Source organism: Diceros bicornis, chromosome 3, assembly GCF_020826845.1.
Source record: "Diceros bicornis minor isolate mBicDic1 chromosome 3, mDicBic1.mat.cur, whole genome shotgun sequence".
NCBI lineage: Eukaryota > Metazoa > Chordata > Mammalia > Perissodactyla > Rhinocerotidae > Diceros > Diceros bicornis.
The window spans coordinates 87,676,438-87,964,795 of NC_080742.1; the positions used below are offsets into that span (position 1 = coordinate 87,676,438).

Genomic DNA, 288,358 nt, shown 5'->3' on the forward strand with positions numbered 1-288,358 from the left:
ATCAACCCAGACCTGGCTCTCGGGCCTCCCACAGCACCACGTCCACAACGGAACTTGTCCTTCCCGCTGAATGTGCACTTCCACCCCCGCCTTCACTGGGTGCCAGGTCACAGCGGTGCCTTGCTCTCCCACGCCTTTCACCTCTACCATAAGCTCCTGGAGGACTGGGGCTTTGTTTTGTTCACTCCTGTAGCTCCAGCACTAGAAGAGCACTGGTATACTGCAGGTGCTCAAAGAATATCTGTGGGGTGCCCAGGTTGGGGACAATGAGTGCCCTTAAATGTCCATGGGGGAGCACCCGCATCCATGGCCACAGCATGGCCTCATCTTGCCAATTACCCTTTCGTTTTCTGTCCTCTCTTTCACCAACTGCTTCCTCAGCAACACATCTAATAAAAGAATAAGACCCACTACTTTCCACATTTAAATCCTCAGAAATAGTAAGGAGCATAAGTTTGACAGTTTTTCACATTCTGAAATAATTCTCCCATGATTCAATAAGCAGAAAAAGGGAACAGAAAATCAGAATTGAATATAGAATTCAGATGTTTTTCTTTCAAAGACACATTTTATACAACTTTTGACATTTATACTTTCAAACAAAATGAGCAAAAGAAAAACACCGAGGGCTAAAAATATCAAAACAGAAGTAATACAATTTTAATTTTAATATTTTAAAGTACAGAAATTGGAAAGTAAGAATATCAAATACAACTTTAAACAAGTCACTTGTCCTCCCCTATAATAATCAATGTAAGCTACTTAAAGACTTACAAATTTAAAACAGAAACAAAATAAATACTGTACACTTTCCCTGCCTGCAGGCAAAAGATGGGAAATACTGCTATGAATTGGGAAAAAATGCTCTTAAAGCTTCAGCATCCCGCTTCCCAGCCACACCCCACTCCGTTGTCACAGTGTGCTTCTGTATTCAAAGGACACACATGTGCACACACACTGACTGCCTATACATACAGACAAGACACTACTCCGCAGACACCCCAAACAAGAAAGGGTAACAGTTGCCTTGGACCATGGGCATATAAATCAGTTAAGGAAAGTCAGTCAGGCTAGCAAAACATGACTACAAAACTAGTAAATACCATAGCCAACAACTGTCCCTGTTTCAAATTTCACAGATTTAAAACACCTAAAACCAATACTACCCCTCCCACCACCACCCTCTACCCACCCCCCCAAAATAAAACCTGCTGAAGCACTGGCAAAGTTAGACCTTTCACAGTAAATGTGAAAATTCATATTATATAATCTCTCAAAATGAACCTTTTCACCCTATTTCCACAGCATGAAACTGTTATGGCTTAATTTATATTAAAAGTAGAAAAGTCTTTTCGGAAGGAAACACAGTCTGCAAAGTTGCGTGTGCATTTCCTGATCAGTGCTATTTCATACCTGTTAACAACCGCATGACTTGCTTTTGCAGTCAGAAGCTGTTTTTGGAAAAACTGAGGTTATAGCTTTTGATTCAGTCTAACCATAAATGTAAGGCCCTTAGTTTGGTTTAGGTTTCTTTTGCAAGATAAAATAACCTTGGGGTTCACTTAGCAAGTTATACCTCAGGTCCCTGACTATAATGTGGAAGTTATACCTATGCTTTGTAAAAATAAAAGGCTACTCATGAATCTTAGAGGGAAGAAATGATTCTAGGCGAGGAATCAACTTATATATTACACTTAATGCTGGTAACCAAAAGCCACCAAAGAAATACAAGAGTATGTCTGGGTTATTTTATTCCTGCAAAATATTATATATTCCAGCACTTATGATCATTATTTTGGTGAAAAATCTTGGGGGAAAATAGCTGACATTTTGAAAAGGAAATGGCCAAAATACAACTGGGTAGAGGCAAGGCTTATCTTTGTGATAAAAGTTCCATTTAGGACTGCTTTCTGGAATAAAGAAAAGTGAGTTCAGAAGGTCACAGGTCTTGCATAGGTCAACTACTTGGAGGTCAAGGGCTACGTGGTAGCCAGGGTTTACTAGTGAAATAGTGCAGAGTGGATAAATTTGTTGGAAGAATCACTGAATAGTTTCAAAAAGGTTTTAACAAAAAAATTTAATGTTGCACTTGTGAAGACAAAGCTTTAGGACACTAGAAAGGGCACTAAAGGTGAGAGGGAGACTCTAACAGGTAGAATGCAGGTAAACGAGTATTATTTTCCCCTACCCATTAAAGAGGAAAAAAATACTACAAGAGTAAAACCACAGTCAATCACGATAGGCTAATTGCTTTGGAAACAGGCATTTGCTTCTTAATGACATTAATTTAAAAAATTTGTTTATATAAGGGATATCAAATATTTGAGATATGGCACGACGTTCACTGAAGAACAAATTACAATAAGGGAAGGGTTTTTAGTAAGGCTACATATTAAATTACATTACATCCAACAGCAATGTAGTGAGTATTTTACTTCCTCCCCTTCTTTCCACCTGGATTCTGGGAAGCACATCATCCACCACAGGAAGAGCAGAGGCTGCAGCATCACAGAACAGGGGCTATTTTAGGAAGCAAGTACCAGAAGGCTGGGATCCACTGTGACCCAGGCCCAGAATCACTGCCCTATCTGGGTTTCATTTGTCTCCTTCACTTACTGGCAACACTCTTGTACTAAGTTAAAGATCTGATGCTCAACCTTCTCAAGATTGCTTTAGATGAAGGTCTGAGGCATGCGAAAAGGACTGGTCATCTTTAGGTTCTCTTTTTGAAGAGAGCAATTAGCTTAATATTTAATGAGAAAAATGAATTTTGTAAAAAAATTCAGATTTACATTATTAAGCCCTCATCTCCTAATAGGACATCGTAAAATGCCTACACATTGTAATAGGTATTTCTGGCAGTAGTAGACTGGGCCATACACTCACTCATCCATACTTTGGGGAGCAGTCTTATCACTATAGAGAGCATCTCTTGAAAAAAGCAGAATCTTCTGTTTTGAAGATAAGCAGTTGAGTCTCCTCTCCTATACTGCCACAGTGGTTCCTCTCTCTACCCAACAAGCCGTGGTTAGCCAACCCTAAGCTGTCTTTGTTGATTCCCAGCTTTCTAACCACCTTATTTTTCCCCCGAGTTCCATGGGTAGTTGTTAAATCATTTTATTCCACGACTTATTTTACTTTTCTCTAGTGCCTGAAGAGTATGCAGAATCTGGGGAGCAGTACTGTCCTAATTCCTCTTGAGAAAAACCTAAGACTATCTTCCAATTACTTTGTCTGGATGATTACTTGAAGATAAACACTACTTACTTGAGGATAAACACTCTACTCTTATCCATAAACTAACTCACTTCCTTTTCTTTCACTTCAAGCATTGATTCTGAATTTAATTTAATTCAGCACCTTGTTAGAGATTCTTCAGATTTTGTAGGTAGCATGCTCTGGGCATATATTTGATATAAAATAAATTTTATGAGTAATAGCAGTTTTCATTTAAAAATGCATACAAACGTGCATTCAGTAATTATTAGCTGTAAATTAAATAACAATAACTTATCTGCAAGTATGAAGTGTTAATAGATTACAGAATGCTTTTCTATCCTTTTTAACCGTATTTTTATCTAAACTTACAAATGAGAAAACTAAGACTCCAAAAGAATAAGTGACTTATTCAAGGTCACACAGCTGATAGATAAATGGTAGAACTTGGACAAAATCCCAGGTCTTCTGCTCCCTTCCATGCTATACCATGTCCTTCTATTACCAACATGAAATTATTAACTTTTGAAATATTTTTTAAATTTTAAAAATTAAAAAATTTTATACTTCTGTTTCTATGGCTGTATAGTATATCTCAGTTGAAACTAATAAAATTATGCTGTTTTTTTAATGAGTGCGTCCTCTTTTGCTTAAGTGTGCTTAGAAGTGAAAATAATACTGCTTATTTCCTGCAGAAGATACCTTCAAGGGCAGAGATCACAACTTCAACTTTATATTCCCCCACAGTACTAAGTAGTGCTGGGCACATAGAAGATGTTTGAGAAATACCTGCTGATCTCATATGAATAAATACAGTAGAGTTTATTAAAAAGGTAATAATTAGGATTATTAAAAAATAGAACAGTAGTCAAGCTAAGTATTTAAGTAGTGATAAAGATGGGATTGTTTTCTCTCTGAGTTTATAAGATGATTTTGGTCAGAATTTTCAATTTTGTATGTATGCTTTAAAAATTAACTGATGCTTATGAAGTTGAATGTATTTCTAGGATACTGAACTATTATAAATTGTCAGCTTTGTATTGTTTACATCATTAATCAATACCGGAGAGCATATTATGATGTGATAATATGAATTACAGTACAGTGGATCCCAGGTTGACAGAAGTCACTTATTTAAATGAAGACAGGAAAATTATTATCTACTACAATTAAAATTGTATATGCTAAATCATAATTGTTTTATCTATTTGTATTTGCTTATAACTAGCTAAATGCCACTACTGCTGTCTCCTGTTTAAGTTGCAGTGTCTATATGGTAGTATTTTTTATAAATGAGACTGAGGGAAAGATGAAAGTTTGTCTAATAGTTAACTGTCTGCAGTTACCTCAAAGTTCAGACATTTCCATGAGATAAAGGGATGCATCACAGCAATTAATTTTATAAGAGGTTTGACTAGGCAAGTCACTAGGTCAGTGGTGAATTTTCACCAACTTAGAAAAGGATAAATGTACGCTGTTTTAGTGGTTATATTACCTTATTGAAAGATTTTTTTAACTTAGCCAGTTAATGAGCTAAAACTGCCAAAAATGAATCCACAGTAACTTCACTTAAAAAGTTCTACATACTGGCTACTTAAAATGAGTATTTACCAGCCTAAGTACACAGGGCAGATACTGGCCACAACTTTAATTTGTAAGAATAAATTGTTTCATTTTAATTTTTATTTTAAAAGAAAAAAGTAAGGTAAATAAAAGTACTTAGAGCTGTGAAAAATGTAAAGAAAACAAAAGAACTCAGATCTTGATGTAGCTGGAAAAGAAATTATAATTCTTATTTCTTAAACCAAAACAAAAACATGTGTACTGTAATACTAAAATGGTGTCTACAGAAAACCAAAACGTCACAGTATATATTGTGTGGGGAAGGTGGGAGAATTAGTCATACCCAAATTTTTGACATCTTGAGATCCAACGACCAATCAAATAACTGATTGTACCCATCTCTTAACTAGTTTTGGCATAGTATAGACAGAGTTTAAGTAGGCCATTTATAGAGATTTAGTATTTCCATAATAATTCTTTTTCCTGACACCCAGATGAGACCCAGACTTTGGTCCAGTTACTTGGACCAAAAAGGCTAATTCATAAGCCTTAATTTCATATTTATTCCATGAAATATCGGAATGAAGACAAAGTAAGAAATGTTTCTCTTTGAAACTACACATTTGAATGCAACCATGAAAGATGATGGTACAGATTTTTTTCTTAGCTCTTCAAGTGATACTTAATACAGAAGAGAAAGTTCCACTAGCTTGCTGAGTAAAAAAAAAAACAAATCCATAAAACGGCCATATTTCTTCTCCATAAAAATAAATTTATCATATTTGCCTACATTTTCATTGTAGGAACTTGTAAAATGCTCTATTGTCAGAATTGGGAATATCTCCATCCCACCCTCAGAAATCACCAATTTTTATGCCAGGGGCGGGGGGGGAGGAAAATATAAGCTATTACGACCAACTGAAAACTGGCATTTAGTAAAAATTGTGCATAAAGGAGATAAGTGATTCCTTAAAGCTCAATCAGATATTTAACCTCCATATCCACTAGTTAAGTTGGGATAGATGGAAGAAACTGCAAGAAGCACCCATTTTACTCCAAATAAGGTTAAGAAATGAAAAGCTAAACACACACACACACCCCCCGCAAAAGATCTACTCCATCATGCTTGCTTCTATACAACTGAATGTAGTCTAGTCCTATTCTATTACGGCTTATTATGCAGACTTGAATATACTAAGTCAATTCATATTTCATATTTTCCAACAAATTAGGTACACAGAATAAAAGCATCATAAAATACGATGTTGGTCCTGCCCTCCAACACCAGCAGTATGAAGAAGGCCCTCTGTAGTTACAAATGTATTTGAAAAACTACAAACATGACAAATTAACCAAACTTATAATACTTTTCCCACAAGTAGGAAAAAGATATTAAAGCTGTTCTCTTTGGGACCCAGATATCATCAGCAAAAAATGAAAATGCAAGAAGCCTAATGTTACATTTGGAAGAAAACTGCAATGTCAAACAAAATGAGAAATGTGGGATCTTTTATGTAGTTCCTACACATTGGCTATGAAAGTGTTTCCCTGCAAAGAGAAGAGTCTTGTTATGTCATCACAAAATGATGGGGAGTGCAGAGAGAAGTGGGATATAAGGTAATGAATCAACCTGGATAACAGTATGCACCTTGGATGTTAGCAAAAGCGAAGCTAATAGCTTATAAAAAACACATGAAATATATAAAATAAAATGATTTTCATATACATCTTAATTTAAAATAATTAATGCATCAAATCCCTGTTTAAGACTTTAACCTGAATATCAAATTTAAGAGTCCAGACTAGTTACCGTTACCGTGGCTCTTCCCCACATGTAACACACACACTATCAAAAATAATTTAAAAACCTTCACATTCTTACATCTAAATTAGTGAGATATTTCTCCAGAAATCTTCCAAATAAATAGATTTAAAAAAGAAAGAATTTAAAAGCTGTTAACTTTAAAAAAAAATCTGTTAAATAAATTATTGATAATTCTTTACCCTACCACTGAAAATAAATCAAGACACTACCAACAACAAAATGAAATTCAAGCCCTGACAAGAGACCCTTTCCAGTTCAAGGTCTCTTTTTAAGGTTCTACCCTCCTTCTTCCTCTCCCCCACCAGGTCCAAAGGGTTATTGCTGAGTGGGTGTGGCACAGTGAAAATGCAGCATCGGTTCGCTTTGTTCTTCAGGCAGTGTTCTCTACTGTACATGCAGACTGCTTCAGGGGGGCACAGCTGAAGCTCCAGGCTCCCGCACCCCCGAGACTGGTCTCCAAAGGGAAGAGTGGCCACAACAGCAGCTCCGTCACACAAAGAAACGTGCATGGCCATTTCTGTTCAACTTAAGAATCTTCCCAAGACGTTGTTTGGCTGTTGCCATTCCTTTTTTTGGACGCTTACCTATATAAAACATCAACAACAGTGTAAATAATAATGAAAGTCACACTTGACAGACAGCACCTGGAAGACTTAAAGAGAGAGCTATACAGCAAGCGAGCCTTTTAGGTATTCTGAATGGGCAAAGTCACACTCCTGGAATTCCACTGTTCAAAACCCTCCCATCTGATCACACGAGAGATAAAGGCCAACCTCCTTCACAAGACCTACAAGGCCTTCCCACAGTCTGATCCCTGCCTATGTCTTCAGCATGAGCTCTTACCATATCTTGCATCAAACTGTGCTTCAGCAACAAAACTGCCTGAAGTTTCATAAACACCCCATGGACTGTTTCTCACCTTTGTACCGTAGGTCATACTATCTCCTTTGCCTTCGATGCTGTCTATCCTGTTACTTCCCTCAACTCAGCATGGCTAACTCCTTATCATCCTTTTCAGGATCTACCTTGTCCTCCAGAAAGCCACTCCTGATGCTCAGGGTTGACTGAGGCATCCTCCTCTCTGTTCCCACAGTAACCTGTGCATACTGCAATCACCGTGTTGTCCACGATGCATCAGGCTGTGAGCAACTTGAGTGCAGAGACTACGTCTATCCAGACTGCCACTGTCACCATCAGACACAGTCAGAAATATGCTTAACCTACAAACAGGTGAAGGTTACCTTTTGTTGCCTGGTTGCTGATAGGTGGCGGATTTGACGCAGGTCTCTTGGTGGGGTGAAGGGGCACTGAAAAGGAAGTTTCACCAACTGGCCTTTCTGGGCTTGTACTGCCATTACTGATCTGGCATGCCCCTGAAATCAAGCTTGAATTCTGAGTATATTTTCCATTCTGAGGGCTTGAGCCACTGCTGTCCACAGAATTCCTACTTTGTACCTTCTGACTGATTTCTGATGAACCTTCCTTTTTGATGCATTTCTGGCCTCTACTTAGATCCTGAAGAAGAAGGAGGGAAATAAGGCTGAATTTTCAGAGTTCCTTTAAGATAAGTGAGGTATTTAACCTCTCTATGCATTAGCAGGTCAAGAGAGAGAAGAAATAGACTACTAAACTTTGGTTTTCTTAACATGTAGTAGCCATAGACGACCACCCCTTCATGATGGGTGTCTCACTCCAAAACCTAACAGCTATGAAGGATTCAAGTCTTGTAGTTGCATCATAACTTAAGAAGAAAACATTAAAAAAACAAATATGTATACATCTAATAAAGAGAGAGAATATTAATAACTTAAACAAACTATCCTGGACTTAGTCAGCATGTACTCTGATGTGCCGTGAAAGGAACACGTGGATGAGAGATGTGGACCCACCACTTCCTCAGTATGTCACAGTTCCCATATACCTCTCATGGTGTAATGTATTATCTTTTTCAGAACCTAACTTCTGTAAGATTCATCTCCACTGTATTTTGCTAAAAAATCCCTAGCTCCTGAGCCCCAAGTCTGGTATTTCTTTAACAATTCTTCCTTCAGTCTCTTAAGACTATTGAGTGAACTGTCAGGAAACAAACAGACAGAGCTACTGAATGGTGGGTCTTGAAATCAACAGAGAGGGTCATGACCAGAATTAAAAGAGGAAAGGAAAACACAAAACTTGAAAAGAGTATACTGCAGATGTGATGTTTCACGAAACTAGTTTTAAGAGGGGGTGTGTGTGTGCAATGTAAAATAAATTTATGATTCTGTAATGGTCAAATAAGTTTTAAAAACAGCATTAAACACAGACTTGCTTTAAATTAGTCTTAGAAATATGCTTGAGCACGAAGAAACTGTTCTGATTTGACATGCCTCTCTATAATAATACCTCTCTAGATTATAGGCAAAAGAAATTTGATTTTCTCTAAGGTAATCTTGCTAATCATTTACCCTCTACTTCTTTATTTTCAAAGACAATTATAAAAACAATAGCTAGATTTAAATAATAGTTTACTTTTAATACTGAATCTTACAATGCTAATAAGTTATAAACTTTATGACCAGTGAGGCACTATAAAATCATACACTGAATGATTGAATTATTAATAGTTAAGGGATTTCTTACTCGACCTTTGATTCTGGAGCTTATCCTTCTTATTAAAAGAACTTGTACTCACAAAACTTTGCCTTAAAAAAATAACTTGGCTCTTTTTCTTATTTTAAACGTGATTGATAAGTATTTAGAAAATACAAATATGCCAAATGAAGAAAACTAAAACCACTCCTAAGTCCACTACTACAAGTATGCTTGGGGTTGGAGAGGTTGGGGACTCCACTCTGCCCCATGAGAATTTTGATTCTTTGGCTGTCATTTTCCAAGTTTGAAGCAAAAGGTCGTATTGCTTTCCTTGTTTGGTGCTACTGGTAAAATTTTGGTTTTTTAAAAAGCTATTTTGGGTTCATTTTGTTTGGAATAAGCATTAATACACTGGGATCCTAAGACATCAAGTGTCTTCTCTTGGAGCAGGGGTTCTTAATTTGGAGTCAATGGACGGTCTGCAGTGGGGGTGGGGCACCATAAGAAAATGTAAGCAAAAGTCAGTATTTACAGATGAACCTTTTTTTGGAAAGAGAATCCATAACTGTCGTCAAATTCTCAAATTTAACGTCTAAAAATGTTCAGGAAACAATGTCAGACATTAAAAAGAGATGATCATGGTACTTCTTTCTTTTTCCTTTCATGTTTCATTCCAGCCAGACATAACCTAAAGGTATTGGCAGCCAGGAGTTTTTAACTACTTCCTTGAATAAACTATTCTTTTCCAGATCACATTCTATCCAGGAGCCTCGCATTAGTCACTATATCAGAATTCCTAAAAATGGATAGTTGTTCAAATGTGCATTTAATTGTAATTTTTTAGCTTTCCAGATCTAATGGTTGATCACTGATTGCAGTTTAAAAAGAGAAAGCAAAATCAGAGTTAATGACAATTCTAAATCTCCTTTTAATGCTTCAGATCTTGAATATACCTGAAGATTAAATCTGGAAGTTGTATCAAATTGTTTAATCCAGGAAGAACTCCTCAAGTCTTGATCTTCAGTCTTGACATGGTATCCTAAAGAGAAGTTTTAGTTAAATTATCTCCACACAGACTTGATTATAAAGAACAAAGCCTAATGCTTAAAATTGAAAGCAAATTTATGTTGACATTTTATTAAAAAATTAATACATTATCTCTTTAGGTATTTATTCACATACTTTCACCACATTCCTTTCCCTCTCAAAAACAAAACAAACACCAGCTCACAATCTAACATGTTGATTCTTTCAATTCTCTTAAAGACTGTCTTTATGTGACAGGTTTTGTGTCAGATGCTGGAAGATCTAGAGTCAAGTTCTATGGCCACCTGCCGTAGATGTAAAACCAAATGCAATACACTGTCTCTAAAAACAGTATACTTTTCCATATAGAATCAAAGCATATGTTTGCCTGAATTTTGCAGTATTTCCATAGAAGCTTTCTTTTCAAGGCATCAAAGAGATTACAGGGAGACAGAAAGGTATAGTGAAAAGACAGACAAACCCAGATTTGAATTTGAGTTCTTCTGTTACCAATGCATCTTCAGGCAAGCTGTTTAACCTTTCTAAACCTCAGTTTCCTCTTATACAATAAGCAAAGATTTTGAGATTAGACGGTCCTGGGTTCAAATTCCACCACCACTGAATAACAGCTATCTAAGTATGGTCAAGTTAAATTAATATCATTAAGTCTTTTCCTTTACCTGTAAAAATTATATTATGGTATATCAAAATGTTATTTCAAGAACTAAGTGAAATGATGTCGGGCTCCTGGTACACAGTTGACACAATTAGGCAGGAATGAACACAATTTCTACAACAGGCATTCAGTTTTAATGTAGTACCATCTTCTCCCCAATCCTCCTCAGACTTTTAGGGAAACAAAATTTTTCCCTAAAGGCACAGAAAACACTATGTGGCATCAGTGACATTGCCACTGAGTCTTCTCTCTTTCCTAATACGTCGTTTTCAAGTAGGAGAGAGAATATCCTCAATCAGAAACAGTTCAAAACTTGTTTCCCCTCCCATAAAAGGAAAAAGGGTTGATTTTGATTGTGCCAGCTTAGCAGAGCATTTAAGACACCAAAACATTCCTGCCACCCTGATCAACTTATGAAAGGGAAATAATACTGTCTCACAATAGCAATGGTAGTATTATGCCAGTAAACACAACTCTTACCTGTTAACTTACATTTTGAGTTCTTATACTTGCACCTTACATACTTGTATCTTACATTTGTTAACATGATGTATTTTTTGGCCAATATGCTTAAAACCATTTCCAACTAAAGATGTGCAATAAACAGTTCTTATCCATAATCTCTAACCTCAATGAAGATTACAGAGCTATTAAGTTGGGGGTCATATGTTACTTTTTAGAGACTGATAATTTATGTTTCTTACCACATTCCACTGATTTATCATAGCGATACAGCTGCCTAACTTCATGGTTACTGCTGTGGCAGCTGCTGGGATCCTGGAGGGAGTTTCCTTCACCATTGCAGTCTGTGCTTCGTATCTGCCTCTGTAAACATGGGGAATAGTGCAACCCTGCCATAGACAGCATGCCCTGAATAGCTTCTTCCTCTGTGCTCGTGGAGGTAGGACACTCCCTAAAGAGCAGATAATCAAGGAAAAGAAAAAGAGCCTATGTATTCTAAGGAAATTTTTGGTAAAATTTAAAACTAAAAAAATGTTTTCATGTCATTTATATCACAATGTTATATAAGATTACTACCATCAGCAAGCCTACCTTTTAACAGGAATTTCACTCCTAGATGGCTTCTGGCTCTTTTTAAGTAAGTTCCTCATCACATTAGATTCTTCCTTAAAGTTTGATGTTATTTCTTGTTTCTTTTCATCACCTGAACTTTCAGACTCTTCAGTGGTAAAATTATTTTTCTGAGATAATAAAAAATTAAATGGAATCAAATCTATAATAAGAAATCTGAGCAAGTCTGTACAAACTAATCAAAACACTTCATCCATCTAGGGAAAGTTAGAATCTTAATTATCAAAGAATTATTTTTGTACTTCATACAAAAAAGTGAAAATCTCTAGTAACTACGGTAATATAATTTCTTAGTAAAGAACACATAGTACAAGTTTTCTTTAAGGTAAATAAATAACCTATGAGAAATAAACATAAGAACAGTATCTCCCTCCACCCTTTACAAAAGCTACGTTTGTCAAATGTAAGTAGTCACATGAGGATGTGTGTGTGGGTGTAAAATGATAACTACAGGGAAGACACTGGGCCACAAAGTCATAAGACACACTTTGGGAAGAGGTGTCATTCACTTTCCTCCTAGGAAAAGGAAAGCAGATGTTCTTCTTTCCATCAAATAATGCACAAGGCACAGTGTTTAGGGCGTACCAATGCAGTGCAATCAGGTCCCGAGTCTTCTGAATCAGAAATATCAGAATATTCTGATGATCGATTCCTGAGTTCCGATTTCACACTTGTAAAAAACCCTGAGAAGGGAGAGGACGAGAGAAAGAAAGTCATTAGACTTTTATGACCACGGTGAATCTAAAGTCTGTCCAGCTTCGTGATAGGTCTCAACATGCCTGCTCCATCCTTTTTCACTGCTTTCACCTTCATTTCTTTCTTCCCTTAGGACTTCCTCCCTAACTGATCAAGATACAGACTGAAGTGTATTCTTAAAACATTTGTGGTATTCACTGAACATGACTATATATCCATTATTTGGGTGGGTTGACCATTTTATATTTCTTTCCAAAAAAAACCTCCAACAGTAAAATTAGCTACAAGATGCTTTTCACTTTCCCTTTTGCATAATTCTTCTCAACACAAAACAAAAAGATGACTCTCCTAAACCTAGAAAGCATTCAAGTAGATAGTGAATTCAACAAGCTTATAAACTGGGCTTTACCACCGCCTCCCTCTCCCACGTGGCACTACCACGCAGCAACTGTCTGATGAATGCCGCTGACTAGCTGCCTTTACCCTGGCATGTGAACCAATCCAGAAACACCCACTACAGCAATACTAAATTTACCTGGAAACAGCAGGAATTGAGGTGTTCAACATCAATTAAATGACCTTAATTATCTGGAATATTTACTTGTCAACTACCAAAATATTTAACTACTTTTTAAAACAGAAGGGTATATGGAGGCCCTGAAAAATGCTGAGAAATTAAAATGTCATTCAAAGAAAATCTCAAGCAGTAGGAAGAATTACTGTTGGTGACACTGATAAAACCAATTAATAACCAAGTAGAGGCCTTCTTGTCAACAGGCAATCAAAACAACACGTGGATTACTAATAGCTTCAGATCAGCCAATTATATATGTCTCCTAACTCTGAAAACCACATACACGTTAGCTAAAATTATTTATGAAATTGCATTAAACTTGTAACTGTTTTACTATTTGGAGTAGAGGCCCATAAAATGCATGAGCTCTCATGTGACTCTTGCAAAAGCCGTCACTAGAAGAGATGTCATTGACCGGCACACGTCCTCATCATCAGTAACACCTTCCCTGGACACTACACTTCACTTGGCATTCACAATCAACCTTTCCCTGATGAAATACTTCAGATTTCTCAAAAGAGTATTAGAGACACAAAAATTTTCAATCCTGTTACAAATTTAAGAACTTTAAAATTAGCAAGTTATTTACATATTATCACATTAGAAATGAACAGACCTTTAAAATGACCATTAAAACAAACATACTCTTAAGTGGTTTTTGAGATTCTTCATTCTCCATCCCCTCAATTCCTGAAATCCCTTCTATCTTCATTTTCGCCTTTTTTGTCCTTCTCTTATCCTCTTCATTTTCACTATCTGCTGTATAAAGACTTTGATCTGCAAAGGGCTGTCTCTCATCTCTGCATATAGAGGGAAAATAACCAAGTCAAAAAATAGTGCAACTATGTAGCCAAACAATATACCCTTCCCCTTAATTTACAGAGAGAGTGGAGAAGTGAGACGCTTTCCCCATATTTGAATCAGGTGTGCAATAGTATGGACTAAGGATTAAATGAACAGAGGGGATCCACTGAAAACGAATCTCACACGTTGATCTACTTTACATACTTAATTATCCTTCCATTTGTCAGCAGTAATCGTAGATCATTATCTTTCGCTCTCCATTCAGGTACTGTGGAAGATGGCTGGAGATGTTTGTTGAATTTTCCATTCAGTTTAGAGCTCAAGATGTCCTTAAAGTATAAAAACAGAACTTACTTAACCTCCTCCCTCAAATACACTGGCTTGACTAAAGGAAAACAGTATACCGCCACCTCCCGCCATGGCCTTGCGTCCCAAACTGTGCTAGGCAGCCGCCCAGGCTAGGGGTACACAGTGGTGTGGCACGAAAACTAAATGGTTCCTAAAATCAACACATGAATATGGTTCATCTTTCTGTAGGGCCATCAACAATAAAACACATTATATAAAGCAGAACGTAAAATTTGCATAAAGCAAATTCAAAGACATTTCACTCTTGCAGAAAGCTGAAAAGCTGGAGAAGCACTGCCGTAATGTATTTTCTCTTTCCCTTGCTTCTTCCTGCTGAAGGGCTAGCTGCTGGGTGCTTCCCAGTCACCTTATCCTTGTCCTAATCCCTAGTCTTCCCACCAGGCACTGTCTGGAACTTATAGGTCACCACACTGCTATCACTAGGAACAAAGGCCACCACGTGACAAAAAGGCACAGCAATAGCTGGTTTTTAATACAGAATATTTCCTTTTTGCGGTAAGTTTTTTCTTTAGTAATAAATAGAACCTTTCATAATAAGCTAAATCTTCTCCCAGATGGCTATGGGTTAAGGAGGTTTAGAACAACAACAAAAGCTTAAAATAGTATAAATACAATTATATGAAATTTAAAATATTTAAGAAAATTATACTTTCTATGTAACTTTTTAAAGTATTTTAAAATTTCATCTTATTCATTTTAAATTACTGCCTATCCTCTACTTAAGATGTAAAATTATGGATGACAGATCTCACCACAAACTCATTACCACGTTTTACAAAGGCCCTCCATTGATCTCCTTACTGTCCCCCCACCTTCTCCCCTTTGTCCATTGGGCCAGCATTTCTCAAACTTTAATGGGTTTATTCTAATAGTCTCCCAGTCACCCACACTGATGCTGTTAAGTCAGGGATAGGCTTTTCGCACTTGCTCTTCCCTCTGCCCACAACACTTTTCCTCAAATCTGTGTATCCATCCAACTTCTTCCATTATTTAAGTATCAGTTCAAATGTCGGAGGCTCTCCGACCACCGGAGCTCAAGTAGCCAGCCACCCCTGCCCCTTTATTCTCTTGCTCTATTGTTCTGGCTTCCTTCCTAACACTTGTTATCTGAAATTACATTATTTTAGTATATGTCTCTGTCTCCCAGCCTTCCAATTTGAGCCAGGATGGACGCTACCCGAGGGAAGAGACTTTTTTTGTTTACTCTGGTATCTTTTCCAGAGCCTAGAAGAGCATTTGGCATTTGGTAAACACTCAATAAACATGTCAGCAAATAAATGAGATCTCTTCATCCTACTCCACACGGACGCCTAGAAAGCTGAAGCATGTCCTCTGTCCTGGGCATAAGTACTACCGAACCCTACAATGCTAAGCAAAGTCAGATAACCAGAATGGCCAGATTTTCATTCATTATCCTTTCATTATCCTTCTAAAGAACTTTCAGGAACAACCAAGTCTCTTCTTATAATCATGAGACATAATACTTGCCTCTTCCCATGGACACATCTCTAGTCTTCTGAGGACTTCTCTTGTGTGGAGCTCTAGGATGTCTAGGTTGGAAGGAGTTCGGACATTATGGTCTCGAAGTTTCCTCATCTTTCGTCGGGAATGGTATGGGGAAGTTATGTCATTTGAGGATCGTGAAACTGGACACGCAGTAGGAATTCCCTGAGATTTAACTGGTTTGCCATTTTCCTCCTTTAAGAATTAAATTCAGACTATTTTTATGACAGGGCCACATACATACCTGACTAAATAATAAGTCATAAGAATATTTTAGTAAACAAAAACCAATTAGTTTAATCAGATAAAAAAAAAAAGACCAAATCATTAGATTCAAACAGCTTTGCTGAGACCTTTATTTCCTTCTCTTCCCTACCTAATATACTGTGAACATATTTCCCTGATTTTCAGTATCATTTTAAAGCCTGTGTTTAAAGGCTCATTTAAAGGCTAATGCTTACCAGTAGTTTATTTAGGCTTCTTCCAGTTTTTTCCTATGACGAACATTCTTTCAGATACATATTTGCACAAATCAATAATTGCTTTTTAAACCAAAGTCACACATTAACGTATTTTAAAAATTAACACTTTATAAGCACATTACCAAAAGTAGCAACCTACCCTTCCCATCCCTGATTCCCACTCTCCAGAGGCAACCACTTCCAAGTTTTTTGTTAACTGTAGTAACATACACATAACATAATTTTGTACCACATAACATATACGTAATTTACCATTTTAACCATTTTTAAGTGTACAGTTTGGTGGCATTAAGTATATTTTACGTTGTTGTCCAACCACGACCCATCTCCAGAACGTTTAATCTTCCCCAACTTAAACTCCGTAACCATTAAACACTAACTCCCCATTCCTCCTTACCCCCAAGCCCTGGCAACCACCATTCTACTTTCTCTTCTATGAATTTCACTACTCTAGGAAATTCATAAAGTGGAATCATACAATATTTGCCCCTTTGTGACTGGCTGCCCCTTTGTGACTGGCTATTTCACTTAACATAATATCTTCAAGGTTCATCCATGTTGTAGCATGTGTCAGAATTTCCTTCATTAAAGTTGAATAATATTCCATTGTATGTATATACCACATTTTGTTTATCCATGCATCTGTGATGGACATTTGGGCTGCTTCCACCTTTTGGCTGCTTCCTGTGAATAATGCTGCTATGAACATGCATGTACTTATATCTGTTCAAGTTTCTGCTTTCACTTCTTTTGAGTATATACCCAGCACCTTGTAGCTTTTTCTGTTGCTGTTTTTCAATTATTTGCCTCCAGATTTCTAAATAACATGTTTAAACTATTTCTTGGTTTTTCAGCTTCATATATCACAGAATTCCTACTGTGCAAGATAAAGTCTTAATCTTTGCACATCTCTCCTAAATGTACACACACTTCCTCTTCCTTCAATATTCAGTATTTAAATTGAACTCAGTAAAAACTATTTACAACCCAGTGCCAAGTAACATACTATTATTACATTTCCTTTCTTTCACGTCCTTTGACTTTCCTTTGAGTTTACAATTGCCTCACTCTCCATCTGCTTTCTTTTGTATTTATCACTGATCGCAAAATTCTCCACTAGAAGAATGCAAACATTCTAACATATTAGATAATTTATCAGTTTCATATTTTTCCTTGGAGACATCCCTCCTAGATAGGAATGCCAAATAAAGTACAAGACACTCAGTTAAATTTGAATTTCAGATAAACAACAAATGTGGAGGCTTTCATTCTCCTGATCCCTCCTGGACTGGCTGCTCTCTGGGCCTGCACACATCAGCAAAGACCTTTCCCAACCTGCTCCCACTGCATCACATAGAACTGTAACCCCACTGTCATCTCTGGCTGTCACTCCCTATCCTTTTCCCCTCCTTTATTTTTCTTCATAGCACCTGTCAATTCCTGACACGTTAAAATATTTATGGCTAGCCTCTTCCTACTAAGCTCCATGAGGGCAGGGCCTTTGTTGTGTTCACTGCTCTATGCGCATCCTAGATGGTACACAGCATGCAGGAGGTACTCAGGATTTGTTGAGGAATCGGTTCCAGAGCTCCTTCTTTTTGGTTTACTCCCTCTCTTTTGGAACAGCACACCCTCTAAGAGTTTCCTGAGAAAGGACACATGGGAGGTAAATTTTTTGAGATCTTGCCTCTTTGACATCCTTAGCTTACCATCATATTTGACTTATAGCTTGGCTGAATACACACTTGTAGGTTGGCATCCCTCTCACCCCAGAATGTTAAAGACTTTGCTTCACTGTCTTCTAGTCTGTAGTGTTACTGTTGAGAAATCTGATATTACTCTGATTCCCAATTCTTTGTATATGACCCATACTTCCTTCGCTAATGCTTTACAGGATATTCTCTGTGACATGTTTTCTAAAATTTGACCACCATGTGCCTTGGCATAGGTCTTTTTTTGCCTACTTTACTGGGCATGCTGTAGGGCTCTCAGTCTGGGAAGACGTGTCCTTGAATTTTAAAACATTTTCTTTGATTATTCCTCTGATAATCTTCTTGTTTTCTTTGTTATCTCTTTCTGGAGCTCCTATTATTTTGATGGTGACCTTCTAAATTTTCTGTCCTATTTCTGTCTTTTTTTTTTTAACTTTATGGGAGATTTTCCCAACTTTATCTTCCAAGCATTCTACTAAATTTTGTTTCTATTATATTTCTAATTTCCAAGAACATCTTTTCTTTTGCTTTGAATGTTCCTTTGTTATAGCCTTCTGTTCTTTTTCATGGAGGAAATATTTACTCTTTCCTCTCTTGAAGATATCAATTACATCTGGGTTTTGGGCTGAAGACTCATTTGTTTATTGATTGTTTCCTTTGAATCCTTTTTTTTTCTTTTCTCTTTTATTTTTGGTCTTTCCCTTCAAAACTCTTCTTGGCTCTCTATGCATTTTAAAAGGGAAGCATGAAAAACTAATTGGTTTCAAGAAATAGTGCTAAGAAAACTAGATAAACATATGGGGGAAAAATAATGCCTTGATTTACCACCTTATGAGATACAGAAAAATTCGAGATTGCCCATTTACCTAAATGTAAAAGCTTCTAGGAACAAAAAAAAAAGACTAACTTCAAGACCTCGGGGTGGGCACAGATTTCTTAGGACACAGAAAAAAAACACTAACTATAAAAGAAAAAGAATTTATAAATTGGACTTCTTCAAAATTAAAATTTCTGTGCATAAAAAGATACGATTAAGATAACAAAAAGACAAGCCACAGGCAGTAGGTAAATATTCACTATTTTATATATATTTTATATACATTTATATATATTTAAAAATATATATAAATGAATGCATGCAAAAGGACAAAGAACTTGTGTTCAGGATATATAATGAACTCCTGCAAATCAATATAAAAAAAACCCATAATTTTTCAAATGGGCAAAACCTTCAAACAAATACCTCATAAGAGAAGATATACAAATAGCCACGCACCTGAAAAGGTACTCAACGTCATTAGCTTTCAGGAAAACACAAATTAACACCACAATGAAATAATGTTTCATACTCTCTAGAATAGCAAAAATTAAAAAGACTGAAAACACCAAATATTGACAAGGATATGGAACCACAACTCCTATACATTACTGGTCAGAGTGTAAAATGGTACAACCACTTTGGAAAACTGTTTCGCAGATTCTCATGAAGTTAAAAATTCACTTACCCTATGACTCAACAACTCTACTCCCAGATATTTACCCAAGAAAAAGGAAAACAAATATTTACCACAAAAAGACATACAAGGTTGTTGATAACAGTTTGATCCATAATGGCCAAATCTGCACATAACCCAAATATCCATCAACAGAAGAATGGAAAACAAACTGTGGTATATTCATTCAATGGAATACTACTCATCAATGAAAAAGAACTACTGACACAGAGAAGAAATACGCAACAACATGAATGAATCTCAAAAGCATTATGTTGAAAGAAGCCAGACACAAAAATAGTATATAATAGTATATACTGTAAGATTATGTAAAATTCATGTAAATTTTATGTAAAATTCAAAAATAGGCAAAACTAACCTGTGATGATAGCAATAGAGGTCAGGACAGTGGTGGCTTATGGCAGTCAAAGACTGACTAGAAGTGGGGCAAGAAAGGACTTTCTGGGGTGATGAAAATAATTTATATCTCAATTGGAGTATTGGTTATACAGGTGGTACAGGTGTATACTTTCGTCAAAACTCAAACTGTACTTTTATGATCTATGCATTTCACTGTATGTAAAAAGAAAAAAGCTAACTGGGAGCTCTGTGTGAGTGGGGCTTTGTCAACTGGTGGTGGGAACCTGTGTCAGTTGTTCCATTGGAAGGTTTCAAATAGTCAGTATCAGAGGACCTTCTTGGCCTGGGAGGTACAGGCCAGGCTGCCAGTCTTTTGGGAGCCAAGTGGAAGAAGAATCATTCACTATGTAGACTGTCACCAAATCCTCTTGTTTTCGGTATGGTACCCATCTCTGTCGGCTGGGCTCAGCGTCCCGAAGTCCAGTCGCAAGTTCAACCTCCCAAACAATTAAACCTCTAGTTTTCTGCATGTGCTAAGGCAGGGATTTGGAGATCAACTCGCTTCTTAAATAGACCTTTAATCAATCATGTTTTCAATCTCATGTCCACTCTCATATTCAGAGTCCTAGTGTCCCTGATTTTGAACTTTTTGAAGGTTCTTCTTCTGCCCTTCTCCCATTGCCCACACAAGTTTCAGCTCTCTCTGGTCTGCTGAATCAGTTCCCACTTGTACATCTGCTTTCCAGCTTCCAAAATTTTGCTGAAGTCTTCATCTCTATTATTCTTTTTGTCTTCAGGGATTTTTTTTAATTTCTTACAATCATTTTGGTTCTAAGAGGTGACAGTGGTAAGCAGGTATGGTCAATCTACCAAGTTTATTTGGAATCCTCTTATTTATTTTATTAGTGAAAATGCTAGGTCAAGGGATATGCCATTTAGAAAACATAAACTAATTTATCCTTCCTACCAGCGGGGCAAGAATGTGGAATTTTATCTTTGCCAATCTGATAAATGATCATATGAAGTGAAAAATTATTTGGCAAAATGTGGTTGAATACTTTTTCACATATTGAAAATATTTTTCACATTTTTATTAGATTGGCTAGCTCCATTTCTTCTTTAGTGAAATACCTGTTTATTTTCCTTGCACATTATTCTACTGGCCATTTTGCTGCCTTCTGTATTCCCTACCCTCCAATTTTTAAAAAAATACTTTGTTGGCTATTTTTGTCCAATTATTCTTCCAGGTATATTTTACCATTTTAAATTTGTAATATTAATTTGGAATTGACATATTTCAGAAATGACCCTCCAATTTATTCAAGTATTGCTTTACTTTCCTTAGTAAAGACTAATAATTTTTTTTCATATAGACCCACACCTTTCTTAATACAGCCCTAATCTAAGCTGTTAACTTAGTAGTTAGCCTCCACTCCCCAACTTAATTGCCTTTCAGTTCAAGCTAGACAATAACAGAATCACCTTCTTGAAGAATCACTTTAATTAAAATACCCTTTCTTTAATACTTAGAATAGCTCCTAATTAATAAATTAAAACACCTAATCTCAGATTTTACGGGCTTTTATCAAAGGGCATTTACCTAACCAAGTTGCTCTAATATTTTCAGTCAAGAGGACCTCCTTGCCCCGCCCCACTAATATCATCCCTCCTTCCAACCCAGCTTCACCCAGCTCACTCACCTTACATTTTCTCTCTTTCTCTAATTACTTAACATGTATTCATCTCTGCATAGTGGAAATGAATGGACCTGAAAGTTTTGTTTATTCTGTACTTTTTATTTTTGGAGTAACCTGAAATCACCCGGTAACTGCTTCCTTATTACTTCACTATGATACCATACTCTAAATTTCTCTGTAGGACTTTGGAAGCCTGAAAACCTGAGACTCCTCCCAAGACGCAGCTCATTTGATTTCTTCCAAGAGTATAAGGGTTTTAAAATGTTTGTAGTGAGGTGGTAGAGCCATTGCTTCTCAAAGCAGATAGTAACCAAGCATTTAGATGACAGCTGCCCTTCTTACCTCTATTGCTCGAATTACTTTAGAAAGTTCTTTAATAAGATGTCCAGGTCTAACGTTGTCTGGAATTTCAAAGGCATGTTCAGATACAAGCTGTATTTAGATTAACAAAGATAAGACAACCAAAGTTACTTACACTTTAATATGTAAAAACTAATTTACTAAGCCAATTTTTGGGTTCTCTAAATTTTACAGACATAGTCTAATACTCATAAGCCAGGTCTCAGAGGTCATGGAGTTGGTAAAATACCTTCTAAGGAGATCCTTATTCACTCATAAAATCCTCTTAGCTTGAGTTAAAGATGGACTTGCCTTTCAGTGCATTTTGCTCTATATTGAATAGTAACCTTGTACTCTATATCTCAAAGCCTACTGTAATTCTAACTACTACTATAATTAGTAATTAAGCCTAACATTTAATTCATAATACATAAAGATTTGTAAGGGCGAACACAAGCACTAAAATAATAGTTTCTCATGGGATGTCTAATTTGAATAAATTCTTGTAAACTTTTTTTTGAGGAAGAGTAGCCCTGAGCTAACACTTGTTGCCAATCCTCCTCTTTTTTGCTGAGGAAGATTGGCCTTGGGCTAACATCCGTGCCCATCTTTCTCTACTTTATGTGGAACGCCTGCCACAGCGTGGCTTGATGAGCGGTGTGTAGGTCTGCGCCTGGGATCCCGAACCTGCAAACCCCATGCCGCCAGAAGCGGAGCGCACGAACTTAACTACTATGCCACCGGGCTGGCCCCAAACTCTTTTCTTTTAATAGTCAAAAAACAAAACAGGAGAAAGATCCCATCAGCAGGAAAGAGGAATTAATTGGTGAGTTACCATACCTACTGAACTGCAAACTACTGTCATTATTTATTATGTCTAGTTCCAAATATTAATCTCTGTATCTAAGAACATTTTGATTTTTTAGATGCACTCGACATACTAGTTTTTACTTTTGCTTTACATCCTTTCCTTGGTTTTTGCAAAATTTGTTAAAACAAACTAATGACAACAGTAACATTAGGTGCTAACGATGTGCCAGGTAAGATACTGTTAAGTACTTTCTGAGTGTTAACTCTTAATCCTTTCAACAACACTATGACAGAGATACTACTATTATTCTCATTTTACAACTGAAGGAACAGAGGTTAGCTATGTTATTAGTAGCATAGCTGCGATTTGAATCCAAACATCTGACTCCAGAGTCCACGCTCTTAATCACTATGCTGAGCTGCCTCTCATCTTAGAGCAAGGTTAACAGGTGGTTCAATGCAAATTTCATGCTTTTAAAAGTACACTTCAAAGCCAATGAATTAACAGTATTTATTATCGATGAATTTTACTGTGCATCAAAATCAATTGCAAAGTTTGTTAAAAACGGAGGTTCAGATCCTACCCTAGATCTATTAAATCAGAATCTCTTGAGAGTTTGTTTATTTTTAAAAAGCTCTAAAAGCAATTCTGATAAACACACAAGTTTGAGAACAACTTGTCTAAAGCCTTTAGCAGGAGACAAATTACAGAGTTTTTGCAACATATATCTTGTATATAGTTTTGTAATCTGTTTACGCCTTTACTTGTCTTCTAGATGATGATGTCTTTGATACTGGAAGACATGATTTTTACTTTCCCGAATGCTTCCACAATGCCTTGCTCTAGTGGCTACATAGCAATGATAAAGTGAAAGGAAGTATAAAATTATTGGGCGAGTAACCTAATCACTGTCTCCCAATATCTCTTAAGAGCAGGATTTTTATTTCGAGTGGACACTCAAGAAATTAGTATGGAAATATATTTTCATCAGCTCACCTATTTATCACTTATTAAAGTGTCGTGTGTAAAGTTCCAGGAGGGAAATAAAGATAAGAAAGTCCCGTTCTTCAAGAGCTCATAAACCCAGTAAAGGGGACATGCATACATTACTTTATAGACATTACTTTTAAGTCCACTGGCACAAGAAATACGCCATGGAAGCATAAGGGAAGGACAAACTAATTCCAAATGGAGATCTGGGATGACCTCTTAGAGGTGGTGGGACTCAAATGCAAACAACTAGACCACATTTTAATGAAAATGGAAAGCTCCTGTTTAAACCTTGACCTCCCTTTTCCTTTATTTTTACATAAGTCTAGCAGAGGGATAAGAGGACAGGCTTTGCAATCAGAGACCTAGTTTTAAGTCCTAGCTCTACCAGATATTGGGCAAGTTCCCTAAACTCTCTGAACCTCAGCTTCCCCATATGTAAAATGGGGATAATAATAGCACCCCAACCCCATATATCTGCTTTGAGGATTAAATGAGATTATGGATATAAAAGCACAGTGGTTAGCACACTATGAGAACTCAGTTATTTATTATTATTCTATGCCTACATATTCACTTCTTAGTCAATATCCTAGATATACTTGAATTACTTTCTTTTCCAGATTAAAGATTAAAGAAATATCTAGGTACTTTATTCTCATAAATATAAACATAAACCAGTACATGTGTACATAATGTATAATAAAATGCAGGTTGTATTTGAACCACGATTTCCATTCCCTCTACTACGGCTACTCACAAGTGCTGCCCAAACACCATAAAGACTCTGTGCTCCTGATATTGACATGTAAAAAATAACAATTGTTTCACCAAAGGAAACAGCTTACTTCTTTTCTCATCCACAATTTTAAAGCAGTGTGCAGTGCTTTCACTCCCTGTACCAGGTAAGTCTGCGGCTGGAAACCATCTTCTCTCAGTTCTGTGGAAATGGAAGTGAAATGGGGAAAGAAGTTAACAGGTTCTGAAGACAAAGGGATTAACTGTAGATTCTGAGTAACCACCAAATATCAAACTGTATAACTTCCAAATTAATAGAAGGGAAAACAGTGAAATAAGAAACAATTGACTGAAAAGGCAAGAAAAAAAAAAGAAATGTAATTACTTCAAACGCAGTTGTACTAAATGCTCCAGTTAGAAGAAAGCTCACAAACATAACGCTGAGGAACAGGTCACGAGAGAATGTCAGTATGAATCTATTCATATGTAGTCTAAAAATGGACACAATTAAACTATTTCAGTTTGTGACACAGATGATAAAACTGAAGAAAAGGATTATCACAAAAGTCAGGTTAGTGGTTCTCTCGAGAAGGGAATGAAGAGGGTGCAATAGGAAAATAGCTGAGCATTTATAAGGTACTGGCAAGGCTGTTTTTGTTTCCTTAGGGCAGAGGTGACCTGAGAGAGAGCCTTATAATTCTCTAAACGGTACAAGAATATATGTGTATGCAGCGTGTGATTGATACAACTGACTATGGGCATGACATGTTTCACTATTGTAAAGATAAAGACGTACACACATACACACGACTGTTTTTTCTGAGTTTTTAAACCAAACTGATTATCTAAAACTCATGCAAAATACATTAGATGTGGTCTAAAATTCAGGTAACTTGAAGCAAAGGCAAAAGATTTAACTTCTGCCCAGTGGCTAATTTACTTACATAAATCCAAAATTGGTTCCTTGTTGTATTATTACTGACACTAAACACAGTTAAGAGTTTCATACAATCTACCTTCATCTAACCCATCATATAAGCTTTTTAACATTTTGAGAGCTGGCAAATAACAGGCCACAACGGAAAGTTAAAAGGTCAGGGATGAAAGAACAACATAATGTGGGGTAAGAAGACCACCACTCCTGCTTCCAGGATGAATGCCCAGGGCGACGGCAGTTGGTGTAACGGTCATTTAGCTCTAGCCGCAGGGGACTGGACCGACTCACTAGAATTGCCAGGTATCCTGTACTGAGCCAGCTGATGAAATGAAAACATTTTAAAACTTGACCTACAAATATCTTTTTACTGTAATCTCTTTTAAGTCTTTAATGTATAAGGTCATATTTTTGATCAGACCTCAATATTTCTGAACTGTCAATGGCCTAAAACAAAGGATAAATCGTTACGCTAAGACTAAGCAATTTGCTGCTTGTGGCTGCAAGAACAGCAAGACTTTGCCTTTCAGATAAATTCTTAATTTGTTCTAAAAAGTTGATTGACGAGCCCCACTTAGACACTGGGGAAAAAGCATCAACCCGGTGTGTGTGTGTGTGTGTGTGTGTGCGCGCGCGCGCGCGCGTGCGTGCACATGCGTATGATGGAAAAAGATGGAAAAAGTGCTCTGAACTTTCTGAATACTGAATTGCCAATATCTTATCTGGAGGGTTCAGTAACTGGGTTTTATTTCCAGAAAACAAGGACATTCATAAGTGTTTTTATTAAATATTTATGTGTTCCTATTTTTCTAGGCTTCTACTTGGATATAAGACTATGAACTTGACCGTCCAGTATTTCACTGGAAACTATATATGGCAACTCTATGGTCCATTGTGACATTCCTGTAAGCAAGAAAAATACCTGAAAACACTGAAAGAGTCGGGGATTCAAGATAAGGATGCATTTCTGGGGCAGAGACTGTCTTGTGCAGAAAGCACCTGTTCCTCTGCATCCACAGGATCCTACCTCCACTGAATACACCTGTACCCCTGTCAAGACATCTGCCTCTACACTGTGCTGCAAGGTGTCGGATGGGGTTCCATTGCTCTTTCCTTCCAAAGAGAGTGAGTTTTTTTTTGAGGAAAGAAACCATAAATGAGTTTTATCACTTAATTCTGTGCATGCTATCCTGAGAAGTAAGTTATTTGTTGTTTCTTTTCATTTTACCTTTTCTTCTTGTGTAACTTTTAAATGGAAAAAGAAGCAAATATTTAGAATAGACTTTACTGTTTAATCTGTTTATATCTGTTCTTCTGGGAGTTAGCTATAATATAACAACACTATTTGCAAACTGACTAGAAAAGTTAGACAACACAAAAACCAGACGGACTGTATTCTCACAAGCACAAGTGCACGAACACAAAAAGTGGGTAAAAGTAGAAGTGACATTCAGTTTCCAACTTGACCGCTCAAAGATTACTAAACCAAAGATAAAACACCAAGATCTGAAATTCTACATTAAAAAGGTAGCTTTCAAGTTTAAATAAAGGGATATCCCGCAAAACCCCATGTTCCATCACTGCAGACTCACAGCCTGAAATTCAGTTGGTCTGTGCTAACAAGTGCCTTACGCTGGCCAGCACAATGGTCATAACGTAATGGCACAGGCACTACCTGATTCTCTCGGGACATGAAAACATCCCCTTGATTTTTTAAAGCAAATGTTTGGGAACACATATTAGGTAACAGTCTCTTGGCTTAAACTTCATTTTTGCAAGTGAGGCACTTTTACATGCCTGACAGTGTGTGCAGGCTACAGAGTCCCAGGTGAAATGAACATTTTTCAGTACTACCTGTGCTGTTCTGATGCAGCCCATCATATATCTGATTTTTAAGGCTATGAACTAGAGACTCTAACTTGCTAAAAAGGCTCTTGGTGGGGGAAATCATGGATTCAAAAAACAAAATAGGGGCAACAGTCACATTATACTAAAAATGGTCCTCTCCTTCTATCAGTGGCTTTTAGTGAGTTTACAAACATCATGCATCACATCATACAACAAAATGTACAGATTATTAATTACCTTTCAGGGTTTCCAGCAAGTTTTTGGCTACAAACCAACATATGGCTTCAAAGAAAGGGAATTTGAAAAGATCTGGTGTTTTTAGCCTTTTTTCCATCTCATAACACCTAAATAAATAAAATTTGAAGAAACTTAATTTTAATATTATCATTTCAAAGTTAAACAGGTGCAACTAACTTAAGAAAAATAGAATAAGCAGGCCATGACGTATAAGACCAATCAAGTACTGTATGCTACTTAACGATCCCACATTTGATAAGCCTGAACTGGGATCTTATCCAAGTCTGCCCTTAACAAATGACAGCATAGTGAAGAATTACACTGGCCTTCCAAAAGATCACACCTTGGGATCTGTATCCTAGTTTTAACAGAAGGAATTTTATAAGGGTTCCACCAAAATAAATAAAACAATATGTTTAGAAAACAGCTCCATGTGCTGGACAACACTGCCACACCCACTCAGGGAGTTTTTTTGGGGGGTTTTTTTGGTGTGGAAGATTAGCCCTGAGCTAACATCTGTTGCCAATCCTCCTCTTTTTGCTGAGGAAGAGTGGCCCTGGGCTAACATCTGTGCCCATCTTCCTCCACTTTATATGGGACGCCACCACAGCATGGCTTGACAAGCAGTGTGTAGGTCCGTGCCCAGGATCCGAACCTGGGAACCCCAGGCCTCAGAAGCGGAGCGGGCAAACTTAACCACTACGCCACCAGGCCAGCCCCCAGGGAGTTTTCTTTAGGCTCTCCTAAGCATTCAAGCTCAAGACCACACCTGGCGTTGGTCAAGGTGAGAAGACAGGAACCACAGCTTGCTACAGTGTCAGTCTTCTGTGGGAGTCCTTGTAGCAGTCCATACAGTCAGGAGCCATCTTTCCCTCAGGGACAGCTCAGGTATAAAGAAACAAGATTCCCACTTGGCAGGGTGCGAGCTGCCCTGGCTTAAAGCTTCAGGCCTCATAAAAGCCAGCATTTCTTGTAATAACTCCAAAGACGCATAGCTTCTGGGGCTCCCCAAGGGCATGCAAGTTACAAGAGTCATCACATTCAGGAAAGCCCAAGGATACGGCTTCCTACTAGGTATTTCTAGTTCTCCCCATCCTGATGGAGTTTATCAATCAGGAGTCACTATACCATAAGCAATGTTGCCACATAACATTCTACTCTCATGCTACTCTCATTGGGGAACAGTTACCCAAAGGTGAAATTCTCGCACAGAAGGGGAAATAGCTGTTAATCCTGTACCCACGGCAAAATTAAAGTGGGTGTTTTGACAGCAATCCTACTTCAAAATTGCTTGTCCTGAGCACCATATGTCACACTTGAGTCTGACTGGATTTAGTTCATTTCCCTCATTGTAAAAATAGCCAAAGGACAGCCGATTAGGGGAGATATTTAGTCTCAAACTGAATAAATTATTGTTTTTGTTTTAGATTTGAAATGCATCAAGGTGTCCTCCTGAGAAAATGTTAACACAATATTTTTGTTAAAAGTTCCTATTCCTAATACTTTCTCAGGGCGTATCTCCATGAGATCTTAATTAAAATATGTAGTTGAAACTTTTAAACAATGTCCTATTTGAGAAAAGACAAAAGATCCTTTAAATACTGAGGGCACAAACCTGAGTTGCATGCCAATGTTAAGGTTGTGCAGAAAGTTCCCCCCAAAAGCCATACAATCCTGAGAAGTGAGCACAGCATGAATCCACCCTGAAATGGTTAAAAGTATATAAATCAGTGGTTTTTCAATTTCTAAACCAGACAAATATGATATCTACCTGTAAAATAAGTAACTCAAAATATCAACATCAGTTTACTTCATACTCCAGTGCTAGAGAAGTTAATGTCTACTACAATCCATAGATTCATTCACTCTAATATTTACTGAATGCCTATGATATGCCAGGCTCTGTGCTGAGTTTGAGGAAACAAACACATTGATCCAGTCAGACAAAATCATGGTATGGGATAACTGAAGGTTTTGTGGTTGTTGCTGTTTTAGTTTTTTAGTTTAAAAACACAATTCAAGTTTATACTAAAGATTTTACCCTGAGACAAATCAAATCTCGTTGGAATGAGGCAAGCACACTTCCATTAAATGAACATTGGGATTGGCTGAGCGCTTTGCTTCCCCAGCATCATCCTGAAATGAGTGCCCTTAGGGACTAAGCAGAGGAGGATCAGCAGAACTCAACCGGGGACCTGCCTCTGAGAAGGTAAGGGTAGATCATCCACATTTCATCAGGGAGGCTGTGGTGCTATAAATATAAATGTCAGCAGTCACAATGATGTCTTGTTTTCCCATAAGAATGTTTTCAAAGTGAGAATCATTTCTAAGAGATGCCTAACTTTTGAAAGAAATGTCCATAGACTGAACATAAAGACTTTACATAAATATAAATATAAATATAAATAAATATATACACATACGTTTGCATGTAAAAATTAGCTGTTAAAAGAGATCCCATTTTCTTTATATTTTTCATCTTCTGATCCCTCATTGTGCTATGACACAATATCAAAAAACTCCTCAAAAGACTGACTTTCAAGTGGTGCCCATGTGTGCGCTCAAAGGCACAAAACCTTGAGCTTGACCCTGAAATCACAAATTAGAAGTCTACGTCAGCTACAAATCCTATAGATTGGTGCTTCCCAACAGAGGCAGTACTGCCAGTAGAAGGCGTCTTGGAAAGTTTGGGGGGCTTTTTTGATTGTCACAATGGTCAGGAAGCACTGTTGTCATTTCGTGAGCGAGAGCCAGGGGAGCAACATGCAGGACAGTTCCACATACTAAGAAATTGTCCTACATTCCTCAGGACTTGAGAACTTCTGCTGGGTATTCATATTGGTACAAAATCTGTCATTAACTGTCTGAGCCTAGAAACTATAACTCCATTATGTATGTAAACAAGGTATTTTTTGCATGGTTTTGGCACGATTTTCCAGGAATACAATACTCTGTAAATTGAAGAAAACTGTGCTTTAGTTTATTTGGAAATTTATCAGTTGCCAACTACCTTGGAAAAAAAATCACAACTCTATAGCAGTGGTTCTCCAAGTGTGGTCCCCAGACCAGCAGCACCAGTATCAGTTGGGAACTTGTTCGAAATACAAATTCTCAGGCTGACCCCAGATCTACCGAATCAGAACCGCTGGGGATGAGGTCCAGCAATCTGTGTTGTAAGAAGCCCTCCAGGTGATTCTAACATCGAGCGAAGTTTGAGAATCATTAATCTACACCAGCGCTATAGAATTTGAGTTGCCAATCACACACCTGTATTGGTTTGCTGGCTTATGCCTTTATTTCATTCTGTCTTCTAATGCTGCTGTGCCTGAGCAGGCACCTTTTCAAATAGTATTTTATTATAAATTACTTTTTAATTTATTCTTTATATTCTAGTTAGGTCATTAAATCAATTTTTAAAAAAATTATTGGTATAGGAGGTTTATATTGTCAATGAATTTGAATTCAAGATTTTGAAGAGGGCATGACAAAATATTTGTTACAAAAAGGAGCACTAGGAAGAGGATTTAAGGGGGGAGCTTAGACCATTCACAATAAAATATTGATACTTATCTAGATTTATAAATTCTGATAGTTCTAAGCATTTATTCAGTCATTTATTCAACCCATATTAATTATTATTTACACCAGAGGCAAGGCAAGAAAGCAGGGCCTGTGGTAACAGGTCTGCAGCCATTAAGGTCACCTGAATCAGAAGAACACAATTCTCAAAACCACTGGCCTGGAGAGTCCATAACATGCATTAAGCCATCTCAAAATGACGCACCTAATATCTATACTTGAGGCTAAAACTAAGGCTGGTACTCAATCCCTTCCTAGGGTCCCTCAAAAACATACCCATTGCCTCCTAACTGTCCCAAGACAGCAGCCCAGATTCTTACAGCAGGCTTGGCCTTTGACAGCAGTGTAGAGCTGGCTGACCAGTTAAAATTGAAGGGAACTTCATTAAAATTTAAAAATTTTGTGCTAAGAACATTAACAAGAAAGTGAAAAGACAACCCACAGAATGGAAGAAAATATTTGCAAATCATATATCTAATAAGGGTCTAGTATACAGAATATATAAAGAACACTTACAACTCAACAATAAAAAGACAAATAACCCAACTTAAAAATGGGCAAAGGATTTGAATAGATATTTCTCCAAAGAAGATATACACATGGCCTATAAGCACAAGAAAAATGCTCAGCATTGTTACTCATAAGTATATGCAAATCAAAACCACAGTGAGCTATCACTACTTCACACCCACTGGAATGGCAAAAATAAAAACGATAATTACAGTGTTGGTGAGGATGTGAAGAAACTGGAACACACGTACATTGCTGGTGGGAATGTAAAATGGTGCAGCCATTTGGAAAACAGTATGGCAGTTCCTCAAAAAAAGTTAAACGTCATTAAACCATATAACTCAACAATTCCATTACTAAGTATATAACCAAGGGAAATGAAAACATACCTCCAAACAAAAGCTTTTACACAAATGTTCCAAGCAGCACTACTCATAATAGCCAGAGTGAAAACAACCTAAATGTCCATCAACTGATGAACAGACCAATGAAATGTGATATATCCATACAATGGAATATTATTTAGCCATAAAAAATAATGAAGTATTGATATGTGCTACAACATGGATAAGCCTAGTAAACACTATGCTAACTAAAAGAAGCTAGATACAAAAGGCCACATAATCCACATATTATATATGAAATGTCCAGAATAGGCAGATCCACAGAGACTGTAAGGACATTAGTGGTTGCCAGGAGCTCAGAGGAGGGGGAACGGGGAGTGACTGCTAATTGGTATGGGGTGTCTTTTCGAGGTGATGAGATGTTCCAGAATTAGATACTGGTATGGTTGCACAACCTTGTTAATCTACTAAAAACCACCAAATTGTACACTTTAAAAGGGTGAATATTATGGTATGTGAATTTTATCTGAATAGAAATAAAAATGAAGGCAAATGACATAAAACGCAATGCCAAAATAAGTCCTAACTACCAGAGAAGCCTTCTAAGGGACAAAGAAGTAAGAAGTCCAAGATCGGAATTATCTCTCAGGCTATGCAAAGCTACTTTCCAAACATGTCAAAGCCAAAGGTTCTAATGAAACGCTGACTCCATGTGACTGAGTGTCAACTATGGGGAGCAAGGATGGGATTAAAACCTTACCTGTAGGAACAAATAAGGTATGTCCCTGCTTTACCACACATTTGTAGCATTTATCCACCTTATTTCCAAAGAACACCTCACTCTGGGTCACAGATGAACTCCAAGATTCATAGAGTCCCAAATTTTCATCTGTTGGCTTTATCAAATAAAAAATCTTCTCACCCTAGAAGGAAGTAATAACACTATTTTTGAAAATGGAAAAGCCACTCTTAGAATGGCTTACATTGATGCAATTTCTCAATAGAGTGATCTAAATTAAATTAGAGAGTTATCAGATTTTTTAAGGCTCCGAAAGACATATTTTCGCACACCTGATCAATAGCTATCACCCTTAATAAGCATCTTCCCAGGAACTAAAGGTCCCCCTCCCAAATATGACAAGAAGTCAATAAAGTAGTGTTGGAGAAATAGTGACAGGAGACGAGGGTAAAGAATCACAAACATCCTACTGATCTCATTTTCAAGGCATAGAAGCAAATACATGTTAATAGGCCCCAGGTTACAGAGAGTCATCTCAGCTAACTTTGCCCTTGGTTCTAAGATCTATAATATAATGATTATTTTTAAAGACCTGTAAATAAACTTCCTTCCTTTAATGAATTAACCCTTTGCTTTCTCATGGAGAGAAGGAACAGGAGCTTAAGGACACATCAAATGTAGTCCAGAGCATTGCCGAGGCACAGGCATTTGATATAGATGAAGATTTGGTTCTAGATCAACACTTCCAACAGAACTTTCTACGATGACGGAAATGTTTTACGTATGTGCTGTCCAATAGAGCAGTCATAAGCCACACGTGGCTACTGAGCACTTGAAATGTGGCTAGTGTAAATGAGGAACTGCCATTTTAAATTACATTTAACTTTAATTATTTAAATTTAGCCACATGTGGCTAGTGGCTACTGTATTGAATAGTGCGGTTTTAGATAAAGCAAGGTGAATATAAGCTGCCAAGAAGAATTCGTATTTTTATGGGCATTCCTGACTTATCCAACTAGCTGTCCTAGTCTAACCTTAAGGACAGAAGCAATTATTACAGTAATTTTGCTCCTTTTCAGGTATTTGATTCAGGGATTAACTGATAATTGACTAGGGGGAAGAGGAAACAAAAAGAGACAAAAGGCTAAAAGAGACCAACTTATAAGATGGAGGCAAAAAAAGGAATCCAAATATAAATTAAGAACTCATGACTCCTCCATTACTTGGGTTAAAAAAATCATAATGCTTAAAGGTAAAATGATAGATCCTACTTAAAAAATACAAAACTTCCCTCTTTACAAATGTCATTTACAGCAAATGAAGGCACCCCTAGAAAAATGGGACTTAAATGTTTTTGTCAATAAGAGAACAAAGAAATATCCCAATCTTACCCAGAGGACATGGTACCAAACTGAAGTTCCACCAAAGTCAATGTGGAAATCTGTGTAGCTGTCTTGAACTCCCATTAAACAGTATTTCTGAACAAATGGCTTGGGAAAGACTGAATCATCTGGCCAATAATTTTCCACCCAGGAAAGTTTTCTGGCTACATCAGGGACCTCCACCAATTCAGACATCCTTTAAAAGAACAAACACACATATACACACACAGCCACATCATGCAAATTAAAACTTCTTAAAATTGCATCTCCCATCTCAACCCAAATCAAGAAATTAACTGGAACTTAAGGTTAACAACAATACTTAAAGTTTAAAACTCATCATATTTCTAAATATTCTCTGAGCATGCCAAAGCAAAATTTACAACATTGCTAATACTGGACCACTTTAGAAGTCACAATTATGTTTCTTACTGAAATAAATTTATCATGTAACTACATTTAGCTAACACTCAGAAGGCTAAACAAAAATGTCCAGAACTACTCACTTTGTATCTGAAAATTCAAGGCTGATCACATTTAACACTTTTGGTCTGTTAGGATTCGTGAAGTATTTAACATAATTGTGAAGTGTCATTTTGCTGTCTGCCTGCCTTGCCACATCAATGACATCTATCACTTTGTCACCACCTGCAGAGAAAAATTATAGTCTTATTATTGGGCTTAAGAGTTACATCAATAGATGTCCTAAACAAAAATATTTTAAAGACCATATTTACTCAGTATGATAATTAAGCCAACTATAAAACTACATAGCCTAGACGAAGATTCTTCCTATATCTGTACTTTGAGTCCAACCAGAACTTTTGAAAAAAGGGACGGTGTTTGAAGGAAAGAATAAGCAATTAAGAGAGAGCTGCATAATTAACACAGTGTAAAACTTATATATTTACAAAGGTTTCTACATACCAATGATTTCTTGTGTGCAGCTCATAACGACAAAACATTGCTATGTGGGAACTGCCACACGCTCTGGGTTTCAATTTCCTCCTGTATCAAATGAGGAGAGTGGCTCTTCCCTTTCACTTCTATACTCCCAAGATTCTCGGTCTATCATTTTGAAAAACGGATCAGTCACTGGGGAATTAGTGAACAAGTTAACCAGGACAATCAATTTCTGCTTGCCTGGTAGGGTCTTCTCTTCTAAGATTTTGCTTCAAGAAAAAATAGTGGTTAGGAAGCAAAAATCCATTCACATTAGTGTCTGTGAAAGGAGTTTTGAATTAGGATTAATTTACAATTTTCCTATAAAACCATGGGCATTGCTTGTACACCACTGCATCGTCACTCTCGGAAGCAGAGTCAACTTTACAATGTCCTACAGGATAAGGTGGAATTTCAAATATGGCAATAGTTAATCAATCTGAAATAGAAAACAAATAAATGCCATTTTCTTACTTTAATGTAACTTTACATAAGTTAAGAAAGTATTGCCTAGTAGACTTTATTTTATACTTAGGAGGCAAGACAATTCTGTTGATTGAAGCGTTTTGCAGTAATAAAAAGTTAGCTATCAAGTAGTCTGAACATTTTTTCCTATACTTATATAGTCACGTGCCACATAATGACGTTTTGGTCAATGATGAACTGCATATACAACACTGGCTCCATAAGATTAGTACCATATGGCCTAGGTGTGTAGTAAGCTATACCACCTAGGTTTGCATCAGTACACTCTAAGATGTTCACACAACGACAAAATCACCTAATGATGCATTTCTCAGAACGTGTCCCTCTTGTTAAGTGACGCATGACTGTATCACACTAGCCATTTATTCTACATCTGTGCAAACAGGTTTAGTTTAAACCTCTGCCTCACTCCCTAATTCATTAAAAAATTCAAAATTAGCTGAATGTGAAGTCACGACATTTAATTGGATTTCCTCAGTGAAATAGTTACCAATGAGAACTGTCAACCAATGGCTCAATAAAAGGACAAGTTCTTAGATGTTTCATGCTCAGGAGATAACGTATTGTAGTGAATGTACAGTTCTGAGTCAAGGTAGAGTTGAGAGCTAATCCTCAAATAACCTCTATCTATTGCTGACAAGGAATGAGACTGACAGAGTCAGTTTATAAATACCATGATGAGAATGAACGAAATGACTGAAAATGTCAACAATATTGCAATAGATGAAGGGTTTTCCCCGTGTTTCTTATGCCTTTCTGGGCCTCAAAACAGCAAATTAAGTCCAGCCATCATTAAATGGCAGTATCACCAAGTCATTAATATAAAAATAGGTTTCAAAATGATCTCCTCTTTTTTGTGGCCAAAGCAGGATCCAGAAATCCTGTACCTGAATGCTACCAAGGCCTAGTCCCAATCCAATATCCCAGGGTCTTCTTCCTGGGATCTGTAGCTAGCCCTCAGTAAATAGTTTTTCCTAAGCAAGTATCAGAAAATTGGATGACAACAAAAAAGCAGCAGGATGAGGCTAAGTGAGTAAGAAGAGGTAACATGTTTCATTCTGTTTTTCTGACAATTGTAGTTCTGCTCAGAAAAAACAGTCTTCAACATAGGCGATACTGAATTTCACTTTTCCTGACCCAGGAAACTAAACTAAATTAACATCTCTTCATAACTTTTAATATTATTAGGATAATATCATTTTTACTTGTACCGTGTTTTCCCAAGCACTTAAAGGAATCAAGTTCGTACCTACATAACGTTCCACATCCATAACAGAAAAAGTAGGCGGAGGGAGCCTGAGTCCTAGATCATCTAATTTGGGGACCATAATAGGGACTTCGAATCCATGCTTCTCCAGATATCTTTGCGTCAGCTGGCTGCCGTGCATCTTCACGATGATTTCATCGGCACTAAGGAAAACATAGGAGTAAAACGTCATTTTTGTCGATAAGTTCAGTTAAAAAAAATACTCTGGTAATGGGTTAATTCATAAACTGTATTATTATCTATCTCAGCGCTTCTCAACCTATCATACTTAATTCTCCTCTTTATAACAAATGTTTTATATAGCCCCTTTTACTATCCTAAAGTAAAATTCATAGATCATTACTTCAGTAATTGGAAAAATATATATGTATTATATAAAATGGCTTAACTATAACAAGAGAAAAAATTAGTTTATTATATATTTCAACATGTAAATGTTCAGGTAACCTACACTAGAGGAGATAATAGAATAATGAGATGCTTATAGTAAAGCGCAATGAGTGGTTGGTTTAAAAGAAGCAACAAGATCAGAAGCCACTCAACACAAACTGTGTAGGAAATCAGAAGAGCAAAAGGTAAGGAGGACATTAGAATAAATACCAGTAAGTAAAAACAGACCAGATTGTATCTGGCTATAAAATTCTACATAAATATTTGTCAGACATTTTGAAGTCTCACAGTACACAGAACAATTCCTCGTTGTCCTGCAAACTGGAGGACGACTAGCATCTGTGGTCCCTGCCCATTGAGACAAACGCCCAAAACGCCGCAACTGAGAACTCCTGATTTAAATGATCTGTTACAACCAGTATTTAATAAGTTTTAATAGGTAGTTACCTTAAGCCACTAAAAAGGGTTGATGAACCTCCAGCTGCCCTCTCTGATGATGAACACGTTACCACAGGCATTACGCTTAAGTGTGGTTTGTCCCTTTTCACTGCCCTCTATCTAACTATGCATCAAAGAACCACAGATCTCTTTAAATGGGGATGTTCTAGATTTTACCTCCCAATGGCTCACAGAATGCAACACTCTATATTCAAAATTAAGTGCAACATTTGCATTACAGGTTAAAACACAACAGTTTCCGTTTATACAATCAGATCTTCCCTATCATGATGTCATCTGCAGCCTAGATGTCAAGGAGAAGACAGGAGAAACTGGTTCTCTGAATTACTGGGCTCTGATCTTCCCACCCTCTCAATAAGGGAAGGTCAGTTTGAGACCTAAAAAAATCGAGACAGACTTTTCCTAGAAAGTCTTACAAGTGGAGGGCTTAGATCTCCTACATCTGACTCATTGAGTTCTGCACAGCCATTTAGTTTCCCCATAAGCATCCACAAGTGTCCCTCTTTCCCCACCCTCTAAGATTTAAACAATTCCTTAAACAAGAACCTAACGGAGAATTTTAAATCACTTGTACCTACTCCCTGATCTTACGTGTTTGGTGTTTTACTTCCCCTGTTGATCAAAAATATGTAGATAAAAGTGCTTAAAAATTTAGGTACATCATTACTTGCAAGAGAAAAAAATTGGAGACAAACTAAACATATATCACAGGGGGATGGTTAAGTAAATTATGGTGTATATCTACACTACTGCATACTACACAGCAGTTAAGGAGAGAGGTAAATTTTTGTATATATATGGAAAGATATCTGTGAAACATAATAGAGTAAAAAAGCAAGCTGCACAACATATGCATAACCCAATTTTATTTATTTATTTTTATTTTTTTGCTGAGGAAGACTCGTCCTGAGCTAACATCTGTTGCCAATCTTCCTCTTTTTGCTTAAAGAAGATTCTCCCTGAGCTAATATCTGTGCCAATCTTCCTCTATTTTGTATGTGGGCCACCACCACAGCATGGCTGCCAACAAGTGGTATAGGTCCGCGCCTGGGAACCGAACCTAGGCCACCAAAGCGGAGCGTGCCGAACTTAAACACTAGGCCACAGGGCCTACCCCCTATTTTACTTTTTCAGAAATTAGATGTATATATACATCCATACATCTATACACATAACTGTTTTAAATGTTGTTATTTATGTAGATAAGGGTCTCAAAAGACTTACACTAAATAGGGGAGGGAGAAGATAACCCATTTATTTTATACACTTCTGTGTTAATCACATGGAGTATGTGTAATTTAGTTATTGTCACTCCAACATGGTTTTAAATGACATGAAGGTTATGAAGTTAAACAAAGCAAAACCAGAGACTTTTAATTAATGGTAATTACAGTTTAGCTGTTTGTGACCTTCTCTATAACCTGTTCTCATTTGGGTTTACTTTGGAAGAGAAACCACAGGAATCACTACGCCAGGATTTTTAACACTACTCTTGGGTCACGAACCTACTTAAAAAAATGATACGGCTCCTCTCCCTGAAAAATGCACATTCACACATCGACACTAATTGTTTATACAGTTTTAGGGAACTCACAGACCTCTCTAAAGCCAGCCCATAGACCCAGGCTGAAAACTCTGGTCAAACCAATTAAGGTTTGGTCGGCTCCAAACCAATCAAGGAAAACAATCATTTCTCCAACGACTTTGAAACTGATAAAGAATATTTGAAAACAGGGCCCTTCACATCACAAATATCAGAAGAAATCACTGTGCTTCACATGTTTTCTTTCTTAGTCAACCTGAGGGAGCCAACAGTATGTAGCTGCTTATCATTTATATGTTTCTGTTTAAGGATTAAGGGGGAGGAGGGTGAACACGAATCCTAAAGACTGTGAAGAAGTAGCAAGGGTTTTATAGTTAGAGGATCTGAAATAATTCCATAATAGGCTGCATGTGATATTGTGATTTAAATTTAAATTGCACTTCCCCTCTTTAACAAGCTTGGATACGATCCTGTGTAAAAGCCTATCAAGCATTATCACTTTAAAAAGATGTCAGGCAGGCAGTAGGAAATGATCTAAATTAGCATGATTAAACTCTATACAATGCTTTTGACTGTCTCTGAGGCACAGATAACTCAAATACTTTCCATTATCTTTAAAAAGTCAAAAAGCCGCGTTCTGCTACCACCAGAGAAGCTGAGCAATGGTTGTGGGTACTTCTGGTAGACCCAGGGTGGAGACAGATATGAAAACAACATAAGAAAAAGAACAGAGTTTGAAAACAGGAGTAGGTGAGGTGAAAGGGCAAGAGAAGCAGCAGTTGCACATCATAAGGAACCAAGTACTGGGAACAACTGCCTTAGATTAGTCTATTTCACACTTTCTGACTGGGATCCACAGTTAAGAAATATATTTTTACACAGTGACCCAGTACATATATATATAACAAAGGTTCTATGAAACCATGCTCATTTACTCCTATTACTTGCAATGTACTGATATTTTCTATTCTATTTCATTAAAAAAAAGATAAAAAGCTGACTGAGACCAATAATGGGTTGCAACCTGAAGTTTGAAAATATTGTTTCAGATAATGTCACTTTACCAAGTGACATTCTTAAATTTTCTTTGGTCAGAACAAGTTTCCATACCTTGGGAAGACTCGAGAACGTAATTCCTTAACAAAGGTTCTTGTTCCAGCTTGCACTGGTTTGGAACCATCGTCAACTTCTGTGTAGTCGTGCCTGTGCCAGTTCCTCCTCTTTTTCACTGAATTTTTACAAGAGTAAAAAAAATTTTTTTTGGTAACTGGTGATATCATATACTTTCTAATCATTATATTCTATACAATCAGAAATAACAATTGTAAGTACAATAAAAACACTCACTTTTTAATACATTTCCAGGCTGAAGAAGTAAATTTTACTTCATGTAATGCTGCAATTATAGGCAATTAACTGTGGATTTTAAAAAAATCTATTTCAAAATAATTTTAAAATTAAACCAAGGAATTCAAATTAGCAGATAGAGCCTTTTATAATATCCACATTTATACACACTATAAAATCTCACAATTATTTAAAGTCATAATTTTCACTAGAACATTAAGTCATAATATGATTTTTATGGATTATCCAAGTCATCCTCCCAGGATAGGGCTTTTGACTCCACATCAGAAATCTATTTTAACATCACAGTTCCTTTCTCTCTTATGTCAAGATTTATTCCCAAAATAAGCATGGTTACACTGACACAAAGAAGAGCAGGTGACTGCATCATAATTAAAGGAAGACCAGTGCGATGACAGAATAAATAACTCGATGGTTAGTTCTAACGCTAAGATCCTGTGATCCTCCAGCTCTGGGAGGCTTGAATCTTGAATAGTCATGACAATCAAAATCAGCAGACTTGGATTTCAGCCATAACTTACTCTACAACCTTGGGCAAGTCACTTAACATGTCTGGGTCCAGCTTCCTCAATGTGGAAATGAGGGGCTCACGATGAGTGCTGTTTTTCAAACTGTGTTGAGGAATGCTTAACAAAGGGGAAGATGGAGAAGAGGCCAAGGGAGGAGCTCTGGACCTCTTTCCACCAGGGTGGCACCACCTACATATCTTTTGTGTGGTGTCAATGTAAGATTTCAGTTTTACATCTTTTTTTTTAAGTTTGAAAATCACTCTTAAGCCTAAAACGTCTATGATTTTGGGAAATGTACTGATGTCTTACTTAGAATGCATCAAAAAAACAAGGTAAATAGATATATGGGTAGATAGTAGGATAGACAGATATGTGGTAAAGCAAATAATGTAAAATGTTAATAGTAGAATCTGGACAGTGTGTTTAGAGGTACTCACTGTAAAATTCTTTCAACTTTTCCTATATGCTTGAACATTTTCATAATAAAACGTTGGGGGGGGCAACTCTATGAACCTAAGTCATTTCTAACCTTCACCTTACAGAGATCATAATAATAAAATAATACTGGATCCTCGTATGGATAAGAAGAAGTCGCACTAAATAATCAATAGGGCTTATTGATAAGCCCTAAGAAATCAGGCTTATTCACATCCGAGAGTCTAAAACAAGATTCCCAACTAATTTATGGCAGTCAGACCCTCAAAATGAAAGAGAGTAAACCCCATTTTTAAAAAAATCTCATGAGAAAAATTGAGAATCACAGAGCAATGTTCCTAGAAAATACCATTAAGGCATCCTTTGTGTGTTATTTTTTCTCATTTAAAATCACTTCTAAGATTCAAGGGTATTTCATTCTAGGCTTTTTTCCTACATATATATAGATACATAACCCCACTTTATTTTCACCTGGAATCATAATGTTTATGCTGCTTACCTTTCTTATTATATCATGAGCATTTTCTCCTTATTAAATATTCAATATTTCTCCTTATCAAATATTCAAAGCAATTTAAAGGCAGCCTAGAATTTTAAGACGTAGATGTAGATGGATCATATTATAATCCTTTTTTGATTTTCAAGCACTTAGTTCATTCTGAATCTTTCTTCAAACAAAACTGAGATTAATATTCATATACATAAATCTGTTTCCCTCATTAATTCCTCAGGATAAATTCCTAGAAGTGCTAGCAGAAAGATTCAGTATTTTTAAGACACTTGCTACATGCTGCAACACTGCCTCCAGAAAAGTGGTAGGTAACTGACATTCTTCCCAGTATATATATAAGCAGCCTATTTCAAAGCCCCAGGTCCAAAGTGAGCATCATCATTTATTTTTTTTTTTTTAAAGATTTTATTTATTTATTTTTTCCCCCCAAAGCCCCAGTAGATAGTTGTGTGTCATAGCTGCACATCCTTCTAGTTGCTGTATGTGGGATGCGGCCTCAGCATGGCCAGAGAAGCAGCGCGTCTGTGCGAGCCTGGGATCCGAACCCGGGTCGCCAGCAGTGGAGCGGACTCACTTAACCACTAAGCCACGGGGCCGGCCCAGCACCATCATTTTAAAAAAAAAAAAAAGAAAGAAAGAGAAAGCTGTCCATTTGATAAGTAAACTATGATATTATATTGTTTTAATTTTCATTTTGGCAGAACAGATTAGAATTCGAACAGATTTGGGATTGGACAGCTATGAGTTCTAACTCTAGTTCTGTGAAATAGCTATATGAAAGAGCTAGTTAGATAATTTTTCTCACATCAAGGTGTTATAAATATCAAAGGAGATAACACAGGTCAAGTACTTCTCAGCATAGTGCCTGGGGCACCCAATAAACTACCAATCACTTTTGTTTCCTTTTAAATGTGCTGACTTGCAGGATGTTAACAGAAGGCTACACCTGTCCTGTTGGGCCCAACATGCTCAACACATAAAATCAGCCACTGCAAGAGCTGACTGAATTTCTTAAAGGAAGGCGGCCAGTGAAGGAATATTCTAGTAGTAGTTATAGGGAAAGGAGAGAAATTTTTGAGTTTGGATTACATTTGCCTGAGGAGCACTGAGAATATGTGTTTAAGTATTGGGCTGTTTTTTAATACTTGCCCTCAAATAAAGTTTTTAATTCCCATTAGAGGGTAAAGTCTAAATTCACCATATTAAGTGGGTATTCTACTATCTAAATGGTATCTATAATAAGGATTCCTGGGGAACTCTGAAAGGAACAGGAAACCCTGGGTGGCAAGCAAGAGAGGCTTAACAGCAGAGGGAAAGGCACCAAAAGGGATTCCCAAGTTGGGGGTGGAGGGTGTGGGGTGGGGAAGGTGAGCCTTAAGTCAAGATAAAACAGATTACTGACCTTGGACATTTTCCCTATGGGTACTCAGAGCTGGACTTTTGCCCAGAAGACAACCAACGCCTCATCTTATGTTAGGATGAGAAGCATACAAAGGGCCATGTAATAGTTAAGCTTCTCTCTGAAGCACGGTTATTTAAAGTACAGGTCATGATCCGTTATGGATCGTGAAATCAATTTAGCGAGCATGACAAGCTTTTTAAAAAATTAAAGCATATAGGAAAAATAGAAAATACAGTGCATCACATGTAATAGTGTTTTAAACACTACATTATTCTGCCTCATAGTAACCCACTTAATATTTCATAGAAATTAAATTCAAATTATTTCATTTGGGGATTATATACTTAAATTCTAAACTAAGACTGTATAAATTTTAGTTCTGTTTCCCTTCTTGGGATAACAACCCAGCGCTATTTACTTACTCCAAGAATTACACTTGGTCAATAATTATTTCAAGTTATATACTACATACTTCAGTGCTACACAAAATAACTTTCAAAACAGTTATGACAATAAATTAGTCAATTACACATGTAACAATTTTACCAATTTGCTAACCTCAAATTTTATACCACGTAATTAACAAAATACATAATCTGTATTTTACAATGAAATATTTTAATGCATTCACATACAGCTTAAATTTCTAAATGTCTTACAAAGAAACTAGGTAAATTATTAATATTTCTAACAAAACAGATGGATGGTCAATTGCTAGTAAGTCTCTTTTAAAAAATTACTTGCTTGTAACCTCAGGACAAAATTTCTATTTAAAAAAAAAAGTACTAGGAAAAAAACGTGCATTCAAAATAAAGGGGCTGTATAGGTTACCTACATCTGACCCAAGCGTGTATCAAGGTATGTTCAGGAAAGGGTTTCCTTCAGTTCTAAAATGACTAAGTCTACAGTTTTTCCCTTTAGTTTTATGAACACAAAAATACTAGTTTGCAGTCTATATATTTAAAAAAAGAAATAGTTATAACATAATCCAAAGCCTTTTAAATCTTTTCTCTACTCTCACATTTTTACCATGACAATTAATATTCCAATCTATTCTTCCGCAGCATTTGTAAAAGCTAAAAATAAATATCATTTTATACGTGATGCTGGTACACCCCAGAGGACGAGTGAGCATCCCTGTCTGCGCCCTCGCCCCTCAGGAAGAAAAGAGAGTGCAGGCAGAGACGGTCTGGCCCGCCTTCCTCGGGACAGGAATGGGGGGAGTGGTGTCAAGCACAGAGGCTGGCTGGGCAGCACTCTCGGCCACACTCAACATGAGACCAAATTCGGAAAACGAAGCAGTATTTTAGCATATCCACGCTCTAATTTTCTCCTAAAAATATAATGCATGTGTGTGCATCAGAGTCAAGTTTTATCTTGTACACTGTCCCAAATACTACTGAAACATCTTTTTTTTGAATTTATAAAGAGATAAAACCGTTGAAATCAGTTTCCAGAATCAGAAAAATTTTGCTTTTATCACACTCCTCAAATTGAAAGTTTTGAAAATATATACTTGAGTTTGGGGGCTTTGCACTGGCAATTAAGAATAACAGTAATTTTTTTCACAATCTTTTGACTTACAAGTTATTTAATAATTCAGACAAAAACTGCATTCTCAATATCTTCAGAAAAATCCTTCCTATAGTTCTTGGTGGGTATAATATAGCTAGTCAGAGCATTACTAAAGCACTGTCATGTACATGTTAAGTCCTAAACTTCAATTTTTATGTAAGCTTCTAGTACTTACTCAAGGAGGAGCCATGCAGCACTGCACAGTTGGGACAGTGATACAGGTCAATGTCAACAGCATGATGTTCTTCTACTCCCACACAGCTAGGATAAACAAAAACAAAGCCAATATGTAAATAAGTTAAAATCTTAACTATAATAGATTAATTAGAATTTAGCTGAGAAATGTATAACAACCTCACCAACAAATTTTGTAGAGTACAGAAACACATACAAGGATAAATTTTATTTTCTTCCCTACATACTTGCTAAATAATTGTGGGGGAGAATACCCCCAAATACATGGGAAGTGATTCCCTATTAGCAGTAGTAGAGACATCAGAAGTAACATAATTATAAGCCATAAGACTCTCAACCATTATGTAAATGCCACCTGTTATGGTCTCAATGTTTGTGTCCCTCCAAAATTCATATGCTGAAGCTGTAACCCCCTGAGTGTGGCTGTACTTGGAGATAAGACTTCTAAGGAAGCAATTAAAGTTAAATGAGGTCATAAGGGTGAGGCCTTGATCTAACAGGATTACTGTCCTTATAAGAAGAGACGTCTCTCTCTCCCTTTCTCATCACGCACACACCAAGGAAAGGACTATGAATACATAGCGAGAAGCTGGCCATCTGCAAGCCAAGAAGAGAGCCCTCCCCAGAAACCAACCCTGCTGGACCTTGGTCTGGGACACCCAGCCTCCAGAACTAAGAAAAAATAAATTTCTGTTGTTCAAGCCTCCTAGTCTAAGGTATTTTGTTATGGCAACCAAGTAGACTAAGATACCACCTAACTTTAAAATACGGCTGTCATCAGCTAGAGGTGGTTAATAAGTTTGGGTAACATCGCTAACATAGTGAGAGCACTGAGTCCTAATAGTTCTGCTTTAGGTCTCATAGTTCTAATTAACCAGTTAAATTAGTTTGAATCACTGTACCTGGAATACTTCACCCCATGGAGTATACAGCAGTGGCACTTAAATAAAAATAAAGTTTAAGGGAACCAAGTAGTGACTGAAAAAACTATATTAGTGACTTCTTGAAAACAGGAGTAGTTTACCAAGAAAGACCAGAGCAGCTTTGCTACTTCCCAAGTAACTTACTAGGGTAAAATTTTATAAGTGTTTGTACTCCCCAAAAGTTACAGAACAAAAACACAATCATGACTTGTACTTGAAAAAGAACCAAAGCAGAACTAACACAGAATTATGAGGCATCAATAACTCAGTTGACAGGTGTAATATTGGAAGAGAAAATTAGTGAACTGCATGATGGTCACATTATTCAGAATGTAGCAGAGAGAACAGGATGATGGGAAACACAAACAAGATGATAAGAACCATAAAGGATAAAATGAAAAAGTGTAACATACATTTAATCAGAGCCTCAGAAGGTGAAGAGAGAATAGGGACAGAAGCAATATAATAAAGAGATAACAGCTAAGAAATTCCAGAAATAATGAAAGACCCTGATCTAGATTCAAGAAACCCAACAAGTCACAAGCAGGACAAATAAAAAGATGTCTACATCTAATCACATCATAGTAAAACTGCAGTAAACAAAAATCAGAAAATTTCAAAGCCATGAGAAGAAAAAAACACAGATTACTTGCAAGGATGAGAGACTTCTCAAAGCAATAATGGAAGCTGGAACACATTAGAATATCTTAAATGTGCTTAAAGAAAATATCTACTAACCTAAAATATCTATTAACCTAGCACTCAATATTCAGTTAAAACCTGTTTCAAGAAGGAGGGGGAAAAAGTATTTGTAGACAACCAAAAACTGAGAGTTCACCTCCAGCTAACCCACAGTGAAGGAAATGACAAAGGACGTACTTTTGGCAGAAGGAAGATGATCACAGAGAGGGCTGGGATGCAAGAAAAAAATGAAAAGCTAAGAAAAGTAATAAATAAGTGGGTAAATTTACATGAACACTAATGAAAAGCTAAGAAAAGTAATAAATATGTGGGTAAATTTACATGAACACTGAATACATAAAACAAAATAATGCCAAGTGAGATTTAAAAATATACAAGGAACTAAAACAGATGACAACAGTAGCATTTGAGTCAGGAGAGGACAGAGTTACAGGGTCCTAAGGCACTTACACTAGAAGGAGAGGAAGGTAGTGATTAACATTAGACTTCAATAATAAGGTGAGAATGCCTATTATAATTTCTTGGGAGACAACTAAAAGAACAGAAACAGAGAGTATAACTTCCAAACTAGTAGAAAAAAATAAATCAATTTTTAAAAAGGAGGGGAGAAAAAGAAACAGACCAAAATAAGATGGAGGTATAAATCCAAATACATGAGTAATTACATTATATACAAATAGACTAAATGCTTCAGTTAAAAGACAGATTATCCAGCTGGACTTAAAACAATACAATTCGCTGGTTTTAAGAGACACACATGAAACAAGAATACAGAAAGACAAAGTAATAGGATAGGCAAATAAACACCATGAAAACAGAAATCAAAAGAAAGTACATCTATATTAATACTAAGCAACATAGAATCTACAGCAAAAAACATAATGAGATAAACATGTTCACTCTATAATGATAAAAATTTCAATTCACCAGGAACATATAACAGAACAACTGTAGTGGGAGATTTTGTCAACTCTCTTAGTATCTGATAGAATAAGCAGGCAAAACAAAAATCTATGAAATATGAAAGATTTGAACTGTAGGATTAAAAAACATGGCCTAGGGGCCAGCCCCCTGGCTTAATGGATAAGTGCTCGTGCTCTGCTACTGGCGGCCCGGGGTTCAGGTCCCAGGCGCGCACCTATGCACCGCTTGTCCGGCCATGCTGAGGCGGCTTCCCACATGCAGCAACTAGAAGGATGTGCAACTATGACATACAACTATCTACCGGGGCCTTGGGGAGAAAAAGGGAAAAAAAGGAGGAGGATTGGCAATAGATGTTAGCTCAGGGCCAGTCTTCCTCAGCAAAAAGAGGAGGATTAGCATGGATGTTAGCTCAGGGCTGATCTTCCTCACCAAAAAAAAACACGGCCTAATGGACATTTATAGAATACTATACCCAACATCTATAGAACACACATCCTTTTCAAGCACACATGGACCATTCATAACAAGTGACCAAACAGTGGGCCATAGCCAAATTTTGAAGGTCTGAAATCAGAAATTCTTTGGTCACAGTTCAAGTAAGCTGGAAATCAATGTCAAAAAGTTAACTAGAAAATCTTCAGGTGTTTAGAAACTAAGAAATAAACTTTTAAATAATGCATAGGTCTGGGGCCGGCCCGGTGGCGCAAGCGGTTAAGTGCACGCGCTCCACCACGGTGGCCCGGGGTTCACCGGTTCGGATCCCGGCGCACACTGACGCACTGGTTGTTAAGCCGTGCTGTGGAGGCGTCCCATCTAAAGTGGAGGAAGATGGGCACGGATGTTAGCCCAGGGCCTGTCTTCCTCAGCAAAAAAAGACGAGGACTGGCAGATGTTAGCACAGGGCTGATCTCCTCACAAAAATAAATAAATAAATAAATAAATAAATAAATAATGCATAAGTCAAAAGACAAATCATAATGAAACTGAAAATTATTTCAAGTTGAACACTAATGAAAAATACTACAAGACAAAACTCGTGGGATGCAGAATGTGTAAAGGGAAATAAATGTATAGCTTTAAATGCATGTATTAGAAAAAAAGAGGCTGAAATTAATGAGCTAAGCATATATCTCAAGAAGTTATCAAAAGAATAGCAAAATAAACCTTAAAAACATGATCTACAAAATTGGCAGACCTCCAGCAAGTTTAAGAAAAAAGAGATAAGACACATATAACCAATATTAGGACTGAAACGAGGGACAAAACTATAGATTCTATAGACATTAAATGTAAAAGAGGGTATTATGAACAATTTTATGCTAAGAGATTAGAAAATGTAGATAAGATAGGCAAACCTGAATCACAAAGAAATAGAATATTTGAATAGTTCTCTAACTGTTACTTAGTCATTTTTAAAATTGTCCCACAAAGAAAATCCCAGTCTCAGATGGCTTCACAAACAAATTCTATCAAATACTCAAGGAATAAATAATTCCAATATCATATAAAATTTGAATCAGAGAGGAGGAAAAAAAGACTTACTCCCTAACTCAACTTATGATAGCATAACCTTGATACTAAAACTTGCAAAGGATGATACAAGAAAGGAAAATTATCAGCTGTTCTCATTTATGAGCAAAGATGCAAATATCAAGTTTGGTCTATCTCAGGAATGCAAGGTGGTCTGAACACTAAAAATTTTAATCAGTGAAATCTGCCACATTAACAGATTAAAAGACAAAAATCATATGACCCTTTAAAAAGAAGCAGGACAAGAATTTGATAAAATTCAACATTTACTTATGATTAAAAAGCAAACAAAACCTCTTAGAAAATTAAGACTAGAAGGAAATTTCCATAATCTGGTAAAGAGTACTTCTAAAAAATGCTATGCAAATAACATGAAAGCAGTCTCTCTGAGATTAAGAACAAGACAAGAATGCCCGATGTTACCACTTCTAGTGAACATTATCCTGTGGAGTCTAGCTAGTATAGTAAAATAAGAAAACAAATTTAAAAGGTATAGGGATTAGAAACGAAAAAAGAAAGCTATCATTTGCAAATGCTATGGTTACACATGCAAAAAATGCAAAAGAACCTATAGACAAATTATAAGAATCAATAAAAAGAAAGGTTGCTAGATACAATATCAGCACATAAAAAGTAGTATTACCACATGCCAACAATATAAAGCTAAAAAATGAAATAAAACGCCATGTACCCTGGAATTTAACAAAAACTATGTCAGACCTCTTTAAGGAAAATTACAAAACATTAAGAGACTTTAAAGAAGACCTAAATATAATGGAGATATACATCATGATCATGGATTTGAAGTTCAATCATGTAAAGATATTAATTCTCCTCAAAGTGATTTATAGATTCAATTTAATCCCAATTAAAATCTGCTGAAACTGACAAGCTGATTCTAAAATTGATGTGGAAATGTAAAGGGCCAAGAAGATGCAAGGCATTCTTGGGGGGGAAAAACGCTCTACCAGGTATCAAGACTTATTTTAAGGTTATAGGAACAGATGCAAGAGCTCAAAAACAGACCCAGGCATGTGTGGACACTTATGTATAACATAGGAGGCACTGCAGAGCACGCATCAAGGATAGACTTTTCAATAAAAGGTCCTGAGACATCTTTTAGATATCTGTATGGAGAAAAAAATGAAATTAGACACCTGTCTCATAACATAAAAATTTATTCCAAAGTAGATTAAAAACCTAAACACATGTGAAAGGAAAATGATAAAGGTTGTATAAGATAATATGAAAATATCTTTATGATTCTGTGTTAGGAAAGGTTGTCTTAATCAAAACATAAAATGCCCTATCCATAAGGAAAAAAACTGTTAACTTCAATCATACTAAAATACCTTCTGTTCATTAAACCATAAAGAATTAAGATAAACCAGACTGGGAGAAGACATTATAATACAGATAACCACCAAAGGAATTATACCCAGAATATAAAGAAACTCCTACAAATCAATAAGAAAAAAAAAATCCGATATAGAAAAATGGACAAAAGACTTGAACAGGCACATCATAAAAGGCTGATATTCACACAAAAAGGTGTTCAAACTCATTAATAATTGGGAGAAATACAAATTAAAAACCACAATAAAATACCACAACATACCCACCAGATTAACTAATATTAAAAAGTCTGATGATACCAAATGCTAAAGATAATGTGGAGCAATGGAAACTTTCATATACTGCTGGCTGGAATAAATCTACAGCCATTTTGGAAAACAACTTTGCAATAAAACTGAAGAGGCGCCTATTCCATGACCGAGCAATTTCTCTTTTAGGTAAATATATCTTAGAGAAACTCATGCACATGTGCACCAGGATACCTACCTCTACAGGAATGGTTATAGAATCATTATTTGTAATAGTCTATCAACAGTAAAATAAATAAATTACAGTATATTCTCACAATGAAATTCTGTACAGCAATAAAAATGAAGGAACTATAGCCCCATGCAATAAAGGAATGAATTCTATGAATGAGTCAACAGTGTGTTAAAAAAAAAAAAAAAAACAGAAGAATATATACAGTGTATTCTATTTACGCATCAAGTTCAAAACCAGGCAAAGCTGAAGTACCGTGTTTAGGGATTAAACTTGAAAGAAAAGCAAGGAAGAAATGGATCATAACAGTAGGATTGTGGTATCCTCTAGGGAGTTGTGATCTGGAAAGGACTGGGGGAGATATGTCCTGGGTGGTTGTTATTACAAGAGTGTATGCTTTGTAATTATTCATTAAACTAGACATTTATCTTTTAGACACTTTTCTGTGTTGTTATTTCACAATTAAAATACTTTTAAGGATAAAATTCTATCTACAACCATGTAAAAAAATTAAGGAAACAAAAACTTTGAAATGTATAATCCAACAACTACAACAAAATACCAAAAACAATAAATCTTAGAGATCTCTAGATATCCCAAAATAAGCCAATTCTCATCTGAGAACTCCAGTACATTTGCTACCATAAGGTCTTTAAGAGTCTGAGTAGAGCTTGCTACAATCAAGACAAAAAAGTCAAAACCAGTTGCCAAAAATAACATGACATTGCCATTTGAATATTCAACCCATGTAACTTTGGAGTAGAACTGAAATTTACTTTATTTGTCCAATTTAGATTTACTTCATTTATTTCCACAGAAAGCAAAAGGTGAATATGCTAATTGTTTTAAAAGTTTTTTTTTTTTTTAACCGAAAGACTATCAATTCCCAATCCAATAAAACAAACCCTATGCAAAATTTTCTACCTATTTATGTACAATGTCCCGGGTCCATGGTTTTTTATAAGATACCCAAAAGGGTTTCTGTAACCCAAAGAAAAGGTTAAAAATCATTGAATAGAGGGTCCAAACTTCCAAATTTCAAAACTTAGGTACAAGGCTACGGTAATCAAGACCGTGTGGTTCCAGCATAAGGACAGTCATACAGATCAACGGAATAGAACTGAGAGCCCAGCAATAAACCCTTATATTTAGGGTCAACTGATTTTTTTGTGTGTATGTGTGAGGAAGATGAGCCCTGAGCTAACATCTGATGCCAATCCTCCCCTTTGTGCTGAGGAAGACCGGCCCTGGGCTAACATCTGTGCCCATCTTCCTCTACTTTATATGGGATGCCACCACAGCACGGCTTGACAAGCAGTGCGTCGCTGTGCGCCCGGGATCCGAACCTGTGAACTCCGGGCCACTGCAGCGGAGCACTCACACTTAACCGCTACACTACCAGGCCGGCCCCGGATCAACCGATTTTTGACAAGGGTCTTTTCTTTTCAACTAATGGTACTGAGACAAATACACATGCAAAGAAATGCATCTGGACCCCTATGACACACTATACAAAAATTAAATGGATCATATACCTAAATGTAAGAACTAAAACTATAAATCTCTTAAAATAAAGCATAGGAGTAAATCTTCAAGGCCTTAAGTTGGGAACCAACACCAAAAGCACAAAGGACAAAAGAAAAAACAGATAAATTAGATGTCACACTACAGTCTGAAGGCTTTCATTTTCTCAGCTTAGTTTGGTGTGAGATAATCAGCTGAGTATGGAAAGTGGTAGAGAGGTGTGAGAAAAGAAAGTATAAAATAGTTGATCTGAAGAATGAAATACCAAGAAACACAATAACATTGCTAAGAAGTGTTGAGAGTCAGGCCAGTCCCGGTAGTCTAATGGTTAAATTTGTTGTGCTCTGCTTTGGCAGCCTTGGGCCCGGTTCCCGGGTGAGGACCTACACCACTCATCTGTCCGCGGCCATGCTGTGGTGGCTCACATACAAAAAGAGGAAGATAGGCAACAGATGTTGTTATCTCAGGGCAAATCTTCCTCAGCAAAAAAAAAAGAAGACGTGTTCAAAGTCCACCTGAGGTCTGTGATCACGAACTCCAAGTGAAACCATTTCTGCACTGTGGTGTGATTGTTTTTGTTTTTGTTTTTTCAACAATGTTCAACCATGTGGTGCAGGCCCAGAGGGGAGGTTGGGTCTGTCCAGAGTTGGGGTTTTGCAGGCAAAGACCAGAAAGGGAGTTGAGGATATTTACAAGGAAGTTAATATAATGATGGACCGTGAAATCTGAGCTGGACAAAAGGGGCATGAAGACAGAAGAAGGTGGTGAGAAAAGGGTAAGATGGTCTGAGGGGTCTCAATGTGTTCCTAGCACTGACTCAGTGGAAGGCCTTGAGCAAGTGATCTCTAAGGGGCAGAGATTATGCTCAAAGAGTGGAATGTTTAGAACTTGAAATTTCCAAGGTAGGATATTCTTTAACAGCGATAAGGTACAAGTGTAATAACAGCAGGTGGCTAAGACGGAGCAAAGAAACAGGTCACTGGAGATAAGTGAGATGTGTGAGAGGTGTCTCTGTACTCAGAGTTCAAACCAAACTTCTCTTTGAAAGAGAGGTTCACTGGGTGTCAATAATAGGTGCTACACTCCAACCAGAATAGAAACTCAAGGCCACAGAAGCCAAGTTAAAACTTCTTCTAGAAACTCATGGTTTGTCTTGTCATACCTTGACAATGGCCACATTCCTCATTCTTAAAAAGTGATGGTTACACTAAAAGAATTAAGTGAGAAAAAATGTTAGATGTGTCCTAGAAAACCTAGGCCAGTATATATCATAAACTCATCTATGAATATCTAAGATACATAGATAAGGGTGACTCCCACAAGGTTTAGGGAAGAAAGATAGGGACATTCCAATTCATTAAGGACACTTTGGGCAAAACTTGGCTAACAATCCTCCAAGATCCACAGTTCCTCTCTCCAGCTTCTGTTCTTTACCTCCCCTCTCACCCATATACTTTATTACACTAAAATGTCCATGATGTCTTCAGGTTTTGACCAATTCTAATCAACTGGCAAAACATTTATAGCTACATTTATTTAAAAATTTCAGAATTTAATAGTAAATTTGGTAAATTAGTAAAAACAATAAATGTGATAAATTAGTAAATCTGAAAAACAATCCTTTAAGTTAATCACATAAAATTTTTTAAAAGATCAAATTAAACATAAAAATTAAATGTTCCCAAACCAAGAAGGTATTTCAGATCTTGAAGGGCACTAAAAGGAACTACTACATACATTTCAGTTTCTCTCTCAGAGAGAGGGATAACTTCTTCCACTCCTCACTCCCCCCCAATTAAAAGAATTCTAGAATCACTGTAGCTTTGCCAGATATGTCAAGAGCAAATACAGTAGGACACACAAAAGACAGAATTCTGAAAGAAAATTTTGTAAGAATCACTTTCAATCTTCCTTAGTCTCTCTCACTCCATTTATTTCTCTTATAAAACTTTTCTTTATATACAGGTCGCCCCACTTTTCCCTAACAGCAAAATGTTCAACGTTTATTACACCATTCTGTGTGTGTGTGTGATTTCCTATAGGGGTGACAATCTGACCTTTGCTGAATAGCTTCCATCTATAGAAGAACAGCCCCATTGCCATCTGGTAAGCAGGACAGTGACAATTTTAGCACTTTCTATTGTCTTAATCTTCTGAAATTGTTGCTTAGCTGGCATTATTTTTGACAGTTGATGAGAACAGAATTGAATTAATGACTAACCAGAATTCCCTAGGATCTGGCAAATATTCTCTTTTTTCCTCTTGTATTATGCTCCCATTTATTTTCTCTACTCTTGTTGTTAGAAGAGTAGGTGGCCAAATTATTTACGATCTTACTGTCAAGTGAACTTTATCAGATATTCCTCTTGCTTCAAATTCTCTCTCCATTCTTCACCAAGCAATCTTACATTACCTAGACTTCAAAGCCCAGCCCAACTCAAATTCTAACTTCTTGGTAAAACTTCACTGGATCATCCCACAGAAAGTCCTTCAACATTTTACTGATACATATTTCTACTCATTTATGTCTAATATTGAGTTATTTTATGTACTCTCTTTCCTGAACTGAGCTCAAGACTTCTCTCAATACCAAGTACAGTGTCCCTTCAACACGATGACTCCAGTAAATTTCTGTTGATTTTTAACTGTGCTGAAAACGTATTCGAAAACCAATACTCTGTGACAAAGCGACAAGCAACTTAAAAAAAAAGTCTGTTCGGCTTGAATTTTTTAAGAATTTGGTACAGGAACTAAAGGCAACAGTTGGTAAAAAGGAAAAGATCTTTCAACACATGAATTAGTAGATTTTTCATCTTTCCTTAGATGGCAGAAGGCTGTGGTAATAAAATTTATTCATTTTAAATTTTGCTTCAGTGCAAATTTTCACCTGTGTATCAGAAATTCAACTTCTTACCCAGCGTGCCAAACTACTCAATTTCTTCATAATCAGAGGACTGAGTCATCGTGCAACCCCCTAAAGCCCCACACTAACATCATCAAAGGGAGTGGGGAGTGGCCTTTGAGGTGAATTAACTCCAGGAATACAGAGGATAGCTTATAACCTGCTCTTCATATTTCCTTTTATATCATAACTCTGGGGTCATTGAGGTGTTGGGACAGCTATAAGCCAGGCAAGGCCTACCCAGCCTAGTTCCATGCCATCAGATAAACAAGTATCCATTGGCTTCAGCAGAATGCATAAATATTGGAATTAGAAAGGCCTGGTTTGATTTCTAGTTCCACTTTGGGCAGGTTTTAACTTGAAGCAAGTTTCTTAATTTCTCTGAGCAGGAGTTCCCCTAGGATTAAACAGGACAATGTATGTAAATATGTAAAGCAGAGGGCTTGGCATATAGCAAGCAATGGCACAGCAAATAAATTAAGTAATAAATGGTAGCCATTAATATTATTATGTTTCTATTAGGTACCAATCACAGCTCATACAGCTCTGGGCTTATGATATGAGGTTTGAGCCTAAGCAGGAAACTCGGTTTTAATTAGGCTTAATGTTTTTTCTTCAACGATGTCTCTTCAAAGCACATATTAGTCACTCAAATGGCCATTCTTTAAGGGGGAAAAAAAAATAATTTGTTTTCAATTTTTAATTAATTTTTGATGGTTGAGTTCTCTGGAGTCAGTCTGCCTATGTTAGAATCCTGGCTACTCCACTTAGTAGCTGTGTGACTTTGGGCAACTTACTTTGCCAGTTTTTGGTCTCATCTATAAAGATGGAGATAATGACAGTACCTCCCTTCAGGCGTTATTAAGAAAATTAATTAGGTTAATATACATAAAATGCTTAGAATGAAATTGTGGAACAATGGTTTTGCTGGTCCAAAAACTTTATTTTGCTAACCAGTAATGGCTTAATAGGTTAACATTCCCACTAAAAGTACTGGGACGCCAACAGGCATTTGCACTTAAATTAGGTTTTATGCAGTGTTTTAACCCTGAGATACTTTATTACCAGATATCAGCTAAAGTAAAAATTTATAATTTGCACACATGAAATATTTTCAGTGACAATCAACCTGGTAATTTATGATTAAATCTGTGGTTCAGAAAAACCCAACTTCTGTTATTTTCTTGCTGACATATAAAACTGTTTTCATAAAATTAAGTACTTTTCTTTATAAGATGAATATGGCATATTTCAACTTGTGTAAAGATTTTATTTTTGACACAGTAAAGCTATTTTTTGGCACATTATGAGCTTAACTATATTTAACATGAGTTTTGAATGAAGCACATACTCTGAACCAAATTCCTTCAGTTTACAATAATCTCAGAAAATCAGATACTTTTCCTACCTCCAACAGCTGGCTCATGCTTCCAACTGTCCCAGGGCTCCCCGAGATACTTCCAACCAGCTGACTAAGAACATCTATGTTAATAAGGGTGAGGGAGGAAGACAATATAAAAAGGAATTGAACAAAGAACATGTGAGGAAAATAAGAGGGGTTGAAGAACCAACAGGTGTGTTCACTGGTACAAAATGCACCCCTTAAAAAGCTGAAAATCCTGTTGACAAGCTTCAAATAAAATCTGTTCCAAAATGACTATGTTAAATATACACATCAAATATAATTTACATGCTGATACATTACACTATTTGCTTCTTGAGTGCAGAAAACACACTTGTTCTGCTTGTCACTAACTGACACCTAAGGACAGAATAGGCAATGTAAATGGTAAAGGGATTAAGTGGATCTTTACAAATAAGCAAAAAAAAACCCAATCTTTCATGAAGGTAATCATTTCTATTAGAATGTTCTAAAGAAAGAAAAGGTGTTTTAAATTTCTAAAATATCCAAAAAGCTAAATATATTTGCTTTTCACCATCAAATGGTCATTACACTAGCCATTCGACCTCTCAAGCTAATACTCTTACTCCTCTTCAGCAACCCACTTTCTGCCTGTCTAGCTACGTATGGGGTATGTCTATAGACACTAAGGGAAGACATAATGCAAACAACGCCAGTGGATCTGCTATTTCATGGAGATAGACTATACTTCTATTTATAACCAGTGAAACAGCAAATAAATGCCATCCCAAAACGCATACTACATGAAAATTTAAGAAGAACTTTGTAATTCATCTTGGAGGAGAAAAAACTTGCCATGATGATAAAGGATAAACAGTAGCAATGTCATAAAGGATTGCTTGGCAATGTTTTTAAGTTAATAAAGGAAGGAATTTAAAAGCATGTTATCAGTATGTACACTACTGTCTTCATGTGTCTTTGACTGATAAATTCTACCTAATAACTGTAGCAAAGGAGGAAACATTATGCAAAAATTTGTTCTAAAGCAATCTGAATCTAGAAGTACATGAAATGTTTGCTGATTCCAGTTCCTTGCTGGGAAATGCAAGATTTAAGGAATTAACGTTTCAAGAAAACTTTTTCTAAACTCCTTTAACACTCAATTTGTGACTCCCAAACCTGGCTGTGCATTAGAATCCCCTGTAGAGCTTTTACAAGCTGTTATTAGGCAGCCTTTCAAAGACTGAGACAGCTCTGTAGGAAGAGATATAGAAAGATCTCGAAGATATGCTGTAAAGCAACAAAAGCCAGGTGCAGAACAGTTTGTATAATATGCCCTCCACCCCCCAACCAGCTACACGTAAAAGTTTGTAAATGCAGGGTGTATGTCTGGAACAATATGCAAAAAATCGGTAAAAGTGGTTGCCTCTGGGAAAGAAAACTGAATGGATGCAGAATGGAGGGGAGAGAGAATTGCTTTTCACCATATAACCTTCTATATCTTTTCTACTGTGCATTGCTTATTTTTAAAAAGAAAAAGAAAAACACATTCTTGAGCCCCACCTTAGAGCTACAGGAAAAAGTTAATGGGTGGGGCTCAATAATCTTTATTTTTAACAAGTTCCCCAGGTGATTTGCAGCCAGCTTGGCAGAGAAACGGCTTTTGGGAACTACTGATCTAAATTCCTAGCATAGAGGCTAGCACAATACCTTATTCACGGTTGCTTCCTATGAAAACTTGGTTACTCCAATTAGACTGTAAGCTTTTTTTTTTTTTTAAAGATTTTTTTTATTTCTTTATTTTCCCCCCAAAGCCCCAGTAGATAGTTGTATATCGTAGCTGCACATCCTTCTAGTTGCTGTATGTGGGACGTGGCCTCAGCATGGCCTGAGAAGCGGTGCGTGGGCGCGCACCCGGGATCCGAACCCGGGCCGCCAGCAGCACAGCGCGCGCACTTAACCGCTAAGCCACCGGGCCGGCCCTAGACTGTAAGCTTCTTAAAGACACAAGTAATATTTAATAATTCAGAATTTCCTATTCCCCATGGATCTACCTAAAGCTGATGACATACCAGATGCTCACAAAATATCTACTCATTGACACAAAGTGGGAATTCCAAGCACATAGGAGGCATTAGTTTGGGTTACTAGCCTGGAGCCTGTTTAAATATGAATTCTGCAAATATAAAGGGGTGGAAAATGGATGTGAGGGGGAAAAATAAATAAATGATGTATTTTTTTTTCGAGATCTTATTTTGAAAATGTCCATGCTTTTTGTCAATTAGGTTCAGTCACAGGTATAATCCTATTGTACAGAAAGGGTCCCCATTCATTACAAATTTATATATTATGCCCATTTATTTTGTTTTCCTTTCCATTTATTTTGTTTTCCTGTCCTTTCAGCTCCTAAGTGTCCCTATCTTAACTTGATTTTCCAAATAGGGTAATTATTAAAAGAATAGATTAAATCGATTATAAATAGAAATACACAGATTTTTAAAAGGTGAACCAATAGCCATCAGACATTTCAACCTAGTTGACAGTTTTATTTCCCACTGTGAGTATGGAAAGGAAAGCTATATTTTCTAGGGTCTAATGACACTTACAGAAAATTTAATATATTCAGGGCTAAGATATCACACCCTGGGATAAAAGATAACAGCAAGTCATAAACTTTTATATTGAGGACACTTAGTGGTGAGTCAGCTACAAAGGACAGGAGTCAACTTAAGCAGATCCAGTTCCCTAATAACCTTTCTCCTCTTGTAAACAGTCTTCAGTGCCTGCCTCGAAGGGGAGAGACCCCATTCCAAGCTAAGCGAAGGGAAAGGATTCATATTAGAGAACTTTCTGTTGGGACAGAAACTAAGGCAGCATTCTAAAGGGGACTATCTAACATCCTTAGCAGTCTTCTTCATTCTCGATGAAGGATAAGTTAAAGGACCGGCCCCATGGCTTGGTGGTTAGGTGCGCGCGCTCCGCTGCTGGCAGCCTGGGTTCGGATCCTGGGCGCGCACCTAGGCACCGCTTCTCCGGCCATGCTGAGGCCGCGTCCCACATACAGCAACTAGGAGGCTGTGCAGCTATGACATACAACTATCTACTGGGGCTTTGGGGGGAAAATAAATAAATAAATAAAATCTTTAAAAAAAAAAAAAAAGGATAAGTTAGAGTAGGAGTATGAACCACAGAAATCTTGACATAATCCATAACAAATGTCCCCCCATGGAATTTTATGTATTACCCAGAAGATCTCAAAGAACTTCAATATAATTACAAATCAGAAGTATCCATCAAAACCAAAATGGGGGGCCGGCCCCGTGGCTTAGCAGTTAAGTGCGCGCGCTCTGCTGCTGGCGGCCGGGGTTCAGATCCCAGGCGCTCACCGACACACCGCTTCTCCGGCCATGCTGAGGCCGCATCCCACATACAGCAACTAGAAGGATGTGCAACTATGACATACAACTATCTACTGGGGCTCGGGGGGAAAAAATAAATAAATAAATAATTAAAAAAAATAAAAAAATAAATAACCAAAATGGGTAGTACAGAGTTGTCCAGAAATGGTCAACAGCAAACACTGGACCATCCTATTTCCAATCATACAAGTAAAGGCAATATGCAAAGAGCATAATACGTAAGAAGGACTTTTTACCCATTTATATGTTAGATCCATTCAAAAGATAATTTATTATAGGTTCCTCCAAGTCTATTTTGTAATTCTTCTTAATTTCCACTAGAGGTCAGATGATAGGTGATTGGCAAACAGAAGAAAAATACAGGCAGTCCTGGCGTTGTGTGGTAGTGCAGGACCATAAAAATAACCATGCAGGTTGAAACCATGAAAAGCTATCTTAGTAATCAACGGGAAAACAACTGTTTCCTGACTTTTAAAAATGTTTGTCAAAATATTAAAAAGTCTCTTACTGTCAGTTACAATGTATAGAGAAATGAAAAAATAGTAATATTTATTCAGTACGCTGTAATTTAAAACATTATGCTGTTGAGTTTGCCTTCACTAAGTGCCTCTGGCAGCATATCTAGAGTCTCTTGAGAGCGGCAGTGTCAACATTCTTACTGTCAGTTATTTTATTATTCCATTTACACTCAATTTAAATCTCAATTCCAAAATCATCGCTTCTTTTTCCTTTGTTCCACTTTCATCTTTATTGGCCACTTCCCTCTTTTGATTACCCAGTTTTGTAATATGTCATGCGGGTTTATCACTGGGAGACAAGGAAGCAGCACAACGACACACTTTCCTGTCTGTGTGTGAACTTAAGAACATATGCACACCTGTTATTTACACACTGATTTGCTATCTGCATACCAAAGAGCTAGCAGCAAAGTCTGTACTTTATGAACAGTTAATATATCACAGTGACTAAAATGTGAATCGTGTTATTGGAGGACTAGTGTTATTTAACCAAGCCATGGTGATATTGTGATATAATAAAAAAAATACACATTAGGTCTTCGTCCCCAGTTCCTTGCACAAGAGTGCCTAAAACCCCTGTCATTTCCTGAGTGATGAAATGAAAGGGCTGAAAAGGAGCCTCTTTTGTTATTCATAACAAGCCCCTTTCAACCACACCTGAGTTTCTGCTAATGAAGTGACTCTTGGTGGGCTCCTAGATAGCTTCAGAATGGGGGCTGGTTGCCAAAGGAACCAACAATGTGATTAGGGGGTTAGAACATTCAGCCTCATCCTCCCATCTCCTAGGTGGAGAGAAGGGCTGAGGATTGAGCTAATCACCAATAGCCAATGATTTAATCAATGGTGCCTACGCAATGGAACCTCCATAAAATCCCTAAATGAAGGCGTTCAGAGTGCTTCGGGGATGGTGAATGCATCCATGTGCCAAGAGGATGGCACATCCCAAACTCCAAAGGGACCAGAGCTCTTGCATGTAGAACCCTTCTGGACTACACCCTATGTGCTTCTTCATCTGGTTGTTCATTTGTAACCTTTATAATATCCCTTATAATAAACTGGTACTAATAAGTAAAGTGTTTCCTTGGGTTCTATGAGTCATTAAATAGCAAATTATCAAATCTGAAGAGGGCATCATGGAAACCTTCAATTTTGTAGTCAAGTTGGAGAGAAGTGTAGGTAACCTAGGAACATACTATTTGCGATTGGTGCATGAAGCAGGGGGGGCAGTCTTGTGGGACTGAGCCCTTAACCTGTGAGGTCTGCACTAACTCCAGGTAGTTAATGTCAGAACTGAACTAAATTGTAGGACACCCAGTCAGCGTCTGCAGAAAACTGGAGAAGTGCTTGGTGTGGAAAACTGCATCTGGTGTTAGAAGTGTTGTAAGCAGAGAAACAGTGTTCCTTTCCATGGTAACTGATATCTGTGCATATCAGAGCTGTGCTAAGTGACAACTGCCTATATGGCATTCTCTAAAAAGCCTTTCTTTTTTTGTGTGTGAGGAAGATTAGCCCTGAGCTAACACCTGTTGCCAATCCTCCTCTTTTTGCTGAGGAAGACCGGCCCTGGGCTAACATCTGTGCCCATCTTCCTCTACTTTATATGGTACGCCACCACAGCATGGCTTGACAAGCCATGCATCGCTCTGCGCCTGGGATCAGAACCTGCGAACCCCGGACAGCCAAAGCACAGTGCGCGCACTTAACCGCTACACCACCGGGCCGGCCCCTCTGCAAAGCATTGCTTAAACTGTCCCACAAGAGTTAAGGTTACTCACAAAAAGATTCCATAATCAAATAAGACTGGGAGATGGTGGGCTAGATCAAATCACTTTATTTACCAGCAGGACTTCTCCGAGAATTCAACAAGTTGATGTTGCACTTTGCAATTCCAAGATAGGGATATAGCATAAGTGATAAATACTGCAATTGACCTCAGGTTTTCTCTTTCTTTTTTTTTTTTTTTAATGAAACACTTCGTGGAGCTATTATTTTCCACCTTCAGAATATATTTTAGAAGTTAATTTTCAGACTCACCAGCTGTGAAAAGTTTATTATAAATTTAATGTTTTTAATTACCATTGTCACAATTTAAATTTACAAAATTGAAAAAATGTTTTACAATTTTATAACTGGTACAAAGTACCAATAAGTCAAGTGTACTGTAAAACCACTCCCTTAACAACACAGGATACCAAATTCATGACAGCATTACCAAGCATTTACTGCACACATTATTGGAACTCATATGAGCAGATAAGTCAATAATCGATAACATACTAAAACTTTTTAAACTATCTTTTTAACCTCAAGAGAAACTTATTAAAGATGTTTGTCTCAGATTTCCCTTATCACATTTATAGGGCACTTTGTCGGCTCAAGCCTAAAGACTGAGTACCCTTACCTTAAAGAGCCGACAATTTTGTCAAAATACCCCAATCTCCATAAGAGGGAAGATACACGATCTCTCTACACCAGCCATCTGATTGTCTTCTGGGTAAAACTTACCCATGAGCTGGACTACCCTTACTCACCAGGCAGAGCTTCCGTCCTAGGGTAACAATTCAAAGCTACTATCTAGCAGCACAAGCACTCTGACTTCAAAAACTCTAACTGTGCCTGCCAGACCTATTTAAATGATATTTGCCAAATCTCTTTTGCATAGCTTGACTCCGTTCCTGACTAGGCCCACCCTGTTGTCACCAATGTATTAGAATGACAGAGTGGGCAATTTAAGAACTGTTGTCTAATTCCCCCACTGAAATCTTATGTTTTTCTGTAGTTAAAGAACCACAGAAAATTGGAAGCAGCAGTTGGGGCTGGCCAAAGTAGATAAGAGACAGCCCGAAAGTACAGCAAGGAAGGAGATGAAACACTATCAATAAACACCCACTGGTCTGGGGCAAACGATCCAACACGTGCCAACAGCCCATACAACATAGAAAACTAAGGTTCATGATGCTTAGTCATCAAAGTAAAATACTGTAGTATTCCATTAAGAGGAGCATAATATATCTGTCAAAATCCTTCTAAAAATAGCTGACATACAAAGAATTTCATCTCCTGAGTAACTTTTCTGAGGACACTCAGCTACATTTCATAAGTAGAACCTTCAGTAATAGGAAAATCTTATTTAAGTAGACCATATCATTCCCCAAAGATGGCAAAGTGGTTGCTAGTTTTTTATATGCTAATGAATCTGTGAAACATTAACACTTCATTGCAGTTGTTCCCCTGCTAAAGGTCACTTATTCCTATGAAATGTTTCTAGTGTTCTGAAAAAGAAGGGATTTGAAAGGAATAAAGGAAAGGAGAAATAAAACAGCAACCAACAGCTTCAAATTAAAATCATATCACACATTAACTTCAAGGCAAGACATCTTTTCGAGGTAGTAGGACTAGAAAACTACTCGATGAGGTAAGTAAGCAGCTTTCATATTCTACTTTGAAAGTCACGTTCCTAGTGCATCTGCACACAGATATAAGTAAACAAAAGCCTATTTGTTATACAGGCATTAATACACAAATATGACTATCACGTAAAAAGATCTCTTACCTGCTACTTAATCAATGGAATCCAAACTCTACTTTCAAATCCAATATTTCTCGCTTATGACCTTTCTTCTCATTAATAATTTTTTACTGCTTTAGGTTGGAGTCTCCCAGAAGCAGATCCTGACACATGAATCTGACTGCAGGTGTTCATATGGGAGGTGACCCCTGCAAGCTCTGGTAGGGGAGTGGAAAAGGAAGACAGCGAAGGGGAGGAAGCCATAGAGGATAACTTAATGAGTATACACTCCTTTGGGGACATCCGGAAGACTATGCAGAGGGCTTCAGCGTGGTCCCAAGGGAAGAGGAAGTAGGTATTTATCCACTGTCTCCCAATAGACAATGGTTGATGGCCATCCTAGAGGCATTAACTCCCCAACATTTCCAGCCAGCTTCAACTGCAAGTTGCTGAGCTTCTGTGGCCGGAGAAAGCCCTCAGGCCAAGTCTCAAGTGCTTTCAGCAAGAAGTCTTCAAGAGATAAAGATAGAGATAGAAATAGAGATGGAAACACAGAAAGCCAGGGGATATGGGTGGGGCGCCTACAGAGTCTGCTACATATGTAAAATTCTAGTCTAGCCAAATTAATATGCATACGCACTTAACTTGTTCATTCTTTGTACATGTATGCTCATCTTAACATTCGCTGCATTCTTCACCTTCTCTCCATCATTCCTCCATCCTCTCTGGGATAAATACTGAACAAGTATATACATAAAATATATATAATAAATAAAGTTATTATAGGTAAATACATATAGATTAAGTAAATAATACTAATAAGTAATATTAATTAATAAGTAATATTTAATACTTAATTCCTGAACAAAGATTAAGGACAAATTTATCTAACTTGATGAGGAAATCCTCAATTGATTTGTATAGGAGGCAAAGAACCACAGATGGACCTCAGCAATTCTCCAGAGGGAAAAATAATCATTCCTAGCAACTTATTATACATCCATTCCAGAGACATACATAAAATTGATGGGTTTTCAAGACAAATTCTGTCCTACTACTGATGGCAGCCTCTGCTCTGGGCCGAACCATGGTAGGCTCAGCTACCATGAAATTCTTGTGAGACTGGACCATTATGTAGAAGAATGAAACGTGCAGCAGACGGACAGAGGGCAAAAGTCTTTTAGACAAAAGGGATCAAAATATCTTATCTATCTTAAGAGAAGTCCCACAGAGAAAGTAGCCCTTCAGGAACTATTTTTTAATTTTATTTATTTATTTTTCCCCCCAAAGCCCCAGTAGATAGTTGTATGTCATAGTTGCACATCCTTCTAGTTGCTGTATGTGGGACACGGCCTCAGCATGGCTGGAGGAGCGGTGCGTCGGTGCACACCCGGGATCCGAACCCGGGCCGCCAGCAGCGGAGCGCGCGCACTTAACCGCTAAGCCACAGGGCTGGCCCAGGAACTATTTTTAAATAAAGGAAGAAATCATGGTGATAAGCAGGGAATTTCCAGAGACTTTTGCTTAAGAGGAAAGTGTTTACACTAAATTACATTTATGTATCTGAAGGGGAATGAGGAATAGAGGGAGGGTATAAAAGGAGGTGTGGAGGGGTTGGCTCTGAGAATGAGGAAGGAAAACAAAAGAAGCTAGGATTAGGTAGAAGAGATTAAGTCAGGAAGAGACACCTAGAAGGCAATGTACAACATGGGAGGTGAAAGCAAGGAAAAGAAATACCGGCAGGTGGAGGTGTGGGCCATAATATTAATCTAACATGCCATAATAGTGTACATGGGTAAAATGCACACTTGACACCACCTTCTTTCCTTCATCAAAGGATAAACTTCCTACTGTAAAACAAACCCAAAATGCCTTCTAGGGCTGAACCATTCACTCATTCAAAGCACTATCAGGACACTGGAAATGCAGCAAAGATAAAATCAACAAATCAAATGTCTACACTCTTGAAGCTGACATTTTATTTGAGGGAGACAGAAAAACAAACAAGTAGGCATTTAGTATTGTCTGATGGTAACAAGTACTACTGAGGAAAAAGCATACCAGAGGATAGGGGAATTTCTATTTATGTATTTATTTTTCTAATGAGAAAATAATTTTTATTTGCAACAATAAGTAATACTAGTGGCTATAATGACTGCATTTTTTTTTAGAAAGAAATTTAAGTTTATTGCCCTATTTTGTTTGTCCTTTCAGCTACATACATATTTTTTTATTGAAGTATAGTTGACATACAATATTGTATTAGTTTCAGATGTACAACATAGTCATTCAACACTTATATACATTACAAAGTGATCACCTTGATAAGACTAGTAACCATCTGTCACCACACAAAGTTATTACAATATTGTTGACTATAGTCCCTGTGCTGTACATCACATCCCCCTGACCTATTTGTTTTATGACTAAAAGTCTGTACCTCTTAATCCTCTTCACCTATTTCACTCTATTTTATATTAGAGTAGTTAGGGAAGGCCTTGCTGAGAAGATGACAATGAGGGGCCGGCCCTATGGTGTAGCTGTTAAGTTCAGCGTGCTCCACTTTGGCGGCCCAGGATCCTGGGTGCAGAAAGTACACTACTCGTGAGCCATGCTGTGGCGGCGACCCACGTACAAAATAGAAGAAGACTGGCACAGATGTTAGCTCAGGGCTAATCTTCCTCAAGCAAAAAAAAAGACGACGACAGTGAGAAAAAACCTAGAGGAAGTACACGAGTAAGCCTTGGGGTATCTGAGGGAAGAATGCTTTAAGGGAAGTAAAAGCAAATGCAAAGGCCCTGAGGCAAGTCTGACCTGTCTAACAGACAGGAAGGATGCCAGTGCAGCGAAGCAAAGTTAGCAAGGGAGTAGTGGCAGATGTTGTCAGACAGAGAGTGGAGGGACAATCTGCAGCTTCTTATAGGCCGAAGCAAGGCTTTTACTCTGGGTGAGATGGGATTCTTTGGAGGGTTTTAAGCAGGAGAGTCACATGACCTGGCATATTTTATAAGTACCACTCTGGTCTCTGTGCAAGCAGTAGAAGAGGGACCAGTTAGTTATTGTAATAATCTCAATTTATATAAGAGGAGTGATGGTGAAGGTGATGAGAAGTGGTGAGATTCTGAAGGTAAACCAACAGGATTTTGCTGAGGAATTTAATGCAGATTATGAGAGAAGGAGCAACGATGACCAAAGATTCTGGCCTGAACACCTTGAAGGAGTTTCCATTAACTGAGATGGAGAAGACCCCAAGAGGGGGAGGGGTGGTTAGGAACGGAGTTCTGGAGTTCGACTTTGGATACACTAGAGGATGGGATGACTATTATTCATCCAAGTGGAGATATAAAGTTGGCAATTACAAATTCAAGACTAGAGCTCAGGGGAGAGTTCTACAAAGGACATAAAAATTTAGGAATCATCCACATACAGACGAAAGCTGAAATCATGGAATCAGATACATGCTAGAAAAAGGGAACTACTGAGGACTGAACCCAGGGGTACTCCAGTGTTAAAAGGTCAGGGCGATAAGGAAAAATTGCAGTGAGGACGGAGGAAGAGGAGTAGCCAGGCAAGAGAAAAATCAGCACAGGGATTTCCTAGAAGCCAAGTAAGGTGCAGTTCATTGGTAACTTCGACAAAAACTGTTTCAAAGGATTAGAAAGATGAAAGCCTGACTGGACTGGATTCAGAGAGAATGGGACCTCAATTAGAAAAAGAGAGAGAGGAAAAATAAAAACCCAAAAAGCTGGAGACAGCAAATACGGACAATTCTTTTGATGAATTTTGCTACAAAGGGAGCTAAGAAACGGGGCTGCAGCTCAAGTGGGAACGGCAGGTCAAGGAAGTTTGGGTTTTCTAAGGGAGGTTATATATTATTTGCATGCTAATGAGAAGAAACGATATTGGGGTGGAGGGGAACAACTGTTGAAGCCATGTCCTGAATAGATAAAAGGGGATGGGAACTAATAAACTTAAAGATAATTTCCAATGACTTAGCAGTTTCCTTTTCTTTCTGAAATTATATTTCCAGAAATTTCCTAAATCTGAAAATAGATCTCTCCATACTAAAGCAAACTTTGGCAACTGTGGCTCACACATAAATGGCTGAATGCAAGATGTGTAGCACTGACACTTCAAAAATAATGACTAGAATAACAAGTTCTAAATTTATTTCAAGAATATATGCTATTTTGACAAAAAAGAAATGCTACTGTTACTCACTTAAGGATTTCTTCTTTCCGGTGGGTGTGTACAAACCTTCTAGTTACTTTTTATTGGTCTGGCTCAAGGTCTACCAAAGCGTAGAGTTATGCATACCTGGAGGAAGAGATGTCAAGCAGGCTTGAAGCCTGCTGGGAAGATGGTATGTCTGAGAAGCGCATCTTCAAGTCCCTTAATCTTGCCATAAATACTGAGGAATACGCTGAGGTTGTGAGCAGTTACTCACACTTGCTGGGCAGGCAAGGTCACCACTAAAATAGGGAGGAATCCAAAGGACCCAGCACCGTCATCATTGTGAGAATGGCTGGACCTGACGGGATCCAATTCACAGATGGCATTATTGCCGGCAAGAGGGCATGTTTATGGGAACTGAAGGCCAGGGCAGCTTGTCCTGCCAATGGGACAAACTCTGCTGGGCCTCCTGCTTTGTAGAGCCATTCTCAATCAGTTAAGTTCTTCAATCCTTTACTTCCATTAAAGAAACTGTATCCTTTCCCTGTGTCTGTTATTATCCTTTTATCAACCACCATCACCCTTCTGACAATCTTATAATGTACACATTTTATATGATAAAGACTCTTTACCTCAATAAATACATCTTTTCTCAAAAATATTAAAATACATAGTGAGCATTACAAACGTGATAAAACAGATACCTTTGTTTAGGACAAAACTAAATTAAAAAAAACAAAATCAGGGGGCCGGCCCCGTGGCATAGCAGTTAAGTACGAGTGCTCCGCTGCTGGCAGCCCGGGTTTGGATCCTGGGCCCGCACCGACACACAGCTTGTCAGGCCATGCTGAGGCCGCGTCCCACATAAAGTGGAGGAAGATGGGCACGGATGTTAGCTCAGGGCCAGTCTTTCTCAGCAAAAAAAGAGGAGAATTGGCATGGATATTAGCTCAGGGCTGATCTTCCTCATAAAAAAAAAAAAAAATGGGGCTGGCCCGGTGGCGCAGTGGTTAGGTGCGCGCGCTCCACTTTGGCGGCCCGGGGTTCAGATCCCGGGCATGCACCCATGCACTGCTTGTCAAGCCATGCTGTTGCGGCGTCCCACATAAAGTGGAGGAAGATGGGCACAGATGTTAGCCCAGGGCCAGTCTTCCTCAGCAAAAAGAGGAGGAGGACTGCCATCGGATGTTAGCTCAGGGCTAGTCTTCCTCACACACACACACAAAAATCCATTTAAAGTTGTTTTGAAGAAAAATACTAACTAAGTATTACAAGTGTTACACAGATAGGGCAGAAACTGTGATGGTGGTCAAGGAAAGCTTGAAATGTGATAGTGGTAATGAAATAAAAAATCACTGATGTGGTGGGGAGGAAGGGATGCAAAGGGAAGAAAAGTTACCCATATCTTAACACCACTTGATCTTAAAGTCCTAAGAAGCTTGTACCACAGTCTTCCTCTGTCCTGTCCAAAGAAACGAAAGAACCTCTCGGAGCGCTGGAGCAGGTGAATGAACCACGCAGCAGGCCTGGGGCCAGGAGTAAAGCTAAAAACAAGCACCCTGCAATTGGCAAGTGGTAAGTAGATAGATTCCCTGGGCAACTCTGAAGAGAGGGGCAGCCCCAACCAGGTGATCCTGAGGCAAGAGGTGTGTGAAAGACTTGGGAGCTTTCAGAGGATAATCAAGACCAAGAAGGGGATCAAGGAATTAGAAAACTGAGAAAGCAAGTTCAGGTCAGGGGATCTGGTCTCTCCCACCACAGGCTGGAACCCACAAGGCAGAGGCAAGAACAGTAAAACTAGGAGAGCAGACGCCAGTGCTGACTACTTGGCATCTGGACGGTTGGACAAGTGGGTTTGATGAAAGAAGTCCCTAAATCAAACAGAAGGAACTCTGCTCTCCCAGTAACCATGGGATCTAAGGAAATGTTGATCCTTTGACATACAAAAAATTAGGACAGGCCAGCAAAAAAAAAAAGAGAGAGAAAGTGACTCAAAGAACCAGGCACACAGAAAATTAACCTTAAAAAAGTACTGAAATAGGAAGAACGTAAGAGAGGAATATGAGTCAGACCATGGCAAGTTAAACTAAGTAAATAAAACTAAAACTTCTCTAACCTGCAGACATTTTATATCCCAAGATTCCTTCACAAAGTAGAATAGTAAAAAGGACTGATGGCAAGTCTACAGTGTGGCGTGTGTGACAGGTGAGGCCCTGTCGGAGTTCACAGAGAAGAGGAAAAACCTGTGACCCACAAACAAGTCTCTGGGGGAAAAAGCTCTCTTGTGGTCACCACAGAAAGTTTCTGAAGTCATTGATGGGAATTGGCCAGAAAGTCTCCGTTTCTAGGGTGCCTTGTGTCTCATACTTCCTCACTTACTAAAGTGGTTAGGATGCTATCCAAACTGTTTCGTTGTTTTGACTTTTTGTTCACGTGTTTTGTTTTCTTTTAATAATCTTTGGGAGTCCTGGGCAGTGGGAATATCTTCAAGACCTCTAGGCAGATCTCCAGACCATCTTATTTTCTTTTCTATATTTATTAACATTAAAGTACCCATAGGAGACTGTGTAAATCAAAAGGACCACAGTGGACCGCATTCCAATTTCTTTGTCAAATAGTGACCACTTATCTGACAACAGCTTCTACACATAAAAAACACCAAATTATACAATGGTATAGGTTCCCCCATCTTTTGCAGTTTCATGATTTACTGCACATGACGTCAGACTGTTATGACTACTAACTGATAAATAGTAATCAATATTAGATGTTCGAAATTCCTGTGTTTTGTGCTTAAGGAAAACAATACTTCTAAATCACAAAGGAACTTCAGTTTCTCCACCAAACATTCCGAAAGTGTTTTATTCACAATAAAACACAAATTGGATATGTCATTGTATTTTCTCTAACATTGATTTTTGATGTATTGAAATGATCAGATGAATGCAACTTACAGCCCTGGTAAAGAAGTATCTTAAATTTGCAAAGTTAGTATGTTTAAGCTCATCAAACTTGTATTTCAGAATCAGTGTTCCTTATGCTTCTTGTCTTTGGACAACGGCCCCTTTAGAACATAAATTTTAAAATACGACTACAGATAAAAACAATTTCAAAATGTGACATACTAGGAAATTAAGGATACCCAAATGCTCATCAAGAATAAAGATAAACACATAAAAAATATATTCATTGCAGCATTGTTAAGTACTAAGAAAAAAACACAGAGAGAAATCAGCTGAACAGTCCATCAACAGAGAACCAGGTAATTATAGTACATCTACAGAATGGAATTCTATGCAGCTATTAAAAAGAATGAGATCTCTGTATATGCTGATATGAAAAGCTCTCCTAGACCTCCACGATGTTTTAATAAATGAAAAATAGCAAGACATAAGAATCACGTATACAGGGGCCGGCCCTGTGGCCTAGTGGTTAAGTTCACACGCTCCGCTGCTGGTGGCCCGGGTTCGGATCCCGGGCGCGCACTGACACACCGCTTGTCAGGCCATGCTGTGGCGGCGTCCCATATAAAGTGGAGGAAGATCTGCACGGATGTTAGCTCAGGGCCAGTCTTCCCTCAGCAAAAAGAGGAGGACTGGCATGGATGTTAGCTCAGGGCTGATCTTCCACGCGCACACGCGCACACACACACTAAATAAATAAATAAATATTTAAAAAAAAAAAAAAAAAAGAATCACGTATACAGTACGACCTCTTCCCTCAGGATGGAAACTCAAAATTGGTGTTTACCAATGGGGAAAGGGGACTGTAGGAAGGAGATGAGATACTTTCACATTTCATTTTTTTATCTTTCTATATTGTTTGAATTTCTCATCAGATTTTTTTGGTTTTGTTTTTTTAAATTACAGGTTATATGGTCAAAGGAGACATGAACCCTTTTCTGTATTTGTCTTTTTACTTCTCTATACATATTGCTTAAAGTTAATAAATATTATATATTAAAATTTTCCTTTAAAGAATAACCAGAGGATGCTAATGAGCCAATTATTTTCAAAACTAGTGGTAAAGGGAAAGAATCGAGCATTTAACTCTGCCTCTCCTATACAAACTGTACCACTAGGTAACCAAAGGAGTAGATGAAGGAAAATTTTCTTTTTATAGAAGTATTCCAGCTAATAAATGAAGAAGGAATTTTACAATTAAAATGTCATCATTTTGAACCACCAATGAATAAATGAATGGATATTGGCATTGATCAATGGCAGCAAATATGACAAAAAGAGAAATAACCAGACTTTTTATGCCTCTGATGGAAGACTACCACCCACTTATAAAATATTCTTGGGGGGAAAAAACCTGACTCTGATCAAGCTTCTCTAGATCCAACTACCAATTTACAGGAAAGAGAGGAACATGTTAAAAGACGCTACATAATAAGCAAAATCTAGAAAGCAGAAAACTTTATAGAATAAACAACCACTTTCTGCAACAAATAAATCGCAAGAGAAAAAAGAGAGACATGAGGAAAACCTATAGATCAGGGTTTTCCAACAGCAGCACTAGTGACATCTGGACTGGGTAATTCTTTCTTGTGGGGGCTGTGCCGTGTAGGATGTCTAGCAGCATCCCTGTCCTCTATCTACCAGATTCCAGCAAGAATCGCACCCCCTCCCCAATAAAAAATGTTTCTAGACACTGCCAAGTGTCCCCCACGGGGGGCAAAATCCCATCTAGTTGAGGATCACTGCTACAGATTAAGAGACTTCCAAGACATATCAACATAATCACAATGTATGGACCTTATGTGGATCTTGATTCAAATGGCACACAAAAAAAATGACATTTATGAGGCATGTGGAAATTTGAACACTGAATATTTAATGATACAAAGGAATTGCCAATTATTTTTAGTTGTCATAAAGGTATTGTAGCTTTTTTTTTAAGAGGCCTTATCTTATAGATATACATGCTGAAATATTCATAATATAATAATATCACTATGAATTTGCTTCAAAATAATACCAAGTGCAAGGGTAGTGGGGGGGGGGTGTAAATGAAACAAGATTGGGCATGAATTGATAATCACTGAAGTAGAGTGATGGTACCTGGGAGCACATGATACTATTCTGTCTACTTCTGTATACATTTGAAATTTTCTCTTAAAAAACACAAAAATTACAATTAAAGTCAAGACCATCATGTAGCTAGCAGCATTCAGCTGAATGACAAACCAACCCAGTAACTGAATGCTGAGAACGTTCAACTGATTTCCACTAACCATCCCATGTTTGCTTGCTCATATACACTCAGAGGCTCTCAAATGAATCCATCTTAAAAGGAAAATAATCACTGTCTTTTCAAAGAATAAATTAAATGAAGTGAACTCCCAGGATACCTTAACCCCCTGGGGTTCACAAAACACAGGTTAGAAAATGTTGCTTTACAGAAAGTCCTGGATCAGTAACGCTTTAGAGATTCTTATTATATTCATTTCCTCGCTCAGTGTTTATTTGTTCCTCTATCTCACTCATATTTGCCATTTTTGTTTTATACTAAAAACTACCAAAGGCAGTGGTATTTTAAAATTTAGATATAGAATAATATTTTTAAATTTAGGTACAAACCATCACCAGAATACAACTTAAATATCCAAGAGCGAACCATGTGGTGAAGAATATTTTTCCATGAGGTTATTCTTCATTGCAGCTAATGATAAGGTACACTTAAAAATATGTTCTGTGCATATTAACAGACCTAAGGGCAAACGGTGTATGGTTCTCTCCACAGAGCTGAAGAAATCTTTGACAAAATTTAACATGATAAAAACACTAAAAAAAAAAGAATTGAGGGATACTTTCTTAATATGATAAATTATGCCCAAAGGGTAGTCTCTTATTTAACGAGGAAACATTACAGGCATTTCCACCAAAATCAGTAACAAAGAAAGAATATCCATTTCTCCACAGTGCACTATTCAACATTGTACTAATGGTATAAATCTGTGCAATTAGATAAGAGAAGTCCTTTAGAGGCATAAGAATAGGTAAAGAAGTAGTAAAACTATCTCTATTTGCATATGATATGAACCTCTAGTGAACTGATGATACAACTCAATTCTTTCAGTAAAATAGCAGGATATAAAAGTAACATTCAAAAATCAAGTCCTCATATACACAACCAATAACCAATTAGCAAGCAAACGGTAGAGAAAATCCCATTTATAAATAGTAACAAAAAATTAAATATTTAGAAATAAACTTATTAAAAATGTGCAAAATCTATATAAAATAAATTTTAAACATATCTGAAGGCACAAAAGTAGACTTTTTAAATAAAGAGACATCCCTGTTCCTGGATAGAATGACTCAACATTATAAAAATGTCAGTTCCTCCAAGTTAATGTATAAATTTAATGTAATACCAATAAAATATCAACAAACTTTAAATGAAATTAGACAAACTGCTACTAAAGTTCATATAGAAAAATAAACCTGCAAGAATAGCCAGAAAAACACTGAAAAGAAATAACTACAAGGTTGAGACTAGCCTTACCAGACCTAAAAAGCATACTATAAAAGTCTCCATAATTAAAACAGTGTGGTGCTGGTACATGAATGGACAAACAGATCAGTGGAACAGAACAGCAAGTGCAGGAACAGACCCACGTATACACAAAACGTCAGCATATGAAAAAGGCGGCATGTCAAATCACTGAGACAAATAGAGACCTTTTAATAAATAGTGCTTGGACAACTGGGCAGCCATTTAGAAAAAAATAAAATTATACCCCTATTACATACCACATACGAGAATAAATTTCAAGTGGATTAGGGATTTAAATGTAAAAATAAAACCATACAAGTACTAAAAGAAAACATAGGTAAAATCCTCTTTAACCTTGGAATAGAAAAAGGCTTGCTAATTATGACTCAATATCCAGAGCCAATAAATTTAAGATTGATAAATATGACGACATATTTTTAAAAATTTGCATAGCAAAAAAAAAAAATCACCATAGACAAAAGGAAAACAACAACTACAAACTGGGAGAGAATACTTATACATGCCACATAGGGAAAATATCCGTAATATGCACAGAGCTCTTAAAAATCGAAGGATGAAGGACCAAAACCCTTCCTGATACAATCAGGAAAAGATATAAACAGACAATTCTCGAAAAAAAAGAAGGAAAATGGCCCTCAAACATATGAAATTGTTATTCAAACTCATTTGTAATTAGAGAAATGCAGATTAAAACATGGATATCATTTTTCACCTATCAGATTGGCAAATATTAAAAATATGACAACACATCCTGATGGCAAGAATGTTGGGAAAGAGGCACTCTCATACACTGCTGGTGGGAATGCAAACTGGTCCAACCATTCTGGAGGGAAATCCAGTAATCCTACCAAAACAACACATGCACTTATCTTTTGACCAAGTAATCCCACTTCTAGTAATCTAACCTGAAGATATACCTCCAATAATATGAAAATACATATGCACAAGGTTATTCATTACAGCACTGTTTGTAATTGCAAAATATTGTAAACAACCTAAATGCCCATACACAAGAGAATGGATGAATGAAACAGGGTACATCCACAAGAAGGAGTACTACACAGGTGTTAAAAAAAATAAGGAAGAGCTCCAAGAACTGAAGAGGAATGATTTTCAGTACATACTGTTAAGTAAAAAAAAAAAGCAAAGTGAAGAGTATTTATCACAAGCTATGCTTTGTGTAAAGAAAGTAAATATGCATCTGCTCATTTGTGGGGAAACAAAAAAACCCACACAGAAAGATAAACCAGAAACTAAAGAGATTGATTACTTACAGGGGGTGGGTGGGAAAGGGGTGAAAAGGTGTAGGAGAAATGAAGAGGGCGTGACGCTTCTGAGCATACCTTTTCATTTAACTCTGACTTCTTAGAACCATAGACGCTTCTGAGCATACCTTTTCATTTAACTCTGACTTCTTAGAACCATAGTAATGTTTTACATACTCAAAATATAAACCAACAATGAAAACCAACCAGGTTATGGGAGCAATCCAAAATGGAACACAAATAGTAACAAATAAACCTAACTGTATTACAAATAAATGACATACACTAAAGTGGGGGAGAAAAGAACTAACCTAAGTTAACTTTGGAAAACAGTGTTTTGACTAAATATTATAAGGCTAAAGACAAAAAGAACTATAAAGAAATACGGGGTTGGCCCCGTGGCTTAGCGGTTAAGTGTGCGCACTCCGCTGCTGGCTGCCCGGGTTCGGATCCTGGGCGCGCACCAACGCACCGCTTCTCTGGCCATGCTGAGGCCGCATCCCACATACAGCAACTAGAAGGATGTGCAGCTATGCCATACAACTATCTACTGGGGCTTTGGGGGAAAAAATAAATAAATAAAACTTAAAAAAAAAAATGAAGAAATACAGTACTCTATTTAGCAAATTTGTTTATGACAAGGGTATGGGTTAGCAATTCTACAACTACTTTATGTATACACTAGGATTGAACAAATAAACAAATATACTATAGATAATGAGAGCTGGGTTTTTCACTGTTGGATGAAAAAATTACAAGTAAGGAAAGAGGGAAGGCTAAAATGAACCCTGTGGTATTGGATTAGAATCAAAGGTATTATTATGAAAACTTACAGTTGTTAATATATACAAACAGAACAGAAACAAATACAGATGTGTGTCATGTGTGATCAGTGTATTTCCTAGCTCAGTCCACTGAGAAGGCCTAGAAGCAATGAGCCCACCTAGTGCCAGACCTTGGTTTCTAAAAACCATTCTCCAATAAAAGGAACAAGGGCTCACACAAACACATACAAAAATCATACAAGTTACCATTAAGTCACACTATAATTAACAGGAAAAGTATAATATTAATATTAATGGAAAAGTAAGTACACAATCACTACAGTAATAAAAGGTAACTTTCAAAAAGAATCAGAAATGTGGTAGCAGCTGCAAGATCAGCACTGGCCAACTGTTCAAAAGCTGTGCAAATTATTGTGGAGTTTAAACTGCTCAAACCAACCACAGCTTGCCTTATAATCAAATTCCTCTATACCTGTTCTATTCCTATTCTCCAGCCCCCCACTTCAGATCATCACATATAAAGGCATTCTCCTCCTTGGATGATCAGTAAACTCAATGTCATTCCTAGGAACCCAGGATATGTGAGCATACCAAACAGGAATCTGCCCCAAACTTATGGTTTAAAAAAAAAACATAGCTTGATGGGCAAACTATATGTCAGTGCCTCCAAGTAACCTAAGATAAGACTTCTATATGACAAGATATTTTGTTCAAATAGAAAAATTGAATATATACGTATAAAACTCTTATAAGTGAAACAGAGAATATATGAGAATATTCATGTATTCTCTTATGATAAACTGTTATATCAAAACAGATATTAAGAAGTTCAATAATTTTTGTTTTCTTACAGGCAGATATATGTTCACCTAGTAAGTTTATGTTCTAACTCTAAACGACTTCATCATTAAAGGGAAATGTATATAAAATTTTTTAAAAATAATTCCCATTCCTAATTTAAAAAATCAAAATACATTCCAATAAGAAATCCATTATAACAAGGATGAAAACAGAGTTAAATTATACTTTTCAAAGAAATATTTTATAAATGCTGTTCCCAAGGCAGTTATGATCATTTTAACATATTTATGCTAAAGACAGTAATCTTAATAATGAACAAAACAAAAGTAAGACGTTTATCGATGTTATCTCTCTGCAACCCTGTGGCACCTGTTCCACCTGTGCCCCCAGGATAGAGACAGACAAGGAGCAAAGAGAGACCCAGGACCTCTACTGGTTGAGAGCGCGAGCTCTGGGGTCAGCCTGCGGAGTTTAGATGCTGGCTCTACGACTTTCGAGCTTTGTGACTCTGGGAAAGTTATTGACCTCTAACCCTCAGATTCCTCATCTGTAAAATAGGGATAATAATAACACTTATCCAGCAAGGTGACTATGAGAATTAGATGAGTTAGAGAATTAGATGTTAATTAATACATCTAACGCAATCAGAGAAGAGCACTTGGTATAAAGCATTCAATAAGCGTTGGAGTGAGTTCCTGGGACTCCCGAGTGAGGACCTGAGAAACTCCTACCAAATAGCATTATTCTGGATAAAATTCTTCTATTTGCATAAACTAAGCTCTTCATTCATTCAAGCTTCAGGAATAAAAATTAATATATGACGTTTTCAAATTACCAAAACTGACTCAAACTTTCAAAATCATCCCTCACCTAGATTATTACAATAGCCTTCTTACTGGTCTGCCTGTCACCTCTGCCTCCCTCCAGTCTATTCTCTGTGTAGCAGCCAGAGTGAACCTTTTAAAAGGTAAGTCAAAACATTTACTCCTTTACTCAAAATATACCATTTGCTCTGAGTAAAATGCAAAATATTCTTATGTTCAAATGTCTCCCTCTCAAGGCCTTCCATAATCACATCACATGAAAATAGCCCTATCCTACCCCAAGCCCTCTCTCTTCCTCTAACTCGATTTTTCTTTTCTTTTGTCATATATATTTATCTATCTTCCCTGGCTAGAATATAAGTTACAAGAGAGCAAGGACTTGGTTCTGTTCATTGCTATATTCCTAGCACCAAGAACAGCGCCAGGCCTACCACAAACCCTGGGTCGAAGCTAACATCACACTTAAGGATAAAACACAAGAGGCAATACGTTCAAGTCAGGAACAACAAACAAAATAAAGTTGCAAAATACTGTATGTTAGCTACCAAACTGGTAAATTTTTAATTTTTTAAACTTTTAAGTGATTGAAGTACAACATTAAAATAAAGTTTTAAAAAATCTTCAGGCACATACAGCTCAGTGAATTTTTACGTCTGTATACGCTCATGTAACCACCACACAAGATCAAGGTATAGAACACTTCCTGACCTTCAGGAGCTCCCGTGGGCCTGCTCTCAGTCAATACTCCCACAAGGTGAAGGACTAGTCTGACTTCTCTCACCCAATTATGCCTGTACTTTAACTTTATATAAGTAGAATCAAACAGTATATGCTTTTGTGTCTGACTTCTTTTACTCAACTTATGTCTGTGAGATTCACCCATGTTGCTGCATGCATCAGTAGTGTATTCTTTTTTATTGCTGAGTAGCATTCCATTTTATGAATATACCACAGTTTATCCAATCTACTGTTGATGACATTTAGGTTGTGCCAGTTTGGGGATAATATGAATAGTGCTGCCATGAATAGTCCTGGGTATGTTTTTGGTGGAAATATTCACTTATCTGTATATTGGCAAAGTTTTTGTTTGTTTGGTTTTGGGGGGGTGGTTAATAATACCTTCGACTAGTGAGGATGTAGGGAACTAGAAGTGGGCACTGCTGGTGACAACATAAATTGGAATAGCCTTTGTGGAAGACAGTCGGGCAATAGGCACAAGACGCCTAAAAATATCTGTGCCCTGTGACTGATAATTCTACTTCAAGGAAATTTCTTACTGAGTACTTAACATGCGCCAGATCTTCTTCTAAGTGTTTTACATGCATTAACTCATTTGATTCAATCTAAGGAAATAATTAGGGATGCTCACAACGGTTTGTTTAGAAGGATGTCAACCATCCATCATTAGGAAATACAAGAAAAAGTAGTAAACAAGGTAAAAAACTGATGAGGGGAATGATTTTAAAATGTATTGTACTTCTGTAAAATTAAACACTATGCAGCCACTGAAAATGTTTCCAAACAAACAGTGATGATATAGGAAAAAGTATACATTAATGAAAGAAGTTAGGTAACAGTGGAATGAATAAAATGAATTCCAAGGTTTTTTTAAATACATACATATACTTTAAATGTTTAAACAGTGGTAACCTCTGGAAGACCTGGGTACTTTCATATTCTTGATACTTTTCTGTACTCCTCATTTTTTCTCTAATACATTATTTTTGTAAATCAAAAAGAATGTGTGACTAAAAAGACTAATAAACAAAGGTGTTTACATTCTAATCGGGAGACAAAAGACATTATAATACAATTTTATTAGGGCAATGATGCAGTTTTGCAGAGCTCTATGGAAAGACATCTAGCCTAGAGATTAGGGAGTGAGACGTTACCAGGAAAGATCTCCATTGTCTTACTTCCACCAAGGACTCAGGGAGGAAGAACTCCATCTCTATCTAGGCTGCAAGGAACCTTCCCAGGAAAATCCCGTTAATTCCTCAGCTCACTGCCCCTATGCTATTAATTGCATGTTGTACTCTGGCAAGTGTTCTTTTCCCTTCTCACTTCCAAAAATGCTTAGGCAGACTGAGGGATGGGAATTCCTGAACACCAAGGATGCAATCAAAGCTCAACAGCCTCAAACCTGGAGGACGCTGGTTCTATCCACTCTGCTGCCTGGCTGAAAAGCATCAAGGAAGGGCCCTCCTCCCCTCTCAGGATAAATTAGGGCAAAAACCTTTCAGATTTCCAAATGTCAGAAACTCCAGGCAGAGTAACCCAAATTTATACCAAAACTCACTGATTCCTTGAATTTAAAAAATTCTTCTACTTGAAGAAATAAAATTACCAAGAAATTATCCAGGTAAAGGCAATTCTCCGTATCCATCCTCCTACCCCCTCCTCCTCCTCTGCAGATGGACCATCCCTGGAAACTAAAGGAAAGCTAAGCATGGGGATTAAAACTATATCTTAGTACTTTAGGGGCCAATTCTCACATAAGCAAATGATATTTGTTTAATAATTAAATCCCTCATTTCATGATACAATAAACATTAGAGTAAATATTGATCACAGGAAAAATATACAGGCCCCAAATTACCAATACTTCATTAAGAATTAAACTTGCTTATAAGATACTGCTTTTGCATGGCAGGGCATTATCAATAAATTTTCTAACTTTTGACATCTGAACCACATTAAATTCTCAAAGATTATTGGTTAAAAAAACCCTGGGTTCAAAAAAACATATTCCACAGATATGAAGTCACACAAATTTATGTGATAAAGTAGAGCATACTTATTTTGGCCTCCCTTGCCCTCCTTCACATATCCCCTCTTTATCTTCCCTTCAACTTCTCCTGTTTTTATTTATACTTAAATTTATTTTATTTTTATAAATTAATTTATTTATATAAATTAAATACTTAAATTTAATTTATACTTAAATGTATTACAAAATTTTCCATAAACTACCTGCAGCTTTTCATGGTTACAGTGTTAAGTTGCCTAAATTAATATAAATAAAATTCTAGTCTAAAATTTATTAACCTATCAAATCTCTACATTGCACAATGGAACAAATTTCTTATGCAGCTAAAACAGTTCTTTGAAAAAATAAGTATTTACATAATCACGAGGGATTCTGGTTTTATTCTGTATGTAACCTAGATTTTCGGATAATTCTACTCTGGTTGCCCAGGGTATGTTATAGGAACAGAGGATGTAGACACAGAATTGGCAAGAATTTGGTATGTTCAGTTTTGGTATGTTCAATTTCAGTTTTACATATAATCAAAATATAGAAAAACATCGGTTTGTAGTAATAAAAACGAACTTAGGATAATTTATTCTTAAATACATGTGGCAAGGTAATAATTTTCCCCAAGCATAGATCAGACTGTTAAAGATTATCTCACATACAAAATAACAACGCTGTCCTTCAGTGACCATTTGTTGGGATTTTTTTTCTCTGTTGTTGCAGTCAAAACTGTGCAACCTACAAATTGATTAAGCAACACTAACGGTACTTGAAAATTAAGTAAAACTAACTGTACCCAGCACTAAACACTGAAAAGAACGCTGTAACTGAAATGGTTTTCTCTCCCAGGGCCAGTAGAGGGAGACTAAGGCATCTGGCCTGGTCGTGTTTCTGTAAAATTGGGGAGGGGGAGCGGAGGCTGTATTTAAATGTCCTGCTGTCAATCATAGGACACTTCCTACAATCACAGTCACCATATCTGCTATTACCCGCGAGCGTACTCTCGCCAAGATACAACACCAAACGGTCTCGGGAAACCTGCTTCACCTAAAGGTGACCGCAGGCTTTGCCACAACACCCAAATAAGGACTTTCGGAGCCCAACCCCAACTACTTTCTTTGTTTAAATGCCTGCGAATCCCTCCCACGCCGGAGTCAAGAGGCTGTGGCGCCGCCCTTTATTAGCCTCACACTTTGATTACAAAACACACGAGTCGGCGGCCTGGCGGCGGAGGCGGCCCGAGCTCTCTCAAACGTCAAACCCGAAACGCAGGCGGCGGCCGCGGCAGGGCGACGCTCGCCGCCCCCGCCACCCGACCCAAAGCACCCACCCGCCGGCGAAGGTCGCCCGCACCGGGCCCCCGGGCGCGAGCCGCCGGCCGTCCCGCTGTCGCCGGCCCCTCGGGCGCCGGGAAATTTCACTCTTTGTAAAGTTTGAGCTGCGGCGCGGGGGCGACGTGGGGGGTTTGGGACGAGAGGCTGTCCCTTCGGGCCCCGCTGCCCGCTCCGTCCGCCCACCCCCGCCAGGACAGGGGGTGCTGGGGGGTGCGCGGGGGCATGGTCCGAGCCGACCCGCCTGGGACCCCGGCCCCGAACTTCCGACTGGCATCCTTCAAGTCCCCGATGCCTCATCTGTTGCTCTGTTTACTCCGCGGACCCCGCCGGGCTGGGGCTGCCGCCGCCCCCGTCCCAGCTCCCCGCGGCCGGGGAAGTTTGATAAAGACCCGAGAAGCGGGCGCGACGCGGACCCGCGGGAGGCAGCGGAGGACGACCATGTCTGGGGACCCCGGGCTGGGGCGAGCCGGTGACCGCCCGGAAGGAAGGCGCGGCGGCCGGCCGGGCAGGGCGGCCGGGCAGGGCGGCCGGGCAGCCGGCAACTCCGGGCCGGGAGCCCCGGGCGGGGCGGCGGCCGGGCTGCGGGCGCGACGAGGGGCGGCGAACCGGGCCGGCGCTCCGCCTGCCGCCTCCGCCGGCGCCTGCCCCGGCCGCGTCCCCTCGCCCCGGTCTCCCCCTGCCAACTTCTCGGCCGGCCCCCTTTGTTCCCGTTTGTTGTGGCGACTCTTCGCCCGGCCGGGCGATCCCACCAGCCCCCCTCAGCCCGCCCGGCGAGCCCGGGGCCCCGTGCGCCCCGCTGCCCGGGCCGGGGGCGGGACGCCGGGGTCCCTGGGCGCTCGGCGCGGCGCGGCGGCCGGGCGGAGGGGGGCGCGGGCGGCCGGCGCGGCGGCGGCGGTGGCCGGTGGCCGGTGGCGGCGGGGCTGGAGGGGGTTTATTTACCTGCCGTGGAACCAGTCCTTGCAGATATCGCACTCGATCATGAAGCGGTTCACGTCGTACGGCTGCCGGCACACACAGTACACCGGCGGGGGCGGCGGGGCCGCCGAGGCCCGGCCCGGAGCCGCCACCGACACGGCTGCCGCGGCGGCTCCAGCTGCTGCTCCCGCGGCCACCGCCGCCGCCGCTCCGGCCATCTTTAAAAAACACACACACGCTCGCTCGCTGCTCCGCTTGCCGACTGGAGCGAGCGCAGCCGCCAGCCAGCGCCGCCTCCTGCCGCAGCCGGAGCAGCAGCCGCGGCGGCGGCGGCGGCGGCTGTGCCTCAGTGCGCGCGCGCGAGGCCGCGGGCCGGGGCGGGGGCGGCGGGCGGCGGGCGGCGAGCGGCGGCGCGCGCACGAAGCGCGAGGCTCCGGCCCGGCTCCTTCCGGCGCTCAGCGCGGGGCCGTGCGTCTCGCGCACTTCGTCCGGCCGCCGGCGCGCGCGCCCCGCTGCCCTAGCGCCGGCTGGGCGCAGGGACAGGCTGAAGGGCACGCGGGGCGGGGGAGGCGGAGGGAGGCAGAGGCTTCCTGAGGACACGCGCGGCGGCGCGCGGAGCGCTGCCCGGCGAGGAGGACAGCGGGCGCGTGCGAAGAGCCGGCTCCGGCGTTTCTGAGTGAAGCCGAGGCCGGGGAAGTTCCTGCGCAGTGAAAAGCTGCTCACGCTGCGTCTGTGCTCCGAGGAGGGGACCCAGGAAGTTCGAGCCCCGCCAGGGCCACCTCCCGATGGGGGGAGAATCTTAATTAGCCACCGCCCCGCGCCCTCCGTGGGTCCGAGCCGACGGTGAACAGCACGCCGAGCCGGTTGTGTCCTGCTGAGATGCAGGGGTGTGCTGGGAAGTCATTCAAACTTGAAAACGTCCCACCCGAATTCCCACCGACCAGCCAGGAAATTAGAGTGTCGATGAAGCCACTGTTAGGTGAAGGAGTTTGTTCCCAAGAGGAATTCATTAATGTCTGTGAGCCAAGGGGGACCTGCCTTGAAATATGGTTGGTGGAGAAAGGACTGGAGAGGAACCCGGCGTGTTTATAAATAACATGACTTAGATGCGAATGCTTTCGAGTCCCAAGTTTGGAAGATAGGGATAAAATTCTAAATGATGGTGACACCTCGGAAAAAAGGATACTACAAAAACCGGATAATACGGTACTTGGCACACAATAGGCCATTAATAAATATTTTTGAATGAAAAATGAGATTGATAAGAATAAAAACAGCCAACAAATATCGAATAGAGAAAAATTGCCTTGAAATGATAACTACAGGAATTGGAAGGGATGTTAAGGATTATTGAATTAGATATTTGTAGCTGAATTTCGCAGGCATTTCTATCACTGGGAAAAGCCCTACAGCTCCTATCTCACCCAGCCCCAGGCAGAGAATCGCGAATCTATTCTAACCTCCTTCTTATAATTGAGGAAAGCCAGTAACTTGCCTCAAGTCTCACAGATCTGAGCTGGAGCTAAAGTTTAAGTTTCTTGATTCTGCATCCAGTCCATTTTCTACCACACCACTACTTGGCACATATTTTGCAGGAAAAGAAACATCTGGAAATCAGAGTTGACCATAAAGTGAGTTTGAAACATTTCTACTGGAGAGAAAAGAAAAGTTACTATAATTGTGGCATATGTTTAGAGGCATCCTGGATTGGTGGAGTGGAAAGAGGCCTACATTCAGACTCTGCTTTATATAAGCTGTGGGACCTTTGGCAAGTCACTCCATTTCTCTTGAACTTGATCCTTGAGGATCTGTTCAAAGAAAAATTACGGATAATAATACCTTCCTTAACTAAAGATATTCTTCGTCACTATAACAGCAAAAGAGATAATGTATTTTTAAAAGTACATTGTAGAGGATGTGTGGTGCTGGGGGACAGCACAGCAGTGTGTCAGGGAAGGGGAGGCAGCCAAAGCTGTCATATTGGAGTTGGGGTAAGGAGGGCATCCACACAAGGAAGTGGCCTGGTATGGGGTGTTCTCCTTGCTGAGCTGGAGGGGCCACCTGGCCTTTGGATGTCAGCATGGGCAGGGTGAAGAGGGCAGACAAGCAGAGGAGGGGGCAGCAGCAGTGATGCAAGATCAGTTATGTACAAGAGGATTGATCTAATAAGTAAATATATTAAGGAAAATAGGAGCCAGATTTCTCACTGTTGAGGAAGAGAGTTACAAATATGGAAAGAAAACTAGAATGAACCTTTTGGTAGTGGACTGGTATTGGAGGGATCAATCTGTTTCTATTTATAGAAATAGATATAGATGTGTAAGTACCTACATACTCTGTCCACTGAGAGGGTCTGGGAGTAGTGACACAACAAAACAATGAGTACATCTAGCCCAGATCTTGGATTCTAAATACCATTCTCCTCTTCATTTTTCTTCTTGGCAAATGGCTGATTCCAGGACTGGAGAAGAGAAGTACAGAGTGAGCCTGGAGCCTCTAGTTGTGCCAGAAAATGAGGACATGCTCAAAGAATAATGGGGCATGTCAAAAGGACACAGGCCAACTTGTGTCCCACTGGGACACAACTGGGACAAATTGAGCTTCAAAATAAAAAATGACAATAATATAACCCATTGAAAAGCATAGGAAACCATACAGATATAAATAAACATAAATTGAAAGTTTGAAAAGGATTGGAATATTTACATAGTTTCCAAGTATCTCCCCACAAAATTCTTATTAATTACAAAGGGAATTAGAGTAACTGTACAGTGGAGAAGGCTGGCAGACACCACCTTTAATCAAGTGATCAAGTGCCATCAGTAATGGGACAAACTGAAATCATGCACCACCTGACAGGATCCAATGAGATGAATACTAGCATCACTTCTGTGTATTTCTGCGTGCTACTTAGTTGAGTCTCCAATTTGGAAATGAAGTTAGTTTTAAAGCTACATCAAAAAATCAGCCATAATAAAAACACTATAAGGCACACAAATCTGTAAGGAAAGGTTAAAGAAATTGTAAACACAAAGATTTGACCTTGAGAAGAAAGGGATGAAGGCTGGAACTCTGAATAATGCCAAAATTTTAGTGACAAGCTCCATGCATAGCAATTAAGAGCATATGCTTGGACTCCACAATCTACTATCTTTGTGACAACTTACTAACTATTGGGTTTTCTTTTTCTCATTTTAATGGGGATGATAAGAATATCTCCCTTGCAGGGTTGGCTGCATTAAATGAGATAACAAAGTGCTGGCCACAATTCTTAGTACATAATAACCCACATAGCTTTTAGCTATAATTGTGAATAATTATTTTATTTGTTTATTAATAATAATAGGACTAAAGGGCACCTAGAGAGTTAGAAGAGAAGACTAGAAGAGTATTATTGCCAAAAAAAGCAGGGAGAGAATATCAGAAAGAAAATATCTCGAAGAAAGACAGCCAGTTCCATGCCAGTGTTGGTTGGCAATGACTCCAATGGGACTTGGTGGGACTCCCTCTGCCTTTCTTCAGGTACTCTAGTACCTGCAGTAGATCTCTCTTAATTTTCATATCAAATCTAAGCTGCTCTTTTGTTTGTTTTTAACACGCCACTTGTCCATGAATGCTCATTTCTCTGAAAAGGAATGTTTGCTCCAACCTAACAACTCTGCTTCCTACAACTACCAGTACATGCCTGTTTCCATGACCGTGTCTGCTATTCTCTTCCTTAGTATTCCCTCCCCTTCCTTTTTCTTCAAAAGCCACCTTCCCAGCCCTCTGGCTGTACCATGTTCCTTTAGATATATAAAATTTAATTTGCATATTACTTGTGTGTAACTCAGGTTTTTCAGTCGGTGCCTATACTCTTTTTTCCTAGGGGATGTTTAGTTTCCTTCTTACAAATTCAGAAACTGAAGTCGGTTTCCAAAAGGCTATACATACTTGCAAAAACATGAATAATTAGGACACATTTTAACAAAAGCCGGGAAAATGGTAGAATATTTAGCAGTAGCTCTGGATGTTTCTTTAGTGATGAAGGTCGTGACCATTTGTCCTATGCAATGCTATTTGAGGATCCTGAAAGAAATTACCTATCCCAAGTGGTTTTCTTTGTCAGCCTGCCAGGGTGCATCTAATTCCACTTAAAGAGTCGTCCCTTGAAGGTAGGGGTAAGTAGCGTCCTCCATCCTTAGAAGGCTCCTGAACAAGTACAGATATGCCATGTGTGAGGGGTATCACATTGATGATGATTTCTGTGGAACACTAACACTAAGAAATATTCTCGGGACTGAGGGGTTTCCATAGTCAAGTAAGTTTGGACCAAGCTACACACTATGCTTTCTGCATTAAAAAACAAAACAAAACCTGGAACGTGTGTAATTTTGATTCAGCATCTCCCGAAGCCATTTGATCTCTTAAATTGTTGGGGTTTTCTTTTTTCATAATAGCTGTTAATGTCCCACAGAACAAACATATTTTGGAAATGCTGCACTGAACCACTGACAAGCATTAAATGATGGTGATTTGCTCTCGTATAGCCCTTCGTACTACTTGACCCTCACAATGGCCTGTTCATCAGATTAACTAGAGCAAGCAGGGAACAGCCTGCCTAAGGTTGTAATGAGAGGACAGAAATTTTAATTTTACAGAGCTGAAGGGGAGAGGAAATATCTGGGTGGAAAACATCGCCCAGGGAGCGTAGATCTTGAAGAGGGAGTACATGGTTGGTGCTGGGAAGGAGAGCAGAGTCCCAGGAGAGAAGGCAGAACCCCAACATGCAAAACTCAGCAGCTTTGTTGACAGTCAGCCTGATTTTCTTTGCTTCTGCCCCAGGAACTGGGGAAAATTCTAAACTGACAGCCCAAGGTTAGGATGTTATTAAAGGAGGACTGTCATCATGTTGAACATGTTCAACCGAAGTGCAAATTTAAAATAAAACAGTGTTGAGGAGGTAGTATAAATGAAGGCAAAGCAGATGTGACATTAGTAAGGAAAATGAATCAAAAACGTAGCCTGACGTTATGTACTTCCTCAAGGGATACAATATAAAGCACACAGCATCACTTATGAAGTTTCTTGCTAAAAATGTTTAACCTGAATGTAATTAAGCCTTTAGACTTAACTTCCAGTTTACAGGAAATTCAGGAGATAGAGCAACAAGTTGCATGATACCACAGGGAATGAGGACCTATCTAAAGTGTGAAACAATCCACAAGACAACCAGCTTAGTTACTTTAAAAAGTTATCAAAAAAAAAAAAGGCACAGGAGAAGGGAGGAGCACTGTTCTAGATAAAAGTCTTAAGAAGAAAATAACCGAATATAATTCATGAACTTGATCCTAATTCCAAAAAGTCAGCTATAAAAGACACTGTAGGGGATAACTGGGGACACTTTAAGATAACCTGGGTATTCGGTGATATTAAGGAAACATTAATTATCTGTGGTGTGATACAGTATTACGGTTTGTAGAAGAATGTCCTTATTTTTAGGAGACACATGCTGAGGGTTTTAAAGATGAAGCATTATGATGTCAGCACTTGCTTTGAAAGATTCAGCAAAAAAATTAAACAAAAAGAGAAAGAGAAAGGTGGAGATTAATGAAACAAATACAATAATCAATAATTGTTGAATCTGGGTAATGGTGTGTATATGAGTATTCGTTGTACTAGTCTTTCAACTTTTCTGTATTCTTGAAATTTTTCATGTTTTAAAATATAGCCCTTTTCTTGAGTCTGTCCAGAAGTTAAATAAATGATACATATTTGATGATTTCCTATTCTGAATCTCTCTACAGTTTATTTTCTTGTTATAATACCAACTAGAGTTACACCTGAATTCCAGAGATCAAAGTGCTATGGGACCATTATTTTGTTAAGATTTACAACCCAAATGAGTTAACGAAATAAGGAGGTAAAATTTGGTCCTTCTACATAGGAATAGGGAGGGGCACTTTTTTAGACTATATATATACACATCCAGAAAGTCTCCTAAATGCTCCTAGCGCTCTGCTCCCACCCCCACCCCTTAGGTAATCAGAGAAGTTACTAATGGGCGAGTGCTGCACATAGGGACAGTGTACAAGCAGAAAATCGCTGAGAACTACTGTTAGACTGTGTCTCCTTATCAAAAGCTCCACCTGTGCCTTAGTCTAACCATGAGAAAAACATCAGACAAATGCCAATAGAGGGGCATTCCGCAAAGTACCTGACCAGTACTCCTCAAAACTGTCAAGGTCATGAAGAACAAGGAAAGTCTGAGAAACTGTCATAGTCAAGAGGAGCCTAAGGAGACGTGACAATTAAATGTAATGTGGGACCCTAGATGGGATCCTGGAAAAGAAAAAGGACATTAGGTTAAATCTGAATAAACTATGGGCTTCAGTTAATGATAATGTATCAATATTGGTTTATTAATTGTAACAAATGTATCAGACAAATGTAGGATGTTAATAATAGGGGAAATTTGCTACATACATATGGGAACTGTGAACTATTTTCTCAATTTTTCTGTAAATTTAAAACTGTTCTAAAAAATAAAATCTATTTAAAATTAAACAAAAAAGTTTTATCTTGGGCCGGCCAGTGGCACAGCGGCTAAGTGCGCGCGCTCTGCTGCAGCGGTCCGGGGTTCTCAGGTTGGGATCCTGGGCGCGCACCGATGCACTGCTTGTTAAGCCGTGCTGTGGTGGCGTCTCATATAAAGTGGAGGAAGATGGGCATGGATGTTAGCCCAGGGCCAATCTTCCTCAGCAAAAAGAGGAAGATCGGCATTGGATGTTAGCTCAGGGCTGGTCTTCCTCACACACACACAAAAAGTTTTATTTCAGAGGCCTAGAGCTTATAGCTATCCCATAATCTTAAATGCTTTGAATTTGTATATGACTTTAGTCTATCAAAACACTGTGTACATTACCTACAAAATCTCCATGTTTCAAATACTAACCCAGTTACTAAAACATAGTTATGCAGGGCACTAGATCATGATTTCCCATTCTGATTTCTGTGATACTTTGATGCAGTTTGAGAAGATATACCTGGTGGGTGAGCAACATATTATTAATAATGATTAAATCTGGAAAATTATGCACGTCTGTTTCTGTGCATATGTGTACCTGTTGTTAGCCTGAGGGTTTGGCTAAATTTAAAAGTAAATTTTTTCATCCATCCATTCATTCATTCGTCATTATTGAGTGTCTACTACATACATCTGGTAGTTGCTAAGAATACAGGAATAAAAGACACAGTCCTGTCCTTAATGGACTCTCACCATAAAAGAGAGAAACAAGTAAACATAAAATTGTAACACAATATGCTAAGTGCTGTGGTAGAGAAAAACGCAAAAGAGGTGCGGCAGCACATAGGAAGGACATCTAATCCAGGCTGGGGTTGGTCAGAGATGCTTAGTCCTAAAGGACAGGCAAACACTGAAAGAAATTCTATGTCCTTCAGTGTCCCTATTTATGAAATATTAAAAATTTTACTTTCTAAGCAATATAAGGATGTTTTACTCCCACCTCAAGTATATAAAATATAATATATATCTTAGGTTTGGTTTTTTAGGTTATAAGAAGCAAACCAAATAATCAAGGTAGTGCTTACTAGTAAATGAGGTTTGGTGTGTATCTTTAAAGGGGACTGAATGAGAGATAATGGCAACATCTCTGGACAAATTCTTTTTCTTTTTCAGGGAAAGATTCGCCCTGAGCTAACATCTGTTGCCAATCTTCTTTTTTTTGCCCTATCCGGAAAGCTCCAGTACATGGTAGTATATCCTAGTTGTAAGTCATTCTAGTTCTATGTGAGCCACCACCACAGCACGGCAACTCACAGACAGGTGGCGTGGTTCCGAGACCGGGAAGCAAACCCGGGCTGCCAAAGCAGTAAGCACCGAACTTTAACCACTAGGCAGTCAGGGCTGGCTCTCTGGACAAATTCTTGATAAATTTTATTTCCATTCTTATTTCAGGAGTGATTCATCCTTGTTTCTGATTAATAGCAATCAGCAGTTGCTCATAATGATCAATTAACAAATATTTTTAAAAATCTCTTTCAAGTTCAACTCAAATGACAAGTAATTCTTTTGTGACCTGAAAATTGCAGCATTAAATATATAGGTAATAAGTTCAGATATTGTTCATGGTCTTTAAATTCTTCATATATGTTTTATAAACCTTTTTGCCTATGGATAACCAATTTACAGCCTATTAAGTCTGTACATTTAATTAAATTGTGAGTCCTGCTTCTTAATTTTATTGTCTCACAGATTTATTCCTTTATAGGTCCTAATTAAGAAATTAACATTAAACCAAAAGGGGTGTGAAGTTTTAGTTTTGTTTTTTAATTGTGCAAAAGCTGTAAAATACCACTGAAAATCTTTCTTCATAGTACAGGAGATAGAGTTTAGAATTCCCAGCTATCTTTTGCTTAAGTACTTAAAAATAGTAATTAATGTATACTCAGCCTTAACATTCAGGGCCAGTTATGGAAAAGAAGTTTGTATTCCTATGTTTGAGAAAGAATAGCTTTAAAGATGCTTTTAACAAAAACACCAAAAAGAATTACCTTAGCATGTAATAACAAAAGTAAGTTGGGTTAATAAGAGTTTACGGAGTCTGTTTCATGTAAGGCACTATGCTGGATGCCATGGGGAAAAGGAAAGAAATGTAAAAATGGTTTCTCCTTTTAAGAAACTTACAATTTACAAGAGTAAAAACAGTGAGCAAAGGGTTAATCATGAGGTACAGAGGGATCCCTGAAAAGCCCAGATTTTCAGAGGACTTGAAGAAAGGAACATTCAGTCAAGAACAAATACAGAATTGCAGCACAGACTTATATAAAAGGTGTGAGGAAGATTAAAGACTAGGATGAGCTGGGCCTTGCCAAAATAAGAACAACTAAAAGGATCCTTTAATCTATATTTAGAGTGAGAAAAAGAACAGGGAAGGTGAAGGTATGACGCTTGGGGCAGATGGTGTAATATTGACAGATGATAAAGCAAAATTGCTCAAGATCTATTTAGTTTTCATCTCTCTTATCAGAAGATGTCTTTGGGCTAGAAAATACTCTCTGCCCAAAAAGATGGCACTTGGGACTAAGTATTGATTTGACCCACTTATTTGTAGCAGGATGAGGAAGACTAGAAAGGTTCTTGATTTGAAACTAGACCTAGCTTCTTGAGTGGGCCTAAAGGGAGTATCAAAGAATGGGAGAGGCAGAGGCAGGTGGTGCTAGAGAGACAGACTCAGGTGCAGATGCATAAGGGTCAATTTGTCCAAAGAAAATGGTAAAACCAGATGACAATGCAAAGAAAGCTGTTGGCGGTGGGGCCAGAGACAAAGTAGTAGAGAGTGGAGAATAAAGCTAGTGTTTATGTGCAGGAACTATCCTAGATGCTTGGTATACATTCTCTTATTTAATCCCTTCAACAATCTTAATAAGAGTAGTATTATGATCCTCGGCCTTTCCTATGTGGAAAATAAGACTTAACTGGCCTAAGGTTATCCAGCTAGCAAGAGGAGCAGGTGAGATTTGACCCCAGGTCCATATGACTTCACAGTGTCTCTTTCCTCTATATGCTGAAGATGGCCCAATAATGTGGAATCCAAGGGAGAATACACTCAAGAATCAGAGGTGCCCATTGGCATTGAGGAAGTCTGTGAGCGGCTATGAGGGCCCCTGTCATGGGACTGGAGATTAGGGACAGTGTGACCTTCTCTGGGCAAGGAGACTGGCAAGAACAAAGTTAAGGACTAGGTTTACATTGTCTTGGATATATCAAAAGAATGACCTCATCACAGGGACTAGGACAGAAGGCCAGGAATTAGAAGAACAATTCAAGGAAGGATGACTTGATGCTGCGCTGCTTAAGTACTTCCTGCTAAGATTCACGCCACATGGGAGACTGGTAAAACCTAGCTGAGCAGAAGGCCTGGAGAGCAGCCCGTCGGATGGGAGAGGCGGACAGAAGGCTATAGGAGGAGGGTCTCCAGGGATTAAAAAATACTGAAACTGATAGACTGTTTGAAATGGTCTTCTTAACATTAGGAAAAAAAAAAACTGATGAGAGTGTGACAGATATATTGGCGAATTTGGGGAAAAGTTAATCAATAAGCACTTAGAAAAATCAGCAAATTAGAAAAAGTCGATTTTAACTTTAGGACAAGCTAAAGTTGTAGGAGAAAGGAAACAGAGTACACTATGGGGTTCTGTAGTGAATCCTATTTAAATGCTATTGATTTTTAAAAAATTATAATATACCTGTACTTAGAAGTTGGAAAGAGGAGAAGAAGGGGTGGATGGGGTGAAAGAGTTAAATCTTCAATAACAATAACAAGAAGTCAATATGTCATATCCAAAACTGATAAATTGAGAGATAGCCACGTAAGTATTTTACTTAGAAATATGGAGTTAAATAACAGAAAAGTGGCTGAAAGAGTTCAAAGTAGTTGCCAGTAGAGAATGGGGGGGAGGGGGGCAGGGGACGAGGGTGTGGTGACATCAGCAGAGGACTGCTTTTCCCACTGTAAGTCATTTGTACTATTTGATTTATTACTTATATCCTTGTATTATTACGACGAAATTATTAATTTTTTAAAGGCAGGTGGGATTTGATTGATTGAAAAAGAGAAAGGGAAACCACACAAAAAGTAATTGTGGGTCTTCCAAAGAAAGCCTCAGAGAAGCTTCCAAGCCCCAGTCAAAACATTTAAAGAAAAGGAGTGAGCCAGGGGAAAATCCTCGGGGTAACTCATTAAGGAACTCCTTTGAAGCTTGTGGAACAGGTGTACCTTCCCCTCTCTACCTCAGAAACCCAGCTGCTGGCAGCAATGGCTTTGCCCCAGGCCAATAGTTGTCAAACTACTGGGCTTGTTTTCCTGCTTGTTAAAACCCAGATTGCTGAGCCCCACCCCCAGAGTTTCAGGGGGTCTAGGGTGGGGCACATAATTTGCATTTCAAACAAGTCCCCAGGTGATGCTGAGGCTGCTGATCTGGATGGGACTGATCTAGGCTGAAGCTAAAACTGCTCTTTAAAGAAACTGGGCAACATGGGGGTGCTGAGGGCTGCGAGAGAAACACAGCAGAGGTTCAGGCAACTCAGACCTCCCTCCACGACAGATGCCAGGAAAAGAAGGTAGAGAAGAAAGAGGAGTAAAAGGCAAGGACAGAAACACACTAAGGTGCTCTTCTCCCAGAATAAAGCCCTTCTTACTTTGATTACAGTTCCCCAACCTGCTGGCCTGCTGCCCACATACCAGACCAGGAGAATGCCTGTAAACACTCCTCACCCACTTACCTGAAACCCAAAGCAGGGCTCCACTCAGGGAAGAACCATGTCGATAAACTGCAGAAAAGGCCCAAACCAGCTACATACTAACAAACAGAAACTTATATTATAAATGTAAAGGTACAAAAAAGGCATGTGAGGCAAATCAACAGCATGAAAGAGAAGGACTAACAGGAAAAACAAACACAGAAACAACTCACCTAGAGGAAGCATAATTCAGCAACATAAGAGAAATACACTTTTTTCTTAATTCTAATGAGCAGCCTCGAGAAACTTGAGAGGAAATTTCAAGCAACAAGAGCAAGCCACTATGAAAAAGGAGCCTTCATATTTCCTCACAGAGTTTGAGGAACCTAAAAAATATGACTGCAAAAGTCAAAAAAAAAAAAAGTGAATGAGCCCAGAATAATGAATGAACAAAGCTAAAGGCCAAATTAGTGATCTGGAAGATGAATCTAAGGACATCTCTCAGAACATAATGCAAAAAGGCAAGGAAATAGAAGATATGTGAGGAAAATTGAGACATAGAAGATGAAGGAAGTCCAATATCCATCAAATGGAAGTTCTGCAAGAAAAGAAAACAAAAAAGGGAAAAAAAAATCAGAGAAACGATAGAGAAAAAATTCCCTAAGCTTAAGAATGAAATGAATGATTTCAGAGTGAAAGGGCCCACTGAATGCCAAACCAGAGCAGTGTACTAAGACACATGGCTAGGTCCATCTGGGTGAAAATCCAGAATAAAATTCAGATAAAAAATACATATGTGTACATATATTGAAAGTTTCCAGAAAGAGAAATCATGTTACCTACCAAGGAATTCAGAATCAGGCGGACTTCAGACTTATCAACATTGCTAGATGCTTGAATGTTTTCTAAGCAGGGCCAGCTTCATAATTTGCAGGGCCCAGTGAAAATGAAAATGTGGGGCTTCATGATAAAAAATTAAGAATTTCAAGATAGTGATAGCAGAGCCTTAAACAAAACTGGGGCTCTTCTAAACACGGGGTCCTTCTAAGCACAGGGTCTCTTATTTTCATTGTACTTCTTTTATTTCCACGTCCTTCTTGGCTACCAATGCTTGTTGTATTTCATGCCACTTTTGCTCTTGGAGTGTTCAGGTCTCACGCCAATGAAGGCAGCCCTGCTTCCAAGTTCTGGGAAGCAAAGACTTTGAATCTAAAATCCTATACTCAGCCAAACTGTCAATTAAGTAGAAGGACAAATTTTTGGACTTGTAAGAATCTAGAAAATTTACTTGATACCTACCCTACATGAAAAAAGTATTTGCGTAGCTTTCAAAAAAAAAAACCAGAGCTTCCAAAAAAATGAATCAGGATTCCAAATAATAAAATGTTTTGAAATACCAGAATACCAGAAACAGTGGTAGCTGAGAATGACCTAGAAGTAAAGAAAGATAAAAACAAAATAGGAGATACATTAGATATTGATACTTAAGTGATTTTTCTTTAAGCTTCAAAGATGGCATGGGATTACATTCCTTCTCTGTAGAGCCAATCATTGTTGGTTCAAGGGTGAATAATAGTTAATCAATTATAATACTGTAATGGATTTTCATTATTACAAAAAATTTTTTAGTGATTCGATATATGTATAGATTGTGAAATAATCACCACTACAAGTCTAGTTAACATTCATCACCACTCATAGTTAAAAAATCTTTTTCTTGTGATGAGAACTTTTAAGATCTGGTCTCTTAGCAACTTTCAAGTATACAATACAGTATTATCAACTATAGTCACCATGCTGTACATTACATCCCCAGGACTTATGTATTTTACAACTGTAAGTTTGTACCTTTTGACTCCGTCCACCCATTTCACCCACCCCCCCCCACCCCAATAATGGATTTTTAAATTATTTTTATTCTTAGAATCAATCTATAGTTGAAACATAGAAAACTATAATTATGGTTACAGAACAGAATGTAAATATTATAAACCTTGATAATGTAAAAAAATATGTCTAATAAAGAAACGAGAGGCAGATGAGAAAAGCAAGGAAATGAAAATATGCCAATTTCCTCTCACCTATCATAGCAGGGAGTCAATAGGATCTGCTTGAATTGGATAAATCTAGAAATAAAGGTTTTAGTATTTTATACGAAGTTGTAAAATATCCCATAGAAGACTTAAAATAATATATCTAATAAAAACTGGTGAGGGAAAGTAGGCAGCATTATAGATGTATTAAATTCTTCATTTTCATAGCAAGGAATTAGTAGACACTTTATTGATAAGTCAAGAAACAAAGATATAAGCAAATTATTTGGAGTTCTATAATAATCACCACAAAAATTTAAAACATGGGGCCAGCCCGGTGGCACAGCAGTTAAGTGTGCACGCTCCGCTTCGGCAGCCCGGAGTTGGCAGGTTCGGATCCCGGGCGCGCACCGACACACCGCTTGTCAAGCCATGCTGTGGCGGCGTCCCATATAAAGTAGAGGAAGATGGGCACGGATGTTAGCCCAGGGCCAATTTTCCTCAGCAAAGAAAAAAAAAACGAGGAGGATTGGCATCAGATGTTAGCTCAGGGCTGATCTCCCTCCAAAAAAAAAAAAATTTTTAAACAGAAAAGTTTGACAATGGGGGCTGCTGAGGAGTGGGACTTAGGGAGCAGTTTGGGGGAGGGGAATGTGATGTGTATTTTTCATTTTATACTTTTCTGTACCATTCTAATTTTGCTATGTGCATGCATTATTTCTATAATTAAAAATCAGTTCAGCAAGAAAGGAAATGAGAGAGATGGGGATCCCTAGAAGCCAGTATGGCTCGATGAACTTGACTTTCTTTCCTGGTTACTAGACTGATAGATCAAAAGAACTCCTTACTACCATGCCCCAGACCCTCTTCTAAAAGCTGGGGGTGCGGCAGTGACCTACAAAAAGTAAAATAAAACAAAAAAGTGTCCTCACGGAACTTGCATCCTAATGTAGGAAGCTAACATCCTAGGTGATAAGTTTAAAGAAACTTTAATTAGGGAAAGATCAAGGGATGTCTGGGTGTGGGGGATGATGTGTGGCAGGTTTAGACTGGGTGACCAAGGAAGGCCTCACTGAGAAAGTAACTAAATTACTGAAGACATGAAAGTGATGAGCAAGCGGTCATGTGGATACCTGGGGAAAGCATTCCAGACAGAATTAGCCAGTGCAAAAGCCCTGCGGCAGGAATATGCCCAGTAAGTTCCAGGAACAGCAAGGAGGCCAAAGTGGCTGGAGTGGAGAAAGCGAAAGAGAGCGTCTTAGGGAATGATATGAGAGAGGTAAAGGGGTGGGGCAGATCACACAGGCCTTATTGGCTCTTGGAAGGACTTTGGTTTTTATTCTGAACAAGATGGTAAGAGAAAGCCCTGAGATGTAGGAGAGCACAGTGCTTCTCAAACTTTAATATGCACACGCATCACCTGGGGATCATGTGAGAATGCAGTTCTGACTCAGTGGGCCTGAGGTGGGCATTGAGATTCTCCAGTTCTTACAAGCTCCTCGGCGATATAATGCTGCTAGTCTGAGGACCGCACTGAGACTAGCAAGGATAACTCACCCAAGAAGAAACAAGCCTCATTAGACAGCTTTCCACAGAGGAGGACAAGCTACTTTTAAAATCTCCGAGCACTAGAGGCTTGACTCATATGGTTGGAAAGAGGTATTTGGTCCAGATAAGGATATATATTGCCTAAAGAGTGAGGGAGTTCTTTCATTGGAAGGATTCCAGTCAATAGCCAGTGAGCAGCTGAGGCCCTCAGTCCAACAACCTGTGAGGAACTGAATCCTGCCAACCACCACTTGAGCCAGCTTGGAAAAGAATCAAGCCCTTTATCAAGCCAACCACAGCCCTGGCAGACACCTTGATTGCAGCCTATGAAAGACCCTGAGTCAGAAGACCAGCTAAGCCACACCCAGATTCCAGACCCACAGACACTGTGAAATAATAAATGTTTGTGTTTTAAACTGCTATATTTTGGAGTAATTTGTTATACAGCAACAGAAAACTAATACACTATCAAAATTTTCTTTTAAGGGGCATTTATAATTCTATACACTGCATTATCAAGCATATTCTTGACAGACAAGAACTTCCATTTTAATTGGGCATTGATGAGAACCAAGTCGTCTGTATAAAATTTACATACCTGATGATTGAAAGACTTTTCCACAGCCCAGCTTCTGGCTGCATACATTTATTTATTTATTTATTTTAAAGATTTTATTTATTTATTTTTCCCCCCAAAGCCCCAGTAGATAGTTGTATGTCATAGCTGCACATCCTTCCAGTTGCTGTATGTGGGACGCGGCCTCAGCATGGCCAGAGAAGTGGTGCCTCGGTGCGCGCCCGGGATCCGAACCCAGGCCACCAGCATCGGAGCGCGCACACTTAACCACCAAGCCACGGGGCCGGCCCATGGCTCCATACATTTAAAAACCTAGTTTCTTTTCCCTTATTCACATACTTCATAGCAAATTACTAACTCTAGCCCTGCACCTTCATGTCACAAACCAGGGTGAGTCAATAAAGTGGACAGAAGAGGTATTCCTGGTATACAGTGGTGTGATAGAATAATTCACAAGAACCAATTGTTAGCTTTTCAGGAATTTTGGGAGGCAGTTGTTAAACACGGCCATTATTAAAACTTAAATAATATAAACTTAGAATTAAATAAATAACACTAAAAACAAAGATAATAAACACCCAAAACTCATCATTTCCCAATTATTTCACATTTTACTATTACTATGCTCCTGAGGTTATTTACATCTATTGTATTCATAAGGAGCAAATACTATACACAATGGTGTAAACTCTTCCCTACTCCGCTTACAGTGATGTCAAATTGGCAGCTTGAAATAGGCCATGGTGGGAGTATTGACACCACAGAAATTAGCAAACACTACAAATCTGGTTGCTAAACATTTACTAGTACTATACCACTGTCTGGTAGCTGTTGCTACTCCAGGACAGCTAGCCATAGCATAGCTATCCGCAGATCTGACTACCACCTACATAAATATGTCCCACAAAGCCCAAACAAAAGGAACCCCCAACTCAAATTGCCCGTAGCTGGATATCCCCACGTGCCCGTGGCCACTCTTACACCACCCAAGAGGAGGATAAGTGTGACGGAGAGGAAGTCGGAGTGGAAAGAGACAGCAGTTTTAACCAGTTGCAGTTAAAATATCTTTGGCAAATTTTTTAAAAACATGATTATGCGAACACTTTGCTAGGGCCCCTCCTAAGACATTGGAAGAAGCTCCAGCAAGTTAGGGAGCCTGAAGCTTAAGCGTCATTAGCTTCATAGTAAATCTGCCTCTGCTCCAGAACTTTCTGGGTGTTTGTTTCCATTGCCCCTCGATGGCTCCTACCCAGGGTTGACTCCAGGGCTGGGGAAGAGTGGGAGGGGACAGTGAGAGCACTAGTGTCTGACATGCTTCTCCATGTTCTGCTCTAGTGTTACTTGAATGGGCTCTTGGTACACTCACACTGGAAGAACTTTGCATTTCCCCCCTAATGTTCCTACCTGAAAGCAACTGCCTTTGTGGCATATCTTTCTTATACTAAACCTATATTTGTTTGCTAGGGCTGCCACAACAAAATGTCATAGACTGTGAGGCTTAAACAACAGAAATTAATTTTCTCATTGTTCTGGAGGCTAGAAGTCCAAGATCAAGGTGTTGGCAGATTTGTTTTCTTCTGAGGCCTCTCTCCTTGTCTTGAACATGGCCGTCCTCTTGCTTCCTCTTCACATGGCTGTCCCTCTGTGCTCTCACACCCCTGGTGTCTCTCTGTGTGTCCAAAATTTCCTCTTCTTATAACGACATCAGTCAGATTAGATTAGGGCCCACCCGAAAGACCTCATTTTTACTTAATCATCTCATTAAAGACCTTATGTCCAAATACAGTCACATTCTGAGGGCCTGGAGGTTAGGACTTCAACATATGAATTGGGGGGGACACAATTCATCCCATAACACTATCTTCCCCAGAGACACTAGGCCTCAGCCTCTTGTCCTAGTATTAATAGTAAAAAGGACCTGATGTATCAAAAAGGAAAATACAGCAGTATTCTAAACACTATCATTCTGTTACAGAATTATTCAATAAGACTCATAGAAAATAGGGATCAGAACGAGGGCCCATGTTTGGAAGCTACAGGGAGGCAGGTTTTAGTTTGGTGTGAAAGTGCTGTGCAGAAGTGGTACTGCCTGGTACCCAAAGGGCTCTCCATCACCTGATGCATTCAGACAGAACTCAGTTGTCGGAGAGAGGTACCCGACCAGAAGCTGGAAAACTAGCCTGAAGCTATTCACACACCAGCTAAGGTTTTGAATTAGATGATGTGCAAGATTCTACTAACCCCACATTCTCCAATTTTTTCACAATCAAGATGGTTAACACACCATTAGATTTAGTAAATCTTTTATTTTAAAAATAAGTAATAAGTTTTAATCCAATACATACTTCATAACTCAGAGCTATTGCTAGGTAATTTTCCTTTAAAATTTTATCTGGAAAAGATCTGAAATGACTGAAAGGCAAAACAAAAACAAAAATTTCCCAAGCTCCAAGATTTGAAATTCAAGAAAAATGTTCCAGATCGCAGCATGAAATGATCCAAAATAGGCAATATAATTTTCACATCTCTTGGAAAACTACTGAGTCATATTGCCCACCCACGTCTTACAAAAATAACAGAAATCCAGTGATTCAAGCAAGATACACTCTGCCATTGTCTGAAGCAAACATTTGAGTCATTCAGGAAAACGAGGAGCAGAGCCCCGTCAGTGACAAAAGTTGAAATTCCATGTCCCAAGGGATGTTTGGCAATGAGGAGTTCTTTCCAGCCCCAAACATACCTTTTCCTCCCACCCTGGGACACCTTAGCGCCAGAAATCGCCTCTTCCATGAGAACAACAAACAGCACTCCCCCAACAGGCAGAGCACAGCCAGGAGTTCAGACTTAGTAAACAGTCCCCAGGGAGAAGGCCAAACAGCCTGGGACCCAGGCAGGAAAGGCTTACGGAGAGCCTCAGGACCCACAGGGCTGATGGAGGCCACACCTCTGTCCACCCTCTGAGTTCCGTTCTTCTCCCAGAGGTTCTCTGTCTCTTCTCTCGACTCAGAAGCAGGAGCCTAGCCCTCCGCCGGTGATTACATAACCCTGCCCTCCTTCTTCTTGCCAACCCTAATCTGGGCCGTACCCCCTCCCTTGCTTGTGCATCCTTCCTCTCCTGCTCCCCATCAACCCCTTTCTCCCTCTTCCTAGAAGCCCGGGTTTCCCTGTGCGCTGCCTAGCAGAGTGTCTGATGGCGGTAACTGCTCAAGAAGTGTCTGACCTGGAGAAAAGGACAACAAAAACAGAAAGAATTCTAAATTAGCTGCTCCTGAGCCTGTCACTCCTCAAGGAACTGACCCAGCTGTCCCCTTCTTCCACGAGGAACTCGGTGCCTCCATCTCCTCGTTATCCATCACTCTCCAGGCCCTGGTGTTCTGGTTTGCACCACTAGGACGTTACTGACATGGCCCCCGGAACAGCACCAATGGCCTCTTGATGCCTAATGAGGAGCCTCTAGCCCGTCTTCATTCTGCTCAACCTCCGCGGCACTGGACAGCGATGACGACCCACTCTAAAAGAAGCGCCCCTCCTCGTCTGCTGTGGCACCCCTGCTTTTCCCCGTGATTGTACCCGCTAACGTCCACATAGCTCTTCCTCTGCATCACCTTCGCCTTGGTCTGGTCTTCTTTGCTGACTCCTCTTTCTTTCCACCTTCTAAACACCGCAGGCCCCTCCTCTCCTCTCGAGAGCCCCCCTCGGAGCCTTCCAGCCTCTCACCTTGGTGCTGCTGGCCCCAGCTCCCCAGCTCCCGGCTCCGTCTCCACCACCTCCAGAGCTTCGCCCTCGGTACCTCAAGCCCCTCCCGCCACCTCAGTCTTCCTCTTTCCCCCGACCGCGGCCGCTTCACTTCCTTATTCCTGTTGCAACCATCACCATCTTCCAGGCGTGCGTGAGTCACCTTCCGTCTTCTTTGATTTTTATTTAGGCCTTGCCTAAATCCTTGCCTTCCATACCTTCATCCCCAGTCAAGGGAATAAGAAATAGTCTTTGCCAGGCCCTATGAATTCGTTCTTTAAAATTGTTTTTCCCATTGACCTCCTCCCTCCCTCCCATCCTCTCCTTCCTTCCTACCACATGCCTGAGTCTTGCAGTCCCCGCCCCCAGCATCGTCTCCCAAGCTTTAGCCTCTTACTCTTGCAATTCAACTTGCGGCATCTTCCTAAAGCACCTCACTGATCCACACTGCCCTGCTCATGAAACTTCAGTGGGTCGCCATCATCCCCTAAATTATATATATATACAAATCCAAAAATATGCAGGGTAGGCTGGCAGCCTGGAGACCCAGCGAAGAGTTGATATTGCAGCTCAACCCCAAAGACAGTCTGCTGCAGAATTCCCTCTTCCTCAGGTGAGGTAGGTCTTTTTCTTAAGGCCTTCAACTGATTGTGTCAGGCCCACCCATACTGTGTTGAGCAGTCTGCTTTCTCAAAGTCCACTGATTTAAACGTTAATCCCCTCCAAAAAATACGGCCTCAGTCAGCTTGTGCTGCTATATCATATACCACAGACTAAGTGGCTTAAACAATAAATATTTACTTCTCATAGTTCTGGAGGCTGGGAAGTCTAAGATCAAGGTTCTGGCCAATTTGGTTTCTGGTGAGAGCCCACTTTCTGGTTTGCAAATGGATGCCTTATTGCTGTATCTTCACATGGCAGAGAAAGAGAAATCATCTCTCTGACGTCTCTTCTATAAGGGCACTAATCCCATTGTGAGGGCTCTACCCCCATGACTTAATCACCTCCCAAAGGTCCCACCTCCAAATACCATCCCACTGGGAATGAGGGCGTCAACATATGAATTTGAGGGGGACACAAATATTCAGTCCATAGCAAAGACCTTCACAGAAACATCTAGAAATATCTGGGTATTGTGGCCTAGGCAAGTTGACACATAAAATTAACCATCATAGCCTCTCCAAACTCTGACGTCAGCTTCCTCAACAGACACCACTGGGCTCCACACAGTTTCCTCCTCCCTGCACTGCAGGCTCAAAACTGTCTCCGGGTATCGTCTGGAGGAATTTCATGATGCCCCTCATTTGTTTCTACTCTTTCAGGTATCATTGTCTCGCATTACCTGTTGTACAATGTCTGACACTGTTCTTCCATATATTTTGTCCAGTTTTTAAATTGTTTTGGGTGGGAGGGTAGATCTGGCCCCTGTTGCTCCATCATGGCTAGAAGCAGAAGCCATCTCTACATCATGCTATGAGAAGGGCTTTCCTCACCTGTCATCGATAACATTATACAATAGCATTTTTATCTTCTGATTTTAAAATTAATCTGTTCATCACAGATAACTTTTTGACTCCAGAAAAATACAAAGAAGAAAACCAGTTCACACATAACGTCCCACTTTTTGCTGTATAATCTTCTCTTTATGAATATATTACTCTTTACGAATATTATTTATTGCTACTGTTATTATTAACTGAGTAAAAACTTTTGAATGAATACCAGTGAATTCACACACACACAAGAATTCTCAGAGAATCTCCTTTGCTCTTAAGCGGGAAGCGAGTCGCTGCTGAGCGGGTGGACGCAGCTGCTTAGCAAGGAAGCCACTTCTTCGGGAGGTTACTTGACGAGTTGGGACAACCAGAGTCTGATTATAGAGCCCAAACCTGATCAGCTTCCGAGAAGTGAGCTGCCCTAAGTTGGCAGCCCCCAAAGCCTCTCTTTCCAGAACAAAAATTACTCCCCATCCAAGGAAGGCAAGTAGAGAGGGTGTCCGGTAGCACACTAAGTGCGTCTGGTCTGAAATGGCTGATGGAAGGAGGGGAGAATAGATCTGAGAGGTCACAGGTGCTCAGCCCTGCTGAGGTGACACTCCACTACACCCTGGTGGAGAAAGGGACATCCTGAGTTTCCTGACTTCATGGATGAAATGCCCTTCACTCCCTCCTTGTGCCCTGCTCACAGCAGGCAGACCACGAACACTGGTTGGAATCATGAGTGGAACATGTGAATAAGATAATAGAAGGTCTTTGAGAAGCCAAATCTTTTCCTGGAAAGCTTTGTCTCTCCGTGCTGGTTTCACCTTAGCAGTGTTTTGTTAGCTCCGTCCACACCAGATCTGAGGTGTCTTGCCCTCATTCCACAGGGACAGGGGTCCAATTAATTGGTTCACAGATGCAGAAGTTTTCAGCACTCTGTCAGTTTTCAATTTTCTGGCCCTCACCATTGTTTAGGGGACCAGGCTGGTGTCCTTTGACTCCTGCTGTTGACCTTTGACCTCTCAATTGCTTTTGGTGGCTCTCTGGGAGTAATGGGGGAAAATAGGAGGTAGAAGGAAGTTCAAGTGTCTATGAAGCAGAAGTAGAAGAAATTCTCTTTTGATGAGAATCCAATAAAAAGCCCCAAAATATATAGCAACAGAATACAGGAAGAGAGAGAGATCAAGAACTAGATCCTTTTTTTCTACAATAAACTTCAGTGACCCTGAGGCTGGAGACAGTCAAGCAGTCTCAGAACAAATAGGCTCAGCAAACACAGGAGAACCTCTTACGTGGTCATCTTGTCTCAGCTCCCATTGACAGGGCTCAAGCAAGAGCCCCTATCTTCCCTGTTTCTCATCTTGGTCATAGAAGGCAGGGAGGATGTTGTGGTAGCTGAGAACACAGGCTGGGAGCATTACAGACCAGTGTTTGCACCCCCGGCCCACCACCCAACACCAGTGTGAGCTTGGGCAAGACTCCCATGTGCAAGGTGGGGCTGAGATTAATACCATTGCCTCATGAGCTTGTTGTGAAGATTCAATGAGGCATGGGGTACAGTGTTTAGAATGTCCCTGGTACTTAGTAAATCTCACTAAATATGAGCTATTATCATTTTATTTTCCAGAACTTTCTCCTTGCATGTTTCTTTAATTATTTGGTTTTATTTAAAGAAATTGTGAGGGTAGAGTTGTAGATTGTTACGGAAAGTTGAAGACATGATGAAACAAATGTTTCTGGGAAAAAAATGGGGAACAGGGAAACTTAGGGGACAGAGAACTATACTAAATGGGGAAAATACAGAAATGCCCTTTAAGAGATTGAAATCATTTTGATGTTTGGGAACATTAAAGTATACTTTGCATAACTTGCTCTTAGAATGCTTTATCTAATAGCTGTAAAAGCATAGCTTACCCAAGCATTAACTATAAATCTATCGGTCTAATTTAATGTTATATGTTTTGAATTCTTGTTGTGAACGGAGCTAAAAGATGTTGAAGGAATCTGAGTTGTCAGATTTTGCCTATTTAAGAGAATCAGACGAAAATCTAAGAACCAGGGAGAAAAGTCAGTCTAAAACAAAGAAAGTCATTATGTTCTCTGCACTCAGTGTCCTCCACTGTGTCAAAAAGATACAGAAAGCCCTCGTTTCCAGAAAAGAAGCTGAGAATAAAGCAAACCCAGATCCACGGAGAACCTTTTTTTGCCACGGCTCTAATCAGTCTTGTTTTGTGTGCTGCCACTAATACAAATTGCTGCTTTTTTGTTTCATGTTTATCACCTTCAAGGATTTTCGAAGAATAACGTTTTGTCCAAACTAAAATTAATTGCCCTATCTTTCCCATTCCAGATTATTTCTGGAACAAATATGTGTCATTTGCTCACTCAATAAATATTAACTCCCTCCAGTGTGCCAGGCACTGTGCTCAGGGGCATAAAGACACATGTGGTCCCTGGCCCTGAGGAGCTCACAGGCTGGGCGGGAGGGAGATTGTCAAGTAAGCGTACTGAAGCGTTCCAGGAGCTGCGTCTGACTAAACGTTGAGGAGGAGTCCTCAGGGACGGTGTCCATCCAAAGGGAGAAGAGGCTGAGTCTACCTATTAGTGGGAGGGTTAGGAAAGCTTTCGGGGGGTGACATTCGGCTGACTCCTTTCCAAATAGACCTCCTCCTTTCATATTCTATAGGGCTTGGGGGCCTCTGAAGTCATCAGGTGCCATTACTTGCCAAGGCCACATGGAAACATGGTGGGGATGCTTTTACAATCTCAAAATTAGCTGACATCATCAGTGTTATTCGTTAAGAAACGACTGACAAGAGAGGCTCGGCCTGGCCCATCCATTTCCTCCCTCACTCTGTATTTGTTGAACGCCTACTGTGTGCCAGGCTGTAAGTTATTCTTATTTCCTTCAGGGAGTTCCCCGTGTTGAACCCAGAAGTCATGCTCATCAAGGACTGTGATCCTTACATCTAGAAGCCCTCTGGGCACCTCACGTTTAACTTTAAAGAACTCTCAGAGTATCTTCTCAGAGGGCCCCTACCAAGATTCACTACTGTGTCAGTGTTGTTTTTGTTCCTGACTTTCTTTTCTTTCTATCTCTTCTTGAAGATGCCAGTGGCTTTTATGGAGATAACCAAAGGTCACAGCTGAGATGAGTTAGTATAAGGAAGAGTGTGAAGAGAACAGGAGTCCAGGTGGAAGGGGAGTGAGCAGACAGCTGCGTCCAAGTCCTGGTGAGAGCAAGCAGGCTCCCAGGGTTACGGGAGCAAGGAGCCAGCGCAGAGACAGGGTGGGGGAAAAGCAGTCAGACCCCATCACTGCCCGATCTGCTTCCTCCTCCGAGTGAACACCAGGTTCTGACGATAGCACCCTCCTCTGACTTCTAGAAGCATTTATCATCTGTACTATCTTCCCCAGATTTAGAGACAAATAGATGTCTCAGGTTCCCAGGCAAACAGACTCTGAAACAGACACTGGCCGGCAGGAAGTTTACTGGGATGCCCTCAGGGTCCATCGCTGGTGGGGAGTGAGGGAAGTAGGCTTGGGCAGAGGGAGGAGTTGAGCGGTGATGTGGTCACAACAAATGCCACCCCTCCCCCACGGGCAGCTCTGGAGCTGGGATGGCTCTTCAGTGTCCAGAATTGGATCAAGGGGGCTGTACCCCAGCACCAACCAGCCAGTGAATGTGGGCTGCCTGGGGAAAGGAGGTGACCTTGAGCAAGGAGGGCAATTCTTGGAAAGGGATTCAACCAAGAGCCATCAGCCAGCCACTCCCAGCAGCTGGGGGAGCGAGAACCCACAGAACCCACTACTGAGGGGTATGATTACATAATAAATGACCAGTCATGATCTGTAGTTCTCATTTTGTTTCTCCACTGGATGATAAACACTTTGTGGGAAATACTTGCCTTTCCAACTCTAACTGTATCCCACAATGCCTTGCCTCTTGAAGGCCTCCTCAGACAGGATTACCAACTGGCCCTGCAATTACCATATCTAAAGTCCTTTGTGCTACAGGGATGCAGCCACAATAAATGGGCATGCAGAGGACTGTCATCCTGGTTTGGGATCCCTTGTCTTTCTAGAGTGTTGAAAATCAGGAGCTGAGGGTCAAGAGTGCCTCTAGGAACCTCAACTCCTGCCAACCCAGACACTTGAGTACAGTGGGTCTCAGAGTGTGGTCCTGAGCTGGCAGCCTCAGCATCACCTGGGAACTTGATAGAAATGCAAATTCTCAGGCTCCAGCCCAGACCTACTGAATCAGGAACTCCAGGGGTGGGGCCTCTCCATGTGCGTTCCAACAAGCCTCACCGTGACTCAGGCTCACCAGTTTGAGAAGCATGGCTTTAGTAATGCAGCACAGCCAGGGTGGGGGGTGGGGGGGCAGCCTATGAATCATGCTTCTGCACGGGCCCACACTGGGCCAGGGAAGAAGAAAAGAACAAGAGCATGAAGGACAGAGAATCAAGGGTCAGTGTGTCCACCCTGGCCCAGGTGACAGGGGAAGTAGCCAGGCAGGCCCTGATGCTCAGCACAGAGCTCAAGCCACCTGAGATGAGGTGTGACAGAGGTGTATGAGCATCTTTGCTGGTGTCTGCCTCCTGTTCTGCTCTCAGGGTCTCTGGGCTGGCTGTCGTTTCCTCATTGCAGCTGAAGGGAGGTGCACTGGGTGCTACTTCCTCGGCTGAGAAAAAACAAACTTTTGCCCAAGCCGCTCCCCTCCGTGGGAAGGAGAAGTGAAACAGGGCTGCGGGCTGGAGAGGCGCGAGGGCGGACTGGGGGTACTCTGGAGACGTCAGACTTTCTGGTTTACTCTGACTGCACGACCCCAGCCATGCTAGGAAAATAGAAGTGGCTCCCTCAGCAAGCCAGTTCCATTTCTGCAACTGCTCACACAGCAAGCAATTATTGAAACCTCTAGATGCTCCAGACACAGAAGACAGAGCCCTGTCTGACAGACGCACGGAGCCTAGTTAGAGAGAGCAGATTCACTCACCTGAAAGAGCAACAAATGGACCTGGCCTGTATAATCCGGGGCTAAATCGTGTGATAGGGACTCTAAGTGTGGTCTGTCGGGGAGGAAGCACTGTGAAGACTGCTGAAGACCCCCAGGAGGAGGCTTGAAGGAAGGAAAGGCCTGGGGACCAGGAGAAAAGGAGAGGAGGGGGCACGGGGGCATGAACGTGCAGGACCAGACGCAGGAAGGTGGGGAGGCAATGCACCCCACCAGACCAGACAGCCCTGCAAAACGAGCTGGGCAGTGGGTCAAGGCCACCCTGGGGAGCCTCCTCAGCGGGGCTGCCAGATAAAGTACAGGATGCTGGGTTCAATTTGAATTTCAGATAAACAAAGAATAACTTTTAGTATAAGTATGTCCCAAATATTGCAAGACTTCCTGTTCTAAAATATTATCCACTGTTTATCCGAAATTCAAACTGAACTGAGCGTCCTGTATTTTTATTCGCTAAATCAGGCAACTTTGTTAGCAATTTGTTAGCAACAAAATCAGGCAAATTTAGCAACTACTCCTCAAGCAGTTGTATTTTACAGTTCCTCACTTGCCCCTCAGAAATATCTTATGAGGTAGTTCTATTATCACCATCATTCCCATTTTACAGATGAGAAATCTGAGTTACAGAGTTGCCCACGGCCACACAACTAGTGAGTCTGTTTCCACAGTCTGTGCTCCTAACTTCTAGGCTATACAGAGTTTAGATCCATCAGACCTTGATTCAAAGTCTGGCTCTGCCACTTACTAGGTAAGGCTCTAGTAACAATAATCTTTGGCAAGTCATTTAACCTCTGTGAGCCTCAGTTTCCTTGTAATAGTTCCTGCCTCACAGCATTCTGTGAGAATTAAGAGGTCATTGAACAAATGGGAAGTGCTCAGTAAATGGCACTTTGATGGTGATGATGATGGTGATGGTGATGGTGATCCTTGGAACCCATAAAGAGGAGTCATTTATGATACTATAGAAAATAGTATTTTGGGGTGGTGGCAGAACCTGCCCTTTCTTCTTCCTTCTCATGACTGCCTCCAACCCAGTACCCAGTCTGCTCAGTTCTCTAACTTGTCTACCTGCTCCCTACCGACAGGCACTGAGCTGCCCCATCTCATGTGTGTCAGAGGCCTCCTGCCCAGAGCTCCCGGGAGCCTCAGAGTCCAGAGTCCCTTGCGGCTGCTGGCAGGGGTTTGCCGCCTGCACTTCCAGCTCACGTTCCTAACTGTAAGCCGTCCAGGCCTTTCCCCTGTCTGTCAGCCCCTCGGATCACTGCCCAGATGTGCCTCCATCCCAGTTCTTGTTGCCATCAGGAAAAAAACCCAACAGATGGAGCATTTTGTGCCCATCTCCAACCACATATGACAAACGACTTCCCCTCCCTGTTATGTAACTCAGCCTAATTCAGGCTGCCTGCACGCATGCTCTGAACTCCCTTAATCTACGTATCTACTGAGTAAGATCAAGACAGAAAATATCTGGTGATTAGGTTCAGTTTTAGTCATTTCCTGCCTTCTCAGGACAAGTCAGGTCTAGTGATTCGTTCCTGGTCCTTCAGCTTCCCACTGAAGCCCCCTCCCTGCCCCAGGTCTGTTTAGCAACAGGGCTTCCTAGACATGCTGCCTCACCTTCTCACACCTGGGGTAGCTGTCCAAGGGGCTGGGGATCCAGCCCTCAGCAGAGAGTACCTTCTGCCCAGTACTATGACTGTTTACATGTTTATTTCTTATGATTTTTTTTACCATCAGTGCTTCACTTCGGTATTAATCCTAGTAAATAAACTAAAAAATGTATAGTCAGTTCCCTCATCAAAACTCTCTCTCTCCTGGGGCTGCAAGAGCCACAATCAACCCTGTCCTTCAATAGTCCTCCTAATTCTGGCTCTCAGTCTGATCTGTGTGACTCTTTTGTTCCAGGTCGTGTTTTAGGCAGTATGGATCCAGCAGAGAAAAAGAGACAAGATTCCTGCTCTCGTGGGGCGAATAATATTTTTGACCCACATTCCAACCATGTGGTCACTCCCACTCGCTTTTATCTTGACTTGTAGAACAAATGGCCCCTGGTTCCGGACTGCTCACCAGGCTCTGGTTCTGCACTCGTCTAACCACCAACTCTGATGCACATCTCCAGGCCTCACCTGTTCCCATGCCCCACACCTACACGGCCCATGTGAGTTTCTAGCCTTCCTCAGACCTTCCCAGCCCTGGTGCTGAGTCCTACCCCCAAGACCCTTAGCCGCCTGCCCTGCAACACTGACAACGCCCGGAGTCCAGCCATCTGGCCCTCATAAACTGTCCCCGGCTCCATGCTGAGCTGCACTACAGATTGGCCCTCGGTTCCCTAGGAAACTGTAGGCTCAACTGGCTGCCAAGTCAATGGGGAGTTTCGGCCATGTGGTTGGCCACCAGGGCAGAAACCTCACTGATTGCTTTCTTACCTGGCACCTTCTCTTCCTGAGCTCTGGAGCCCAACCCTATCTGAGTCACCAGGGCCTTGGAAACCTGTTCCTTTGGAGTCATTTGTACTTGGAAACCCAGTCCTTCTGGGTCACGGGCACCTTGGACATCTGATGAGTGCCCTGCCTTAATTAAGTCTTTTGGACTCTGAAATATTTCGTCTTGTTCCTGGTGTTCCTCCTGGATGTCCTAGGCCTGTGAGAGCTGGAGTCCAAGAACTGGCCACCCTGTCCCTAGAACGCAAGTCTCTGAGTCGCCAGAGTCTTGGTTACTTTCCCTAGATCAACAAAACCCTGCAGCTGCGTCAGAGGCGTGCCCTCCCTCATCCCATCCACTCACTCACCCACCTATCCCTTCAACAAATGTTTACAGAGCATGTGTTTTAGAGCCAGATAATGTGTTCATTGAGGTTTCCCAATAAGGAATGGGCAAGATATGGTTCCTGGACTAGAGGAGCTCACAGCCTAGTGGAAGGCATCAAAGTAGATCTAATTCATTTCAACGGTGTCACAGTTGGATTGGGGCAAATTCAAGGTACTGGGGGAGCACCTGGGAAGAGGATGTAACTCCTGCCTAGGGGTGCAGGGAAAGTCTTCCAGGCCGAGTGATATGGAGTTGAAGTTGAATCCTGAGTGGCAGGAGGAGCTGGTGAACGGGTTCAGGTGGGGGATGGTACTCTAGATTTCATGTGTGAAAACCCAAGGAGACAGCAATCCAAAACGGGAAACTGAAAATGTCACCATGACTGGGGCAAAATCTGAGGTAAAGTTTATAGTCAAGATAGACAACAGTACTGTCAGTGTTTTTCTAATTTTGATCATTGTACTATGTAAGAGAACACTCTTTTTAGGAAATACCGATTGAGGTATTTAGGGATAAAGATGACTTATGTCTGCAATTTACTCCCTATGGTTCAAGAAAAAAGTAATTAGATAGATAGATAGACAGACAGACAGACAGATATAGATGATAGGTAGATAGATAACGATAAAGCAATGTGACAAATTGTTAACATTTGGGGAATCTGGGAACAGGTGTACCAGAATTCTTTGCAGCATTCTTTTCAACTTTTCTGTAAGTCTGAAATTATTTTGAGGTGTGTATTAAATGCTAAACATTTATTAGAGTTGAAAATTGACTTGTTAGTTGTTCTTCTAAGAATTTCAACTCCCATCTCTACCCCTCCCCTCTGCAATGTAACTATGCCTTCATATAGCATCCTTTTTTTTTTGTAATTGCGGTAAAAAACATATCACATTAAATTTACCATCTTAACCATTTTTAAATGTACAGTTCAGTAGTGTTAAGTATATTTACATTGTTGTGCAACAGATCTCTGTAAGTTTGAAATTATTTTGAAATAAAAATTAAAAAAAAAAAAAAAAGAAAAACACAGAAGAAGAGGAGCCCTAGGAGGAGACAGAAAGAATAGTCAGGGAGATCGGAGAAAAAACAGGAGACTGTGATGTGACGACAGCCTGGGGAGGAGAGCGTCGAGCAGGAGTTTGTGGTCTGAGGGTCAACGCTGCAGAAAGGCCACATAAATGCAAGGGAGAGACAAGACAAACCACAACCCGAGAGTTTGCTCTAGAAAAGATCTTCACTCTCCTTCCACAGGCACTGCTGCTGGAGAGGGAAGCCTAGAATCTTCTTTGAAACCACTGATTCCATGAAAGAAGAGCTGGCTTCAGAATCTCTGCCAGTGTTTTGTGTGGCTGAAGGTGGAGACCCAGGGTGGACTGTGTTTTGGTTTGGAAGGGGTCTTGTGGGCCCGCTGGTAAGGAGCTCACCCCCCAGCACCCAGCCCCACCCTCGCCTGAAAAGGAAAGTCGAGTCAAAAGAGAACTGAAATTTCCCAGCATAGAGAGTAATGGTTATTTTCACGGGCTCCAGTGACTTCAGAGACAGGACTTTGGGATGCGCCTTGGGACTAAAAGAAGCTAAAATAGGAAATTCCATGTAGGGAGCAAGGAGGCTCCAGGAACAAAGCAGGAGACAGTGGCCAAGAACAGAGGCTGCTAGGAAGAGATTCTACGGGGTCTCTGGCCGCGGGCCTCAGGAACGTGGGAGCGGATGCTTGGTGTTCTTCCCTTTCTCTTCCTGCTGTAATGCCCTGGAAGCATCTACAGACTTGAATATTGGTCTCTTTCACCCAGTGGCACTAGGAGAGTGGTGTCCTTGGGTGCGAAGACAAGCAGGTGTGTTCATACTGGGGATGATGCAAATCAGAGGGTGGGGCTCAGACTGCTGAGACAAGAATGGGGACGAGAGCAGGAGTTGAGAGAAAATTGGAAGAGTTTAAGGACATACACATACCCATATGCCCTCTGAGGTGAGGCGATCCTCAGAAATATTGGCGTTCACACCACACTTACTCGCGTTACTTATACCTACGTGCCGAACTTTCATTTGTTAAAGTGAAGGGTGAATTTAGGAAACCAAAGGAGCTTGGGGGCATTCAGCCCACATAAGAAGTGAAATTAGTCATTGGGGTTGTTCGTGACCTTGGCAGGAGCAGTTTCAATGGAGAGATTTGGCACAGACGTGCTCACAGTGAGCAGGGACAGCACAGGCAGGCAGAAAGGAGAGGCAGCCTGTGTAGACAGCTCCTTCGAGGTCCGTGGCTGTGGAAGGAGGAAAGGCACAGGTATGGAGAGTCATCTGCCTAGAGGCACAAAGGATTTTGTTTTGTTTTAAGATGGGGAAGACTTCACAATATTTCATTGATGGTGAGGAGAAAAAACCAGTAAGGAGGAAAAGAGTGAAGATTTAGGGAGAAGGCAAACCATAGCAGTGGGATGTGGTTGGTTCCAGAGCATCGCACATTGGAAAGAACTCCAAACCCCACGGGATAGGGGCTCGGCCCAGACACCATTCGGGGTGATGCTTCAGAGTCCCAACATCATCATTTTTATTTTGAACGTGGGGAATTGATTGGCTGAACCATTAAGACCGGACTTTCTACTCTACCTTAACCTCTAGGTGTTATGGGCGACATTGAAGTAGACTAACGTTTCCTCACGGCCTATAAAGTGTTCACACCTGATTACAATTAATTCTCACAGCAGCCCTCAGAGTAGGTACTATTATCCTCGTTTTATGGATGAGCAATTGAGACTCAGCGAGACTGAGCAATGAGCAGCAAATAGCAGAGCAGAGAAGCCAGCCTGGATCTTATTCTGAAGTTCACTTTCTCTTCACTCCAGTTTAGGAAGTACATCCTAATGCCCCTGAGTCAAGAAAATTATGTCTGATTATCTACGGAATCCGGAAAGTATGACCAAGCTTTTTTTCTGACACTTCCCTGAATTTTCAGAACTACAGAAGCGTATCCTTCTATCTCCTGAACCACAGAAACCTGAGTCTACATAACGTGTCCAATTTGCTTCTCTGGAGACCCAGGAACTTTCCACAATCGCTCCTGAAGTTTCTCCCCCGCCATGGAGATTTAGAGCTGCTGAGACCCACGGTGACACAACAAAGTGGACAAAAGAGGAACTGGTCTGGCTTGGGCTCCTCTCTGTCTCGACTCTAACTGCTCCCGTTGACCTCCGAGGTGCCTCCAAGACCCCAGACTTCATGGAACACAGTTTAACAATCAGAGCTAGAGGTCAGGAAGTCGAACTTTGTTTTTTATGCAGATACTGAAGCTCAAAGAAGTCAACTGACCTCCCTCAGGTCACACAGAGAGTTAAGTGAATTACAAATCCCAATAACCTGTTTATTTATTTCACAGCTACTAAATCCAGCTTTCTCTGCGAGACTGCTAGCTGCCTACCCAACCCAACAGCAACAGAACCCCAAATTTATAGAGTAGCATTGCACTCTGCTAGAGGACTAATTTTCCCAGCCTCCTTTAACTTGGTCTTGCCATTAAGTGCTAGCCAATGAGTTGTAAGCAAAAGTATAGTATGGTTCTCCCAGGAAGTCTCTTTAAAAGAAGGTGTAGGCCCTTCTCCCTTTCCTCTGTCTTGCCACTTGGAAGTCAGATGTGATGGCTGGAGCTCCAGCAGTCAATTTGGACCACGGAGGCACTGTGGACCATGAGGCACACAGTCTAGAGAGGGCAGAGTGCTGGAAAGAGCCTGGGTCCCTGATGATGGTGAAGCTGACATGATAGAACTGGACTATGTCCATGAGAAACAATGTAATATATCTTGTTTAAGATGCCATTGTTGCAGCTGAGTCTAAACCAATTGATACAAATCAGGAATAGGTTCAACTATCTTCTCTAAGCTCTAAGGATAATTCCCAACTCTATGGCCCAGAATGCATATCTGGTGCCTGGGAAGGGATGACCAGCAGCTTTCCATTCACTCTCGAGGCCACTGGGTGCTGTGTTTCCCAAGGCAGGAGGCCAGCCTCGCAGCATTACTCAGTCCTTGGAGGACCAGGTCATCAGAGCCACCAGTACAGGCTCATCAAGGTTTTGTAAGTCTACGTTCCGGGCTCTATTTCCAGAACTCCCAAAGCCCAACCACTTCCTGAGCCTTTAAGCTGCTGTTTTCCTCTTAACCTCAGAAAACCCCTGAGGTTGTGTGATGATGAACTCTAAACAGGGGTCACTGAAAATCACAAGGAGTCAGGAAAAGAGACTACTTAACCTTGTCCAAAGAAACTCAGTAAAAATACACTTGGTAGCTGTGAGTGAGGCAAAACAAATCTGTAAATATAAAGAGAATGGAATCCAAAATAGTGATTAGAAATAGCTAGAATGGGATCCTTGAGACTTCAGTAAAGAGTTTCCCATTAAAGCAACAAATTCAATCTTGTCTGAAAAGACCAGAGTGTAGGAAATTTCCATTCACTTCCCACTGACGAGAAGCATCTTAGGAAACGCAGCCATGTCTGAGATAAGCAGTCCCGTGGTCTCTCAAGCCCTACACCATGGTTCATGCCCCAGCCCAGTGCCGGGAGTGAAGCGGGCATGTGGAAACTTTCCCCTTCAGCAAGAGCACACACAGCAGCTTCTCAGCGCCTACCGCAGCCGTCAAGGAAGCCGGCTGGGGTGGGAGGGAGGACCGCATTGGTTCCCATATTTATGAAACTGAGGCAAAAGGAAGTTTACTTCCTGGCAAGGATGAACTAATTGTGACATTTGCAACCATCTCAACGATAAAGGCTGCGACAGGAGCTGGCCCATGGTGTAGCGGTTAAGCGCGCGCTCTGCTACTGGCGGCCCAGGTTTGGATCCCGGGTGCACACTGACGCACCGCTTGTCAGGCCATGTGGCGGCGTCCCACATAAAGTGGAGGAGAATGAGCACGGATATTAGCTCAGGGCCAGTCTTCCTCAGCAAAAAAAAAAAAAAAAGAGGAGTATTGGCATGGATGTTAGCTGAGGGCTGATCTTCCTCACACAAAAATAAATTAAAAAAAATAAAAAAGAAACTTTAAAAAAAAAAAAGGCTGCGACAGAGGGTTCTCCCTTATGGAGGAGATTAGCCACGTTGGCCTGGCCTGGAGGCGGATGAGAGGCACCCTCGCCCACGACACTGAGCACACTATCGTGTGCAGGGGCAACTCTGGCTCTTGGAAGATCCAGAGAGAACTCTGCTTCCTGCTGCTGTGAGCACGGAGAAGGGAGGCTCCCCCAGTGATGATGAATACATGGATGGATGGGACATCATCCTTACATCCTCGTTCTGCTCCAGCTGCTCCTGCAGCAATCAGCTGCATGGAGGTGTCATCGATGAGACCTTGCCTCAGCTGTGCCCTGTATCTCTTGCTTTCTGCCCCAGGTTTTCTCTGCTGCCATTCGTGGAATTGGTAGCCTGCAGGCACCCACTCACTGTGGGACAACTTCTGACAATCAAGAAACAAGAACCAGCGGATACTCTCCTCTCCCTTCGCTTGGGCAAACAATTCTTAGGCATGGTCTACATGGCTCCTTGGAAGGCCCCCAATGGGACTGAGTCCCGTTACGCAGGCCAATTGGATAGACCTCCCCCTTTCCTGATTCACTTTCCCCAGTCCTCTCTCCTGTTCCTTGGGATCTCTTCTCAAAATAAATTGCCTGCATGCAAGTCCTCTTCTCAGGCTCTGCTTTCAAGGAGAATCAGGCCAGGAGAACATGTGCCACCTTTGGAAAATACCAGCCTTGTGAGGTTAGAATGGAATAGCTATTGTGTGTAAGAAACTCCCCAAGGGGAAACTGGGAATGCTTCCCAAAGCTCTGGGACAGTGTGGCTTTTGTGCACATTCTTCAGGCTCCATCCTCTTTCTCCAACTCTTGCACTCAGAGCTCTTCCGTCCACAAGATTTCACCTCTCAAATTTATACTGATGAGTTCCAAAGACTGCAGTGGCTCACATTTCCATCCTTTCCCCCAGACCCCGGGCTCATTCAAGGCATCTCTCCATCAGTATCTCACTGTCCATATCAGAAATGTCTCTCCTTCCCAATTTCTTCTGTGAACACACAACTATCAGGCTTGAAAATTCAGAATTATCATCAACCTCCTGTCCTTTTCCCCTCCACATTCAGTCAGCCAACGAGTCCTGTGGTTCCTTTAGAGACATTCTAAATATCTTCACTCCTTTTCACACCCCCTGGTTGTGGCGCCTTCCCCCTCAATTCCTGACACAGCCTGTTCACAGGCCCATGATCTTCGGCACCTTTCTCCACGAATCCGCCCTGCCTACTGTGATCAGGCACCACACCCCGTTTATGCCTCTTTGTGCCGGCCTCTGCAGTAGCGACAGGCTCACGGGTTGGGGGAGGAGGTCAAAGATCCTTGGCTCCTCCTGGGGCAGACAGAAGGGCCAGCAAAGACCACAGCAGCCTGGTTTCCCGGGAGCGAGTGGGGAGATGGCCTCCTGGGGTTCTCTGGCACTAACTGGTTGCATTGCTTTCTCTACAGACTCGGCTGTAAGTATTACAGCTCAATCTCCTTCCCAAAGCAGAGTCTTTCTTTTACAAAATGCCATGGCTGACGGTCATCCCAAGCGCTCCATTTTCATTTTCGACAGTTTTAATTACTGCAGATTTTTTTGTTACTTAGAGCCGAAATCCGTCTTACTCTAACTTTTGCCCACTGGCTCTTGTCCTGCCTCCCAGTTATCTCTGCTCTGCTCTGAAGTTACACAAATCAATCTCATCCCTCTTTCATATTGTGGCTTTTCATACTCCAAGCCAGTTCTCCTGTGCTTTTCTCCCACCTAAATGCTTTCAGCTCCTCCAGCTACTTTCTAAATGATTTAGTTTCCAGGTTTTGTCATCTCCAGGATCCATTCATTTATCCAATAAATAATTATTGTGCACCTTCTACGTGCCAGGTCTTGTTGGGCAATGGGATATAACGTTGAAAAGGACAGACCTGATCTGTTTTCGTGAAGCTTATTTCAATTTAGGGAGTGCTTGAGTTTATTCTTGTTGCTCTTAAAATGTGATGCCCACAGTGAATGTGATAAATATTTCAGACCTACGACCAGTAACTTGTACAATGGGGCTGTTATGTTCCCTGTTACCTTCCTGCAACTTGAGTTTCATATTCAATGGAAGTAGAAAAGCACTGGACCAGGGGTCTAATTCCATCTCTGTCACTTAAGGATATAAGCCTCTTTGAGACTTTGAGTCTCCATCCATAAAATAGAAGTAAAAATACCTTGCCTATCTCCCTGAATCACTCTGAAGAAAACATGCATGTATACCTAGTTTCCAGCAGCCTGGGGTAGAAATCAGATCCCTTTTAGGTGGCTACTCCAAATCACAAAGATTCTGAGGCCCCAGATGAATGCAGGTCCTCAGCCCCACCCCTGCAAAGTCTCTCCTGGGTCTCCCAGGGAGTCCTCAAAAGGGTCCCCATCAGCCCATTTGCATAGTGGTTAAGTTCACACACTCTGCTTCGGCAGCCCAGGGTTCGCAGGTTCAGATCCCAGGCGCGGACCTACACACCACTCATCAAGCCATGCTGTGGCGGCATCCCAAACACAAAACAGAGGAAGATTGGCACAGATTTTAGCCAGCGACAATCTTCCTCAAGTAAAATGAGGAAGATTGGCAACAGATGTTAGCTCAGGGCCAAGCTTGCTCACAAAAAAAAAAAAAAAAAGGTCCCCCAATTAGTCCCAGTCATTATTGTGTCCTTCCTCTGCCCCGGCTTCTCTTGCTGAGGTCCACAGCCCCCAAACCACCACTAGGAGCCTTGGGGCCACCACTGCTAACGGCACCTTGGTGCCTGTGGTGAGGCTGCCAGGCTCCAGGCCAGGGGGCTGCTTCCATGTCCTAGAGCCTCCACACCCTACATGACCCAGCTGTGCTGATTCTGTGCGCAGGTGGGGAAAATACCTCTTCCACGTTTGTCCACTCGGAATCTCCTGCAAGAAACTTTCAGCAAATCTCCGCCCCCTCCTCCCTAAAAAAAACTTAACCAACAAAAACACCAGTTTCCATAGGAGTGAGTTTAGGAATCGCTGGCTCTCTAGTCATTTGTACCCCCTGGATTCAGATCTGGCTCAGCCTGACAGATGATTGACATGCTCAAACCAGAACTGTGAACCTCTGCACTCAGGTGAGATGAAGGGTGTTTTGCCAGCTTCCCCCAGGATGAGTGTACCTGCCTTCCAGGTGGCCTCCATGAGACAAAAAGAGGCTTTGTCCCAAAGGGGAATTGAAACATCCACCTCAAAAAAACAGAAAATTCCTAGCGACTTTAAAAAGACAACTCCTTATCCCTCTCAGCTCCTGGGCTGCCCTGCAGGAGGCCTGAGGGCACCACCAAGGAAAGAAGGAAGGGCAGGGGACCTGGAAAGTACTGTTGAGAGTGGTATGGCAGAGACAGGAGAGCATGTGAGGAACATACAGGTTCGGAGAAAATCAGGTGAATGAAAACGACAAAGCTGTGACTAACTCCAGAGGGAGAAAAGGGATGTAGGAGAAGGCAGTGTGGTCCTACAGCACTACCTGGCTAAGAAGCCAACAGTATTTGTCTAGTCCTATGACGGGACTACGAATCATTTCATCAAATGTTGTGATACAGAGACATGGGGTTGGGGACTAACTTCTCAGCTACCATAGTTGGAAGTCAACAGGCAATGTCCCAAACTGAAAAGTCAAGAAATAGTAATAGAAGCATATTATTTAGAAAAATGGAGGTAAATACCAGGAGAAAGGTTACAGGGTTGAGAGTGGCTGCCTCTGGGGAGAAAGCACAGGGGGCAAAGGATGAGGGCTATTGTTATTTTTCATTAGTTTTTATGTATTTATCCCATTTCACTCTTTAAACTATGTACACGTATCATTGTTAGAAAGATAGAGGAAATAATTTCACATAAAACATGTCCTCTCAGCTTCTACAAAGCAAGATTCCAAAAATCTGAGGGCTCTATCGCAGCCAGGGCAGCCATCAGACATATGGCCATGTGTATTGGTTTGCCAGGGCACCGAAACAAAGTACTACAAACCGAGGGACTTAACCAACAGACATTTATTGTCTCACAGTTCTGGATGCCAGAAGTCCAAGATCAAGGTGTCAGCAGGGTTGGTTCCTTCTGAGGGCTGTGGGGGAGAATCTGTTCCAGGCCTCTCCCCCAGCTTCTCGTGGTCTGCCAGCAATCTTGGGCCTTCCTTGGCTTGTAGACACATCACCCTGATCTCTGCCTTCACGCTCACATGTCTGTGTACAAATCTCCTGTTTTTATAAGGACACCAGACAGATTGGATCCGGGCCACTCTGCTCCAGTGTGACCTCATTCTAACTTAGCTAATTACACCTGCAATGAACCTACTTCCAAAGGTCACATTCTGAGATATTGGGGGTTAGGATCTCAACATATGAATTATGGGGGGACACAATTCAACCCATAACACTGTGTCAAAATCGTGAGATGTTATTGTTGTACTTTGAAACAAACTGGCCACCCTGCAGGTCCTATGTCTTAGTGTGGACGCCTTCCTCTGACACCTCGCCCCACGAGCTTGCCACCGGCTGCTCCTGATTCAATGAAGCAAAGGCCTCATCTCTCTTCATTTTTCCCTGGACATGCACCACTAAAGGCGCTCTTGCTCCTCCCCAGCAATGACACCAATCACCGCATTGTCCCACTGTGTCATTTGTCCCAATTCCTCTCACTCATCCCTGCTTGGCCACCTGACCCTTACCTCTTCTCCCCTTCCCTCAGATTCAGCCAACTCCTTTTCAAAAGTGTTTTCTCCTTAGATGGACTCAGACCAGGAAGTCCCTGACTTCTTCCGTGACGAGAATTGTAAACTGAATCTCAGCACAAAAGAGCAAAACGCTGCCATCCCCCATGGCTGAGTTACATGGCCAGGAGCAGGAGTCCTGACTGGGCCACTGACGAGCTGGGTAATGTTGGCGGACTTAACCACCCTGGGGCTGCTTCCCTACCCGTCAAGTGGGAATAATAATAGTAACCTACGTCATAGGGTCAAACGGCATAGAGCATGAGAAGCCACTGGCACAGTGCCTAGAGCATAGTAGGTATTCAATAAATACCACGTTATCATTTCTATTGTTACCCTGTGTCACTGCTTTATACCTTCTTCCATCTTATTGTGTTACAAGCAAAGCCTGGCTGTGCTCCGCCTCCCACCAGCCTTTAATTAAAGAGAGGCCCTCACTGGGGCTGTGCCGGGCACCTCAGTTATCAGTGCTTCTGGGGCTCCTGCCTCCTCCCTGTCCTGTCTTGCTAACAGCTACCTGGGCAGCTCAGCCTAGTTGCTGTCCTCTGGGTCTCCCAGGGCACACCTGTCTCTAGGACAGTCCCCATCACACTGCCTCAGATGATTCCTAGTAGCTCTCGTAACTTAGTGGGGACCCACTCCAAAAGCAGCACTTTTTAAAAAGTAAATGATTTAATAATGTTGATTTGTATTGTGAAATTTTAAGACAAAGTCACGTTACCTTCTCCATGTCATTAACACACACACACACACACACACACACACACACCATTCCATTCTAAATTTGTAGACATTAAAGCACCCAGCTGAGGTCTGAACAGCATGGTTGTGATAACAGTCTCCAGTTGGGAAGGAAGGACAGATCAAGTCTGGGAGCAAATCTCTACCGAAAGACACACTGTATAGTTTGTCATGGAGCAACCTGTTCAGGACTCCACGCCCAATACCATTTGGAGATAGCTCTAACCAGAGAAAAGCAAAACCCTAAACATTTCTAAAAGAATGCATCAAGGTCTGCTGTAGACAATTATTGTAGAACTTGCCGCCGCAACAGAGAGAACTTTTACGTTTCTTATTTGTAATAATAAGTGTTTGGAAGAATAGCTCACCTTCCATTGCGCGGTTATCATGTGCCAGGCACTGAGGTGTTTTGCGTGGTTTGATTCATTTGATTCACCCAATTAACTTTTAGTGAAGGTGGTGCTCGAGAAGGCAGGCTTTCAGTCAGCCGGCTGTGACCCGAGGCCGTCAACTTCTCATCCTCAAAGTGGGGATAATATACACCTAACAGAGCTGTTGTGAGGATTAAATGAAATAATGTAGGTGGAGCACTTTAGCCCAACGTTTTCCATTGTAATTTCATAGGCATGGAGAACTGAATGATACATTTGAAAAACATGTACTGTATTAATTTTTTAAAAACAGCAGGAAATGGAAACATTTGAGATTCTTTCTAGAGTATTTCAGTTTGCCTTTCAGTGTCCGTCCTGGTGGAGGCGAACTTGGAGTGGTGTTTGATCCACTGGTCCCAGTGGCCAGTCTCTGCTAAGCCTCGCGTCATCCCACATCAAAGCAGACGACAGTGAAGTCAGAAGAAGAAATGTCGCCCACACTTCAAAGGGAATTCCTCCTCCGGAAGTTGTTACAGCCTTTTAAGGAGGGTACACAGCAGTACAGCTCAGGGGACTCAGTGAGTTACAGCGACATCCAACTGGCTTCCACGCCGGGAAGAGGAACTTTCCAGGATCCAAACAGTACACCCGAGAACGAAGCCGTCGCTCTGTATAGAGTGTTGGCCCCGACGCCTTCCTAACTTCCCCCGGGCATTAACGAGCAGCCAGGAAGCCCTGTCACAGAGTGGACCAAAAATAACCTCTGGTCCCCTGCAGGCGGTGCCCCCTCTTTTCCCGTCTGCCCACTGTCAAGTCCACTCGGACAGCTCGGATTCCTGGGCTTCCGCCCTTTGGCTTACACATTCGATGGTTCTGTGTTTGAAAATCACAACCAGAAATAAAACACTCCTCTTTTTGGCGAGGATGGCGGGGGTGGGGGAAGTGAAGGGAGTGGTGGTGAAGGAGGCGCCTAAAACGATCTGCTTTCTCCTGGGCAGGTGCTCTGGGCCCACCATTTGGAGTCCCCCTCCCTGCTCTCCTGCCATGGGCCCTTGGCTAAGCTGGTGGTGGACATGAGGGTCAACAAACCCGTCCCCACCCATCTGTGGTCTAGTTTTGAGGGACAGAGACAGGCTGAGACCGACTGGGGAATTTCCCAGCGCTCCCCTAATTGGCTAGGGAGGCAGCCGATCCACGGCGGACCCTCCTGTCGGCCCTGGGGTCCCCCAGGGGGGCTCCTTCGGCAAGCTTGTACTCCGCGCCCCTCCACGCGCCCCCCAAGAACCTTAAGCATCCCCCTTGACCCCGCGCGTTCACTCCCTCTCCACACCCTGCTCACCCCGGCCCGCTCGCACCCTCTAGACTCCCCCCGGGCATAGCCCCCCAGCCCCGCGCGATAACACTCCCCCGCCCCCTGTCTCCCCGCCAACTCACACCCCACAGACCCCCGTGCACCTCCTCCGACCCCCGCGCGTTCACACCCTCCTAGCCCCCCGGCCCACACCTCTTGCGGGTCCTGCGACCTCCGCGCGGTCACACCTCTTGCCCTCTGCGCACCCCCCGACCAGCGCACCCCCCCAGTTCCTCCCGGACACCCCCTCCCCCCGGCCCCAGCACTTCCAGCACAGCCGGCGCGGGGCGGGGGCGCGATGCGGAGACGTGCCGCACGTGCGCCGCGCGGTGATTGGCAGCGCCGGCCCCGCCCGCGCCCCCGCCCAGCGGAGCTCCCGGGCCAAGCTCGGTAAGGGGCGGCCCGAGCTGCAGCGGCTGCAGCTGGTCCAGAGGGCAGGGGTTACCGGGGCGCGCAGGCTGGCCCTCGGGGTTCGCCGCCCTGAGCCTCGGGGGAACAATGACAGCCCGATGGGAAGGGGGTGGATGGAAAAGCCGCTAGAAAGCGCCCCTAACTCACCGGTGTTCTCTTGCTCGGTGGTGCTTAAATAAGCTTGCTCTGAGGACTGTGGATGCTGTTCTTGCGGAGTGAAGATACTTCTGAAAGTGATGAAAAAATTTTCCATTTTATTCGATTGTTGACTGGGGCCCATTTAAACCTCAGCGTTCTTCGGGAAGGAGCCAAGAAGTTCACTGCATTCTTCGACCTGTGTTTCGGGAGAGAAGAGGAGTTAGGAAGGAGCATTTTTACGCAGCTGGTGCGGGGCCTGAGAAAGTGACAAAGGCACAGCTCGCGTGCGTAGCCCAGGGAGTGATGCTCCGCCTCTGAGTAGGGGACCAGAAAGACGTCCATTAAGGGACTGGTAAAGGCTGGGCTTAGCTGGGAAGGTTTCCCAACAGGGGCGATTTGAGCGCAAGTTGTAGGTGTCCGGCCTAGGACTGGGCGGGACTAGGAGAGCCGCCCGTGTCACCGAGCGCGCGGAAGAGGAGGGCGCTCCCAGGGGCTGCGTGGGGACAGGGGGCAGCAAAGGTGCAAGCAGCCCTAAGTGATTCTCGGTGAACCACAGAGGGCTGTCTCTGCTCATCCCAGCAGCAGTCAGCCAATGAAAGATAGACGCAGAGGGGTCCCGAACCAATGGAAACCTGCCGGGCTGCGGAGGAATTGCCACTGGAAGCATTTATGGAGACCTGGCCAAGAGCATTCTCTTGGGGCTTGCCTTCCCAGAAGTCCAGGACAGGTGTCTATCAAGGACCAAAAATACCAGGAGTGCGTTCATTTACTAATTCCTTTGGATTAGAGCGCCTGCCGTTTGTAAGGCACAGGACATGTGGCCAGTGATGGGGCAAAGGAAGAAGGGAGGAGGGCAGAGGGAGGAAACTGCGCTTCCTAACCTGAGCATCTCAGAAGCTGGTGATGGGTTTCTCCCGCTGTTCTATATCCTGGGTCATTTCCCTACTGGAAACTTAAGCGCCTCGCCATTTGTGTACCTAGTGCTTTACAGCGTCCAAATTGCTTTCACATGAATGATTTTATCAGGTAATCGCTATAACCTATAAGACAGGTATTATTACTCATATTTGACCAGTGGGGGCAGTGAGGCTGGCTGTTAGTGATTGCTTTCCCACTAGAACCCAGGTGTCCTAACTGCAAATCCAGGCCCTTTAAATACATCAAAGGAAGGAAACCAGGCCTGCTTTATGATTCTGGTGCCCAGGGCACACCCAGCAATTAAAATAAAAACCAGAAGGACTGGGTTAATCTTTTTTTCCCCTTAGTCATTGCTCTTTCAAATTGTCCCATTGAAACACAGGTTAGCTCAGCTATCAGACACCTATGTATGAAGAAGAGATTCCATTGACTCACTGCCAGAAAAGCCAGTACCAGAGGAAAAATGGGGACTGAGGATGGGTTGCCAACGTGGATTTCCTCCTTACCCACACCCCTCTGGCCAACTTGAGACCTGTGGCCCTCTCTGTCTTCTCTCATATTGGTCACCAACCTGAGATGCTTCTTCCTTTCCCATCCTCTGGGCTCTGCCTGCCTAAAATAGGCTAGGCCCAAGGGGACCTCTGAAGCCTCCACCTCAGCCACTGCCATCGTCCCAGCCCTGAGGAAACCAAAATCTCCCACCCCTCCCATGGCCATGATGATATTGTTAAAAAGAGTTTTGCTCCTAGAGGATTTGTCACTCCAAGATTCACTGTGTCTCTGCCACAGTGCCAGATGAAGTCTCTGGCCTGTTCAGCAAAGTGGATAATCCTCGGTAGTTCCCAAGACTGAGTGCCCATCACGGTCATCTGTTGAGCTTTTGAAAAATGCACATCGCTGAGGACATCTCTGGGTTGGGATTCAGGAGGTCCTGGATGTGTGTATTTGTTTTGTTTTGTTTTGAATACTCTGAAGTGATTCTGATAACCAGCCAGGTTTGGAACCCACAGATGTAGAATGACTTCCATCTGAAAAGTCTGAAATAACTCAAGGGTGAAATTGGTAGATTATTGGTCAACTGTTCAATTGGTCAATTCAGATGTTCATACTGCCTAGGAATGTGCAGAATGACAACTCCATTCATAAGAGAGCCCAAGAGAGAACTAAAACCCCTCACGGTAGGAAAATTCTGGGTTGGATAATCTAAGACCTTAGAGGAATGTAAGGCTAGGGGACCGAGATTGGGTGGGAACTTATTTTCACTAAGATGAAATTTAAAAGTCAGTACTCTAAACAGACATAAGATCAGTGGCTTACATCTTACATGACTTCTTTTCTGATGGATGCTGTTTGCTTCATTTCCATTTATCTTGCCTTATTCTCTAGACCTGCACTGTCCATACAGTAGCCACTAGCCAAATGTGGCTACTGAGCACTTGAAATGCAGCTAGTCCAAATTGAGATGTTCTGTCAGTGTAAAATGCTTTGAAAACCCTAGATTTCAAAGACTTAGTACCGAAAAGAATGTAATAGCTCATTAACACCTTTAACATTGATTACATGTTAAAACAATATTTTGGATCCATTGAGTTAAATCAAATACATTATTAAAATTAATTTCACCTGTTTCTTTTTACTTGCTTTAATGTGGCTCCTAGAAAATTTAAAATTACATATACGGCTTGGGGCTGAAGACACTCTTGAACTGAGTGACGGAGATACTATGGGTGTGTGCGCGAGTGCTGATATTCATCAAACTGTGCCCTTAAGCTTTGTGCACTGTAGTGTTGTATATAAATAAAAATCATTTGGAAAAATTAAAAGACAAACAATGGCTTCCTGTTGCATTTAGAGCAAAAGCTAAGCTCCTCCCCTTGGCCAAGACCCGGCCCACTTCTCTACCTCACCTGATCCCATTCTCCCCGTGGTGCACTGACCTTCCTGCTTTTCAATGTGCCTGGCTCATGCCCACCTGGGGGCATCGGCATTTGCCTTTCCCTCTGCTTGGAAGGTTTTTCCTCCAAATCTTCTTTACTCTCATTTGCCTCAGCTCAAACATCACCTCTTTCTTCTTTGACCGTCTGTATCAGGATGTTTTTGGTCAAAAGAAACAAGAAACCCAAATTGACTTAAACACTGATGGGAATTTATTGGCATGTGGAACTAATACGTCCAGAAGCAACTCTGGCTCCAGCCAGGGTATGGTTGGGTCCCCAGAACCTTTTCTCTGTGACTCTCTGGGCGTTCCCCTCTTCGATGGGTCAGCTTTATCCTCATGCTGACCTCCTGTACATTACCAAAATGGCTGCAGCAATCCCAGGCCTCACATCCATATCCCACCCCACACAGAAAGAGAGAGTTTCTTGTCTTCCACCACTCAAAGGAAAGTACTGGACTTCACCTAACCAATCACTTAGCCCAGGAGAATCCCATGCACTGATTGGTGTAACGCTGAACCAGTCACTGCTGAAAGGACCCTAATGAGGCTCAGGCAGTTAAAGCCCCAGGCCACCCAAATCTCAAGGCTACCATGTATTAGGGAGATGCGGATGGGTGCTGGGGAGGCAGCCAGCAGGGTCCAGTAGACTATCCTACCACCTCAAGTCACTGTCAAGACCAGGGCTCAGCAAACTTTTTCTGTAAAGGGCCAAATAGTAGATAATTAGGCTTTGCATGCCTCCTAAGGGTTTGTTTTGTTTTATAATCCTTTAAAAATATAAAAATCATTCTTAGCACATGGGCCTTACAAAAATAGGCCAAGAGCCGGATTTGACCCAATGGCTATAGTTTGCCAACCCCTGACCCAGACCATTATGATGCTGTGGTGTCTAAATTTACCTTGTTAATTTGTTTCCTCTGACTATGACGTCAGCTCCATGAGAGCAGGAACCGGATCTGCCTTATTCACGCTGTCTTTTCAACACCTGAAATAGTGCAGGGCACTTAGGGGATGCTAGTAAGTACTCACTGGATGAATGACAGTGGCAGAGCACATCAGGACCCAGTGCTGAGCTCTGACCTGGGTTTTTCTGCCCTCCCTATCTAGGGGACACAGCTGCTCCCATACTGACCAACACAGAAATGGGCAGGGCTGCTGCTGCTACTGGTCCACAAGGTGTCTTTATGCAAATCAGGAAAAGGTAACCCTTTCTGGCTGATGCAGCCCAGCCCCAAGACCACCGTGAGTGGGTGAGGACGGGATTCCAGCCCCCACCGGCCGCCTTAGAGGGCTTCCTGGGGTAGGACATATCCTGCACTGTTGTGTACGTGGCTCTGGGGTGGAGTTCTGAGTTGGAGTTCTAAGATCTCGTTCCCACACCTGGAGGGCAAAATCCTCTGCTGTGCTCTGCCTGCTGCTTTTACTCTCTTTTCTTTCACAGACTCCCAGTCCCCTCTTTTTCCAGTTCTCTTCAACCAAGTGACTGTAATTTGCACGTATTGAACTGAAATTCTCATGTGGTACTTGGAAATGCTCGGGAGTATAACAGCATGTGGCATAGGAGGAATTTGTGGTTGGGGAGGGACTTCTGTCCTGTGTGCTTATGACACCTCAGGAAAGATAGTGGGAAATTAGAGAAAGGGCCAGCCAAAGTTGTCAAGGAAATAGAGACCCTGCCATAAAAATACAGAGTAATACATCGAGGGTTCTTCCATCTGGAAAGATAAAGGCCAAGAAGGAATAACACCTGTTTGATCATGAATGTCATGGTTAGGGTGGTCATGAACTCATTCACCAAATCCTGAACTAGAACCAGAGGGCTCTGCTTAAAGCTTGAGAGAATTATTTAGGAATAATAGAAGAAAATCTAACTTCACTTGGTGGGTAGGAAGCTCATGGAACTCATTACCCCAAGCAGGGTAATGGAAATTCCAGCAAGTCAGGCTGGAAATAAAAATGCCCAGTAACGCCATGGAAGACTTTGCTGTTGACAGACCTTAATGACTTAGTAAGGGGACTGGGAATAATGCCTTGGGACATCAGGATGTGCTCTTTCAAGTCGTTGACAGGGAGCATAACTTGTTCACAGTGCTTCCCTTCACGCCTCTGGCAGAGACACAGTTCTGAGCAGGGCAAGACCAGAAGCTGAGGCTGTCCCCACATGCCCTGTGCAGCCTGGACCATTGCCTTGCTCATGGGAGGGGACCTCATAGACGAAAGAGTGACTTGGGTTTCCTTAGGCCAGCTGAAATCTATTGCTGGGAATCTGGGAGTCACTAAAATAATAAAATGATCTCTATGGAAACTTTACATAAATGTCTACTCTACCCAATGAGAACTCATCTATTGTCATTACAATAGCTATCATGCATTATGTACTAAGTGCTGTTATAAGCACTTACTCCTTTAATCCTTATAACAATCCTGTAAGATGAGTACGTTATTTCATCATCCTATTTGACAGATGGGAAAACTGAGGCACCGGGAAATAACTTTTTCAAGGTCCCACAGCTAATAAGTGATCCAGGATTCAAACTCAGGCTGATTCTGGAGTACATAATTACTACTTCCCCCTAAAACCGGGGTCAAAGCCACTCCTACAATTCTGCTGGTGGACACACAGCTCAGCTCCAGTCAAGTGCTGTCATGAAGGAATGTAGGCCCATTGTGGCCGTACCCATTTTTTCAAGAAAAGTCATGAAGGTCAACACTGGATTCTAGATAGAACAAACCCAGCTAAATGCAGCTCAAAGTCATCCGCTCCTGCCTTTTGCTCTACCCACACCGGCCCTCCAACAACATGTCTCTTGGATAGAATGCTATTGTCCATGTCCATGCACAACACGAGTTACTAGGCCTGGGCTCTGCGCAAAGCAGAGACCAGTGGGACATACATATGAAAGGACTTCATGCGGCAAAGGCAGTCGGGCTGGGATTCTTCTCTGTCTGGGGGTCTGTCCCCAAGGGAGCAGGCTTGGTGCTCCTGTCACTCAGCAGTGATTAGTAATCTCACTGGTCCCTTGCAGCTCCAGGACTCAGTGAATCTAGGAATGTCATCACAGAAAGCAACATCTTAGGCTCTGAGGCAGAGAGAGATGTTCGGTGTGTGGGAAGCTAGGCTCTGTGACATATAACCCGATTGTCCATAACAAGCACATAAACCACACAAAATGTGCAGAATCCAAGGCTACACCTTAGATTTGGTGTGTGCTAAGAAAACTGGCAGGGCAGAGCCTGGGCAAGGAGCCTGTGGCATCGAGTGGAGCTTTCATTCATTCAGGGTCACCCCACAGGGTTAGTCAGGTTGTGCACTGCACCTCAAGTACACAGGGTGGACCGGGGCCTTTTTCTAGTTTGCACAAAAGCACTATCTTTGCTCAGTTGAGCACTCATGGGGCTGTGTCTACCCAGAGGAGGGACCTTTTCTAATTCACATTAAGTCCCCATATGTACCAGGGGAACCTTGAAGAAGTTTGGGGTGCTACTGTACCCTTCCACACACCCCCACTCCATTCTATTTATTTCTTTCCATTTTTTCTACTACTGAGAATGCGGGTGGGATTTGGGGGACCTAGGAATGCCTGAATTCTGCCCTGGCTCATCCACTCCTCCCTTCCTGTGGGGGTCCTGGGGATCGGCACACACAGAGGATAAAGGCAGAGAGCACAGAGCCTGGCACACCACCTCGGTGCTGGGCTCCGGCTCATGGCAGGACTGAGGCTCAGGACCTCAGGATCCAGAGCCGTCACTCCCCTGCCCCCGCACAAGTCCCAACCAGCCAGTGCTCCCGGGAGGAAGACGAGGGAGGGCAAGGAGGCCAGGCTGCAAGAGGACCTTGGTTCGGCTTCATCGTTCTGTCCCCAGAGCTGGCGAACACCAGGGAGGAGAGAAAGGTCCACCCAGCCCCTGGGAGCAGGAAGTGAGAGAGAAGGCCACACCAGGGCACAGGACCCTTTATCGCACAGGAGCCCCACCCCCTCATAAATGTGGCTGAACCAGCGTCCTGGATCCTGACCAAACAGATTACAGCAGCTCCCTGGAGGGAGGGGCCAGGGGAGGGGCGGAGGCTTTCTCTCCCCTACGGGACACAGTCCCTAATCCTCACAATTTCCCTTTTCACAGATGAGGAAACTGAAGCACACACTAAACAAGGGTAAGGAATTTGGTCAAGGTTATGTAACTAGTAAATTAAAGAGCTGGGCTTTGAACCTTAGGTGGACGCTGTGGCCCCTGCCAGGGTTCCCCTTCAGGACTGATGACAGCTGACAGCCAGTCCCTCCCCAGGAATAATTGGCCCCTTCCTGGAAGCAGCCCAAATCCAACGCAACCATGTGGGGGTGGGGGTGGGGCACGAAACCCAGCCCCTTGCCTCAATGTGGGAGGACTCTGAAGGGCCATCTTGTCTTCAGAGCTCCTCACAGAGTTGCATTTCAGCATCTCCCTCGGCCCAATCCCGCTTCCCTCACTCCCACAGCTGCTGCTGCTGAGCACACTCCCAGCAACTCCGCACGGAACTCTCTCTCTTAAGAGTTAGCTTTGGGGCATCCTGCCTAAAACACCTGCTCTCCCCACCTTTGTGAAATGCTGCCTCCCCACCCTGAGCTTGCCAGGATGGAAAAACTAAGACTCCAAGTAGGGGAGGGGGAGGCAACCCAGAGATGAACAATAGCACGACGTCATCAACACTCCTAGGCTGGAGGGACGGAGGGGAGCAGTGTTACCTGAGCCCAGGGTTCACGCAGCGCAAGATGGACGAACAGTGGGTCACAGTGGGTCTGTTTTGGAGAAACAAAAGCCCTGACTGGAAACACCCCTGAAGTTGGGAGTGGGTGGGTCAGCCCCTCCCTTCTCCCTTTCTTCCTGCTTGAATTTTATGATTATAGACTACTTATAAGCACAAGGAGTTTATACCTAGGTTTAAATTTACACATATTTAGGTAATATTAAAAATTAAAACGTTTAAGTCAGTTCAGGGTCCTTGATAAGCATTACTGTAGAATGATAGGCGAGGGGAGGGCCCCAGAGCATCATCAGCCCCAGCCCCAGCCCTCCACACCCGTAAGGTCCAGAGTTTCTATTGCTTTGATCCCTTCTGGATTGGGAGTGGGTAGCCTAAAACAGCCTTGAGAGCCAGAGGATTTTAGAGCCAGAAAAGTTCCTAGAGGTTTTCTTGTTCACTCTCATTCTACCCTGGGCCCGAGGGCCCTTTAGCGAAGCTTGCACAACCCATCTTTGGAGGGGCCCATAACTGTGGAGTTTTGGGGGACCATCACTCCTGGGGATTAGAGTCACCTTTGCAATCTCAGCCTAGATGGGTGCTTGTGTGTGTGTGTGCTTGTGTGTGTAGTCTCCTTTGTAATACACGAGAATGGTTGTCCATGCACATCTTTTAAAATTTAGAGGACTCATTGGCATTGATAATAGATAGAATGTGAATATATTTGATTTGTATTCGTATGGAGGGAAAGCTCCTCTGGCCTATCCCCAGGGAAGGGAAACAAGATCCAGTGGAGAGACGAGGACTGAGGAGGCAGCCCTGGAAACAGGCTCTTATCAGCTGCCATCCCAGTTTCCTGTTTTTCAGTGGGCTGGGACCTGGACAGAAGGCACATCTGCTTCTGTTTATTCTTCCTCTTTATCTTAATGGGTCCCCTACCTATCGCTCTCTGGAATACCCCTCATCACAGTCGGGGACTCAGGTACCTTGCCCTGTCCAGACAAAGTCCCAGGGAGGGAGGGGGTGTGAGAGGACAGGCTGGAGACTTGGTGTCTGGGGTTAAGGCTCCTTATTAAACGTGGCCCCAGGCTTAACTGGACCGTAAGGTCAAAGTGGAAAAGGAGAAAAAGGAAAATCCAGAGACTCTCCTCCTAAGAAGGAAAGCAGGAAGCTGGCAGGTTGCTAGAGGCGACCTTCGCTCTAAGAGAAATGTAATTACATTTAAATTTCGGGTTACACCTAGGCTCATAACTACAACTGGAAATTCCTGTTGGAAGGAGGAAGTTTTCTCTCATTAAGAGATAATAGAGAGTCACTCGTCCTTGAACCCGGAACAGTCAGTTTAGTACTGGAAGAACTTTACTCAGATAGGGCCTCTGCCGGCCCCTAGGGCACCTTCGTGCACATTAGAAAGAGGGGCCCCTTCCTCCGGGCAGTCACAGCCCTCGACTTGGCAAGTTCCCCCCTCGCTGGCACCCCGGGATGACGACGAGAACCAGGACCAATTACATGATCATAGCAGCTCTCCCTCTCTCCTCCAGCTACCCCTCTCATTAACCCGGACCGCGTAAGCTCTGAAGCAGTGGACCGCCTCAGAAGCAATCGAAAATGCTTGTAGCTGTGAGAAGCTTGACAGGCTTTTAAGGCTAAGTTAGTCCAAAGTCCCTGCTCCAATTCATTCCATGATAAGGCCTCTGGCTGAGTTGTAAGACAGCTTTCTAATCACATTCCAGGCCTGACACAAGGTTATCCTAAACTGTGATTATTGGCAATTTAGAATTAATGAGAAAGATACCAGATTTCTCAAGGATTTCTTTCTTTAAATTTTGCTTAATGCCTATCATCTTAAAGCATGGTTTTTGTTCTTTTTTTAAAAAAATTGTGGATATTATTAAATTCGGTTCTTTTAAGGAGTTTTCTCTTTTTGTAGCAAAATTGGCAATTTAGCATGGTGATTCCAAGCCTGATTTTGGAGTCAGAATGATCTGATCCAATTTTAACTCCTCCACTTGCTAGCTGAGTGGCCCTGTGCAATTTACTAAACTTCCCCACACCCTGCTTTCCTTATCTGTAAAATGGGGTAAGAGTATCTGCCTTAAAGAATCAGTACGTGATTTAAATGAGGTGACACATGGAAACACTTGCACTGTGCTTGGCGCACAACACCTAATGAATATTAGCTACTATTAAGTTTATTTTATAAATGGATAAGGAAAGTGACACCTTACTTATGGGTAATTGAGAAGGATGACTATGTTTTCTGTCCCTTGGAGAAATGGCTGATCCCAAGTCTTGGGCAGAAAAGTGAGCCTCGGGCATCAGATAGTGCCAGAAGACAGGGAAGTATTCAAAGATATAGGAGCTAGCTGGAAGGGATTCTTACTGGCCAAATTTGGAAGAATTTGAGCATCAAAATCAATAATGACTCTACAGTCATGTCTCGCTTAATGACGGGGATACGTTGTTGCATTGTTAGGCGATTTCATCGTTGTGTGAACATCCTAGAGTGCACTTACACAAACCTAGATGGTATAGTCTACTACACACCTAGGCTATATGGTACCAATCTTATGGGACCACTGTTGTATATCTGATCTGTCGTTGACTGAAATGTCATTACTTGGCACATGACTGTAATTAGTAACACAATGAATAAAACAAAATCCACGTGTCCATAGTGATATTCAAAACAAGAGGGAAAGGAAGGGAAATACCAGCTAATAAAAATGGAAGAAATGATAGAATTAGAAATCACTGTTTTGCAGCCCCCAATAAAATAAATGATTTAGGCAAAGGTTATCAATGGAATCACTAGATGAAAGGTTATTGGAGAGTAAGATATCCACATGGAGTTAAAATATCATGTGCAGATGATTTACAAATTACCAAGGGGAAAATTTCCCTTTACAATGGAGAGATCTGGGGTCACCATCTTAATCAAGCGATCAAACTGAGCATCACTAACAGTGCAACATTTATGCACCTTCTGATGTGATACAATCTGAAATACACAATACCACCTATGAATTATTCCTGCCAAAAGTGATTAACACGAATCCAATCAAGCCTCATGACCTACACCCCAGTTTACAGGAAATATGGGGATAGAGGAACAAGTTAAATTACACCAAGAGGAATCAAAGAGACAAATTCATAGTGCAAAACATACTATAAGACAACTGAACTGTGACAAAGGCTTTTTCTTTAATCAGACTTTAGTCAGGCTTTTTGAACCCTCTTTTGAGTAGGCCTCAACCTTGGTCCCCATGCTGTCTTGGAACTTCCCAGGCCAGTCTTAGCAAGAATCCTGCTAAATGATCCCTCCACCCTTGATATCTGATCACCCTTGATATCTGATCAAGTTCCTCATCCCCTACTCTTGATGTCTAAGCCCCTGACCTGTCTTTAGAAAGAATCTATTAGGCCAGTTTAGCAAGAATCCCCCTACCCTTGATGTCTCCTCTTAGTACCTTTCCATCCACTGACCCCCTCATCCTGCTCTTTGCCTATAAATCCCCACTTGTCTTTGTTGTATTCAGAGTTGAGCCCAATCTCTCTCCCCTGTTGCAATAATCTTGAATAAAGTTTTCCCTATCATTTGAGAATAATATTTTCTTTAACACTTGGACACTTCAAAAAGTTAATGTCATTCAAAAAAAAATGTAGATTACTTTAGAATAAAAGAAATTAGAGAGACATAACAATCAAATGAATATAAAATATCTTGATTGGATCCTGACCAAAATGAAAAAAAAATCTATAAAAGATATTTTGAGGAAAACTGTATCCTTTTGATTATGGATTAGATATTATAGAATTATTGTTAGTTTTCTTAGATGTGATAATGGTATTGGTTATGAGGAGAATGCCCTTACTCCTATGAAATACCTGCCTTTTGGTAAGACCTGTATTTAGAGATTGCGTTAGTTTTCTAGAACACTATAACAAATTACCATACACTGGGTGGTTTACAACAAGATAAATTTACCCTTCCACAGTCTAGAGGCTAGAAGTCTGAAATCAAGGTATCAACAGGGCCATGCTCTGAAGGCTCCAGGGGAAGATCCTTCCTTGCTTCTTCCTAGCTTCTGGTGGTTGTTGGCAATCCTTGATGTTCCTTGGCTTATGACAGCATTAACTCCAGTCTCTTCCTCCACAGTCACATGTCCTTCCCTGTGTGTCTCTCCGTGACTTCAAATGTCTCTCACCTTATTAGGACACCCGTGACTGCATTTAGGGCCCACCCTAATCCAGTATGCTGTAATCTTAACTTGAATACATCTGCAAAGACCCTGTTTATAAATAAGGTTACATTCACTGGTATCAGGGGTTAGGACTTCAACCTATATTTTGGGGGAACATAATTCAACCCACAACAAAGGTGAAATGTCAGGATGTCTGAAATTTACTTTCAGATGTCTCGGCAAAAAATGTCTCTGGCACCATCCTCCTCCTTCCCTTCTATACCGTCTACACCTCCTCTATACCCTCAGTTCCCCCATACTAGCTCTCTCGCCGGACTTCCCCTTTTCCCTGAACCTCTCTCCACTCCCTCTTCCTCTGAACATATCAGGACCTGTTCCTTTAATAAAAATTAAGCCTTCCGAGAATCCAAAGGCTAAACCTTATATTTCCTGGACTAAAGCTGAATGTGAGCAATAGTCAAAAGATTTTCCCAAAGAAACCGAAGATGCTCACAGATTTGCTGAGGAATTTTATATAGTCATTCAAACTTATCAACCTGGTTTCTCTGACTTACACCAGCTTGTTCATATGCTTGTCGTTGAAGGCCAGGCCCAGCATCGGATGAAAACTGCAAATTGGGAAAATCCTGAAAGGCCTCTAGAATTAAAACCAGGACATCAGCCCGCTAACCTGCTGTGTGATTAGGCTCGGACAATTGCCAGGTGCCTTCATCTGGCAATTCCTAGGGTTTTCCCAAAGCCTGTTGACAAAATTCAGGTTTGTGCACCAAAACCTGATGAACCTGTTCATGACTATTACAATTGACTTTGGATTGTTTTTAAAGAAAATTCTGGTCTTCCTTCAGAAGTTGATTCCACCCAGGTAGCTTTAACTCTATGTTTATTAATGGGCTGAGCCGGGACCTTTCCCTTCTAGTAAAAAGGACCAGGATGGAATGGGAAACTGTATCCACTCCAGATTTGTTAATCTGGCAAACCAACTCGCTCTCACTCTAGATGAGTCACCTAAAAGAAAGACCACTAAAATTCTTAACCTTCAACTCCAGCAAATGAAGGCCCCTAAACTAAAGCAAAAACCTCCTAGTTTCTGTTATTACTGCAAAGAGCCAGGATATTGCAAGAGAGATTGTTACAAATTTAAGTGCTTCAAGCTCTTTTAGCCCTCTAACCAGCCTTTCCAATGTCCTCCTAATTCTCAATGACAGGGCTCCCAGAAACTACAGGGTCTCTTCCCAATCCTCCCTCTAAATCAGCTAGGAGAAGCTTTCTCCAGATTGGAGATGAATCTCTTTCTGTCCTAATGTACACCAGAGCCACACTCTTGGTGCTGAACCCCATTATTACAAAGCAGCTCCTGCCTCAGAGCACTACAACAGTTCAAATAGTGGGGGTTTCTAATAAACCTCAAAAGGTTCCTGTCTCTGAACCTATTCCTTTTTGTCTAGGCCCTTTGAGAGACACATATCCTCTTCTCCTTAGTTCCCTTGCCCCTATTCTTTTGTTAGGCCAAGATTTCTTGGAAAAGTATCATGCCAGAATCTCTTTCTCCCGAAAGGGGGAAATAACTCTAGAATTTGATAGCGGCCATCAAAACAGTCAACCAGGAGAATTAAATGACCCTTTGACGTCTTTTATTTGCTCGTCTCTGACGGTACTAGAGCTGATTCTGGAAACAGTGATCATTTGTCCCTATTCAATCAGCCACCACCCTCCTTATGGGCAAAATCTTCAACTGATACTGGTAAAATTCACATCACCCCTCCCATCAAGCTTCAATAGATCCCTCAAAACCTCTCCCCAGAATTAATCAATATCTTATAAGTAAAGAAGCCCTTCAAAGTATAAAGCCCATAATTGAGGATCATACGGTTCAAGGCCTCCTTATCCCTTGTACTAGTCCCCATAATATTCCTATTTTGCCTGTGAGAAAACCCAAGGGCTAAGGGTGAAGCTTTGTCCAGGACCTCCGAGCAATAAACAACATTGTTATCTCTCGACACCCTGTTGTTCCTAACCCTCATACGCTGCTAATATCCATCCCCACTGGAAGCAAATTCATTACTGTAATTGATTTATGCGGTGCATTCTTTAGTATTCCAGTTGATGAAGTTAGCCAGTACCTTTTTGCCTTCACTGGGGAAGGGAAACAATTCACCTAGACAGTAATGCCTCAGGGTTTTTCTGAGAGTCCTTCTTATTTGTCACAAATCCTGAAGGCTGATCTGGATGACGTCAAGTTCCCTATGGGTTCTACTTTATTGCAATATGTGGATCATTTGCTTCTTTGCTCTCCCTCCCAAGCCTCCTCACAGGAAGACAGCAACCACTTGCTAAAGCTTTTAGCCTTAAAGGGACATAAAGTGGCCAGGGAGAAATTGCAGTTTGCTCAAACCCAGGTTTGACATTTAGGGCATCTGATGTCAGAACAAAGGCTACACCTGGATCCAGAGAGGCTTCATGGTGTCCTACGGTTCCCCAAACCCAAAACTAAGCGTCAACTGTGAGGTTTTTTCAGGCTAGTTGGTTATTGCCAAAACTGGATTCCAAATTTCTCTCTATTGCCAAACCTCTGTATGTTTCATTAAAGAACTACAACCCCAACCCAATTTTATGGGAAGAACCGATGACATAGCCTTTAAGGCCTTAAAGGAGAATTTCATGAACCCTCCTGCCCTTGCACATCCCAATTATCAGATCCCCTTTTTTCTTTTTGTATATGAAAAGGAAGGGAATGCCCTTGGGGTACTCACCTCAAAACATGGGACCACCATCAACTCATAGGGTATCATAGCCAGCAATTGGACCCTGTGGCACAGGGATTCCCTCTTGCCTTAGAGCCATTACTACCCCTGCCCTTTTGGTTAAGGCCAATGAGAAAATCATTGTGGGATTCCCTTTAACCATTTTTGTACCTCATTCAGTAGAAGCCCTGCTGAATTCTCACTACATTCAAGATTTTTCAGTCAGCCACCTCACCTCTTATGAAATCCTTTTGCTAACTGCCCCTCACATAACTCTTTTACACTGTAATAACCTTAGCCCTGCTACTCTTCTCCCCTCTTCCTGACGAAGTCCCTCATGACTGCTTAATGCTGACTAGTCACCTGCTGACTCCTCATAATGGTCTGCAGGAAACTCCTTTGGGTAACACCAGCTTCTCATGCTTCACTGATGGTTCTTACTGAAAAGGTGACAATGGCAAATACTGTGCTAGGTACACTGTTGCATCTCCCTTTGATATCGTTGAGGCAGCACCTTTACCTATGGCTACTTCGGCCCAACAGGCTGAATTATATGCTCTTATACAGGCTTGTACTTTAGCAAAACTGTCAATATTTTTACTGATAGTAGATACGCCTTCAGAATAGCTCATGGTTTTGGAATACTGTGGAAGCAACGTAGCTTCCTTACTTCTAGGGGAAATAAAATTTAAAATGGCCTCTATGTTCAGGAATTATTGGATACTTATATACTTTTATACTTACTTTTACCTGCTGTTTTCACTATTATTAAGATCCCAGGGCATTCTAAACTTGATTTTCGGGAAGCTAAAGGAAATCACCTCGCTGACACTTCCACAAGAAATGCAGCCCTTAAAGGAACCAACAACAGCCAAACCTGTGTCATTTAGAAAAACTGGCAAGAGAAGCCCAACAACTGGCCTCAGCAAAGGAAAAACAAGATTGGAAATTCAACAATTGTTGGTTAGATAAAAAGCAAAAGCTCTGGGGCCGGCCCGCTGGCACAGCAGTTAAGTTCGCACGCTCCACTTCGGCAGCCCAGGGTTCTCCGGTTCAGATCCTGGGCACGGACCTATGCACAGCTCTTCAAGCCATGCTGAGGCGGTGTCCCACATAGAGCAACTAGAAGGATGTACAACTATGACATACAACCATCTACTGGGGCTTTGGGGAGAAAAAAAAAAAGGAAAAAAGGAGGAAGATTGGCAACAGATGTTACCTTAGGGCAAATCTTCCTCAAAAAAAAAAAAAGAGAGAGAGAGAAAAAGCTCTGGTTCAGACCAAATAACAACTCGGACTTACCAAGAGTCTAAAATTCCCACTCCTAACCACTGTAGCTGCATTAAACCATTAGTCTACTGACAAAATGATAGCATTCATGAATCAATATTGGTGGAGAAATATTAATAAGGCTGCAAAAAGTGCCCATCTCGCTTGTCCCACTTCTCCAAAATACAACCCAGGGAAGCCTGTTAGGGACTGCTTCCAAACATTTTAAACTGTCTAACAGACAATTTGAGGTTTGGCAAATGAATTTTATACAAGTTCCCCCATCTCATGGATACAAATATGTTTTAGTTATGGTCTGTGTGTTTTCTCACTAGACTGAAGCCTTCCCTTACAGACAGGCTACTGCCTCTTCTGTGGCTAAAGCCCTTTTGGAAAGGATTATCCCTACATGGGGAACTCCTCTCAAGCTTCATAGTGATGGAGGAACCCATTTTACTGGTCAGGTGCTTCAACAAGTCTGCACTGTTTGGCCAATCCTACAGTGCTTTCACTGTGCTTACTACTCTCAATCCTCTGGTTTAGTTGAATGTACTGATGGAATTAATAAGATTCAGTTGGCAAAATGTATAGAGACCCTCCAAATACCTTGGCCAAAAGCATTGCCATTGGTCCTTCTAAATCTCAGATCCACTTCCTTTGGAACGCATAAACTTTCACCCTTTGGGACACTCACAGGATGCCCAATCACATGGCTCCTGCTCTTTTGACCCACAGCTGAAAAAAGGAGACATACTCCCATATTGCAAAGGCCTAATTCCTTCTATTAAAAATAACCATGTTTTGATTCCTCAAGGAATTAAAAATAGAAATACCCTATGATCCAGCTATCCCACTACTGGGAATCTATCCAATGAACCTGAAATCAACAATCCAAAGAGGCTTATGCACCCCTATGTTCATTGCAGCATTATTCACTATAGCCAAGAAGTGGAAGCAACCTAAATATCCCTCGACTGACGATTGGATCAAGAAGATGTGGTATATATATACAATGGAATACTACTCAGCCATAAAAAAAGACAAAATCGTCCCATTTGCAACAACATGGATGGGCCTGGAGGGTATTATGTTAAGTGAAATAAGCCAGAAAGAGAAAGACAAACACTGTATGATCTCACTCATATGTGGAATATAAACCAACACATGGACAGAGAAAACTGTATTGTGGTTACCAGGGGCAATGTGGGTGTGGGGTGGGCACAAGGGGTGAAGGGAGACATATAAGGTGATGGACAAACAAAAATGTACAAACCAAAATTTCACAATGTTATAAACTATTAAAACATCAATAAAATAAATAAATAACCATGTTTTGGTATAGCAGTCTTTTCACAGTGCACTCCAGGAGACAAAGATCTTAAGCATCACACCTTGCAACCTGGAGATTTCATCTATTGGAAAAGACATCTCCAGAAGGACACTCTTCAATCTCACTGGAAAGACCCGTATCAGGTACTGCTAACTAACCCTTGTGCCACCAAACTCCAGGGAATAGACTCTTGGATTCACATGACACACCTAAAGAAAGCACCAAACCTTGACTGAACCTGCACATCATCTGGTGACTTAAAAGTCAAGATTTTCCGGAACTGAAGCAGACATCTGATGAGACAACTTTCCCAAGATGTCCTGACCAGGCCTGTTGGAAGTTTGTCTGCAAACTTTGATGATGAACTAAAGCTTCAGATGATCTCCAATGCCTATGATCTTGATAACATATGGATGGACTTGAGATAAAAAGTGCCTGAGAGTTCTCCCTTCTACCCCTCCTTGTTACTCAAATGTGATCTCAGTAGGTTTCCAATCTTGCACTTTCCCTCTGACATGGGACACAATATCCAGGAAAGGTCCTTCCTGACATTGAGAGACAAAAGGCTGTTCAAACCAAAAAAATCTGGCTCTTGCTCAGTGATGCGTTCAGAAAAAGATCTCGATCAAAAGGGGAAAATGTGAAAATTAATAAACATAAACCTCATTAAAATGGAGTCAGGGGGCCGAAAGGGGGAGCTCCCATGCCCTGAATTGATAGCAGAGCCCAAGAGGGAGAAGAAACACTTCCTCTTCTTGATCAGCAAGAAGCTCAGCCAATGCGACTGTCACAACTCAGCCAATAAAAAGCCACTACACTTTGAACTCCCTCCAATGGACTCTTTGTTTACAATAATCCTCCCAACTTCCTCACCCCCATAAAAGAGTTCCTCCTCCCTTTGCTGCTGGGGCCTTGAACGTGGCTTGCCATGGTTGCAGGCCCCAAATTGCAATTCCTTGCTGATCCTGAATAAATTCATTTTTGCTGGAGAAATAACTGGCTATCTATTTGTTTAAGGTCAACAATGTGTTGTTTTGAGAGCATAAATTTATGTAAAATTAAATCAACCACCACCACACACACACACACACTCACACAAAGATGGTGAGTATTTCAGTGAACAGGGATCAATGTAAACATGTCTAACAACTTATTATTAGTTATATATTTCACAATAGGGAAATATATCCAAAGTAAATTATTCTCTTGAACTGATGTTCAAGATCAATAGGCTTCAGCTGGGGTTTTTTGATCCCTCTCTCTGCTCTTATCTCTCTTGTGAATGTATGCTTTTCTTTTAAGTCTCTTTACTCATATTTTAGTGCTGTTTGAGGAGGAGGCGAAGGCATATGCACATGTTCAATCTGCTATGTTTAATGAGAAGTCCTCAGAACCCCCAGTTTTCAACTCATTTTATTGAAGTAGCCTTTCTCATGTAAACCTAGTTCCAATTTCAAAATGGAAGTCAAGGAGGAATATGACTTGATTCACACAGTTTGAAGACTATTTTCTAAAAATGCTTTTGGCCTGTGTGGTTAAGTTTGAATTATCAGTCTAAGTATAATTGTCTGGCCATCATGTGTGGACTGTGTATACACAGCTCAAACCCAAAGCCTCAGCCTCATCCCTTCTGATGAAACACCAGTGCTCACAAACAGAAGGTTCCCCTTCTCTCACCCTGGGATAAACAGGAAGGTCTCTTGGGGCTGTGGCCTTAGGGCTATAGCCCTGCCCCTAATTTCTTTAGACCCTTTACTAAGAACTGAGTCATTGCAACATCACACTCAGCCAGCTGTCTCAGCACAAGAAAAGCTTTGCTGTGGTATGAGGTTTTGTGGGCTGCAAACTACATCTAGGTCAGCAAATTAAACTCCACAGTGTGGTTACTGAGTCCAGCTTCATCTAGCTCAAGCGCTGCCTGATTTCACCCCCTGGGCATTGGCTCTCTGGTGCTTGCGATATAAGGCCCCTCTGTGGGTGTTTAAGGTACAACACTTTAGGCCTAAACCACTGGATGACATATGCCTAAACTCGGAATCTTATTTTCTCCAGCAGGGTTCCAGGGTGTGTGAGAATAACAATACTCCATCCCTGCAGATATTGAGATTTGTGTGTGTGTACTGGGGACAAAGGAGTTTCACCTACCACTTGTGTTTCTTTCCTGCCATGTTGACCCAAACATGAGCCTTTTTTCTCGTTTCCCTTTCATGGAAATTTTTAAGTATGATTTCACAACAGATGGCCAACTTGTCTACCTAGAAAGGGCTTTACAAAGGGCAGTATCTCAATGGGGTGGAGTCACCCTGGTCCAGGAACTGGGTCTCAGATTTATAGTGGATAAAGCCCTCAGAGACTAAATCATGTTAAAAATTCAAAACAACTCAGCAAATATTTATTCGAGGGCCTGCTGCTATCCAGGGCCTTGGAATACAGACATGAAAACCAGAGCTGCTGCCTTCCAGAAGCTCTTTGACTATGGAGGAAGACCAACATTCTAGCGGATGGCTACATTTTTTACTACCAAGCACCCATTCATGCTTCTCCTGGTAATAGTACCCCAAGTTCACTCTGGGGAGAACCCCTCCTCCATCCTCAGTCTGTGTGCTTTCTTTCAGTGGAACTGATTCTACTCTGGCTCCAGAGCTGAAGTATAGACTCAAGCCTGGCCACAGTGACTGGTTTAGAGATGGGCATGAAACTTAATCAAAGCCAATGATATGTATGAGATGTTTGCTGATATTGTTCAGGGAGAAGGACCAGATATTTTTTGCTAGGGTTGCTACCAATAAGGATGATGTGAGCCTGGAGTTACCAGAAGCCACAAGATGGAACCTAAGAATGAGGCCAACACAGCAAAAGACAGATCTGAATGAAAGAGAGAAACTGAGCTCCTTGTTCAAGCCATTCTTGATGTTCCACATATTCCTAGACTTTTCTGTTAATTGTCCCAATAATTGTTTTTATTTGTTTAAGCTAGTTAGATGGGGTTTTCTGTAATTTGCAATGAAAAAAGCTCTGTGTAGTAGGTTGAATAGTGTCCTTCAAAAATTCACATCCACCCAGAACTTCAGAATGTGACCTTATTTGGAAATAGGATCATTTGAAAATGTAATTCGTAAGGATGTTAAGATGAAATCACCCAGGATATACGGTGTACCCCAAATCTAATGACAGGTGTCCTTATAAGATGAAGAAAGGACAAAGAAAGACACAGAGAAGAAAGCCATGTGAAGAGAGAGGCAGAGATTGGATTTATGCTTCCAAAGGCCAAGAAAGGCCTGAAGCCACCAGAAGCTAGGAAGAGGCAAGGAAAGATCCTCCCCTAAAGCATTCAGAGGGAGCATGTCCCTGCTGACACCTTGATTTTGAACTTCTGGCCTCTAACTGTAAAATCTCCATTGTTTTAAGCCACCCAGTTTGTGGGACTTGGTTACGGCAGCCCTAGGAAACCAATATACTTTAACATATAAAATTATTCAATAAATATTTATTGGTACCTAATATGTGTCCAAAGAGGTCTTAGCATAAAATTCAGAGAAAAGGGATATGGAGAATGTAGACAGATATTTGAGCTGGGACATTATGAAGCCTGAAGAACTGTCTGTCTTGCCAATCTGCCCCACAATGGGGCTCTGGAGAAACTGTAGAATTTATGTTCTCTGGGCTCCACTTTTCTCGACTTCTTGCCATTCTCCTAACACCTGGGCTTCTTTCCTCACAAGGAAATGAGCGCTGTTTGATATAAATTAAAAATATTCCTCCCAGTTAGTTGTCTTTTGACATTGTTTATAGTGATTTTTGCCCTGCAGAATTTCCATTTTTTACATACTCAAGTTTATCAATTTTTTTTAATGTCTTATAGTTGTTGGTTTTTAAAAAAATTCCCCCATGTTTTTATCTAGTGTGCTATACTATGGAGTAAGGTGGCTTTCTTTCTTTTTTTCCTCAATATTTTTCTTATAGTAGTTAAATACACATAACAACATTGATCATCTTAACCATTTTTAAGTGTACAGTTCATTGATATTAAGTACATTCATATTGTTGTGTAACCATCACCACCATCCATCTCCAGAACTCTTTTCATCTTGCAAAACTGAAACCCTATACCCATTAAACTACAACTCCCCACTTCTCCTTCCCCCTAGTCTCTGGCAACCACCATTCTACTTTCTGTCTCTATGATTTTGACTACTCTACGTATAAGGTAGCTTTCTTTTTTTTTTAATTGAAGTACAGTTAACATACAATATTGCATTAGTTTCAGGTGTACAGTTGTGATTTGACATTTATATGCATTGCAAAGAGATCACCCTGGTAAGACTAGTAACCATCTGTCATCACACAAAGTTATTACAACATTGTTGACTACATTCCCTATGCTGTGCATTACATCCCCTTGAAGCTTATTTATTTTACGACTGGAAGTTTGTACCTCTTAATTCCCTTCACTTATTTTGCTCTTCCCCTACCGCTTTCCCCTCTGGTGACCACCAATTTGTTCTCTGTAACTATGAATCTATTTCTGTTTTGTTTTGTTTGTTCGTTTTGGTTTTTTTAGATTTCACATACACATGAAATCATATAGTATTCTTTCTCTGTCTAGCATATTTCACTTAGCATAATACCCTCTAGATCTATCCATGTTGTCACAAATGGCAGGATTTCACTCTTTTTTATGGCTGAGTAATATTCCATTATGTGTGTGCATAAATATATATCTTCTTATATATCTATATCTTAAATATATACCACATCTTTTTTAACCCATTCATCTAGCAATAGACACTCAGGTTGCTTCCATATCTTGGCTATTGTAAATAATGCTGCAGTGAAAATAGGGGTGCATATATCTTTTCGAATTAGTGTTATGGTTTTATTCAGATAAATACCCAGAAGTGGTATTGCTGGATCAGATGGTAGTTCTATTTTTAATTTTTTGAGGAATCTCCATACTGTTTTCCATAGTGGCTGCTCCAATTTACATTCCCACCAATAGTGCCAGAGGGTTCCCTTTTCTCCACATCCTTGCCACCACTTGTTATCTCTTGTCTTTTTGATAATAGCCATTATGACAGGTATGAAATAATATCTTATTGTGTTTTTGATGTGCATTTCCCTGATGATTAGTGATGCTAAGCACCTTTTCATGTACCTGTTGGCCATCTGTATGTCTCCTTTGGAAAAATGTCTATTCAGTTCCTCTGCCTATTTTTTAATCAGATTATTTGGGATTTTTGCTATTGAGTTGTATGAGTTCTTTACATATTTTGGATATTAACCCCTTATCAGATATATCATTTGCAAATATATTTTACAATTCAGTAGGTTGCCTGTTCGTTTTGTTGACGGCTTCCCTTCACTGTGCAAAAGCTTTTCAGTTTGATGTAGTCCCATTTGTTTCTTTTGGCTTTTGTTGCCTTTGCCTGAGGAGACATATCCAAAAAAATATTGCCAAGACCGATGTCAAAGAGTTTACTGCCTATGTTTTCTTCTAGGAGTTTTATGATTTTGGGTCTTATATTTAAGTCTTTAAACCATTTTGAGTTTATTTTTGCATATGGTGTAAGAAAGTGGTCCAGTTTCATTCTTTTGCATGTAGCTGTTAGGTTTCCCAACACCATTTATTGAAGAGACCATCTTTACCGCATTGTATATTCTTGGCTCCTTTGCCATAGATTAATTGACTATATAGGCATGGGTTTACTTCTGGGGTCTCTATTCTGTTCCATTGATCTATGTGTCTGTTTTTGTGCCAGTACCATACTGTTTTGATTACTATAACTTTACAGTATAGTTTGAAATCAGGGCATGTGATACCTCCAGCTTTGTTCTTCTTTCTTAAGATTCTTGTGTCTATTCGGAGTCTTTTGTGGCTCCATGTAAATTTTAGGATTATTTGCTTCAGTTCTCTGAAAAAAGCCACTGGCATTTTAATAGGGATTGCATTGAATCTGTAGATTGCTTTGAGTAGCATGGACATTTTAACAATATTAATTCTTCTAATCCATGAGCATGGAATATCTTCCTATTTATTTGTGTCATCTTCAATTTCTTTCATCAGTGTCTTACAGTTTTCAGTGTACAGGTCTTTCACCTCCTTGGTTAAATTTATTCTTCGGGGGGCTGCCCAGTGGCGCAAGCGGTTAAGTGCACGCGCTCCGCTGCAGCGACCTGGGGTTCGCGGATTCGGATCCCAGGCGCGCATCAGTGTACTGCTTGGCAAGCCATGCTGTGGTGGCATCCCATATAAAGTGGAGGAAGATGGACACGGATGTTAGCCCAGGGCAAGTCTTCCTCAGCAAAAAGAGGAGGATTGGCAGATGTTAGCTCAGGGCCGATCTTCCTCACCAAAAAAAAAAAATTTATTCTTCGGTATTTTATTCTTTTTGATGTAACTTTCTTTTATATTTATTTGTATTTTCCTTACATTGCATTTCTGTCATCTTTATTGGGTGTTCCCTAAAAACAGCAACAGTAATAATAGCTACCATTTGTTGTGTCCAGGCATTGTACCCAGGGCTTTACATCCAATCACTCTAATCTTCCCAGTATCTCTGCAAGGTAGATGGTATTCTGTCCATTTTATAGATGAGGAAAGTGTGGCCCCAAGAAGTTATACAAATTGCCCCAATTAAGAGTCTCACAGCTCTTAACTGGAAGAAGGAAGATTTGTGCTCACGTCTGTCCAAGCCAAAGCCAGGGCTCCTTCCACAATACCATTTTAGAAGACTTGTGTACACGCTCTCAGAGTGAACTACTTCTACAGGCTGCTGATCTTGTCTCTCAGATGTTGATTATTCCTAGCTTTACTCTCACAGGAAAAACTTATTTTCAATTAATGCATATACCTTTTTCACCTTGTAGCCTAGTTACAAAATATAACTCTATTAATATCATGGGAGAACAACAGGATATAGTGATTAAAAAGCAAATTCTATCCCCATGGTCGAGATTCCAAAGTATAAGACAACTGTAGCCCCAAGTTGCTCCCATGGTCTCGTCTTCACTCCACTTTCTGCTCTTACTCAGGTGGGTGGCCTCTGGCTGCCATGTTGCCTTGTCCTAACCACAGGAAAGCACAGAAGAGTTTGAGCTTTACCTCGTTTGAACTCTTTTTCCTCTGTGAGAGTTGTGTCTCATTTAAGGGACGTGCAGACAATGGTGAATAATACTTGTATTAGTTTGCTAGAGCTGCCTAACAAAGTGGCTTAAACAGCAGAAATGTCTCATGGCTCTGGAGACCAGAAGTTTAATGTGAACTTGTCAGGAGGGTTAGTTTCTTCTGAGGCCTCTTTCCTTGGCTTGTAAATAACTGTCTTCTCCTGTGTCTTCATATCATGTATTAGTCTGCTTGGGCTTCCATAACAAAATACCATAGACTAGGTGGCTTAAACAACAGACGTTTGTTTTCTCACAGCTCTGGACACTGGAAGTCCAAGATCAGGTTGCCAGCCTGGTCTGTTTCTGGTGAGAGCTCTCTTCCTGGCTCAGAGGTGGCCGCTGTCTCCTCACTGTCTCACTGTCTCCTCACATGGCGGAGAGAGTTCTGGTGTCTCTTCCTCTTCTTACAAGTACACTAATCCCATCATGGGGGCCTGTCTTAGCTCAGGCTGCTATAACAAAATATCATACACTGGGTGGCTTATAAGCAACAGAAGTCTATTTCTCAGAGTTCTAGAGGCTGTAAGTCCAAGCTCAGGATGCCAGCAGTGGTCACGGTCTGGTAAGGGCCTTCTTCCAGGTTGCTGACTGCCAACTTTTGCATCCTCACATGGCAGACAGCAGAGCAGAGGGAGCAAGCTCTCTTATGACGGCACTAATCCCATTCATGAGAGCTCCACACTTATGGCCTCATCTAATGCTAATTACTTCACAAAAGCCCCACCTCCTAACATCATCACATTGAGGGGTATGTAGTTTCAGTTTCAACACATGAATTTTGGAGGACACAAACATTCAATCCATAACAGGGCCCCAACCTCATGACCTCATCTAAACCTAATTATCTCCCGAAGGCTCCATCTCCAAATAATATCACACTGAGGGGTTAAGGCTTCAACATATGAATTTTGGGGGACACATTTAGTCCATAGCACATCATCTTTTCTCTCTACCAGTCTGTGTGCAAATTTCCTCTTCTTATAGGGACACTACCCCAATGACCTCATTTAACCTTACTTACCTCTGTAAAGGCCCTATCTCCAAAGACAGTCTCATTCTGAGGTACTGAGAGTTAGGATTTCAACATAGAAATTTTGAGGGGACACAATTCAGCCCAAAACACTACTCTTTGAGCCTCACAGAATGAAGAGATTTTTCTAACTCTAGCATTACTGACATCTCCCATGCCTGTGATATATTCAAGGTCTCTCAGATTCATCAAGTGGCCACTACCTTCACCCTCACTCCCAGCAATTTATTATTACAAAAATGTCCAAACATATAGAAAAGTTGAAAGAATAGCACAATGATCACCCATATGCCCACCACCTAGATTTAATAATTGTTGATATTTTGCCATTTTTGCTCTATCTATATATGTGTATTTTTTTATAAAATGTTTGAAAATAAGTTTTAGAAATAGTATTTCCCCTCTAAATACTTCAGTATGCACCTCCTAAAAATAACCACAGTGCTGCCATCATGCTTAAGAAAATTTACAGTAATTTCCTAATATCATCTAATATCCAGTCCACATTTAGATTGCCCCAGTTACTCCAAAAATATATTTTATAGCTTATTTTATTTTATTTTGGTGAGGAAGATTAGCACTGAGCTAACATCTGTTGCCAATCCTCCTCTCTTTGCTGAGGAAGATTGGCACTGGGCTAACATCCGTGCCCATCTTCCTCTACTTTATATTTGAGACACCTGCCACAGCATAGCTTGATGAGCGGTGTGTAGGTCTGTGCGCGGGATCCAAACCTGTGAACCCCGGGCTGCTGAAGCAGAGCGTGCAAACTTAACCACTATGCCTCCAGGCCAGCCTCTATAGGTGTTTTTTATAGAACCATAATCCAAACAAGTTTCATAATTGTATTTGGTTGTTATGTCTCTTTTATTCCAGAATAGTCTCCCCCACCATTTATGATTTTTACATTGCCTTTTTAAAGAAACTAGATTAGTTGTTTTGTAGAATAACCCACATTCTGGATTTTTCTGATTGTGTTCTTGTGGTGCCATTTAACTTGTCCCTCTATCCCTTTATTTCCTCTAAACTAGGCTTTTTCAACTGGGGTCCCTCATCTGAACCACAAAACATGGAAATATTGAATGACTATTTACATTAAAACCATTCTCAATTCATAGGGGAGAAGTTAATTCATTATATACAAAGGATGCTTGATGGTTAATTTTATGGGTCAACTTGACTGGGCCACAGGGTACCAAGACATTTGGTCAAACATTATTCTAGGTGTGTCTGTGAAAGTGTTTCCGGATGAGGTGAACATTCAAATTGGTGGACTGAGTAAAGCAGAGTGCCCTCCCTCATGTGAATGGGCCTCATCCAATCAATTAAAGGCCTGAAGAGAATAAAAAGCCTCACCCTCCAGCATAAGAGGGAACTCATTCTACTTGACTGCCTTGGAGTTGGGACATCATTTTTTCTCCTGCCTTTGGACTTGAAATGAAACATCAGCTTTTCTTAGTTCTCGAGCCTACTGGCTTTCAGACTGGAACTTACACCATCAGCAATCCTGGGTCTTCACCTTGCCAACTACAGATCTTTGGACTTCTCAGCCTCCATAATCGCATGAGTCAGGTCTTTATAATAAATTTTTATTTAGATATATAAAGACATATATCTATATAAAAGATTTATATATTTAAAAGATTTACATTATATCTATATCTATATCTATATCTATACCCTATTGGTTCTGTTTCCCTGGAGAACTCTGACTAATACATACACGTTAGGTCATTAGTGCTTATTTCTTTCCCAGAACTCTGGTTGAGAAATTAGGGTGACTAAATTAAGGTTACCCATTTGGGGCAAGAACATTTCACATCATATGACATCAGGAACACCATAATGTGTTGTAGTTCCTCTATTAATGATGCTAAATTTGGTCACTTGATCACAGATTTTTATTTTATTTTTTTCCCCTTGTGATTAGCAAGTAATTCTGTGGTGTGTTATTTTGGCACCATGCAAATATCCTGTTTCTCAACTAGTTTTCACCTAATGATTTTGGTACTTATTGATGATCCTTGCCTGAATCAACTATTTCTTTGGTCGTCCTCCCAACAATTTAAACTTAAGCAAGTTTACCGCTCAAAAGGCCACAGCTTAACATCCACTAAGTAACGTATGCAGTAGGATGAGGCTAAATCGCTTACTGTTAGAAGCCTTTCTCTTTCCTATGAATCCTCTAACTTAACTCCTCAGCCTGTGGAGACCAAGCTTGCCTGGTTGGTTCCCTGGTGCCTGGAAATGAAACACGAGGAGAACATTTTGTTATCTTTGGTTGTGGTGCCTGAAAGCAAGAATCAGATCCATTTGTGAGGGTGGATGGAGGGGAGGGGAAGTGCAAGGTGACATCAAACAAACTATATAAATATATCTGAAATTAAGAGCAGGGTAAGCTGAAGGAACTACCAGATGCTGAGGTGAAGATCCCAGCAGACACAAGGGACTCAGGGAAGGTGACACGGAGAAGCCCCTGTCAGAGAACTAGCAGAATCATCATCATCTGCCCTGATTCTGAAGAAATATTTTTTAAGATGGGGCTTCTCTGTTCTCCTAGCAAATGCTTGTTGGAGGAGAGTGGGGTGGGGGAAAAAGGGATGTACAATGGGTCAGGTCTATTGAAAGGGGTCAGAAGACCAAAGGATGCCAGAGGATGCAGGATCCAGGTGTGGGACAGGTGAGCTCACACCACACTCTATCCAAGCAAAGAGGAGGGTTAAGGTCAGAAGCCAAGGAAGGTCAACAATTCATGCACCAGGTAGGAGGGACTTGGCAGGAACAGGAGAGAACCCACGGAGGTGACCACAGAGCCACTCACTGCATAAGGAGGGAAAGCAGGCAGTTCCTGAAGGAATTCTGTGAAGGCAGGGTATCCAGAAAAGCGGAGGTTCTGCATGCAGGCGAGGAAGGAGTGCGCTGTTACAGGGGCTCCCAGGCAGTTCAGGGACCCCAGCACTCCTGCCCCACCTCTCCTCCACCACCTACACCAACACGTGGAGCTGCAGGACCCCCGGGAGGTGCATTTGTGGAGCTTCTGAGAGTCTGGCTCTGCTCGCCTGGAACTCCACTTTCCTCCCTGCCCTCCATGTAAGAGCTGCGGGAGCTTCCTGCGGTGTTTCCCCATTACCTTAGCATTTCAGCAGCTGGAAGAGATTAGTGTCACTGGCAAACCTGGAGAGCTCATTGTGTACTTCCTCTTCAACGTGATTTGTAAAAAAATGTTGAATGAGATCGGTTCCAGCACTCTCCCTAGAGATCCATGTTAAATCTACAGAGAAGTGTCCATTTATCACTACCCTGGTGTTTCCTGTTTTGAAGCGGACCTACTCTTGGCAGACCCTCCACGCTGGTTTCATCACATTGAGAGACCTGGACAGACTTAACCCTCTCTTTCCCCGCTTCTCTCCTGTTCCCTGCCCTGCTCCTTCTGAGCTTCAGGGGCAGGTCTCAGGTCTGGGGACCCACAGGCAGGAGAGATGGCTCAGCCACTTTCTAGTCACACCCTCTTTGGTCTCTGCCCTATGCTCGCTCCTTTCTTTCCTAGGTAACATTTCATGACAGTTGGGAAACCACCCCCTTCACTTTTGGGGTGCAGAGGAAATGCGGACCCATTTGGACAAAATCTGTCCTAGTGTTCTCAGGGACAGAGCAACTCTCAGTGTGGCGTGCGGCTTACAGAGCAAACAGATCAAGTTCAAAAGCAAGCACCTGGCTTGGCCTGGACTATTCAGGAAAACAGTGGGGAGAAAATGGTCACGAAATGAGGAAGGTAAATAATGGAGCTCTATCTATGACTGCACCTAAAAAACTGGTCAGGGTGTCATGAGTTCATTTTTTTCTGCATTAAGTCAGGATTATATCCTGACCTCCTAAGGATACCTGTCTGTCCCAAAGCCCACTTGTGACCAGGCTGCTTCGGGTAAGGGGAAGTAATCCCATGTCCCTCTGGTTACCCACACAGGTATGCCTCCCTTTAAGGGAGCTTCACAGCTAAATCCTAATGATAGACGTCAGGACGATTGTTGTATGTCTACCCAGCGCCCCTCTCCCGCTTCTAGACACAGACCCTGGCCCCAACTACAGGGTGTGCACGTGACCCAGTCCAGTCATGGGTCCCATTCCTCTGTCCTGGTGCCACGCAGCCAAGAGAGACCTAATGCAATAAGTGGTTGCAATTAAAAAACAGGTATGGAAAGCCTGCTGGTTGCCTATCCCAATACTAATTTTCATCTTATTCACTAGCAACAGAAGTCCAATTTTAAAAATTGTGGTAAAATTCACACAACAAAATTCACCCTTTTAAAGTGTACAATTCAGTATTTGATACATTCACAAGGTTGTGCAACCATCACCACTATCTAGTTCCAGAACATTTTCATCACCCGTAGAATTTATTTTATTCAGGGTGGCAATGCTGTCAGCCGTAAGATTTCTTTTCTCAACTCCCCTGGCTTTGTGACTAGGATTTAGGCAATGAAATGTAAGCAGAAGTGTGAGGGACTCTCAGGAAAGCTCCTTAAAAGGAACTAGCAATCTTTTGACCTTGAACATCAACTGTTCATCTAGGGGGCTGGCCTAGTCAGGACTTGCACCCTTGGTGTGTCCAGTACAGGTCTTCCTAAAGAGGAGTTCTCGCTGCCACATGCTACTGATTAAAGCAAGTCACAGGCCTAGCCCAGATCCACACAAGGGTGCGAAGAGCAGCACATGAGGCTCTTTGGAGAGCCACCAATGTCACAGGCTGCCAGCCCCGCCCATGGTCCTGTGTTGTCTTGGCTGGAGATCAATCTCTGATGTCTTCCCATTTGATTTGACTTTTCTGACATAACCTATTGTCTGTGTCCAAGCAACTTGAACTTTGACCGCTAGAGGCCCCCTCCCAGGCCCGATGAGCCCATCCCTCGGGAGGATGTGCAAACCCACTCTGTGTTACATATGGCACCTTGGATAATAAACTTAGACAGTGTTCACTCTGTACCAAGCTTTGATCTAAGCATTTTACATAGATTGGCTCATGTAACCCTCACAGTAACCCTAGGAGGTTAGAGTCATCACCTCCTTTTTAGAGATGAGGAAACTGAGGCACAGAGCACATTTATTTCCCTGTATGGCATTTTGTCCTAAAACTGAACTGAGGACAAAATGTCATACAGTGAAATAAATGCAAATCCTCCTTCCACTGCTGTCCTCCCCCACCCCCACTGCCACCATAGCTCCACCACACAGGCTGGGCGGCTCAAACAACAGAATGTATTTAACCAGTCCCCTATTGTTTGTTTCCAAACTTTTGCCATTATAAACAACGCTACAATAAATATCTTTGTATATGTATAACTTTGTCCGTGTGTTTATCTGTTAGACGAATCACTAGAAGTAGGATTTCTGAGTCAAAGGGCAGATGCATTTGTAATTTTCATGGCTATTCTTCGCGATAGAGATTGAACCAATTTGCCCTCCCATCAGCAATGTTTGAGACCACCTGTTTTATCATAGCTTCACCAACACACCAACAAAATATTAGCAAACTTTGCCAAACTGATAGACAAAAAAATAGAACTTCAATGTACTTTAAATTGTCATTTGTGTATTATGAGTTCGATTGAGCATCTTTTTACATGTTGAACGGCTGTGACTCCAGTCTGGGGGTGGGCCAGGTGCTCAAGCACTCCATCCCTGTCTCCAGAGTCAACTAGCCACACCCTAAGGCACCAGGTCAGATGCTTCTTTCCAAATGGCAGGGCTTCCCGGGGTGACACGCCTAAACCAGATTAGCACACTTTCTTGTTTTCTAGTTTTAATATTTCTTCCAGCGTTAAAATAAAATATGATCTAAACAAAAAAGAATATGAAAGAAAATGTAAATGACCATAACTGCCTGACCCAGAAATAAATGAGTAACATTTTTGCCTATTTCCTTCCAGTTTATTTTTCTATGCGTGTATTTGCTTTTTCTTTCAAAAATTGTATTTATTTTTAATTTCACTGAAAATACAGGTATACATTCTCATAAAAAAGATTGTACAATTCAGCCTTAAAAAGGGAGGATATTCTGACACAGGCTACAACATGAATGAACCTTGAGGGTATTATGCTAAGTGAAATAAGCCAGTCACAAAATGACAAATACTGTACAACTTACCTATATAAGGTACCTAGAATGGACAAATTCACAGAGAAAGCAAGTAGAATGGTGGTTGCCCGGGGCTGCGGGGAGGGAGGAATGGGGAGTTGTTGTTTAAAGGGTATGAGAGTTTCAGATTTGCAAGATGAGAAGAGTTCTGGAGACTGGTTGCACATTATAAATGTACTTAACACTACTGAACTGTACACTTAAAAATGGTTAAGATAGTAAATTTATGGAATGTGTATTTTACAATTTAAAAAAATTTTTTAATTTAAAAAATAGATTTGCATTTTCCGCTTCCCCCAAAAGGATAGTACAGATATAGCAAAGTCCCCACTTGATTGCTGTTATTAGTTGGGTATGTATGCTTCCGGAGCTTTTCCTATGCATAGACACACTTATGTGAACATACAAAAGATACACTGTTTCATTTTGGGGTGTGATTGCAGTTTCAACATTAACATTGTTGTTCTGGAACTCATGTTTTTCACCAAACAATATGTCAGAAAGATACTGCCTAATCAGTCCATGGTACACATAGTTCGTGTCAGCAGCACAGTATAAAACCAGACTTCCGCTTAGTTTTGCTGTTGTACTGTCTGTCACTCCCCTTTTATTGGACATTATAGTATTATCATTTTTTTAACCTTATAAACAACAAGGAACATCCTTAGGCATGCTTCTTTGAGCACACGTGCAAGTGTTTGCTTGAGGGTAAAGGCTAAGTAGTATGACTGCTGGGCCGAAGGGTGCGTACATGGAAAATTTCATTAGATTCTGCCGAGTGACCTTTCCAAAAAGGCTGTGCCAATTTATACTTCACCAATAGTGTCTGAGATTACCCACACCTCACCAGCACTTAGTAATATGTGCCTTTTTTAGGTGTAATCACTTTTTTCCAATTTATTTTTAATAACTATATGTATAGTTGTACATATCCATGTATGTATGTATATATGTATGTACACAAGTTTTTAATGAAAAACAGTAGTTCCCTGCCCTAAGCTTTCCTACCACCAGGATCTACTTCCCAGAGGCAGCCTTTGGCAACTCTTCTAGCTATTTTCTCTGGTATTAATCTCCATATTTATGAATACTATGCTTCTACTGTTATTTCTTAATTTCTCATTTTTAGACATAATTCACATCCACTCACTTTGGTGGGTGAGTACCTAACTCTCCCACATGTACACCCATCACTCCCCCCACTGCCCATCATCTCAACATAGTTTTATTGCACTTTTTGGATGAATAAATAGTCTGCACTTACGTTATAATGACTACACTGCCGAGCCAAGTAAGCATTACTTAGTTCCATTTTGTGCAACCCTCCAGTATTCCTCAAGTTAATGATGGCCTCATTTTTTGGTTCACTTTATTTTCTATTACTTAGGATTAGTGTCCTCTAAAAGCTGTCACATCTCTGCCAAAGGCCTTTCCATGATATTTTCCATATGCTCGAGCACATCAGTTCCACTTCTTTCCCCGAGCCCCTCAGGAGTCCTCCCTCCTCCAGCACTCTGAGCTGGTGGGGCTCCGGCCTACCGCTCCGCTGTAGTCCTGGGAATTCTCGTCACACCCTCCAGTGTTGGATACCCCATTCCCTGTTTGGGGGATCCCATGTCTCTCTCTCTCTCTTTTTTAAAATTTTTTGTTTTACCCTCTCCTTTTGATGAAGCGTATTCCCTAGTAGTGTCCTAATAAAAGTCACTTGGGAGTGTACTTGGAAAATTTTGTGCTTCTGTGAAAAACTATGCATTGTTTAGAGCACATCCTTTCAAGCTACCTGATTTTGATTCGATGGGGGCTCAGTGCCATTCATCGCCTTTGAGCTATTTTATAACTCTGTAAATTGTAGATAACCGATAGCAGTGCAAAATAATTCTTATCTACAGATAGGCAAATGAATAATCCATGTCTTTCTCCCTACCCCATACAAAAAGGCAGTTTCATATCTGTTTCTGCTTCTTTGACTTTTTTAAGCTGGTTGTAACACCTTACTTGTTCCTTCGTTAAGAATGAGTTAAGTAAGATATTTAATGCATATTCATTTTATATTTGTGAGTCATGATTTTACCCATTTTTTTAAAAAAATTATCCTTTAACAGAGTATATTTTTCAAGTCTCTGAAGTCTGAAAATCTTTGTTCTACCCTTACACTTTAGATTGGCTGGGTATAAAATGCAGTGCCATTTTTTGACTCCTGTTTCTTTGCATATAAATAGTTTCCAAACCCCCACCCCCATCCTGTTTTGTTTTCTTTATCTACGGGTTTCAGAAGTATCATGATAATATGTCTTGGTCAGGGTCTTTTTCCTTCATCTTGCTGTGCACTTCAGTGGATCTTTACATCTAGAGACATCTGCTCTTTAGGTCTGGAAATATTTTTATATTATTTCTTTGATGATTTTCTCCTCTTAATTAATTGCCTCTTCCCTCTCTTCCTGGAATTCCTTATATTTGGATGTTGAATGCCTAGATTGATCTTCTATTTCTCTCATCTTCCCCACCCCCATCTCATTGTTATATTAATTTGTTTCCCTGTTTATTAATGAGGTTTAGTTTTCCATATTTAATTGGCCACTTAGCATCTCAATTATTTTTTCTATTAAATAGAATTTTGATGTAAAACAACTGAAGATAAAGCAATAACTTGTCCGTATATCATTACCTTTCAAAGGATGCCAACTTTGAGCAAGATTTATTTATGTCACCTAGGTAAAATTAGTGCCTTACTTGTCTTACTAACCACAGAATTCCCAACATTTCATACACGGTCTGGCATATAATAGTTGATAAATACATCTTTGTTGAATAAATCTTCAACTCATAAATTACTAATAAATCTTAATCTAGTTCTTCTTCCAGAGTTAAATGGTAAATGATCTTTTTTAACTTTTTATTCTGGAAAAATAAAAATATTTATCCAAAGTCGGTGGAATCTGCGGATGCAGAACCCATGAATACGAAGAGCCGACTATATTCGCTGTACTACACCATTTTATGTAAGAGACTTGAACATCAAGTGGATTTAGGTATCTGCAGGAGTTCCTGGAACCAATTCCCCACGGATACCAAGGGACAACTGTATTTACTATTTGTCCTGTTCTAAACTCTTTAGGTGTGGTAATTAATTTGATTGTTACAACAATCCAATAAGACAGGTACTGTTATCTGCATTTTGCAGGTAAGGAAACTTATCTGAAAGCTTAAGTGGCTGAGCTGAGATTTGGCTCCAAAGACTACACTTTTAACCACTTTAGTTTAGTGCCTCTTGAGTTGGCTCAGCTCATGTGTGGATTCTGATCTATTTATAGTAGTTGTCAGGCACACATTGTTGAGAAGAATTCTGGGGCAGCATTTAGGTTCCACGGGAAAAAAAAATTTTGCCTCGATTGATTAATGATGTCTGCCACAGGCCCAGGAATGGAGAATTGGGGTTACTTTTTTTTTTTTTTTTTTAACTCTGCTTAAGCATTCCTTGGAGAAAAAGATTATCTTTGGGGTTATACATAGCTCTAGTGCTTTTGAAATTAGGGCATGTTGACATCCAAAGTGTTTAAAGGCTGCTTTGTTTCTTTGCTGTAGCAAGAGAATTCTCTAACAGCCTGTTTATAATTTATCTGAGAGAAGCACTGGTAATTAGGCATCTGAGTGCTCCTCTGATTCCCTTGCTTCTTCCTTTCCTGTTGCAAAAACAGAAAGTCAGGAAAATAATCACATTGCATCATGATACCAGTGGGCCATATAAAAAGCCCCGTGATGTTATTTTTCCGATCATTGGTTTCCTCAGCAGCCAGCATTTAAACCATTCCAAATACCCCTCCCTCAGATTGTTAGAAATGACCGGACGACTGGTCTTGTTACTAACTTTTCTACGTCCCAAACAGTTTTACAACTTGGCTTCAGCTGCAGGGCAGCCCAGCTTTTAAAGGAATTATAGCCTTTTCCCAGAATATCCATTAAACAGAACTTAACACAGTTTTATGAGAGATATAAAGTAATTTTCTCCCATCTCTACCCACTTTTCAAAGTGCACTTTTATCTTGCATTGAGAACCAGCGTCCATTTGTTTAGGATAGTTCCATAAGGTGTTCAATATTCACTTTCCCGTCCCTTAAAAAAATTTTTTTCAGCTAAAATAATATACATTTATGGAGAATTCCTGGGATAGATGTTATCTCCTCTAACGAAAGGCAGGGAACCAAGCAGAGAAAAAAATCACCAAGAAGTCACACGGTCCTGATCCCTCTGGCCTAGGAAAGTCGCCCCAGAGGTCAATTTTCACGAAGCCAACAGGGTTATAAGGAGGCCTGTCGAGAGGAAGTCCCATGACCCCAGGGGAGGGGGTGGTGTTCTCTCCCACCACTGGACCCTCTGTCTGTATCAGTTTCTTGAGGGAGCCCCTTCTGGCCCCTGATGAGGCCTTCTCCTGGAAGCTCCACAAGGGCAACAACAGAGAGCCAGGTGTGGCCCAGGTTTGCAATGAGCATCTCGGAGATGTTGGGCTGCTCAGACCTTGCCCACTTGGAGGGAGACAGGGCTCATGCTTAGCTATTCCCAAAACGCTCCCCAGGAGGTATGAAAAGGTAACCCTCTGGCTGCCTTCCATCCAAGTGTGCAGGTCAGCCAGGCCCCCACAGAGCTTTCTGAGGGACACCTGCACCCCCCGCCCCACGGACAGCCTCTCCACTTAAGCTTCTCAGTCCAAGACCTTCTCCATGAGGGGGCATAGTCTGCTGCACCCGGGAAGGAGGGGCATCTCATCTTCTTGTTGACATTGCACCTGCTGGGATGGTGGCTGGTCCATGATCACGGGAAATGTTCGCCTGTAAGACACAAAGCTTCCACAGTCCCTCTGCTATTTGCTATATCCCATTTTCTATGATGTTCAAGCTCAGCCCCAGAAAGTCCCCTCCTGCACGTGCCCCATGGACCTGCCATGATCTTGGCACACACAGCAAACCCATAGCCAAATGTGCCCAACCTGAACGCATCTTCAAAGCCTAGACATTGCTAGATGTTCCTTTTTTGATGTTGTTTATATTTTTGTTATTGTGAAATCATATATGTATATAAAACATATATGTACAGTTTAAAAACAATAATAAAGCCAAGCCCTGTGTACTCATAACCCAGGTTAAGAAATATAACATTAGGAAAGCTTGAGGGCTTGTATTAGTTTCCCGTGGCTGCTATCACAAACCAGGGGGCTTAAAACAATGGAAATTTATTCTTTCACAGTTCTGGGGGCTAGAAGTCTGAAATCAAGGTATCTGAAGGCCCTTGAGGGAAGTCCTTGCCTTTTCCTAGCCTCTGGTGGCTCCCAGCAATCCTTAGCTTGTAGCTGCCTCCCCCAGTCTCTGCCGCCATCATCACATGGCCTTCTTTCCATGTGTCTGTACGCAAATCTCCCTCTCCTTTCTCTTACAAAGACACCAGTCACTGGATTTAGGGTCCACCCTAGTCCAGTCAGTATGACCCCATCTTAACTTAAGTACATCTTCAAAGACCCTATTTCCAAATCAAGTTCACATTCACGGACACTGGGGGTTAGGATTTGAACGGATCTTTTGCGGGGATACAACTCAACTCACTACAGAGCCCCCGATGTGGCCCTACTCAATCATATCCTCTTCCTCTCCCCAGAGAGGGAACCACTTGGCTGATTTTTATTCTTAAAATGGTTTAACCACCTAAATATGGATACCTAACTAAATATTGTTGAGTATTGAAAAGCTGGGCATTAAGCACAAACCCAGCTGAATAAGGGAAGGGCAGTATGGCCATTTCTAGACGAAGGCTCCCAGGATGAGATATTCCAAACAGGGTCTCCAGGTCAGAGAGTGTTCAGAGCCCCTCTGAGGGAGAGAGTGGGTACAGAGAGTTTAGAGAAACCCAGGGCTCACCAGGATTAGGGCACCTGTGTGGACAAGCTATCGGGTGCCTGGCAGGAAGATGGTCGGGTAAGTGGGCTGCATTTTGGGCTTGTAAGCTGACACGGTATGGTTGGGAGCCCCTAAGACAGCCCAGTGATCTCTCCCTCATCTTCACCCGCACTTCCAGAGGTGCCTACTGCTGCCTGTACCTTCTGAGGATTCCACTGTTCTCTGCTTTTCCTACTGGCCACTGTGACTTGGTCTCTCAGATCTGCAACTTCACCCTCCTCGTGAGTTTGTGTATTATCTTTTAAGTCTCTTTGCTGTAGTTTTAGTGGGGTTTCCTTAGGAAGAAGATGCATGTGTTCAATCCACTACCGTCACCTGGACCCTTTCTCTTGGTCTCACTTTTCTACTGAGCTGTTTTAGGATTCCTTTATTCACTCGCTCACCAACTATTTCCTGAGCTCCTGATGTCTGTGAGGCTGGGCTGTCAGGAATGAGCCAGTCAACCTTCACAGAGCTGACACTAGTGGGAGAGACAAAGGACAGAGGTCCTTACAATGCAGCAGTATTGCTTAAAATATGGTTCTGGGACCACCTATGCAAGAATCTCCCTGATGTTGGTCCAAAATGCTGAGCCCTGAACACCGAGCAGGGGTGAGCCAGGGGAAGGAAGTTGATGGGGCAGAGGCTTTGGGGCAGAGGCCCAGGGAGGATAAAGCCTTAAGGGGAGTAGGAGCCATCAGCTGTTAGAAGGTGGTTGGAGCCATGGCTGAGGGAGCCCACCCTGGAAAAGTGTAAAGGGGGATATACACTGGCCAAGGACTGAGTAGGGAGGATGGCAGTACCTGTGGGCTGAGCAGAGGCAGGAGACCCCAATGGGGAGACTGAGAAGAAGCGGTCACAGAGGTAGGAGGACGGCGTATGCATTGATGGCCATCACAAAGGTTTCAAAAAGTCCAGGCTTTCAAAAGTACCACAGAAACCAATCGTGTATGATTCCATTTATATGAGATATCTAGAGTGGTCAAATTCATAGAAACAGAAACTAGAATGGTGGTTACCAGGGGCTGGGGGAGTTGTTTAACGACTATAGAGTTTCAGTTTTGTAAGATGAAAAAGTCCTGGAGATTGGCTGCACAACAATGTGAGTGTAGCTAACACTACTGAACACTTAGAAATGGTTAAGATGGCAAATTTTACGTTATACATTTTTTTACCACAGTTTAAAAAAAAAAGTAACACAGAAACCAGAGCCTGTTTCTAACCTTCAAATGTTCCTTGATTTTTTACTCTTTTGTGATCAGGCTGACTCAGTGGACCAGTGTTCCCCAAATGGGGACAAAGCTCCTGTGTCTGTTCATCATCTGAAGCATGAGAGACTTTGCCTCCCCCCACTCATCCGTGAGCAACCCCAAATATCACATGCTGGTAGACAGCAATCTAAGTAAATCCTCAAGCCAGGGCTCTTAGCATCCTCCAACCACATGGCCCCCTCCCCACCCAGCACCTCTCATAAAGAAGTTCTGCAACCTCCCCAGCTAGTTAACCAAAGCTCCAACCTGTGTGGCCGCTGCTGAAGCTCACCAATTGCTAAGACTTCTGCTTTGTCCCCAAAGGTGCCAATGCCCACTTTGGGTCCCGTGGTCCAGGTTCCAGAAATTCAACTGGCCCCTTGCTAAATTTTATCAGAAGATGGACTGTACTTTGCCGCCTCGGCTCTCTGAGTAGACTCAGGTGGAGGGCATGATGGGTTATCAGGATAGTGGGGAAAGTAACCTGAGAGGCCCAGTGGATGTGGGGCCTCAAGATGGTTGAGCTGCAGGGCCTGGCTCTGCGGAGCAGCACAGAAAGGTCTGGAGCTTTGTACAAGGAGTAACAGACTCTAATACAGTAAAATAATTAGAACCAACACTTAGCACGTTCCATGTGCCAGGCATCCTTCTAAGCCCTTTATATGTACCAACTCAGTGAATTCCCACAGCGAACCTGTGGGGTCAGTACTATTATACGCCCCATGTTACAGATGCAGAAACAAAAGCACAGGGAAGGGGTCTCTCTTTGTCGCATCCACCATGAGAATGAAGACGATTCTCAGCAACCAGACTGTTGACATTCCAGAAAATATAGACATCACTCGGAAGGGACACACAGGTGTTATGAAGGGCCCCAGAGGAACCCTGCAGAGGGACTTCAATGACATGGATGTAGAACTCAGTCTCCTTGGAAAGAAGAAGAAGAGGCTCTGGGTGGACAAATGGTGGGGAAATAGGAAGGAACTGGCTATGGCTTGCACTATCTGTTGTCATGTATACAGCATGATCAAGGGTGTTCCCTGGGGCTTCCTTTACAAGAGGAGGCCAGTAGGCTCACTTCCCCATCACCATTGTCACTCAGGAGGATGGGTCTCCCGTTGAAATCTGAAACTTCTTGGGTGACAAATACATCAGCAGTGTTTGAATGAGACCAGGTGTTGCTTGTTCAGTATTTCAAGCCCAGAGAGATGAGTTAATTCTTAAAGGAAAAGGCATTGAACTTGTATTGAGTTCGGGTTGCTACTTTGATCCCGCAAGCCACAACAGTTAAAAACAAGAATACCAGGACATTTTTGGATGGTATCTCTCTGAAAAAGGAACAGTTCAGCAGGCTGATGGAAAAGATCTAAGAGTTGTCTGGCTACAGAAATAACAAGATGGCAAATCATTCTTAAGACCTATTTGGAATATTTTAAAGATGTAATAAAAGCCCTCTCTCGAAGAAAAAAAGCACAGGAAGGTTAAACTCCTTGTCCAAGGTAACATTGTGAGTGTGTGGCAAAGCCACATCCAAACCCAGGCAGGTGGCCTCCCGAATTGGCACCCTTAACCGCCATGCAATCATCTCCCAGTTGCTGGTCTTCAGGTGGCCCCTCAGAGGGGAAGCCAGAAGAATCCAGAGCCAGTTGGGGTCAGTCATTGTTCCAGATAATTGATGGTATAGAGCAGGACTCAGACAGCCAGTGGGTCGGGTCCTGAGCTGAGAATTCAGACCCACAGAAGGGGCCCAGCCAGAGCTAGGCAGTGGACAGGGCAGGCAGCAGTCCAAGCAAAGGGGCACGTGGGCCCCCTTGGCTCTGAGCTGTTGCCCTATCTCTGGGCTGGGGTCCTAAGGGGCTGACCTAGAAGTAGGAGTGCTGTGACACTAGGACTATGACATGGGCACTCAGGCCTTGCCCCAGGGCACCTAATCCCCAGTTGCACAGCAGCAAACAGCAATGTGGGTGACCTGGTTGGACTAGGCTTCTGGGTATGACAAGGCCTCAGGGTTGGTGGAGATCAAGGAGCAAAGGGCAAACCTGCAGGAGAGAGCACTAATGGGGTCAGGATGGGGAAGGAGAAAGCAAGCAACCAAGGCTGGTGTGGGTAGAGTCATCAGCAAGGGCTGCATCAAAGGCTCCCGGCCCATTACAAGCCTTTACGCATCTGTGAACTATTCGGTCCTAAGGGTAAGACCTTGCACTCATATACCCCATTGAGTCTCATAAGTGCAGATTCCATGGCTCCCTTCCGAGCTCACGTCAGCTGCTCCTCACCCTGTCAGGCATGCTTCTGCTGCAGGGCCTTTGTACTTGCCATCCTCGACCTAGAACACTCTTCCCCAGATATCCACATGACTCATTTCCTCACTCCCCTCAGGCCTGTGCTCAAAGGTCACCTTATCAGAGAGGACTTCCCTACAAAGAGCACCTCTCTTTCCTGCTTGCCCACCACTTAATATCCCCTTACTGTGTGACTGTGTTTTCCAAAGGTGCTACAGCAAGCTCTCCCATCACACATGTTCTTTCTGCAGCCCCTTGAATCTGAAGAACGCTGCGACCTCTTTAGCCAACCGAATAGGGGAGAAGAGACGCTGCTCCAGTCCCAGGCACAGCCCTTAAATGCCCTGGCAGCCACTGCTTCTTGCTTCCTGGAACACTCGCTCTTGGAGAGCTCCTTCCAGAACCAAGCCACTATGCCCAGAAGCCAGAGGCCACTTGGAGAGGCTACAGGTAGGTGCACTGGTCAACAGCCCAGCTGAGCTCCTAGCTGGCAGTCAGCATCAACAGCAGCCAAATGAGTGAGCCACCGCAGATGTCCCACCCAGCCGATCTCTCAGATGACCTGAAGCCTGGCCAACATCTGACCACCACATGTGAAACCCCCAGCAAGAACCACCCTGATCGGCCCCGTCCACCAGAGATCCATGAGAGAAATTGTGGTTTTTTAGGCCACGAAGTTTCAGGGTGCTTGTTTTCGCAAAAATAGTAATCTGGAACATTTACCCTGCCTGATTAATTTTCACAGCACCTATCACACCTGACATTATATCATAAGCCATACGTTACGGTCTCCTTCTCCTTCTTGGTTTTGTTTACCATTACACTTTTACCAGTGCCAGGCATGTAGTAGGCTCTCCATCAATATTCCCTGAAGGGATGGATGAATGCAAAGACTTTTTCCAAAAAATCGTAAAGCAATAGTCAATGTGATTTCATTAGTTCTCAAGAGGCCTAATGCCAGGTCACTTCTGAGCATAGGCTAGGTGTCAGATTTGGTTGTATTTATTCACTCAACAAGTATTTATTGAGCTTCTACTATGTGCTAGGCCCTAGAGAGAAATCAGTGAACAACAGCAAAACTCCCTGCCCTCATTCTAGTGGGAGAGGCAGGCAATAAACAAAATAAACAAAGAAATTATACAGTACATCAGAAGGTGATAAGTTGCAAAGAAGAAAAATAAAGCAGAGAAGAGGGAGAGAGAGTGCTGGGGGCTGGTTGAAGTGTTAAATAAGGTTAAATAAATAAATATGTCTGCTAGGACTGTCATAACAAAGTACCACAAACAGGGTGGCTTAGACAACAGAAGAGTATTGTCTCCAGTTCTGGAGGCTAGAACCCAAATAAAAGAGACAGATTCTTGGCTAGTGTTTCGCATTTTAAAACAATGTAATATGGATTTAATTTAATGAAACAAAAACTCAAAAATGAGATAATAAAGTAACAGAATGAGATGCAAAGTGAGGTTGAAGAGCTAAGGAAATACATTGAAAACCAAAATATTATGATTACAGACATAGTAAATAAATTAGGAAAAAAAATAATAAAATAATCATGGCCAAAAATCAAATTAACAACATAGAGGAGAGACTTGAGATAACAGCGGATATAGGAAAAGACAGAGAAATTGAAGCAATTAGAAAGAATGTAACAGATACAAAAGTCAAAGATGTTCTAACTTAAGCACAATTGATGTCCCTAATGTACAGATCTCAATAAAAGGAATTTAAAATTATTCAGAGATATAATATAGGAAAATTTCTCTGACTTGAATGAAAAAATCCAATCTGAAGATTGAAAAGATAATGTATATGCCAGGAAAAATTGTTTTAGTATAACCAACAGTGACATATCCTGTTTAAGATTCTGAGCTTCAAAGATTTAAAGGAAAAAAATGTTTAGACATACTGGTAGAAGAAAAAATAAAAACAGATCACTTTTAAAGGAAGGGAAAAAATCAAACTGGTCTCAGACTCCTCGTAGAGCAACAGTCAATGTCAGAGGAAATAGAACTCATCTAAAAAGGTCTGAGGGGGAAGGTGAGACCTAACAATATTACATCCAGTCAAACCAACATAAAAAATGGGCAGACACTCTCAAACATGAAATAATTCAGAAACTATAGTCATCACGAGCCTTTCTTTACAAAAAAGAAGGTATTAATGATGAAATCTAGCCAAGAGACAAATCAAAATAAGGAACTCTAGAATGGAGACGCCACATAGAGGAATAGATGGTAGGCACTGAATCCACTGAAACAGAGAACTAGAACCAAAGGAAAAATAGTATCAGCAAAAATTGGGGAGTGGGGAGAGGAGAGAAGGAAGGCAACGCAACAGTATTAATCAGTTCATCTCTTATGGTTTGGAGTAAATCAATTCTGTCTAAAACTGAAATGTGATTTCAGAAACTGTAATGAATTCAACCTGTAATGGTTTTCATAATTCATAATCTTTTTTTTTTTAAGACTTAGAAGAATATTTTAGGAACTAACATCTCTTGTGGTCAAGAAATGTTTCTCTTAAGTTCAGCCATTGCTTCAATTTCACTTTCTTCTGTTAAATTCAAACAAAATTAATAGACTTTAGATTTAAATTAACATATAGGGTAGAGTGCATTAGTTTGCCTAATTCTTCAACCTTCCCTGCACCCATGCCCTTTCTCTTATAACTGTAGAGTTCTTAGAGACAGAATATTTTTCCCCACCCCATTGATGTTTGGGTTGGCCATGTGTATTAGTCACATTCCAATGAGAGAAGCATACCCACTATGAATGGTAGGGGCTGGCAGATTTTTTCAAATGCCAGATAATAAATATTTTAGGCTTTGGGAGCCATACAGTCTCTGCCACACCTACTCAACTCAGCCATTAAACAGCCATAGATAATACGTAAATGAAAGGTGTGGCTGTGTCCAATAAAACTTTATTTACTAAAACAGGTGGCAGGCTACATTTGACCCATGAGCCATAGTTTGCCAACTCCTGAGTTAATATGTAAGGGATTTATAATTGGAGTTAAACTACAGTTGGAGAAGTAAAGGTCGAGGAGGGAAGTTAGAAGATCAAAGATAAGTCACCAGTCAGTCAATCTGAAACCCAAGCACATCCAGCCACCAAAATGAGACTGCAAAGGGAAGGTTCATGGGAACATCATTGGAAAGCCAGGCCTCTGAACAGCTGCTGCCTCCCTGAGTCTGTGGTGGACCTGCCCAATGACTAGTGGTGGACCTGCCGTCACTACTGGTCAACAGCATCAGCAGTTGGAAAGAAGAGCTAAAAAAGGAATAGAGGAAGCAAGAACATGACAGAACCCACCAGCACTTCTGTGTGTCTGTCATTGCATCTAACTATGAAGACCTTTGGAGAGTAATGTCTGTTGCTTCATTTCCGCCTTTCAAATCTCATATAAATTCCTCTTTTTGGCCAGCTTTACAAAGAAGAGGATTCTAGGAAATATAGTTCCAACTTAGCCTGTGTGACACAGTACAAACCACCACAGTTCACCCCTTGTCAACCATACATACTTCTTTGAATCACATTTAACCTCCAAATAAAGACAACTGCAAATCATGTATTCACCTAACATGATACAATTATCCTTTATGCAACCAAAACACACTAACTCTCTTTCCAAAAGAGAATAGAAAGTCACAGCGTCTCTTTACCCAACTTGGGGTGATGTTCATTCCCCTCTAGCTCATTCCCTTTGATATTCTGTAACTCGAATACTAAAATATAAAGTTAACTTATTAGCACATCTCATTTAGATGGTAGAGGAATGAGAGAGGGGAAAAAGGGAAAGAAAAAATTGGATAATATATACACAAATATATTCACATTAAAGTAAGAAGAAATGCTTATAACTACTATAGTCCTCGTTTGTATAACTTGTCACATGATGTAGCTGGTACGTATAACTTCCTTTTCCTCTACCAATTCCATATCCTCTTTGCCCTCAGCAAGAACCTCAGCTGGTTCTTGCCTGACGGGGTGACCCAAACCTTCATTACTGAAATGTCTGTGACATCCTGTGAAGGTCTGTAACAATCCTGCCTGAATTGCATTGTAATTTTCCATTAACTTTCATCACAGGACATGGAAGTACTAAGAGGTGTCCCTGGGGATCTCCTGCATTCCAGACATACTCCTCCTTACCCATATTGTGAAGTAGCAGCCAAATTTCCTCTTGATAATCAGGATCAACTACCCCAGCCAAAACGGTAAACCTCCTTCTTTGCCTGTTGGTTCACTGAACATTAAGAGTCCAAAGTAGTCAGGTGGCAGTCTTGACTTCCAGTTTAATGCAAACATTGCTGTGTCTCCTGACAGAGGCATTCATCCCTTGGGAACTAAGACTCCTAGACCAGCAGAACCCAAAGTCGTAGGAACAGGAAAGAAAAATTTCACAGGTGTATCATTAAGGGTAATAGTGAGAAGGACCACTTCCTTTTCCACCCCTTGACTCCTGGGCCCATGAATCCTAGATATGGATGAAGTGCACCATATATTGGTCACTGATTGAGAGCATATACCACATACTAGAGGACACTAGCCAACCCCATAAGGAGTTATCACAGAGGTGGTGGATGGTACTGTGACCGAATCTTCAAAAGCTCATTCCACTCTTCTATCAGACCAGCTGCTTCATGGTGATGGGGAACATGAGAAGACTAGTAAACTTCATGAGCAGGAGCCCACCGTCATACTTCATTTGCTATGGAATGATTTCCTTGGCCAGAAGTAATGCTGTATGGTCTACCTTGACAAAGGGTAAGGCATTCTATAAGTCCACGTATTGGATACTATAATACTTATTGATAGAAGTATTGTGTGTAGGGAAGGAAAATCCATATCCAGAGTGTCTATTCCATTGACAACAAAGGACATCCCCTTTCATAATGGATATGGCCCAATGTAATCGACCTGCCACCAGGCAGCTGGTTGGTCCTCTTACGGAATGGCACCACATCAGGGGCTCTGTATGGGCCCTGCTGTTGGCAGTTTGGATGTTCAGCAGTGACTGTAGCCAGATCAGCCTTGGAGAACAGATGACTAGGTTGCTGAGTCCATGCATACCTTCTGTTGCTACTGTCATGGTCCCTTTGTGAGCTCATTGAGTAAGGACAGGGGCAGCTTGGGAAAGGAACTGAATGACATCCACAGAATGAGTGCATCGATCAGCGTTTAATCATTGAAGCAGATCCATTAGGAGATATATGTCTATAGATATATCTATAGATGTATCTATTTGTCCATCAATGGACACAGCCATGTCTTTGCTATTGTAAATTATGCTGCAATGAACATGGGGGTGCACATATCTTTTCAAATTAGTGGGGGTTTTCTCTTCAAATAAATACCCAGAAATGGAATTACTAGATCAGAGGGTAGTTCTGTTTTTAATTTTTTGAGGAAACTCCATACTGGTTGCTCCAATTTACATTCCCACCAACGGTGCAGAAGTGTTCCCTTTTCTCCATATCCTTGCCAACACTTATTTCTTGTCTTTTTTGATAATAGCCATTTTAACAGGTGTGAGGTAATATCTCATTGTGTTTTTGATTTGCAATTCCCTGATGGTTAGTGATGTTGAGCATCTTTTCATGTACCTGTTGGCCAACTGTACGTCTTCTTTGGAAAAATGTCTATTCAGATCCTCTACCCATTTTTAATCCAATTATTTGTTTTTTTGCTATTGAGTTGTATGAGTTCTTTATATATTTTGGATATTAACCCCCTATCAGATATATGATTTGCTAATATTTTTTCCTATTCCGGAGGTTGCCTTTACGTTTTGTTGATGGTTTCCTTTGCTGTGCAGAAGCTTTTTAGTTTGATGTAGTTTGACTCTTTTTTTTCCACTCAAAATAATGTTTTTTCTTGATACAAGTTTGGTGTTTGGGGATCTATATCCTACAGAGTTTTACAAAAAGGAGCTTGGCTGTCCATTTCCTTTATGTAGCAGTCATGGCTGAAAATCCAGTTTTGCCCACACATGTGGATAGAGAGGGAAACGAGGCTCCTAATGCCCTCATCGTGCTCTTTGGGTAACAGCCTCTGGGTCTCCAGTGGCTTCCATGGGGCAGACAGGCCAGGGGCCGTAGTGTGGGCTGCAGGGTCTGGTGACTGCATTGGAGTGGCACAACTCTAGGCTCTGATCACCATGCAGCGGTCAGAAAACAACTGCAAAGGTGCTGGGAGCAGGCAAATTTCACAGACTCTCATGGAAGCACGGCTGCTCTTGGGAACCGTTGCTCTGTTGGTTAGTAACCTACAAGGTTAACATCCCTGCACGTTGTCTCCTTCACCACATGCAAAGATAGGCCCAAATCCCAGGATCCCTCTAAAAAAGATCCTGAAGATACCAGTCTCGAGGCCCTCTCTAGGAATGCAGAATCGCATGCCCCACCCAAGACCAAATGAATCAGAATTTTGCATTTTAATAAGATTCTCAGGTGTCTTGTAGGCACATTCAAGTTTGAGAAGCACTGGCCTAGACCCTCCATTTTGTGTCTGTGTTTTTTAAATGAATGTTTTTATTGAAGTATAACACACACACAGAAAGTGCTATCATAAGAGTATCATTTGATGAATGATTACAAAGTGAATCCACAGGCGTACCCAGCACCCATATTAAGGAATAGAATGTTGCCAGCACCCTAGAACCCCCTTTCCCACATGTCCTCCATCACTAAAGCCCCCACTCACCAAAGGTAACCAATACTCCAGCTTCTTATAGCATAGGTTAATTTGGTCCATATTTGTTCTTTAAACAAATGGAATCATAGTGTATGTATTCTTTTGTGTCTGGCTTCTTTTGCTCAACATTATGTTTGAGAGATTCTAAATCCCTCACTAGGAATCCCAACTTTCCACTGTGTACTTACACACTGTGTACTGGTCTCTCTCCAGCTTCCTGCATCTCCCATCTCTAGAAAACTCCAATAAGGTTAAATAAAGCCCATTTATTCAAATAAATATTTATTGAGCATCTAGACTGTACCAGGGATTGTGTTGGGGGCTGAACCCCAAAATGTGTTGCCAAATTGAGACTTCTCTTTCAATCTTGCCTAAGTAGTTTTCAGGGATGTGGAAGATTCACATTGGTATGTGAATTCAGACTTTGAAAGGAATTTATTACCTGCCCTAAAAAACATCCCAAACTGCAGGTTAGCGCACAGCTACCAAGTAGAGCAGGGCTTCTTACTTATGGCTTTTGAACACATCCTAAAATCTAGGTCCAATAAGTTTCCAGTTCAATTATTTCTACTTTTCTTCAAACATTATTTGGTTTAAAAATTGGGATTCTCCCAGCTAAAGGTATTACTCTCTCAAAAACCTCTTGACACTTGTGCTTCTGAGGGCCTTCAGAAATAAATTATGTGCAGACACACACCACTGGTTTCCCTGTGGACCTGTGTGGAGTTAGTCCACCATCAGCATTGCTATGAGACCAATGGTCAGTCATCTGCTTTCTGAGCCCCAATTGTCTCATTTACAAAAAGAAGGAAGTGTACTACATCAGATGTTTTTAACCTGGAATCCATAGATCCCCTAGGGAATCCGTTAATCCCTGGATATTACATGGAGATTGTGAAAGTGTATGTTTTCGGGGGTAAGGGAGTCCAAGCACAATGACCTCCCGAAAATTAAACACCATGGTGTTAGGTGATCCCCAAGAACCTTGTTAGCATTTATTCTGCAATCATGTGGCTCCTTGTGTCAGAAAGGGGGGGCTTGATTTTTGCTAAGTGTCTGGCTCCAGCTGAATCTTGAAAAGATGACCTTGCCTTTTCCTTCTGTAGATTTTTCTGCCCTAAGAGAAAGCATACTGTAAAACTGCAGTGCCGCACAATAGCACCTCTCTGATCTCCACAGGAGAGATAACATCAGGGGTCATGTCATTTAAAACAGCATGGCCCAGGATTGAGTCCCACAGTTTTAACATGAACTCAGTCTGGGTCCTATTGTATTTAGCTGGCTTGTTTTCCAAATGCTGTGTCTATTGTAACTCTCAGAACTCATTGGCAGGTCTGGTTCTCATAACCAGACAGATGTGAACATCTCCATATATTCTGAACAGTTCAACAATCCAGTCTTCTCCACCTAAAGAAAGGGCTCTGTAGCAGCCCCACGTGGAGAAGCGCACCCAGGTTTCCTAACCAGGCCGGGGTGCCAGCCTGTCACCTGAGCAAAGGAGGAAACAGAACACTTTCTACCTCTCTAAGGCCAGAGCGTGTCATTTCATACACAATAATATTAGGTTACACCTTCCCTCTGTGTGACTGGTTCCCCCAGCAGCGCCCTGGCAACAATTTGAGCCAAAAGTTTTCATTACAAACAGCCTCGTTCAGTACAAGGAAACTTTTTGTATTCTTTACACAGGGCAGGACATGCTGGTCTTGTAAACAGTGTTCTTAATAATTATATTGGTTTCACTGCAGATGAAAGAGGTGGTTCCAGAACCCTCCTCTTCCTACAAACAATTTTTTCTGCTCTTATTTATCTAAAGAAGTAGCGCCACATCTTCAACCCCGGCTACTCCAAGTGTGGGCCGAGCAGCAGCTGCAGGGTCACCTGGGAGCTTGCTCGAAATACAAAAATCTCGGCCCCACTCCAGACCTACTGGACCAGAATCTGCATTTGAACCAGCTCTCCAGGTGACTCCTCATCATAGGCACATTAGCATTTGAGAGGCACTCCTGATGAATCACCCAAAACCTCACTAGTAGCCATTGCCCACTTATGTCTGTGACTTTCCAGCAAATAATTAATGATCAATAAATGTGAGCTTCTTTCCTTCTCTTAAAACCCAAAGGACCAGCACAGACACTTTGAGGAAGGGAGGGGAGGAGGAACAAGCCCAGAAGAGGAGAAACTTGGAGGGAGAAGGGAGGGAGGAGTGAAGAATGAGAAAAAGGGAAAGCAAAGAGAGAAGGGGCAAGGAGGGGGTGGCCGGCAGAGTGATGGCCTAGGGTCTCTGTGCTCCCTCCAACAGGGCTCCAAACCGGAGGCACGTGCATTCCACCTGCACCCTTCTCTCCTGTCACACACTGCCTCCTGTATTTACCTCTTTCATAGTTTTAATGGACTCAATTTTAAACTTCTACTACTTTTGAAAAGAAAGGTCCTATCTTGGGTTTTATGTGTTTGTTATATTTTTTCTAATACATATTAAATTAGATTCATGGCTGAGGCTGGCCCTGTGGCCTAGTGGTTAAGTCTGGCATGCTCCGCTTCGGCAGCCCAGGCTCAGTTCCCAAGTGCGGACCTATACCACTCAGCGGCAGCCATGCTGTGGTGGCAACCCACATACAAATAGAGGAAGATGGGCACAGATGTTAGCTCACGGCGAATCTTCCTCAAGCAAAAAGAGGAAGACTGGCAACAGGTGTTAGCTCAGGGGGAATCTTCCTCCGCAAAAAAAAAAAAAAAAGATTCATGGCTAGTAACATTTTGTTAAATGTTGTTTGTAACCCCTCCAGACGATCCCTGGGGGTGTGGGCCACACCTGGACACTTGCCCCGGAGGAATGACTGTCCAAGTGACGCAGGAGGTCCCGTAGAGCTGGCACAAAACGTGCGATCTTTTGAGAAAAGGGAGATGCAAAACCAGCCAAAGACATTAGAATATGAACACACTGAGGTGCTACTTTTTAATAGAAACATGGAGAAACCAAAAATTCCAAAGGCAAAGATAAAATAATCGAGACGCCAGAAGCACATGTTAGAAAAGAAGGTAGCAATTATTTGAATGTGCCAGTTAGCAGCTGTTCTTAGGAACTGACTAGGTATACGTACATTAGAAAGTGACAGTGTCTTTTCCATCTTCACTGAAAACGTGACATAAAAGGAACAGACTCAAATCATAGCCAAAGCATAAAAAAACTCGGACTTGTTGAGGCTGTCAGACTCTGATCCCAACTAACAAAGGAAATAACGCACTCGCCTCAGAAGACCTTTTTTAATGGCTAGCTTTAAAGAAACCACCCTGGCTCTATTGTGGGTTAGGTGCAGTTCTGACTGGATGTCAGGGGTGAGTCTATGAATCTTTTCAATTCAGTTGCAAAAAGCTCCTAGGACCTCGGTTTCAGTCCTTTCTAGTAGTACAATTAATTCTATTGCATTAAATATTGCTTGTGATAAGTGAACCATCAATGGACTCTGAGCCTTCCTGTTATTCATGTTTCTGTGCTTTCAAGAAAAAGGATCTTCTTACAGAGCTCTTTGTAAACAGACTTTTTACAAATTGTATACAGTATATTAATTGCACCATAGGAAGAGGGAGAGACGAGCTTTACTGTAAAACCGAGCATCTTTTATAAATCTGGATTTTGAAAAGCAGGATGGAAGATCCCAGCCAAGGTAAAAGAATGAATTATACTCATACACAGGACAGACGTGCAGGGCAGTTGGCAGGGACGCAATGCACGTGAAGCTGTTAGCACAGTGCCTCGCCCTTAGGATGCAGGCAGTACACGGATGCTCTTAAAGCATCACTATCAGCCTTGTTTGGATACCGCTATTCTCTTAACCTCCACTTATACACAGGGCCTGGGGGCACCAAGGATCACTATTTCAACTGGTGCTCCCCAGTCTCTTGAATCTCTGTCCAGGAACCCACAGTGGTTCAAACCCAAGCTCCCCAGACCAGCTCCCAAGTTCGCTCTGCCCTCCTCTCCCTGCATGAGGATCAGGCCAGCTTCCTCCCTCTCCTTGGCAAAACATCAGCTCCTTCCTGCTCAGCCTTTCCTGCTCTCCTGAGAGCGATGAGATGAAAACACACGGGTTAAGGGGCCGGCCTGGTGGTGCAAGCGGTTAAGTGCGCGCGTTCCGCTACGGCAGCCCGGGTTCGCCAGTTCGGATCCCGGGTGCGCACTGACGCGCCACTTGTTGAGCCATGCTGTGGCAGCGTCCCATATAAAGTGGAGGAAGATGGGCACAGATGTTAGCCCAGGGCCAGTCTTCCTCAGCAAAAAAAGAGGAAGATTGGCAGATGTTAGCACAGGGCTGATCTTCCTCACACACAAAAAAAGAAAACACACGGGTTGAAAATCACTGCCATCTATGGGAGCTGAAATACAGATTAAAGCTGGCTGTGGAGGAAGCACGTGAGGCCAAGGCCTGCCCCTCCTCTCACCTCTACCCCCTCCATTAAGTAGCCAACAGTCCGTGGCCCACACCGTTCATGGAGTATGGAGGAGCTTGCACTTCCTCCATGAAACTTGTCAAGTGATTATCTGAAAGTGCATGGCAACTATCAGATATCTGGTTTACTGGAATAAAATTATATATTTTTTAACTACCATTTAACATAGAGGTCCGATTTTATTGCTTTTGGTCAAAGGCCAGAGTAAGATTACAGAGCAAGGAACAGCACAATGTAATCCTGATTTAAAGAGTCAGAGTGAATAATATTTCAGAAGTTTCAAAGGAGGAACGATTTCTGGGTCAATCTAACTGGAGAGTCTAAAATAACTTCAGCAGCCAGCTCAAAAGATGAACCCTAAAAGTAATGTGTGTGTCTGTGCCAAAGAGTAAGAAACTGACCTTTTCTGAAACATATCTCAAGTGAATACTGGTTAGAATGATCCCCAAGAACTTTCTGGTAAAGGGAGCTGACATACTGGAGAAGTCTAGACGTGTCATTTATCAGTCAAGGCTGCCGAGTGGGAAATGGATCCCAGTAAAGGCTTGTCTCAGTCTGGAAAAGATAAAGTCAGCCAGGGAGTGATGCATTTCAGTTAAGTCTAGCCATTGCAACCACGGTGTCCACCGTAGCCTGCCTATCTGACAGCTAAAGATTCAGCAGTAGAGATGTGCGCTGCTAAAAACTTGTCTTATTTTTCTGCTTATTCTGCCTTGTCCCTTTTGTGGGTTGATTGCGTCCCCCTAAAACATATGTTGAAGTCCTAACCACTGCTACCTGTGAATGTGACCTTATTTGGAAATACAGTCTTTGCAGATGTAATCAAGTTAAGGTGAGGACATACCCAATTAGGGTGGGCCCTAGTACAATATGAGCGGTGTTCTTATAAGAAGAGAAAAGAGAGTCAGAGATAGAGACACACAGAGGGAAGACAATGTGAAGAGACACAGGGAGAAGACCATGTGACAGCAGAGGCAGAGATTGGAGTGGTGTGTCTACAAGCCAGGAACTCCAAAGATTGCCAGCACCACCAGAAGCTGGAAGAGGCAAGGAAGGATCCTCCCCAAAAGCCTTCAGAGAGAGCCTGGCTTCACCAACACCTTGATTTTGGACTTCCACCCTCCAGAACTATGAAAGGATAAATTTCTGTTTTAAGCCCCCTCCTTCTTGGTACTTTGTATAGCAGCCCTAGAAAACTAATACATCTCCCAAAGTGCTTTGGCCTCTCCTTCAGGTACACCCTCATTCCTCCTTGTCCACACAGAGACACATGCCTACGGATAAGCACGGAGCTCACAGTCACAGCCCTCCACATGGAGCTCCTCAAACAAACAGACATATTTTGTGTATAACTGCTGAACTGCAGGCGCTTTAGTTGTCTTTTTTTTTTTTTAACTTTTATTATGGAAAATCTTTTTCACATTCACAAAAGTAGAGCAGTATAGTGAACTCCCATGTGCCCATCCTCTAGCTTCAACAATTATCAACATGTTGCCCATCTTATTCATCTATCCCCTACCCAAGTTAGTTTTGCATGGAGGGGTGCCTGGAGCGTTTTGAGCAAACAAAACACATCATTCTAGGTCATCTGTAAATGCTTTAGTCTCAACTAATTCAGACACATTTTTTTTGTCATCTTTGAGCACTGTGTACTATTTTATTAGTTATGTAAAAGGAATGAATACCATTTTATGTCTGGGTCCTCTGTTTCTTTTCTTCTTTTACAACTCAGTGGTTTTTAATATATTCACAGAGTTGTGCAACCATCACTATAATCTAATTTTAGAATATTTTCATTACCCTAGAAAGAAACGCTGTATCCATCAGCAGTCACTCCCCATTCTCTTCCTCCCTCCAGCCCCTGACAACCACTAAGCTATTTTCTATCTCTATAGATTGGCCTATTGTGAACATTTCATATAAATGGAATCATCATACAATATGTAGTCTCTTCTGTCTGATTTCTTTCACTTGGCATAATGTTTACAAGATGCATGTATGTTATAGTATGTGTCAATACTTCTTTCCTTTTTATGGCTGAATAATATTCCATTGCATGGACACAATGCATTTTGTTATGCATTCATTAGTTGATGGAAATTTGGGTTGCTTCCAATTTTTGGCTATTATGAATAATTCTGCAATGAACACTTGTGTACAAGTTTTTACATGGACATATATTTTCATTTCTCTTGGGTATACATGTACAAGTGAAATTGCTGGATCATATGTTAACTCTGTGTTTAACATTTTGAGGAACTGCCAAACTGTTTTCCAAAGTGGCTATACCATTTACAATCCCACCAGCAATGTATGAGGGTTATAATTTTTCCATAAATTCTCCAACACTTGTTAGTTTTTTCATTATTATTGCCATCCTAGTGGGTATGAAGTGGTATCTCATTGTGGTTTTGATTTGTATTTCTCTAATAACTAATGATGTTGAGCTTCTTCATGTACTTGGTGTAACTTCTCGGGAGAAACATCTGTTCAGATTCCTTGCCTTTTTTTTTTTTGGTGAGGAAGATTGGCCCTGAATTAACATCTGTTGCCAATCTTCCTCTATTTTGTATATGGGATGCCACCACAGCATGGCTTGATGAGTGGTGGGTAGGTCCGTACCCAGGATCCAAACCTGCGAACCCTGGGCCACTGCCAAAGTGGAGCACACACACTTAACCACTACAACACCGGGCCAACCCCCATCTATTTTTTAATTGAGTTGTCTTCTGACTGTTGAGTTGTAAGAGCTCTTTATATATTCTGGATGCAATTTCTTTATCAGATATATGATTTACAAATATTTTTTCCCATTCTGTGAGCTTTTTCATTTTCTTGATGGTGTCCTTTGAAACAAAAGTTTTCAATTTGATGAAGTCAAATATATTTATTTTTTCTTCTGTTGCTTGTGCTTTTGGTGGATATCTAAGAAACTATTGCCTGACTCAATGTCACAAAGATTTACTCCTTTGTTTTCTTCTAAGAGTTTTATAGTTTTAGCTCTTACATTTAGGTGATGATCCATTTTGAGTTACTTTTTGTACATAGTGTGAGGTAGGGGTCCAAATTTATTCTTTTGCATGTGGATACAGACATTACATTTTAATCCCATTTCTTATTAACTTTTTCTATGATATTGTACCTCAGTTCTCCATAAATCATCTTTTACATGATTTTCATCAGACTACAGCCTAGAGTGATACAAAAGAAAAACCTAATGAAGATACATTTTAAATGAGGAAGTGGTTAGCCCTTTCCTCATTGCCTGTAATCTGTAGTTCATTTCCCCAAATTTAGACCTTTTCTACTTTTCTTATAACATCCTACAATGCAGTCTAGCACTCGGTTGACTCAGTTCAGTCATAACTCTACAAAACAGTTCTGCCCTAAACCTCAGATATGCAATTTAAAAATTCAATATAACTAAGACTTTGGGTACCAATAATGTGCCAATCCACCCCGGCAAATCAGAGATGAAAAGACAGGTACTCTGCCCTCAGACAATTACAGTCTAGATGGGGAGAGGAACGGCATGTACATAAATAATAATATTGAGTGAGTACAAACACAGGAATGAAACAGTGACTATATGGGAGGGATGGAAGACCTAATGCAGGGAAGGGATCAGAGCAAAGGCTTAGAACTAAGCTCAGGCAGAGAATGCCAGTGTCGGATGCCAGCCAGGTGAGGACCTTGTTGAGCTGGAGACCAGATACTTCATCTACAGGGAGTGGTCCCCACTCATCCCCAGCATTATCATATTCCTACAGAGAGGAGGACCCAGGAGTACCAGACATCTAATTTTTTTCAAGAGAAGTTGAAAAAAATCTAATTTTTATATGTAATTCTTCCTTTTTAAAGTTGTTAAATAATTTGAACTTTAAAAACTCTGCAGTAGGTTTCTCAAAAAGCTAAACATAGAATTACCATATGACCCAGCAATTCCCACTCCTAGGTATATATCCAAAAGAATTAAAAACAGGGACTCAAACAGATATTTGTATGCCAATGTTCAATGCACCATTATTCATAATAGCCAATAGGTGGAAACAACCCAAATGTCCATCAACAGATGAATGTATAAACAAAATGTCGTATACCCGCGCCATGGAATATTATTCAGCCATAAAAAGGGATGAAGTGTTAATACATGCTATAACATGGATGAACCTTGAAAACATTATGCTAAGTGAAATAAACCAGACACAAAAACATGAATACTGTATGATTCCACTAATATGAAATATACAGAAGAGGCAAATTCATAGACAGAAAGTAGGTAAGAGGTTACCAGGGGCTGGGGAGTTATTGCTTAATGGTTATAGAGTTCCTGTTAGGGGTGATGAAAACATTTTAGAAATAGATAATGGTGATGGTTGCACAACACTGTGAATGTAATTAATGCCACTGAATTGTACACTTAAAAATGGTTAAAATGGCAAATTTTATATTTTACCTATTTTATTACCACAAAAAAAGAACAACTCATGTCAAGGGTTACCATGTGAGCTGTGGGCCACCAGTTTGAGACCTTGGGCTCAGAATGATTAACACTGGACACCTCATGTACACTGAGCAGGGACTCAGCAATAATGGAAAACTCTACACTAGACACTGGAGTGGGGACGGAGGGAGTGGATAAAATTAAACACATATATTCCTTATCCTCAAGGAGATTAAAGACTAGAAATAGACCTAATAGAAGTACTATGGCAATGCTTTCAGGAGGTTCCAAAAATATGCTTCAAGAGATTCAGAGAGGAGACTAACCCGGGTTGTAGGGATCACAAAAGGATTCCAGAGGGTGATGGAGCTTGAGCTGAGCGTTGAAGGACAGGTGAGAAGGCAAGGCCGCTCCAGAAGAAATAGCGTGAGTCAAGGTCTAGAGGAAGAGTATAAGGTATATTTTAGTATGGGTATATTTTAGTTTAGCTGGAGAAGAATTCAAACGGAGAGGTAGCTGGAAAGGTAGGAGGGACCAGGACCAGGGTGCCATAATTGCCAAATCAAGGATTTTCCACTTAGTTTTGAGAAGAATGAAGCTCTAAAAGCTGTCCCTGAGATTGATTAGCTGGGCATCAGTGTATAAAATGGATTGAAAAGAGGAAAGAGAGGCTCCTGATCAGCTAGGTGAGAGATAAGGTAGGTCTGGACCTGAACAGTGGCCGTGGGATGGGAACGCTGGGAAGGGTGGGGTTGGGAGGGGCTCTTGTGGAGAACAGACAGATGCTGATGGCTGTGAGGGGGAGAGGCAGGGTCAGAATGGGGCAGAGGGTGCTGGCTACATTATTTAGGATGTAGATGATTTTCAATTCATTTAGCAATGAAGAGGAAGAGAGAGGGTTGTATTTGGAGGGGAGAGGGTTTCTAGCATCATTTTGATTTGTGGTTTTTGTCTGTTTTTTAGGTTAGGAGAGCCTGATGGAGTAGAAAGAATCAGTGTCATTGGGGAAACTAGAGACTGGAGAGAGAAAGAAGAGGGAACTGATGGAGCAGAAGAAGATATAAGAAGAAGCAGAGTGGAGAGACCTGGCAAAGTGTTAGGATAATCGAGACAGAAGCGAAGGGAAGCCAGTGGGAGAAAGTAAAGAGACAATTTATTAGTTGAGAGGAAGGAAGATGGCTTCATGCTTAAGATAAGAAATGAAGTCATCTGCTTCTAGAGAGGGGGCCAGGAGTGGCTCTGATGGCTCAACAACGGCACATCTACCATAGAATGTGACATGGGGAGCCAACAGAGGAAGAATTAAATGACTGTTGAGTGCCACTGGGGCCCAGATGAGGCTGGAGAGCACACACGTTTAGCAAACCTACCCTATGACCCAGCCGTCGATGCCTGGCACTAGAAGGAGGGAGAGTACAAAAAGCTTATGGCGTGGAGGTAGTTTCTAAGCATGCTTACGATTAGTGCAATAAAAATCCAAGGAGTGAGGCATTCTTGAACCAGAGAAAGCAAATCTTTGAAACTGTCAATCATGGGGTTTTCAGAGCTTTGCAGAGAAACAAGAAGGCAGCCTTAGAGTGACCGGGGGAATGAGAAATATAGGGCCTGGAGGTCATGATGAATGGAGGTGGGAAGGACAGAAAGAGATTGTGGTCCCAAAATGTTTTGAAAATAGATGTGACCCTTAGGCCAAATATGATGAGATGTGGTGGCACTAGCGCTCATGTTGAGAAGGACCTTCAAGCCTGTGTCTGGGCCCAGCTGGACTAAGTGCCCCGGTCATCAATTAGTGATGTTTGTCACAGGCAAAGCAAAGGAGAGGAGAGCCATGATCATAGCCTGTCAGTCCTGTGAAATGTGGTCAGAGAGATTTTGAGCTGAAAAGGTGCAAAGAGGAACAGTCTCAGGTGATGATGAAGTCCAGTAAGCCTTACCGCCCTCCCGGGTGACTGCAGTGTCCTGCAAATAGAGGCACTGCAGCGAAGGAAGTCTAGAAAACTAGAAGGGTGGGATGTTTGGACCGTCAGTAACATGGATGTTCTATTCCTTGGCAGTGACGGCAGTAAAGAGGGTGGGACACTATCAGTCCAGCACTAAACTCATTCCAGGAAGAGGGAGAGCTTCCTGGACATCATAGATGGACGTGACGATGATAGGTGCTATAATCAGAATTCGGGACCAACGAGAGAAGACGTTGTTGAGTAATGATGATGGAACACCCATTTGTTTCCAGCACTAAACTCTTAAGTCCCCAAAGGTAGGACCCAGACCTTCTCTTTGTATCTTCAGACCTAGCAGGGAACCCAATACATAGCAGGGCTCAATAATTATTTGTGGAATGAAGGAAGCTTCTCTAGGAAGCAAGTATACCATTCCCTTCTCCTGCCCCACAAGATAGGGAGCTGACAAGAAAAGGAGCCAATTTGACAGAAAGTGGCACGTTCAGGAGAAAGTCAGGTGATGCTAGCAGGATTGGGTCTGGGAAGGTGTGGGCAGAGCCAGAGGAGTTGAGTCCTGAGGGACTGCAGAGGGGAGTCTGCTCTAGGACTTAGTATAAATTCCAGATGACATATGCACTGCTCTAGGGAAGAGCATGTGGATAATTCAGGGAAACCCATTCCTGCTTTAATAAAACAGCTCAGAGCACAGGTCCTTCTGGGGGTGGACTGGCCTCATCTCTCATGTGAAAGAGGTTTCCTGGAAAAAGAGCAATGTGATAGAAATCAAACACAGATCAAAGATGTAATCCCAACTGTGCTAACCAAGTCCATGCCCTTTTGAATAAATGCTGGATGGCAACCTCATTCATTCATTCATTCACTATGTCTCAATGTCTTCACTTTACAGAGGACCTAAATCTCTGTCCTACCTATTTTATGGGAGGGATTTCTCTGAATGAGAAATGAAAGCTACTTCAAAACATTTCACATTTGGGCGGCCCAATTTATCCCATTGCAATGAATTTTAGATAACTCTCCCTTGTGCTTTAAAGTGTTGTGTAACATGTTTGAAAAAAGTGGATCGTCCACTGGGGCTTGGAATTAGCTGTGATCCACAGACCTGGTCACATCTATTATAAGTGTTGACCCCTGTGCAAAACCAAACTATTATTCACACCCAACCTCCTCCTGTTTTCTATCCTCACACAGGGTATAACCTTCACAGCTCCCAGTACTTCATCTTGTCTAGCTCTTTTTGGAAATAAATGTATTTGGATGTTTTGTTATTAAAGCTGCATTCTCCTCAGAGCGTGTGTGCTGTGCAGCCACAAGGAAGGGAAAATAGGAAACTTCTAAAGCACTAAATTATCCTTCTCACCCAGACAGTGCTATGTCACTCTAGACAAGTCACCGAATCTAGCTGTGCCTGATTTTTATAAAATATCCTGGAACAACTCTGGTGATAGACACATGCGGAGCCGGAAGGCAAGGAGCTCCCACTGTGAGGGAGGAACAAGGACATGTCAGTTTTAACTTGAGTGGATCCAAGAAAATCAGCATTGTGAAAGTGGCAAAAGAGGAAAAAGTGATTTGCTACAAAAGTAAAGTGGGGCACACAGCAAGAGTGGTGCATTGACGAGAGAATGAGAAACTTAGCTAAAGGAGACCATGAGGCCAGATGAAGGAAGATCCATTTTCAAGCGTAATATGGTATTAGGATGCTTTTTAAACTACTGATTCTGCTGCAGGTCAAAGGGGGGCAAATGTGGTGAACTCTGGGCCTGGATCCTCCCTAGAGGGTTGGTGTTGAGAACACCGGGATGTCCTCTCCGTTAGGGCAACCGATGGGAGGACCAAAGAAGAGATGTGGACGCACCGAGTTGAAAAACTACCCTGAGAAGTAAAAATCCAACAACTGTGATTTCGTAAATAAATGTAATTCTTGCTGAGCAAGGAAAGGGGAGAGAGAAAAGAATAAAGAGAAAAGAGTGGGACAAAGAAAGAGAACAAAATGCCCTTCTCAGAGGGGCAGAATATAACACCGAGGGCTATTGTAGAGACTGATGGAGGAGCACTGTTCAGCTCAATGAGGGCTTAGTAGGCCCCAAATTTAGATAGGTCCCTAAAACTACTGCTATCTTCCGATAATCAAGATTTCCCTTCTTCTCCAAATCTCTCTAGGGCCTGGTGCAGATGGGAGCAGGAAGCCCTTCAAGAAGGAACAGACCAGGGCAGGTACCCTCCTCGCTGGCACCACCTCCTGCATCATCGGCCTCGCCTCCGCTCGCAGCCCAGCGAGTCTGGGGAGGGCCCGGAATTGAAGTCAGAGGAGGAAGCTGAGGGAGGCCTGACTCACTTTGTCCTCCCCACTCGGATCACGGGTGGGCAGGATGAGTCACTGGGAGCTGGGAGTGCTATTCTGAGCTCTGCCAAGGACACGGATGCTCTTGTTAGCACCCTGGCACCCTTCACATCTTCTCTCCTTCCTCGTCTGGCTGCCAGGAGACAAGGACTGTAGGAACCGAGTATTTGAGCTTTTTTAGCCCAAGACAGAAACTATCTAACTCTTTCTATTCTTCTTGCTTCCCTTCTCAGTTCCTGGAAATCACTGATAGGAAACTGAAACTGAGAGCCACTTCCTTCCAGGCCCAGCTGAGGCAGCCTTGCTGAGAAGCCATTCCAGGGAAGGGCAGGGGAGGACAGGGCATACCTTGTGGAATTTCCCAAGTGAATCACCTGGCTACTTATTTGGACTGAAAGTACCCAAGAAGCATGTAAGTTTATGTTCTAGATTCTACAAGGGAAAATCAGACTGGTACCTACAGCTCTGCATAACAGCATAGCACTTGAGTTAACATCTCAATCTATCTGGTTCCCATACAGCCCATGATGACTTACGGCCATGCAAGCCATAGAAAGAGTTAAGTGCTGTATAGACTATCACACCCACCAAATGCTGTTGGACTCAGTTACCAGGAATTCAAATAAGAATATGTCTCTGTAACATCCTCATACTGCTCTGTATTAAATTATAAGAGGATCCACCAGGGAAAGTCAGCTATCCTCCATCCTCTCACTGTCTGTGTCACAGACCCTGGGAGTGGGCAATTGGAAGATCAAAGCGCATGCCCATATGCTTCAGGAAGATGAGGAGTGTAGCCCATGCCATTAACAAATATTTATTGACCATGAAGAAGGCATTTTGAGGGTTATAGAAATGAAGGAGGCACCCTCAAGGAGATAAGAAGAGATAAGATATGTACACAAATCATTTTAAATAAGCACAAAGTTCTACAGGACATGAGGAAGGAGAATTATCCGGTTTGATGAAAGTCAGGCAGGATTCATGCACTTGGAGAACAAGTACAATTTCCACAAGAGAAGACACAGAGGTGATATTAAGGTACAGGAAACTGTCTCATTTTTCTATAAGGACGTGGGCAGGTAAAACTGGAGAGGCACATCGGGTTCGGACATGCAGTGTCTTAAACCACAAGCTTACAAGCTTGGGCTTGATCCAGTGGGTGTGGAGAAGTCACTGAAGACCCTCCACAGGGTGAGAGTCATGATGGAATCAGAGTCTCCAGAAGCTCAGTCTGGCAGTTGCCTGCAGGATGGAACAAGAGGGAGAGAAATCAGAGGTAGAGAACCAGTGTTTTAGTTCAGATGGGAGTAATGGCGGCCTGAACGAAGGCGGTAACAATGGGGACAGTAAAGAACACAGGTGTGTGCAATGTCATGAAGGTGATTACACAGAGCCTGAACTTTCACTGGATGTAAGGAAACGAGAGGAGGAAAGACATCAAATGACTCTGGAAAACCAGAAATCACCAGAGATAGATGTACTGTTACAACTAGGAAAAATGATTTTAAGCCAGAGTGACTAAGAAAATGACAGTGCCATTAATAGGCTTATGGACATGAGGAGGAGATGTGGGTGATGGTTTTCCCTTGTGAGCGGTGAGAAGCCATGCAGATGCCCAGAACAAAGTCAAAAATACTTATGAGAGAGATCAGAGTGGAGAGAGAGCTCTGGGAGTCATCCACACAGGTGACAGTGGGAACTGTGGGACACAGCAAAGAAAAAACATTCTGAAGGTAGAATTAACCAAATAAAGACCTACTTAGAGAATGGAAGAACCAAAAACAAAGGGGGAAAGCAAAAAGATGAGTATTTATTGAGTCTCAACCACATGCTTCTGCTAAGAGATTTGCATATACTGTTATCTGTGAATTACTTTTCCCATTTTACAGACGAGAAAACTGAATCTCAGGTTAGTCCACCAAACAACCCAGATGCCCACATCAGAATCCTGAGAGCCATTCTCTCCAAATCCATCTCCTTCACCTCTCTCAGTCAAGATACATTTGAATCTTCCTTGACTCTATTCCCTTCATCCAACCTTACTTTAGGCCCTCAATTCTTCCCTGATTAGGCAATCAACTCCTATCTCCAGGTCTACCCTATCACCAATCCATCTTCCCCCCTGCCACCCAAGTGTTCTAACACACAAATTCAGTTCTCACAAAGCCTTCAGAAGCTTGCAAGGCCCTTGGTGAGATGGCTCCACTAACTCTCTAGGATCACCTCAGGCCCCTCACTTGCAAGCACCCCACACTCTAGCCTCACAGACCTACCTGTGGTTCACAGAACCCAGCCACCCTCCCATCTCTGCACACATTCTCTTCCTTCCAAGACTATCTCTTATTGTTCAAGAGCAAGTTAGGTATCATATCCTCAAGTTGTTCTGATCTTTCCAGGGGCCTATTTTCTGTAATCCTCACTACCCTGGCCATACCCCCATCATGGCTCTTGTCACACTACAGTATTTAATCCACATGACAGTCTCTCTCACTATATTAGCAGCAGTTTGGGAGCAGGGATTTTCTTTTATCCACTGGTGTGTAACACCCAACATTTTCTGGTAGAATTAATAAGACAATCAATTCAAACCCAAATCTGATTCTAAGGTTCACATTCCTTCCACTATACTATAAAGTTAGAGAGTATAAAGAGAAACAGGATAGTGTAGGATGACAAAAAGGCAAGAGGCCACCTAAGAAAAACCCACAACTAACATCATTCTTAACAGTGAAAGAGTGGATGCTTTCCTCCTAAGATTAGGCACGGGACAAGGACGGCCACTCTCGCCACTTCTATTCAACAATGTACTGGAAGTTCTAACCAAAGAAATTAGGCAAGAAAAAGAAATTAAAGGCATCCGTATTGGAAAGGAAGAAGTAAAACTATCTCTATTCCCAGATGACATAATCTTATACGTAAAAAATCCTAAGGAATCCACAAAAGAATTACTAGAACAAAAAACAAGTTCAGCTAGGTTGCAGGAAATAAGATCAATATACAAAAATCAATTGTATCTCTATATACTAGCAATGAACAATATGAAATGAAATGAAGCAAACAATTCCATTTAGAATAGAATCTAAAAGAAAAAATACTTAGGAATAAATGTAACAAAAAAAAGTACAAGACTTGTACACTGAGAAATAGGAAACATCATTGAAAGAAATTAAAGAAGAACTAAATAAATGGAAAGACATCCCATATTCACAGACTGAAAGATTTAATATTGCTAAGATGGCCACACTCCGGGTCAGCCCCGTGGCTTAGCGGTTAGGTGCGTGCGCTCTGCTGCTGGCGGCCCGGGTTCGGATCCCAGGTGTGCACTGACGCACCGCTTCTCTGGCCATGCTGAGGCTGTGTCCCACATACAGTGACTAGAAGGATGTGCAGCTATGACATACAACTATCTACTGGGGCTTTGGGGGAAAATAAATAAATAAATAAAATTATAAAAAGAAAAAAAAAAGATGGCAACACTCCCCAAATTGATCTAGAGTCAACACAATCCCTTTCAAAATTCCAGATGCCTTTTTTTTGGGCAGAAATCAACAAACTAATTCTAAAATTCATGTGGAAATGCAAGGGAACCAGAGTCACCAAACCAATTTTGAAAAAGAAGAACAAAGTTGGAGGACTCACACTTCCTGATTTCAAAACTTACTACAAAGCTACAATAATCAAGACTGTGTGGTACTGGCATAAGGATAGACATATAGATCTATATAGATCATATAGATGTTTAGATCAATGAAATAGAATTGAGAGTTCAGAAATAAACCCTTACATTTGTGGTCAATTGATCTTTGACAAGGGTGCCAAGACAATTTAATGGGGAAAGACCAGTCTTTTCAACACATAATGCTGGGACAACTGGATAGCCACATGCAAAAGAATAAACTTGGATTCTTACATAATATCGTATATAAAAATGAACTCAAAATGGATCATACACCTAAAAGTAGGAGCTAAAACACTAAAACTCTTAGAAGAAAACTTAGGAGTAAACCTTGATGACTTTGGATTGGGCAAAGATATCTTATATATGACACCAGAATCAAAAGCAACAAAAGAAAAAACAGGTAAATTGGACTTCATCAAAATAAAAAAATTTGTGTTTCGAAGGACACCAGCAAAAAAGTGAAAAGACAATCCACAGAATAGAAGAAAATTTTTAAATCATGTATCTGATAAGGGACTTGAATCCAGAATACATAACCGACTCTTTCAAATCAATAATAAAAAGATAAATAACCCAATTTTAAAATGGGCAAAGGAGACATTTCTCCAGGAAAATATACAAATGGCCAATAAACATATGAAAAGATGCTCAACATCATTAGTCATAAGAGAACTGCAAATCAAAACCACAACATGACACCACTTCAAATCTGTTAGGATGACTAAAATTAAAAAAGACAGACAATAACAAGTGTCAGTGAGGACATGGAGAAATTGGAATTTTCACAGATTGCTGATGAGATTGTAAAATGGTGCAGCCACTTTGGAAAATAGTTTGGCAGCTCTGTATGTTAAACATAGTTACCATATAACCCAGCAATTCCACACCTAGGTATATACCCAAGAGACCTGAAAACACATATTCACATAAAACTTGTACACAAATGCTCATGGCAGCATTGTTCATAATAGCCAACAACTGGGAATAACCCAAATGTCCATCAACTGATGAATGAATACACAAAATGTGGTGTATGCCTACAATTCAGTCACAAAAATGAGTGAAGAACTGATACATGCTACAACATAAATGAGCATTTGTCTCCATTGTACCTGTGGGATTTTAATTTATGGAGGTGATCAAGTGATGACACAGAGAGGTCAATGCCTTGAAATGCTTGAAAGAAGATCTTTGTTACTTACAGTTCCTGGGAGGAGGGCACACCACGCCACACAGGGCCATGTGGGGAAGCTCCAGTTTGGGTCAACAGGCAGAAGGGGCGGGGAAGGCGAGAGCCCAAGCCCTTATTGTGCTTTCTGCAGGAAAGGTAAGGCAGGACAGGGTAAACAGCTTAGGATTGGCTAGTCTGAATAATTCTGGCAGCTTTGGGAAGGGGCTGTCCCTCATTGTCTGGTACCTGGCCCTGGGTTGATTTAGGGCAGGGGAAATACTGGTTTAGTGTGTGAGAGTTTGATAAAGGAGATGCTTGGTTCTCGTGTGGGCTCTGGACTAGTTCGTTTGGATATGAAAAGTGTGCTCCAGGGCGAGCCCTTTGCTATCTCTAAGAATCGATAGCCCTGGGAGAGGCAGTCTCTGCCCTGTCAGTGAGGCCACCAATGCCAAGCACCAAGAATACAGAAAATAGGAAAACATAGTTAATATGGTTGGCCCTCTAATGAATGGATGCCAAATAGACAAATACAGAATCTAAGAAAACCCAGTTAGAACAGCTTTTAAAATATTATGCTAAGTGAAAGAAGTCAATCACAAAAGACTACATATTATATGATTCCATTTCTATGAAATGTCCAGAATAGGCAAATCCACAGGTACAGAATGTAAATCAGTAGTTGTTCCCAGGAGCTGGGGAGAGAGGAGAATGGAGAGTGACTGCTAATGGGTATGGGGTTTCTTTTGGGGGTGATAAAAATGTTCTGAAATTAGATAGTAGTGATGGATGTACAACTCTGTGAATATTCCTAAAACTATTGTATACTTTAAATGGGTGACTTGATGGTATGTGTAAATTATATCCAATAGAGTCGTCATTAAAAAAAAAAAGACGAGAGAAGAGAAGTGTTCAATACTATCACAAACAAGATGTCAGTGAAGAGACGGGTCCCCACTGCTTAGTCTCAGATCTCTGGTCTCTTAGATGTTCTAGCTGGAGATGAGGATTCATGCAAGATCTCAGAATTAATCCAGAAAACAAGCGAGTCACTTTTGATATCCGAGCAGGAGAATAACACCACAAAAATACTGTTTCACAAGATTATTCTAAGAGTGCACGGGGCAGACTGGAGCAGGGCAAGACTGGAAGGAGCAACACCAAAAAGAAGGCTGTTGTGAATAGTTCAGATAGAGGACGGTGGCTTAGAAATCACAAGGAGAGATCAATTGGAAGAATCAGCCACACCTGGAGGCTGACTAGAAGGACAGAGGAAAAGATGTGTCAAACATCATCCTTAAGGCTGTGAGCCTGGGGGGACGGGAAGATAGTGTCGCCACCGACAGTTAAAGACAAACCAGAAAGTGTGCGAATTATGGCAGTCGAGGACTCATGGTCCAGTAATGAGGGAGAGCTACTTAATGAATAAGAACCAAAATATGCCTTGATGCCTAAGGTTACTCGAAAATGTGTCTAGCAGCTTATTAAACAAAGACCACTAGGAAAGTTATACGGGTAATGGGTTTGCAGAGACTGGGGTGAGAAAAGGAGCTATATTAAATTGGGCTGCCAGCCGGACATCTGGTGATTTCCAATTTAAGATTGGAAAGTGAGTAACAAATTGGGGCTGGAGATGAATATTTGGTAGTCATCTGTAGGTTTTAGAAAAACATGAAATGGTGAACTTTCTAAAGGAAGTACTGGCACTAGAAAAGAGAAAATTAAACATTCGGTTCCATCTTCCACTTACCGGCCCTGTATGAGGGGATTTTTCAAAATGATTAGAAAGCAGTCCTGACTTCCTAGAGTTTTATAGATGTGTGAAGACAGGCTGAAAATAGAGTATGAACAAGAGTCTCTGGAACACAGAAGATGAAACAATTTTGTCTAGAGAGTTTTGTTGGGATTGAGGATTAGAAAGAAAGGGGAAGTCAAATTGGAGAGAAAAGTAGAGTTCAAAGAACGAAAAGGTGGATAGTCACCAGCATCAACAGTAAAGAACTGAGACTGTCAGATTTGCTCAGAAAGCTACAGCTGGGGGAATAGTTTCAATACAAATGTAAGACGGGAACCCTAAAAAGCTGAAAGGGAGAGATGGAAGTTGTTTTCGAATATACGAAGAGAAAATACAATCTGTGCTGCTTCGGAAGGAAGAATCGGGACCAACGGAAGAAATGAGGAGATTTTCACTCAGTAAAACGACTTCTCTAACAATTAGAGCTATCCAGCAATGGGATGGCCTCACAAGGGAGAGCGTGCTCTGTCGCTGGAAGAAAACATATCCAAGCGCAAGTCTGTGACCCGCTCGTAGGGATGACACAAAGAAATCCACACACTAACGAGGAAGTAGAATAGACTCCGTTCAGGTCTAACCTCCAGCATTCAAAGCTGGAGTCCAGATTAGGAAAGGACTCGGTGGTGAAAAAAAAGGTTTGCACGAGTAGACCATCTGGGTTTGCAAAGGTGGACCACTCATCTGTAGAATTCATTCACTGAATATTCCTAGTAGAAGGGATGGTAGCAGCAAGGTGTGGAGGGGATGGTTGAGGGTCTCAACTGAGAGGCCTGGAGAGTTTAAAGACTGAAAAAAAAAAGGGTGGAGAGAAGTTAATCAAAGGGAGTGGAATTTAGAGTGAAGTTAAGGCATCAATTCTCTGAGAGAGAGAGAATTGTGCAAGTGGAGAAACTCCAGATAATCTTGATCTTCAGAAAAAACACGCTGGGTGGTAATAGGAGGCTGGGGGGTTGGGGAGCAGGAGGACTGAGAACTTCAGAGAGAATAGCTAGCCAGGATGTTTTCAAAACAAATGGATATAAAGTAATAATGAAATAAAGAACATGTGGCACTTTCCAGGGCTGAAAAGTGCAGCAGGCAGGGTCCTTGGGACTCTGTCTCCCCCTGCTGAGTCGAGAGGCGTGAGTGCCTGACATACAGCAAAGGGCTTCATAGTGAGCTGTTCTTTTAGGTGGTGGAAGGAGGAAAGCATAAATGTTGATATAAAAATCTCCTCACAAACTAGAACCACCCGATCCTGCAGCATTAAATGAGCCGGTAAAAGGGCGCATGGGCTGTGCCAGAGCCAAACAGCAGATGGACGTGGACAGGGGGATGGCATTGGGTCATTGCTACGGGCCACCCTTGCTAGTCTTTTCTCTAAAAGTTTCTTCTTTTAACTAACCCATCCCTTTACCCAGAGGCTGTGATTGCCAAGACCAGAGGTGGGGGATATAGTTGGGGGTTGGGGGGAGGCAGGGGGAGGCTTTGGGCTCGTTTTAACAATTAGGGACCTTTCCTTCAGTCATGACACAGCCTTGTTTCTCAAAAGTTCTGTTACGTGACAATGTGGGTGATTACGCGCACTTATATTCCCTCTGGAGAGCCTGTTCACAGAATCATCTTTTATGTAAACGCAACTCATAGTGTAAACAATGATGAAACCTACTTCATGACTACGGGGCATTTGGGGCAGGGTCTCTGCTGCCTCTACTTTAGTTACTGCTGCTTGACCTTCATCTCCATCTTTAACATCTTCACTCCATGAGACAACAGCAAGTTATGTATGCTCTTCATTAGGAACTAATGGAAATCAATTAATTAATTGATCGATTAAATTAGGTTTTAATGGAAACTAACCGCATACTGTTAGGTTCCTGAAACTTTCTATAGTAAGCCCAGGAAAACAAACAAAATGCTAAATAAATAAGCAAATGCACACACACACACAATCTAGGACGGTGGTACCTGATGTGTGTCTTTAGGGCATGATAATAACTATTAAACAAGGTGAAGGCCTTTGAAGTGCTCACATGAAAGGTTTTACCTACCTACAATTATCCCATTAAAATCCACAACAACATTCCCAGCAAACGGGGTGGCCCTTTTATCAGTATGCCACTGGTGATGGAGTTACAAGACGACAACCTCCTCGTGATAAAGGGGATTTAAAATGGTTCCAAATGATTTTGCTGCTTCTTATCTAATTTCTGACAGAAGAAAAAGGAAAAAAAAAAGGTATTTCTTTAATCATAGGACAATAGCAAGCAGTAAAAAGCTGACTAATGGCATTTTTCAAAGCAAGACCCTCATCCAAAGTTAATTAAACATTCGTTATAGAGAAGAGCAAGAGCAGGACCTTGGGCAGGAGGCAAGAGGCAGACCTGACTGAGATGGGCACATGAAATCATCACACCGACCACCCAGGGCCCAGAAGGAGGGAAGAGATTACAAGGCAAGAGTTTGTCAGGTGGCAGAATCCTCCTGAGCCTCAGACAGAAGGACCAAGAAAAAGAAGGAGGGGTGTTTTAAAAAGGCAAACTTGGAACAGAAGCACCATGCAGAGAAGCTAGGGAGCGGTGCGAGGGCGGCCGTGGGGCGCGCAGCCGAGCGGCAGGTGCAGGGCTGGAGGCAGTTCTAACACAAAGCTTCACACGTGGGACAGGCCCGCGCACCCTCCGGGACTCCGGCCCTTGAAAAAGATGAGCGCAGAAGCACAATTTATCCCTTGGAAATAAGCCTGGGAGAAGATTAAGTCAAATAAGAAGAGGCCGCAAGGCATAATGGAAAAAACACTGGAGTTAAGTCAAAAGACCTAGGTTTTTATTTAGTCCTGCTTCTGTCATTGACTAGATTCTGGGACCCTGCACAAACCACTGCACATCTCTGAGCCTCCGTTCTCGCATCTAAGGAACAGAATCATGTGTCCTGCCTACCTCTCAAAGATGTGGTGGGGAGAAAGGCAAGTAGGGAATGGGAGGTCACTTTTTAAAGATGTGTACACATATGAAGTATTATAGTCGTGATGATGGAAAGACCACACCACTGGGTACTCAGGTACAGAATTCTTTTTCAAGTTTTAGACTTGAGACATATGCGTCTATGTATGTGTGTATAGTTACATGTAACATAGCTACATAGAACATATATATCATTACTCATAATTATATATAACACACACATATATAAGTATTTAAGTGAATTGTATTATCCATGTTGACATATGTAAACATCAGTATTTCATATTTAATCTGATTTATTCTAGATATATGCTGAAAAAAACTTGGTCACCAGAAATGCTCAGGGCATTTAAGGAAAAGCAAAAGGAAAATGACCCTGAATTTAAAAGTACAAGAAGACACATGGGAAGGTAGATCTCTGTCTTGATTAAACGGCTGCTGCGTCCTTGGACATGGAGCTGACTCTGACACTCCCAGTTTAATTGAGGAAATGACAACTTAACCAGAAGCAACCAGAGAACAAAATGAGGCAGTGAAAGCAATCAGCCTGGGGCAGACTGTGTGGTCTACCTGTAACGGCGCTACAAGTTTGAAGAAGGGAAAGAGCATTAGGAGCTGGCGATCAGGAAAAGCTCCATGGGGGTGGGACATCAGGGGCTGAGAGGGATGAACAGAATCGGGACGGCAGTGGAAGGAAGAGGACAGTCCAGGTGAAAACATGCAGCAGGAATAAAGACAGCAGCTTGAACAACATGGGATTTGTGCTGCAGCAAAAAGCTCACTGTTCACTGTTGCTTAGCTCTCTGGGAGAGCTGACGGGTCTACGGAAGAGGCCAAGGAGAGGATAATGTACTCTATGCCAGACAGCCTGATAACCTGGCCATTTACTGCAGCCACGGTGTCTCATGTAAAGCAAAGGGAAGGGCCATTTGCAGGGTCAGGGAGCCACAGTCCGCTTTGCCCACCTTCCACTCTCATTTTCCCTCCACCTTTTCCAACATGATCAACACTTACTCAGCACCAACCAGGCAAGGAACTAGGCACTGGAGCAAAAGAACAACAATCTCCTTGAGGAAACATCGGTAAGAGACACAGCTAAGCACCAAATAAATAATATTGAGATCACTACCAAAGGAAGGCGAGACAGCAGAGGGCTAGCGAGGCTGGCTGGGAAAGGTTTCTTGGACTAGATGGTGCTTGGCCAAGCCTTGAAGGAAAATTAAGATTCAGAAAGCTGAGAGTTAAAGAGGGGTATTACAGACAAGAAGTGTGAGTCAAGACAAGAAGGCATGCACCACATGTGAATATACTTAACACTACTGAACTGTACACTTAAAGTGGTTAAGATGATAAATTTTACGTAATGTGCATTTTATCACAATTAATTTAACTTAAAAAAACAAAAAAGGGGCTGGCCCCATGGCCTAACAGTTAGGTTCAGCACGCTTCACTTCAGTGGCCCAGGTTTTGTTCCCAGATGTGAACCCACACCACTCATCAGCAGCCATGCTGTGGTGGCGACCCATGTGAAAACAGAGGAAGACTGGCACAGATGTTAGCTCAGGGCGAATCTTCCTCAGCAAATAAATAAATAAATAAAACAAAAACAGGTGTTTCCTAAAAAAAAATGATCTGATTACACACTGCCATTTGTAGCAAGAAATAAGCTGACCAGTCTGATTTCGTAGAAGGTTCATGTAGAGAGGCAATGGGAGATTCAGTAAAGAAATAGATTGAAGCTGGATTGTGAAAAACCTCATGCCAGGTGGCACTTTATTCTCACAACCAAGGTTTCTAACTTTGAGGTCCAAAGACGGGCTTCAAGTTTCAGCCCATGAGCACCCTGTAATAAAGTTCGAATGTTTGTTCATACGTGCATTTTGATCTAGGGAGAGGGTAAATGCCTTTCAGATTCTCAAAAGGCTTTATGACTTAGAAAAGTTGAAAACCATTCATGTAGGCAATTGGCAGAGTGGTCCGTGTGGGGACGGGACGGGGGTTGAGGTTATATGTTGAGCCCACATCCCTCCCTCGAGACTCGTTCTTAACTCTACGCCAGATAGTATTTAACAAACTGATGCCATTCCTCTCCTTAATGTGTCTCATTCACTAAGTATTCAACAGAGCTATTGGCAGATTACAAAAACAGCTCGTCAGAGAAAGCTGGTGACACCTCTTTTAGGAAGGAAACTAGCAGAGGGACAGCAGTGAAGAGAACCCGTAAAGGGATAGGAGGGAAGGAGTCAATAAATGAAAATGCCATAGAAGCCAAAGAAAAAATTCTTGGGGAAAATGAGGTGGTTACCGGTGTCGAGTACCAGAGAAGGATTAAGAAAGATAAGGAATGAGAAAAAAAGATCTCCAAATTCAATGACCTTCAGATGCACGGTTTCTGTAGGGTGATGAAATAAGAGGTCAGAGGTTAAAGATGTCCAAACTGGGACACTTGGAGAGCAAAGGGGGATGCTATTGACAATTTGGTCGCAACAACAGGCGTAAACCAGGACTGTCCGGGGCAAACAGATAGTTACCTGGTTGAAGAGGAAGTTAATAGTGCAGCCAGGAAGGCAGGAGATACCATCCTTTAACCCAAAGAGTTTGTTGTGAAAAAGAAGACAGGACATGAGTCAGAAGAACTAACAAGGATAAGGAAAGGCTTTATCAGTTACTTATTTGGGAGTCAGGACTTCTGGATGTTTTAAAGGAGAAGGAAAGGTGTAAATCAATGAGAACATCCCCTCTCCTCCATCCCACTGAACATCATGACGCATACAGAGGGCCCTGACATTTCTTCATGAATGTTGACTGTGGGACTCCAGTCCTCCAGGAAGCAGGAAGGAACAGAATAAGCAGGAGAGGGGAGGGGCCTTTCTTCCTTTCAAACTATACGGAAGGAGAAAAGAAAACAAGAAAAGGCAGACCATTTTATTTCAACCTAGTGAGCATCAGAGATCAAGCTGTCAGAGAAGAATGCATTTCCAAATTAGCCTTCACTATGGTCTTTTCTTCAAGGGAAAAAATTTAATAAGAAAGTGACTCTCTCTTCAGAGTTCTTTAAAGCTAATTCCTACATAGATCGCCAGAACCGAACAATAGGGAATACATCCATAGCGCCATATATAATTTCATTCAGTGTTGAGAACTTATTTTATTTATAATTTCATTTCAGGTACAGCTTGGGGGCTACAAAGAGGTCAGGGGAACACTCACCCTGCTAAGTTTAAACTGAGTAAGAAAACAAGGGTTGGTGTCGGGATACAAAGATGGGACCATACTGATTGTGTGGGCGGAGAGGAAACCTTTCAGCCAAATGTCAGAAAGAGGTTAATAAAAATGGGGTTCATCTACAGATAACTCTTAAATTACAACTAGGCAATTCATCCAAACTGAGCACAATCTTAATACAAAGGGGAGAGGAAGGCTTTCACAGAACATAATAGAAATGGGGCCACGCCAGCAACTAGAAGGGGAGAAGCTGTACAATATGCCAACACTGTAGGGTCAGTGATTGGTCACTACGGACACTCAGTAGCAGGAAATTGTAAGGCATGAATCACATTCGAAAACTCAGAACTCAGGGTATATATTTAAATAACCAGATGGACAGGTATTTACTATAAAAGTCAGTTTATTTTCCATCCCTGTGTTTCATATTTTCCCTTTTTGTCAGTAATGAGCAATTAACTGATTGGAAATCTGCTTGATTAAATAAAATTAACAAGTTCATAACACACTACATTTCAGGCTAGAAAGCAAGAGGTTGAAAAATATTCCCTAACCCAAAGCAAATTAGGCAGCCCTCAAAATTGCACATTTTCCCCCGGTTCACTTACATAATTTAAAATATATATACAGAATGACCTTAAAATATTGATAATTAGCATAGAATTCACAGCCTTGAAGACATATACTCTACAAACTTCTAAAGAATAGATACCTAGATACCCCTCAAGCCCTAGTAATCCATTAGTGTGATTCAGTGTCACATACTTAGCACTTACTAAGACAAAAGGTGTTTCTGTTTTCCCTAATTCTAGTCTTCTGCTGAGGTAACTCAAGGAACCCGGTTGTGACAGAGATCAATCCTCTGAAAATAGGGCTAAGCAGATTACCTTCCTACTGGATCCTAAGCTCCCAGACAGCCAGTCTGGGGTTGAGTACTTCGGTTGTGAGTTACACATTGGAATGTTCACGACAACTGATGTACCGTATGGTCCTTGAAAGGAAGACCGACTACTCCCAGGAGTCAAAGCTAATTTTGAATGAAGACAGAGGAGAACAAGTTGACAATAATTTAAAGATATTTCCGCTTCTGGAGCTGAAGGACTTTAGACCAGGTACAGAGTGACTGAGCCAATCAGCACGTAGCATGGTTTTTCCCACCATCGTTAACAAAGGGATTCTTAGTCCACAGCAGGCGTATGCTCTATCCAGCTTGAGCACTTTTATCAGGATTTGATGCTTCAGAGATGAGCCACACTGCAAACATTACTAGGGCAAAATGAAACGATCCTTTCTATTCATGAAGCACGTAGCTGATACAAACTATGCGCGACTGCCTTGTGGTCACTCAGCTTTCCAGGCTGGAGAACAAGGGTCCAAGTCCAATATAGCATTTAAGGTTAAAGGGATGAACCTCAACAGGCCAAACAAAGATGCTGATGGATTCATAGGCCATTCAGTACATTCATGAAACAACAACAATAAAAATCATCGACCATAATTCCTGTAGTGTAGAACAACAGCCCAGCCTTCACTCTGGTCAGCATCTCAAGTGGCTGACGCTGTTGAAAGAGGCTTGACAATCTGAGGTTATGCTGGAGCTCTTAAGACAATCCCAAAATAGGGTGAATTAAAAGAAATCACACTCCTGATGTGTCTTCTATTATTCTTGTTCTTTTGTGCGCAGCGGTCACTCGCTCAATATGCGAGCTTGTCGTCTTTGCATAAGATAGTGTATTTCCCTTACTATTAATGGTGAAATAAATAGAATTGTACAACTTGTCTGTGAACAGAAAAAAAGTATTAAATATGCAGTGACAATTTAATTAATTCTGTTAGAGCATCATGTTTTGAACACAATAATGAATTGGGACAATTACATTCATTTTGACTTCATACAAAGATAACTTAATCTTTAATGAATTAGAAAACAATTTTGAAAATTATAGTTAATATTACAAAACACAATGTTATATTACAGTCTCCAAAAAAAGAATTAAGGTATATAAATTAAATAAGTTGCTATAGGTAGAACAGAAAATGGATACTGGAGTTCAGATTACCAACAGTGTTTCTTATAATAGATCCAGTTTTCTTTCTATTGCAATTTCTAGTATGATCACACCAGCAGGTTCATCAGGAGATATTCCTCTCTACTTAGCGAGGATGTCAGAAGTGGAACACAGAGTTATATGGCCCAGTCTCTAGAAGCTAGAAGGCAGCTGGGCAGAAGAAAGCATCCTTCCCGATAGCAGAGTACATCGCCTTCAGGCAGCTCAGGGAATCTCAGGTGCTGAACTATCCTCAGGGGTCCTTGGACAAGGCTGGAGGACAGTGTCTGGACTTGGGGCAATTGAGGCTGCCTCCAACTAGGATGCCCTAGATTTAGGGACAGGATACAGAACGCATGCCCTGGTGGACGAAGCCATTGCCAGACTCGCTCAAGTAGACCTGTCTTGAGCACCCGTCTCACCAATAATGTGACAGAGTATGTCACATGCTTATTCAACAGAGAGCAACTTTCAAAAGCACAAGGCCTTATTCTGTATTGGTTATTTCCCAGAAAGTACAAAATTCCACACAAGAATGTCTGAGGCACAATAGATATTTTCTCACGACTCAAGGTTCATTTTGGAACCTGCACACCGTAGTGTTAATTACAGCAATGCTTCTTTTTTAACCCTGTGTGGCTTGGCATATGCTGTAATTTTCTTCAGAATTCAGACAGAGAGGACCCTGGAAGAGTACACTGATTAATGGTTTGTGATACTTTAAATAAGTCTCTCATCATTTTTTCTGGAATTATAATGACAATACTAATTAGATTCAAGTCAAGGGCAAACCAAGGGCCCTTTCCCTCCTTGAAAAAAGAAATGTGTCTTTCAAACTAATAAAAATGTTAACTTTCACAAAAGGAATGCGGCAATCACCAATTTTTCTGGTTTAAGATGTGGTTTAAGTAAATTCTTGGAACTCAATTAATAAGAAAAACTACGAGTTAAAAAAAAAGGCACATACTTACCATGAGAATGAAAAAGTAGAAAACCCACATCCATCCCAGGTTGTCCTGGATCAAAGACACTAAATACTAGAAGGGCAAAAAAGAAATTACAATATAATTCTTTACAAATTAACAAAATGAAGTAGCTAAAAAGTAGATTCAACATGGCTCTTCTAGAAAATAGAAGGGAGTGAGGGCTTGTATGCTGTTTTGCAGTTTATGAAGAAGCTGTTTCACATACACGTTCCTATCTAAGCTCTATTGCTGGCCTTCACTCTGTAAGCTGGCAGAAGCCAAGCACAAGAACTGCAAAGCAGAAGACACGAGTTCAGAAGGTTGATTTTTATTCACTTTGCTATTAAGAAAGGAGGGTGAACATCCTCAAGCCACTTCCGTTTAATCCTTCTTTCTTCTAATGAAAGGTACTGTAATTGATGCTTTCAAAAATAGTTTATCTTAGGTATACCACTCATTTCCCAATTATGCTATTTGCTCATAGGGTTACTATCTGACCTCAACATTCTACAGCATATTCTTTTACTTTACTTTCAATTACGAAAAAGGATCTAAGAGCATTTAGATTTTCTTCTTTTTATTACAGTAAAATATATATAACATAAAATTTGCCACTTGAACCATTTTTCAGTGGACAACTCAGCAGCATCAAATACACTCACAGTGTTGCGCAACCATCACCACTGTCTATTTCCAAAATTTTTCATCACCCCAAACAGAAACTGTGCACCCATTAAGCAATAACTTCCCATCACCCCCTCTCCCCAGCCCCTGGTAACCTCTAATCTGCTTTCTGTGTCTATAAGTTTGCCTCTCCTAGATATTTCATGTTAAGTGGAATCACACAATATTTGTCCTATTGTATCTGTCTTATTTCACTTAGCATAATGTTTTTAAGGTTCATCCATGTTGTACAATGTATTAGAACTTCATTCCTTTATACAGCTGAATAATACTCCATTGTACAGATATATCACATTTTGTTTATCCATTCATTTATTGATAGACACTTGGATTGTTTCTACCTTTTGGCTATTATAAATAATGCTGCAACAAACATTGGCGTAGAAATACGAGTCCCTGTTTTCAATTCTTTGGGGTCTATTACTAGGAGTGGAATTGCTGGGTCATAGGGTAATTCTAGGCTTAACTGTTTGAGGGACCACCATAGTGTTTTCCACAACACAGCTGTGCCATTTTACATTCCCACCAGCAGCGTATGAGAATTCCAATTTCTCCCCATCCTCACCAATACTTGTTATTCTCTGTTTGTTTGTTTTTTTATTATAGCCATCCTAATAGTTGTGAAGTGGTATCTCATTGTGTTTTGGATTTGCATTTCCCTAATGACTAAGGATGTTGACATCCTTTTATACATTTATTGGCCATTTGTATGTATTTGTCTTGATAATTTGTCCCTATGTTTTCTTCTAAGAGTTTTATTGTTTTAGCTCTTTAATGTTAGGTATTTGATCCACTTTGAGTTAATTTTTGTATATGGTGTAAGGTAAGGGTCCAAATTCATTCTTTTGCATGTGCATATCCAGTTTTCCCAGCACCATTTGGTGAAGAAACCATTCTTTCCCCATTGTATGGTCTCAGCACCCTTGTCAAAAATCAACTGACCACAGATGTGAGAGTTTAACCCATATTCTTTGATCCCATTACTAGTGAAATTTATAAGTGGAAGAAATTAAAGCAGAACACCTGAGTGATTTAGCCTAGATCACATCATGCAAAGCAAAAAAGCAGAGGTCTAGCTACCCATTAAAGGAAGCACAGGGGCCCTCCAAACTGTTTGACTGCTACTTTGCCTTTCTTTTAAACAGCTTTATTGATACATAATTTACATAACATAAATTATATGTTGTATACATTTAAAGTGTACAACTCAATGGTTTTTAGTAAACTTACAGAGCTGTGCAACTATCACCATAATCTAATTTGTACCCATTAGTAGTCTCTCCCCCCACTCACCCAACCCTAGGCAACCACTAATCTAATTTCTTTCCCTACATATTTGCCTATTCTGGATATCTCATATAAATAAAGTCACATACAATATGTGGTCTTTTGTGACTGGCTTCTTTCACTTAGCATAATATTTTTGAGGTTCATCCATGCTGTAGCATCTATCAATTCTTCTTTAATTGCCAAATAATACTCCATTATATGAATATACCACATTTTACTTACCCATTCATCAGTAGATGGACATTTGAATTGTTTCTACTTTCTAGCTGTTATGAACTCTGTGTACAAGTGCTTATGTGGATATTTGTTCTCTTTTCTCTTGAGTAGATACTGCAATTTAATCTCACTGAGGCCCTGCTACATGCCAAAAACATACTAAGCATTGGGAACACAAAGATAAAGGAGACAGAATTCCTGTTCTCAAGGAATGCAGGGTCTGGTACAGTGGCCAGATCAATAAACCAGTAAATGTGACACTCTGTGACAAGTGTTCTGTTAGAGGTATGCACCAAGTGCTATGGAAACCAGGAGGAAAAAACATTGTTTTTTCTTGGGAAGTCAAGCAAAGGTGGGGGGAACAAAGTTATTCAGGGTGAGTTAAGGGAGTGGCTGAGGATAAGGCTGACAGAGTTTTTAATATTAAGTCACGGAATTCAGGTTTCATACCTCAGACAATGGGAAATCATTCGAAAATCAACATAGAAGGGGAATGAGTAAAGCTAACAATGAATTACTCCTGATTCTGCTTCCCAAACCATGAAAGTCAGTCTATTACTGACCCAAGTTCACAGTTAAGGATCTGAACACTGGCAGGTGAGACATTCTCAATAAAAGTAAACTCCCTGAAATGCTAATTATACTCCACCCATTTGGGATACAATGAAGAAAACATTAATGAGGAAGAGTAACTGAAAAAAACAGTAATTTCAGAATTACAGTCACCCCTTACTCCTTACATAAAGATATCTCAACTGCTGGCCCATTGCATTTTTTGGTTCCTACTCCAGAGCATGATCAAGTAAGCAAATTTCTCCTGTCTTTGCCAAGTTTTTTCTCCCCTTTAGTCTCATAATCAAACATGCTAAGCATATCAATCATATCAATCATCCATTCTACAACCACTCAACAAATATCTGAATGTCTACTGTGTGCCAGACACCATTCTTGGTACTGGGACTACAGCAGAACACCGAAAACACAAAATCCTGCCCTCACGAAGCTTACATTAGAGTGGGAGAGACAGACATTAACAAATAAACACATAAATGTGGCTGCATAGTCATAGGTGTTGAGATGGTTTCTCTTCCTCACTACTTGCTCTCTCATTAACCACTAGCAATCAGACATCGGTGATGCCCCCTCAAGCAAGCAAAACAGCAATCTTCCAGGCCATTAACGACCTAAATGTCAAAACAACAAGGCTTTTTCTTCCACTCTTCTCCGGACCTCTCTACATCTATGATCTTACTGACTAACCTCCTCCAATTGCGGCTGTTTCTTTGCCCACTGGGCGTCCCTTGAGGTTTTGCCTATATTCTCTTCCCCCACTAAACATCTCATCACTTCCATAGTTTCAACTATTTTATCCATGCAGATGATTCTCAAATCCATATTTTTGCAAAATTAGCATTCAGTGACCTGGAGCACTCAATGACCTAGGGATGGTATACCCTAGGAGAGGCGTAACTCATGACTGTCCCAGAGAAGAGATACCTTTCTGAGATAAGGCTGAATTTAAGCAAAAAAGATCGATTTGAATAGTTCTGACTACCGACAGTAGGCCAATCTTAGCCTAGAAGGTCTCAAACTTTAGAGTGCATGAGAATCACCAGGAACGCTTGTTGAAATACAGATTCCCAGGCTCTAACCCAGCAAGTCTGGAGTAAGCTTAGTGTTCCACACTTTAATAAACATTCCAGGTGCTTCTGATATGAGACACTTATGAACCACCCTTTGAGACACAGCTGTAGGAAGCAGAGAAAGCAACAGAGTCCATGGTAATTTCTGGTGGGGATCCAGGTGAAGAACGTGTGTACCTGTATGAGTTTGGCAGGGAGAGAGAACATAGGGTTTCCATGTCAGGTGGGGGATAATAAGAAGCATGTGCCTTCTGGCTTCCTTAGAGTGCAAAGTTTGGGCTGGGAAGAAGGGCCTGGCAGGATAACGACTAAAGGATCTGTCTTGAGAGGTGTTAGCTTATTTCCAGACAGGAAGAATCTGGAAGTAAAAGTGGAAAGAAGGAACTGAAAATGTAGAGGGACCTTCCATGTTAGGTCATATCAGCCGGACCTCAGAGGAGACTAAAAACCCCAGGCTTTCAGTACAGTATACTACAGCACAAGAGTGCCACCTACTGTGGCCGAGCGGACAGGTGTAAATTCTTCCACCATTGAAGGACTACTTAACGCTCAATTTCAACCCCTCCCCTGCCCTCTCACCTGGCCCACCGCAGCTCCGATGCTCCCAGTTCCATCAACAATTCCTGTGACGGTCGCCAAAGCCTCACTGCTCCCTCGAATCCCCTCTTGGCGACCCAGGTCCGCAGAAATAGCAGAGCTAATCATGTTCGAAGGTCCACCAATAAAAAATCCTAAAGTCATAAACAGAACAGGTTCTTATTAAAACACTATTCGTAACACCATTAGGAATCTATTGACTAAGGCAAACTCTTATCCCAGTATTTTAATTAGTAGGTTGGACAGAAACGGAAAAAGGGAAAAATAGCCAGTAAAAATGGAAACTCTCCCAGATAGTATCATTTTCAAACTAGTTAGCATCCACTTTCCTGAAATCCCTTCTTGAATTATGTGACACTCTAGTATATTTTATGGAAACCAAAGATATAGAAAATATAGTGAACACGCAGCCTTTCGAATCCTGTGAAGTGTGCTCCTTAATAACTAATTGCACTAGCTTGTCAAATTCTATTCTGGTAGAGGTGCATCACAGAGCATTTAACCACCCAAGCTCAACCAAACACATTGGAAAAAAAGAGAGAGAGAAGAGAAAACACTATTTAAGCGGTGCAGGTGCTTCTATCTGCCACTGTGCTCGGTGAGGCCATCCATGGACTGAGCCTGAGCTGGCCCATGTGAAGCTGTTCACAAGGCTGGAATCAGTTCCATGTGCCTCATGTAGCACAAACAGCTCTCACTATCCTGGAAATGATCTAAGGCTTAAAAATAAGGAATTTTTCTATAATATGGTCCCTCACTGAACTCAATTGTTTCATCTGGGGCTCAAGTGAAGAAACTCTCACCAATTCCACACAGGAGGAAAAACTAGCTAAATGGACTTTTTGAAAGCTGGTGAATTGGTTTCCACTGTGGCATCTTCCTAAGTCACTTCCAGAAGTAATACGAGAAGCTGGGGCAGCAATCAAAAATTTTAGGAAATCTTCGTCAAAGGTGACTGCTTCTGGAACAGCAGGACTGAGAAGTCACATAATAGCAGAGAAACAGACTATGGAGGAGGCCTCTTTCCTTTTACCACTTGAGTTCTCTATAATTAAGGTTTTAGTATTACTCAAACTGAGGGAGAAATCAGTTTCCTTTTTATTTATAGAGGAGTAGTACAGTGAAATGGAGCCATATGCCATACCTGTTACAGCCATCAGAAGTGCATTAATGGACTTATTGTTTGGAGAACCTGTGAGGAAAGACACAGACACAGGAAGCTGACTTGAAAAGCGCATTACTTGTGCCCCCACTGAACAGCACACAAAGATCTGGATCTCTGTAACCTCCCAGATCACCCAGAGACAACAAACGGACACAACTCTTTCACCACCTCTTCCAACTTTTATCTGTAATGTCCGCCTCTTGCTGGTGCCCAAACTAATGAGACTTTCTAAAAGCTACAAAAAAACTCTACTCCCATCTCAGCAGCATCTTAAGGAACATATCCCAAACCTACTAATTACCATCTTTCCTCTTTTGAAATGTTTTCCCTTTTATTGTTTTATTGGCTCTAATGCCGTCCTTCTGGAGCCTCCCCTCAAACAAAGCATACACACTCCCAAGCAAGCTTTTAAACAAACCAACAAAACAGAAGAGATGCCAGTTTCCTTCCCAACACAAATAAAACCATGTGATGATCTTTCAACGGGCATTTACAGGACAATACAAAGGTCCCATATCATGCCTTTGTAGCTGGTCTCAAGGATCTCCCAAAGGTTGATCACTGACTCAAGGCAAATGCCTTAGTCCTAAGAGATCAGGGACACAATTTAATTACAAGGGAACGAATACTCACGACTATATCCAACGAGGGACCCAACCGCCAGAAGCAGACTCAGAGCTAAAACTGGTGCTCTCTTCTGTAATACGTCCGAGATGAAGCCTTGCAAAGTTCCACCTTCAAACACAAAGACAGCATTACAATCAAAAGTGTTTACAATTTAGTTCAGTTATCTGAAACCTGCCCACCACACACCCTCTAGCCACTATCAAGATCCTAACACTGGTCTATCCCAACAGCTGGCTGACTCTCCTAAAACGTGTCCTCCACAATTTCCTCTTAGGAAGATTCCCTGTTAATCACCATGATGGCTAATTGGGACAGGACACCACAAATTAGACACGAAAATAAGGAAAAAGGAAAAATCATCAAAACCACCCACTGTCCCTTGCTGTTTTCCCTTCTCAAACCAGCTGTGAAGGCTTTTCTGATTTTTCTGCTCTTTATTTTAAAAGATGATTAATTAGGAACAGTGCCTCAGGGCCAGCCCCGTGGCTTAGCGGTTAAGTGTGTGCACTCCGCTACTGGTGGCCCGCGTTTGGATCCCGGGCGCGCACCGACGCACCGCTTCTCCAGCCATGCTGAGGCCATGTCCCACATACAGCAACTAGAAGGATGTGCAACTATGACATACAACTATCTACTGGGGCTTTGGGGAAAAAAAAAAAAAGGAGGAGGATTGGCAATGGATGTTAGCTCAGAGCCGGTCTTCCTCAGCAAAAAGAGGAGGATTAGCATGGATGTAAGCCTCAGGGCTGATCTTCCTCACAAAAAAAAAAAAAAAAAAAAAAGAACAGTGCCTCACAGGCTATTAGTATTGACCAATAAATATTCACTAAAATTAAATGCAGCAATTATGGTTTGGTAATAACCAACAGGTCAGGGTGTTTAGAAGGAGGTGATGTGAATTCTTCAAGCAACACAGTCACATTTAGATACAGTCCCATTTTGGGGTTCTAGGGGCTATGGGTCATCTGGTTCATCCTCTTCAGACAGTAGGACACAGAAGAATGGTCATGTCTAAAGGTGGCAACCTCACCTTTGGCTCTGGATCTAACAAGGGCAGACAAGTTCAAACACAATAACAGTATATCACCTAAGGGTACACAACGTGCTTTCCTGTGCTCTGGGCAGTTCAGCGTTACCACAATTCTCAATGTAAACATTACAGAAAGGACATTAAGGTTTTGTCATAGCCATATAAGTAATACTCACTAAAATGCATTCTGCACCTCTGTCTTATTTAAAAGTTTCTTACTTTCTTGTTTACACTTTCAGCTACAGCAAAAAGTCACTATTAAAATCTGCTGTGTACAATGAAGCAATTGCAAAATACAAAAATTCATCCTTGCTATTATTCCTACCTCTCTGATCTGCAGATCTATACACTCAGCTGATCTTTTCCCTTCTCCAGCCAGGGGTGGTGGGAAAGGTGGGAGGTATATAAAATGAACACATTCACATTGTAACTTGGATCTCTGACATACCAGTAGCGTTAGAGCTGAGATATTACTGGAAGTGTATGAAAGGGTTACATTTAAAGAGATCACAGAGGGAAACATAGCTGTGCTTCCCAAGACAAAAGAACTGATCCGTCAACAAAGGACCCAGAGAAAAGAGCCCTATAAATCACAGGACTGCCGTAGGCTGGGTCTTCCTTTCAATGGACTTTTTTTTTTTCAGAGTTTGGCTGTTTACTGGTAGGACAGTTTAGGAAAAATGGTTGTGGAATAATAATAAAATTTCAAATTATACCAGATTTCATAACCTAGTAAAAGATTACTAGTGACTAGCTCTTTCGTATAGAAAAAGATGCATCACCAACATTACCTATAATTCCTCCAACATCGTACCAAATGGACAGCTTGTCAGCTTCAGCTTCCTTCCATCCAAAGTTGTTACTCAGATAAAAGGGCAACCAGAAGAAGAAGGAGTAATTCACCAACTTCAAGCAGGCATAGGCCAGCGAATACTACAAGAAAAGCATTCAACCCTCAAAAAGGAACAAATAGCACAGCATGACCACAGTTTTAAATGTAATTAAAAAGCGAAATAAAAGAGAGGAGTTTGGGGTGAACAGTACCTGACTGTAAAATCACACATTTCTACAAATCCCCATTTGCCTGACTTTACCCAGTCCCCCTCTTCTCTTTATCCCCATTAGCTTCTAGAAAGGCATGTACAGCAGGCGTTTGGAATAAAAAAGACATACGACTATTTGTTAATTGTCCCCAGTTTCCTCTCCTTTCAGTTCTCTGGTAGAAGCAAACCAGTGTTTTGAACCTATAAGGCAGGGCACATTCTCATTATTTCTTTATTTAGACAAAGATATAAGGTATTCATGCCACTAAGCAGCATTAAACATAAGCAAATAAACCTAGTAATCATCACAGCTTTTATTGCAAATAGCCAAACTTTTTTAGTTGTTCTACTTCCTGCAAAGTTAATATTATAAACCGTGGAGAGCAATGGGGCTAAACTATAGTTTCAAGGTCTAAGAAAAGCATCAACATTAAAATTACTTTTGCTTTATAGTTTCCAACAGCTTTATGTTCCCACATCCAGTGGAAAAGCAAAGAATACCTTTGGTGAGTCAAAAATGAAAGAACATGATCATCGTGGGCCTTGTGGCTCTACTTTGAGGAATAAAAGTTGCAGCCGCCTTAAGATGGCAGTGGGGCTAAGACTCCTATATTCAACACGTTATTACCAGGAAATGCTGACATTTAGCATCAAAGGAAGAAGGGGGAGGAACAGAGAGACTGACTTCAAAGGGGGTCTAGCTAGTATATTCCTCCCCGGAGCTGCCAGCGATCCCCTAGGTATCACTTGTTTTAACACAGTTTCCCTGGCAAGGCAACAGCCGCCCCCTGGAGAGCCAGGTTCCCATCACAAATGCATTCTGTCCAGACAGCCAGCTACAAAGACAAAGGAATTAAGTTAACTAGATTTCCTTTACATCCCTGCCCACGTCAGGGAACAATAGCTTGTAAAATACAAAGGAATTGCAAAAGAGTCCCATAGTCACAACAAATTTAAGTTCTGTCTCAGAAATTAAACTATTACCAGCAGAATATTTTAATAACTAGTTAAAAAAGACAAGTTATTAGCATACGAACAGGCCGAAAGGAACTTGCATTTCCCTTGCAGTATACATCACCTTTTGGTTAAAGAATTGTGAGAACTTACACTTATATTTTAACTTGTACTTAACTATCTGTTTGCAAACGTCAGTTCTCTTAGCTTGGGGGCACAGGTAGAAGGGAACTGATGAGTGTAAGCATGAAATGTGAATCTAGCTGGGGGTTATATTCATAAAGCACCATTAAACAATGAAATAAACAAAAACAGGTGCTTATGCACAATACAATAACCCAAGATTACAGACCCCAGGGAAGACTGGCACACTTTCTACTCCACAGGAGGGGGAACTGAGACACAAGGATGGCTGAGTGACTTACCCCAGGCCTCACAGAGAGTTAGTGGGTAAGCTGGAACATAACCTAGGCCTCTTAAGTTCCACTCCCGTGCTAGAGCGCCCGAATCATCAAGACAGAAAAACTGCAGCAGAAGGGATTTAGTTTAGACGTTAGAGAGTTCTCCTGACTGTGAAGGTTGTGGAAACACTGGAATGCATTACCAAGAAATACTGCGGAGTATTCTGCCCTGGATATTTTAACAATAGGGCAAACTATTTTTTTTTCCTGGAATGATTAGAATACAGGCAAATAAGACAGACTTAACGAACCATTCAAAACCCTACTTGGTCTATATAAATTCTATAATATTTCAACAGGCCAAAATATACACGTAAAAATATCAATTTTGCCTTCTTATTCACATGTTGGATCAGGGTCGGCAAACTAGGGCTCATGGGCCAAAGCTGGCCGTGCCCATTTGTTCCCCATTGTCCATATTGTTTCTTTTGCTCTAGGATTGAGTAGTTGTGGCAGAGACTGCACGGTCCCTGCAAAGCTAAAAATATTTCCTATCTGGTTCTTCCCAGGAAAGAGGCCCTTTGCCAACCCCTGCATTAGACAATCAGATAAAATTTCAAGTGGTGCCAATATAGAACCAAGCTGAGGGGCACTATACAATATTCCACAAAGAAGCTAAATACTTAACGACGCTTTCTCCCAGGAAGAGCTCACACCCAGGCTGTGACACCTCACTGGCCTTGGTAAGGAGCCCTCACCGGTATAACTCCAGGAAGGCAACAAGCCTGATAAAAGCTTATTGCCTTGACTTCAGAAGTTGTACTGCCTTCTTGGATTGAATAATTAGGCTCATATTCATCTTCATTTTCAGCACCATTAATTAACGGCCTGTGGGCATCTTCTTCAAAATTTTCCTTTGCCTCAATAGCTGGGAGACCTAAAACAACAACGACAGCCACCATTTACAGAGTGCCTTCTGGGTGCCTGGCAGTGGGCTAAGTGCCTGGTATACATCATTACGTACAGGGTTGATATTATTTTATTTCCATTTTACAGAAGAAGCAACTAAAATTCAGAGATTAAGGTCAACTAAGGTAAATTAAGGTCACACAGCTAATGAGCAACAAACTCAGGACTCTAATTCTACTTTATCTGGCTTCGAAGCTATGTTTTTTCAACTACATCACACTCTCTCTCTTATATACAAAAAAATGTTAATTACATACTATTAAACTGACATGTCTGTGTCATAATACTCAAAAGACAGAAAAAATCATACATCTCTTTGCTTCTGTGGTTTCACTCGTACATATTCTGCATCTAACCGTAGATAAGTATCAAACTAAACTACTTTAATGAAGGAAAAGAAATCTGTCTTAAGAAGTGAAATTAGAAATACATCCTTGCTAATTTCTAGCCAGTGTCTCAATCATAAAACTCATTTTCCTTGAGTCTATAGAAGGCGAGCCTCACTGCCCTCAAACATCTGCAGCTGTGCCAGGCTCGGCCACAGTGTCTCCAAGACACAAGCAGCAATACGGCTCCTCTAATTCACTGAAAGGAGCTCACAGTTCTCCCGGGCAAAAAGAGACTGGCTATCCTGGCCTCAGATTTCTCTGAACAGAAGAGACAGCTTCTTCTCACCAATTTCCTCTGGTGACACCAGGAGCCCAAAGAAGATGATGATCCCACCAGCAAACTGCACAGCCGCCGTCACCAGAAAGGCATACTGGAGGAGAGAGGAGAGAGGCGCTTCTTACACATCCGGGACATTCATTAGGGGCACACGGGGGGAGGAGGTGGGTGGGAAGGACAGGGAGACTGGGAAGGAAGTGAGTGCTGAGTCTGTACCAGGTACTGAACTGGGTTTCATTTGTGTTTTCTCCTTAGTTTTCCCAGTGACTCTGTGAGGCTCAGAAAGGATCATTAAGGTTCCCTGGAAACTGAGCAGCACTATGACGATAGGTATTTCCTTATATCCTGTGAAATCAGGATCATGTCCCAAAATCTCATTCTCCGCACCACACCCACGGGAGACAATATCTGCCCTTGAAGACACCCTATCCAGGCAGGGAGATTAGACAATATACAAAACAATAACATAAGGCAGCAAGAAGCTGAATAAATGAGAAGGCCCAGTCCTAATAAGAAACACATACAGGAATCGAGAAGGAGGAAACAGGTAAAGAGGCTGAAACAGCCAGACATTTTAAGGAGGAGCTGAAAAAGCAATTGACCATCTTTCCCGTGGGCAGCTGAAGCGAAAGCACAGGCAGGATGAGACAGAAAGGACGTTGAAGCAGAAGACTTCTGCTGTGGGTAACAGGGACTAAAACTGATTTGGAGAGGTGATGATCGAGATTAGACTCCCAAAAGCCAGGCTGCATAGCTGAATTTTATTTGACAGAGAATGGAGCCTGATGTGGATAGACAGTCTAAATGTTTGAACAAGTCAGTGACAAAATTAAAGTAGTCTTTCCAGAAGCCAATCTGGGAGCAGCACATAGGGTGAACTGAAATTCTCGTCTGAACAATTAGCTTAGTACAATCCAGGTATGAAGCTAAGAAGCCTAGAATAAAGGTGACCATGAAGGTAGGAAGGACTTCCCGTTGACCGTAACTAGACCAAAATTCTTCACAGACCAAATCTTTGGTGAGCGGTTTAAAAATTTATCTACTTTTTAAATGAGCAACTTACTTACTTTTAATTATTTAGGTTTTTGAACAGGCAATACAGTCACATGATTCGCGTGAAAAAGTAGAAGACGTAAAAACTCTCCCTCCCACTGTTTCTCCCATCCACTCAATCCTCATTTTCCCACACACAACCATTGTTACTTAATTTTTACTTCCCAGAGATTGTTTTAGAAACACCCAAGCCAATATAAATATATACTCTTTAATTCTTCCTCCATTTTACACAAATGGCATCACAATACAGTTTTGCCTTCTTCACTTAACATACCATTGAAATCTTTCCCTATCAGTACCTGGTGAGCTTCCTAATTGCATTTCACACTGCACAGCATTCTGCTGAATAGGTGATTCAGAGTTGAACTATTTCCCTATTCGCTGACATTGTTATCAATCTTTTACTATCATAAAAAATGCTCATAAATAACCTTGTAGGTGTATCACTTTGTACAAGTTGAAGTACATTCACCTGTGGGATTAATTCCTGGTGGTTGAACTGCTCGGTCACAGCAGCTGTAATTTTGATAGACAGTCCCGTACTGACCCCTCGAAGAGTTATTTACTCTGGCAAACCACAATGCCTGTCTCTTCACGTCCTCATAAACACAACATGTGACCAAACTTTTGGATTCTTACCAATCTAATAAGTGTACAGCGTAGTTTCTTTCTTTCTCTCTTTCTCTCTCTCTCTCTCCTTTTCTTCCTTTCTTTTACAATGTAGTTTTACTTTGCGTTTCTCCACCAACATGGAAGCTCTATACAGGGCAGAGATTTTTGTCCTTTGGCCAGTGCTCTATTCTCTACTGCCTAGAGGCACTTAGAGGAGCTTGATAAATATTTATTGAATGAAAGAATAAGTTACAAGTGAAGTGTAATATCTCATACATTTACAAGCCATTTCTATTTCCTTTTCATAAACTAAGAGTTCAAATCTGTTACCCTTCTTTCTGTATGTTGGTGGTCTTTTTCTAATCAATTTGCAGGTGCTCTTTATGTATTAGGGAGATTAGCTCTTTATTTGTAACAAGTTTCAAATACTTTTTCCCAATTGATTATATGTCTTTAGACTTGGGTGTTTTCCCACACATAATATTTTTATGTGTTTGAATTTATCAAAAGTTTGTCCACTTTTAATACAAGCTTTGCCCCACCCAGACACAACTCTAGATAGTTTTAAATGCACACAGTATTATTGCCTAAAAAACAAAATATACACATCTCAAGAAAAACCTAGGAAGAAATACCTACCTCATAACCATACTGCAGAACAGAAGAAGCGAGGCACGCTCCCAAAATATTGCCCACTGAAGCACAGGCACTCCAGAGACCAAAAACAACTCCTCGTCTAAGATGGGAACAGTAGAAAATAGAACACAATAGAATCAGAAGGGATTCTGTGTGCAGTTCAAATATGAAATGGCCAAAACAGTGAAGGTTCACATTACAAAGAATCGACGTTATTAAGTACACCCAAAGGACAAAACATCAGGTCTCTTCTAACTCTAAGATTTTAGTAAAGTTCAATTTGGGGCTCACTGAAAGACACTGGTAAGAGAATTAAAAAAGACAAGCCACAGATTGGGAGAAAATAGTTGCATATCACTTATCTGATAAAAGACTTGTATCTAGAATACAAAGAACTCTCAAAACTCAACAATATGAAAAACAGACAATGCAATAAAATGTTAAAGAGTATGAATCTACAATCATCTCAAATAAAAAGTTTTTGAGAGCCAGCCCTGATGGCCTAGTGGTTAAAGTTCAGCACATTCTGCCTCAGCAGCCCAGGTTCAGTTCCCGGGCGCGGAACCACACCACTTGTCTGTCAGTTGCCGTGCTGTGGTGGCGGCTCAGGTAGAAGAACTAGGACTTACAAGTAGAATATACAACCATGTACTGGGGCATTGGGGAGGGAAAAAAAAGAGAGAGGGGGGAAGACTGGCAACAGATGTTAGTTCAGGGTGAAGCTTTCCTAGCAAAAAAAAAAAAAGTTTTTGAAAAGGGGGCAAAAGATTTTAATAGATACTTCACACACACAAAAATATGATGCAAATAGCACATGTAAAGGTGCTCAACATCATCAGACATTAGGGGACTGCAAATTACAACCACAATGAGGTATCACACACCTACTAGAATAGCTAAAATCAAAAAAGACCGAGCACACCAAGTGTTGGCAAGGATATACAGCAACTAGAACTCTAACACTCTGCTGGTGGGAACGTAAAATGGTACAACCACTTTGGAAGAGATCGCCAGTTTCTTAAAAAGATAAACACACACCTACCATATGACCCAGCCATTCTACTCCAAGGTATTTATCCTAGAGAAATGAAAGCTTAGGTCCATACAAGGATTTGTACACAAATGTTCACAGTAGCTTTACTTGTAATAGCCAAAAACTGAAAACAACCCAAATTTTCATCCACAGGTGAACAGATAAATGTGGTACAATGGATTACTACTCAGCTATAAAAAGGAATGAACTATCAATACACACAACATGAATGAACCTCAAAATAATTATGCTGAATGAAAGACAGAAAAGAAAGAGTACATACTGTATGATTCCATTTATATAAAATCTTAGAAAATTCAAATTAATTTGAAGTGACAGAAAGCAGATCAGTACTTGCCTGGGATGGCAGTGGGAGGGAGGGAGGTGATTCTGGGAAGGGCGGGAGGAATTACCAAGGGGCATGAGGAAACTTTTGGGGGGATGGATATGTTCATTATCTTAATTGTGATGATGGTTTAAGAACAAAGAGTTAAGAAAAGTTACTTTTTTTAATGTTCAAATTTGTATTTTATTCTACTGATACATATTAATAACACACTGTGTTAGGTCTGGAATTTTTAGCTCTTTAAACATTTTTACACCTCCTTAAGACAGAAGGAATCTTAGAAATGAACAGGGAGACAACACTGTACGGTGAAAAACAAAGTCTGTCCAAAAGTCCTAGCTCTGCCACCTCCAGCTGTGTGATCTCAAGCAAGTCCCAGCTGAGGCCGAGGGTTCTCAATCGGAAAAGGCTACGCTCCGCAGAGGACTGAGTGCAGTGATGTACACGACAGGGTCAGTGCTGCACCAGCACATGCACCAGTATTCCCCAGCCTAAATCTGTTGTAAAAATCTATGACCCTGACAACCAGGAGAAGGGACACGACTCATCCAAGGTACCACCTTTTAGGGCAATGCCCTCAATAGATCACTTAATTCCCCTGGGCCCCAACTTTTTTCACCTGGAAAACAAATGATTTGAAATAGTTAATCTCTGTGCTCCTCCCCTGTGCTAAAATGTCCCAATCCTCTAAAATATCTAAACCTATCAAGAGAGTCCTGGAGGGAAGAGTTGGAAGGTCAGGCTCTGATTAACACTGGCTGACCAAAGACATGATTTTAGAAGAAACTGGCTGAGAATAACTGTGATTTTAAGTTGTCATAGTTTTATTGGTACTTTGTGATTTATTCTTGTTTCACAGGAAAAGTCACCGTGTCTCAAGCAGTGATTCATCAGTGTCACTTACTAGTGTTACTCGTTTAAGAACAAACTGCCTTACTTTCAGAAAGAAACTGGAATGGCTTTCTTGAATTTTTTTTGTGTGACTGATCCACAAAAATAACCAAGTGGTCAGCCTGCCCAGTCACTGCTATCAAATACTCAGTGTCATTCAATTTATAAAAGTTCAGATAAGAATTATCTCAAAACAATGTATGTCCAAGTTATTATCTTTGAGTGATAGCATTCCAGGTGGTTTTGCCTTTATTTCTCTTTGTTCATTTATATTATCTGGTTTGTCTACAATAAACAAGTAGCCTTTGTATATAATCTTCAAAAATCATACATGGAAAAAAATTACCTTAAAAATCTTAATAAAAATAAACAGCACACGAGCAGACAGCATCACCTACTCCAAAAAGCCTCATAGGGGAACAAGTGTCTCTTAAAATCAACTCTGTTAAACCAGTGATGCTAGAGTTAGAGTGAAAGAGAACTCACTAGCACACTGAAATATAATCAGAGCATTCTCACTAAGTGGTGCTTATTCCAGCCACAAGACACTTCATAGCTGAACTTTCACAACGTTACAGATCATCAGCCAGCAAGCATCATTACCCCCATTAGGAAACTGGGGAAGCTGGAAAACTGGGAGCAGTGGGACACAGCATGCGCTCATTACCACAGTGGGTGGATAATGACTGATGCATATATACTGGTCCCTACATAAAAGAGTAAACTGAAAAGATAGAGCCATCGGTGTAATAAATGAGTATCTCACAACACATAAATATTTATCTAGGAAAAATGACAGGAATACAAATTAATAATATTCCTGACATCAGAGTATCACAAACAATGATAAACAACCAAGCCCCGTCTTTGGGCATCTCAACTTATTTTCCACTCTGTAAATTAACTATGACTCTTCTTCCAGGCAGCCTAGAAGACACTTCAGCAGGTGCCCATCCTCACGCCTTGGCCCACTCCACACATAAACTCAAATACAATCTAATAACCACTTGAAGGTTTAGGGGGAAAATGGCCAATCTAACTAAGCCCCAAAGTTTGGCATTCTTCATCTGCATCTTATTAGAGCCTTTGTTATGTGACCTTAGGCAAGTCCCATCGATAACTTTTGGCCTCAGTTTCCTTATCCTTAATGTAAGAAGCTTAAACTAGATCATTGAGTCTGGGAAGGCAAAACCCACAGGAAGATAATGATGGGATGGCATGTGAGATATTTACGTTCTAGAAAGGGAAGATTAAAAAAAAAATTGAGACATATTGTCTTAGCCACACTCGAAACCTGACATGGCCAGGAGAGGGTGACGAAAGTGTCTGAAGGGGCTAGGTCATCTGTAAGGTCATCTCTAAGGTCCGCACCATTTCCAGTACACTTTGACGTGGAACCTTCTCTCCCTGAACTATTCTAACTTTCTAAACTAGACGGAAGATGTGGGTAGTGTTGAAGGGACTGAGTTAATTAACTATGACAAATCTGAATAATCCGAAAACTACTTAAATAGAGAAATTAAAGAGGAAGGAAGTGACATACCCAGCTTTCCCAAACCAGTTGCCCATAACAGCAACCACACAGGGCCAACCGGTAGACTGCAGCAGGCCATTCACAATCCACAGACAGCAGTACAGCCCCTTGTTGTAGAAACGCAGCCATTCCGTGACGGTGCCAAAGACAAACACCTTAGAGAAGAAGAACAAAGGGACATGTAACATCCACACGGACACGTTTAGTACACCTGACTGCCGACCACGCTTACACGTCTGCGTGAAGAGACTACACGGAGGACACGTTCAAATGTCTAGGGCCTAAGACATGTGTGGCCAACTCTTCAGAAGCTCCTGCTTGGAGCAGCACTGAGACAATCACCAAACCGCCACCAACCAGAGAGGCAGGGATGTCAGACAACACGAAACTTATGAACGATCACCCCTCCAACCTGCATCTTCAGCTCTAAAAAGTTAACTCCTCATTTTACATCTATTTCCATTTCCCCTTCCTACGGCCCGTGTTTGTGGGGACTGAGTTCCCATATGGAAATTCAGGCAGGACAGGGCCAGGCATACCATGGGGAATGGGAAGCGCCAGCTATTATTATTAGTGCAGCTCTCAGGGGAGCAGTGTAACCTGTGGTCTGCTCAGTCTTTTGGTAGCATTCATCAAGCGACTGCTTTTTTTTCTAGGCATCTTGCTTGAGTGGACACTTTATTTCGGGAATATTTTGCATGGGTTAAAAAATGGTACGTATAATCCTGTATGATTTCACTTATATGACATTCTGGAATAAGCAAAACTATAAGGAACGGAAAATGGCCAGTGCTCACCAGAGGCCGGGGGAGGAGCGAGGGGTGGTAGTTACACAACTACACTCATTTGTCAAAACTATACACCAAAAAGGGTGAGTTTACGTACATACGTCAATTTTTCAAAAAATGTAAAAAAACAAAACAAGTACGTATACAGGTTTTAAAATAATATGTTTATATGTGTGGGTGAGCAGCTTATGAATAAATAAAGTGCTTCAATCTCTCAAATGGCAGACCCTGAGAAACAATAATAAAATAGAGTCTAACTAAAACCCATGTTTTCATTCCATCAACAAAAATTCCTCACTAGAAGCTGGTAAGCAAAAAAGAGATGACTCGAATATGGGTCTTGCCCTCTGCAGCACTTAATTAGCCAGGCGTTGTTCCAAACGCCCTACACATCATAACGCATAGAGCCCTCAGCACAACCCGGGGAGGAGGTGCTCAGATGAGGACGCTGAAGCACAGAGAAATCATAGCTGGGAAATCGCAGAAGAGGGCATGAAACCCAGGCAGCCCAGGGCTTGGGAAGTCTGTGATCTTAACCACGATATGACAGACTCCTCGGGAAAGCAAGATGGATACAGAAAGAAGTAGGCCACGGAACAGACAATATAAGTGCCTTCAAAGAAATACAGGCACGGGAGCTCAGAAGAGGGAAGGATTACTCCAGGAGTGGGGTCAGTCAAGGAAGGCATATGAACGAACGGTCATTTGGCCAATGACTTGAAGAAGATTTGAGCTGAGTTGAGAAGAGTTGAGTCAAACTACGGAGAGCTGCAAAGAGGGCCATCCAAGGCAGGAGAAGAGCAGGAACAAAAGTAGTGAGGGAGAAAGGAGCAGGGAATGTGAGGGCTGTGGAAAATAGTTTAGTTTGGCCAGAGCACAGTGGGGAAGCACCATGATGAACACGATTGTAGACGGGCTAGGACAGGTCCCAGAGAGCACTGAATGCCAGGCTATTCGTGCTTAGACTTTGCTGGTGACTGGGGGTCAGGAAGGCGCCTGATCCGAACCCTACTTTAAAAACACTCTCCTAAATGAAAAGGCACACGAGGGATTAGAAAACTGAAGTTTAATTTTACTGTTCTATTCTACATACAGAAGTAGGGGGTTACTTGGATTCTAAAATACCTGACGAAAATAATAATAATAAAAATACCTTTCCAACTTACCACTAACGCAGAAGAGCACATGCCAAAAGACAGAACCCATCGCAAATTAAGCCGATCCCCAACGATACCACTGATGAAAAGGCCCTAAAAATAAAGCACTTTATTTTATAATTCTGAACAACAACACAGCCTGAAAAAAATAAGAGGCACTGCAAAACAAATGGACAAACAAAACACTGGGATTACTTAAATCTCATGCCTAGACTAGCTGTCTATGTCAGTTTCACAAAAGTTTCATGAAATGACAATGGGCTTCTGCCCACTATACTGTAAACATCTCATGCACCAAGACTGGTGATTCAGTATAAACTTCAGTTCCACTTGATCCCCTAACTGCCCAGAAGGAGATTGAAAAAAGAAAACAAGAATAATTCTAATAAAACAAGCACACAAATATATTTCATTTTCTAGAACAGATTAACTCCTAAACATCAGTGATCTGCTTTTCCCAAAGGGATTCCTCTCAGTCATCTGCATTCCGCATTAAGAGGTGCTACATGGCCTACAGAACAGAAGCTTCTGGGGCACACACACTGCCTGTTTAATCTGACCCTGGGGTTTCACGACATCACGAGGCAGGGAGAGGAGGGAGGCAGAGACAATAATTAGTTGAAGACAGGCACAAATGCCCTGCCTTCTGCTCCCCTCCCACTGAGTGGCAGGAATTCAAATACTGAGGTCATGGCAGCAAGGCAGACTAAAGAGCTAAGGACAACACACTCTAGGTTTCTCCTATAAATATGTAAAATGAATAAATGTCTTAAACTAAAAAAAACTAAATTCAGACACAAGTGTTTCTAATAAATTGACTATATCTATATTAGAGAAAATTCAGATGATACGTGTCATACTAAACATTAGTCTCCCATTATCGTCAAGCTTTACTACCTCAATACAGACACCTGTAAACATTAGATTCTATGTTCTACAGCTGCCATTCACATGGTCTCATGCTATACATAATAAAGGGAGTGGAGAAAATCTCTTAATTATGTTTCGATTAGGGAATCAATCTATTCTGCGTTGCTCCAAATGCCTGCACAATGCCTGCAAGTTACAGAAGGAAATGAAGCTCAATATAAAGAAGAATGATGATCATTTTTCACAGCATTTATCTTTTATGTCCTAAACCTATTTAATTCTATAGATAGGTATTATCATCTCAACTCTATAGATGAGGAAACTAAATATCAAAAAAGGTTAAATTCCATTTTGAAACCAAGTGGAACACAGCTAGTTGACGGTAGTAGAGCTGGTCTTTCCACTAGACTACACTGCTTCTTAAAATTCTCCATAAAAGGCTCAAAGAGAAGCATCGCTGGGAGTGTTCCAGCCGAAGCTGACTGACTGTATATAGGGATTGTGTACAGAAACTGTCCAGGCTGAGGAGCTAGGCTAAATCATCTACGGTCTGCTCCAATTGTTTCTATAAGTTTCCTCTTTGAAGAAAAGATATTCTAATAACTACCCAGATAAACATTTAGAGATTATTTTGAGACTTTCACCCAGTATTTCACATCACCTGGACATTCATAATTAAAGGCTTTTTTATAACTGGACACACTTTAAAGAGAGGAAATAAGATGCTGGGAGAAAAGATCAGCCTGCTCCCACGGTGCACGGGTCCAACTGTCGCCACCGCTGGCCCCACAGCTCTGATTCAGCAGCCACCACAGACGCTCGCTACAGCCAGACAGAGATTCTAGCTGCCCAATCCCAGAAGACAACCTTAGACAGAGAATTAGCCCCGGCCACGCCAGTATGCTCCCAGGACACCACCCTCTCACGGCTCTCCTCCTTTACTGCTCCATCTCAGCCTCCCTTGCCCATTCTTCATCTTCATTACCTCTAAATGCTGGAAGTCCCATGGCTCAGTCTTCACACTTCTTCTCTGTCGTCACCTACTCTCTTGATGATTTCATCCAGTCTCATGATTTTGAAAATCATCTATACGCTAAGGACCCTGAAATTTGTACCTCCAGCCTGAACCTCTATCTTTAACTTCAGACTCACATAACCCAGGGTCTACTACTCATCATTTGGGAAATAATAGGTATCTCAAATGTAACATGTCCCAAAGTGATTTCCCCCAAAGCCTACCCTTCCCATAGTCTTCCATTCTGCCATGACACGTCCACCCTAGAGCCGTCCTGGATACCTCTCTTTCTCTTATATTCCGCATTCGATAGGAAAACAATATTATTCGCACTACCTTCAAAACAGCTCAAATCTACTTCTCCCCACCTCTATCACTTCTACCCTGGATCCAAGCCACCGTCATCCTTCACCTTGAAATTGGAATAGCCTAACTCATCTCCCTGTTTCTGCCTCTGCCCTTCAGTCTCGTCTCCTGGAGCAGCAAGCGCGCCTGCCCAGACAGAAGGCAGATCCTGGCACTCCTTTGTGCGAAACCTTCCAGGGCTCCCATCTCACTCAGGGTTAAGCCAAAGCCCGGACAAAGGCACCAAAGCTGTAGAGATCTGAGCCCTACCACCTCTCTGGCCTCACTTCCTGCCACTCTGTTCTAGTCACACCAACCTGACTTACCCACCACAGGTCTTTGTTCAAATATCCCCTCCAAAACAAGGTCTTCCCCAGCCACCCTACTTAAATTACAACCCCCACCCAGGGTTATTGATTCCCCTTTCCCTGCTTTATTTCCTCCACAGCACTTACCACCTTCAAACACACTCTACAATTTTCTTATTTACAGCATTGTGTTACCACTTGTCTCCCTTAGCTCCCAGCCCAAGAACTTAAGCTTTATAAAGGTAGAGATTCTTTCTGTGTTGCTCACTGATGAATTCCCACTGACTAGAAAAGTCCCTGGCATATGCTGGGTGCTCAAGAAAATGTGTGTCTAATGGATGAATGAATGAATGAATGAAAGGATGGATGGATGCGAAGGACACAAAATACACACTTAGCAATACCAAAGTCTCCTCAGTCGGAAAATTCAAAATCCCTTACAAACATAAACTTCAAAACGTTTGGAATCATTTCCTTTTACATCTTTCTTCAAATGAAAACCCCAAAATTCTAAAACTTACCACAGCATAGGAGAAGAGGAAAATAGTGTCCAGTGTTCCGAGGAAAAGAGTGGCTTCCTCTGGACTGGGAAATAAACGGTTGCTGCTCCAGATCTACAGCAATACAACAGGAACAAGTCAGTCTCGACGGTATCTGCTAGCGCTTTCCATTTCTCAGAGCACCTTCACGTACGACCTCCGTCCACCCTCACAGAGACCAGGTGAGGCTGAAAAGAGCAAACCAGCCCTTTCTAGAGAAGAAAACAGACATGCAAAACTATCTGCACAATACTAAAATGTTACTTGCTTTTCCCCTTTAATTTTCTATTGATGGTGCAAAAGCTGCAAGGGGTAAAACCCTGGTGCCTTAGCATGAAGTAAGGCAGTTACACCAAACTGTACTATTTTTTTTTTTATAAATTTATTTATTTATTTTTCCCCTAAAGCCCCAGTAGATAGTTGTATGTCACAGTTGCACATCCTTCTAGTTGCTGTATGTGGGACACGGCCTCAGCATGGCCAGAGAAGCGGTGCGTCGGTGCGCACCCGGGATCCGAACCCGGACCGCCAGCAGCGGAGCGTGTGCACTTAACTGCTAAGCCATGGGGCCGGCCTTCAAACTGTACTATTAATTAATCACCGTATTCTTTACCACCACACTCACAGTGAAAAAAAAAAGAGCCAATTTCACTTAAGAATGTCATTGACACATGCCAGACGCTCAATAATGATTTGTCAAGCAGTAAAAATTATTAATTTCATTAAATCTGGCCCAAGTACACTTATTTCTAATACTCTGCATGAGGCAGTGGAAAGGATGCACGAAGCACTCTGCATACCAAAGAAACACGGGTGTCTTGAGGAAAACTACTTGTGCAGTTGTGTGAATTGCTAGAACGTCATTTTTACTTGAAAGAATGACTGACAGACAAGCTATAGTTATTCAGATTTGGGTATTTGGCAGATATTTCCTCAAAAGAGAATGAAATGAACCTGTCACTTCAGGATCCATTCGAAGTACAAGAAAGACAAACGGACCTTTTTTTTTTTTTTAAGAAGATTGGCCCTGAGCTAACATCTGTTGCCAATCTTCCTCTTTTTTTCTCACCAAAGCCCCAGTATATAGTCGCATATGCTAGTTGTAGGTCCTTCTAGCTCTTCTATGTGGGACGCTGCCCCAGCATGGCCTGATGAGCAGTGTGCAGGTCCGCGCCCAAGATCCGAACTGGCGAACCCTGGGCTGCTGAAGCGGAGCACACGGACCCAACCGCTACACCGCCGGGCCGGCCCCAGACAAACGGATCTTAATGTAAGGGTGTACAAAGTTAACTGATACAGTTGCAGATTCCACATTGCAACCAACCTTTTGGAAATTGCCACTTGTCAAATTATGGTGTAATATCAAAGAAAAATATCCACAATAAACTGAAAAGCTATTAAAATACTTCTCCCTTTTCGACTATGGATCTGTGAAAGGTCAAATTCTCTTCATACACTTCAAAGGATCATGTTGCAAGAGACTGAATTCAGAAGCAGATATGAAAATCCACTGTCTTCTATTAAGCCAGACATGAAGAGATTTGCAAAAGTGTAAATCAATGCCACTCTCCTCACTGATTTTTTTGTTTTGAAAAAAATCATTTTTCAAAAAATGTTATTTATGTTAACATGCTATGAGTTTATTTAATTCATTTCAAAATACTAAAAAACCAATGTATTTTTTCAATTTCCCAGTTTCAATTTCTAAAACAGTAAGTATCAATAAAGATAAACCTTCATCACCAAAAGCTCTTTGGGGTCCTCACATCAAAAAGTTAGAGAACCGCTGGACTAAATGATATCTGAGATGGGTTATTACAGAAAAGAAATCTTAACTTTAGAATATTAAAGAGAAAAATCACAATCAGTAATAAAAAAATCTTTAACAGAAAGTAAAAGCTCCAAATTATGAGAGAATACATCAAGTGTGGTTCTAAAGTATTGGGACTCATTTCTGTGTGGCTTATGGCATCAGTCTTGTTCCTTCAACACCTCACATACTGTTGTCATGAGAGACAGGACAGCAGCTCACACAGCTGAGATCAATCAGTATTTCAGCACGGCAACTGGGGCTCAAAACTTCTCCAATTAGAATTATTTTGCCACATTTTCCCTCAGACCTCAGTCTTTGACCCTGATGCCGCCGGGGCTCATGAGGACCCAGAATTAAGCCCTGCTGTGCACACACCAATGCGGGCTAGGGACAGACGCCTCAAGCAGCTGCTCCAAGTTGCAGGGGTTTTTCTTTTCTTTTCTTTTTTTTTTTTTGAGGAAGATTGGCCCTGAGCTAACATCTGTTGCCAATCTTCCTCCTTCCCCCCCTCCCCACAAAGCCCCATTAGATAGTTGTATGTCATAGCTGTACATCTTTCTAGTTGCTCTATGTGGGAGGCTGCCTCAGCATGGCTTGATGAGCAGTGTGTAGGTCCACGCCCGGGATCCGAACCGGCAAAACCTGGGCCGCCGAAGCAGAGCCTGCGAACTTAACCACTCTGCCACTGGGCCGGCTGCAGGGGATTTTCTTAACTCGCTCAGGAAGTCACCAAAACTCCCTGTAGGTCTGGCTTTCACAAGAAGTGACAGATTTTAAACAGCTTTTTTCTGATTCACTGCCAGATTTCAGCTGAAATGTACTTTTGGTTTCCGACTTCACAGGTGGAAAACAAACAAAACCAAAATCTGAGAAAACAAAAAGATTCAGAAAATAGGATAATAGAAAAAAGCCTAGTGAACAAAGTTTAGTAACATAGCTCAGATCAAGGCGACTATACCAGGAGGCGAGAAATGGTCCAAGCACACAGAGTGAACCACCCAACGTTTAATGAAAGTCACCGGACAAAATGACTTTAACATGCTGAAATCCCCCACTCGACACTGACTCAAGCGGGCTTGCGTGCATGTCCGGTTGTCACGTGAAGGTACCAGCTTGTAGTCTGCAGGGTTTCCTTGTGCCGTGGGGGGAGGGGCTGTACTAAGCTACCACAATAGCTACATGGTGGGGCACTTCCTGGAAGCATGAACTTCTGTGCACATACAAGGTCAGACTGTGGGTTTCCTAACTGAGAATGTTCGTCACAGAGGAAGGGCTATATGTGGGAGTCGGGGAACTACTGACATGGAGGGCTTCCTGAAGTGGTGAGCAGAGGATGAGTAAAGCTGACTTATGTGCAGGGGGGTGTTCTCGGCCAAAGGTGAGTGGTATCGGGGTAGGTGAGAATCTACTGAGGAAGAGCAGTGTGGACGAGGCCGAGATGGAATGCTGAAGACACCTGGAATCCTGCTTCCTTCTCCTGGAGAGAACCTCAGACTCGCACGCTATTCTCACGGAAGGACTGTACTGTCTGGAGAGGTAAGGCTTTTAATTTAACAGAAAATTTTTGTTTATAATTTTCAGTTAACTTGTTCTCAAATATTAGATTTAACCATTACCTCTTTCTTATCTATAAACAGATTTTATGTTATGTTCACTTACTATTTTCAATATTTGTCCACGTGAGTGGGATCTATTATAAATTCTCAAGGTAAAGAGACTGTGTCTGCTTAATTATTTTTCTAAAGCACCTAAGATAGCTATGTATAAAAATGAAAGCTATAATGAGTATTTTTTGAGGATACTATTTAGGACACTTAAGAAATGTTTAACAATATATTAGCAAAATATTTTTCAGACTAATTTTACATAAACGTCTGGTTCTAAGAACCTTTCCAACCTCTGGACAAGAAAGAAAGTCTCAAAGGGAAGCTCAAGTTAAGAAAGGAACAGACCCAAAAGCACAGGAGGAGTGAAAGGTACATATCACCCTAGACACTCACTCCCAGCAGCGGCTTCAGGAAAGAAAACACCGAGACTTGCAAGTCTCAAGAAAGAAATGGAAAGTCAGCGCTGCTCTCCTGAGGGCAGCTATGGAAAGACCAAGATCTCCAGGTTAAGTCTGAATTTGCCTTCTACATAACCAATCCATCCAAACTACTTAATCCGTAGTTCCGAAAAACCAGAATGCTGAAAACTATTTTGGCAGCAATGAGAGTAAATAAATAAACAAGCAGAAAAGTTAATGCGACTCCAACAAGAGCTAATAAACGTGACATGGTTACTGGCGGGAGGGAACTAACATAGCAGGCTGAGACTGCTCCCCTTTAAGAAGGCCTGCTCGCAAGCTTGGCCCCTGGCTGCACCTGGGAACGTGGATTTCGGGAGGGTTCCCATCATTCCCTGCTGAGAGTGGCTCACTGTGCCTACACTGTTCATACCAACAATAGGGTTTTTTTTTTTTTTTTTTGTGAGAAAGATCAGCCCTGAGCTAACATCCATGCTAATCCTCCTCTTTTTGCTGAGGAAGACCGGCCCTGAGCTAACATCTATTGCCAATCTTCCTCCTTTTTTTTCCCCAAAGCCCCAGTAGATGGTTGTATGTCATAGTTGCACATCCTTCTAGTTGCTGTATGTGGGACGCGGCCTCAGCATGGCCGGAGAAGCGGTGCGTCGGTGCGCGCCCAGGATCCGAACCCAGGCCACCAGCAGCGGAGCACGCATTTAACCGCTAAGCCACGGGGCCGGCCCAACAATGGGGTTTATGCTGAACACCTGCTTTCCTCCCGGCATCTGGAATTTTGGTACATGCCAGGCAGAGGGTGCCTATGTGAACAGACCCCAGTAAAAACCCTGGGCACTGAGTCTCTAATGGGCTTCCCTGCTAGACAACATTTCAGACGTGTTGTCACAACGTGTTGCTGGAGGAATTAAGCACGTCCCGGGTAGATCCACTGGGAGAGAGCTCCTGGAAGCTTCACAGGTCTTCCTCCAGAATTCACCCCATGAGCTTTTCCCTTTGGTGATTTTGCTTTGTAGCCTTTCACTGTAATAAACCACAGCTGTGAGTATGACTATATGCTGAGCCCTCTTAGTGAATCATCAAACCTGGGGGTAGTCTTGGGGAGCCCCAACTCAGTTACCTATAAAACAAAGGCAGCCTTAGGCAGTAAAACCAGAAATTTAGTGCCTAAATCAAACCCTATTGTTCTGTCTATTGGTCAGTCTGTATCTGAAATACCACATTTAGTGCCTGGTGTCACTAAACTGTGGTTGAAGGAGCCAGGGATGTTTGGCCTAAACGAGAGAAACTTAAGGAGACAGGTTTTCTTCAAAGATTCAACCAGCTCTCATGCAGCAGGAATCAACTTAGTATTCATGGCTCAGGATAAAACCCAAGATCAAAATTAAACTACAGAACACTTTTACCTCAATATAAGGAAGAGCTTCCTAATAATGAGAGTTGAGTAAAAATGTAATTGTCCACCTCAGAACACAGGGAGTTTCTTCTCCCTAGAAGTGTTAAAGCACAAGCTGGGTGGTCATCCTTCAATAATGACAAAGAAAGATTTTATACCAGCTGGGAGGTTAGGGTGCACGACCTCTCTAAGGCCACCCCATCTTGAAGGTTTGTGACAAGTCAGTTAAGGATCATTTAGACACAGCACTAGTCAAGACTCCGTCTGAAATTTAGCCCTCTATTCTTAACATCTTTCCTTTTAAAAGTTCCTGATAAATTTGAGAAAAATTGTTCAGGCGCATCTCCATTAGAATGTAAGCCCCATGAGGACAGGCTCTGTTTTTTTGTATCCTCAGTGCCTAGAACAGTGTTTATGCAAGACAGACCCTCAATAAACAACTGACTGAGTAACTTATTTACATTTTGGGGGAATACTTATATAACCTTCAAATCTCTGTCAACTTTGAATTGGTGCAAACGGGAAATAATTTTTAAGAAATAAAACATGCTAAGAATATTAATATATACCTATAACTCCTCATATGTAGAACTCAAATAATGTGTAAAGATTGAATGGAGTGGATTTGTGTATTGACATGGGGTACTGTAAAGAACAGCATCTCCACTCCAAACAGTCACCAGAGAATTTACTTGGTCCATAATGACCACAAGGAACTGGGACAGAGACTCCCTGACTTCAGGACTCCTAAGCAAGATACAAACAAATGCCAACAATTAGAAAGTATGTAAATATTGAGATATTAAACTATGTAACACAGAGTGCACAGTTCTGAAAGAAAATCAGCAGAAGCTGGAAAAAAACTTGATATAAAAAGTGGCATTTTATCTTGACACAAAGGGAAAAGCAAAATTTAGATGGCTGGTAAGAAGGTGCAAGAGCATATAGAAGATTATGAGCAAAATGTCAAAGGCAGAAATGAGCACACTACTTGTGAAACTCAACAAAAAATATAGCCTGGCCAGAAGTGCATGATTTTAAAGCAGTGAGAAATAGCCCGGCTGAATGGTAAAGCAGGCCTAACCAGGGCAAGCTAAGAAATCAGGCGGAACAGTTGGTTTTTATGCCATGGGAAACAGTAAGCCATTTCAGAGTCCTAAGCACATGAAGGAAACAAAATAGAAGAACTGAAGAAGAATTTAGGGGTGGGCATGGTTCCCTTCTTAAGTCCATCCCAGCACTTTGCTCTGCTCACCTCTACAGGCAGCTCAACTGATTTGTTAAAAGCACTTGGGGTCCACTGTTTAGAGATGCTGACCTTGACATTGCTAAAAGTTTTTCTTGACGCATGGAGCAACGAATAACTACAAAAAAGAGAAGAAATACAGCTGAAGGAACAGCAAAGAAAATGACATTCAATAAACTCATATACACCCCCGTTTGTTTTATTCAATTTTAGAATTCTTCTCTTTAAAAAAAAAAGAAGGAAAAAGCACTGCTTTATAAGAACTATCAATTGAAACAGCCTCTGCAAAGCAAAAGAAAAAGTTAGTCTTCTTCAATATGAGTCCCCATGTTCTCGCATAACTTGTCCTTGCACCTAAAAGATGGAGATGTCACTGATCCCAACCGACTTAAATCATGGGTGCAGCTCTGTAAAGAATTTTAAGTCTTTAGCAACCATTGGCCACTCATTGCACTAGCCATTCAGTAGGTTTTTCCCTGGGTCCTGTCTTTTCCTAATACTGAGGGCTCCCTACCCCCCACTAATGGATATCCCCTAAACCAAGCATCCAAAATTACCTATCAACTCTTACATAACTAGAGAACCATTTTCCTAGTTTCTGCTTTAAAAAAAAAGTCATCCTCATTTGTGGTGCCTTTAATAAAGATTAATAATAAACAAAATCTACTCAGAAGAAATAATCAAAATAGCTGAGTCACAAGGTTACGAACAACATGCCCCTAACATCAAATGGTTTGGTTTATGTCATCTACAGACCACTAAAGAGAGCCACTATGGCCACAGAATCATAAACATGAACGTTTATTCAGTCATGCTGCCTGGTGGGCTGCTGGCACTCAGGGATCTCACAGGAGGTACCAGAGTCCCTCACCGTTGTCTCATACCATCTTTACTGCTCAAGGAGGCCCAGGGCCTTCCCTGAATATGCACATCCCTTGCCTCAGGCTCCTCATTTTAACAAATGAAAGGCTTTATATTAGATCAGGGTTTCTCAACCACAGCACTACTGACATTTTGGGCTCCCAAAATTCTGCACTGTGGGGGGTTGTCCTGTGCATTGTAGGATGGTTAGCAGCATCCCTGGTCCCTACCCCTTCCTCTACCATGACAACCAAAAGATGTCTCTACACATTGCCAAATGTGGGCAAAATGACCGTTGAGAACTCCTGCATAGAGCTATCAAAAAGTAAAACAGAAGGAACAGTCTACTTCATGATAAGCCCATGCCAACCACTGCATTAAGCTCTTGCCATGCAATAAATATCTCCCACCAAAGGAAAGAAACAACAACAAGAGAACAGTTTTAGCAGCCCGCTTACCTGAAGAAGGTGAGCAGGAACACGACAACATGATGATGGCTGAACCGGGAGAGCAGAGCTCTTCTCTGAAAAATATGTGGCCAGCCCATGTTCTTCCTGACCTTCCTTCTCACCTTTGACCTTAAAGTTTGGATAGTGAATGGTTTACATCATTTCCTCTTTCTGGAAAGACAAAACACATTATTAACATTACTCAAAATAGGCAGATCATCAAAAACTGAATTATTTAGACTTATAACCAGTCAGCATATAATCCGGCCTTTAAAAAAATCACATGGGCTAGCTGACACCAGAAAACTAGATTGATAATTATGTTTTATAACTATAAGCCAGTCCTTTAAAAGAAATCCTTGACAAAAGATTACATCCTAATAGAAACAACTCTCATACAAACTGATAAGAAAATTACTAACTTTGACAGAAAAATGAGCAAAGGAAATGAATAGACAACTCAGAAGTAATGAAATGGCTATTAAACTTATCCAATAAAAGTTCCAATCTCACTAGTAATACGAGAAATGCTAATTAAGGCAAGAAAATGTTTGCATAGTTAAAAAAGATTGTGCTCAATGCAGCTCAAGGTCCAATGACCCCTGAACTCTCATATGCTGCTGATGGAAGTGAAAATTAGTACCTATTCCAGGAAGACAATCTGGCCACGTTCATCAAGAGCATCTGACATAAAAATTCAGTTTCCAGGGATCTATTCCTGAAGGAATAAAGATGCATTCAGGTCTATAAACAAAGGTAGTTTTCACAAAGTCTCAAAGGAGCTTTTTTTATATTAAAGAAATGAACTTTGTGTTGGTCATAAGGGAATAGGGGAAAGAGGCAGGGACACTCCTGTGCCATCTTGTTCCTCTACTTCCTCTCATCTCTCCTTTGTCCTCTCCGACAACTGCTTCCATGCTCTGATATCCGAGAATAATTAAGCGTAACGTAAGCCTCTAAACTTAATGTCTCCAGTCATAAGTCTGCAGAAACAACCTAAACATGCAATGAAGGGAACGATTAAATAAATTATGACATATCCATATGGTGAATATTATATAATTATTTCACTTGATGAATTAAGACTTTTTAATAACATGAGAAAATGTCAAGTGAAAATAGTGGGATATGACATAAAGATATGAACTCTCTGAAGAGATATGATATTTACAAATAAATAGAGAATACACTAGTTCTCTCTGGGTAGTGAGATTAAGGGTAATTTTAATGTTCTATATACATTCCTAAAAATTCTACAATAAACACATATATTACTTTTATAATCAGGAGGGAAAACATCTACAGTATTGGAAAAGTCCTATAATTTATCTGCATATTAGGAAAAAAAATTAAATTAACAAAATGACTTGTATGATAAATATACTGCAATAGTCAAGGTAGGGGAGTCAAGAGCTCCCAACACTAACATTAGCAAATCACAGGGCTTTGCTGTCAAGGCTGTATTCCCCGTAACTGCTGGTATACCACCGTTTTCACTAGCCACAGCTTGGTAGATGTACCCAAACCTTCAATGCTGACAGACCCAGCCAAAAGACCGTTCTTGGAACTTCTGGATAAAAGAAACAAAGTTGAGGTGGTTAAAATTATAGTATAAACTTAAATAGCTGTTTCACTTACTGGCTGTGAGCCTTTAGTGACAAGTTAATCTCTGTGAATCACAGATGGTCATCTGTAAAATGGCCTATCTCTTCAGAGAGTTGTGAGATTAAAATAAATAATGTATAGAAGGTACTAAGATAATTATTTCAGTCACTGATCTGCCTTGGATTAATCCCACATCAGTAGAATGTAGCTCATTTCATTTAATCATTCTCCCTGAAAAATGTTAACAAAATTATAAGCCAAGTAAGACTATAAAATGCCACTCACAAAATGCAAATAAACTGTCTATAATTCCACGAGGCTACAAAACCGAGAGCTATTAGTGTTACTACTAAATTTACCTCCATCTGCCAAATTAAACATGAAACCCAAGTGGAACAACCCATAGCTTTAAGCATTCTTTATAAATCATAGCTCTTTGAACTGAACAGATTCAGAACTCAAAACACCGTACTGAGTACTTAGGAAAGGGTATGGGTTCTGAAATTCTATAGTCTATCAGATAAGATAATAATTCCAAAAATGTACACTCCAAGAGATTGGAATTACACTGCTTTGATTGGAATTACACTGCTTCGACTGGAATTACACTGCTTCGGCAAAAATCGTTGTGTATTTCAGGGTTGCACAGTTACATTCACGGCTTTAAATAACTACCAAGCTGTTTGAGACCATCTGGATTTAGTTTCTAAATAAACCACCTTTTCCTAAGCTATAGTGATGGGGGAGAAAATGCTTAATAAGTACATTGGGAAAATAGTTTTAAACATTCACTGGCTGTTGGTAGAATGCTGTTTAAAATGAATACTATTACAACATCTGGTCCTATGTAATTATAATAATTAATAATAATACCTTGCACTTACATCCCATAGATCACAGAAGTGATTTCTATTCATCTGCGAGCTCTGGGGCTCTGGGGAAGCCCAGAGAGCTTTTGTCAAGTCTGAATCCATCAAGTTCATCCTACTTTCTGAAGACCAGTTTCTTTCCTGCTCTAAATATAGACTGAACTAATGTCTAACATTTTTCAAGTGTATGTAAAGGCCATTATAATTAATAAAACCAAAATTCATTTAAGTGTTTCTGAATGTATAATAGCTTGTCATTTAGCATTTTCTCAATCAATGGATACTGAATGTACAACTATCATGTGAGAACAAGAATTATCTTAAAAAAAAAAAAACCTTATTAAAAATAAGATCCTTGCCATCAAAAAGGATCCAGAACCACATTCTAGTTTTCAAAGCAAGTTCATAATCACTTCATCTGATTTGTAATGAAGCTTTTTTGGGTCCTGGCATATCACCCATACAAGGTACTTTCCAGAATGGAATAGTCCATATTACGCGATGGATGCTGAATGAAAGATGGCTTCGCATGTAACCTGTCCAGATAGCAGGCAATCTCCTCCTTATAAAACAATATCTTGGAATACAAAACATTCCAAAATTTCCACTTTCTGTATTTAGAGTCCATTCCAACCCCAATATAGGAAGATTTAAAGTTGTCTTGTATTAGGAAAATATACCTCAAGGTGGAAAGGGGAAAGATCGGTAGAAAAGGAGACAGCACATCTAAAGCATCTAGAACCCCACGCCCATTGTGCCCCGAACACCTCATCTGACCCAGTCTTCACCCCGCCCCAACCCTTCCTACCCAGCTCTCTGGAAACCTAGATACACGGTTAATAAATCCTATCATTACGCTCTCCTGAGAGTCCCTTGCCTTTCCTGCCTTAGTGGCCTCCTGCCTGCCCCCAGATAACCCCGCTTCCTCTGCGGTCTCTCAAGGAGCAGCAATCTTGCTTCTCACAACCACTTTTCCTCTGTGCAAGACCCCAGCTTCTCTGCCACGAAGGCCCTCGGCTCTCCTGCCCGCTGCCCCTCGTGGGTGTCATCTCCTGACTCCCACCCCTCCCCTCCCACTGCAGACAGCTCCTGCCTCACCTGGCCTCCCCACCACTGTCTGTCTTGCTTCAACATCCAAGTGGGTAATCCATCCGTCCCGTCCTCTTCTCCACCAATCTTTGCCTCCACCCCACAATACAAACCACAAGGTCAAAACACAGTCCTTGTCATCACTAGTAGTTGCATCACCTCCCAAACTGGATTTCAAACATCCTACTTTCTTTCCTTCCAAAAACTGCGTCCTTTCATACTCCTCACTCCAACAGTCATTTTACCTCAGCAAGGCTCCCACTTCGGGCACCTCACCATTGTCTTCCGTTATCCATTACCGTCCTCTTGTCCTCACTTCCTTCTTTACCAACTTAGAATCCGAACTCTCTCCCTTACGGGCCTTTTTTCTTACTTGCCTCTGCCCTCCTTCCCTATGACCAAGCAGTTGTGTTTTGCTAGAGAAAAATCACACAAGCAGGCTGGTTTCGCTTTTTAGATTCAAAACCACAAACCCCAAAGGCCACGCAACACTGCCCAGTAAGTCTACACTTCCCTAATAATTTTGCTTTCTCAACCTCTAAGACAACTATTTCACACTTCTCTCTTTAAACTTCCAACATCTCTCTCTCCTCCTTCATCCAGTACCATGGCTTTCTGCCGATGACTCCCAGATGTATAGCTCTAACTCAGACCCCCCAGGGTTCCCAACAGTACAGCCAACTGACCGCTTGATATCCCCCTGTGTACCTAAAACAGAGTTCCTCATTTCCTCCCTCCAAACCTATTCCTCCCCGAGCATTCTCCACCTCAGCAAACGCTACCACCATTCCTCCAAGTTGCCCAAGGTAACTAGGACTTATCCTTCATTTCTCCTTTTCTCTCAGCTTCCACACCCAACCTTTTACTAAGTCCAGTCCTTTTCACCTGCAAAATACATCCCCCATCCATCCTCTTCTCTCCATCCACCACCACCAAGATAAACCACCCACATCTCCCACCAAGCCCACAGCAACAGCCTCCTGCAGGGTTTCACTGTTTCTACACCTACCTCTCCACTCTCCATCATTCTGCACACGTCAGCCAGAAATATCTCTTAAAACATAAATCTGGGGCCAGCCCAGTGGCATACTGGTTGGGTTTGCACACTCCATTTCAGTGGCCCAGGGTACGCGGCTTCAGATCCCAAGCTCGGACCTACACACCGTTTATCAAGCCATGCTGTGGCAGGCGTCCCACATACAAAATAGGGAAGACTGGCATAAATGTTAGCTCAGGGCCAATCTTTCTCAGCAAAAAGGGGAGGATTGGCAACAGAGTTTAGCTCAGGGCTAATCTTCCTCACCAAAAAAAAAAACAAAAAAACAAAAAAAAAACACATAAATCAGCTGTCATTCCTCTGCTTAAAATGCTTTGATGGCCTCCCAAGACTCAGATAAAAACACAACAGTTTTGCCATGGCCTCCAAAACCCATATAGCCCAGCCCTCTGTAGTACAAAAGGAAGGCTAAGAGGTAGGGAGCAGGCGAGCTGACAGCTGGGGTTGGCAGAAGGAGGCTAAGGATGCAAGAGGGGACTGCCTGAGCAATGACTGGAGAGATTGGGTTTATCTGTTTTTAATTATTTTATTAATTTTCAATAGGTAATATACGCATAAGGTAGAAAATTCAAAAGACACCAAAGGGTATACAGTGACATCTCCCTCCCTGTTCTTGTCACCCTGTGCTCCTCCCAGTTTTTTTTGCCTTCTTGCAGAATCTACACCTGTGCATACATTCCAGGCATAGCCCCCGCACTCACACATACACAAATGGGAGCGTCCCACACACACTATTCTGCACCTTTTTTCCCCTCACTTATCAGAGGTCGGAGCTCCCTCCACTATCCACACCTTCAGAGCTGCCACATTCCAGTCTCTGACTGGACATCTGGGTGGTTCCCAATCCTTCGCCAGTATACACCAAGAAGAGCTGGCACGTTTCCTTTCTACTCTTTGCCCACCTTGCTCCCCACCGCCACCAGCACACCCCTCCACACTCACCACAACCTTCCCTGCACCTAGTCCCCTTCTTATCCTTGAACTCACCACGCCCTTTCTCGCTTTGAGCCTTTGCCATTGCTGTTACGCTGCCTAAAATGCTTTTCTCCTGGTTCTTTGCAAAGAGCTTGCTCTTTTTCTTGGCTCATCCTCAAATGTCATCTCCTCGGGTGGCCTGCCCTGATCGCCCTACCTAAAATGTCGCCCTCAGTGACTACCTCTCTCATATGCATCTATTTCCTCCCTTCATAGCATTTCTCCCACTCTAATTATCTGGTTTCACTGTTTACACGCTTAGTGTTCATCTGTAAGCTCCATAAAAGCAGTGGCCTTATGTCTTAAGTCCACAGCTATACCCCAGCACCCAGCAGGGCATGTACAATGATCAATAAAGATTTTCTGAATGAATGAATGAATTCTTTGACTAATGGCCAGCACTGAATGCTTTCAAAGTGCCAGGTACTTGCCATGCATTATTGCCTTTAGTTCTCACATCTTACAGAGGAACAGATTTTAGAAAGTAATATCTTTTAAGAGATGAAGCAAGCATTCAAACCCAGACCTGACCCTAGACTCTATGTTATATTGTATATATTATGTACAATATATTGTACATAATATATACAATATAATATAAAATATCCCAGTAATTAGAAATATCTCACTTTAGGGGCCGGCCCCGTGGCTTAGTGGTTAAGTGTGCGCGCTCCGCTACTGGCAGCCCGAGTTCAGATCCCGGGCGGGCACCGACGCACTGCTCCTCCGGCCATGCTGAGGCCGTGTCCCACACACAGAAACTAGAAGGATGTGCAACTATGACATACACCTATCTACTGGGGCTTTGGAGAAAAAAAGGAGGAGGACTGGCAATAGATGTTAGCTCAGGGCCAGTCTTCCTCAGCAAAAAGAGGAGGATTGGCATGGATATTACCTCAGGGCTGATCTTCCTCACAAAAAAGAAAAAAAAAATCTCACTTTAAACTTAGAGGTATAAATCCAGGATGGAAAAAAACACACCTTATTAGTAATAGCAGTTCTCTTACAGAAATGAGAAGGGCATTAGATGGGCAATTACTTAACTCCCTAGACTTCAGTTTTTATGTTTACAAAGTAAAAAGATTATGTGTACTCAAAGTATAAAGAGGTAGGTGGAAAAAAATTAAATGGATAGTTGAGTTCACCTATTTTGACAGTATCGTGTATGCTGTAATTTAGCCCCCCAATGCTCGACACTTATACAAGGATCTTTTTTATCCCACATTATCTCATTTGAAGCTATTTGCCTGTATCACATAAATCCTTTTATACAAAACTCAAGCCTTCCTGTAATTTTCCTCTCTTCTTAAATTGTTTCATTACCACAGATGTAAAATACCTACCACTTATCTGTAAAATTCTCTCATCTTATTCCAGAGTTCCCAAAAGCACTTTCTTCCTACCTATTTTGAACACATTCCAAAAACTAGTTTTCAAGATAAAAATCTTTCCCTCTCCTAGACAAAGGACATCTACTCAAGTTAATGGTCATTGCTATGACATTTATCACTGACGAAAGGGACAAACGAGAACCTTAAACAATGAATAATACACTTGATCCTAACAGCTGGTGAGCAACAAGACATTGCACTGACTTGAATCTTATAAAAGTATTATTTCTGGGTCATTTTCTAATGCAGAGACTGGAAATCAAAGATTAACAGAAGAATGATGTCACCTGAAGCCACGAGTGGCCCACAAAAAGGCGTTCAAGTTCCAGCTGGAATCCAAGACTCTCCACTTAACCTCTTTGAGCCTCAATTTCCTCATTAAGGATTAACTGAGATCATTTATAGAGAGTTCCTAGTATAGAGCCTGGCACACAGTAAACATCCAACAAATGATAAAGAAATAATTCAGCACCAAGACATTGAAGAAAGAAGGTGGCAATTAAGAATCAGATTTTGTTCACCCCAGAAACACATTTTTCTCCCTAGGAACATTTCAGTAAAAATTACCATGAGATCATCTACAATCTTGTATTTCAAGAAACACCAAAAACCCTGTGGACACATTCTCATTATCCCCTGTCAAAAGTGAGAATAAACAGACCACATTCTGCAAATAAGAATACCGAGGGAATGACGAATAAGTAATCTGACCAAATTCCTTGACTGAGACCATGGATAGTTACCAAAAAGCACAATCCAGTTATTTCGCTAAGACCCTTCTCCCTTTTTGGCCTCAGTACATTCTTTCCAAAAGCTTCCCCGCCCTACCTGAAAAGTACCCCTTCTCCTACTCTCAACTACAAGCCCTTTTCTTGCACAGGAGCCCCCGCCGCCGCGCTGGCGCGGGTCTGGCCGCCGGCTCTCCCAGGGGATCCTCCCGGATTCTCCCGCTCTCCTCCTGCTGCGGTTCTCGCCGGCTCCGCCAGGCCCCGCAGCTCTGGGGGGGGCCGAGGAGCCAGGCCCGGGGTGGAGCGAGCGAGCGAACGGCCGGCCGGCCGGCCCTGCCCGCGGTGCCACACCCACCGGCCGCCACCATCTGCCTCTCTGCATCGCCCTCCCGTCCCCTGGAAGCCCCTCGGACCTGCCCTCGCGTGCGGAGCCCCCACACTCCACCCCAAGCCGGGCTCCGGGCCCCACACGCCGCGGCTCGCGCACCCACACCCGCAGGGATCGCCGCGCTCCGATCTGCCGCTCCACTAGCTCTGCTCTGCCGCCCGCCGCCCCCGCCGCCACCTCACTCGCGGAGCCGCGGCCGGGGTTTCCGGGCGCTCACGTGATCCGCCCCCGTCCCCGCCGCATGCTGGGAATTGTAGTCCGACCGAGCGGCTTCACCTGCGAGCGGTGAGAATGGGAGGGATGGGGAGGGCGACCGCCTCTGTGGACCCGGCTGCTGGGCGAGGGCGGGAACCCAGGCCACGAACGTTAGGAAAAAGGCAGTGAGGGGGAGAGAGATATAATCAGGGGAGAAATGACGTATAGATCATCTATTTTCAGAAAAGCTTTATTCTGCTCTTTGTTTTGATAGAAAGTGACGTGCTGAGTGTTCTATGGACCTGCCATGAGGGCATAAGCTTTAGATTTTAATTAACTACAGTTGCCCGTAAGGACAGGGCCACCAGTCTGCCAGTATCATTCACTGTTCTACCCACCACGCCACACACACACACCCAAACAGATAAGTGAATGTTAAGATCCTGGCAGTCTCAAGCAAAAATTATAGGCCTTACAACACACAACTCTGAACAAAGGTCTTCTGCCCTCCTGGGCTCTCTTTCAACTGTTGGGAAAATATAATTTAAAAAATAAAATAACAACTTCTCTTAACCCAGAAAACCTCTCCACAAAGGTAGTAGATTAGAAAACAGTTTTATCATCAAGTAAGCTTTAAACCAGAACGTGACACATATCACAGGCAACATGCTAAGAGACTGCAGAGACAGAAAGGGACCCCCGCCTCGTATAGCCAAGCAGATACAACCCATCACATGCATGTTCTCAAGATAAACAATCACTAGTCCTCCAATGAGTGGACTTGTCAGGACCTTTTGTCACACATAGTTTGTCCTAATTTTATCACAGTGATTGGGGAGACCACCTGTGTTGGCTTAGCCAGAGGAGAAACAAACCTCTCATATCTTCAGGATAGGAGATAGTCTTGGAGATTGGAACAAGGCGTCCACGGAAGTTAGGCTCTTCCCCTCCCACAGGAACTGGGAGTTAAGGGCAACATCTCCCTGGATGTTTGTATTTCGACAGATGGCTCCCTTGGGGCCAGCTGGGTGGCATAGCAGTTAATGCAAGTGCTCCGCTGCCGTGGCCCAGGGTTCGCAGGTTCGGATCCCAGGCGCGCACTGACACGCCGCTTGTCAAGCCATGCTGTGGCGGCGTCCCATATAAAGTAGAGGAAGATGGGCACGGATGTTAGCTCAGGGCCAGTCTTCCTCAGTAAAAAGAGGAGGATTGGCATGGATGTTAGCTCAGTGCTGATCTTCCTCACAAAAAAAAAAAAAGAAAAGAAAGATGGCTCCCAGGTCCTGGAGGAAACATTCCTGAGTTGTGAGACTGGCCAGAGGTTATTTAGCCATTATAAAGATACACATATATTTGAAGAGGACAGAGAAAGAAATTTTGAAAGAAAAGGGAGCGTGGGTAGGGGGGTTGGGAATGGGGGGTCTCTTCCCTTATTTTCAACAGGGAGAAATAAGCCTCTTATTTTTAATTTGTATTTATTTGCCTTTACACAATGCAGTGGTAGTTTTGTTTCCAGTCATCTAAAGGTGTGGCTTGGGAAATGTGGTATCAGGGTGAGCAACAATAAATCAGCCAAATGTTTCACTTTTATTTTATTTTTTGCTGAGGAAGATTCACCCTGAGCTACCATCTGTTGCCAATCTTCCTCTTTTTGTATGTGAGCTGCTGCCACAGCATGGCCACTGACAGACGAGTGGTGTAGAACCACACCTGTGCCTGGGAACCAAACCCGGGCCACCGAGCGGAGCCACCGAATCTAACCACCAGGCCACTGGGGCCTTTCATTTAAAAAAATATATTGTGGGATATTAGCCTTAAAAAGGAATGAATTTATAGGGGCCGGCCGGGTGGTGCAAGCCGTTGGGTGCACACGCTCCGCTGCGGCGGCCTGGGGTTCGCCAGTTCGGATCCCGGGCATGCACCGACGCACTGCTTGTCAAGCCATGCTGTGGCGGCGTCCCATATAAAGTGGAGGAAGATGGGCATGGATGTTAGCCCAGGGCCAGTCTTTCTCAGCAAGAAGAGGAAGATTGGCAGATGTTAGCTCAGGGCCGATCTTCCTCAAAAAAAAAAAAAAGGAATGAATTTCTGATACATGCTACAACATGGATGAACCCTGAAAACATTATGCTAATTGAAATAAGCCAGTCACAGAAGGAGAAATATTGTATGATTCCATTTATATGAGGTACGTAGAGTAGTCAAATTCATAGGGACAGAAAGCAGAATAGTGGTTACCAGGGGCTGGGGGGTGGGGAAATGGGAGTGACTGTTTAGTGGATATAGAGTTTCAGTTGGGGATGATGAAAAAATTCTGGAGATAGATGGTGGTGATGGTTGCACAACAATGTGAATATATTTAATACTATTGAACAGTACACTTAAAAATGGTAAAAAATATATATATATTGTGAAATATATGTGCGTATATACACATACATATGTGTGGTGCGTCTGTATAAAATAAGTATATAACCTGTGTCACCACACCCAAGGCAAAATTGCCTTCTTCCCCAGAGCCCAAGCTATGCTCTTGGCACTTACAGTCACGGTGATGCAGAGGGTCTGGCTAGGGAGAGGCAGAATCTCTCCTGGACTTCCATCACCATCTGGACATTTTAGCATTCGATTTCTACTTCTAGGTGTTCTCCAAGTGCTGGGTCTGAGTCAGCTGGGTTTTTTTTCTTTAACAGTAATTACGAGAAGACGACAACATTTTGACACCTGACTTCATTGACACTGACGTCTAACGGGTTTTATTTCCTGCCCCCTGCCCTTACATTTGTGGTGGGTCTTGACCTACATTTCATTTCCAAGCCACAGACGGATGACTGTGGCTGCCAGGTGGCAGTGTGCCTCAGCAGCATTCGGCGGTGTCTTTTGTTTTCTCGCTCTACCTGCCAGCATTGGGTTTCTTACCCAAAAGAGAGGTTCCTGAAGATGTGTAAATGGAATTTAGAATAAGATAAATCATATTTCAAAGGTTATCTGAAGGAATCATAGAAAGAAATGTTCTTGAATGGTGAATAAATTATCCTCTATTTCAGCGCTTCTCAATCTTTCTAGATCTCAACCCAGAGTTAGAAATACATTTTACATCACCCCCAGTACACACATGCGTATTTACAACTGACCCAAACATCTCACAAAACAATACTTAGCCTTACTACATGAGATACATTCTGAAACTTTTTCCTAATCTCTTCTGTCAAAATGCTGGTTGCAACGCACTAAAACTGATTTCATGACTCCTTAATAGGTTTCCACTCACAGTTTGAAAACACTATACCAATTTAAATATTATATCAATCCGGATGTTTCCGTTTTGCATATTGTGCCTATAGCTTAACTGCCTACATGTTACATTCTATATAGTGGAGAAAATCTAGTCCCTAGATGTGAGAGGCAATAACTCTTGCAGACTCTGTGAGGAAAAAAATAAGGAAAATTCACCTCAGCTTTATGCTTCCACTGCCAGCATGGGGGACTGATAAACTCCAGGTTTTCTCAGACCTAGAAGTTAACCTGCGTTGTGTGGTAGATTTTTATGAGGGAGGGAAACAGAAATTTTTTTCCAGCTCTTTCTTCCCAGACGAATTTAAAGTTCTTTTAGTTTTTCAGTCTTCTCTTTGGATCACCTCCTTTCTCTCAGTGTCTCCTCAAAAAGAGTTATTCGAGTCCACAAGACAATTAAATGACTCAAGATCCAGCTCTGTATCCTCCTTTAAATTGCATCCTCTCAACTAGCCACCCCCACCCCAGCCAAACAAGGGACACCAGGAAAAATCGGAGACGGAGGCTGCCTGAGAGAAGGTGAGTAGAAAGAAGAAACAGGACAGCTTAATAGGTATTGGCTGAGTAAACTGGCTAGTGCTTGCGTTTGGGCTCTCCCAGGTGACGAATGTTCGGAGGGCGAGCTGACTTGGCGAGGCTGTGCTGGCCGGCGTCTCACCTTGTGCTTTGTACCCAACGGGCAGCAGCTCCAGCTCCCGGCCCGGGGCGGTGGGAGGGTTTGTGCTTTCCTTTCACTTTCTCAGGCCACCAAACCTGACAGCTAGGGACAGAACTACAGTTCCCACCTCACAGCGAGGCAGGAGGAAGAGGGGCGCTGAGGACCGAAAAGGAACACAAGGAGAGAAAAAAACATTACCTGCCGGCAGAGTGAGAGAGCAAGACAGGTAAGCGACAGTGAACCAGGAAGGTGGAGGCGCGGGATGTGGGTTGGAGGGGTTGGCGGGTGGACACTGCGCCTTTCTCCTTGCAGGGTGTGTAGGCGAAGTTAAAGGCGGCTATTGTGGAAACTCTAAGGACTTCTTGGGGAGCGGGGGGGGGGGGGGGGGCGGGACACGGAAGGAAGATTTCATCTCAAGTTACAGTCATAAGACGCCGGAAGTGGAATGGCTTTCTTTATTTGAAAAGCCAGAGGGGAAAAAAAGCAGTTTGATTGTATCTCTTGTCTGCTAGATGATTTAGCCATAGGTGATTTCAGAGGCATCCCAGAGAGGTATGGGATCTTTCTTCACCATTTAAAGCTTGAGGTTTTTACATACAGATGGGATATTTGTGTGCATTTTAATTTGTGTGATGATATAGACTTGTCCTTTTCTATGACTTTAGAGAAAACCAAAGAATAAAACTAGGGGAAATGAAGAAGTCAGGAGCACATCAAATTTAATCATCAAATGGAATAAGACTTCCCGTATTTTTATGAGACATTTGATGAGGAAACCCAACACAATATCCTATGAAGAACTGTGAAAGGGCCTAGGGATATTTGCCTTGAGGGGATATGCTTGCTGCTTCAAATGTCTGATGGGCTCTCATGTGGCATAGGAATCTACTGAGTCCTGGCATAGCACGAGTGTCAACAGACGGAAACCCCAGGGAGCTCTATTTCAACCCCATGTGAGTCAGAGCTATGCACGCAGCATGGATTTTTTCAGTAGATAGTGAGTTCCTCATGATCAAACATATCGAAGCATAGGTGGATATTTCAGCAGAGATGCTGAAGGTGGGAATAAAGTTTCAGGTGAGTAATTGTGTTGAACAACGTTTCCCAAACCTGGCCGGTCATCAGAATCACCTGGGGCGTGTGCGCATGTGTGTGTGCATGTTTTTAAATATATTTAACAGTTCTGGGATGGGCTCCAGGAATATATATTTTTAATTATCTCCCCCAGATAATTCTGATATAATCAGTTTGGGAAACACCATCACTAGAAACTTTAAGTTAATTTCCAGCCTATGGTCAAGTATACCATAAACATTCTAACCATAGTTTTCCTTTTGAATATTCTAAAAATCCTAATTTCCTACTCAAGAAAAATTAGGTGCCAAGCAGAAGAAAAACGCCATGTCCTCCTCCCTAAACTGACTTCTCTGTCCAGTCTTGTGGTCCTTGCTGCTGGTTGCCTGGACCTTCAGTCTTCCAGTAGTTGGGAGTCTCCCTCACCATGTGAAATGGAGATAGGATGACAGTAGGCATGTCTTCCAACTGATGAATGGCAGGTAAAACACTCCTGTGGGCATCTCCTCTGCCATCCTGCTCTCCAGGCACTTGACGGAGCATGGGGCACCTGGTCTCTAGTGTTGACTGTACTGGGCCCAGCAGAGAATGGCAGTAGAACCTCTTCACTTAGAGGGTACCCCTAAAGTAATGTCAACCCACTAGGGCAGGTGTGGGCTTATGGGGCAGCTCCTTTGTACCTGACCAGTAATTAGTATCCTTCTCCCACAAGGATGTTAGTGCTATAAAGCAGTGACCTCCCTCTGTCTTTTTTTTTTTTTTTTGTGAAGAAGATCAGCCCTGAGCTAACATCCATGCCAATCCTCCTCTTTTTGCTGAGGAAGACCGGCTCTGAGCTAACATCTATTGCCAATCCTCCTCCTTTTTTTCCCCAAAGCCCCAGTAGGTAGTTGTATGTCATAGCTGCACATCCTTCTAGGTGCTGTATGTGGGACGCGGCCTCAGCATGGCCGGAGAAGCGGTGCGTCGGTGCACGCCCGGGATCCGAACCCGGGCTGCCAGCAGCAGAGCGCACGCACTTAACCGCTAAGCCATGGGGCCAGCCCCAACCTCCCTCTGTCTTGTCCTGTCCTGTGCTGGGCCCTGAGTGCCTAGAATAGTGCCTGGCACCTGGTGAGTGCTCACTAAAGAGACTCTGAATTCCTTCTTTTCTTCTTTGGTCCATTCTAGGTGGCAAGAGCCATGCAATTCTCCGGCTCAGCCAGGGCAGCTGATGAGAACTTTGACTATTTGTTCAAGATTATCCTCATTGGGGATTCCAATGTGGGGAAGACGTGTGTGGTGCAGCATTTCAAATCCGGGATCTACACAGAGACACAGCAGAACACGATTGGGGTGGACTTCACTGTGCGCTCCCTTGAGATCGATGGCAAGAAAGTGAAGGTCAGAGGGGCACGGGGTTGGCACCGCCTCTTTTAGCCAGAGTTCCTAACACTGAAACACATGCCTGAGGAATAAAAGATTTAAATATAAAACACGAAATCATAAAAGAATCAGAAAAAACATGGGAGTATTTATTTTTATCATTGTGGAATGGGGAAATCAGCCTTTTGAGTAAGAACCCAGAATCCATAAAGGAAAATATTGCTCAATCATAACTATGTAAAGGCCAAATTTATACCTTTGTATACAACGATATAAAGGTCACATTTCTACATACTCAAAAATACCATAAACAGAGTCAAAAGATGAATGAAAAACTGGAAAGAAATATTTGCAAGTATGGGACTTAACAAAGGGCTAATTTCTTTAATGCGAAAAGAGCACTGATAAATAAGAAAAACACCAACAACCAAATACAAAAAGGAAGCAACTCACAGATTGGACAAAACTGCTCTTTCACAGATTTTATCAGAACCAGCTCATAAATTATGTCATATAAAAGTGCCCGTCCTCACTCATAATTAAAGAAGTGCAAATTAAAATAACAGTGAGATACTATCTTTTACCCATTTGATTAGAAAAGAAGTGTTGGTGAAAATGTAATAAACGGATCTTGTTTGGGATCCTGATTAAATGAAAACAACAGTAAAAAGAGATTTTGGAGACAATCAAGAAAATTTTTATACGGTCTCGGTATTAGATGATACCAAGGAGTTATTGAAAAGTTTATTAGCAGTGACAATGGCATTATGGTTATGTAAGAAAATGTCCATTTTTATAAGGATGTATATTGATGTAAGTAGGGATGAAATGAAGTCTGGGATTTGCTTTAAAATAATACCTCAAGGAAATCAACAGAAAGGGCTAGATGAAGCAAGAGTGGCAAAATCTTGATAATTATTGAATCTGGATGATGGATATATGAGGGTTCATTGTTTTATTCTCTCTAGTTGTATGTATGTTTGAAAACTTCCTTTTAAGAATAATTATTATAGGGCCGGCCCCGTGGCTTAGCAGTTAAGTGCTCGCGCTCCGATGCTGGAGGCTGGGGTTCGGATCCCGGGCGCGCACCGATGCACCGCTTCTCAGGCCATGCTGAGGCCGTGTCCCACATACAGCAGCTGGAAGGATGTGCAACTATGACATACAACTATCTACTGGGGCTTTGGGGGAAAAATAAATAAAAAAAATTTTTTTTTAATGTTTAAAAATAAAAAAATAAAAATAAAAATAATTATTATAAATAGTGTGAGAGTATGAAGAGACCGTACCCTCAGATACTGTTGGAGGGTGTATACATTGGTGCCACTGCTTGGAACGGTAATTTGGAAGATTTTATTGTGAGAACACTCCTAAACACGAACAGCTGAGTGGTCCTTTAACATCTAAAACAGTACAGCCAATGCTATCACCTTTGTCAGTGATATGATCAATGGGCAGACTCAAAAGATAAACCCCAAAATCTGGACGATGGATGATTGAGGTGAAAAGGCAAAAGAACACCAGACCCCAGGACATTAGAGTCACCTCTCCAACTCAAGCGTCCCTTGTGTGGTGGCTCCCAAACCTGAAAGCACATCCAAATTACCCTAGGAAGCAAGTGAAAAATAAATTCCCGGGCTCCACCCCAGACCTACTGAATCTAGATATCTAGAAGTGAGACCAGGAAACTATTTTTCAGATGACTTAGGTGAGCCAGTTCCCATCAGGTGTGGGAACTCCTCATCGGATCCCCTTTTCTGCCCTTCTCCAGATGCAGGTGTGGGACACCGCTGGCCAGGAGCGCTTCCAGACCATCACCCAAAGCTACTACCGCAGTGCCCACGCAGCCATCATCGCCTACGACCTCACCCGGCGGTCCACGTTCGAGTCTGTTCCTCACTGGATTCACGAGATAGAAAAATATGGAGCAGCCAACTTGGTCATTATGCTGATTGGTATGGCGTTTTCAAAGCGTTTAACTTTTCTTTACTGGTCCCCTGGGCTGATGCTCAGCTTTTTGTGTGTTTCTGATGGCAGTGGAACCTGAAATCATAAAAGTGCAAGTGGTGGACGGGACCTCAGAAAGCATCTGGCCCAGAAACTCCCATCAGATTCACTTGAGAATGAGAGTTGGGTGGTGTGAACTTGTTAAGAATGCAGATTCCAAGGCCCCACCCTAGAGTTTCTCATTCCGGAGACCTGGATGGGGCCCGGATATCTAGATGAAGGCACACCCCAGCTGATTCGATGCACGCATCTGTGTAGACCACACAGGAAGTACTCTGTAGTCTGAGGTTCATAGAGTCAGAGGTACCCAAATCCCCAAGGGAGCCACTAGATGAATGTAACTGACTACACCCTCGAATGACTTCTTACACCTGGTAAGATCCTAAGTGAATCTTAACAACAAACCACCATTAAAATTAACAGCAACTTCAACTACACAAAGTGAACTCACAGCTTAGAATGTGAGCAGTCCTGCTGCACATTCAGAAGTGTAGTGTTTCTGTCACTTCTCGAGAGTTTTAGTTTTGCCAGCAGAGTTGCCTTTCCCCCCACTCCGAACTACACTATTGTGTTCCAAGCGGCTGCTTAATTTTGGCAAGTGATTTAGGCCTTTGCTACTTAAAGTGTGGCCTGTGGACCAGCAGCATCAGTGCCACTTTGGAGTTTGTTAAAAGTGCAAGATCTCAGGCCCCATTCCAGACCTGCTGAATCAGAATCTCATTCTAACAGGATCCTAGAGAGATTCAAATGCAAATTAAAGTTTGCAGAGCACAGGTCTAGACGGCTAGCTATCAGACTGAGAAAGAGCTAAATATGCCATGTTTAATGGGTTATTTATCCATGGACAAGCATATCCTGGCCCTGTGGCAGGTTACCCTCTGAGCCTTAGTTTTCTCATCTATTAGAAGCAACTAATACTTTCCAGAGCTGTAAAGATTTAGTGAGATAATGTATATACATTGCTTAGGAGTGCCTGGCACATAGTTAAGTGATTAATAAGGGATAGGATTTGTCTCTAGAAGATTCATTTATTTGAAGGAACTAACTCATTTATGTTCCTTTAATAACGGGGGGGGGGGGGGGGGGGGCGCGTGGTGAGGATACAAGTCCCTGGGATCTGGGAAAAGCCAGCAGTCAAGCCCCAGCCAGAGCAGGAACCAGACCAGAGCCCAGCCACCACCAACAAGCAAGAAGCTGGAGACCCTCTCAGGGCTGGGCTCTGTGAACCAGCCTCCTTGCCCTCCATTGTGCCTCTGTTTTCTCTACCTCAGGATACCGGGGCCTGCCACACTCTCACCCCTGAACCCTCCCTCACGGAGTCTCTCGAAGCATCCTCCCCCGCCTGCTCCCGTCACAGTCTCCTCATTCTCTCAGTATCCACTAGCTCACGTTCCTTACGAAGGGAATTCTTCTTTTCATGGCAAAGCCTGGCCCAGGCTGCTGGCCAACCTAAGGTCGGGCAGGCCTGGGATAAGGTGCCCACCCTGGACCAAGCAGCTGGGCCCTGATGGAGGAGGCAGTCACAGGATGCAAAGCCTGGCTGCGGATGGGCAGTAGAAGAGGTCATTGTCACACCTAGCTCATGTATTATTACTATCGTGGTTCCAGAAAGGACTTGTTATTTTAGAACAGTCTTTTTCCTAAGTCTTTTCTGTTTGATTCATAGTCTAGCCTCTGTCTCACGCGCAGACTTGAAGAGAATGCTGCTTGGGAACGCATTCTGCTTCTCCTAACTTAAGACTCAAAGTCATTCTGAGAGCCTGGACTGGGCTCGCCCCTTCCTGCTGCATCAGATCAAAAACCCCAGGTTCCACAGTCTGCTGCCAAAGTCAATGCCCTTCAAGTTTAGTCCTCTTGTTTTCTCAGAGGGGCTGTGTCTTGTCCCATATGGCAGAAACCAGAAAAAAGAGATTAATGAGGCTGGGAGGGGGCTTCCACATGGAGAGCAACTCAGCTCTTTTGGGAGGAGCGAAATATCTCATTTCTCCTCTAACTTCCCACCTGAAGGTCCCCTTTGGGACCAGAAACTTTTGTGATTTGACTTTTGATATAAAGGACAGTTCCTCTAACGGCAGAGTTCAGAGCTAGAAAAATAAATACTGACCCTGAAAAGAGCTATATTTCTTCTTCAACAACCACTTGTGTGAAGCACCAAGGAGGACGCTGGCCAAGGTTTCCAACACCCTTCACGACAGTTGCTCCCTGACAAGCAGGGCCGCACCCTTGAGGCTGGGGGACGGCATAGTGCTAGGAAGATGCTGATGACAGGTGACATTTACTAAACACTTAGTAGGGTCCGGGCACTATTCTGAGTCCTCTCCTGGGTCACTTCATTTAATCCTCCCAACAATCCTAAGAAGCGGAGACTACTATCCTCATTTTCCAGATAAGGAAACCGAGGCATCTGAAGGTTAAGTATCCTACCAAGTAACTCGGCCTAGTTACCTACTGACAAGTGAGGCGGGATTTGAACCAGGCCAGTTGGTTCACAGAGCCCCCGTGGGTTCAGTTCCTTTCCAGCTACTTTTTAATAGCTGGTTAAGCCAGACAGCCGCCCAGAGCTCCCAGAAGCTCTGGTTTAGGCAGTGTCTACATCTACTCTAGTGCCTGGACAGTGGGGTCACACAGATTTGGGTTCAAATCTCCCTCTCTGGGGGCCAGCCCAGTGGCACAAGCAGTTAAGTACGCGCGCTCCGCTGCAGCGGCCTGGGGTCCGCCGGTTCGGATCCCGGGCCCACACCGACGCACTGCTTGTCAGGCCATGCTGTGGCGGCATCCCATATAAAGTAGAGGAAGATGGGCATGGATGTTAGCCCAGGGCCAGTCTTCCTCAGAAAAAAAAGAGGAGGATTGGCCTTGGATGTTAGCTCAGGGCTGATCTTCCTCACACACACACAAAAATCTCCCTCTCTGTCCTTCCTGTCTGAACTTGGGCTTGTGACTTACTCTCTAAATTTCTACGTCCTCATCTATAAAACTGGTACCTACTTCAAAGATACTGCTGAGTTCAAAGGATCAAATAAGGTAACACACATGAAGCACTTAGCACAGTGCTGAGACCTCAGTAAAGGGAAGCTGTTGTTTTCTGGTAGAGCAGAGATGAGAGACTCCGCCTGAAGAGCTGAGCCTCCATGACCCCCAGAGGAGGCAGGAAACCCACCAATGGTGGTAGCTCCCAGAGAACAGATGCATCGGTGTGAATAACACGCATCTCACTGAGGGGAATGAAGCCGTTCTCATCATACTTGGGGTTTCCACAGGAAGGTGAACTGGATCTCTTTTCTCTTAAATTTACACGCTTCCCAGGAAACACTGAGGCAGGTCTTCCTCAGGGGCCTTGAAGCCTGCAATGCAAAGCTGCCCTGCCTCTGGGGTTCCCTCCCCTCAGAGCTCTTCTTTGGAAGACAACACCCTTTCTCCGCCCAGGCCTCCCTCCTGGCTCTGTTTTCCAGCCAGCACCGTCCTTAACTACTAATTACTCTGCTGCAGAAACAGATGGGGCAGAGGAGAGCAACAAACGCCAAGTTGTTACGAGATTTCCAGGCATCTCACACAGTTTCTGTGGTCTTTACTCCCTAGTCTGTCTTTCGTAACAACCATCTCTGCCTCACTTCTTAATTCGTTCTAAAAATGACCCCAAAGATGATCTGGACATGTCCCCAGTGTCCCAGTTTATGATGTGTCCAATCCCAAGGACTGACACAATGGGTCTTCCTGTTTTCTCTCAGTGGCCTCCTCGCCTTAATCTAGAAAATTCAAATGTATTGTTCCCTCTCGGAAGTGTCCCCGCCCCTTTCACTATATTTTCCATTCTGTCTCCACATTTCTTCACAGAAGTGTCTCTTGCTCTCTCACGAGTTTACCCGGACCCAAGCCGCCACTTCACCACCACACAAATGTCAAAGAAATGATTGTGCATTGATTTGTACTCTTCCTCCGGCCGTTCACAGGAAGCCCAGCTCCTCATAATGTCCCTCTGTTTAAAATCCTTGGTGGTCCCCCATTGCCCTCAAGATAATGCACGAATTCCTGAGTTTGATTGATAAGGCGCCCTGCTGTCTTCCTGGAGGTGACTGGCTGATCTTTTCCTCACCCCCTCTGCTCTGTTCCTGACCTCATAACTCTTCATACCCTCCACCAGAGTAAGGGTTTAGGAGCCAGCTTCCTTTTGCACGTTATACTGGACTTTCTGTGTCATAACTTTCTTCAGTGTCTGATATTTGTCCCCTTAGGACCTCAGGCAAACCTTCCACTTAAACTCGTCGTATTTACAGGTCCCCAGTCTCTTAGCAAAAACTCTTAGGGCCAAAGATTTCAGAGTTCAGAATTTGTCAGATCTTAGGAGGGCGCATTCTAAGTTACATAATAACCTCAGCAGGATCTGGGCCAACACCCCATGGTCAAATGCATTAATATTTATACAGTGAAATGTATGAATAGTCATACAAAGCAGGTTGAATAAAAACTTCAAATGGCCAGTTTAGAGCAGATTTTACCATCAGATGAATTACCAAAAAACTTAGGGGTTCAGAGGTTTTTGGATTTCGGAAGTGTGGATGAGGGATTGTAAACCTGTACCACTCACGACTTGTACCATTCACCTGGTCGTTAGCATATATTATTTCGCGGCCTGTCTTGGATCGGTAAAGTCTCGGATAGCTGTTTAATTGTCCATGTGTCTCTCTTACCTCCCTAACAAAATGAAGAACCCCTTCCTTCGGGGTAGAGCCCATATATCTCTGGGTGTCCAACACAGAACACTTAGCACGTGAGGACTCAGATTGCGGGCATCAAGCACACAGTTTCTTTCCTCCCACCAGGTGTCCTGGCTCATCCTGAGGTCCAGCCAGCAGTCGCTGGGAGGCAGGACAGTGGACAGTCAGTGCTGTTAACCTGGTGTGGCGATGGGGCAGGTGGGAGGAGCAGGTCATATAAGTCAGAACCAGTACGACCCGGCCCAGAATCCACAGATCAAAGTGAGGGATGCGAGGGGCAGACCAGACTCCTGGCTCAGGGATTCCTACTCCCACAACACCCCTTCCTCCACCAAGGGGCTCCCACACCTTTCTTCTAGAAGCAGAGCTGTGCCCTCAGCTGGAACCACACTAGCTATAAAAACGCATCTAGTTTTCTTGAAGGTACCTGAATTAGTTTTCTGTGGCTGCTATAACAAATTACCACAAACTGGGTGGCTTAAAACAACAGAAATGTGTTCTCTCTCAGTTCTGGAGGCCAGGAATCTGAACTAGTATCACTGAACTGAAATCAAGGTGTCAGCAGGGCCACGCCCCTCTGGAGGCTCCTGGGGAGAATTTGTTCATTGCCTCATCCAGCTTCTGGTGGCTGCCAGCATTCTTTGGCTTGTGGCTACATCACTCCGGTGTCTGCTTCTGTCTCCACATCACCTCCTCTGTGTGTGTGAAGTCTCCCTCTACCCTGCTCTTATAAGGATACAGGTGATTTCATTAGGGCCCACCTAGCTAATCCAGGATTATCTCCCTGTCTCAAGATTCTTAATCACATCTACAAAAACCCTTTTTCCAAACAAGGTAAGATTTACAGTTTTCCAGGATTAGAACCTGGTATCCTTGGGGGTCATTTTTCAGCCTACCACAGTACCAGAAGGTGGTAATGTCCACAGAAAAGATTCTTGGTAAATCTTATTTGGGGATAATTATGATCTAAGTCTAGCTTTGTCAATGAGCAGGTTGGTGACTGTGACGCTGGGAAAGTATTTTTTCAATCTTTTTTATTGGGACATATAAAGAAAAGTACACAGGCATTGATTTATCACAAAGGAGACCCTTGTGTAAATACCACCTGGGTCAAGAAAGAGAATACTGCCAGCACCCTCTTCCCAAGCTCCCCTTCATGCCCCTTTCAATCCCTGCCACCACCACCCCCCACCCTGCCCTGCCAAAGGTAAGCATGTCATGACTTTTATGGTCATCACTCTCTTACTTTTCTTTATCATTTTACCACCTAACCCACATCCCTAAGTGCTAGTTTTATTTTGCTACTGTTTTTGAACTTTATATAAATGGAATCATACAGAATGTTTTTTTTGTCTAAGCTTCTTTCCTTCAACATTAACTTTATGAGTTTCATCCACATTGGTGCATGTAGCTGTAATTTATTCTTTTGCATAATTTGTATAATATTCCTTTGCGTGAATACACTACAAAGTATTTCTCCTTTCTGTTGGTGATGGACACTGGAGTTGTTTTCAGTTTGGAGCAAGTAGGGAAATTGCTGCTCTGAACATTCTTGTATATGTTGATTGATATACATGTGCACACATTTCTGGTGGGTATATACCTGGGAGCAGAATCACATGGTCTTGCAACTCTAGCAGACAGATAATTTCAAACCACTTGTCAAGGTGGTGGTTGGACTCTGTACTCCCACCAGCAGGGTATAGGAGTTCTAGTTCTGCATCCTCCCCAGCACTGGCAGTTATCAGTCCTTTTAGTTTCATGCATCCTGATAAGTGTGTTGTGGTATCGCTGGTGGTTTGAATGTGCGTTTCCCTGTTCCTTAATCAGGTTGGCCACCTTTGCATGTGTTTGTTAGCTCTTCGGATATTGTCTTTTGTGAGGAGCTTTTCAAGTCTTATGCCCATTTTTCTATTTGCTGTTTGTCTTTTTTTATTGATTCCTAGAAGTGGCTTATGTTTTCTGGAAATAAGTCTATGTCAGTTTGGGTCCTCCAGGAAGATGTCAGGACAAGATTAGATAGACCTGCAAGAGATTTATTGGGAGAAGTGGCTGTGAGGGATGACGAGGAGGGAGCAGAAGGAGGTAGGGAGACTTTTGTATGAGACGCAGACCTGCCACTGGGAAGGAGAGAAGGGAGGAAGGAGGATCAGGTAGGAAGAGTTGGAAAGCTTCATTCAGCCCTGACTGAGCCAAAGTTGCCTGACAGAGGAATGGAATCCCGCCCCCTGCGGGCTTGGGCCACATGAGCGTCCCCACCATAGCGGGAGCAGCGGGGCAAGCGTGGCCTCTGGACTAGCATGGTGGTGGGTTGAGGGGATAGCAGCTGCGCTGCTGGCACCTGTGCTGCCTGTGGCAGGTCCTCTCGAAGGAGGCCAGAGCCCTCTGTTAGTTATATGTGTTACAAATGCACCTTCCATCATGTGGGTTACCTTTTCACTCTGCTGAGGGAGTATTTTGATGAATAGACATTCTTAATTTTAATATATTTCAATCCATCAGTCTTTTCCTTAATGATTATTCCTTCCTGTGTCCTATTTAGGAAAATTTCCTCTAATCGAAGTCATCAAGATATTCTTATATTATCTTTTGAAGCTTTATTTGTTTGTTTATTATGACTTTTATATTTAGATCTGCAGTCTACCCAGAATTTATTTTGGTGAATGATGAGAGGTGTGGGCCAAAAATGTGTAATTTTTCATATAAAGATCCAGTTGCCCCAGTACTGTTTCTAAAAAGGCAACATTTTGCACCGCTCTCTGGTGCCATCTTTGTGTAAGGGGTACATATATTCATGAGTTTGTTTCTGAGTTTTTTATTCTGCTCTGTTGATCTATTTCGTGCATTCTCTTGGGGGTCAAAGTATCTTGGATAGTACAATGGTTTGTGGCCCTCCAAAGGGCCAGATATACAGTATATCTGTGGTATTTACAATTTCATAGGATCTACACACAAATGTTCATTGCAGCTCTATTCATAACAGCCAAAAACTAGAATCAGCTCAGTTTCCTTCAAATGGGTGGATAGTTAAACAAACTGTGGTATATCCATACTGTGGAACACTACTCAGCAATGAAAAGGGATGAACTACTGACACATGCAACGCCCTGGATGGATCTCAAGGGAATTATGCTGAGCGAAAAAAGCCAATCTTAAAGGGTTACTTACTGTGTGATTCCATTTATATAGCATTCTTGAAATAGCAAAATTATACAGATGGAGAACAGATTAGTGGTTCCAGGGGCTGGGGATTAGAAGTGGTGGGAGGTTATAAAGGGGTAGCACGGGGGAGTGCCGTGTGGTGGTGGCACTGTTCTGCATCGTGACTGCAGTGTGGTTACAGGAACGTACACATGATAAAATTGCATATTACACACACACACACGCGCACACACACACACACACACACACACAGAAGAGTGCATGGATAACTGGTGAGTTCTGAATAAGCTCTGCGGGCTCTACAATGTCCTGGTTTGGATATGATATTGTACTATAGTTATGCAGGAGGTTACCAGCAGGGGAAACTGGGTGAGGGGTACACTGGACCCCCTAGATACATACATATCTATCATCTATCCATCTATCCATCTATCTGTCTACCATCTATCTACCTATCTATCTATCTATCTATCTATCTATCTATCTAACTATATTTGCAACTTCCTATGAATCTACAATTGTTCCAAAATAAAAAGTGTTAAAGTTTTTCATGGGAGGAGGGGTAATTAGGAAAAAACAGTTCTAAAAAGGCTCCTTCTGGGGACAATAATGAAAAACAGGTCAAGAAACACTGGTCTAGCCCATCTTAATTACTGTAGCTTTGTAATCAGTCTTGATGTCTAGCAGACCAAGTCCTGTGGGAAAGCTATTTTACCTTTAGATTCCTGCCTCAGAGACACCAAAGTCCAGTGACTGGATGAACGTGGGGATTGAAGTGGAGAAGAGAGGGGGTGCTTTCCCTCCTGCAGTCAACCCTGGGCTATGCTTGCAAAACCGCTCACGGAACTTTCTGGGGTCATTGAAAATGTTCTATATCTTGAGGGGGACGCTGGTTACAGGGCAAATACATTTGTCAAAACTCATTGAACTGTATGCTTAGAGTCTGTGCATTTTATTGTATGTAAATTATAGCTTTAAAAAAAAGTCCATCATTACTCATTCCACAGCTTCAATCCAAGAAATCCTGACCACAGCCTCCGCAGCTAGACCAGGCCCCATCTCACAGTGTCCAACATTTCATAGTTTGGGGGAAAAGAGTGAAAAGAGGAGCAAGAGTTGAAGGAAGAAGAGAGAAGACAGAGAGAGTCACTCTGGCACAGTCTTCACCTTGTCAGACTTAGAAGGAATGACGGTCCCTCCCAGCAATACAGAGGCTCCACCTGTCCCAGCCAATAAGCACACACCTTTGGCCCGTTCTTGCAGCTCTTAAAGATCTCACAGAAGAGTGAATTAAGATAGTGGCTGTTTCCATACATCAGTGGTTTCATTTTCAGTACATTTGCCCTCAGTTACTGATTGTGAATGAATGCATGCATGCATATTGCTGAGTGAAAGTGTTCTTCTTAAAAACAGATTAAGTTACTCAGTGGAATACTTGCTTCTCTCTCACTCCCAGGGAACAAATGTGACATGTGGGAAAACCGGCATGTTCTGTTTGAGGATGCCTGCACGCTGGCTGAGAAATACGGACTCCTTGCTGTTTTGGAGACGTCTGCCAAGGAGTCCAAGAACATAGATGAAGTCTTCGTGCTGATGGCCAGGGAGCTGATAGCCCGCAACAGCCTGCAGTTGTATGGGGACAGCGCCCTGAACAGCCTCCCCCTGGATTCCAGTCCAGTTCTTATGGCCCAGGGTCCGAGTGAAAAGACCCACTGCACTTGTTGAATATGTTCACGAGGCCATTCGCACCCACAGAAGGCATCTCTGAAACCAAAGGTAGTCGGATATCCTAGTGTCTGCTGAGCAGCCCCTCACCCCCAAGTGTAGACTTGCCACTAGTCCTTAATCCTTCCCGCCTGGATGGGTGGCACTTCTGCCTCAATTCACACCAGAGGCCATAACCGCTGACTCTGAGGACAGGGGACACCACTGTCTTCCTTGATGTTGCCTAGAGAAACCAGGACTTAAGGTATGGAGGTAGGAGGGCAAGCTTTGCTCTTTTCCATCTTTCCCTGTTCTCCCCAACCCTTCCACTGTTTTCTACTGAATTTTGCTTCTCTCTTGAAGAAGAGAGTAGTGAAGGAAAGAAGAAAAGAGAACCATCAAGAGAGGGGAGAGAAGGGCTGACCCTGTGGCTTAGCGGTTAAGTACGCGCGCTCCGCTGCTGGCGGCCCGGCTTCAGATCCCGGGGGAGCACCGACGCACCGCATCTCCGGCCATGCTGAGGCTGCGTCCCACATACAGCAACTAGAAGGATGTGCAGCTATGACATACAACTATCTACTGGGATTTTGGGGGGAAAAATAAATAAATAAAATCTTTAAAAAAAAAAAAAAGAGAGGGGAGAGGATATTTGGAACATTCTGTAGCAATTTAAAACAGCTCAGGCCTGGAGGACGGGATAAAAGCCTGCAGTGATAAACCGGAATGCTGTTACCTTTTGTATCCTAACATTCACACCGCACGTCTTTAGTTTGGGGAGCAAAGCCTTTTGACATAAAGACCGTAAATACTGTCTTGCCCAACGGTCAGGAGCCATGCGATGGAGATAGAATTGGTTTTCACTTTATCCTAGCTGGGCTGATTTCACCTCCTCCTAGGATGTGGGAGACGCCTACAATGTCTTTCTAAAACACCAAATTATCTGCTGGGTTGGAAGTCACTTCTGAATTGAAATTAAATCAGCTCATAGATGAATATCAAACCAATATTGACCTCGCTGTGCAGCTCTGGGTGTACTGTGTACCCTCCAGAACTTGTGAGTAATAAGCCTTGTTTTTTCAAAGTTCCCTGACGGTTGTTGTTGAGGTACATCTTGCAATCATAAGAAACACAAGGGCGGGTCCTGCCACAACATTGGTTCCTCCGAAAGGGAAAATGTCTGTGGGGGCTCACCCCAGGCCCAGGTGAGTGCCCCCAGGCATTTCTAGCCACAGCATCGCTGTCAATAGGCTGAGATCAGCACAGAAGAAATAGCCACTAGCCACGTGTGGCTATTGAGTACTTGAAATGTGGCTAATTCGAATTTGAGATGAGCTTCAAGCGTAAAATACACAGCAGATTTTGAAGACTTGGTACTAAAAAATAATGTAAATTATCTTACTAATAATTTTTTTGTTGATTATATGTTGAAATGATATTTTATATATACTAGGTTAAATAAAATACATTATTAACATTTCACCAGTTTCTTTTTGCTTTTTTCATGTGGCTGCTAGAAAATTTAATATTACGTATGTGGCTCACACCATAATCTATTGGACAGTACAGTAGAGCAATGCTTCTCAAAGTGTAGTTCTCATATGTATGAGAGTGGCCTGGGGATGCTTGTTTCCAATTCCTAGGACCCGTGACTGTCTGTCTGAATCAGAATCTTTCCAGAAATCCACATTTCATCCAAGCTGGCCAAGTGATTCTCCCCCACACTGAAACTTGAGAACTACCACTATACAGAGGTCAGGTGAGAATGGGAGTACATTTTAATTCACTTCAATATATATTTGTTGTTGAAATGAACAACCTACCTTCAGGAAACATGAGGGAAATCTAGTGATATACCAGAGGAATAAATGCATCGAAGCAGATTACCCTTTTTCACATGTATACTATTGTTCTGAAGAAGGGTTTATGTGAAGCAGGATCTCACAAGCCAGATCAGGAATATACTTGCACAAGCCCCTGAGCAATATTCAGATGAGGCCATAGCAGACAGCCGTTAAGAAGGGTGAGGAAAACGGTGTAGTCAGAGGACAGAGTGAGCAAAGAAGAAAGAGGCTGAGCGGGACGTGCGATTCACTGCGCACGCCAGTTTGCCTTCATTCATTTCTCTGCACATCAGTCTCAACCAATACTCTGAAAATCTCATCATCTTCCAGGATTACGCACTCTGGGGATAATCTGAATTAAAATATTCCTATCAACAGTTTCCACGTGTGAGAACAAGGTCACCTGAACACCAGCAACCTGTAATTAACCACCTGGGCTGCTGTTGAAATGATAATGCCACAACAGAAACCCTCAAGCACACGTGGAAGGGCCTCAGTGGAGCTTCCCCGATGAGGGCACAAAAGTCTGCTCTAAAAGGAGGCACAGGCTTTCCTGAAGCTCACCGTGTCTGTAACTGGCACTGCGAAGCTGGCTCAGGAGGCTCTGCTGTATAGCGATGGTCCCGGAAGCCTCTGTGTCAACTGAATTCTGGCATTATTGTCACATCCCCCAAACTGTACAGTTGGTAACAAGTGAGTTATATGAAATTAAGTTCCAAAAGAGATGTTTCGGAAGAATAAAAAAGATTATAGACATCTCGATATTTTGTCTAGCAATGTCAAGTACATTTCTATGTGTGATAAAATCTTTCAATTAATATTTCATTGTTCATAGATTGTTCCCATATCTCTTCCCCACTATTACTGAAAAGGTATATTGGTAGTAATAGTAATATTACTACAATGATAATAATAACAGCAAACACATATAGCAATTCCTATATGCCCAGCCCTTGACCAAGCATTTTATTCATCCTAACTCAATGAATCCTCTCAACTATCTTTCGAAGTAGGTACTATTTGTAATCTGTTTTTAAAATGAGGATATGAAACCCAAGAGATTAAGGTCACATAGCTAGTAAGTGGCAGAGCCAGGATTCAAACCCAAACAATCTGGTTCCAGAGCCCACTCTTAACAATTATGCTACACTCCCCCTCAGATAATGAGCAGTATCAGATGTGGGCTCCATCGTATTAACCCCTCATCACCCTCCACACACACATACACACAGCAAGAGACATACTCTCATACATCCATTTCAATATCCTCCAGGTAAAGTTGTGCAGCTCTCTGTAAAAGAAGCTGAAGTGGGGAGAAGGTCGGGGAGGGGCAGGGGTGGAGAAAGGGTGGATTGGGTGGATCGGGCTAGTCCTAGCTGACTGCAGGGGAATTACAGAGGAGCTGTGCCTGAAGTATGCCCAGCCCAGCCTGAGTACACTTCCTTCTGATCAGGGCGATGTGGAAACTCCAGTTCCCTCATAGGCGAGAGTATGTGGGTGATCCAGGCTGAGTTCCAGCAGCCTGATGCTGAGCCATCCCAGCCCGAGGGCCAGGAGAGGATGGGGAGGAACCCAGCCAGCAAGCGCGTATCAGTGCTCCGCGTGCTCCCCGCAGGTGGTTTGCAAACCTCCAGGGGACTGAGAAGAGGTGCTGGGGATTCATATCATCAAAGGCAATAATAGTGCCTGCTTCAAGTTTTCATCTTCAAAAATATCCATATGGGATCTGGTCATGAGCCTGTGCTCAGTTATCACGCGAACATGTGCAAGTGCTCAGCTGATGCTCTGAGTTGGTTTACCATTCAGCAGAATACTGCTAGCCATTAAGGTGGTTTTATTTATTTTATTTATTTATTTTTTCCCCCCAAAGCCCCAGTAGATAGTTGTATGTCATAGCAGCACATCCTTCTAGTTGCTGTATGTGGGACGTGGTCTCAGCATGGCCGGAGAAGCGGTGCGTTGGTGCGCGCCCGGGATCCGAACCCGGGCCGCCAGCAGTGGAGCGCGCGCACTTAACCACTAAGCCACGGGGCTGGCCCCTAAGGTGGTTTTATCATACAGTTTCTTTTGTGTTTACTCTTAACCACACATTGTTGAATTTATACCCAAAAATAATTGCCCAAGACTGGAGCACCAGGAATGCTGGAGTTAAAGTACAAGTTAAGAAGGGGCACAGAATAGGTTATACTTCTGCAAAGTCACTCAAAGATTGCTCTTCACCTGATACCTCAGTTGTATTTACTTATCATTTTACTTATCAATATTACTTGCATTTACCTATTCTTATCTAGCACATCAAGATGTCTCTGGAACCAGGAAGACTACAATTTAAAGAGACCATAGAGTGATGATGATATTTCATTAGCTTTTGCACTTACTGGGAATACAAATTATCCATACGTAATATGTTAATTTTTAGAAAGTTGATTGCAAAGAGCAGCCTGACGCCTTCTCATCTAATTTAGAAATAAAATTCCAGTTACAAAAATAAAATTTATAACATTTGTAAAAAACCAAACCAGTAATTTTTTAAAGCATGGAGTATAGGCATTCACATCAGAGCACATGTTCATGCTGCAGTTGTCTATCTGTATTTTATTGTCTATTTATTTCCAAACCCAAACATGGGTTATTTTAAAAGTCAGCAATGTTTTAATATAAACAAAATAACTTAATCAGTGAACATCATTTTAAATGAGAAAAAGTCAGTATACCTGAATATAAAGAATTGCATTCTTGGTGGTAGTTGCACAGCATTGTGAATGTAATTAATGTCACTGAATTATACACTTAAAAGTGGTCAAAATGGGGCCAGCCCTGGTGGCCTAGGGGTTAAGTTCGGTGTGCTCCACTTTGGTGGCCCGAGTTCAGTTCCTGGGCGTGGACCTACACCACTCCTCTGTCAGTGGCCATACTGTGGCAGCAGCTCACATACAAAAAGAGGAAGATTGGCAGCAGATGTTAGCTCAGGGAGAATCTTCCTCAGGAAAAAAAAAAAAAAGTCAAAATGGTAAATTTTATGTATATTTTACCACAATTTTAAAAAAACTAATGATGTAATATACCAAAAACCATTGAGTTGTGCACTTTAAATGGGTGAATTATATGGTGTGTGAATTATATCTCACTAACACTATTAAAAATGCTTTTAAATGAGCTCAAAAGGGCCTAAGGAGAAAAAAATTGCATTTTAAATAAATTTTATAATACAATCTTTCATAATTTATCAGCCAGAAGTATTTATTTATTTATTTTTTTGGTGAGGAAGATCAGCCCTGAGCTAACATCTGATGCCAATCCTCCTCTTTTTTTCTGAGGAAGCTTGGCCCTGAGCTAACATCCGTGCCCATCTTCCTCCACTTTATATGGGACGCCGCCACAGCATGGCCTGACAAGCAGTGTGTGGGTGCGCGCCTGGGATCCGAACCGGCAAACCCCAGGCCGCTGCAGCAGAGTGCGCACACTTATTCGCTTTTGCCACCGGGCCGGCCCCAGAAGTATTTCTTTTTAACTTTAACCATTACATACTACGCAAAAACATTGAAACTATTTTTTTTAAATCCCTCAGGGAGTTACTAAGATTAGATTCTGAGTTCTGAGATTATACATTACCCAGAAACAACTGAGAAAGCGATTTATCATTTGGGGAAAAACGGTTGAGAACATCGGCTTTAGAAAAGCTGATTTTTTGTTTCCAATGTACCATTTTTAATAACTTTTTTCTTATGCTGCACATTGAGGAAAAATTTTAAATGACAGAAAAGCTTAAGAATATTAAAACCACTTGGGATCCCATGCAGAGTGACTTGCTCAGCATGATCTTGTACATGTTCTGTCTTTTTTCTACACATTTACTTTCCATAACATTTCCACAGGCACAGGATGAAGCTATTACTCAGGTAGCCCCTCAAACCTGAGTTTGAGGTTTCTTCAAAATGAAGAGCCCAGAATAAAGAGGCTGATGGATTTGATCCTGGTCCTGTAGACAGCAAAAAGGCCCTAAGGATTTTGAGAAAGGGAATTACATGACGCTGTAAGTATAAACACATGAAGCCAAGGGGTTGGGTCAAATGTGAGGGCAGGATTGTTTTCAGTTTTAGAAACTGAGAGTGAGGTGTCCCAGAGAAGACATCTGGGAGGCAGCTGGAGAGACTGGCCCAGAACCTTATAAAAGGCTGTGACTGAGGGGAAAAGGTGGAGTCCTAAGGCTGGGTCTTACTGTTTTGGTGAAAACACCAGCGGGAACAGCTATTTGTACATCTCCCTCGAGCTCCTCCACTCACTGTCGCTTCCTCCAGGGCAAGCACCACGTCCTAGTTAGCTGTGTGTCCCTACCACTGTGACTTACCTACGGGAGTCGCAACAATTCGCTTCAAATGTTTGTTGGTGGGATGAATTTTTAGCAGGGGTGAATGAGGAAGGAGAAAGCTCAGGACTGGGCCTTAAGGAATGCCCATAATTAGGGGGCTGGGAAAGGAGGAGCCACCACTCCAGAAATCAGGACGACGATGGCGCCAACCAGTGCCGCTCAAGGAGTGGTCTGCACACTATTCCTGGTCTGTCGTAAGGGACGTACAGAAATTGAGAACATTTAGAAGCTTTTATATCAATCTGGCATTGTTACAACATCCAATTTTATGTCTGCTGAATCCCATGACAACTTCAGGAATGCGCTTTGAAGGATGTTTTTTACTTCATTTTTCTAACAGTTCATTTTTATTGTTTTTTTTTTTGTTCATTTTTACTTATTTTATACTTTTTATTTCACAAAAGTATTGGCCCATGATGGCTTGGAATTTTTTTAAAAAGACAAATAGTCCTTTACCACGAACACTTTGAGAAACACTGGTGTAATATAACATTCAAGATTGGGGAAAGTAGTGTTCAATTCCATCAATTGCCGTGAGAAGCCAAGGAAATGAAGAAAAGGTTCTTGTGATTCCTGAATTTGGCAGGAGTCTGATTAGCGACCTTTGGCGATGCATTTTTGGTAGCATGATGAGGATGAAATTCACTGCAGGAGGCACGGTCCACTTGAGTCTGGCCTCTAATCGGAAGGTCCGAAGCTTCAAGCCTGCTCCCCAGCTCATCAACTGTGAAACCACAGGCAAATGATTCAGCCTCAGTTTGCTTCCCCCGCTGTAAAACAGAGATACCACTTACCTCACAGACCACAATAAGGATGAAATAAGGACTAAATGTGAAGTGCTAAGTTCACAGGCCTGGCCCACTGCGTGCATTCCATAAATGTAGTCATTTAGAAATCATGATAAGTAGGGATCCTTCGTTCAAGACTTCCACAACGAAAAAGTAGGAGAGAAATAGTTGGTAGCTAGAAACAAGCAAAGGTTTTTTAACACCGGGAAGACTACTTCTAGGTATTTAGGCTCAGGAATTCCTCACGGATTGTGAGACAGTACTGCTAGTAATGAAAGCCTGAAAATAATCTTCAACAATAGAGAATTGTTAAGTATATTCTGTATGACTTTTATAGGTGTGGTAAAATCATTTAATGGGGTGAAAAATTCACATTACAGTAAATAAAAAAAGAATTACAGGAAAAGTATAATTCTATGACACACAAAAAAGGGTATATGTACATAGGAAAAAAGCTATAAAAGATGTAACTATAAAGATATAAACCAAAATGTTATTACTGGATGTATTAATTTTCTTTTTTTTTTTTTAAAGATTTTATTTATTTATTCCCCCCCGCAAAGCCCCAGTAGTTGTATGTCATAGCTGCACATCCTTCTAGTTGCTGTATGTGGGACGCAGCCTCAGCATGGCCGGAGAAGCGGTGCGTCGGTGCGCGCCCGGATCTGAACCGGGGTCCCCAGCAGCGGAGTGTGTGCACTTAACCGCTAAGCCACGGGGCCGGCCCTGGATGTATTAATTTTTTAATACCGCATAACAAGTTGCTACAAACAGTGGCTTAAAACAATACCCATTTATTATCTCAGTTTCTGTGGATCAGAAGTGCAGGCACAGCTTAGGTGGATTCTCGGCTCACTCTCACTGAGCTGAGAGCAAGGCGGCAGCCAGGGCTGTGGTTTTCATCTGGGCCTCCAGTTCTTCTTCCAATCTCACTGGTTGATGGTACAACTCATTTCCCTGTGGTTGTGGGACAGGTCCTTATTCTCCTGCCAGCTCTTAAAGGCCGCCCACAGTTCCTTGCCACGCAGCCCTCACAGGCAATTCACATGGGTGTTTGCTTTCAGCCAGGCCAGCTGGAGCATGGCTGTTGACTTTCTCTTCTGTGACGAGCCAGTGAAAACTCTCTAATTTGACAGGGCTCACCTGATTAGGTCAGGCCCACCCAGGATAAGCTCCTTTTTGCATTATAATGGAACATGGGACTGATATCTCCCATCATATACACAAGTTCCACCTGCACTCAAAGGGGAAGATATTATATTTGGATAAGGGTCATGGGAATCATCCTGGAGTTCTGCCTACCACACTGGATTCTTCAGGTTTTAAATTTTCTTATGATTTTGTTACATTTCTAAAATAAAAAATGCTATTAATAAAAACCTGTGAATAGTTAACATGTAAATGAGTACTGTCCCTTAATTTCAGTGCCTATGTTTGCCTTTCTTTTTGTAGCTGTGTTGGTACCAAAATTTGTAATGCATTGTTTCTCAAGCTGTAGTCCATAGACTTGTATGTCTCTGTGGAAATATCCTTTAGGGTTCCTAAGACTATAGGCTACTACAGCAGTGTTTTCCAAACTTTGACTATAATCCATATCAAGAAACACATTTTACATTTCTACCCAGTAAAATGTGTCCTTATTACCTGAGATGCACTCTGAAATAAACATACCATTCATTGTCTTAACTGTTGCTTGTGGCCCAGTAAAATGTTTTCCCAGCCTATCAGTGGGTCACAACCTGTAGAGAATAAATACTGCTCTGGGGGGGTGGGTTTCCACATCTCTACTACTCCTTACATACTCCTAGTGTATACTAGCAGTATGATTAGCAAGCAAGCCACTTAAATGCACTGATGATCTCCAACACTTAGACTAAAGCCAGAGGGTGAGAATGATGTTTTGGCTCTCTGTAATCTGCAGGACTCAAAGCACACTCTATAAGAAACTGCATTTCGTACATTTGAATCACTTGATGCAAATAAACTTCATAATTAAAGAGAAATCCTTCCCCCAAAGCCTTGAGGCCTAGGACTCCACAGGTCCACAGAAAACAGAAGTTCGAGTCACAAAGGACAGCTGACGAGGGGACAGTGTGGTGAGGAGGAATGTCAGTCTGTCAGTACAGTCACCCAGAGGAGCAAGCCAGGCCCAGAAAGGAAGCCAACAGCAGCAGATCTGTGTAAGGAGACCGAGGCGTGGAGTCCAAAGCCACAAGGCTACCGCTTATACACTACCTGTTTGACACTGGGCTAATTAATGTCTGAACCTCGGTGTCTTCATTTGCAAAATGAGATGGATGTTGGTCTTTACAGACTTGTGACGATCAATTAGGAGAGCTGTGAAAGTGCTGATAAAGCATTATGCAAGTTATCATTTCAGACAGCATTACGCCAGGTGGCATGGACTTCAAATCATGCCACAGGTGGTCCAATATTGTGAAACTGGCAGCTTTAGAAGAGTGACAGCTGAGGTCCCTTTGGGACAGGATTCTGGGGGTACAGTGACTTCAGGGGAGGGCTGAGTTCCAGTTAGGTCAAGAACGTAGGAAAAAATGGCACAATCAAAACCACGAGATACTACTTCACACCCACGAAGATGGCTATAATAAAAAGCATGGACAATAACCAGTGTTGGCGAGGATGTGGAGAAATAGGAATCCTCCCTCGTACACTGGTGATGGGAATGCAAAATGGTACATCACTTTGGAAAACAGTTTGGCAGTTCCTCAAGATGTTAAACTTGGAGTGACTACATGACCCAGCAATTTTACTCTCAGGCATAGAAGCAAGAGAAATGAAAACATACGTCCACACAAAAACTCGTAAATAAATGTTCATTGCAACATTATTCGTAATAGCCCAGAATGGAAACCCAAGTGTCCCTCAACTGATGAATGCATAGACAAAATGTAGTAAAGCCATACAATGGAACATTACTCAGCCCTAAAAACGAAAAAAGTACTGATACATGCTACAACATAGATGAACGTTGAAAACATTATGCGAATTCAAAGAAGCCAGTCACAAAAGTCCACATGTTGTTTGATTCCATTTATATGACATGTTCAGAACAGGCAATTCCAGAGATATAAAGCCTATCTCTACGGTGTGATTGCCAGTGGCCAGTGGTTGCCACGGGCTGAGGGAAAGGAGTGGGGAGTGACTAACGGGGATGCGGTTTCTTTTGGGGATGATGAAAATGTTCTAAAGTTAGATAGTGGTGAGGATTGCACAATGCTGTGAATATTGTAAAAACCACTGAATTATACACTTTAACGGGGTAAATTTTATATGTGATATCTCAATTAAAAGAAAAAAAGGCATGAGAAATGGGTCAAGATGAAGGACTTTCTCATGGGTAGTCTACAGGGTGGAACGGGAGGAGGTGACAGCTGAGCACTGAGAAGGAGGGTAAGAATACGGGGAGTGGAGGGTGACACGTGCATGGCCCCCAACAGTAAGTACAGGTGCCAAAGATGATAAACCACTGGAATTGGGAGCAAAAACGAGGCAAAGCTGGCAGTGGTGAGTCTACAAGAAGCTGTACCTCACTGAACAGTTATTTTGGTCCTTCTTATATCCCGAGCACCTAACAAAAGTTGGAAGTCAAAATTTGATGAATTAAGGTTAAAAGTTTAACTAGACCCTAGTAACTAGACCCTAGACACCTGCCCCTAAAAAGAATATTATTAGAAAAGTGGCAGAAATTTGTATGTTATCGTATCAATGTGAAACACCCTGATAACTGTATTGTGGTTATACAGGAGAAAATGTTCTTAACTGAAGTATTTAGGGTATCATGTCTGCAACTATTTTCAAATGGATCAGTGGGGTCAGGGGGACACAAAGTGAAAAATCAAATGTGGGAAACTAACAAATGGTGAATCTAGAAGAGCAATCAGTGTTCAATATACTATCCTCACAACTTTTCTGTAAGTTTGAATTTTTTTTTTTTTTTTGTGAGATCAGCCCTGAGCTAACATTCATGCCAATCCTCCTTTTTTTGCTGAGGAAGACTGGCCCTGAGCTAACATCTGTGCCCATCTTCCTCCCCTTTATGTGTGACGCCACCACAGCATGGCCTGACAAGTGGTGCGTCGGTGCGTGCCTGGGATCCGAATCCGGGCCACCAGCAGCGGAGAGCGCGCACTTAAGCACTACGCCAAGGGGCCAGCCCCTGAAATTTTTGAAAAAAAAAAGTTAGGGAAAAAATAGGTGAGAGTATGTGTATATATATACATATATACATGTATACATATATACATACATATTAGGTTGAGCCATATACTATTGATATTAAACTCCTTTGAGCTACAAAAGCTGAAAGAGCGTCTGGGTCAATTATACATTCCAAATGGAGTCCTTTTCTAATTGCAAGTGTCCTCTCAAATCCAACTACCTCCCTAACACTCATCACACCAGGAGTATGTTTATTAAACATTACTAGGTTAGGTACCAGGATAGCTGCTTTGTATTAGAATACTCAAAAACCTAGGTTAGACAAAGGAAAGGACTGGGCCTTTCAAGTTGCATGCATGATGGTTTACCGATCACTTGCTTACCGGGTATTGAACACCAGCAAGGTAAAAATGCTTAGTTTGTGGTTCTTTAAATAGTATCCTTGATATATCCCCTTACTTCTTTTTTTGTTTTTTTAATAATTTTATTTATTTTATTTTTTTCTCCCAAAGCCCCAGTAGATAGTTGTATGTCATAGCTGCACATCCTTCTAGTTGCTGTATGTGGGACACGGTCACAGCATGTCCGGAGAAGCGGTGCGTCGGTGCACGCCTGGGATCCGAAACCCAGCCGCCATCAGCGGAGTGCGAGCACTCAACCGCTAAGCCACGGGGCCGGCCCCTCCCCTTACTTCGTAATACAGAGTCTGCACCTCCACATGCTCATTTTCAGTTGGAAATTATTTCAAAAGTAAAATCAAAAATCTACTACAGAGATTCCTCAAAAAATTAAGAACAGAACTACCATACGATCCAGCTATTCCACTGCTGGGTATTTATCCAAAGAATATGAAAACACGAATGTGTAAAGATATATGCACCCCTATGTTCACTGCAGCATTATTTACAATAGCCAAGACTTGCAAGCAACCTAAGTGCCCATCAAGGGATGAACGGATAAAGAAGATATGGTATATATACACAATGGAATACTACTCAGCCATAAAAAGGATGAAATCTGGCCATTTGTGACAACATGGATGGACCTTGAGGGCATTATGCTAAGCGAAATAAGTAAGAGGGAGAAAGTCAAATACCGTATGATCTCACTCATAACAACAAACACACAGAGACAGAGATTGGATTAGTGGTTAACAGAGGGAAAGGGGGGAGGGACGAGGGTGAAAGGGGTAATTAGGCACATGTGTGTGGTGATGGATTGTAATTAGTCTTTGGGTGGTAAACATAATGTAATCTACACAGAAATCGAAATATAATGATGTACACCCGAAATTTATATAATGTTATAAACTAATGTTACCACACACAAAATAAAACTCCACTACGTTTCTTTGGATCTGCTCTTACAGATTTTTGTCTATGGCACCAAGTTTAAAAAAGACATTTACAAAAAAACAACGAACCAACCAATTAAACATTGGTGATGCAAAGTAAGCCCTGTTGATGCTTTCCCAGTGGTGGGTGGGGCTGACAGCAGCCTCCTGCTGGGTGCATTTGACTTACACTTCAGTCTGGTTCTCATGCTACCCAAACATGGTCCCTGGACCAGCTGGATTGGCATCGCCTGGGCGACTGTTAGGAACACAGTGTCTCAGGCCCACTCCAGAACTGCTGTATCAGAGGCTGCAATTTAACAAGATGCCCTCACTGCTGTTGAGCACACTCAAGTTTTTGAGAAGCACCGCTTGAGACTGTGGTTCCAACTGCAGCAGGTCAGGACTGGTGTCACAATTTACTGAAGAACTAAAGCTTATGTAGCATGTCCTGATCTATCAGGGCAATCCAAAATTACCCCCATAAATGTTACTGACACACTTGCATTGATATACTTTTCCAAAAGGAAAAAAGTTGTTATAGCTAACATAGTAAACTGGGCATATCCCGCAGGCCATCAAATGCCATTAATGGGTGTGTCCAGTGAAAGCTGTTGTATGTCCTGCCTTTGCCTCCTCAGGGCTTTGGCACATGTCTTGTCTAAAGGGTACCCTCTCTCCTCTTCAGATCTCAGGTCAAATGAGATTTCTCTGGCCAGAGGCTAGCCAGGCCTCCTACTGAAAGCTCTCATTTTACTCGATAACTTTATAGTAGTTATTATAGTTTATCATTATAGAAAATAATCACACGGGCTGGCCCCGTGTCTTAGCGGTTAAGTACGCGCGCTCCGCTGCTGGCGGCCCGGGTTTGGATCCCGGGCGCGCACCGACGCACCACTTCTCCAGCCATGCTGAGGCCACATCCCACATACAGCAACTAGAAGGATGTGCAGCTATGACATACAACTATCTACTGGGGCTTTGGGGGGGTGGGGAATTAAAATAATCACACAAATATCTATAACTCCATGAAGAAACGGACCACAACTATTGTATTAGGATATTTCATGCTAGGCTACATTGGCAAACACAAAAACAAAACACCTTCCAAAACACAACGTATTTCTTGTTCATGAAAAATCTGATTTGGGGTTAAGGGCTCTCCTCTCCTCCTGACTTAGGGATGCATGATTCCTCCATCTTGTAACTGCTGATTCAGCATGTGGCTTCCAACACCTCCATAGATGGCAGACGGATGAAGGAAGCAGGCAGCATGTGGTTTGAGTGGGTCACATGGCACCAACTAAACCGCAAAGAAGCCTGGGAAATGGAAGGGATCACATGGACTATTTGATGAGCACTGTTTCTGCCCCATCTGTGCTCACCGCGTCTCCAGTGCTAGCATAGTGCCCTGCAGGGACTCAAATATCTGTACAACAAGCGGGTACCTTTGTCTTATTAGAAGCGTTATCCATCAACACAGTTTTAACATAGAAGGCAAAGGCAGGGGAGGGAAGTGAGTTAGTGCACCTACATGCACATAAGCAAGAATAAAATAAGCCTTTTAAGAGGGCAAATACAGCATCAGAAATGAGCCTTCCTTTAAACAAAACTTTTTTTCTTACAAATTCAGTTTTACATTTCAGATTATGTTCACTATTGGCAAAAAGACAGGAGTAGGTACAAACCTTCTGGAAGTCAATTTCTAAGTATTCATTGAGGGGAATAAGCTTTTGATTACAAGGAAACTAAGCACATCACTTGAACCTAAAAATACTTTTATTTGTTCAGGTACTGCATGGTATATTTCTTTTATGCACTGACAAGGGAGCTGCAATAAAGACCTGGCTGGTTCTGGTGAAGATCTTAGGTATTTTTTATTATCGGCAATGGATCCCTTCCTGTCATTCATTACAAAGAAATAAGCACTGTCTTGTTAAAACGATTTACTACAGAGCACTTCCTTTATCTAAAATGTAAGCTTGTTAAAATATTTGTGAAAAAGTCCTAGATACAGTGAAAAGTAAAACAGGGCCACTATAGGAGATAGCGATACCGTGATAATCGCTTCAAATATAACCACTTACAAAGGATTCACCGTTTACCTTTCAAAAAATTCTTTTTCCACTTACAGGTAAAAATCCTTTTGCTGCTCAAGCCTACAAAACCCTCAGAAAACACTTCTAGTGTTTGAGGGCTATATAAAAGCTTATCTTCTAGCTACCCTATTTACAGCAATTTAATTAAAGAAATGCTTCTGACATATTTAAAAACTATAGCACAAAGTCTTGTTCTTCTAAAAAAAGTATACATATTTCCATCAGTAATATTTATTATTAAAGGGAAGGCCAAAAAGCCAATAGAGTTTGTAATAATGCTTTTCCTACTAATAACGTCTGTATATCACATATCTATTTTAAACCACAAAATAAAGTTTATTTAGGTTTGTTCCTCAATACGATTTACTCCACAATTTACACCTCATAATTGACTTTTTACTTGATTACCTTGAATAGAGGTGCATAAAAAAACATTGTAAAAATAATTATTTTAAATATTAAAAGTTTTATTTCATTTTCCTTACAAAATGACAGTTAAGTTCTTTAAACAGAAGATTTCAACACAGGACAGGCTGTTATGCTGTGACAACAAAAAGATCCAAAATCTCAGTGGCTTTCACCCCACAAGTTTATTTTGTGCTCATATTTTATGTCCCTCAGAGGTCAGCTGAGTGTTCCAGCTCCACCTCTCCTCACACGGTGAGGCAGGCTGGTGGAACAGCCATCTCAGAAATTATCAAGTGCCATGGAAAAGGGGAGAATGAGGTAAAGCATGGACTGGCTCTTAAAACCTTCATGTAGGAATGAAACGTCAGTTCTGTTCACATTTCATCAGCCTAAGAAAGTCAGATGGGCTTTGCAACTGTACCGTGCACCCAGAAAGCAGTGACTTGGAAATGTGGTGAACGGCACTAATAACGATCACTACAAATGCCTTTATCCATATCATACCTCTTCCCTCCCCCAAAGCTTTGGCAGTATTTTTTTTTTTTCTGTGAAGATCAGCTCTGAGCTAACGTCCATGCCAATCCTCCTCTTTTGGCTGAGGAAGACTGGCCCTGGGCTAACATCCGTGCCCATCTTCCTCCACTTTATATGGGATGCCACCACAGCATGGCCTGACAAACGGTGCGTTGGTGCGCGCCCTGGATCCGAACCTGGGCTGCCAGCGGTGGAGCGCATGCACCTAACTGCTACGCCATGGGGCCGGCCCCTCTTTGACAGTATTTGCTTCACTTTTTCCCCCAACTTTTTTTTAAAATATAGTCATGCACTGAATGACGACATTTCTGTCACCGACGGACAGCATATCCTACGGTCCTGTAAGATTAGTACCACATGGCCTACGGGTGTAGAAGGCTAGACCATCTAGGTTTGTGTAAGAACACTAGATGATGTTCACACACATGATGAAACTGCACAATGACGCATTTCTCAGGATGTATCCCCGTCATTAAGCAAAGCAAGACTTTAAGAAATCTGTGTATGTCCACAGGAGTTAGTCACAGATGTAAACATCACTTATTGTATGTGGCGGCAGGAAAGAAGTTGATTGTAGTTTTGTGCAAACGAGAAAGTGAGAAGTTTCACCCGTCACTGTTGGGCCCCCAACTCTTTCTGCACTAGGCAACCACGCCGAAAGAACTCACTCTCAATGCAGCAAAAGCTTCCACTGCCTTTTCCAAGATGCAAAGGGAGCTGCTCCAAACATAAACCTGCCTAAACCCCAGAAGGAAGCTATCTTCACCCCCTAGGTCATGCCCAGACCGTTCTCCTCACTGCAGACTCAGATAATGCCGACATGGCAGCTACCGATGAGCCTCTTCCTACTTTTCAGATGTCAAAAAGCAAAGGCTTTTAAGTTTCTCTCCCTCACCCAGATCCCCAACACTTCTACCTCACCTCTGAGGCTGTCCAGCATCCCTCTGGGGGTATATGCGGGCCCCAGCGTTGCCCAATCAGTGGCAGGTGAAAGGGACTTTTGACACATCCGGAAGGGAGCAGCTTGTACAGGAGATTACAGAAACTGATGACTCAGTGGATCCACAGCTGTTACCATGACTACCATAAGCCACAATATACAAAACTCCTAGACGTGGAAACATTTTCAATAGCATAAGTTCTTAATATCATATAACAGAATAATTAGGAAGAAAAATACCCTTTCAAAATACAGCACGTCATGACCTACCTGAGATGTGTAGGGGTGAAGCAGGTTCAACTACAAGTGCACGGCAGCAGAGAACCGGCAGTGCCTTTGGCCAACCAAGGCGGCTAAGACTTAGCCTTGGCAAATTCGAAAATACAGAAGAGTTTGCTGATCCCAGCAGGCTAGATGTCTTAGAAAGGTGTCACTTTTCTCAGTGAAACTATATCCAGAGAAATTTGACTAATTGATGAACTGATCAGAGAGTCAATGAAAGAAACAAATATTATGCTTTGACATCTACACATGTCAAAACAGCACTTTACACAAAACAAAAAGCCAACTTATGGGGGTTTTTTCATTGTTTTATTTGGGAAAAGTGCTTCTTACAAAAGGGCAGCTGCAAAATACAGAGACCTCTGCAACAATTACTTGTTTTTTCTTAAAGTGAAAGAATGGGTGGATCCAGGAATCAAAGCAGTAGACGGACAAATCAGGAGCATCTCCAAGTTATTTTCAGGAAACAGAGCAACAAAACACAAAGCTAAGATGTCCAGTCAAGGAATTCTTCTAATGACTTAACTAGCTTGTCTCGTGGATTACCACCTCCTCCCCTTTAGTGGAAAAGCGTTACTTATTACTGCAAACCAATTACTCCTAAAAGAAACACTCTAGAAGATAGTTCTGAATCACATCTGTCTACCTGCAAAGCTCAGGGATGGAATGAGGGAAATACCCACAAAAACAAACCTAAAAACCGGACAACAAAAGCCCTCAAGGAGGACAAAGGTTTGTCAAAAAGTGCCCAGACTGGGAAGGCTGGGAGATCATAAAACATTAAATACAACTGTGTATCTGAGACCCAGTTTGTCTTAATATATGGGATAACCAGATAGTTTAACCTCTATGGCTAAGCCCATTTCTCTATTTATACAGACAGACAGAGCTAGCATGGCTCTATTAACAGCTACTAATTACTGCTTTGTCCTTTAAGATCTATTTGCCACAACAGGCTGAAACCTCTAAACCGTGTTTTCCACTAAGGCTGAGAACACTGCATCTACGCAGGCACGAGCAGCTTACCACACACTCACACTCACACACACCAAGCCTACCAGCCCTGGGGAGGCAACTTCCAACTCTGCATTTATTTTATGCCACTGTATCTTTCAGACGTGCTCTCACAACTCTCCTATCACGCTACACACAGTAAAACCCTCAACACATTCGCACCTGGTTCTGGTTACCCAGTAGTTTTACCACTTGTGCGCAATTAAACAAGAGACCAAAACCACAGAACAAGTGCACAGGGTGGGGGATTACAGTGGAGGGAACAGATATAAAAACAGAGATGTGCAGATTTCACCAGAAACCTCCAGTTTCCACCTCTGCAGTCTGCAGCAGAAAGCTACTTGCCACAGTTCAGATCCTTCATCCATCACCCCTATTCTTGGACCCCAAAGTGGGGCCAATGCTGTTCCTTTTGAGCCTGGGGTCCTCAACATGAGTGTGGGAAGTCCGTGGATGCTACCCTAGAACCGTGAGAATCTGGTTGAAAACAGATGACGCAACAAACCTACACTAACTGTCTGACAGTTAAATTCGTGTTACAAAAAAACTAACTTTAAGATTTATTTTTGTAACTTTTTTAAACAGAGAAAACAACACACTCCTTGGGGAAAGGTGAGGGATTGAGAAGACAGGCCCTGGGTAAAAATTATTACGACAGCACCTGGAGTTGATAGGCCTGCCTAGGAGACACGGGCACTGCCACACCACCACAGGGGACAGCTACTGTCTGAGGCCCAGCAGACCAGTTCACGCGCCACGCAAAGCTGCTATAGATCCAAGTCATAGAAATCTTCCAGCTCATCATGAAACAAGTCCCACTCGTCTTCAGAGTCCGTCAGGTCGTCGTCCCCACCTGCAGCCAAAAGCATAAGCAACATCTCGCCCAGCTCAAAGGTGACAACCTCTTCTTCATCGTTGTCAAAGGGGTTGCTGTTCTCTCTTTCCTCAATGAGCTCCCAGAAGTGGTTCCTTCGTTGGGCCTGTAAAAAACAAGGCCATGATAGGGATGGCACTGTCGAGTAGGATCTTCTATTCTGTTGTTTCTAAGGCAAACCATCCAGCACATCAGAGGGCATGACGAACCAGACTTCTCATTTAGGGTTTCGACTTTACCAATTCCTCCCCTCGGGTTACTCGATGCAAACAGTTTAGTCTAGAGCGTTAAGCATTCTAGTTTCTCCTTTCAAATCCCTCCCAGTTTCCTGAGGTTGGTTTCCTCCTTTAATACTCTAGTCTCGCTCCCAGATCTGAGTGTTAATCTTCTCCTTCCCCTACCCCAATCTTTGCAGGACTCAACTGACAGTGTGGTATTTCCCCTCCTTTAAAAAAACAGTGAGAGTTACCCGGTATCTGCTTGATGTTCCCACTTTCTGTCTCTGTGGCTCCTCTCTACGGCCATCAGGGTACGCATGCTTGTAAAAACAGTTCCCTCCAAATGGGCAGCTCCCACGTCCTTCATCAAAATACCTGCACGCCTTGTTGCTGGAAAGGAAAATATCGCAACCCTTATTCACAGTGGATTTCAGGTCTGTATTTGACTATCATCCGGGCTTCCTTTAAACAGGTAGGGATAGAACCAGTATGTCTGTTTATAGCCCTCCCAAGGTGTGTTCTTAACCATGTGTGTGCTAATTCATGAAATACTAACTAGAAACAAACACTCTGCTCAAGTCTACGCTGTTTAACCCTTCTAGTCCTGCAGATCCAGCAGAGAGAAAATCTTCTAGAAAGCCCACACACAAGAATACAGGACAACGGTAACATGGACTCAGAATAAGGCAGAACCCCATTCCTGGGGCTTTAGCTGTCAGCAGCAGACTTCATTATAACACAGTCCCTTGGCATGCACCCCAGGGACTGTGTTATAGCAAGACACATAATGGGTAAGTGTTATCGGGGGTGACAAAATCAACCGTACTGGGAAGTAAAAGAAAGGGCAGGAAGGAGGTAGGAGTATATAATGCAGCACTGTTCTTTTCAAAGTGAACCCAAGCCAAGCTGGGATCTGAGCTTAAGAAAAGGCTGCAGTGCTCATACCTCATTGCCTCCTTGTATTTCTGAATGAGTTTCTGCTTCTCTTCTTTCTCCTCCACCCAGTACTCACTTGGAATGACAAAGTTAGATGTGATCCGGCATTCTGGGCAGGACCTGGGAAACAATGAACAGGCTGCAATGCAAATTCTCCTTTACAGGCCCACTCTTCTTCAAGGACACACCCTGGTGTGTCACCTCCAGATTTAAGACTTAACTGAAAGGCAGGTGGGCATTTCCTGAAAGGGTTCCACACAGTCACACAACTGACCGTTCCTTTTGAGGCACGACAAACTCCTTTACATATGCAATTCAATGGCTAGCCAGTTCATTAAAAAAAAAATAACTTAGGTGAAAAAAAAACAACAAAAGAAGACATTTCACACAGACTCCTTTTTCTTTCGTTTAAATAAATTTATTTCTTGTAACTTTGCTCTGTTTAGATTATGTAGTTTTTGTTCAGTTATGAGAACAATCTTTAAAGGATGGTGGATTATTGGCTAGCTTAATGGATGGAAGAGGAACGTGGAAAATGTAAAACGTCAGGAAACATACATTCAGAGCTAGATAAGTTTGTTCACTGAGCCTAAACTGGCTAATCCATTAAACACAATCTCCTCAGAAAAAGCACGAAGATTCTACTAACTGATACACAGGGTTTCCTCATTCAAATAAAAGTAGATAACCAACTAACCTAGAAGCTAGCTGAAATACAAACAAGAAATCCCAATTAGAAGAATACCCCAGTTTCAAGATAAAATGCATGCATTAAAATGCGGTCCATCTGGTTGAAAGTTGGCACAAGATACTAAATTCTTCCCCAAAATAGAAAGCACAAACGAAGATTGGGGAGGAGTCTCACTTTATGATCTTGCTCTCAAATTGCTTAGCACTCCTCCACTTGCGAATACACTTGAGACAGTAGGTGTGGTTGCAGTTGGAGAGAATCCCAAAGCGGCGCTCACTGGGGTTGGCTTTCTCATAGACCACCTCCATGCAGATCCCACACACCATGTCCTTGCTGCGCTGCACAGCAAATGAGAGCTCCATGTCCTTCTCATGGGCCTCAATGCAAGACTAGAAAGAGGGGAGAGAGAAGAAGTGTAATCAAGTCACTGAATAATGAAAGACTTCAACTTGACAGTTAATGACTCATGTTCAGAGAATCAAACAGTCAACTGAAAAGATAATGCTCCAATCTGACACGAAAAGCAGCTTTGTACAGAAGTGAATACAAGAGTACTGACATTCCGGGGCTTTACACTACTATAAAAGTCAAACTGAGGACTCAACTTCAGGAACTGAAAAGTTACCCAACCGTCTCTATTCTGCAGCTCGACCCCTGCTGTTATCCATATTAAAGACAGTTTTTTATACTAAGTTTGTTGATTTTCTGGTTTCTACATGGAAAATACAATCAGGAGTAAGGCCCTAATTTACAACCTGTCAGAAATAAGGGTGAAGGAAACTAAAATTTATTAGGTGACAATTATTGCCAGGCACATAATTTTCACAGTAAAAGAAACAAAAAACCCCACCTTTATTGAGATATAACTCACCACGTAATTCATTCCTTTAATTAACGGTTTTTGGTATATGCACAGAGTTGTGCAGCCATCATCACAGTCAACAGAACATTTTCATCACCCCAAAGAGAAACCTCAGACTCATAGTAGTCACTCATTTCCCCGTAAACCCCTCAGTCCTAGGCAACTACTAATCTGTGGATTTGCTAATTCAGGACATTTCGTAGAAATATGTGGCCTTTTGTGACTGGCTTTGTTCACTCAGCACATTTTTAAGGTTATCTATGTTGTAGAAAGTATTAGTACTTCATTTCTTTTTATTGTTGAGTAATATTCTGCTGTATGGACAGACCACGATTTATCTATCCTTCATCAGATGATGGACATTTCAGTTGTTTCCACTTTGGGGCTACTATGAATAATGCTGCCATGAACATCCATGTACAACTTTTTGTGTGGATATCATGTGCTTTTTATTTTAATTGAGGTATAATTGACATAACATTACATTAAACATACTTTTTTAATCTCTAAGAAACATGCTAACTGTAGGAAATGCAAAAAAGCAATAGAAAAGTCAACCATAATCCCACATAACCACAACATTTTAGTATATTTTCTATTTTTTTATCTTTTTCCTAAACCTTTTTTTAACAATCCTCAGAGGTAGGCAGTACTATCCTCAATATACAGATGAAAGACCTAGGGATTTAACCTGCCTAAATTCACAGCCAATATGATGTGAAGGTGGATTCAAACTATGTCTACCTTATACCATGCTTCACCCCAACAACAAAATTAACTTTTATTAAGCAGAGATATCAGAGATCAGAAGGAAAATTTGCTCCACTAAATATAAGGTTTGTGATAAGGTCTTCTCAAAAAAAATTTATGCTGCAAATGGGCTTAAAACCATAGTCTGAAACCCTCATTTGTCGCTGTTGGGAATGTAAAATGGTGTGGTCACTGTGGAAAAAGTTTGGCAGCTGCTCAAAATGTTAAGCACAGAGTTAGCATATGACCCAGCAACTCTATGCCAAGACAAATTAAAAGATTATGTCCTTAAAAACTTATACATGAGCGTTCGTGGTATAATTCATAATAGCCAAAAGGTGATCCAAATGTCCATCAACTAACAAATGGAAAAATAAAATGTGGTACAGCCGTACAGTGTATTATTATTCAGCCATAAAAAGGAATGAAGTACTGACACACACTACAACATGAATGAACCTTGAACATATGCTATTTTAGCCAGTCACAAAAGGCAACATATATGATTCTATTCATATGAAATGTCCAGAATAGGTAAATCCACAGGGACAGGAAGTAGATTAGTTGTTGCCAGGAGCGGGAGCAGGGGTAGAATGGAGAGTAATGGTGCTCACGGGTATGAGGTTTCTTTTTGGGATGATGAAAATGTCCTAAAATTAGACAGAATAGTGGTAATGGTTGCACAACTCTGTAAATATACAAAAAAACAATGAAATGCACATCTTAAAAGAGTAAATTGTATAGAATGTGAATCTCAGAAAAGATGTTATTTAAAAAAAGAAGAGAAAAAGGGAAAAAGCACGTAGTCTGGGGTTCTGAAAGCATGATTTCCTGATAAAGCATATGAGAAGCCCAGGAAGGAAAATATCCCTACTTACTGATAACCATTCACTTCACCCAATGTTTCTCTGAAACGAACCCACAATGTTGTGAAAGGGCAAGTATAGTTCTCACACCTATTAATGTAATATCTCCCTAAAGACTTACTTTTATATGTTGTGATCTCTGGGCAGCATCCATTGGATGGAGGACCTGCAGCCCACACATATCACATGAGTCTCCATGGAGATACACACAGTTCTCCCCATAGCGGCACTCTCCCACTGCAGCATAGGGGCAAAGCTGCTTCTTTGCTTCCACTGCAGTTTGCTCTTTCTCTGATTCTTCCTTGGTCACTGAGCCCTGCAGGGGTGCTTCAGTGCAGGAAGGGGCAGCTGAAAATGTTTAAGAGGGTGGTAAAGGTCCAAAAGGGATAAGGCAGATATATGAACTACAAGGTAACTGAGAACCTAACTGAAAAGAAAAAATAAAAAGAACTTCAATTAAACTCCAAAACAGTCTATTGAGCTAATTCCCTAACTCTTGAAAGAAACGAATTTTTTCTAATGTTAATATTTCCAAGATTAGGCTTGTTAAAAAAAAAAGCTTTTTATGTATTTCTTGTGCTAATATACTGATTAAAGAAGAGAGCCTTCAGTTTTTCAAAACATTCTAAATTCATTACTATTTGGATTCAAAAAGTTTCTTTCACTCCATCTGTAAGTCTTGGGTAATCCAATTTAGAGTTTTAAGATTAGGCTAAATATGAAGATTGGAAGCAGGAAGTTTGTGAAAACCCAGCTAATTGATGAACTACTGTCTAGCCCTCTCACTTGTTTTTATTCTTAAAAATACTCACTCCGGCCACAGTAGGGCTGCCCAGGAACAAACTCAATGGCGTTCACCCAGTCTTCTGAACCCGCTCCTACAGTCGCAAAGTTTGAATTTCTTGACTCAGCTTCGCCCATATTCATTTCAACAATCGGTCCAACTACTGATGAGAGACTTGAGGAAGCAGCAAGGGATGATTTTGCATTTAGATCTGTAGCAGTTACTTCTTCCTGTTTCAATGGCTTGCTATGTTCATATCTAAAAAAAATTTAAAAGTCAGCAGTCACTGTCTAACCAGAAGCCTCTAGATGGAATCTATATATTCCCTAACCCTGTCCCTGGGTTCTTTCCAAACTACTGCACATGTGAATCACCTGGGGAATTGTTAAAAGGCAGGTACCTAATTTCTAAGTCTGGAGTGGAGCCCATGATTCTGCATGTTTAACAAGCTCCCACATGATGCTAATACTGCTGGTCCAGGGACCACATTTTCAGCAGCAAGGCCATAGACCAGAAGTCAGCAAACCTTTGAAGGGTCAAAGACATAAATAGCATAGGCTTTGTAGGTCGTTGTCAGCATCACAACTATTCAACTCTGCAACTGTAGTTCAAAAGCAGCCATAGAGTTTATTTATTTTTTATTTTATTTTTTTGTGAGGAAGATCGGCCCTGAGCTAACATCCGTGCCCACCTTCCTCCACTTTATACAGGACACCACCACAGCACAGCTTGACAAACGGTGCGTCGGTGCGCGCCCGGGGTTCCGAACCGGCGAACCCCGGGTCGCGGCAGCAGAGCACGCGCACTCAACCACTTGCACCACAGGCCGGCCCCTAGGCTTTATTTAAATGACTATGCGTGGCTGTATTCCAGTAAAACTTTCTTTACAAAAACAGCCTTTGGCCAGGTTTGGCCTACAGGCCATAGTTTGCCCACTCTGCTGTAGACCATCTATTTTACCCTCAAATTCCACTCTAATCAGGAGTTTCAGATAGTTGACAATCTATAGTTCCCATGGCAACTCTACTAAAAACACTGTGAGGCCAAAATTGACTGACTAACCAAAGCAGGGCTGACACTCAAATTCAACAAGTAGAAATGTGGAACATTTTACCAACACATAAATTAAAATGCTCGCAATAATAAAAGCGAGAGACAGTATTTACAAAATATACAATATGTATTTTCTTTTCCTATATCCATTCATTCAATTACTTCCATTTCCAAATTCTTACCCTAAACCTTTTCTCATTCCTTTTCATCTGTACAATGATCATTAAACCACATCTCCAAATATAGAAAAAACTCTATTTCCTTCAAGAAGCAACTTTCTGCCTGAGAAAATCCTCACAATTCTTTGAGCATTTTATGCTGATTCACTCATACAATAAATTAATAACGTATGTAGTAAATCTAAACTATTATAACATAGTATGTAGCATATAGCTAGCAGTTCATGTAATCAATTAATTAATTGGACAATACTAACCATGGGTCATCTGTGTTATAAGTGTCTTACACTTCTATCTAAAAAAAGAGTAAAACTTAACTAAAGACTGTCCTTTAGCTTATGGCAAACATTTAACATTTGCTGAGCTGGTCTTTCTCATTCTATTATATTATCTCAAAGCTTCAGATTCCTACCCTAAAGCATCAGGTAACCTACTCTGGCTTTGCAGTACAAGTAATCTGAGTATCCTGCTATCGGCTACAAAAACCCAATGCATTTTATTCCACAGACTGGAACCACGCAAGCTGAAGGATGAGGGGAAGGACTGTCATGAATATGCTCTATCACTCGTACCATCGCACTTTACAGTCAAAAAGTTCTCAGGAAATGTTCTTTCATCATTTTAGAGAGGATGTAGATGTTGTAACTGTCAAATAAGTGGTGTTCTAAGTCTAAGGTGACTCTAAGGCTGCTCTGTACAACATGGCAGCCATTGGCCACATCTAGCTATTTATACTTAACATTTAAAACTCAGTTGCATGGTCCTTGCACTAGCCACACTTTCAGGTGTTCCACAGCCACACGCAGCTAGCAGTTACCACATTAGACGGTGGGATAGAGAGCATTTCCATTATCGCACAAAGTTCTATTGGACAGCACTGCTCTGAAGCTTATTTTAGAGCAATAGGGAACCTCAGAAATCTAGTCTCAAATCCTCACTTTTCAGATTAAGTAATTCCCTGGTTTGAAAGGGAATTTCAGAAAAATATCTTAATTACTTTCACAGCCTTTAAGTTAGAAAAGAACCTGGGCTCTGGAATTACGACAGGCTTGAATTTAAAATGCCAGTTCCACCAACAAAGAAAGCCTTCAGCACTTGAGAAAGTTTTAAATGATTAGATAAAAATTAAATGTCAAGATGCATAAAGAGTCTAAGAAATAGATATGACACCCATATTTTAATTCTCTTTCTTTCTTCTTTGCTATATTCATTTTAAGGATTTCAGGGTAAACGACTCAAAAAAATACTTAATAGGACTCGAATGCTCATCACCATCTAATTATGAAATTGCAAATATTATGAAGTTTTTGAAAGGAGTGCATTTTGGTTTTAAAGTAAATTTATCAAGGAATCAACAAGGCATAATAAAATTTTTGAAAACACAGAATATTAGCTAGAAAAGTCCACATTTGTAAATAAATGAAATTTTCTTGTTTTCAAATATTCTAGTTCTACGGTCCTAGAAGAATCTGTTTTAAGAGTAGACTAAAAAATTGGGATAAACACACTCAGTTAATTTCTTTGATCAACACCTAGTAATAAACATCTACCATGCATTAAGAACTGGACCATACACTGAGGAGCCAAATATGAATAAAACAAGGTCCCTGCTATCAAACGAGAATCTATTTTGAAAATTAACTTTTTAAATTAAATTATTCTAGAAAAAGAATAGTACATCAAATAAAAACAACTTTATTCTAAGGGATTATATATTGAGGGGCAAATATAGAATTTAAGTTTAGAGAAAACCATTAAAGAACATATGTTCTCAAATCTGCCTACTTAGGCAGTTATTCCCTTAGTGCACAGTAGATCTATATAAAATATGCTTCTGAAGTGAAGATTTGTGAGTAAACACTAGGAAACATAAAGTACAAATAAGAAAAAACTAATAAAGCAGGACTCCCATTCTGAAAGATGTTTACTAAAGAATATGGCTCAGTGAAGTATGGACCTCCTTAAGAGCAGGGATCAGCCAACTATGACCCTGGGGCCAAATCCTACTAGAGCTAAGAATGGTTCTGCCATTTTTAAATGGTTGGAAAAAAGATCATTTTACGACACACGAAAATTATATGAAATTCAAATTTCGGTGTCCCAAAATAAAGTTTCACTGGAACACGGCCACATCCATTAGCTTATGTATTATCTATGGCTGCTTTTGCGCTACAAGACACTGTATGGCCTGCATAATGAAAAATATTTATTCTCTGGCCATGTATAGCAAAAGTTTGTCAACTCCTGCTTAAGAGGATTCTCACGTCTATTCGATTCACAGTCAATGACAGTGGCTTTGTTATAGTTATTAAATTAATTCTTTAATGGATTATCACAGAATCGCTGATCCTTTTAGTCAAAGTGTTAAGTAACAAATAATGCTGAGCCAGCCCTAAAACTAATATTGAGCTTTTCTTTCACATCTTGCAAAGAATACTTTGATATAGTATCAATTTCTATCTAAGGAAGTTTAATCAATCTTTCTTCTGGCTCTAAGCAAAAGCCAGACATTTTTCCCTCCGGTTGGCTTGCAACTCCCCATCCCCAATTGTTTCAAGGTTTGATATCTGCCTTTAAAGATTTTCTGTTTTTTTTTTTTTTTTGGTGAGGGAGATCAGCCCTGAGCTAACATCCGTGCTAATCCTCCTCTTTTTGCTGAGGAAGACCGGCTCTGAGCTAACATCTATTGCCAATCCTCTCCTTTTTTTCTTCCCCAAAGCCCCAGTAGATAGCTGTATGTCATAGTTGCACATCCTTCTAGTTGCTGTATGTGGGACGCAGCCTCAGCATGGCCAGAGAAGCGGTGCGTCGGTGCGCGCCCAGGACCGAACCCGGACCAAACGCGGACCACCAGTAGCGGAGCGCACGCACTTAACCGCTAAGCCACAGGGCCGGCTCCTGCCTTTAAAGATTTTAATTCAGTAGGTCCACAGGGCAAAATCCCTCCAAAGGAAGCAAGATCTACCACAACAATGGTTGTCAACCAAGGCACTGCGGCCCCTGTCTCCAGGGGCTGTTCAGAAACACTGACTGGGAGTTCTACCAGCATTTAGTGGGCACAAGCAAAGGTGGCTAGATGGCCTGCAATGTGCACAACAGTCCCGGGCGATGAAGGACTGGCCTCCCTAAACAACACTGCTATCATTATGAAACACTGACGCGGCAACACTTCTGAACAGTTGGAACTAGGATGTTATCTTTCTTTATAAACTATTCCCTCTATGAGAAGTTAAAGTATTTGAAATCCCTGGGCACGGGCCAAGTTGTATAAAAAGATCCCTGCATAGTAAGAGTGAAAAGTAGGTTTAAGTCCCCAAGTATAACTATTTTTTTTTTCAGGAAGATTAGCCCTAAACCAACATCTGTTGCCAATCTTCCTCTTTTTGCTGAGGAAGATTGGCCCTGAGCTAACGTCTGTGCCCATCTTCCTCTATTTTATGTGGGACACCTGCCACAGCATGGCTTGACAAGCAGTGCGTTAAGTCCGCGCCAAGGATCTGAACCTGTGAACCATGGGCTGCTGAAGCGGAGCATGTGAACCCAACTGCTATGCCACTGGGCCAGCCCCCCAAGTATAATTTTAACAAGAAAAGTCTTAGAACAAGCCCCTCCATAAGATTCCTTCTTTAGCTAGTCTATAACCAAGCTTTTAATAATCACCTATATCAGCCTGTCCCAAACAGTTACCACCAACTTTCCTTTCAGGAAGACCATTAGTACACAGGTTTCCCTAACTCCTTTCACTTTCCTAAAAGCTCTAAACCCAGCTCAAATCAGAATCATTCCCCAAAGAGGGAGCTGTATCCTTACTATAAAGAAAACCAAACAGGAAAAAAACAAAAACAGTTCATCTCCCTAAATGTCAGAGCCTCACCAAAAGAGGGCACCTACCTCACTCCCTGGCCTTCAACCTCGGTCTCCCACAAGGAAGCCCACTGAACACAGGGTTATGCTGAAGATGGGCTTCTATACTTACTCCCAAGGAGAACACGGAATGCCATGTGGGGCTGGCAAAGCTACCTGAAAAATAAGCTGATTAACACAGAGCCCAGGCCTTAGCTCAGATTTCTTCAATTTAACTGTATTTCCCATTCATTCCACCTATGTGGCCCAATTACATGAGCACTTCTGAAACAAGAGGCTCATCTGTTAACTAGCCACACTTTTCCTCATTCTGTCACATAGTCTATCGTCCACACCTCTTTTCTGGGCACCTCAGAGTTTGTCTCCACTCTCATCAATATTCAATTCCCCTCTCCCTAAACATAGTTTACAAGGATTCCCAATTGAATAACTAGTCAAGGAGCCCATGTCCCCTACAATTAAGTTGGTCTAGAAAACCTACAGAGACCATCCTACTCTAAAGAATTGCTCACTCACAGTAGGATGGAGTTCTAGCAACTCTTCCCCCCCTTTAATACTGTGACTGCAAAAGACATATCTGGGTTTTTTGTTTCTGCTTTTTTTTGAGGAGAGAGTCACGGTGTCATTTTTTTTCCTTTCCAGCAATATTGCAATGGAAAAATTAGCAGAGAGCAAAATGATTGACTACTAAACTCAGTTATCAGCGGATCCATTTCTGAGCTCCTACAGTCATGGGAAAAGGATCTTTTTCCTTTTCTCTATCCTTACTAGATTTCCTAGTAAAACAGATGTGGAATGACCTAACATTAATAGCCTACCCAGCAATAATCTCTTAGTCTTTTGAACTCTAAACATATGAACCCAATAGTTCTGATAATAGGACACTAAAATTGCTATGACATTGCCAAAATGTCTTACCTAGTATGATGGTTTAACGTATGTCCAAAATTCTTTAACACTTCTCCCTTCAAAAGATGGAGCCCAATCTCTCCCCCCTTGAACATGCGCTGGACTTGGTGACTTGCTTGTAATAAACACAATATAGTGGAAGTGACAGTGTGTGACTTCTGAGACTAGGTCATAAAAGGCATTGTTGCTTCCTCCTTGCTGTCTCTCTTGAATCACTTGCTATGGGGAAAAGCTGGCTGCCAAGTGTGAGGGCACTAAAGCAACCCTCAGGAAAGGTCCACGCGGTGAGGAACTAATGTCTCCCGCCAACAGTGTGTGAGTCAACCATCTTATAAGCGATCCTCCTGCCCTCATCAAGACTTCAGATGATGGCAGCCTGGGCTGAAATCTTGACTACAATCTCTTTTGAGAGTCTCTGAGCTAGACCCACCCAGCTAAGCCATTCCCAGATTTCAGAGCCCCAGAAACTAGGAGATAATAAATGTTTACCGTTTTTAGGCTGCTAAATTTCGGGGTAATTTGTTTAACATCAATAGATAACTAATATA

At 41.7% G+C, this 288,358-nt stretch overlaps 4 protein-coding genes and 1 pseudogene across 14 annotated transcripts in view; 2 read left to right on the forward strand and 3 right to left on the reverse strand.

Moving 5' to 3' along the window:
• Window positions 1-638: 638 nt before the first annotated feature.
• Window positions 639-125,395, reverse strand: KDM7A (lysine demethylase 7A). Of its 3 annotated transcripts, none has more exons than XM_058531290.1 (20): window positions 124,957-125,395; window positions 45,173-45,258; window positions 40,308-40,425; window positions 36,788-36,948; window positions 34,617-34,758; window positions 34,120-34,306; window positions 32,750-32,912; window positions 29,172-29,259; window positions 27,557-27,663; window positions 24,648-24,739; window positions 22,002-22,091; window positions 15,901-16,110; window positions 14,248-14,372; window positions 13,885-14,039; window positions 12,555-12,652; window positions 11,931-12,079; window positions 11,582-11,790; window positions 10,129-10,214; window positions 7,846-8,119; window positions 639-7,188 (listed from the first exon to the last, which is right to left on the reverse strand). In XM_058531290.1, coding segments are annotated over exons 2-20 (2,550 nt in total). In that variant the 5' UTR covers window positions 45,174-45,258; window positions 124,957-125,395; the 3' UTR covers window positions 639-7,093. The 3 variants fall into 3 exon arrangements, with proteins under 3 accessions (XP_058387273.1, XP_058387263.1, XP_058387282.1); XM_058531280.1 differs by lacking the exon at window positions 124,957-125,395 and adding an exon at window positions 83,746-84,032; XM_058531299.1 differs by lacking the exons at window positions 45,173-45,258; window positions 124,957-125,395 and adding an exon at window positions 40,545-40,594.
• A 38,955-nt stretch (window positions 125,396-164,350) lies between these two features.
• LOC131400142 (large ribosomal subunit protein uL6-like) lies at window positions 164,351-164,957 on the forward strand (annotated as a pseudogene).
• Window positions 164,958-198,933: 33,976 nt separating this feature from the next.
• Window positions 198,934-240,039, reverse strand: SLC37A3 (solute carrier family 37 member 3). Of its 6 annotated transcripts, none has more exons than XM_058531312.1 (17): window positions 239,963-240,039; window positions 233,189-233,331; window positions 232,405-232,479; window positions 231,771-231,928; window positions 230,461-230,569; window positions 223,959-224,051; window positions 220,909-220,992; window positions 218,964-219,109; window positions 215,154-215,250; window positions 212,856-212,940; window positions 211,970-212,148; window positions 209,605-209,746; window positions 207,790-207,891; window positions 207,136-207,183; window positions 205,974-206,125; window positions 201,568-201,633; window positions 198,934-200,328 (listed from the first exon to the last, which is right to left on the reverse strand). In XM_058531312.1, the coding sequence occupies exons 4-17, from the start codon at window positions 231,857-231,859 to the stop codon at window positions 200,236-200,238; spliced, it is 1,485 nt and encodes a 494-aa protein (XP_058387295.1). In that variant the 5' UTR covers window positions 231,860-231,928; window positions 232,405-232,479; window positions 233,189-233,331; window positions 239,963-240,039; the 3' UTR covers window positions 198,934-200,235. The 6 variants fall into 6 exon arrangements, with proteins under 6 accessions (XP_058387295.1, XP_058387306.1, XP_058387316.1 ...); XM_058531323.1 differs by having other exon boundaries at window positions 231,771-231,932; XM_058531333.1 differs by lacking the exon at window positions 239,963-240,039 and adding an exon at window positions 235,334-235,388.
• Window positions 240,040-243,950: 3,911 nt separating this feature from the next.
• On the forward strand, window positions 243,951-258,641 carry RAB19 (RAB19, member RAS oncogene family). 4 transcript variants are annotated; one of them, XM_058531375.1, is made up of 5 exons: window positions 243,951-244,236; window positions 244,892-245,087; window positions 246,255-246,467; window positions 248,221-248,404; window positions 257,790-258,641. In XM_058531375.1, exons 2-5 carry the CDS (start codon window positions 245,061-245,063, stop codon window positions 258,056-258,058), a joined length of 693 nt encoding a protein of 230 aa, XP_058387358.1. In that variant the 5' UTR covers window positions 243,951-244,236; window positions 244,892-245,060; the 3' UTR covers window positions 258,059-258,641. The 4 variants fall into 4 exon arrangements, with proteins under 4 accessions (XP_058387358.1, XP_058387384.1, XP_058387375.1 ...); XM_058531401.1 differs by having other exon boundaries at window positions 244,892-244,963; XM_058531392.1 differs by lacking the exon at window positions 244,892-245,087 and having other exon boundaries at window positions 243,952-244,236.
• Window positions 258,642-275,097: 16,456 nt separating this feature from the next.
• The window catches only part of MKRN1 (makorin ring finger protein 1), a 23,365-nt gene continuing 10,104 nt past the window's right edge, over window positions 275,098-288,358 (reverse strand). The window contains exons 3-8 of the mRNA XM_058531429.1: window positions 281,834-282,063; window positions 281,143-281,369; window positions 278,718-278,932; window positions 277,862-277,972; window positions 277,168-277,306; window positions 275,098-276,804 (exon numbers count right to left, since the gene is read on the reverse strand). Coding sequence (XP_058387412.1) covers window positions 276,592-276,804; window positions 277,168-277,306; window positions 277,862-277,972; window positions 278,718-278,932; window positions 281,143-281,369; window positions 281,834-282,063 — 1,135 coding nt within the window. The 3' untranslated portion in view covers window positions 275,098-276,591. The remainder of the gene's footprint in view (window positions 276,805-277,167; window positions 277,307-277,861; window positions 277,973-278,717; window positions 278,933-281,142; window positions 281,370-281,833; window positions 282,064-288,358) is intronic.

Excerpts from the sequence above, each read along its gene's own strand:
- KDM7A (XM_058531280.1), bottom strand. The coding sequence starts at position 83,939 with ATGGCCGGAGCGGCGGCGGCGGTGGCCGCGGGAGCAGCAGCTGGAGCC. Across the intron at positions 22,092-24,647 it reads AATTGTGGATGAGAAAAGAA|CTTGTATCTGAACATGCCTT; the intron begins GTAAGCTGTTTC and ends ATCTAAATACAG. Across the intron at positions 10,215-11,581 it reads TGATAAATCAGTGGAATGTG|GATACCATGTCAAGACTGAA; the intron begins GTAAGAAACATA and ends ACTTCTCTTTAG.
- SLC37A3 (XM_058531362.1), bottom strand. The coding sequence starts at position 231,859 with ATGGGCTGGCCACATATTTTTCAGAGAAGAGCTCTGCTCTCCCGGTTC. Across the intron at positions 219,110-220,908 it reads TGTGCTCTTCTGCGTTAGTG|GTGTTTGTCTTTGGCACCGT; the intron begins GTAAGTTGGAAA and ends TTCTTCTCTAAG. Across the intron at positions 212,149-212,855 it reads GGTGTCACCAGAGGAAATTG|GTCTCCCAGCTATTGAGGCA; the intron begins GTGAGAAGAAGC and ends TTGTTGTTTTAG.
- RAB19 (XM_058531375.1), top strand. The coding sequence starts at position 245,061 with ATGCTGAAGGTGGGAATAAAGTTTCAG. Across the intron at positions 245,088-246,254 it reads AGGTGGGAATAAAGTTTCAG|GTGGCAAGAGCCATGCAATT; the intron begins GTGAGTAATTGT and ends GGTCCATTCTAG. Across the intron at positions 246,468-248,220 it reads TCGATGGCAAGAAAGTGAAG|ATGCAGGTGTGGGACACCGC; the intron begins GTCAGAGGGGCA and ends GCCCTTCTCCAG.